The sequence below is a fragment of the Cervus elaphus genome, chromosome 15 (assembly GCF_910594005.1).
Source record: "Cervus elaphus chromosome 15, mCerEla1.1, whole genome shotgun sequence".
Taxonomy (NCBI): domain Eukaryota; kingdom Metazoa; phylum Chordata; class Mammalia; order Artiodactyla; family Cervidae; genus Cervus; species Cervus elaphus.
In genome coordinates, this window is record NC_057829.1 from 34,575,945 (window position 1) to 34,864,302 (window position 288,358).

General features: G+C 43.1%; 3 protein-coding genes, 3 long non-coding RNA genes, 1 other non-coding gene and 2 pseudogenes across 10 annotated transcripts; 5 read left to right on the plus strand and 4 right to left on the minus strand.

The window, feature by feature from the left end:
- The first annotated feature begins 23,806 nt into the window (after positions 1–23,806).
- LOC122708514 lies at positions 23,807–24,294 on the plus strand (annotated as a pseudogene).
- Positions 24,295–30,814: 6,520 nt separating this feature from the next.
- Positions 30,815–56,690, minus strand: LOC122709449. Its single transcript, XR_006345520.1, has 3 exons — positions 56,584–56,690; positions 43,043–43,051; positions 30,815–30,844 (listed from the first exon to the last, which is right to left on the minus strand). It is a non-coding gene; the product is annotated as an uncharacterized LOC122709449 (long non-coding RNA).
- Positions 56,691–68,050: 11,360 nt separating this feature from the next.
- On the plus strand, positions 68,051–110,450 carry ANXA11 (annexin A11). The gene is made up of 15 exons (XM_043927100.1): positions 68,051–68,261; positions 93,805–93,867; positions 95,494–95,606; positions 96,541–96,927; positions 98,191–98,278; positions 98,522–98,616; positions 99,222–99,335; positions 101,460–101,550; positions 101,922–102,001; positions 102,132–102,188; positions 104,196–104,289; positions 106,701–106,796; positions 107,799–107,857; positions 108,057–108,179; positions 109,677–110,450. Exons 2-15 carry the CDS (start codon positions 93,813–93,815, stop codon positions 109,734–109,736), a joined length of 1,512 nt encoding a protein of 503 aa, XP_043783035.1. The 5' UTR covers positions 68,051–68,261; positions 93,805–93,812; the 3' UTR covers positions 109,737–110,450.
- A 5,933-nt stretch (positions 110,451–116,383) lies between these two features.
- Positions 116,384–127,838, minus strand: PLAC9 (placenta associated 9). Its single transcript, XM_043927103.1, has 4 exons — positions 127,578–127,838; positions 118,130–118,227; positions 116,886–117,015; positions 116,384–116,515 (listed from the first exon to the last, which is right to left on the minus strand). The coding sequence occupies exons 1-4, from the start codon at positions 127,639–127,641 to the stop codon at positions 116,505–116,507; spliced, it is 303 nt and encodes a 100-aa protein (XP_043783038.1). The 5' UTR covers positions 127,642–127,838; the 3' UTR covers positions 116,384–116,504.
- A 5,171-nt stretch (positions 127,839–133,009) lies between these two features.
- On the plus strand, positions 133,010–160,427 carry LOC122709592. 3 transcript variants are annotated; one of them, XR_006345582.1, is made up of 4 exons: positions 133,010–133,407; positions 140,471–140,594; positions 141,462–141,552; positions 160,387–160,427. It is a non-coding gene; the product is annotated as an uncharacterized LOC122709592 (long non-coding RNA). The 3 variants fall into 3 exon arrangements; XR_006345580.1 differs by lacking the exon at positions 140,471–140,594; XR_006345581.1 differs by lacking the exons at positions 140,471–140,594; positions 160,387–160,427 and adding an exon at positions 148,770–148,783.
- Positions 160,428–161,820: 1,393 nt separating this feature from the next.
- On the minus strand, positions 161,821–170,875 carry TMEM254 (transmembrane protein 254). 2 transcript variants are annotated; one of them, XM_043927101.1, is made up of 4 exons: positions 170,718–170,875; positions 169,305–169,408; positions 169,066–169,125; positions 161,821–163,523 (listed from the first exon to the last, which is right to left on the minus strand). In XM_043927101.1, exons 1-4 carry the CDS (start codon positions 170,820–170,822, stop codon positions 163,403–163,405), a joined length of 390 nt encoding a protein of 129 aa, XP_043783036.1. In that variant the 5' UTR covers positions 170,823–170,875; the 3' UTR covers positions 161,821–163,402. The 2 variants fall into 2 exon arrangements, with proteins under 2 accessions (XP_043783036.1, XP_043783037.1); XM_043927102.1 differs by lacking the exon at positions 170,718–170,875 and adding an exon at positions 170,359–170,497.
- TRNAW-CCA lies at positions 165,910–165,981 on the plus strand. Its single transcript has one exon. It is a non-coding gene; the product is annotated as a tRNA-Trp (tRNA).
- LOC122709591 lies at positions 170,509–173,749 on the plus strand. The gene is made up of 2 exons (XR_006345579.1): positions 170,509–170,647; positions 173,214–173,749. It is a non-coding gene; the product is annotated as an uncharacterized LOC122709591 (long non-coding RNA).
- A 65,545-nt stretch (positions 173,750–239,294) lies between these two features.
- On the minus strand, positions 239,295–239,810 carry LOC122708855 (annotated as a pseudogene).
- Between the last annotated feature and the right edge of the window lie 48,548 nt (positions 239,811–288,358).

Below are 288,358 nucleotides of genomic sequence, written 5' to 3' on the forward strand. Positions count from 1 at the left end.
GCCTGAGCACCACAAAGAAGAATAGCCCAGCTTGCAGTGACTAGAGAAAGCCCATGCAAAGCAATGAAGACCCAACACAGCCAAAAATAAAATAAATAACTTTTTGAAAAATGTTAGAGGTCCTATCTCAAGCCTTCAGGTTACAGAGAAGGAAGCACCCTGACCCAGAGAAAGAAAGGGACTGGCCCAGGGTCATCCAGGAAGTCTGAGGGCTAAGCCACCTGCTCCTAATCCAATCCACATCTAACTCTCTCTTCCTTGGCCCTCATCTGGCAGTCTCCTGCATGGCCACTCTGGCCCCTAAACTGTCCTCAGGACCACAGGGAACTCTCAGATGAGGGTTGGATCCATGTCCCATTCCCTTTCTATCCAACTCCATCCACCCTGTGGTCTCCAGGATGGGACAACGGAGAGAAGACACGGTTTGGAGAAAAGAAACCTGGCTGAGTGGCTTTGGACAAGTCTCTGTTCACTCTGTAAACCTCAATTTTCTCAGTTAGTGCCCGACAGGGTCAAACAAGGAGGCAAACAGGAAGGTGCTTTGCTAGCTGGGAATAAGCAATCATGTGGGAAGGAAGTGTGGTATTAATAATTTCAATAAGAGTGATATTCAACTTTCCTGGCATGGTGTTTGGAGGAGGAGGACCCATGTAGGGAAGTGTCTGCCTCTAAAGTTGCCCAGGCAACAGATTTGATATGTCCTTGGTGGCATTTCAAACCAAGAGCTTTGGGGTCTGGGCAGGAGAAACTTTAGGCAGAAGAGCAAGCAAGGATCTAGGGTGGGGGGAGGGATGGGGTCTTGGGCAGGGGAGGGGGAAGAGGGACAGGAATCAGCCTTCAGTTTGGGCTTGAAAGGCTGACAGAGATGAGCAGAGGAAGAAGGGACTTCACAGTCCTGTGCAAATTGGTGCTGCTTATTTCACTAGAAAACATCCCATGGTGATTTGTAATGCAAAGAAACCCCTAGCCCTCTTGAACCCACCTGCACTCCATGTGTCAGGAATTAAACAGCTGATACCCACTGGGAAGGCTGACGTTTGCCTTTCCTCTGGGCCGGGGCTGTGCCCTGGGCTCCTTTGGGCTGCGTGTTGACACAGAAGGTGTCAGTTTACAGCAGTGATAGCAAAATGGCAAATACTCTCCCTGCACACTCCACTGCCCCATCCCCCAGTGAGGGCAGAAGTCACTGAGCGCAGCAGTCCTTCCCAGACGGGACTCCAGACTCCATCTCCACACAGCACTCTGGGTTTGCCACTAAGAGTGGAGCTGGTCCACAAGATGAAAACTATTTGCCATCCCTGACACAAATCCACCATCCCAAGAACCCTCCGACATATATGGGGACTTTGTGCAGAATTAGAAAGAGGCTGCGCTCAATCCCAGTGGGCTCAAATCTTGTATACAAGTCACCTTTGTACAGACACACAAAAGGTAATCCTTCTTCCCATGGATGCAGCTCCCTTGTTGCCAGGGTCCAAGACTTGGTAAATGCCAGCTAGAGTTTGGTACCCACCAATCCCAGATATGGTTGTGCAGTGCTCTGATGAGAAAACCAGAGGGGCAGCCTCATCACTCCAGGCCCCGCTCACAAACTCTTGTCCAGAAGGGAACCACACAAAGTGGGCAGAGCCGTGAGCCTTGAACTTAGTTGGCCATTGCATGCAGGTTCGGAGCTGTGAAAAGTGCCTGGGCCTTTGGAATCTACCCCCTTTCTCACTGTGTGACAGTGGTAAGCTGAATATCCTCTGCTGCGCAGTTTCTTCATGTGTAAAATCTTTCCTCTCCTTGAATTACAAGACACAGGAAGGACTTGGACACCTGATGGCCCTGGCCTTTGGAAGGCCCTCAGAGAGTGCTTGCCCAGTTTCAAGGCTAGATTCTGTGAAGTGGATGTGAGGGGCACCAGCTTGGATATCTCTGAGGGTTCTCAGCCCAGCCCTCTGGACGTGACCTGGGGCAAGATGACAAATGCCCCTTCACCTTTGATCCCAGAAGTCAGAGGGACAACCCTAGCAGACCTCATGCTCCCCAAGGAATGGCCTTCAGAAAAATGGTGGGGCAGAGATGGGGCCTTCCTCACAGGACTGTGGCAGCAGCAACTTCCCCGCCCCCACTTCCTTCTAATTTCCCATCCACTTTTCTTACAAAAAAACACAACAGCCATATAAATTTTACCAATAGTCTCAACCACCTCAACTCCGTGGAGAGACCCCAGACCTTCAGGATTGGAAAGAAGATGCTTGGTCACTGAGAACCAGTGATGGAAATATGTGGAGCACAAAGGGCTCTGGAATTTGTATGTATTTAGGCTTGTGGGGCATCTGTTTGGAAGATGGGAACTGAGACTCACCCAGAATTGAGTGTGCAGAACTGTGCACATATATTGGGGAATGTTTTGTCCATATCAAAGGAAGGAAGGGAAACTGGTTCATGGAGACTTTGGGAGTGGCTGAAATGGCCCTTCCAGTGACCCTTGGCCTTCCTTGCTTCCTTAGAATCTTTCCATGGCTGCCCAGTGGATAAAGTCCAAACACCCACTGGGCATGACATTCAAGGCCCTTTTGATCTCTGACTCTTGACCACCTTTCTACCTTAATTGCTGTTACCGAGGACTTCTCTGATGGTCCAGTGGTTAAAAATCCTCCTTGCAATGTAGGGGACACCAGGTGGATCCCTGGTCCAGAAGATCCCACATGCCTCGGAGCAACTAAGCCCACAAGCCACAACTGGAGAGCAAGTATGCTGCAACAAGAACCTGACACAGCCAAATGAACAACAACAAAAAAATTGCTGTCACAATCTACCCTTCAACCCCTACACCATATGTGCCTTGCCTTCCAATAAAGTGAAAACACTGTTCTTTCCCCACTCAGTGAGGCCTTCTTGGCCTCCACATCTTTGCACATGCTGTTCCCCTACCAGCAAGAGCCCCCTCTTTCAGTTTTCCCAGCAGGCTACTCTTACCCTTCAAGATCCAACTGAAAAAATTACTTTCCCAAAGAAGACTTTCGTAATCACAACCCCCAGCTCCACCGTCACCCAGTAAATATTTTTTCTTTTACTCTTGACACCCGTGGCTCAGTGGTAAAGAATCTGCCTGCAATGCAGGAGATTCAGGCTCGCTTCCTGGGTCAGGAAGATCCCCTGGAGGAAGGCATGGCAATCCACTCCAGTATTCTTGCCTGCAGAATCCCCTGGAGAGAGGAGCCTGGCAGGCTACAGTCTATAGGATTGCAGAATCATACATGACCGAAGTGACTGACCACGCACGCATCAGTGTTTGCATGGTATCATGATATCTGTAAAATTGTTATTCTCCCCTTCTCACTCCCTTCCACCCAGCACCACTGCTAACTGGACTATGAGCTCCTCTGCCTGACACAGTGCTGGATCAGAGCACGCCCTCTGTTTACTTAAGGAATGAACGAATAAACTCAGAAAGCCTTTGTGGTTTGTAGGCTCACAGACAGGAGACTGTCAAATCTGGTCTGGAACGACTCAGAGGCTCAAAGGATTGCAGAAATGCAGGGGGCTCTGGCAGGGAGAGTCCCCATTCTCTGAACATCCATGCCCTTCCTCCTTTTCCCAGTATCCTCTGCAATTGGGCTGGGGCCATGGGACTCGTTCTCAGCAACAGGGACGTGAGAAGAAGAAGCAGTGTGTCTCTGGTGAGGCAGCAAGCGTCGGTGGGGCTTCTCCACATTTTCTCTCTTCCATTTTGCTGGTGGAGAGTGAAAAATTGCAAGGCAGAAAAGGCCAAATCCCTAAGTCAGCATTTCAGGAGAGCTGACAAGGAGGGCCTCTTAGACTGCAGTGGGAACTGGAACCAAACCCTCTGGTGTTCAGTTTCTGAGAAGGAGGTGGAGGTGGGAGGATTATTTGTCGCAGCAACAGAGCCTGCTCTAGCCCCGCTAACTGTTGTTGTTGTTGCTGATGTTTTAGTGGCTGAGTTAGGTCTGACTCTTTTCATCCCCATGGACTGCAACCCACCAGGTTCCCCTGTCCATGGGATTTCCCAGGCAAGGACACTGGAGTGGGTAGCCACTTCCTTCTCCAGGGGATCTTCCTGACCCAGGGATCAAACTCTTGTCTCCTGCATTGGCAGGTGAGTTCTTTACCACTGAGCCACCAGGGAAGCCGACTCAGTGAATATGGGGGGCTCAGAGTTGATATGGTCCCCAAACCTCATTTTACTGATATGAAAACTGCCACTTAGGGAGTTTTCTGGTTGTCCAGTGGTTAGGGCTTGTGCTTTCACTGCCATGGACCCAGGTTCAATCCCTGGTCAAGGAACTAAGATTCCACAAGTCTCCCACAAGCTGTATGTGTGGCTAATACACACACACACACACACACACACACACACACACACACACACACAGACGAAATATGAACTTCTCTGGTGGTCCAGTGGTTAAAACACCACATTTCCAATGCAAGGGGCGTGGGTTTTATCCCTGCTCTGAGAACTAAGATCCCATATGCCACGCAGTGTGGCCAAAAAAAAGAAAACTGCCACCTAGAAGAGGAAAATCACGTGGCTTCTGGTTCTGTGATTTTTGAACTGTTGCCCTGAAAACTACCTGGTAAAAGCAGCCAAGTCTTCTGATTTGCAGTGCCAACCTTCTCCCTCTTCCTCAGCCTAGGCAACAGAAGGCCATTAACCTTAATCCTCACTCTGTAATTTTATTTTATTGTTTGTTTATTAATATAAGTCTCTATGAACAAGTCAGTCAAAGTAAAAACTCAGATCTTGACAATACCTTATATCTACCTATGAGGCTGACCCTTAGCCAATCTGCGAGGTCTCCCCAGCCTCCAGAACCATTCCCTTGCTTTCCTATTTTTGAGTTTTGTCTCATATTTGTACACATATTCTAAAAATATATATCTTTGACTTGTTTAACTTTATTTAAAGAGTATCATACTATGAAATCTTTGACTTATTTCACTTTGTATAGTCCTGCTAAACTGCAATCTTATTGAGAAAGGCCACCATCACCCATTCATTCAGATGGCTGTAATTCTATTTCACTGTGTGATTACAACACAGTCTCCTCAACCATGCTCTGTTGATGGCTCTTCAACAGTGCAGCTGGGACTTTTCCTGACCTACCTTTTCAAGAGTATTTCCGGAGTATACGCATTTGCTGCACTGTAAGATCCACCAATGTTCACCTTTGCAAGATACAGCTAACTCTTGTCCAGCAGAAGAGGTCCTATGGGTCCGTACCCTTCCCAACACTTGATTTTAGACTTTTTTAGTTTTACAAAGTGTGTGCAGTTCTCTTGACACCGTGGCAGGCTCCTTGACCTTCCTGACCTCAATTTCCAAATCTTCTGAAGGGAGGTGATATTCTCAATGCCTATACAGCTCCCAAGGGCTTCCCAGGTGGTGCTAGTGATAAAGAACCCGCCTACCAATGCAAGAGACGTAAGAGACACAGGTTCGACCCCTGAATCGGGAAGATTCTCTGAAGGAGGGCATGACAACCCACTCCAGTATTCTTGCCTGGAGAATCCCATGGACAGAGGAGCCTGGTGGGCTACAGTCCATAGGGACACAAAAAGTTGGACATGACTAAAACAACTTAGCATGCATACACACATGTGTGGCTCCCAAAGTGAGGCCAACAGGGAAAATGTGTGATGTTCACTCAGGACACAGGAAGCCAAGGAGCAGGAAGTCTGGCCTTGCTCTGCTGTGGTCTGCACAGCGAGGGACAGGCAGCTAGCTACTCCCTCCCAAGTCTCCTGGCCATTCTCTCCATTTCAAAATACAAGAGGCTGAGACTCAGCATGTGCAACCAGCATGCTGGGATGCAGAAAGCAGAAGCAGGCAGACCCTGAGAGCTCAGAGCTGGGAAAGGATTCCAAGTCCACCCAGATTAGCCAACTCATCCAGCCCACACTTAGGGGGTTTTCCTGTTGGCTTGTGAAGTGATATTAAGTCAGGGGTATTGTTCTCCCCGGTCTCTGCCATTGATAAAACCGAGAAAAACAGCTCCCACGATACTGATGCCGCCAGTCCTTCCTGCCACTTGCCTTCCTGGTTGGAGTCCTTTCTCCTGTGCTCCTTCCTCTTTATCCTCCCAGGGACTGTGATTCAAGCCAAGATGCCTTGTGGGGCTGAGGAGCAGAGGGTGGGCTCAGAGCCCACCTTCCATGCCTAGCCGGCTCCTAGCTCCTTCTAACCTTGGACCTTCAGACTGCCAGAGGCTCCTAGGCAGTGGCGTGCAGGAATTGGCTTACGTTGGCTCACCAGAGCAAATTGCTCAGTGTTTCCGGATTCTGTAAGCCTGTTGTTAAACATAGTCACTATTAAAAATTAAATTCTATAGTATTACAATTAAATAACTTATAATAAAAGCACAGGTAATGAATACTCAAAACTCATCACATCCTAATTATTTCATCACTTTCTACTATTATTAAAAACACTGCACACAATACTGTTTTGTGATACTTTTGTTCCATACATAGAAAACAGACACTTGTATACATACCTGGTATACCTGATCATGATATAACATGTAGCTTTTCCTTTTTCTTAGTTTTAATAAGAACACTTCACATAAGATCTACCCTCTAAGCAAATTTTTGAGTAAACAATACAGTATTGTTAACTATAGGCACTAAGCTGTAAGGTATGTCTCTAGGACATATCTTGTACCCCAGAAACTTTGTACCCTCTAACCAATACCCTTCCCAGCCCCTGGAACCCACCATTCTACTCTCTGCTTTAATGATTCTATGTTAGCTGCCTCATGTAAGGGGTAGCATGTAGTATCTGTTCTCCCAAGTTTGGCTCATTTCACTTAGCACAATGTCCTCAGATGTATTTCTTAAGCCACTGTTTAACATCTATCAGCTGCTATTACGCTGCTGCTGAAAATCCTCCAATAGCTTCCATCATACTCGGAAAAAGCCCAGAGGCCTGATCCTGTCCACGAGCCCTGTAGAATCTGCCCTCTTTCTCATTTCACCCACAACCGTTCTGGCCACTGGCCTTCTTGCTCTCCCATGACCCTCAGCTCGCTTGCCACTAAGGTCTTTGTGCTAGCTGTCTCCACTGCCTGCTTGGCCCCGAATGTTTACCTGGCTGCACAAACCATTCAGATTTCAACTCAAATGCTGCCTCACTACTCATCTATTTGTTCATTTATGGTGTGTCTCCTCCGCTCTGTCCCCATTCCCACACACACCAGGATATAAGCCCCAGGAAGACAAGGACTTTGCCCAGCACACGGCATGCTACCTGGCACACAGTAGGGCGTCAGTTCACGTTGGTGAATGAATGCACCGATGCCAGCACATGGGGTCATCACTCCACATCTAACAATTGGAAACTAGTTTGAAGTTCTCCCTAAGCTCATCAGCAGAGAGCGAGACCCGAAAGATAAGAGAGGCCATCAGGTCCCTGAGGGAATGATCAGGGTTATGCAGCCCTGGGGTCCTGACACCACCGTCCTCTGCTGCCCTGGCCAACCCAGTCTGCAGCCAGAGGCTCTGTCCTACAGCCTATCTCAGGTCTGGACCTGTAGTAATTCTGACTCTCCTGGACCTTTACCAGAGGGTTTGGCACCTTTATTCCTTTTAGTTTGCTTTGTTTTGCTTTCTTCTATTTTATTTTTGCTGTATTTTATTTCATTTCATCATTTTCTAATAATGATCCACAGTTCTTGTGTTCCAGTGAAGGCTAATGATTTACTAATGGATCCTGAGCTTTGGTCATTTTTCTTCTCCCTGCCTTTCCCTTCCTCCCCACTACTGGCTCTCACAGGCCGATTCCCTTCCCACTGTGCCCCACCTGTCCCCTTACTAGTAGGAAGACGCAATGCTCCTCAGGGCCTGCTGGGTGGGTTTTAAGGCCTGCCTCATTCACCTTGCATGAGCTAGTGCCCTTCCCTAAGGCCCCTTCCTTTGTGGGCTCTGACTCTAGAACCTTAATGAAATTTCCCTGAACCTCAACTTCCTTATCAGTGCTTTGGGCTTAAGAGTCTGTGCTATGCCTACGCCCCAGGGTTGAGAGGATACAATTAAAATAGGAGTTGTGAGCATCCTTTGTGGGCCCTGAGGTTCTATCTGATCTCAAGCATGTTTCTGTAGTTATGAGCAGGAAGACTTTCTTACTTAGACCATTGGCCTTTCCATCCAGAGGCTGACTTAGCCAGTTTGGGGCTCTTTCTGCACACTGTCTGCCTCCTTTAACTGACATGCTTCTCTCAGCCTGGCTCAGACCTGGTCCTGCCCTCCCAGCCTCCTGGGCCAATAACAAGGCTCTCTGATGCATACAGCTACTCAGACCTATTCCCCTTCCTCCTGAATTGCCAGACTTAGCAAAATAAATAAGCAAGGTTGCCCAGAATTTGATTTTTTTTTTTGATGTAAGTATGTCCCGTGCAATATTTAGGACATCTTTTTGTGTGTGTGTGAAGTTGCTCAGTCGTGTCTGACTCCTTGCGATCCCATGCACTGTAGCCTACCAGGCTCCTCCATCCATGGAATTTCCCAGGCGAGAGCACTGGAGTGGGTTGCCATTTTCTTCTCCAGGGGAATCTTCCTGACCCAGGGATCAAACCCAAGTCTCTCGCATTGCAGGCAGATGCTTTACCATCTGAGCCACCAGGGAAGCAACTCAAAGAACTATTCGTTGTTTATCTGAAATTCAAATTAATTCAGTATCCTCTTGTATCTTGGGCTTCCCTGGCAGCTCAGCTGGTAAAGAATCCACCTGCAATGCAGGTAACCCCACTTCGATTCCTGGGTCGGGAAGATACCCTGGAGAAGGGATAGACTACCCACTCCATTATTCTTGGGCTTTCCTGGTGGCTCAGACAGTAAAGAATCCACCCACAATGCGGGAGACCTGGATTTGATCCCTGGGGTTGGGAAGATCCCCTGGAGGAGGGCATGGCAACCCAGTCTAGTATTCTTGCCTGGAGAATCCCGTGAACAGAGGATCCTGGCGAGCTACAGTCCATGGGGTTGCAAAGACTGACACGACTAAGCACCTAAGCACAGCACAGCACAGCATCCTTTTGCGTCTTATCTGGCAACCCCACTTCAGGGGTTTCCTCAATTTGTCTTGGGTCAATAACCTAGATCACACTCTGCCTTGGTTCACTTTCTGAAAACAGGAAGCACAGTAGATAGCTCTCAAGAAAGTTATGAGACTAAAAGAAAAAAATGCTTCGGAAAGTCCCCCCAAAGTGTGACTTGTGTACAAGATTGAGAAAATCTCATTCTCAAGCTTAAAACACCCCACCAGGTCTGGAGGTGGGGCCTGTGTCCTCCACCCTCCCTAGCAAAGCTTCCCACCTGAGCTTCCCCACCTCTGTAAAGCCCCGACTTGGGATCTTCTTGGCACAGACCACGCCCCCACTCTGTCCTCAACTGCCTGAAAGTCCCATCAGTCCCCTGGTGACATGTCACCAGGGCATTGATTTTTTTCTCCATCCTGAGACCTGCCATCAACCCAAGAGGCTAAACACTGGGATGACCCTATGTGTTGGTTTGCTCATGAAAGGGCTCCTACCTGTCATTCCTATGTGGGATTGTAAATTAATAATGCTTCCTTTCACTTTCAAACGGAGAAGGCAATGGCACCCCACTCCAGTACTCTTGCCTGGAAAATCCCATGGACGGAGGAGTCTGGTAGGGCTGTGGTCCATGGGGTCGCTAAGAGTCGGACACGACTGAGAGACTTCACTTTCACTTTTCACTTTCAAAAGTGGACAATAAATGATCTGTGACCCATCACCACCCTGCCTTCTCAGCTCCCTGTCTGTCTAATCTCCAGGGACCATCACGTCCCACTGCACTGCTATACTCATGCTTTCCCATATTCAGGCCATGCCACTAAAGCCTTACTACATCTGACATAGAAAATGCAAGCATCTCTCTTTGATCATAATCCCTCTCCTTCTACATAGCTTCTCTTACTCCTTTTTTTTTAATTTTCCCCCATCTGCCTTACATGTCTTGGTGCATCTTGTCAATCACACAGGTCAGCTTCCCACTGGTTCTATTGGCCTGGTATCTCATTCACCAGAAATTTTGCAGGGTAGATTCACCCATCATCAGCCTTCTCTGGACTGGCCTGGACTGTCAGAAGATGCTGGAGAACCTCACACAATCACACAATCTGAAGCCATAAATTCTCAATCAAAGGTATTGCATCATTGAATATGTGCTTCTGACAGGACGCTTTGGCAAGCAGTTTACACTGGGGTGGGGAGGGGAGTGCCAGAAAGCAGGAGACTGTTCATTCACCAAGAGTTTACTAAGCACCTACTCTGCAAGAGGTGCTAGAGATAAACCGTAAACAAAACATACACAAATCTTTGCTCTCAGCAAACTGACAGTTTAGTGGAAGCATTTAGACAGTAGACAAGTGTATTAACCTGTGTTACACTAAGAACCAGTGGAAGATATATATATATATATATGATCTATATCTATAGCATATATATCTATATCCACATATAGAGAGAAGCTTATTGTAAGTAATTGACTCCTCTGGTTATGGAGACTGAAAAGTCCCCTAATCCATATGGCAAGCTGAAGACCCAGGAGAGTTGATGGCCAATTCTAGTCTAAATTCAAAGATCTGAGAACACACAGAACCTATGATTAAAGTTCTGGTCACAATCTGAGTCCGACCAACGTTCCAGCTCAAAGATGGTCAGATGAGAGAGAGAATTCTTTCTAACACCACCTTTTATACTACTGAAGCCTTCAACGGATTGGATAATCTTCTTAATTCAAATGGTCATTTCATCCAAAACACCCTCACAGACACACCCAGAATAGTGTTTGACCAAGTATCTGGGCAGGCTTCCCTAATAGCTTAGTTGGTAAAGAGTCCACCTCCAACACAGAAGACCCCAGTTGGATTCCTGGGTCACGAAGATCTGCTGGAGAAGGGATAGGCTACATACTCCAGTATTCTTGGGCTTCCCTTGTGACTCAGCTGGTAAAGAAACCACCTGCAATGCCAGGGACCTGGGTTTGATCCCTGGGTTGGGAAGATGATCCCCTGGAGAAAGGAAAGGCTACATACTCCAGTATTCTGGCCTGGAGAATTCCAAAGGGTCAAAAAGAGTTGGAAAAGACTAAGAGACTTTCACTTTCAAGTATTTGGGCACAAAGTCAAGTTGACCAAATAAACCATCACCATATGTAGCTAACTAAAATAGCATGTTAGAAAATGTAACTGCTAAGGAGAAAAAAACAAAGCAAGAAAGGAAGATAAGAAAAGTTAGCAGTTGTTTTTGATGGGGGCAGTCAGGGTCAGCCTCTCTGAGGAGGCGACAAATGAGGACATGAATAACATGCGGAAGTAGAACTTTGGGATATTAGAAGGAAATGCGTTCCAGGGAGAGGAATCATGAAGTTCAAAGGCTTCAAGGTGGGACTAGGGTAGTCATATTCAAGGGACAAAGAGTAGAACCTAGGAGAGCAAGAGGAAGTATAGACGGCGATAAGGCTTAGAGAGGAAGTGGGGTCCCATTGCAGAGCCTTGAAGGTCATTGCAAGGACTGTGGCTTTTACTGGGTGTGACAGGCAGAGGCACTGGAGGGTTCTAAGTGGAATGACAAGATCTGACTTTCACTAGAAGCAGGTGAGCATGGAAGCAGAGACACTGATTGGAAACCACCATAGTGGTCCAGGCAAGAGATGATGGTGGCTCTTTCCAGGGCCTCTGAGCTTAGCAGGGATATCGGACTCTCAACCCAAACACCCACAGTCAGTGTGCTAGGCCCGGTGCTGAGGTCCTGGCATAAGCACACAGTAAGAACCCTCTAGATGACTCCGGATCACAATGTGCTAGTGAGTTCTGCCAAAGTCCACAGCTGTGTGCAACCCAGAATCTGAGGCGGGTCAGCTGTAGTCCCTGTCCTCTGGCAGAGCATGCCGGGTTGGCTTGCCCTGGCACAGCCTAGGAAGATCCCCAGATACAAGCTTCCCACAGGGGTCAGCTCCAAGTCGGCCGACCTAAAACAGCTACAGCCCACAGAGATGCCCCTGCAGACCAGGAGCCGGGCAGCCACCCTCTGCGGGTCCCTGCAACTGCCTTTCTCACCCTTGACTCCCCTTAGCCAGAGCTGACAGGGCTGGACACTTGATCTTGTCCAGGCAGCACAGTTTTCTCTCTTGCAGCAAGAGAGGCCCAACCAACTCCCAGCCCCTACCATCGTCACAGCACAACACTGCCCTTGGTTTGGTGGAAAGCCAGATTTATCAGAAACTCTGGCTCGGGTGAGCAGGCTCCAAGCAGATCAGCCATTCCTGACTGTCTGTCTGTTGGGTCCAGGAGTCTCCCCTTTTTCTGGAGCCTTCACATCAGTCCTCCTTAGAACCTGTAAAAGGGAAATGGATTTGTTCTGGAATATGAGGTTAGACTCCAGGAAGGACTCACTGATCCCTGAGTCACTATCACAATCATCATTAAAGCTTTAATTAATTGCACAGCTTGGACTTGTTTTTCAGAGTTGGTCACCACCCCAGGAATTTGTAATCTGAGACAGATAGACTTGTTCAAGATACGAGTGATAGAAAAGACTTTGCCAACCTTACGCAGAATTCAGAACTCCACGATGGACAGACTCTGAGATAAAGACACTGAGTATATCTTAGATATGCCACCAAACATATAAGCAACAAAGGAAAAAAATAGTTAAATTGGACTTCATCAAAATTAAATCTTTTTGTGCTTGAAAGGGCACAAAATAAAAATTTTAAAATAGGTAATAAAATAAAGTAAAAGGGCAACCAACAGAATGGGAGAAAATACTTGCAAGCCATATATCTGATTAAAAAAAATTGCATTCAGGATATATAAAGAACTATTACAACTCATTAATAAAAAGACAACCCATTCTTTTCAAAATTCGGCAAAGGATCTGAATACATACTTCTCCAAAGAAGATATACAAATGGCCATTAAGCACATGAGAAGACACTCGCTATCATTAGTTGTTGTTGTTTAGTTGCTAAGTCATGTCTGACTCTGTGACCTCGTGGACTGTAGCCTGCTAAGCGCCTCTGTTCATGGGATTCCCCAGGCAAGAATACTGGAGTAGGTTGACACTTCCTTCTCTTGGGATCTTCCCAACCCAGGGATCGAAACTCCTGCATTAGCAGGCAGATTCTTTACTACTGAGCCAACAGGGAAGTCATTAGGGAAATGCAAATTAAAACCACAAGGAAATACCATTTTGTAGCCACTAGGATGGCTACTTTTTTTTTTTTTAAAGGAAAATAACAAATGTTGGAGAGGATGTGGAGAAATTAGTGGTGGGAATATACAATGGCGCAACTGCTAGAGAAAACAGTGTCTCAAAAAATCAAATGTATTACCACATGACCCAGAAATTCCACTCCTAGCTATATACTCCAAAGAGTATATACTCGAACAAATACTGGTACACACATGTTAACAGTAGCACTACTTACAAGGGGCAAAAGTGAGAAACAACAGGGACTTCCCTGGTGGTTGGGTGGTTAAGACTCCAGGCTCCCAATGCAGGGGGTGCAGGTTTGATCCCTTTGAGGGGAATTAACATCCCACATACCTCCCGGCTCAGGAAACAAACAAAGTTGGAAACAACCAAAATGTCCCTCCACTGACAAATGGGTAAATGAAATGTGGTATTATTCAGCCATTAAAAAGAATGAAGTTCTGATGTATGCTATCACATAAACCTTGAAAACACTCTGCTAAGTGAAAAAAGCCAGACAAAAAATAATTCATTTTGCAGGATTCCATTTTATATGAAATGTCCAGAACACGAAATTCTATATATAGGGAGAGAGCAGTTTAGGGGTTGCCAAGGGCTAGGGAGAAAGTGGGGAAAAGGAAGAATGATTGCTAACGGGCATGGGATTTCTTTTGGTGGTGGTGAAAATGATTTGGAATAGAGCATGGTGATGGTTGCACAACTCTATGAATACACTAAAAAACACTGAATTGTATACTTTAAAAGGATGATTTTGTGTATGTTAATTACACCTCAATGCTTAAAAAAGACTTGAGTGTAAATGCCCAGGCTCTGCAGGGCTGGGGGTGGGGCGTTCTCCAGCGCCCCAATGGGTGAACAGACTCTGGTTTGTTGCCTTCATCTTGGTCTGAGTTCAAGGAATGGACAGCTGGCGGCATGGAGCAGGAGCCTTCTCCAAGTAGCTGGAGCAAAAAGGGGAAGATTTGCCAGGTAGATGCAGGAATGGCTCATGATGCCTGAGGGCAGGCAGTGCAGGACTCAAGGAGTGAAGACAGGAAGGGAAAGTTGTCTGGAACCAAGGCAGACTCTCTCCCAGTCTCCTTCCTGTCTCTGCTCCTTGCTCCTCTGCCCCACAAGTGGGGAGCACTGCTCTCCCTATTTATGTGTGAACCCTCATGACTGCCCAAGAAGGCTCTACCCCTGAAGAGCTCCACACCAGCTAGTAGCTGAGGCTGACACGTCATGCTCCAATTCTAGGAGACACAATATGATTGGACCAAATCCACCTTCTGGATTGATTCCCCCAGGTCATATGCACCCACAGTCTGATCACTTGGAGCTCAGAAGAGCCACTGCGAGAGGGCAGGACAGACAGGGCTGAAGCTCACTTTTCTCTGCTTCTCTATGTGTGTCGGCTTTGTCCCCTCGCTACAACCTGGTGTTTTCCGTGTGGCTGCCAGCAGCTCCATACCTCAGAGAAGGAAAGATTCATCTGCTTCCAACCTGAAGAATCCCAGAGAAGATTTCTGCCTAGTCCAGTTTAGGTCATGGCATGGTCCTGAGGTCAGTGGAGACCCAGAGGATGTGCAAGAATTCAGCAAGGTGATCCCTCCATAGATGTGTGAATGGGGTAGGGATGGCTCCCAGGAAAAGGGTGGGATCCAGAACTACAGGATCTTCTATAGCGTTTGTGAAAGTTGGCGGTTGGGAGAGGATAGGACCTCCTGCCTATCTGATCAATGTGTGAGGGCACCTTGGAGGAAGGCAGGAGTTGAGGGGTGTTTACATGATGGAAGATTACCATCAGGTGCCTTGAAAGCTGTGAAGTCACTAGAACAAGGCCTTAGGAACCATCTCAACAGATTCAGATAATCAGGGCAACCTCTAGGGAAGCCTTCACCAATAAAGCACCTTAATACACATGCCTGGTAAGAACCTAGCACATGTTCAGTACTTCCATATCCAAGAGCACCTCCACAAATGGGTTCCTCTCCCTGTTTTTTAAATAAGGGAAACTAAGGCTCTGAAAGGCAAAGTCTTACCCATCCCAGTGGAGGAGGGTTCATTGGAGGGTTTCTGACTCCAGCTGAGACTCTGCCCATTGTCCTGTCCAGCCTCACCCTTTGCAGACCTCTGAGATGGTGGGAGAGGTCACGGCTGGGGCTGGGTGTGGGGCCTGAATGTGTGCAGCCAGATGGGAGCAGCCCAGAACTCAGGAACTCCCATTACAGAACAGGCAGCCATCGCTAGGCTGCTTGAAGCTTGTGTGGGAGCTGCTGGGGCGGGAGGCAGGCGGAGTATTTGTGTGTCTGGGAGGTCACATCCTCCAAATAAACACATCCGTGAGCGAACTGGGGCACCTCCCTGTGCCTGTGGCCATTTGTTTCTGAGCAGTAAACTGTGGCTGACCTGGAGACTGGCCGATGCTTCCAAGAAAGAATCTCGTCTGATGCTCCACCAGCTCTGAGATGCCTGCCCCCAGGGCCTCCCCTAGCTCCCGACTCCGGATGTGGGGGCCTTTCTGTGGTCACCAACTCTGAGGTGACAGGCCTAGAAGTGGTCAGTTTGTTCCAGGGAAGTCCTGAGGGAAATGCAATCACTGTTTACATGTAGGGCTCAGCTTTAGGGCAGATGTGTCCTGCAAACCCCAGAGATGACAGAGAAAGGAAGATTCCCACCCGATATGACGAGAGTCTTCTAGCGGTTGGAGATGTCTCTCGAACAAATGTGGGTCACTCTGAGATTGAGTGGGCTCCCTGTCATTGGAGGTGTGCCAGCTGAGCTTGAATGTCACCACGGAGGACAGACCAGGAGTGAATTGCAGTTGTTTTGGTGGACTAGGCTAGGTGACTTTTAAAGTCCTCTTCCAGGCCTGTCTTCATGGTTTCTGTACTCCTCCTCTTCCAAGCTTTATTTTCATTCCATTTCTTTTGTTCTAGGAAATACTTCTGTGATGAACATTGCTGTTTGCTTCTCAGCATCCTTCCCACTCTCCCCGGCATTCCAGAACAGCTGCCATGCAGTTCTGATGGGACTGACCCCACCCCCAGCACAGGAGGAGGCCTGGTTGGCCTCAGCCAATCAGCATGACCCCATCTCTTGCCACAAGGATGGGTTGCTGGGCGGGCAGGAACTGAAGACAAACAGGAAAACTGACACAAATAAGAAAACACCAGGGCAGAGTACTCCCCCAGAAATAGGTTTTGGTTCAGGTGTGGGGTGGGCGCAGACCTCAGCAGGATAAACCGGAGTGTAGTCAAGGACTATGGTGTGATGGCTGTGGGAAGGACCCCTCCCTGTTGCCCATGGGCATGACTGAAGAAGCACACACACTGGAACAGGTGCATTCAGCGCCCTCCCCATATTCTCTGTCCCATTTCCAGTTGCCAGCATTTGATTTCTTTTTTTTCAGACCGAGGCTTTTTCTGGCTGCTGGAGCCCACCCTGCCTGCTACTAGGACAGGCCAGACGTAGCTGGGCCACTTGGTGGGATAACTGTGGTGCAGGGTCTACATGGTTCCCAAAATTCCTCGGTGAGATTGCACTCTAGTTTTCCAAAGATAACTTTCTCAATAACTCTTTATGGACTGTTTGTCTTTTCTATCTCAGTTTCCCATTTTCCTACTACTGTTTTGTGGGATATCTTCCCAAATATATTGCTTATTCTCATATCCTCATCCCAGGATCTGGGGCAGGGGGTGGAGCTCTAGATTAAGGCACCTAGATTGTTGCTGACAGCCATCCCAAGGCTACATGGGAACCAGGGTTAGGCTGAGACCAAGACATGAAAGAAGGCAACACAGGAAAATGAAAAGTGGGACCTTGGGGACATTGATAAGCTGCTGGATCCACCAGTGCTTGAAGTCTGCCTTCCTTCTAGACATTGCATTTTTGTGATCAAATTCCCTTTCTAGTTTAATTGACTGGCTGCAGTTGATTTTCCACTAGTTGCAACCAAAAGCATAGAGAGTGATGTGACTCACAATGTGCAGAACCTGAAGCATAGCCTTGCAGGTTGGGGTGACGGGCAGTGAAAGTTTGATAGTGAGACAGGGAGAGGTAGCCTGCTATGGGAGACAGAGGAGATGGAAGTAGTTAAACTTGCAGATCTGCCACTTAGCATTTTACTGGATCAAACACTGACTTTCCCTCTCTAAGGCACCGTTTTCTTATCCATAAAATGAGCGATGTCCCCAGTCTATCAGGGTTATTGTGAGTTTTGGAAAAAAAAAAAAACTTGAAAAGTAACTAGCCTGTAGCAAATGGTCAATAAATGATAGTTATCATTGATAATAAAAGGAAAAGAAGAAGGATAAAGAGAGAAAGAGAATTTATTTTGTGCCTAGTTAACAGAAATTCAGAGTTAGACGGGGGAAGAGGAAATGGTCCAGGCTGATTGGAGAGGGACTATTTTGGGATGCAAGGAGTAGCTGACAGCACTTTCTCAGCATCAGGCACTGTTCTGAGTCCTTTTCACTTATAAATTCATTTAGTCTTATTAAAAACTCCATGAGGCACATACTATTATTACCATCACTCACCACTTCACAGAGAAGGGAACTGAGGCACAGAGAGGTTGAGTAACTTTCTCAAGGTCACACAGTATGTGGCAACTTGGTTGGGAAGCCAAGTTGTCTGAATACAGAGCCCGCACTCCTAACCTCAATGCTGCATTGACTCTTTTCAGCCCCAAGATAAGGGAAATGCTACAGATGCTGAGTGGCTTTGATTACAGGATAAGGCATCTGGGCTCTACTTATAGGCAGTAAAGCTCTACTAGCACAGGCCCAGGGACAGTAAGAACATTGCATAAACCCCTGGTAACTGTTTAAATAGTTATTGAGTCATCTCTGGAACTAGATTTTCATCCCATCCTTCCCATGGGAACAAAACCTCCAGTGCATTTTCCAAAAGGGAAACCAGGGACCTGGAAAGCTGTTCTTAACCCCAGTGAGAGAGAAGAGATGAAGTAAGAGAAAGAATGAAAGAGAAAGTAAGAAAAACTTCCAAGCACTTCTGAGACCCTAAACTGTGCTCTCGTAAGAGGTTGGGGAACATTCTTTTCCAAAGAAGGCAAACTTTAACCAGTCTTAGGATGGTTTTGGGGCTGAAGGAGTACCACAAGGCCCTTCCAAAATGAACCCTAGCAAGGACTTCCCTGGGGGTCCAGTTGTTAAGACTCCACTCCTCCAGTGCAGGGGGTGCAGGTTCGATCCCTGGTTGGGGAACTATTAATAAGATCCAACACACCTCGCAGCATGGCCAAAAAAAAATGAACCTCAGCAAAGGAGATAATTGTTTTTTCAAGTTTCATGTCACATAGCCCTTCACCCAAAGACCTAAAAAGTTATTGCAAAGATATTTTAAAGCTACAAAATAAATACATCACACTTCACAGAGATAAGAAGATATGTAAGTGAATCAGAAACTTGGAGGAATCTTTAGGAAACCCAACACAGATGATGGGCTCTGATGGGAGGAGGGAAAGCGTGGCACAGTGTACCCATGGCTGTGGTAGCTGTTGTACGTCCAGGGCAAGGCATCGTGACTCAGCTAGAGTTCAGGAAGGGGACTGGGGCTGGAGCTATGATTTGGGGAGGCCTTCAGATCCCTACTGAGAGTGAGAGCAATTCAGGATGGAATCACCCAGGGAGAAGTTGCTCTGGGTAGAGTAAAAGGAGATCAGGGCAAAGGAGATCAGAGTCTGGGCAGACGGAGGTGATTCTGTTCAATGACCAATTATCTAATGTCTTCATTGCATCCCTGATTTCACCTTCTTTCTTGGTTTCTCTATCGCTATCACGCCCCCGACCCCTAGAAGGTTTTCTACAAAACATTGTTTGTTAGGGAGGTGAGCGTGGATGTACCAAACAGGGACTCGAGAAATACTTGGCTCCAATCTATTCCTGGAGTCTTGCTCTCTTTGCCCCTTTTTCCTATCCCATCATTTGCATCACTTTCCCAGTGTAAGCCATAGCCACACATGACTTTGCTCTGAGGCCTCCAGCTCAGAATGTTGAGCCAGTTCCCCTCCCTTCCTGACAGGTTCCAGCCTTCAAAGCCCTAAGGTCTGGATTGTTAAGGGCAGGGGGTTGGAACTGAGATCCTGGCCCGCAAGCACTGGGAGAAAGACTGGGAGCAAAGGGTCTTTTCACACACAGCTGGAGTCACAGCAGCCCTGACTTCACATCCCCAAGGAGATCAAATCTCCATCCCTGAGAAAAGAAGCAGGGGTAGGGGTTGGGGGAGTTGGTATTTCTGGTTGAAACTGGTGGGTGGAACACTAACATTAGCATTCACTCCATCCCACCAAAATAACCATGAAAGGGTCAAGATATAAACCCACAAAACTAATGGGACTATGAGAGGGGATTATGCAACATACTTTTCCAGGCTGGAAAGCTGATGGGAGAGTATAACTGATTTAGCAGACCAGAGAAAGCTGAACCACAAGCGGGCAGATAGGAAGACATGAAGCAAGCTGATCTGCATTGCAGAACCCCTCAAAGGCTTGGAAATAAAAAACATCCCTTTTCTCTGGGAGTGGGTATGAAGGCGAAGCCAAAACAAGGAATGATTAGCCAAAAGTCTATTTAATTATCCAACTGATTTAAACACACCAACACAAAAACCCTCAGGCAAATATTTATAGCAGCTTCATTCATAAATCCCCCAAATGAAGCAACCAAGATGTCCTTCAATAGGCGAATGGATAAACAAACACAAAATTGTACATACATACAATTATACATTATTCAATGATGAAAAGAAATGAGCTATGAAGCTGAGAAAAGACATGAATGAATCTTAAACACATATTGCTAATGAAAAGAAGCCAGTTTGAAAAGGCTACATACTGTATGATTCCAAATATTAACATGTGACATTCTGGAAAAGGAAAATCTATAGAGAAAGTAATTGTCAGTGATTGCCAGGAAGTAGGGGGAGTTGAATTGGTAGATCGTTTGGGAATTTTTAAGGACTTTGAAACTGTTCTATATGTTATTGTAATGGTGCATTTGTCAAAATCCGTAGAACTTTATAGCACAATGAAATTTAACATATGCAAATTAAAAAAAATCACTTAGGTGATTTTTACCTAGGATGGGATATATCTATCCCAGGATGGGATGTATAATATGATGAAATGATCTAACTTTATTGCAAATGTATGAATGAGCCGGATTGAAGGAGATGGGGGAAAAGTTGCTGGCCTAAGTAGCTTTGGAAATGAAATAAGAGTACAGACAAAAGAAACTCTACATAATCACTGTATTCTAGTTGTACTCTAATTCTTTCCCATGACTTTACAGATTAACAGTTCTCATAATCTATACATGTGTAGTGGAAGTGAGTGATTGGGTAAATGAATAGGTAAATGGTCATGGTTTCTCACTGTTGGAGTGGGAGGTTACAAATGAGTAAGAAGAGGCTAGGATGATTCACTTCTTAATGGATTAGAGTGGAAGGGGAAGGAAATGGGATGAATTTATATTTAACTTAATATACATACCATATAGATGGTTACATATAGAACTATTTATAGATGTGTGTGTGTGTGTGTGTGTGTGTGGTTTAGTATACACACACACACAGTTTTTCTTCTGTCAGCTGAGCAGGCCTAGAAGCTACAACATCCCAATATCAGTGAGCATATCCAGCACCCAGATCTTGGTTTCCAATACTCCTCTCCAACAAAAGGAACCAGGACTCCTTGGAAAAATGGATGGTTCAAGAGTTGGGGCAGGAAATACACAAATAAGCCTGGGATCAAAAAGTAGGAAAGTGCTCACACATACATAATGCACACACAATGGTGAGGGCATGTCCAAGAGCAAGGATGACAACCGGAAAAGCTCCTAACAGCCGAAGTTGGAACAAGTTGAGCAACTATAGTAACACTGGATTATAACTCAAAGTATAAAATAGATGCTCCTGAATTCATACTGATACAAATAAGGATTAAATAAATAAGCAGAGGAGACTAGTCAAATCTCTTGTACAGAAGAATTCCAAATAATTTATGCACATAATCTGCCCTCAAGAAGTAGAGGGTAACACCCAGTCCTTAAATACGGGTTGTGCATAGTGACTTCCTTCCAAAGATTACAGGGTTGAGAATGGATGGAAAGATTCACTTTAGAAGGGAGAAATCTGACAATCGGTGTCTCAGTCAGGTAATCAAAGTTAATATCATTAATGATAAGCCATGTTGATATCATGTCCTTTGGATATAATATGATGAGAATGGTGCTGTTCCTCTGTAGTCTTTCTCTCCAAAACATGTAACCCAAGTGTTATCACTAAAGAAACATCAGAGAAATCCCAGTTGAAAGACATTTTACAAAATACCTGAAAAGTATTTCTCAAAATTGTGAAGATAATAATAAAAAACACAAAAAGCTTGAGAAGTTGTCGTAGCTAAGAGGAGCCTAAGGAGATATGACTACTAGATAGAAAGTTTATTTTTTAAATCCATGGAAACAATAAATGTTAGATAATGCTAGCTAGAACACAGAACACCTTAAAGAATCTACTCAAATAAAATATATAGAAAAGGGATAAATTGGGAATTGGGATGGACATATACACACTACTATAAAATGGATAACTAATAAGAACCTACTGTATAACAGTAGGAACTCTCCTCAGTACTCTCTAAAGACATTCATGGGAATAGAATCTAAAAAAGAGTGGATATATGTATATGTATAACTGATTCACTTTGCTGTATAGCGGGAACTAACACAACCTTGTAAATCAACTATACTCCAGTAGAAATTAGTTAAACTAAAATGTATAGAAATACTTTCTGATAGGAATTTTTCATTCAAATTCATTCATTATAAGTACAGACTGGGGGTAATAAAGCTGGATCTTTGGATGAACAAACGATAGAAAAGTATACATTTTAGTAAAATCTTATTTTAGGGTGACAAAATAATCTCATCAAATTCTTATTAAAAGAAGATGATTAGAAACTAGTGTGAATCATATCTTTTCTAGTATCACCACTTCTAATTTAAACATTTAAGCCTACAAATAATATGAAAAGACATTAGATGTTATTCTTGTTGAGTATTAAAACACTTGGGGAAAATGAAAATTTCCTCCTGGAATAAACTCATAACGTTTTATGCCCCAAAAGTTTAAAAAGCAGTTTAATCCCAGACCCATTTCCTCCCTCACCACACAGCTGGTAAACTGTCTGTTCTGCACCACAGCAGAAACCTGAAGCTTCACTATCTGAAGAAGATAAAATAAGGATTTCCAGACAGGAAGACAACAGACATAGATGACTATGGAGTATTTAAAATAAGGATGCAATGGAAATTTACTCATTAGATGTTGAACCTTCTAGGCTTCTTCTCCCACTCAAATCCCAAACTACTAGTAGCCATGTTTACGAGGTCCAGCAAGGACTGGATAAGAAGTCTCCCCTCAAAAATGTTGACCCAATTACCCTAGAGAGAAGCACGCCCTCCCCTTCCCCACATCCCAAAACACAAACACAGACAGAGTGTACAGTCAGATTCTGGTGTCTTGTCAGACAAGAAGGCAAACAAGAATGCCCTGTTGTTAGGGGAGAGCCTCTACTAAGAAATAAAAGCGCTTTGGAAAAAAACAGAAGCTTGCAGGGAGAGGAACACTTCAGGAAAAAATTGTCATGAATATCTTCAGAGAGACAAGAAGAATTATTCTATACACAAAGCAAAAAGAAGAAACTATTAAAAAGAAAATTTAGAGAACAAAAATGAACTCTTAGAACTTAAACACATAATAATAAAAGCTCAGTACATTAATAAAATAAAAAGACATGTCAAAGACTGGGAGAAAATATTTGCAAAACACAATTTGATAGAGGCTTATGTCTAAAATACACAAAGAATTCTTAAAACTGAATAAAGAAACCAACCAACTAAAAAATAGGCAAAAGATGTGAACAGATACCTCCTCAAAGAAGATATATTGATGGCAAATAAACATATGAAAAGATGCTCAAAACTATATGTCAGTGACTTACAAATTAAAATAGTGAGATACCACTATACACCTTGAAGAAGGAAATGGCAACCCACTCCAGTATTCTTGCCTGGAAAATCCCATGGAAGGAGGAAACTGGTAGGCTACAGTCCATGGGGTTGCAAAGAGCTGGACATGACTGAGCGACTTCACTTTCATTTTTCTTTCACTATACACTTATTAGAATATCTGAAAGCCTGATCATACCAAATGCTGGTGAAGATGTGGAATGACAGGAACTCTTTTATTAATTGCTGGTGGGAATGCAAAATGGTACAGCCACTTTGGAAGACAGTTTGAAATTTCTTACAAAGCTGAGCATAGATTTACCATACAATCCAGAGATGGTGCTCCTTGGTATTCACTTAAATGAGTCGAAAAACTAAATCCACACAAAAAACCTACACACAAAGTTTTATAGCAACTTTATTCATAGTTGCCAAAAGCTAGAATCAACCAAGATTCCCTTCAGTAGATGAATTAAAAAGTATCATTACAGCCCAGTCTCTCGGCTCCTTCGCAGTAGCTGTCTCTGGCCTTTTTATGTCTTCATTTCCATGACTCAAATTTACTGCCTGTCCTCTGAAGAAGGGAAGCTTTTTTTGGGAGGACTTAACTTCAACCCTGATGGGCAAGTTCTGGAGGATCATTTCAGCAGCTTCTGACCTGTTTCTGAGGAGGCCATTGTCAAAGACTGGAAGACATAGCTATCCCAGGGTTTTGGTTTCATCACCTTCAACAGTCCAGAGTGTGCCTCAGATGCCATGAGAACCTTGAATGAAAAGTCTCTGATAGTTGTCAGATCTATGTAGACCACTCGGGCAAGTTGGCCCTGGGGAACAAGAGGAGGTGACTTTGAGCCTGTGGGTGTGGTCACAGTTACTCTAGAGGAGGTGGCGACCGGGACTATGGAAGTGGCAGGTATGACAGTTGACCTGGAGGATATGGATATGGACATGGAAGGTTCAGAGACTATGGTGGCAGAAGTCAGGGTGGTTATGACCACTGTTTAGGAGGAAATTACAGGGACAATTATGACAACTGAGATGCATGCACATCCCATGTAGATACACGAGGAATAAAACTTCTAATCCAGGACCATCCTTCCAAATGGTTGTATTTATAAAAATTTTTGGAGCTGCACGGAAACATCTGTTTTTAGTACATCTACCTCTTTTTTTCAATTGAGCTCCCAAGGTAGCTTGTTAAAGACCTTTCAGAAAGCTCCATGTGTTTTTAAAAAATTTTTCTCCCATTTAAAGAAAAATTCTGAGACATTTGTAGAGTCTGGGTATTTTTTCCTTTCTTTACCACTTTTTCAGTTCAGGCTCCCAGGATTATTGGTTCCGACCAAAAAAAAAAAAAAAGTTTAACTAGACGGATTGTTTTTAATAAAGTGCACCTAGGAACATTTTTAAAAAACCTGTACACAATGTTTAATCATGGTTGGGAAATAATTTCCAGCTGTTAACTATAAGAAATCAAGGACATGATTGAAATGTGAAGTGAAGTATTAGTTGCTCAGTTGTTTCAGATGCTTTGTGACCCCATGGACTATAGCCTGGCAGGTTCCTCTGTGCTTGGAATTCTCCAGGCAAGAATACTGGAGTGTGTTGCCATTCTCTTCTCCAGCGGATCTTTCCAATCCAGGGATTGAACCTAGGTCTCCTGCATTGCAGGCAGATTCTTCACCATCTGAGCTACCAGGGAAGGCAAAGAACATGATTACTGAGAGTTTTTTTTCCTCCAGCACTCTGTCTGATTATATGGACATTTCCTAAAAATATTTGTTATGTCATTTCTTTTTGTTTGTTTGTTTGGCTGTGCTGCATGGATTGCAGGATTTTAGTTCCCTGACCAGGGATTGAACCTGGGCAATAGCAATGAGAGATGGAATTCGTAACCCCTAGGCTGCTGGGAAACTCTCTCATTTTTTTCTTGATACTAGAAGTAAAAAATGTTCTGTTCTGTCTCACGTAACATTTAGAATGTCCTTCACCAGGATGATTAAAAAGATGAAACCTGAAAGCAAAACAAAAAATACCAACACAAGCAAGTTATTTTGAAATATGCAAGTAAATACCAGAAGAATTGTTTAAAGAGTTGAAAGTGTTGCCTCTGGGGAAAAATAAATAGTGAGGATGGGGTGAAAAACTAGGTTTTGTTGTAATGAAAGAAGAATTTGCCTCTTAAACCATGTTAGTGGCTCACTGTGATAAAAATTAGAAAATAAAAATTTAAAAAAATTACTGTAAGGAAGATGCACATATAGACTGAGCACCGACTCGGAGTCAGTGCTGCTCCAGACCTGCTCTCATGCTTTGTCTCCTGTAAACCCCGTCACCACAGGCATCTATCACTTTCCTAAGATCCAGACGAGGAAACAGAGGCCCAGAGACGCCAAGAGCCTGCCTGGGGACACACGTCTGAAAGCTGCTCAATCCATTCATTCCCCTGTTTCTACCACTTTGAGCAGCTCCTACCGGCACATTATTATCGTTATCTTTTTCTCTGGGTTAGTTCCTCTAAGGAGAAAAGGTCTTCCCCCAAAGCCTTCCTCCAGCCTCTGCTGACTTGGGGACAGGACTTTGTCAGTGATTTGATACAACCCAGATGGAAGGTTCCACTTGGCTCCCAAGGCATGCCTTTTGGGAACACTGAGATTTGCAGATAAGCCTTGGGATGCGAGTGGGGAACTAGTAAATAGGAGGGGCTAGATTATGAAGGCTGGGAGTAGGGCAGTCACTTAGGGATGAGTGTGAACCTGACGGCGCAGCTCCTCCACAGCTGTCAGGCCCATGGCCAGGGTTTGGGGCTCGGCCACCAGCCCAGAATCTTAGAGGCAGAGATACATGCGCTCCACCCATCCACAAATTCCGGAAACGCTTTTGAAGACCCAGGGGCAGGCAGTGGGGTGGGAGCTAGGGTATGGTGTTGAATCAGATACAGACCTCTGCCTTGAAAGGTTCATAGACTAGCAAATGAGACAGAAACATGTACAGATGGATAGCCAAATATTTATGATCCAGTGGGATCATAAATAAACATTACAGGGACAGAGTACAGGAAGAAGACAAAAGAAGGGTCCTTGTTATGGAGGAACTGACATGGGGCTGGGTCGTGATAAATGAACAGACGCATGCCAGCAAAAGAAGCTGGGAGGGGCCCCTTAGGCAGAGAAAAGAGCAGGTGCAAAGGCATAGCAGCTTGAATGGATGGTGAATCACAGAAGCAGAGTGAAAGGCGCTCTCAAGGCTCTTTGGAGCAGCCCCGTGGAGGTCGGAAGAGCTAGTGTCCTGAGATATGGCATTCATTCCTGATCGCTCTCCTTCCTCGTGCTGTGACCTAAACAAAGTCATCTTGCCTCTCTGAGCCTCAGTTTCCTCATCTATTATAATGGTGATGGTGTATTTTGATTTTTTTGACAACATGAAAATAATATATTACATTGTAGTTTTTTTTTAATTAAAAAAATGTTATGCCCATGTATGTCACAGAAAACAAGTTTCTTGCTCCAGTCCTTTCTACCCCTGACTCATTTCCTCAAGGAAACCTCTTTTAACCATTTATCTTATTATTTAGGTGATAAGCCTCTGAAACACTAAATAAAATGCTGATGGTTCCATTTATTTTTTAAATATGTGTTTATCTTATTTATTTGGCGGTGCCGAGTCTTAGTTGCAGCAAGAACATGGGATCTTCAACCTGCAGTTGTGGCATGTGGAATCTTTAGTTGCAATATGCGAACTCTTCGTCAGCATGTCCCCTGACCAGGGAACTAGAACCCAGGCCCTCTGCATTGGGAATGCAGAGTTTTAGCCAGTGGACCGCCAGGGAAGTCCTATGGTTCCATTTGTTGATTTACGGACTTCAGGTAATCTATTGATTCCACGGTATGAAAAACAAAAATTTAGTTCACAAAAACACCCTCCTTTTTTTCTTCCTCCGTTTCGCTCGCCTGCCTGTGTATCTATCTAGTCTATGTCTTTTGTTTACCTCTGAACATTTAAAGAATGTACTTACACTTCTATCCCTTGTTTCACCAACTCTAGTCAATATCTCAACAATCTTGTATGTGAATGAAGCTATTAACACATGTACTTTTTATTTCATTTCCCCACCTCTAACACAAGTATTCCACTGACTATACATTTATTTTTATATTGTCAAAAATTTTAACATTGGCATTCTATCTTCAGTCATCACTAAGTTTCTATGCTCTGTCTGTAAATTGCTTCTAAAAATCAAAAATAGTGTTTATATTCTTATGACTACATATAGTTTCCTATGTAATCAATAGGATGCTGTAATTACACTGTGAGGCAAATGTGATAACCAAGACACTACGGAAACTATAATTACATTGTCTCTCTCTCTTTTTTTTTTTTTTGCTTTTTTCCCTTGGAGCTTATAATTGCCTTTCTTTTTTCCTTATATTGTCTTATTTTGCCCTGTCCCTAAGTTTTTCCAGTGTCTCCAGGATAATATGGAATCTACAGAATTTCTAGATTGTAAGCGCCTCGGGAACTGGCATTTTCCTTTGTTTGGGCACTGTTAATGTATCCTCAATCTGCCATCTTGAACCTGAAGTCAGAATAGTTTTCAATCTACCTCTCAAGACTATTTTAAAACTACAGTTGTACCAAAACAACTTTATAAATGTCAAGAACTATCAATGTAAAACTATTATTTCCATCATTTCTATTTAATTTTATTATTTTTGTTTGAATGCAGTAAGCTTCTCCATCACCTCCCAGATGAATGACTCTTCAAACTCTGTGTGTGGTAACGAGAGGCTCACTTTCTATATTTAGGCATCTCTGATTCCTAGGATATCTTTCCTCTATTAAGCTTAAATTTTCCTCTCTGGAAGTTCTTGCTGTTGGGTCTAGCTCTTCTTTCTAGTGTCTCAGAGTGTAGGGCAGCTCACCTCTTCATGGACCGGTCCTTCAGGACAGTCACATCACGACCTTCTTGGTGTGCATGTGTAGAGTGTACTCCCAGCTCCTCCCTTCATCACCCCACCACGCAACTTTCCACCCTTCACTCGCCTGACCCTGCTGCCCAAAGGGCAGCACCTACAACTGTCCACAGATTCTAGGCCCATCTGAGTCCTCACAGCAGACAGTAGGTATATGAATGGTATTATTTTCTTAAACTCTCAACCCTTAAAACATCATGGGAACCAAATATGGAAAACCACCACCTCTCTCTTTGATTTAAAATTTCACGTGTTGCTAATACACAAAATACGTACCAAAAGTCCAGTATTGATACTCTGCCTTAGTACTGCAATCACAACACAGCCCCCTAGCATGGAGTTGTTCTCAAACCAGGTCCTCACATCAGCTTGCTCCCCAAACTCCAGCCCAAGAACACAAGCTGGTCTGTGGTGAATTTTTCATTTGTTTGCACAAAACAGAAAAACTGAGGGCAACAGAATGAAAGTTCCATAAAGTTAAATTTATTAATGTAGAGGACTTTTCTTTATTTGGACACTCTGTTCCTCTTCTTATTTTGGTATTAAAATAAAAAGTGTCGATATTAAAATGTGTATTATAACTGTTTTATAACATGATGAGTGATTCCCACTCAAAGGTTCCAGGAACTACATTTTGGGAAAACTGAAGTGCAGATCAGATCATATTTTAATGGACTTCTTGGAAACCAAAATGTGGGGAGTCTTATGTAGTCTTCCAAATTGCAGACTGCGGGGGGTAGGTGTTGCTTACAGGCCCTGTTCAGTCATGTCCGACTCTTTCCAACCCCATGGACTGTAGCCCACCAGGCTCCTCTGTCCATGGGGATTCTCCAAGCAACAGTACTGGAGTTGGTTGCTATGCCCTCCTCCAGGGGCTCTTCCTGACCCATGTCTCCTGTTTGGCAGGCAGATTCTTTACCACTGACCCACCTGAAAGACTTTTTTAAGATGCGTTAATTCCATGTGAGAGGCTCAATCTCCAAGAATCAAATATGCTGTGTTTCCTCAAATTATGAACCCATTACAGAGAAATGACTATGGAAAATGGGAGAAAATGATAAAGGGGTTTAATGGGGTAAGAACACAGAAAGGCTCCATTAGTTTTCAGTGCTGCCTGTGTATGAGAGGAACCTGTGCTGAGTATGAAACATGCATATTCCTGGGCTCCAACTCCTGATGAGAGGTCTGGAGCAGGGCCCAGAAATGTACGTGTCTACAGACTGGTACCCGTGTGAGGGCTCTAAGGACCATGCTTTGAGAACATGGAGTGCAGATGAGACATATCCATGAACAGAAGGCCTGGAAGCTACAGATGTCATGCATAGACTCAAACTTCTGATCAGATTGAGGGCTGGGAGCTGAGAACCTAGCGGCAACTCCTTCCAGGCTCAAAGGAATGAGGGCGGGGAAAGCGGAGCTGTCTTCTTTCTATCAGAGGAGAGGACATCCCAGCAAAGCCCCTTGCCCTCCCCCTGGTGTCTGAATGAGATACTGCAAGTCAAGACTCAAACGGAGAGTGTGATGGATGAACAGCTGCCCTGGGAAAGGTAAGTGGACAAGGTTCAGCTCAAGTCTTGCCTCTTCCAGAAAACTTCTCTTAACTTCATTCTCTCATCTATGCTCCTAGAGCCCTCATTTCTGAAACACACCACCTCACTCTACCAAGCCTCCTGTTGATGTCTCTGAAATGGTTATTTTTATGCTTATGGGGATGCAAAAAACTTTATCTCAAAGACTTGGGGACACCTTCTACAGCCGGAAATATGCATATAGTACCTAGAGTTATGAAGATAGCAACCAAAGAACAAATACCAGCGATGCAGCTGGACAGGGAGAAAGGGAGAAGGAAGGTAGAGTAATCTCTCATCTAATACAACCGAACCTCAAGAGAGTAGATAAATTAAGATACAGCAGAAAGGTTGCATACTCTGACTCTCCATTTCTATCACAGTGTGTAAAAGGCAAAATCATGCAGACATAATTTGGATCAATGGTTGTTAGGGAAGATTTGGGGATGAGCTGGAGAAGGTAAATGCTTTGTAATCAGACTTGGAGGCAGGAAGAGCAGAAAATATATTGGGGAGCAGAAGTGGGCTAGAGAAAGTCTCAGAAAACATTCTACCTCTTAGGCCATGCCATAGTGGTGGGAGAAAAACCTCCTGGGCCATGCACAGCACTCTTCCAGCTCTGCCCTGGCAGCTGACTAATATCTTAGGGATGTGAGAGGCCCAGGAAGAGATGCTGCCAAGGATTTCAAGAAGGGAAGGTCACAGGATCTTGGGTAGGAGGGAGAACAACAATAAGAGCAACTGACAAACTCGCCTTCCAATGCAGGAGACATAAGAGACATGGGTTTGATCCCTGCATCAGGAAGATCCCCTGGAGGAGGGCGTGGCAACCCACTCCAGTATTCTTGCCTAGAGCATCCCATGGACAGAGAAGCCTGGCAGGCTACAGCACAAAGAGTTGGATATGACTGAGGCAACTTAGCCTGCATGCAAGACTTGATTCAAGCTTTCCATGTGCCAGGCATTGTGTGCTATAGTCATCTAATCCTCACAAATGTTTTTGGCATTATTTTTGTTGTTGTTCAGTCGCTAAGTTGTGTCCGACTCTTTGTAACCCCATGGACTGCAGCACACCAGGCTTTCCTGTCTTTCACTATCTCCCGGAGTTTGCTCCAACTGTCCATTGAGTAGGTGATGCTATCCAACCATTTCATCCTCTGTTGCCCCCTTCTCCTCCTGCCTTCAGTCTTTCCCAGCATCATTATTATCCCCATGTAACACAGGAGACTGCTGGAGCCCAGAGATGGTAGGTAGTCTGCACAAAGTAACACAGCTAAAGAGAAGAGGATTTGAACTCAGGCACCTCTGGCTCCAGTGCCCTTGCCCTTACCCACCACCATGTAGGCCATATCCCACCATGCCAGTGATGGCAGAGTCTCTTCTGCCACCTTCTTGCCATGTGCCCATCCTGACTTGGCTGGCACACTTCTGTTGGTGGGTACTCACTATTTCCCAGGGAAGGTCACACCACAACGGATTTGAAATTGACCTCAATGCATTTACTCATAACCCAGTTACCCCTTCCAGTCCTGAGTCCTTAATGCTGCCCATCAAACATTTCCATCAGCTCCTGGGCTCTGGGTGGGTTTGCACTTCCAGCCCCCTGAAACTACATGCTTCCACGTGACTTCATTCGACCAATAAAATGTGAAGTTTTAGAAGCCAGTGTGCAGTTCATCTCTTGCTACAGTGTTGAGGGTAGGGGAGGGAGAGTGGGGGCTCCAGCTGAGCTATTTCAAATCCTAAAAGATGATGTGTGAAAAGTGCTGCACTCAATATGCCAGCAAATTTGGTAAAATCAGCAGTGGCCACAGGACTGGAAAAGGTCAGTTTTCATTCCAATCCCAAAGAAAGGCAATGCCAAAGAATGTTCAAACTATCGCACAATTGCACTCATCTCACATGCTAGCAAACTGATGCTCAAAATTCTCCAAGTGAGGCTTCTAGAGTAGGTGAATGGAGAACTTCAAGCTGAATTTCGAAAAGGCACAGGAACCAGAGATCAAATTGCCAACATGTGTAGGATCATAGAAAAAGCAAGAGAGTTCCAGAAAAACATCTACTTCTGCTGTATTGACTATGGCAAAGCCTTTGACTGTGTGGATCACAGCAAACTGGAAAATTCTTCAAGAGATGGTAATACCAGACCACCTGACCTGCCTCCTGAGAAATCTGTATGAAGGTCAAGAAGCAACAGTTAGAACCAGACATGGAACAACAGACTGGTTCCAAATCAGGAAAGGAGTACATCAAGGCTGCATATTGTCACCCTGCTTATTTAACTTATATGCAGAGCACATCATGAGAAACGTTGGACTGGATGAAACACAAGCTGGAATCAAGATTGCCGGGAGAAATAGTAATAGCCTCAGATATTCAGATGACACCACCCTTATGGAAGAAAGTGAAAAAGAACAAAAGAGCCTCTTGATGAAAGTGAAAGAGGAGAGTGAAAAAGTTGGCTTAAAATTCAACATTCAGAAAACTAAGATCATGGCATCTGGTCCCATCACTTCATGGCAAATAGATGGGGAAACAATGGAAACCGTGACAGACTTTATTTTTTCGGGCTCCAATATCACTGCAGATGGTGACTGCAGCCATGAAATTAAAAGACACTTGCTCCTTGGAAGAAAAGCTGTGACAAACCTAGACAGCATATTAAACAGCAGAGACGTTACTTTGCCAACAAAGGTCTGTCTAGTCAAAGCTATGGTTTTTCCAACAGCCATGTATGGATGTGAGAGTTGGACCACAAAGAAAGCTGAGCACCAAAGAATTGATGCTTTTGAACTGTGGTGTTGGAGAAGACTCTTGAGAGTCCCTTGGACTGCAAGGAGATCAAACCAAATTCTTAAAGGAAATCAATCCTGAATATTCATTGGAATATTGCTGAAGCTGAAGCTCCAATATTCTGGCCACCTGATGCGAAGACGTGACTCATTTGAAAAGACCGTGATGCTGGGAAAGATTGAAGGCAGGAGGAGAAGGGGATAACGGAGGATGAAATGGTTGGATAGCATCACCAACTCGATGGACGAGTTTAGTTTGAGCAGGATCTGGGAGTTGGTTATGGACAGGGAAGCCTGGCGTGCTGCAGTCCATGGGGTTGAAAAGAGTCAGACACGACTGAGTGACTGAACTGAAGTGAACTGAGGAGGGGATGGAGGGTGGGGAATCACGTCTGGAGAAAAGGCCCCTTGGCTTGGATTCCTAAGTGACTAGGACGAGCGGAGTCCCTCCTGCCCCGTACCGGGACACGAGCAAGAAATGAGCCTTGGGTGTGTAAGCCACTGAGATTTGGGGATTGACAGCCAAACCTAGCCTGTCCTGACTGACTTGGTCCCACAGAGTAAGTCACTATGCTCCAAGCCAGCAACAACCCAGCCTCCTGCAAGCCTTCTCTAAGCTACCTAGCCCCAGTCTTTTCAGCTGAGCCTGTTAGGACTCAGTTTGTTGACTTGTCACCTGATCTTTTCTTCTGGACAGGCTGCAATATGAGAACTGAGTCCAGGAGCAATCGGCAAAGCCCATCGCCTCTCCCCGCCTCCTCAGCCCTCGGCCTCAGCCTTGCAGTGATTCTACTGAGCTTTTGGCAGGCGAATAAGGCTAGCCTTGTCCCTGGGTTCCATTCTGACCTGCCTGTTTCCAATCCTTTGGTGGTGGTGGTTTAGTCACTAAGTCGTCTCTGACTCTTTGCGACCCCATGGACTGTAGTCCACCAGGCTCCTCTGTCCATGGGATTTCCCAAGCAAGAATACTGGGGTGGGTTGCCATTTCCCTCTCCAGGGGATCTTCCTGACATCTCCTGCTTGGCAGGCAGATTCTTTATCACTGAGCCACCCAGGAAGACATTGGGCCCTGGCTAAAGACAGAACTTAGGATTTAGAATTAGAGTGACCTGCATTTATATCTTGGCTCTGCTACTAACTTACTGAGTTATGGTGGGCAAGTTACTTAACCTCTCTGAGCCTGTTTTCAAAAAAAAAGGATATAAATGATAAGACTAACCTGAGATAATTGTATCAGTCAAGCACCCAGCTCTTCCCTGGAATCTAGTGAGCCTGTACAGATGTCGTTTCCCCTCTTTTCCTCCTAAACCCCACGTCTTTCAGGCTCACAAAGTGGGGGGAGGAGAAGGCATTTTTGGAATGAGGCCCCAGGCGGCTCCTCTACCATTGCAGTGTTCCCTGAGTCTCAGGCCAGTCGGGGGGCCCCTTCTACCTCCCCTCCCAGCTCACAGCTGTCTGCTCCCTCTACCCCCATCTCAGGGGGCTGCCCCTTGGGGCTGGGAGAGAGGGAAGTGGACGCCAGGCTGCAGATGTTCAGAGCTCAGAGAAGGCTGCTGAGCTAATCCCAGGGCTGCTGGCGAGACTGGGCCAGCGCCTCAGAAGTGGGCTTCCAAGAGGCCCTCTCCTGCCTGCCGGCGGCCTGTGGCTCGGCTCGAATTTCCGAGGCCCCAGCTCGGGAACAGCTGCATGGCTTCCCCTCCCTGCCTCCGTGTTCTCTCCTCTCTTCTCCCGACATGAGTCAAGGAGACTATTGAGCAGGGCTAGCCAGGGGTCTGGAAAGAATCCAGAAGGCTCCCAGACACTCAGCTCAGGTCTCTGAAGCCCCAGGGAGCTCAGACACATGGGGTTTCTCGGGCCTCTCTGCTTGTTTCCTGCGGCTCTTCATTTGGCCAAAAACCTCAGGACTGACTTTGATGTTTGGACTGGTGTCCACCCCTTTGCTCCCTGCCTGGCTGGCCTTCCCAAGACACCTCCCCAGTGTGGCAGGCAGAACCAGACTTCGGGTGGGGCCTCTTGCTTCAGCGGCACCCCCACCTACAAGCCTTCACAGCCTCATCCTCCCCACCCCCAGGTCCCTAAATATCTCCCAGGGTTGAACCTCTGACCTCCCTTTGCACACCCCCATCAAAAGCCCCCCACCCTGCCCTCCACCAGCAGAGGTGTGTGTGTGTGGGTGCTCACCACCGTTTCCTGAACATTTGGTACATGAAAAGCTTGTTTTCTTTTTTCCTCAACTATCTTGCTTTTTCCTCTCTGACAAATAAGGAAATGGAAAACCAGAGAGACTAACTTCTTCATAGAAATATGAAGTGGCAAAATTAGGATTTGAACCCACTTCTGATGTGCGGATGACTTTTGAGCCCATGCCCCCTCTCCACCCAGCCACCTGGCCTGGCCAACACCAGTCCAGTCCTCTGGTCTGGAGCACCCATTGGGGCTGCATGATTCACCCTGACCTGGACCACGAGTGTTCCATGAGCTGTGGATGTGTGTGCCCTTTCAGCTGAACACATTTGGCCAAGAGTGAGAATGAGGAGAGGATGATAGAGCTGGTGATTTAGGAAGCAGGTGATGGGAGGGCCAAATCTACCACCTTCGGTTGGGTTCCCAGTCTCCAGCTCAATACATGCTCCTTTTCATGCTGGGAGTGATTCTGAGTGAACATAAGCATACCATTCGGATGTGACCTTGAAACACAAGCTAGCTACCACTCAGGGATCTGACCCACTCCTGTATCCTCCTGGGCAGGGGAGGCTTGTGTCCATAGGGCCCTGTGTAAGGAGGAAGACCAGGAGTGGGGCAGAGGAGAAAATTGTACTGGAGTGTCTGAAGTGGTTTGGGAGGGTGATAGCCCTGCCATGGCAATGCAAGGGGCTGAGCTGAGGTCTAGCCACCCACGGAAGAGCAGCAATGTAGGGGTACTGGGAACCTCACAGCTCCTCCTCAGTCAAGGGGCATCATTTTCTCATCTGCTCAGTGGGGGTTTGTATACAGTAGGCTCTAGCTAAATGGGGATGGCTGCATTAAGCTTAGTGAATCCCCGGAAGGACGGACTCGGCATGAGGGGGCTTAAGAACCCTCCGCCTGCACTCAGGGCTGGCCTGGAATTGAAGATGGGTTGAATCTCAGTGATAGAAGAGGAGGGTGTATCGGTGGGCCAGTGGTGGGATCTGGAGGCAGTAGAAGTTGGGGAAGGAGGGGTGGTGCTGAGATGAATGCGTTAACTCAATTTATGAAAATTAAAATTCATGTTACAGAATTTAGCGCTTTAAAGTCATAATTAAGTGGCATTTAGCACATTCACAATGGTGTGTAACCACCACCTTTATCTAGTTCCAAAACATTTTCATCATCCCCAAAGGAGACCCCTTACTCATTAAGCCATCGCTCCCCAGTGTCCCCTCTGCCCAGTCCCTGGCCACCACCCAGTCTGTTTTCTGTCTCTTGGATTTACCTATTCTGGTTCAGATACATGGATTCAAACAACAGGCGCCCTTTTATGACTGACTTCTTGCACTCAGCGTAATGTTTTCAAGGCTCATCCTTGTTGCTGCATGAATCAGTATTCCATTCTTTTCTCATGACAGAACAACATTCCGTTGGATGGATACACCACATCTTGTTCATTCATCATTCAACTATTCACACTGTTGGTGGATGTTTGCGTTGTTTCCTCCACTGGACCCGTTTTGAGGCGAAAGTCACTGAAAAGCTGAGGTCCCACCATCATCACTCAAACCTTGGAGTGAGCAGCGCTTCAGGCAGAGTCCCCCCATCAAGTCCTTTCCCGCCCAGGCAGCTAGCTGCTCTGGTGGCCACAGCGGCGTGCTGGAGCGGCTGCCGGGCAGCGTGCCCTGCAGAGCAGCTGAGTTGCTTGGCCTCCGTTCAGATCCCCTGACCCAGGGCAGAGGGACAAGAGGATGCGCAGAGAAGGGAAGGTGGAGGAAAGCAAGCTGAGCATGAGTTCCCACGGAGGCCTCTGGAGGCTCCTGGCTCATGAGTAGAGTCCACCGTGTAGCAAGCCTAGCTGTGTCCGAGTCTCACTGGAACCCATCCGACCACCATCAGCTGGACAGGGCTTGTCCGAGTGCGGAAACTGAGCCCCAGGCAGTGGCAGTGGCTTGAACAACCCGGAGCCAAGCCAGAGATCAAACCTGGATGCTCTGATTCCCAGCCTGGGCGAGCTCTGCCCTCCTGGCATCAGCATGGGGCCTGGTGCAGGCTTAGAGGGGCTGCCCCATCTCTCTGGTGGGCCTGTTCCTCAGCCGGAAGCAGGTAAGGGGTCTGTCTCTTTCTATCATATGTGGAGGACAGAAGAGGAAGGAGCAATCACTGGATCTAGAGCCCTGGGTTCAAGCCACCCTCCAGCAAGCCCCTCCCACCCTCACAGCTTCCCTTCCCCACCCCCGACCTGTAAAGTGGAAACTTTAGCTCCCTGGGAGGTGGTGATGGGGTCCAGATGAGTCCATACATGGGACACGGGTAGCAGGCTATAAAGTCCTATGCCAACTCTTGGTTCACTGTGGCCCCAGCAGGCAAGATCTGGCCGTCCTATCCTGGAAGAAGGGCTGTCCCAAGAGTGTGTTTATCTCACCCGGCTCTGGGCCAATAACGCACTTGATCCAACCCGGCCCCCAGCCGCAGCTCCAGCCCCAAGGAAAGAACAGCATCCCGTCTGTATTAATCACCTCCCCCAACCCCGTGCCAGACTTGAGCTAAATTAAATGCATCCCCAGCCAGCAGCTCCGTCCCCAGAAACTGAACACATCCTTCCCGGCTCCCCTCCCACCCACAGCTGTGCCCTCCCATGAGGCCGGCAGCTGGGACCCTGACAGGCCTCCATACGCAGTCCTGGAGCTGCCCTCTGGCCTCTGGCTGTCCCCAGCAGGACCGAGGACGCTCCCCCACGCCCCTCACCATGGCTTGGCCTAGGGGGGAGGTTGGCATCAAGTCCCTCCATCCTTCCTTCCTTCCTTCCACAAACATTTTGAGTGCCTTCTAAACATCCTGCTTCCTCTCCTTTAAATACATGAAAAACCAAACACATTCCTGCCCTCCTGGAGCTTACATTCTAGTAAGGGGAGACAAAGAGAAAACAAATCAAGTAAATCATACAAAGTGTTAGAAGGTGAAAAGCACTCTTTTAAAAGACAGACAAAAGAGGCCAGTGTGAGGGGTCAGGGTGCAGGTGGGTGAGCATGAAGGGCGATTTGCCATCTGAAAGAGGAAGGTGGGACAGGCCTCACTAAAAGGATGACTGCCGAGGAGGCCACTGTAGTCCCCACCTGAAAGGTTTATGTTTGTAGAGCACTGGCGGCAGGCGCTAGTTTTGACTGTTTTCAGGGGCGGGGAGGGCAGAATTGTTGACGTAGCCATTCTGTCCAGCTCGGGGATGGCTCCTCCCGTCCTAGGCAGGGAGGGGTTCTCTTGTGGGTGGAAGTCCCAAGGGAGCGGGGCAGCTGGCTTTACCCAGAGGGGACCTGCAGCTGGGGACGAGCCAGGGTAAAATCTCGGTCTGTGCCAAGGATGCCGGCCTGTTCAGAACAGAGGAAGCCCCAGCTGACACCAAAACAGGCCTCAGCTGGGCAAACTGACCAAGTTGGTGGGGATACCGGGAAAGGCACCTGGGGGCCGTGAGCCATGATACATGTGCTGCTAAGGTGTGAGCCTCCTGTCCTGGCTCCCTCTGTGCCAGACTTGCCGTCTGCACATATACACACTCATACACACACACACTTCTTCTTTCTAGCACACATATGGCGTATCACGCATCCATCAGCACACATGACAATGTACCCACAACACTCATTGAACCAGCAGACTCAGAGAGACCCACCATCACACTCATGCACACATGAGTGTGTATGCAAGAATATCACAACACTGACACACAATACACACACACAAACAATATATCACACACGCACCATTATGTCACACACATTCACACGCCCATACACCCTCAAGTGAAGACTCAACACACACACAACTCCACACACACATGCTACTCCACACGGGCACACACACACCACACATCACCAACACACATTATATACCCAGGCACCACCACATATATAACACACACGCCAGACACACCCCACACTTTGTGGTAAAGTACAGGCCTGAAGAGTCTAGACAAGCTATCTGAACCTATCTTTGTCACTCACGGAAATGGGAAACCCATGATGTGTCCCCTGACAACCAGGGCAGGGCGGAGGGAGACCTTCAGCATTTTCTAAGTGTTGTTTCATAAAATGTCCACTAAAGAAGAGTTTTCTTATCACCATGCAGAGGTCTCTGGGACAAGGAGAAGATCGGGCATAAATTCAAGAAACTGGGCTTTACTCCTAGCCTGGCTGGCTACGAGTTACATGTCATTGGGTAAGTTTCTCTACCTCTGGAAACTTCAGTTTCTTCATCTGCAAAATGAGAATGAAAACTGTTTATTCCAAACTTCTCAGAAGGAGTGAAACTCTGAGAAATTGCTTTGTAAGCTGAAGAAATACCAATACAAAATAGGATTGTCAAAAATTCATACAAATGGTCTAAGCTTTGTTGTTCCCTCATCCCCACCCCCTCACACTTCCTGTCAAGTCCAGGCATTCTACACTCCTCCTGGAGGCTTGAGCAGTGGCCCCGGCTGCTTCCAGGGGAAGCTTAATGGAGTGACACAGGAAGTGAGATGGTGCTGCTCGATGGGCCATCTCTATCTTCCCAACTCAGGACCCAGCAGGAAGTGATTCTTACCAGCATCACTGCCATCCCATGGGCTGTCAGGGGCTGAGAAGTCACAGCCACGCTGGGGAGAACACCCACTGGGGAGGAGACACAGAGCCGCAGTATCCTTCACCCAGCCCCAGCCTGCCCCACCCTACGCGGGGCTGACACTTTGCAGAGAGCACTGGAAGGGCATTCACACTGGAAGAGAGCTTCTCTGTGCAAGGTAACAGCTGCTCTGAGCCATCACCGGGATGGGGGTGATGGCTAGGCACCATCTTGCTTCTCCTAGGCAAGAAGGGAGGAACTAGGTCCCTGTGGAGTGCTGTAAGAACATGCAATAAGCCCTTGAAGCCTCCTCAAAGAGGGGGACTCTGTCCTTCTCAAAATCCACAAAGGCTGTAATAACTTGGGTGGGCACAGGTCCGCAACTGGAGCACTGCAGTTGCATCTCTCTCATGTAACAATCCTCAGGGCAGCCGCCCTGTGTCTTTGGGTGCCAGGCTCACTGCAGTTTCTCTGCCCTCATCTTCATGGTCCAAACTGGCCCACTGATGTGTCTGCATTCCAGACAGCAGGATACTGTGGGACAGCCTGCAGTCTCTATCACAAAAGGCAAGGAAAGGAGCCATTACAGTGGTCATTTTCTGTTGTCACCCTTCCACGTTTTTCTTTCCTTGTCTCTCAGCTCTGTGCTGGGGTGACCTCACCCCTGCAAAATTAGTCCTCCTGGCTTTTCAGCCTCCGGCTTCTGGTTGGGTTAATGAGGAAGGGGAAGGGGGATTCTGGAAAGTAAAAGGAGAGAGCACTGGGCTATCTCTCCCATGCTCCCCACTCTCTTTTCATCAGCATGTCTCCACCTGCAAGTGTGACCTCCATGATCAGAGTTCCCTCAGGAGACCCCTCTTCCATAGCTTTTGCTCTCAAGGGGCCCAGAATACAATTTTCTCTCCTAATCCTTTCAGCCTGGGGCTTCCCCTCGCTGCTAGTCTCTACAAGCCTCTTGCTTCCCTGTCTGTTCCCCTAACCTGCCCACACTCTATCAATAGTTTCTTTATTACAGCATCTTCACGGGTACCACCTGGATTGATTCTGTTTCCTGAAGAGACCTTAATGGACACAGCCCTCAAGGGGAAATGATGTCTAAATGCCTGGAGCAGATAGAGTATGCTTGAGTCTTGCAATCTAAGCTCTGGACCATCAGCAATGACTCTTCCTCCTCTCTCCTTGCAGATTCTGCCTTCTCCTATATTTCTTTCTAGATGTGCCCTGTGTCTCCACAGACTTAATCTGAACACATAGGTGGAATTTAGCACCTTCCCTCAAAAGAATACAATCAGAACTTCCACCTCAGTACCTGAATGAGTTGGCTGAGAATGGAGGACCCAGGATGAAGAGACTGATTTTCTCAGCCTCCATCAAAAGCTTGGGGGCCTCAGGCTCACCTATCAACATCCCACCTCTTGCAGAAATCACACGAACAGCCTCTTTGGAGGATGGCGAACCAATTTCTGCTTGTGCCCTTCTGGTGACAGGGAGCTCGGTGTCTCTTGAAGCAGTCCATTCTATTTCTACATGGCTTGGTCTCAAACTAGTGAGAATCGAAATCTATCTCCACCCAGTTTCTACGCACAGGACACAGTTGTGACTGTGTCACAACTATGGTGACTTTGAAGATGTCGGTAATTGTGTCCTCCTGAATCTTCTCTCCATGCATCGTGTATCTAACCCAGCCTCCCTGTCACTTTCAAGTGACCTTCTCTCTCCCTCCTTCCCTTCTTTCCTTGATATGAATAGTTTACAGACTATTTCCTGGGGAGATGGAAGAAGAATCACATCTCACCTCACACAGCAGAAACTTAGTAACATTTCCCCGTAAACACTTCGATTTTCCTTTCAAAATTCCTTTATCCTGCTGTATCCTGCTGATACTTACCTTTCTTCCCCTCCCCTGTCCCCTTCTCCAAAGTGGTCGTGTCTGTCACCCTGGGACTCAGAATCCCTCCCTAGCCTCCAGGCCCACAGCCTAGTCTGTGAGACTGTACTTTTCTCACTCACCACCAGAGGGCTCCCTACTTGAGTTTGGTTTGCACCCATCTCAAGCCGCAGTGAAAATAACTGAAAAGAGAAGTGAAAGGCAAAGGAGAAAAGGAAAGATAAACCTATTTGAATGCAGACTTCCAAAGAATAGCAAGGAGAGATAAGAAAGTCTTCCTCAGTGATCAATGCAAAGAAATAGAGGAAAACAATAGAATGGGAAAGACTAGCGATCTCCTCAAGAAAATTAGAGAGATACCAAGTGAATATTTCATGCAAAGATGGACATAATAAAGGAAAGAAATGGTATGGACCTAACAGAAGCAGAAGATATTAAGAAGAGGTGGCAAGAATACACAGAAGAACTGTACAAAAAAGATCTTCAGGACCCAGATAATCACAATGGTGTGATCACTCACCTAGAGCCAGACATCCTGGAATGCAAAGTCAAGTGGACCTTAGGAAGCATCACTATGAACAAAGCTAGTGGAGGTGATGGAATTCCAGTTGAGCTATTTCAAATCCTAAAAGATGATGCTGTGAAAAGTACTGCAGTCAATATGCCAGCAAACTTGGAAAACTCAGCAGTGGCCACAGGACTGGAAAAGGTCAGTTTTCATTCCAAACCCAAAGAAAGGCGATGTCAAACAATGCTCAAACTACTGCACAATTGCACTCATCTCACACGCTAGCAAAGTGATGCTCAAAATTCTCCAAGCCAGGCTTCAACAGTACATGAACCATGAACTTCCAGATGTTCAAACTGGATTTAGAAAAGGCAGAGGAACCAGAGATCAAATTGCCAACATCTGATGGATCATCAAAAAAGCAAGAGAGTTCCAGAAAAACATCTACTTCTGCTGTATTGACTATGCCAAAGCCTTTGACTGTGTGGATCACCACAACCTGTGGAAAATTCTTAAAGAGATGGGAATACCAGACCACCTGACCTGCCTCCTGAGAAATCTGCATGCAGTTCAAGAACTGGACCTGGAACAACAGATTAGTTCCAAAGCAGGAAAGGAGTACATCAAGGCTGTATATTGTCACCCTGCTTATTTAACTTATATGCAGAGTACATCATGAGAAATGTTGGACTGGATGAAACACAAGCTGGAATCAAGATTGTTGGGAGAAATATCAATAACCTCAGATATGCAGATGACACCACACTTATGGCAGAAAGTGAAGAGGAACTAAAGAGCCTCTTGATGAAAGTGAAAGAGGAGAGTGAAAATGCTGGCTTAAAACTCAACATTCAGAAAACTAAGATCATGGCATCTGGTCCCATCACTTCATGGCAAATAGATGGGGAAACAATCAAAACCATGACAGACTATTTTTTCAGGCTCCAAAATCACTGCAGATGGTGACTGCCGCCATGAAATTAAAAGAAGTTTGCTCCTTGGAAGAAAAGTTATGACCAATCTAGAGAGCATATTAAAAAACAGAGACATTACTTTGCCAACAAAGATCCATCTAGTCAAAGCTTTGGTTTTTCCAGTAGTCATGTACAGATGTGAGAGTTGGACTATAAAGAAAGCTGAGCACCAAAGAATTGATGCTTTTGAACTGTGGTGTTGGAGAAGACCCTTGAGAGTCCCTTGGACTGCAAGGAGATCCAACCAGTCCATCCTAAAGGAGATGAGTCCTGGGTGTTCATTGGAAGGACTGATTTTGAAGCTGAAACTCCAATACTTTGGCCACCTGATGCGAACAGCTGACTCACTGGAAAAGACCCTGATGCTGGGAAAGATTGAGGGCAGGAGGAGAAGGGGACGAGGATGAGATGGTTGGATGGCATCACCAACTCAATGGACATGAGTTTGAGTAAGCTCCAGGAGTTGGTGATGGACAGGGAAGCCTGGTGTACCACAGTCCATGGGGTCGCAAAGAGTCAGACATGACTGAGCAACTGAACTGAACAGAACAAGCAGCAGCGCCGTTTGAACTGTAGTTTTATCCATGCTGTTCCCTCTCAGAACTGTCCTTGTACCAGTGTCTATTTTTGGCCCTCTGGACTAAAATATCCATCTATAGAGCTCTTAATTGTCTTTCAGATATCAACTGATATGAGGTCTCTGGGAAGCGTTCCTGACACCCCTCCCTTACCATTGTGGTCCTGCACAGTGAGGTAATACAGCCTTAGCATCCTCTGGACTCTGACTACAGTACTCATTACATGGTATCCTCAGTGTAATGGCTTTTCCATCCTTGAACATCTGTATAGTGGACGGTCTCAACACCAAATACAGGCCTTGTGTAACACACTGAGCAATGTGAAATAGGACTATCACCTCCCTTGTTCTTATTTTTACATCCTTGTAACTAAAGATGGCAAAGAGGTTTTGCTTTATTTTAGTTTTGGAGCCAACCCAAATTCCTATACTTTACCCCAAGGATTCTTCCTGAATCAGATCTTCCCTAATCCTGAATTTGTGAAATTTGAGAATTTCTCCTTGTTCATTTTGGCTTTTCATCCATCTTTACAAGATCTCTGTGGATTTTGAACGTGTATATAGCACAGACCCCCAGGTTTGGTGTTCCTGAAGTGTTAGTCACTCAGTCTTGTCTGACTCTTTGTGACCCCATGGACTGTAGCCCACCAGGTTCCTCTGTCCATGTGACTTCCCAGGTGAGAATACTGGAGTGTGTTGCCATTCCCTTCTCCAGGGGATCTTCCTGACCCAGGGATCAAACCCAGGTCTCCTGCACGGCTTGCAGATTCTTTACCAACTGAGCTACCAGAGAAGCCCCTGATGCAAACTATTGGCTTTAGTAGATCTAGCCTGTCAGCATCAGTTATTGGTGTCACAATTGGTGTTCATGGAGCTCCACTGTATACTTGTGAAGGTTGAACCCTCCCCCATGACCCCTAGCTGGAGCCTGAGTTGTGTGTGTTTTTAGTCTCTCAGTCATGTCTGACTCTTTGTGACTCCATGGGGTGTAACCTGCCAGGGTCCTCTCTCCATAGAATTCTCTAGGCAAAAATACTGGAGTGGGTTGCCATGCCTTCCTCCAGGGGAACTTCCTGACCCGGGGATCAAACCCAGGTCTCCTGCATTCCAGGCAGATTCTTTACCACCTAGCCACCAGGGAAGCCCAGCTAGAGCCTACAACCAGCAAAACACAGCAGCTTCCTCTCCTTTGAAGGCCAGCTCTGAACAGTTCTGTTAGCTGTCTTTATTCTCAAAGTCAACCAAATTCTAAGATACTCTCCCATAACCTTGGACACACAGTAGGTGCTCAAGAAATGTTAGTTCCCTTTTACCCCATATGATGATCTCAATACCTTCTCGTTACACATTAATTCAATGAAGAAATTATGGTCTACAAGATACAAAGATTTTAAAAGTACATTGACTTCATCAAAAGAAAAAAATTAAAAAGACATGCCTTCTTCCCAGAAGGAGCTTAAATTAAGATATAAACAAACAAGTAAACAATGATAAGACGCTGTAAACAAGTGTTACATAGTCCCTCCTTCCAAATTTTTGAAAATTCTCTATGTAATTAGTTTCCTGTGATATTTTAGAATGTAGTAGTATCTCAGTCCTCCTGGGGATAACCATAAACAGAAGAAGCATTTGTACCAAAATAGCCAGCAGTAAAAAATCTGCTGGCAATGCGGGAGACATGGATTCGATCCCTGAATCAGGAAGATACTCTGGAGAAGGAAACGGCAACCCACTCCAGTATTCTTGCCTGGGAAATCCCATAGACAGAGGAGCCCGGCAGGCTCCAGTCCATGGGGCTGCAGAGTCAGACATGGTTGAGCAATGAACCACAACACAACTGCTGCTGCCGCTGCTGCTGCTGCTAAGTCGCAACTACCCTACAGTTCTAGGTAAGAGTGCTGGAGTGGGTTGCCGTTTCCTTCTCCAGGGGATCTTCCCTACCCAGGGATCGAACCCGGGTCTCCCTCATTGCAGGCACACGCTTTACCATCTGAGCCACCAGGGAATCCCATGACAAGCGCTACTCATCTACAAAGACACACCAATAGATGTCTCACTGTCTCATTAGAGTATTTCCAGAAATTATCACAGAGTTTTAACATAAAAGATGGAGGCCAAACAAAAACAACACACCTACAAAACAACTTAGAAAACACAAAAACCAATACGAGGAGCCAAGATGGCGGAGGACTAGGACGGGGAGACCACTTTCTCCCCTACAAATTCAAAAGAACAATTTAACGCTGAGCAAACTTCACAAAACAACTTCTGACCGCTAGCAGATGACATCAGGCGCCCAGAAAAGCAGCCCATCATCTTTGAAAGGAGGTAGGACAAAATATAAAAGATAAAAAGAGAGACAATATAGTTAGGGATGGAGATCCGTCCCAGGAAGGGAGTCGTAATAGAGGAAGTTTCCAAACACCAGGAAACCCTCTCACTGGCGGGTCTGGGGGAAGTTTTCGAATCTCAGAGGGCAACTTAACTGGGAGGAAAAATAAATAAAACCCACAGATTACATGCCTAAAAGCAACTCCCAGCAGAAAAGTACCCCAGACGCCCGCATCCGCCACCAGCAAGTGGGGGCGGAATGGAGAGGACCCGGCGGCATTGCTTAGGGTAAGGACTGGGCCTGAATGCCCTGAGGGCAATCGGAGGGAGCTGATGTGAGACAGCAACTTAAACTGTGGGATAGCAAGAGAGAGAGAGAGAAAGTTAACCGGCCAGAACATACTGCCGGCCGTTCGCAGAACAAAGGGACTGAGCAATTCCAGAGAAGAGCTAGCCAGCGGCGGACCGGGCCATCCCCCGCCGGAGGCAGGAGGCAGGGGGGAGGGGAAAAGGGCAAACTCGGCCCCAGAGACGGCGTCCCCTACCGAACTGCAAACAGGCTTCCAGTTTCTAACCAAAGACTTCCTGAGATTCTGGATGGTCAACACCCGCTGGGAAGGTCGTGGCTAGAGGCCAGCTCCCGAGAATAGACACAAGGCACACGCACCCGACTGGCGCGCATGGAAGCTGAGGCTGGGACTGCGGAGGGGAGAAGGCGCACCACACCCGGGGAGAGTGTGCCCGTCAAGCTCCTGGCTGCCTGAGCTGCTCAGGCTGGGGAAGGCACAAAACGCAGGCCCAACTGAGTCCGTGCTTTTGTGGAATACCCAAAAACTGGAACCGCATGCAACACAGGGCCTGCTCCATATAGAGCAGCCTGGAGCCTGAGCAGTGTAAACGGGGAAAGCACACACCCATGAGCGGGGCAAACCCAGTGTGGCCGGAACACTGTGAGTGCTCCCCACACGGGCCAGTGACATTTGTCTGCAGTGCCCCTTCCTCCCCACAGCACGACTGAACAAGTGAACCTAAACAAGAGACCACCTCCGCCCACCTGTGTCAGGGCGGAAATTAGACACTGAAGAGACCTGCAAACAGAAGCCAAATGAACAAAGGGAACCACTTCAGAAGGGACCGGTGCAACAGATTAAAATTCCTGTAGGTAACACTGACTACACTGGAAGGGGCCTGTAGATATCGAGAAGTGTAATCTGGAACAAGGAGCTATCTGACACTGAACTGAACCCACACTGACTGCAACAGATCCAGAGAAATTCCTAGATATATTTTTACTTTTTTTTTCTTTAATTAAAAAAATTTCTTTTCTTTTCTTTTTAAATTTTTTCTCTTTTATTTTCTTTTAAAATTCCCTATTACCCCCCATTACTCCTTAACTTTCATTTTCATGTTTTTACTGTTTTTTTTTAATTAGAAAAAAATTTTTTTTCTTGTTTTATTTTTCTTCTCTTATTTTCTTTTAAAGTCCTCCATTACTCCTCTGTTACTCCTTAATTTTCATTTTCATTTCACTATAACCTTGCAAAAAAAAAAAAAAAACCAGAGAGAGAAGCCCTATTTTTAAACCGAACTTCATATATATTTCTAAAATTTTTGTGTTTTTGTTTTTAATATTGTATTTTTAAGAGTCTAACCTCTACTCTAGATTTTAAATCTTTGTTTTTCAGTATTTGATATCAATTTTGGACATTTAAGAATCCAATATTCAGTACCCATTTTTACTCAGGAGTGTGTTGATTACTCTCTCCCACTTTTGACTCTCCATTTTCTACCTCAGATCACCTCTATTTCCTCCCTCCCCCTTCTATTCCCAATCCAATTCTGTGAATCTCTGCGGATGTCTGGGCTATGGAGAATACTTAGGGAACAGAGAACTGCGTAGATCTGTCTCTCTTCTCTTGAGTCCCCCTCTTTTTCCTCCTGCTCATCTCTATCTCCTTCCTCCCTCTCCTCTTCTTCATGTAACTCTGTGAACCTCTCTGGGTGTCCCTCACGGTGGAGAATCTTTTCACCATTAACCTATAAGTTTTATTATCAGTGCTGTATAGTTGGAGAAGTCTTGAGACTAATGGAAGAACAAAACTGAAATCCAGAGGCAGGAGACTTAAGCCCAAAACCTGAGAACACCAGAAAACTCCTGACTACATGGAACATTAAGTAATAAGAGACCATCCAAAAGCCTCCATACCTACACTGAAACCAACCACCACCCAAGAGCCAATAAGTTCCAGAGCAAGACATACCACACAAATTCTCCAGCAAAGCAGGAACATAGCCCTGAGTGTCAACATACAGGCTGCCCAAAGTCACACCTAACACATAGACCCATCTCCAAACTCATTACTGGACACTCCATTGCACTCCAGAGAGAAGAAATCTAGTTCCACGCACCAGAACACCGGCGCAAGCTTCCCTAACCAGGAAACCTTGACGAGCCAATCGTCCAACCCCACCCACTGGGTGAAACCTCCACAATAAAAAGGAACCACAGACCACCAGAATACAGAAAGCCCACTCCAGACACAGCAATCTAAACAAGATGAAAAGGCAGAGAAATACACAACAGGTAAAGGAACATAAAAAATGCCCACCAAGTCAAACAAAAGAGGAGGAGATAGGGAATCTACCTGAAAAAGAATTTAGAATAATGATAATAAAAAGGATCAAAAATCTTGAAAACAAAATGGAGTTACAGATAAATAGCCTGGAGACAAAGATTGAGAAGATGCAAGAAATGTTTAATAAGGACCTAGAAGAAATAAAAAAGAGTCAATTAAAAATGAATAATGCAATAAATGAGATCAAAAACACTCTGGAGGGAACCAACAGTAGAATAATGGAGACAGAAGATAGGATAAGTGAGGTAGAAGATAAAATGGTGGAAATAAATGAAGCAGAGAGGAAAAAAGAAAAAAGAATCAAAAGAAATGAGGACAACCTCAGGGACCTCTGGGACAATGTGAAACGCCCCAACATTAGAATCATAGGAGTCCCAGAAGAAGAAGACAAAAAGAAAGGCCATGAGAAAATACTCGAGGAGATAATAGCTGAAAACTTCCCTAAAATGGGGAAGGAAATAGTTACACAGGTCCAATAAATCCAGAGAGTCCCGTCCCAAACAGGATAAACCCAAGGCGAAACACCCCAAGACACATATTAATCAAATTAACAAAGATCAAACACAAAGAACAAATATTAAAAGCAGCAAGAGAGAAACAACAAATAACACACAAAGGGATTCCCATAAGGATAACAGCTGATCTATCAATAGAAACCCTTCAGGCCAGAAGGGAATGGCAGGACATACTTAAAGTAATGAAAGAGAATAACCTACAACCTAGATTACTGTACCCAGCAAGGATCTCATTCAGATATGAAAGAGAATTCAAAAGCTTTACAGACAAGCAAAAGCTGAGAGAATTTAGCACCACCAAACCAGCTCTTCAACAAATGCTAAAGGATCTTCTCTAGACAGGAAATGCAGAAAGGTTGTATAAACGTGAACCCAAAACAACAAAGTCAATGACAACGGGACCATACCTATCAATAATTACCTTAAATGTAAATGGGTTGAATGCCCCAACCAAAAGACAAAGACTGGCTAAATGGATACAAAAACAAGACCCCTATACATGCTGTCTACAAGAGACCCACCTCAAAACAAGGGACACATACGGACTAAAAGTCAAAGGCTGGAAAAAAATATTTCATGCAAACAGAGACCAAAAGAAAGCAGGAGTTGCAATACTCATATCAGATAAAATAGACTTTAAAATAAAGGCTGTGAAAAGAGATAAAGAAGAACACTACATAATGATCAAAGGATCAATCCAAGAAGAAGATATAACAATTATAAATATATATACATTCAACATAGGAGCACCGCAATACGTAAGGCAAATGTTAACGAGTATGAAAGAGGAAATTAATAATAACACAATAATAGTGGGAGACTTTAATACCCCACTCACAACTATGGATAGATCAACTAAACAGAAAATTAACAAGGAAACACAAACTTTAAATGACACAATGGACCACCTAGACCTAATTGATACCTATAGGACATTTCACCCCAAAACCATCAACTTCACCTTTTTCTCAAGTGCACACGGAACGTTCTCCAGAATAGATCACATCCTGGGCCATAAATCTAGCCTTGGTAAATTCAAAAAAATTGAAATCATTCCAGTCATCTTTTCTGACCACAGTGCAGTAAGATTAGATCTTAATTATAGGAAAAAAAATTATTAAAAATTCAAACATATGGAGGCTAAATAACACACTTCTGAATAACCAACAAATCATAGAAGAAATAAAAAAAGAAATAAAAATATGCATAGAAACGAATGAAAATGAAAAGACAACCAGCCCAAACCTATGGGACACTGTAAAAGCAGTGCTAAGGGGAAGGTTCATAGCATTACAGGCTTATCTCAAGAAACAAGAAAAAAGTCAAATAAATAACTAACTCTACACCTAAAGCAACTAGAGAAGGAAGAAATTAAGAACCCCAGGGTTAGTAGAAGGAAAGACATCTTAAAAATTAGGGCAGAAATAAATGCAAAAGAAACTAAAGAGACCATAACAAAAATCAACAAAGCTAAAAGCTGGTTTTTTGAAAAAATAAACAAAATTGACAAACTGTTAGCAAGACTAATTAAGAAACAAAGGGAGAAGAACCAAATTAACAAAATTAGAAATGAAAATGGAGAGATCACAACAGACAACACTGAAATACAAAGGATCATAAGAGACTACTACCAGCAGCTCTATACCAATAAAATGGACAACTTGGAAGAAATGGACAAATTCTTAGAAAAGTATAACTTTCCAAAGCTGAACCAGAAAGAAATAGAAGATCTTAACAGACCCATCACAAGCAAGGAAATTGAAACTGTAATCAGAAATCTTCCAGGAAACAAAAGCCCAAGACCAGATGGCTTCACAGCTGAATTCTACCAAAAATTTAGAGAAGAGCTAACACCTATTTTACTCAAACTCTTCCAGAAAATTGCAGAAGAAGGCAAACTTCCAAACTCATTCTATGAGGCCACCATCACCCTAATACAAAAACCAGACAAGGATGCCACAAAAAAAGAAAATTACAGGCCAATATCACTGATGAACATAGATGCAAAAATCCTTAACAAAATTCTAGGAAACATAATCCAACAACATATTAAAAAAATCATACATCATGACCAAGTGGGCTTTATCCCAGGAATGCAACGATTCTTTAATATCCACAAATCAATCAATGTAATACACCACATTAACAAATTGAAAGATAAAAATCATATGATTATCTCAATAGATGCAGAAAAAGCCTTTGACAAAAGTCAACATCCATTTATGATTAAAACTCTCCAGAAAGCAGGAATAGAAGGAACATACCTCAACATAATAAAAGCTATATATGACAAACCCACAGCAAGCATTACCCTCAATGGTGAAAAATTGAAAGCATTTCCCCTAAAATCAGGAACAAGACAAGGGTATCCACTCTCACCACTACTATTCAACATAGTTTTGGAAGTGTTGGCCACAGCAATCAGAGCAGAAAAAGAAGTAAAAGGAATCCAGATAGGAAGAGAAGTGAAACTCTTGCTGTTTGCAGATGACATGATCCTCTACATAGAAAACCCTAAAGACTCTACCAGAAAATTACTAGAGCTAATCAGTGAATATAGTAAAGTTGCAGGATATAAAATTAACACACAGAAATCCCTTGCATTCCTATACACTAACAATGAGAAAACAGAAAGAGAAATTAAGGAAACAATACCATTCACCATTGCAACAAAAAGAATAAAATACTTAGGAGTATATCTACCTAAAGAAACAAAAGACCTATACATAGAAAACTATAAAACACTGATGAAAGAAATCAAAGAGGACACAAACAGATGGAGAAATATACCGTGTTCATGGATTGGAAGAATCAATATTGTCAAAATGACTATACTACCCAAAGCAATCTATAGATTCAATGCAATCCCTATCAAGCTACCAACAGTATTTTTCACAGAACTAGAACAAATAATTTCAAAATTTGTATGGAAATACAAAAAACCTCAGATAGCCAAAGTAATCTTGAGAAAGAAGAATGGAACTGGAGGAATCAACCTGCCTGACTTCAGACTCTACTACAAAGCCACAGTCATCAAGACAGTATGGTATTGGCACAAAGAAAGAAATATAGATCAATGGAACAGAATAGAAAGCCCAGAGATAAATCCATGAACCTATGGACACCTTATCTTCAACAAAGGAGGCAAGGATATACAATGGAAAAAAGACAACTTCTTTAACAAGTGGTGCTGGGAAAACTGGTCAACCACTTGTAGAAGAATGAAACTAGAACACCTTCTAATACCATACACAAAAATAAACTCAAAATGGATTAAAGATCTAAATAAATGTAAGACCAGAAACTATAAAACTCCTAGAGGAGAACATAGGCAAAACACTCTCCGACATAAATCACAGGAGGATCCTCTATGACCCACCTCTCAGAATACTGGAAATAAAAGCAAAAATAAACAAATGGGACCTAATTAAACTTAAAAGCTTTTGCACAACAAAGGAAACTATAAGCAAGGTGAAAAGACAGCCCTCAGATTGGGAGAAAATAATAGCAAATGAAGAAACAGACAAAGGATTAATCTCAAACATATACAAGCAACTCCTGCAGCTCAATTCCAGAAAAATAAATGACCCAATCAAAAAATGGGTCAAAGAACTAAACAGACATTTCTCCAAAGAAGACATACAGATGGCTAACAAACACATGAAAAGATGCTCAACATCACTCATGATCAGAGAAATGCAAATCAAAACCACAATGAGGTACCATTACACGCCAGTCAGGATGGCTGCTATCCAAAAGTCTACAAGCAATAAATGCTGGAGAGGGTGTGGAGAAAAGGGAACCCTCTTACACTGTTGGTGGGAATGCAAACTAGTACAGCCGCTATGGAGAACAGTGTGGAGATTTCTTAAAAAACTGGAATTAGAACTGCCATATGACCCAGCAATCCCACTTCTGGGCATACACACTGAGGAAACCAGATCTGAAAGAGACACATGCACCCCAATGTTCATTGCAGCACTGCTTATAATAGCCAGGACATGGAAGCAACCTAGATGCCCACCAGCAGACAAATGGATAAGGAAGCTGTGGTACATATACACAATGGAATATTACTCAGCCATTAAAAAGAATTCATTTGAATCAGTTCTAATGAGATGGATGAAACTGGAGCCCATTATACAGAGTGAAGTAAGCCGGAAAGATAAAGACCAATACAGTATACTAATGCATATATATGGAATTTAGAAAGATGGTAATGATAACCCTATACGCAAAACAGAAAAAGAGACACAGATGTACAGAACAGACTTTTGGACTCTGTGGGAGAAGGCGAGGGTGGGATGTTTCGAGAGAACAGCATCAAAACATGTATATTATCTAGGGTGAAGCAGATCACCAGCCCAGGCTGGATGCATGAGACAAGTACTCAGGGCTGGTGCACTGGGAAGGCCCAGGGGGATCGGGTAGAGAGGGAGGTGGGAGGGGGGATCAGGATGGGTAATACATGTAAATCCACGGCTGATTCATGTCAATGTATGACAAAAACCACTACAATATTGTAAAGTAATTAGCCTCCAACTAATAAAAATAAATGGAAAAAAATAAACATTAAAAAAAAGAGGAAAAAAACACACAAAAACCATTCAGGTAGAAAAAAAACTAAAACTATGCCAGCTACATACTCAGAAACAAGAGCAGGTAGTTAAAAAAAAAAAGGAATGGTCACAGGACAAAAATATCCAATGAATTTTATTTAAGAAAAAGCAGTATGATGATTCCATAGAAAAGAATATAAAAGTAAAGGAGTTCTCCAAAATCTAGTATGAGAAGAAAAAGAAATGGAAAACCGGAGGAAAAAAAAAGATGAGAAAATTAGAAAATTCATCCAGAGAGGCAGCATTTGATAAGCAGAACTTCCAGAAAGAAATAAGGGAAAAACAGATTAGGGAAAGACTTTTTAGGTAAATAATTAAAAAAAAAAACTAACAAAACACCTTTATGGAATAGATAGGCATGAGTTTTCAGATTGAAAGGACACCCAAAGCACCCTGTGAAATGGATGAATTCATATATAATACACCACCAGGATATTACAGAACCCTAGGAATAAAAAGCAAGTTCCAAGAAAAAAATTTGAGTGAAAAATACAAAAATATCAAGAGTTAGACATTAGACTTCTTTTTTTTTTTTTTTTAGAGTTTAGTGCATTTATTTATTTTTAAAAAAAAAATTTATTTATTTATTTATTTATTTTTTATTAGTTGGAGGCTAATTACTTCACAGACATTAGACTTCTTAATAAAACCATACCCCATAGGCAAAGCAGGTATGCCTTCAAAACTCAGAGCAAAAATGTTTTCCAACATGGAACTAGCTATCAAAACAAAATATCACTCAAGTTTGTGGGTAGAGATATTTATACACATGCAAGACTTCCAAAAAATTACCTTCTGAGAATTATTTCTCAGGAAACTAGTAGAGGATGTACTGGAAAAAAAAATAAGAGAGTAAATTGGGAAGGAGGAAGATGATAAGGAATCCAGGAAAACAGAAGAAAATGGCAATGAGAATGCCCAGGATGACTGTTAAAAAAAAAAATTCCATCTAGCAACCGTGCAGTGAGCCTGCAGAACTAACACAGAAGTGGGCAGGTCAGAAAGCTTCAGGCCAGGAAAAAGATCTCCAAGGCACTTCTATTTACAGAATACTTCACATGTGATGTAAGAGTTGGGAATGAAACGTTCTGAGTACATAAAAATATGGTAAATCAATAAAGAAAAAATTATTTACTCCAAGAAAATTTTTAAATGCACAAATTAGGAAAAGTAATTATGGTATACCTCAAGATGACTAACAATTACAGAGTCACCTTTGGATGGAAATTGAAATGACATCATCTCACCCCACCAAATTAGCAAAACTTAAAAAAATCTGACAATATCAAGTTCTTGCAGTGAATTTGGTGTAACAGGAATATCCTCCCTCCTACACACACACATACACACACACACACATGAACACACACACTTTTAACATGAGTTTTGATTGGTGGAACCTCTTTGGATAATAAATTGTAATTATCTATAAAGTTGAAAATGCACATGGTCTACCACCCAACAATTCCACTCCCTGATTGTATACTTGACAGATACGTATGTGTATGAATGTCCAAAGCAGCAAAAAACTGGAAGCAATGGGAAACATTTCAAATGTCCATATGCTGTTCAGTTCAGTTCAGTCGCTCCGTCGTGTCCGAGTCTTTGTGACCCCATGAACCGCAGCATGCCAGGCCTCCCTGTCCATCACCAACTCCCAGAGTTCACCCAAACCCATGTCCATCGAGTTGGTGATGCCATTCAACCATCTCATCCTCTGTCGTCCCCTTCTCCTCCTGCCCTCAATCTTTCCCAGCATCAGGGTCTTTTCCAGTGAGTCAGCTGTTCGCACCAGGTGGCCAAAGTATTGGAGTTTCAGCTTCAAAATCAGTCCTTCCAATGAACACCCAGGACTCATCTCCTTTAGGATGGACTGGTTGGATCTCCTTGCAGTCCAAGGGACTCTCAAGGGTCTTCTCCAACACCACAGTTCAAAAGCATCAATTCTTTGGCGCTCAGCTCACATCCATACATGACCACTGGAAAAACCATAGCCTTGACTAGACAGATCTTTGTTGGCAAAGTAATGTCTCTGCTTTTTAATATGCTAAGTTGGTCATAACTTTCCTTCCAAGGAGTAAGTGTCTTTTAATTTCATGGCTGCAATTACCATCTGCAGTGATTTTGGAGCCCAGAAAAATAAAGTCAGCCACTGTTTCCACTGTTTCCCCATCTATTTGCCATGAATGTGTAAATAAATGGCAATATTTTCATATAATCGGATACTTCAAAGACAATGATATGGCTCCTATTTCTTAAAGTTGGTGGAATCTACACAGGTGTTTGTTTCATTCTTTTTTTTTTGTTTGTTTCATTCTTCCTTGAAGAAATCTTTCCAATTCCTCTGTCCCTGCCCCTGACCAGACATCAGGAGGTGAGACACCTAGAGATCTGGAGCTTAAGTGGCTTCACAAACAGGGGGACAAGACAAGGACACGTGTCAGGCTTTCCAACGGTGTCTTCTGAAACCCTCACCTTGGTCCTGCCTAGGATGCCCTTCTTTCCTTCTCAGCACCCTTTAACAACCTCTTTATCTTTTAAGGCCGTCCTTCCAAATCCTTTGTTCACCCACCTGATGAGAAAACTGAAGTTGAGAGCAGCTGAAGCATGTGCTTGGGAAACTCAGCCCTGGCTCTCTGGAACCCATGCCCTGTTTACAGGCAGCGTGCATGCTGTCTCTTCAGTCGTGTCTGACTCTTTGTGACTCTATAGACTGTAGGTCGCCAGCTCCTCTGTCCATGGAATTTTCCTGGCAAGAATACTGGAGTGGGTTGCCATGTCTTCCTCTAGGGGATCTTTCCGACTCAGGGACTGAACTCACGTCTCTGCATCTCCTGCACTGCAGGAAGATTCTTTACCACTGAGCCACCAGGGAAGCCCTTACAGGCAACGTCCAAGGATAACTTATATCTGCATTCAGACCACCCTTGAAGAGGGTGGATCCCTTGTAAACAGTGCTTGCATGTGTGCTCAGTTGTGTCTGATTCTGTGACCCCATGGACTGTATGGATCGAACCCACATCTCCTGGAAGTCTCCTGCATTGACAGGAGGATTCTTTACCACTGTGCCACCTGGGAAACAGACTGTAAACAGTAGGTACTCAGTAAATGCCACTTCCTCTCTCCGATCCTTAGGTGAGTTTAAATTTGTTGCTGTTCAGTCGCTCAGTCGTGCCCGACCCCATGGACTGCAGCTCGCCAGGCATCCCTGTCCTTCACCATCTCCCCGAGCTTGCTCAAACTCAGGTCCATTGAGTCGGTGATGCCACTCAAGCATCTCCTCCTCTAGCTATAAAACTATAAAACTGTGAATATTTTGATGCTGCTATACAAAAAGTGACCAGCAGATGGCAGAATTGAGCTTTCCCGACTCAACGTCCCTATCGCAAGGATAAGCGGAGAAAAGTTGGCTGTCCTTCTGCAATCTCCAAACTCCTGAATGCCTCCGAAATGTTCATTGCTTCCATTTGAAGCACCGTCCTCCTACTCCTTTGGTGAAAAGACGTAGTGAGCATCTGCAGAAGCTGCAGTTTGGGACACGCTGGTGGAAGAGCACAGGGACTTGCAACAAGGACTTTAATCCTTTTACTCTCTGCGTGTGTTCAGTCGTGTCCAACTCTTCGCGACCTGATGGACTGTAGCCCGCCAGGCTCCTCTGTCCATGGGATTTTCCAGGCAAGAATACTGGAGTGGGTTGCCATTTCCTTCTTCAGGGTATCTTCCCGGCTCAGGGATCGGAACCCTCGTTGGAAGCTTGAAATGCTGGTGTAAAACAGTTGCAGGGAAAGTGGCTGACTTAAGGTTCCTGTTTTCGCTTGGGGAACCCGAGGCTCCAAGAGGCAAGGTGATGTGCTCTGGAACACACAGCTAGGTCAGATTTTCTGACTCCTAATTGAGGGCACCAGGTTAGTTTCTCAAAGGCAAAATCTACTCTGAAGGCACTTTCAGTTCACATACGCAGTCAGGAAATCTGAAAGTTAAAAAATAATGCAGAATGCCCCACCTCCCCGCAAAAGTTCAATGCTTTGTGGAGGCTTTCCTGTAGTTGCCCTGGAACCATAGACGAGCCTGCGTTTGGATAACTTCCCCTCCAAGTGCTCTTCACCTGAGGTCTGTGAACACCCTAGGAGTAGTATCCCCTCCCAACCCCAACAAGCAAGGGAAATTATATGTACATGAGCACATGCATGAGCATATGGATCCACACTTACATGTTCCCAGCTTTCTTCAAATCCCCCAAGGTGTCTGTGCTAGTTATTCATGTATTATTCCTCAACTCCAAGTTCACTCACCAATACCTGCTCTGTGATAATGGGCAGAATTCCCACAGGTGACTCTCCTCTACAGTGAGCATAATGCTATAATGTAAGCTTTCTTAGGAGAGGGTGCTGGGAGAACACTGCAGGAGGAAGGGGCAGTTCTCGCCGGTTTGGGCAGGCGTCGTAGGACATCCTGTGGTGCTCTGCCCCAGCCACGTGCCCAGAAGGGCCTCCAGTGACCTTTGCAGTCCTGCCTGGCCTGGTGATCACTTTCCCATGACCCTCCCAACACAGACACTGTACGTTCTGTGTCGCCTGCCCACACTGCCACTCGACTCCCTCTACCTGCCCACATACCCACCGGCCAGGTAATTGCTTCCTGCTTGTCCAGCAGCTGCTGACTAGCTTTGGCCCAGGCACCAGCTAATCTCTCTGCCTCCAGTGGGGCCATGACATCTCCTCCAACAAGGTCTGATCCCCAGCCTGGGGAGGGGGCCTCCTTCATGGGTCCTCTTCCTCAGCTGAAGGAAGAGTAGCCCTATAGGGGTCCACTTATGTTATATATATATATGATGGGTGGCCTCAGTATTGTCTCTTTGTGACCCATGGACTGTAGCCCACTAGGCTCCTCTGTCCATGGGATTTTCCAGCAAGAATACTGGAGTGGGTTGCCATTTCCTCCTCCAGGGGATTTTCCCGACCCAGGGATTGAACCCTGCATTGGCAGGTGGATTCTTTACCGCTAGCGCCACTGGGAAGCCTTTACATCCTATAGTTTTACTCTTTTATCATAGTGTATCAATACTCTTTATATCAAACTTCCATTTCTTAAACCCTACGTGGTTTCTGCCTCCTGATTGGACCCGGACTGATACTTGTCTACTTGTGGCCCTTAAAATATTAAGATCCACCTGACCTAGTCCCAGTATAACAAAAATATAAAACTCACAGCTCACTGCTGAGCTCACAGAGAACAGTGTTACTACCCTATCTTAGGGATGGAGATCAGTTTCTCTGTTGCCACAGAGGGCTGGCAGCTCTGGACAATCTCCCTTAAGTGGTCTCTCTTGCCTGCTTAGCTTAGCTGCATGCTCTCTGGTGGAGCAGTAAAATAACAAGCAATTAAGAGCATCATTTACAGAGCACACATTTCAAATGGCATGCAAAGGTTTTATGTGTACTATTACTCCATTTTACAGATGGAAAAAAAAAAAAAAGCAAAGATCTAAAGAAGTTAGAAACTTGCCCAAAGTTTCACAGTTGGCCCAGGGAGTGCTAGAATTTGAACCCCCAGTATATCCAATTCCAAAGCCCCAAACTCTTAATAACCATGATGTATTTCTTCATAGCAACTATCTATCGCAATGTCGAGCTCTGGGCTAGATGAATCCACAGTGGTTATATAATGTATTTCCTGTAGTAACTGTATTTGGTAAGCAGTTCTATACATTTAGAGATGAAGAGAGCTTCTTATCCAAGGTCACTTAGCTAGTGAGTGTAGAAGTAGGGTTTGATGTTAACTCTCTGACTCCAGAGCCCATGCTTTTTTTTTTTTCCCCCTTAATGTTGGACTGTTAGTAAGGACTGTCTTTATTAAACAAACAAGAGCACAGGGATAAAGAAAATTGTTAAAAGACTTGATTATACACATAGGCTGAATTTCATACCCATATACATAAGTTGTTGTTCAGTTGCTAAAGTGTGTCTGACTCTGTCACCCCATGGCTGCACGCCAGGGTCCTCTGTCCTCCAGTATCTCCTGGAGTTTGCTCAAATTCATGTCCATTGAGTCAGTGATGTCATCCAACCATCTCATCCTCTGCACCCCCACAGAAGACTTTACCCTAAACAAATAACATAATAATAATCTCTAATGGCAAAAGATAGCAAACATAAAATTTAAAAACCAACAATGGCTTGGGAAAAAAATTTAAATATGTGCAGCGTGAAATTCAGAGCCCACATTTTTTTAACTTCTACAGTGTACTATTTCCCAGCTCACATACTGGACGTGAACTTGGGGTAAGAATGCACCTTGACCTGGGGACCACGATGGCTGAAACAAACAGAAAGCACACGGTGCTTGACTTCATATTCAGGGCCCACCAGTTTCCAATCATGTCCTGTGTGTTACAAGATAGAAATCTGATGAGGGAGAAGGATATAGGACCAGCTATGTCTTTCTCCCCTTGCCATTGCCCTCCTATACCTGACCCTAAGCCTCACTCTAAGGAAGAGGGATGATCTGAAGGCACCTCTATAGGACTGGTTTGGAGGTACCTATGTTTGTCTCCAACTCTCCTCCAGGGGATTCTTGGACACTTAACATGGCAGGTACGGTCCCCTAGAGCATCTTGCCAGTCCTGTATGCTCTGATTCCATGCGCATCATTGGTGTCAACCTGAGTGATGAGTCTCCTTTGTATGATCTCATAGTTGTTCACTGGGCTTCCCAGGGGGTGCTAGTGGTAAAGAACCCACCTGCCAATGCAGGAGATGTAGGAGAACTGGGTTCAATCCCTGGGTCGGGAAGATCCCCTGGAGGAGGGCATGACAACCTGCTCCAGTATTCTTGCCTGGAGAATCCCACGAACAGAGGAGCTTGGGGGGCTATGGTCCATAGGGTCACAAAGAGTTGGACACAACTGAAGCGACTTAGCACACATGTACACATAGTTGTTCACTAATTTAGTTAGTGACATAGCAGCTGATAGAGGGAAAGATGAAACATTATAAGATTCAGAATATTTGCAGGTTGCTAAGAAAAAGAAACTGTTCCAGATAGTAAGACCAAAGAGCACATTCACTTCTACGAGAGGTCCACATGTATAATCACTGTGAATGATTACACTAAGCGATGCCCTCAACAACATCCCAACAACAGATAGGGGATCAATGTTCAAAACTGTATTATGTATCATGTTCCTCAGTGTAGGTCAAAGGCCTCCAACCAAAGCATGACTTCTCCAAGAAGTCATGCATTCTAGTCAAAGACCAGAACTCTACTGCTGTGGCTGAATTGGTGATATATTTTAGAACACATATCTAGAGATTGAACAGAATACATACTTTATAGGCACTTGTCCACAAACAGCATTTCAGTTAGCCAAGCTTTTGAAAAGTCCTTTGTGGCTGTGGGTTTTGGATTCTACTTGGAACGGTGGTGCTTTCCATTGCCAGTTAAGAAATGAGCTGCATGCCTTAATAATAAACTGGGCTGAGACTTTGATTCAGTCCTCTTATGAAAACTCAGGCGCCGACAAGTACATGATCCTAAAAGAAGGCCAACCCACATCCCCTCCAAAGTGCGTCAAGGGAGTCCTTGCCGGCAGAGCCAAGATTTGCTTTGGGAGGAATTTTGAGAGTTCTCTAGCCGTGCAACAAGTAATGGAGGTAATTGAAGCCCCACAATTCAACATCCTAAAGTGAGACAGCAATAAAAATTAGCCTGGAAAAATGGTAAAGCGGGTTGCTAACCATCTACTCTGTTTGGCGACACGTGCAAAAATCTGCAGCACATTTCATTTTGAGCAACAGATCCTGCTAGTTAAACTGGTTGTGGAATGTCCTCCCAAAGAAACTAAATAAACTTACTATTTATAATTATTTTCTATAAATCTCCCTAAAGTTGGAGGCTATCTATTAATATCATAATTATTATTTCAGATCCAGAACTGGTAGCCCTTGTTTCCGGAGATAATTAGATAGTAGTATCAATTGTCTATTAAGACCATTCCTGGTCCATGACCTGAAAATCAGGTAATTTACATCCCAGAGACTGCTTGGCTTTCTGTTTTCCAGAGCAGGGCAGGATGGCATGGTAAGACCACATTTAACTACCTGTCTGACACAGACACTGACCCTGCAGAACTGACACTGGCTGGTGGGCTGCAACTGAGTCCAGCAGGAAGCAAACATCCAAAAGTGGTTTCAGTTGATTAAAGATCGAATTAAGTGTGATCTAGTCAATTTACTATTTACTGCCCAATCATAATTGCTGAATAAAGCTAATTGTGATTGTGTGCCCAGTCGCTCAGTTGTGTCCATCTCTTTGCGACCCTATGGACTGTAGCCCACCAGGCTCCTCTTTTCTTGGGATTTTCTAGGCAAGAACACTGGAGTGGGTTTCCATTCCCTTCTCCAGGGGATCTTCCTGATCCAGGGACCAAACCCCCCTCTCCTGCATTTCCGGCATTGGCAGGCGGATTCTTTACCACTGAGACATCTGGGAAGCGCTAAAGCTACTTAGATCTTTAAAAGAGAAGAAGAAGAAGAAGATCAAGTTAATAATAAAAGAAGCCAGGTCACATCTTTAGTTGACTGGGCTGGAAGTTACAAATAATGTAGACCATATTTTTCGCTACATATGGTGTCAGAGGCTGGGAAAGGATCAGCAAAAGTCATAAACCATTTAATCCGATTTTTGGCAGACTTTGCCTCAAGACCCTATAAATTATAGCAGATGACTATGCACAGCTTGCAAGCTGTGCATAGAGAAAGTCAGGCTTGCAAATTATTAAACCAAAGCCAAACTGATAGATCTTGCTCATACTTGTTGGAGCAACTCACCCTAGTTTGCCAGAGACTTTTCCATTCTGACTCTGAATGTCCAGTGTCCTGAGAAACCCTCAGTCCCTGGCAAACCAGGACAGTGGGTCACCCTATCTGGAGGCCTTCCTCACAAGCTGGTGATCCTAGGCTGGACATCTACATTTGGGGATGAAGCACTAAACACTGCCTGGAATCTCTGCCTGGGAGTAGGGTTTGTTGACTGATGGAGTTCGCCGCAGGGTGTTTAACCATCCTTCACTGCTGGCACTGAGGGAAACAGTAAATATCAGTCACTGGAGGACGTTTGTCTGAAATGCTCATTTTCTGCACAAATGAATTCTCCAATTCCCTGCTTGTGGATGGTAAATCAGATTGCTGACTTCCCAGGGTCTGAGGTCCCATTATTCAATATGCAAATTTTTGCTTATTCCTTGCTTAGCCCAGTATCTTACTTACCTCCTTCTTTCAAATTCATTGCCTTACATTCCTCCAAAGAAGACATACAGATGGCTAACAAACACATGAAAAGATGCTCAACGTCACTATTATCAGAGAAATGAAAATCAAAACCACAACGAGGTACCATCTCACGCCGGTCAGAATTGCTACTATCAAAAAGTCTACAAACAATAAATGCTGGAGAGGGTGAGGAGAAAAAGGAACCCTCTTTCAGTGTTGGTGATAATGCAACCTAGTACAGCCACTATGGAGAACAGTGTGGAGAGTCCTTAAAAAACTGGAAATAGAACTGCCATACAGCCCAGCAATCTCACTGCTGGGCATACACACTGAGGAAACCAGAATTGAAAGAGACATGTGTACCCCAATGTTCATCTCAGCACTGTTTACAATAGTCAGGACATGGAAGCAACCTAGATGTCCATTGGCAGATGAATGGATAAGAAAGTGTGGTACATATACACAATGGAATATTACTCAGCTATTAAAAAGAATGCATTTGAATCAGTTCTAAAGAGGTGGATTAAACTGGAGCCTATTATACAGAGTGAAGTAAGTCAGAAAGAAAAACACCAATACAGTATACTAATGCATATATATGGAATTTAGAAAGATGGTAACGATGACCCTATATGTGAGATAGCGAAAGAGACACAGATGTAAAGAACAGACTTTTGGACTCTGTAGGAGAAGGCGAGGGTGGGATGATTTGAGAGAATAGCATTGAAACATGTATATTATCATATGTGAAATAGATTGCCAGTCCAGGTTCGATGCATGAGACAGGGTGCTCCGGGCTGGTGTACTGGGATGACCCTGAGGGATGGGATGAGGAGGGAGGTTCAAGATGGCGAATACATGTACACCCATGGCTGATTCATGTGAACGTATGGCAAAAACCACCACAATATTGTAAAGTAATTAGCCTCCAATTAAAAAACAAAAACAAGAACAAAAACAAGTTCATTGCCTTACATCTACCATTCTGCAGTCCCCACAGTTCAACATATGCGACAAATAATTCTCCCTTTTCCCATATCTCCCTGAAGGAAACAGAGAAAGTGACCTAGGGTTTCCACCCAGGCCCTGCGGCCCTGTGTGCAGTCTTACAGGTACCTCACATCTTCAAGGGCTGAGTTTTTCTGAGACTCTGGGGGTGGGGTGGAGAGAAATAGCTGGCTTCTCCGGGTTTTCTCCCCCCGGAGGCAATTGACATTTTGAGAAAAATTACAGCCGTACAAGCTGCTGCAGAGGGAGAGGCAGAGCCTGCCGGCTGAACTGTTTGTTCCTACAATAGCTTGCTTACTTTTGCAAATCCTACAAGAACAGATAACTACGTAAAACACTACGAAGTAAAAACCATGAAGCCTCTCCCACGAGGAATCCACGGAAACCAGGGGCTTGCAACTTCACGGTGGTGATTCCGGCAGAGGGAAAGCAAATAGTTACCAGAGCTCTAGGCTGGATGCCTTGGCAGAAGGTGGTATCTCACTTGGGATATAGAACCCAGAGGGAAAGCAGATTGAGAGCGAAAGATGGTTAGTTCATTTTTTTGACATTATAAGTGTGAGTTTTTGGAGGAATATTTTGGTAAAGGTATACAGAAGTTATTGATTCATTTGTAATTCTAGTATCACTCCCCTATTTAAATGAAAAAATTGAAACAATCCAAAGGAAGGTAGAAAAAGAAAAAAGAAACAAAGAGGAAGTATATACCATGTGATATTCAACATATCATGTGCCACCTGTATGGCTTAATGCCTCTTTTTCTTTTTTTAATGCCTCTTTTGTTGCTGGATCCAGGGGAAGGTCAAGGGTGGGGTACTATAAGGTCTCAACAACAACTATTTACTGAACAGGATGGAAATTTTTCAATTTGTTATATCAGTCCTGAAGGCACACACACACACACACACACACAAATACAACAACATAAAAGGGGTGGATATAAATCTCAATATTTCTGTAGTCGTTATCCATATAAGCTGGTTAAACTCACCAATTAAAAGCAGATACTCAGATCTATTTCTTAAATCTTGTAAAAAGTAGTTGTATGGCATTTCCAAGAGAAAACAACAACAAAAGATTCTAAAAATAAATAACATTCAACTCTAGAAACCAGAAAAAGAACACTAGAGCAAGCACAAAGAAAGTAGAAGGAACAAAAGTACAAAGATAAAAGCAGAAATAAAAGGAATAGATCCTTAAAAAAAAAAGAGAGAGAGAGAATTAATATGATTTTAAAAACTAGAAGATTACCTAATCTCCACCTGCATTGCCAGAGACCTGGGTTCAATCCCTGGGTTGGGAAGATTCCCTGGAGAAAGGAAAGGCTACTCACTCCAGTATTCTGGCCTGGAGAATTCCATGGACTGTATAACCCATGGGGTCACAGAGAATCTGGCACCTACTAAGTGACTTTCACTTTCACTGCAAAATCTGGCAAGACAGATCAGAAGACTTTCTGGACCCCAGCCTCTCACCTGCCTCTGATTCACCCCGGGGTCCTTTTTGCAAGTCTCTGTTGTGTGGGATATAAGTCCTGGGTGTTCATTGGAAGGACTGATGCTGAAACTCCAATACTTTGGCCACCTCATGCGAAGAGTTGACTCGTTGGAAAAGACCCTGATGCTGGGAGGGATTGGGGGCAGGAGGAGAAGGGGACGACAGAGGATGAGATGGTTGGATGGCATCACTGACTCGATGGGCATGAGTTTGAGTAAACTCCGGGAGTTGGTGATGGACAGGGAGGCCTGGCGTGCTGTGATTCATGGGGTTGCAAAGAGTCGGACACTACTGAGCGACTGAACTGAACTGATTGTGTGGGATATTTACAACTTAATATTTTTTTCCCATTAAAGAAGAACTGTATTTAGAGTAATGTGATTTTCTTTTGTACCTCTTCCTGAGGCACCTAGTACAGGGCTGGTCATGTTGGCTGGGTCACCTTGGCTGTATTCAACCATGGTCAGATGAGTGAATCAATGTAAAAAAGATTTAATACGGTACTACTCAGAGGTCTACAGCACCTGACATTTTTACAAGGCACTTACTTTCCCTTGCTTCATTTGATGTTTGCATCAGCCCTGAGCAACAATGAAGTAGAGGTTACTTTACAGATTTTTATAGATTAATTTGAAAATTTTACAGGTGAGAAAACCAATGCTTGGAGAACGCATCCCTTCCGAGTGTCAGAATGGGAACTAGAAACCAGGTATTTGAACACCAAATCTAGTCTTTTCCCCTACAGGGTGTTCCTACCAAGTCACAAAACCCAGCGGTAACTATTTTGGCTTCGAGGGGCTCAGTTCTAAGGCAGAAAAGTTTGTGCTACACAAAGAAAGAATTTCAGTGTAAATGACTGACTTATCTATCAACGTCGTATTTAAAAGCATTCGCTCAGTCAGGAGAAAAATGAGCCAATCAAAGAAACTCGCTTTTGCAACTACCTAGGAGCTGGGAACACCGCGGTGCTGGGTATTCAGGCTTTCGGGCTGGGCGGATGCCACGTGAACTTACCAGACAAAACCCCCAGCCCAGAGAGAGCGCCAGGTAACAAGATAACCCGCCCCCGCCCCCGCCCCCGGAAAGCTGCGGGTTCGGCTGGGCGCTTCAAGCGGGCGCCCGCACTAACTACGCCGCAGGCGCCCGCATCAGAGTAATAACAACCCTGCAAGAGTCGCCTGTGCCTCTGACTCTTTCCGCTCTTTTTCTGCTCCGGGGCGCGTTTCCTTCGAGCAGCTCTCGAGCCTTTGGCCTGCGTTTCACCCTCACCCGCCTAATCATCTCCAAAAAATGCAGTACGGTCCCAAAAAAGAGCCGCGCCTTGGGGGAAGTGGGGGTGTTGGAGAGGCTGCGGAAGATGACTGGATACCCAGGGTTCTTAGCTGGGCTCCTTCGGCCAAGCCTGCACCAGGGACCCTGCGCGCAGCACACTGACCTGGCATCCTCCTCGGCCTCTCCAGCTCCTTCGCTATTAAAATGCAAATCGAACCAGCAGCTTTGTTTTTAACGGCCCCAAATGGGCAACAATCTAAAAGTCCTTTGTAAGGAGCTAAGTAACAAAGAATGATGACCCGCAAAACCGCTTCTATTGTGCAGTGGTTGGGAAGAACCAAGTTGATCCCGGTGCACTTGCTAGCTAAGACCCTCCAATATATAGTGACTAAAAAACCACGTTGCAGAAAAACACCGCAACACCACTTTGTAAACAGTACATCTACCTAATGTATGAAAGATACGTCTAAAAGTGGGCTGAGAGAATGAAGAGTGAATTTGTTTTTTTAAACTGTATTATGGATGCTTAGTCGCTTCAGCCCTGTCCGACTCTTTGCGACCCCAGGAACTGTAGCCTGTCAGGCTCCTCTGTCCAAGAGATTTCCCAGGCAAGAATACTGGAGTGGGTTGCTTGTAAATAATACTTAATATGTATTATATTTTAAAATAAGTACAATAAATATACTAATATATTACATAGATGACCTTTTTTTTAACAAATAAACTTTATTTTCTAGAATAGTTTGTTACAAAAAATTTCAGATAGAGTTCTCATAAACTCCAGTTTCTTCTATCATTAACATCTTTTATTAGCATGGAGTTTTGCCACAATGAATGAGCCAGTATTGATGCATTATTATCAATTAACCTCCATACTTTATTCAGGTGTCCTTAGTCTTTATCTAATGTGCTTTTTCCAGGATCCTATCCAGGATACATTACATTTAGTTTTCACATTTTCTCAGGCTTCTCTTAACTGTACCAACGTGTCTCAGACTTTTTTGATGACCTTGACAATTTTGAGGAATACTGGTCAAGTGTTTTGTAAAATATCCCTGAACCAGTATTAATTGTGTTTTTCTCACGACTAGATTAGGATTATGCATTTTTGAAAAGAAGACCACAATCGGTACATACTATCACTGTTGATCTATCATTCTTGACGTTGACCTTGACCATCCGGCTGAGATATTAATAGTTGACTGCAGTTTCTGCACCATGAAGCTACTCTCCGCCACCTCCACTTCCATCCTGTTGTGTCACTTTTTAATGTACAGAGTTAATAAAGAAGGGACACTGAGCTGGAGGGGGCTTGGGGAAATCCCCTCCCCCGGAGTGCAGCGCAGGGCAGGACAGGTCAAGGAAGGCGGTGCAGTGAACCTGTTCTTCGCCGACCTCCGGGAGCCTGCCGTAACCTCCCGTGGCGGAAGGCCTGTGGCTTCCTTCCCAGACTGGTAGAGACATTCCGTAGTGTGCTGGCCCAGAACGACTCTCACCTGGGGGCGGGGCCGCGTGCTTACCACGCCCAGGCCCCGCCCACCCTCTGCCCCCGCCCCTCCGTGGCGCACGCGGCCCCGCCCCGGGGCACGCTGGGCCTCTGGCCGGGGGTTTTCCGCCCAGTGGGCTCCTCCTCCGGCTCCTCCCTGACGGCTGAGGAGCCTGCGGGTCGCCAGTTCCCCGAGTGCTCCGAGTGTGGGAGTGGGACAAAACTCGAGTCCATTGGGAGGTGCCGCGCCTGGGACGCCCGGAGAGAGAGCTGCTGCTGCCCGCGTCCCACTTCTCCCCTCGCGGCTCCCCACTGCCCCTTGGCCAGGTGAGTGAGGGTTCTCCGGCTTAAGGGGGGCACGGGACGGGGTGGAGGCAGGGCGCCGCGGCCCGCGCCGGGAGGCCCCGGACTGCCCCGCGCCACCTTCAGCCCGGCCCTGAGGCTTCCTGGTTACACAGCATGGGGGTAAAGGCGCGGGTGTCGGGCTGGTCCCGGACGGGCTTCGTCGGCCTGCCTGCCCAGTTCTGTCAGCGGCTGGGGGCGCTCCTTGTGAGGTGGGCGGTGCACGGGCGGGGCCCCCAGTGGCCAGGGCCGCGTGATTGTGCTGCTCCGCTGGGGTCCGGGGCTCAGGGCCTGGGAGCCCGTTAACCTGCGACAAGAAGGCGGCTGGCTGGTGTGGGGATGGCGGTGGCCGCGACCCCTCTGACCCCGCTGACTTCTGGAGAGTGTGTGTACCCTTCCGGAAAAGGCTTCTGTAAGGAGACTTAGGAGGGGTGGCTGCCTTCAGGAACTTTCCTCCGGAACTGGAAAGACGGAAATTCCTGGGAGCCTCTGCTGTTGCAGTTGATTTATAAGGCACTTTATTTGAGAGAATGCGGGATCTCCCCCAGGTGCTGTGTTCACCTGTGTGTTTACCTTCTCTGCCTGTTCCTTCATCTCAGCCTTGAGCTACAGTTTCAGGGAGGGATTCTTGACTTCTCCCCCTGAAAAACCTTTAAGAAATGCGTCTGTTGATTTAACGGAGAGTTGTGCAGTTCATCAACTTGAGACATTGGGGAGCTGAAGCCTAGCTAGACAGTTCCAGCCCAAGCTGGGAGCAGTTTGCCTGGCACATTTCTGTCCTTCCCCTCTAAATCAGCGACCTTTCTTTGGCGATTGGGTGTTTTAGGACAGACCCAGGGTATCTTTGGTAGCCAACCCCTCTGCCTTCCCTCCCTGCCTTCACTTTGCTCCCCGGCTGCCTTGACCTGGACTTGGAGTGACCCATCACGGGGTGAGCCTCTGCCCAACCCCCACAGCAGGAACAAAAGCTTAGAGGGCAGTGCCAGGCTGAGTCCACGCAGGGCGTGTTATCTTGCTCATCCCCCAACTGGCTCTGCTTATGTTCCTTCCTTGTTTCAGTCAGTTGTTCGGGATGCCAGGAGAATTAGCAGGGCCCCTTCGCACAAGGCGCTCTCCTTGCCACAAGGTTTTCCCTGACAGGAGAAACTAGGTGAGGTTCCAGGGCTGTTTGTTGCCCCGGCATGGGATGCACAGTACCTTGGGCATCCCTTCCAAATCTCGCCTCTTACTAGTCTCTCTGCCTTTGTTTCCTTCGCTTTAACATGGGGGTAATAATAATACCTGGAACTTCCCTGGTGGCTCAGCTGTAAAGAATCTGCCTGCCAGTGCAGAAGACGCAGGTTCTATCCCTGGGTCGGGAAGATCCCCTGGAGAAGGAAATGGCTACCTACTCCAGTATTATTGCCTTGGAAATCCCATGGACAGAGGAGCCTGGTGGGCTACAGTCCATGAGGTCGCAGAGCCGAACACGACTTAGTGACCGAAGACAACAGCAACAATCATAATACTTACCTCACAGGGTTATTGTGAGGAGTAAATAAATTAATATACTGTTAAACAACCATACAACTCAGTCACTGATCTGAATAGGTGGTGACCATGCTTCTGTGTCCCAGATAGACGTAAAGCTTACAGCAGGGCCTGACACATTAGTATTCATCGGTAAGAGTCAATAATATTTATTACTCCCTTCATGCAGCTGAAGGTCAGCCTAGTTGAATTGCTCTCCTTCTGACCTGTTGCTCTGTCTTCGCTGATGTTCTTTTGCCCTCCTTCCCCCAGTTCTGCCTGTTATTCATTGCCCTTCTAGGAGCCATCCAGGTACCTGGAGCAGGAAGGGGCAAGACACGTGGTCAGCCCACACAGCCCTCCTCTACTCCTTTAACATCACTTCTCAGTATTCGCCCTGCAGAAGTAATTGTACAGCACATCTTTTTGCCCCGTCCTCTGTCTGGAGGGTGGGTAGTATTTCTCACTCATCTCTTGGTCTCACGGCATCCAGAAAGGACCTTGCCTGATGTTGGTACTCAGCAGATGTTAGCTAAGTGAAGAGGCAGGCCAGGGATATTTGACCTCAGAAGCTTAACTTGGATAGGTTAAAAAAAAGAAAAAGTGGGGAGAGTGAGATGGACGTGAGTTCAGACTGAGAGATGGGCATAGGACCTGGCAGAGAGGTCAAGAGGAAGTTCCCTTGGACTCCTTTATGTTATCAGGTCAAGGATTGTTGTCAGGGCTTGTCCTGGATTGCGGCACCTAGAAGGCCAAGATTGATTAGTGATGCCTTGGCCACATGATTTGGGGAGGATGGGTAGCTTGGGATGGTAGGAGTGAGAATTGAGCCCGAATAGGTGAGTGTGGGATTTTCCTGGGTATTCACTGCAAAAAAAAAAAAAAAAGCTGGTGTGGGCAGGAGGTGACTGTAGAAACCAAATCTATGCTGAGTGCTGAATCTTCAGAGAACCTAGGGCCTTTCTGGATCTCACTCTTTCCTGTTCTTTCCTCTCTCTTTTCAGCTGCTGTCTTTTCCCCCTTAAGTAGTTCCTAGCACTTGTCCCATGGCGGGCACTGGAGGAAGATTCTGTGTGTAGGTGTATTTCACAATCGCAGCCAAGTGAACGGATTCAGGTTTCTCTGGATTTTTCTCAACAGCACCTTGTGAGCCCATTGCCTGTAAAACATAAGGAATCTGAGGGATACCTAGATAGGAACACTCTTAGGAGAAATGGAGAAACTGAAATGTTTTTGTTGGGAATTTGCATTTTTAAAAGCAGTTGTTGAAATTTCAACGGAGCTTTCTAATAACATTGAAACCATACCACAGGAGGCCTGCTGACCCTGATCCCGGACCCGGTGAAATAAAGGTCAGATGTCATGTGGTGGTCTGGGAGGATCCTGACAGTGTGGCGTGAATAGTGACTCAAACCGCAGCTGACTTTGCTCCTGATGTGAGAAAGTAACAGGTGGGGTCAATGGAGGGGTGAGGAGGCAGAGTTCCCATCTGTGCTGGGTATCCTGGGACAAGCCACATAGCCACAACAGGGTCCCAGTGTTCTGGGTAGTAAAATGGTTGTTTGCAGAATCTGGTGAGAAGATGTTTGCAAAAGGGGCTTGATATCAGTTAGGGGGTGGTGATGGCAGTGTTGATATCTTGGGTTGCTGCAAGGAATCTTGAAGCTGGGGTTGGAGTGTGTGGGTGGTAGGTAGCTGATTCCTGGTTCTGTGATCTCTTGAGTTCTAGTCTTCCAAGGGCTTATGGTCCTGAAGGTACCACTGCCTTAGTAGGAAAAAGGGGGAGGAATGACTCCTGAAATTGAGAAGGGAAGTCAGGTGCCCGGAGCCTCTTACACCTGTAACATGGGCAGAGACTGGCTTGGAGGACAGTGAGTGAGGGACGAGGAGAAACTCAGAGCTGATGACAGGGAGGTGGAGGGTAAGCCTGGGGATGGCATCCTTGGGGAAAAGGGTGTGTCTGTGAGGGGGCTGGTGATAGCGGACTGAGCTTGCTGTGTTCACCTAAAAGGTCATGGCTATTTTAGGAAGCTAGTGACAAGCATATTGCTGTTGAACTCATAGTTAGTGAGTACCCACTGTTTGCCTAGCCTTGTACTGTGAGCACAAAAGCAGAGGCCACCCCCACCCACCCTAGGTTGTCCCTGGCTGTTTTGTAGTACAGATGTAAAATAATTTATTCAACCTTTCCCTTATTGCTGGGTATGGAGGCTACTGACTATTTTTATAGTTTGAAACAGTGTTGGAGTAAATAGTCTGTGCATGCTCAGTCACTTCGGTTGTGTCCCACTCTTTGCAACCCTATGGACTGTAGCCCGCTAGGCTCCTCTGTCTATGGAATTCTTCAGACAAGAATACTGGAGTGGATTGCCATGTCCCCCTCCAGGGATCTTCCTGACCCAGAGATCGAACCTGGGTCTCCTGCATTGCAGGCGAATTCTTTACCACTGAGCCACCAGTAGGAATCTTTATAAGGAAGAGTTAACACTTCTATAATATTAAGTCTTCCAGATCAAGGACAGATTACAGGCCTTGTGATAATGTCTTCGTTAGATACTAAGAATGGGATTCTAATTAGATATGCTGGAGGTGTATATTTCATAAAATATGTTATATAATTTGGAAATTACTTGTAAATATTTTTTTGAAAATTCTTTCTACTTTTTTGGTCATTGATTTCAACCTTTATTGTTACTCATTTCTTCTTACTTTTTGCTTCATTGCTCTAGTTTTCACGTCTAAATTGGTTCATTTATTTTTAGTTTTTTAATTTAAAAATTATGTAGACGTCAGAATTTTCTTCTGAGTACCAGTCTAGCCAGTGGGCCTTTATATGAAATGCTTATCTTTCCATTGCTTCCTAGTACTCTGTAGATTATTTCTGATCCAAGGACTTTTTAGAAGGCAGCATCTTTAATTTCTGAGGAAGTTTTGGGGCAGTCTGATCATATTTTAATGTTGGCTGCTAGTTCTCTTGGCTTCCTTGGTGGCTCAGCTGCCAATGCAGGAGATGGGAGAGATGCGTGTTTATTCCCTGGATCGGGAAGATTCCCTGTATGAAATGGCAGCCTGCTCTAGTATTCTTCCCTGGAAAATTCCATGGACAGAGTAGCCTGGTGGGTCGGAGTCCCTGGGTCGCAAAGTTGGACGCCACTGAGCATACATGCACAGTTCTATTGAGTGAAGGTGCTTGGCAGAATCTCTTGTGGGACTGTTTTAAGATTTTCTTTGTGGCCAGCTACATGATCAGCCTGAAAAGCTTTCGTGACATGTATTCTTTGTGGAACACAGACGTCAGATATTTCTTTGATCTTGAGGGTGCCCTCTGCATCCTTGCTTATTGAATCTTTTTTTTTTGAGTCAAACTTGACTTACATTTGCTTTGGATTTGTGAATTTGGCATGCATGTTTGGTGTATACAGCTTTATCAAGCTTATCTTTGTGGATTGTACCTTGTGTCATTTGTTACTTATTCTGTACCTTTGGCCTTAAATTCCATATTATCTATTTTAGGAGCATATATTGTCAATAATCTGGGAGAATTCCTTCTTTGTAGTCCTGGAATTAGTAATTAAATGCATTTTATAGGACAGTAAGTAAAAGGCTCAGAAATTTGGAAGCAAGCATCAGTCAGGCAGGGGGTAAGCCACATCCTTTAGTTTCCACTCAGGCTTATGCAGAGTAGGTAGTAATCAGGCTGGCTCTGCCTGCTTCTTAGGCTTATGATGACTGTGAGCTCCCTCTTCTTGTCTGTCTCAGTGGCCCCCATGATAGCCAGGTTTTAGGAGAGATGGATAAAAGGAGGTCAGTTCGCAAAACCCAGGGATGGACTTCTGACTTTGTGGTTGGTTCCTCCCCCATCCCATAGGTCCAAGTAGATGGCTCTCACGCACAGTTATATTTCCTTCCTCATCTACAGCGGCAAAACAGACTCTCTGTTCCCCAAGGGATATGACAAAATAGTACACAAAAATGTCCTAAGACCAAATGTCAGCTATAAAGGCTTGGGCCCCAAGTTTTACAGTCTTTTCTGTGCTTGTGTTTTAAGTCATGTAAACTATTTCATGGGACTAGAAGGGCCTAAGCCGTGTTGTACCATGAAATCCTAGTGAGTAGTTTTCCAAGTCCTGTGTTTCCAGATAAAGGCAAATGGCTGAGAAGTGGCTGGAAAAAACCCTCAGTCTGCAGAGGCAGGGTTATTGGAAAGTTCTCAACATGGTTTTAATATTAATATTTCCACTTCTGGTTTTTCTCCGTGCTGACCTAATATGTCTTTGCCTTAATTTTCAACTTTTCTTTTCCTTTTTTTAAGAAAAGTGTTTCTCTTGTAATCAGCACGTGACTGGAATTGAGGGGAGATGGCAGGAGGCAGTGATAATAACAACAAACCGAATTTGGTCATTTCTGTCTTTGGTAGAGAATTCAGACTGTTTGCGTGCCAGATAGTCTTGATTGTATTTCTTGCGTCTTGTTGTCTGTTTATTATTTATTACACTTGGATGCTGTTTCTTTCCTACTTTCTGCTGTCTTGGTTGAGTTTCTCATCGTTCCTTTTCCTCACCCACCTCATTAGGATTCAGGTTTGGCCATGATTTAAGAGGAGTCTCTCTCTCCCTCTGTCTCCAGAAATTGGAGTCCAGAGTTAGTAAGTGCCTGTTCCATGAGGTTGTCCAGGCACCAGACTCCTTAGGCACAGTTGCTCCTGGCGTTCTCCAGGGCTCTGGTCTCAAACTTGAGCACATTTATGACTAATTTGGAAGGTTTGTTAAAACACAGATTCCTGGGCCCCATCCCTACAGGCTCTGATTTAAGGGGTCTGTGATGAGGACCGAGAAATTCCCTTGCTAATGGTCACTTAGGTTGTGCCGATGCGGCCGTCCGGGCACCACAGCGCTGCTCTGCTTCCCTTACCTGTGTGGCCCATCACAGCTGACTTCCTGCCAGTGTCCTGCCGTGCTGCCAGGGAAGCTCGGGAGCATAGTCCTAATTTGCGGCTGCCCGGTGCCAGGCTGCTGGTAGTGTTCTGTTATGGAAGCGAGATGGGCAGATGGTTGAGGGGGGACAACCAGAAGTTTCTGGAACACCACCCACTGCTGTCCTCAGTCTGAAACTGAGGGATAATAAGAATGGGATCTCATGACAGTGGCATGCCAGCAGGCAGTGCAGAGGGGGGCAGCATCTGATCCAGTGGGCTGGTGACTAAGCAGGCAGGTTGCTGCTGCTGCTTTGCTGATGCTCTGAGGGTCATCACTGCTTCCAGGCCATTCCCAGTGGTCGGGTTTGGCAGCCATGCATTCTGCATGTGGAGCCACCTTAGAGGCCTTGGGGGCGGGTGTCCCTCCAAGACCCAGCTTTGGGATAGAGAGTATCTTACTGTGCTTTCTTTTCCTGACTGACCTGCCTCAACTCCAGGTGTGACACATCAGTAACTTATTTCTGGGAAAGCGTGGAGACAGAGCCCATTTGAACCCTGAGCTGAGTTGGGCTGATGGTCAGTGCAGCTCCTGATACCCCAGAGAGATCAAAACAAGTGGCTGCCAATCCCTGCTCTCTGCTCTTGTTAACTCGTAGGCAAGAACCTGGGGAGAAGCCATGTCACAGAGGCTTCCCTGGGCAGAGGACACTTTCTCTGTGACTTGATGACATGGGACTTTATTTGGAGGCAGCAGGGTCACCTTCTCATTCTGTCTCTCCCAGGATAGGCTTCACATTTCCAAGTCCATTCTCTAACCCAGGAAGGTGGAGTAGACGCAGCAGCGTGAGTGGAGGGGAGCCAGTCTGGGCCTGGATGCATTGGCCTGGAGGTCAAGAAACATGTGTTGAGTCTTTGCTCCACCCCAGCCAATGGTGAGAGCCCAGGCAGGCTTTGCTCTCCAGGCCTTGGCTCCCACCTAAGTAAAATAAGCCAGTGGAGCCAAAGGGTCTCCTGAAGGCCCCTTCCAGCTCTGTTGTTGCAGGATTCCTGTGTAATCCCAAAGCTAGCACGCTGGGAACTGACTTTATTCCCCAGCAGTGTCTTTCTGAGCCTGCTTGCTCATGTTCAGCTCCTTGGTCAGGCCTGGACACTGGCCCGTGGCCACTCCCTCAGCTTGCTGTATCCGGAGCTCCTCCAGGCGGGGCCACCCCAGGTGCCAGCCTTCAGAGGGGGGCAGAGTCGGAGGCACTACTTGCCTAATGATTGACGTGTGCTCCAGCTATTCTTGATTCATGGGTGTGTGTGTTGGCGGGGTGGGTGTTGAATGTGTAACAGCACCTTCTGTGGGCTTTCTATTCAGTGCTTGGGAAAGGATGGTCTAGGTTGGTGGGGTGCTGCCCTGGGGCTCCCTCGATCGCTTCTGGGGCTTGATGACCTCATGACCCACACCTTGGAGGTGAGGCAGTGCCCCGGTAGAGTCAGGAATGTTCGGACGCCTCTTACATCACTCAAGGTCTGGCCTTATCATAGGAGGGAGAGAAAGAATGTTTTAGATGAGTTCTCTCTGCCCCCAGAATTCCTGGAGCCTCCATACCAAAGATGTCATTGGGACAGGTGCCACCAGGGTGTGAAAGAGATATACTCAGGATCCACTGATGTCCTGTCAGGAACCTCGAAGTGCCCTGCCTGTGCTAACTGGTGAAGGAGGAGAGGAGAGAGGCCTGTCCTACAGCCGCAGCACTGACTCTCTCGCTGGGAGGCCTAGAAAAAATATTTCTGGCTCTGGCACACGTCAGGTGTGTGATCCTTGCTTGTCAAGAATCATCTCTGAGCTGTAGTCCCCTTGAGGTTATAATACCTATCTTGCAGGATTGTTGTGAAGGTTAATGAGGTGATACATGATGAAGTAATACGTGTTCCTGGAGTAGGAAATGGCAACCCACTCCAGTATTCTTGCCTGGAGAATCCCATGGACAGAGGAGCCTGGTGGGCTACAATCCATAGGGTCGCATGGAATCAGATATGACTGAAGCGACTTAGGTACTGGAAAGAGGGGAGTATTATTAGAACACTAGAGGACATAGAAAACATTTTAGGCCAAGTGCTGGTAAGTTCCAGAAAGAGGGGTCATTGTTGTGGGTGGAGAGATCAGGGTGGGTTTCCTGGAAGAAGTGGACCTCCATCTGGCTTAAAGGAAAAGCCAGAATTGACTAAGGCTTTAAGAGGGCAGACAAAGGAGCAAAGGAGACAGGAGGACAGACTAGGTAGAGAGATGACTGAGCAGAAGTTCTGAAGATGGATTCAGAATGCTGAGGTATTGGTTTGACTGAGCTATAGACATGCATTTCCTGCTTTCTTTCCATCACATGGAGACTTCCAGGGACTTTCCATTTTCTTGCCATGGCACAGCCCAGGGCTGCTTGGCAGGCCTTAGGGTTCCACCTGCTCAGCAGTCAGGTCCCCCTGAGATCTAAAAGAGCATCTCCTCCTCCAGTGTAATCTGTAGGCCCTGGTGGGGATTTCTTTTCATCTGCCAGCTGAACAAGGCTGGCTGGGGACTTGGTCTCAAGAGCCGCTCTTGAGAAGTGCTATTTGAAGGAGAGGTTTCTGGGGCTCCTAGGCAGGGTGGGGTGCTCCACTTTTTGGAGCTGAAATAGATACTCTGTCAGGTCTTTGAGGTTTGAAGGGACCAGGCCTTTCCAAAGGCATTTGAACAGGCCCCAGGTCTGTGGAAGCCCCGGGGACTCCCTGCTGCCTTTGATGTTTCATCTTGTCCTCCACCCCTCTTCGCCAGTTTGTTGGACAGGATCTGTGATTGACTAGAATATGAAGGTGAGGTGGTTGATCGCATCTTACCTAGCAGAGCCCTGGGTGAACATCTGTGCCTTTCATTACAAATACAGGTGCCTGCGGGGACAGCCCTGGTGGGGACAGTGGGCAGCCCAGGCAGGCATCCCTGGATGAAGGGGCAGCTGCCACAGCCCTAGCTGTGTGCCACCACGTGGCTCCTGGTGTTCAGGTCTCCTCTTTTTCCATTTAAAACAAAATTTAAGTTGGAGAGACTCTTTTGCAGCCCTGCCCCTCCCCTCCCCACAACAAAATTAATGTTTGTGAACTACAGAACCTCCCAGGAGCCCCAGGCCCTGGGCAGGACAAGTTGACAACTGTGGATTCCTCACAGGCTCACTCATTTCACAGAGGAGGGAGAGATGCCCAGGGGAGCGTGGGGTTGGCCAGGGCCATCAGAGAGAAGTGGGTTTCCTAGACACGTATCCTCTCTACTCCCAAAAAGCCCTTTCCTGACTCTCAACCTTAATCTCCATTCTGCCTGGGAGTGGCACTTAAACACTTGGTGCGTGTTTTCCTGTGACTGCTCTTTTGTATTTATCTCTCCAGATAGAGGGAAAGCCTAGTGCAGGCCAGGACTCTGTTTTTTAACTCCTGTTCTCAGGGGAGTCTAGCCCCAGCATTGGGTGACTCTTTGAGCCAGAGGTAAAATCAGTGTGAAACTAGTGAAACTTAGGGCTTCCCTGGTGGCTCAGACGGTAAAGAATCTGCCTGCAGTGCAGGAGACCTGGATTCCATTCCTGGGTTGGGAAGATCCCCTGGAGAAGGGAGTGGCTACCCACTCCAGTATCCTTGCCTGGAGAATTCCATGGACAGAGGAGCCTGGTGGGCTACAGTCCTTAGTTGAAACCCCCCAACCCCCACATCCTAGTCACTTGCGTGTGGTCTCTCCAAGGCTGTGGGAGAGGCCCTGGCAGTGAATTAACAAAGTCATATAGTTTTGTAGAATTTGCAAAAAAAAAAAAAAAAAAAAAGCGTTCTGTTTCCGGCATCTTAAAAAGGACCCCTAAAATTATATAGGTTTCAGACTCCATAAAACCTGAGGCTCCCCCGCCAGAGATGCTGTGAAAAACCAGCAACTGGCTGCGGTCCTGCCTTTTGGACAGTGGGCCCCGGGCTTGGAGGCAGGAGTGGAAGGGCCCTGAACCAGCCCTGGGAGGATCTTGCTGTGTCACCTGGCCTTGTCACTTCCCCTCTCTGGTTGTCAGTTTCTCCATTTGTGAAATAAGAGCCAAGGTGGGGTGGGCAGGAATGAGTTGAGTCATCTCTAGGCTGAAATGACCTCTGGTATTCCAGTTGCTTGGTCCTGGCTGGTTGGGTGTGTTCACCCACCCCACCCACCCAAGCATCACACTGCCCACATTTTCCCTCCCAGGAGCATTTGCATTGCTGGCTGGGTGTGTCTGGCTGGGCATACAGAACCCACTCACTAGCCCCAGGTCTCGCCATGGTGACTCTGTTGACTGATACTATAAGCAAGAAAAGCTTTATTGACTGAGCTCTTATTCCCAGACATGTAGGAGACATGCACCTGGGCCTTCCCTTCTTGGTGGAATGGTTTTTCCTGTGGTCTTGGGGATTTATTGCTGCTTCTACTGAGTGAGTTCAGACTGCACTGATCTCTTAATCAGAGGGAGCCTTTTCAAAGAGGACACCATGGAAGGATCTGGAGGGAAGGAGAGAAGCAGTGGTCTCTGTATGAACTTGCTTTCTATTGCTGCTGTAGCAAAATATCCATATTTAGGGGCTTAATACCACAGTGCCTTTTTTTTTTTTTTTTTCTAAAACCATTTTTAGGTGTCTGTCTGGTGGTATTAAGTTGTTGTTGTTCAGTCACTAAGTCATGTCTGACTGTTTGTGACTCTTTCATAGACCCCCATAGACTGCAGCACACCAGGCTTCTCTGTGCTCCACTATCTCCCAGAGTTTGCTCAAATTCATGTCCATTGAGTTGGTGATGCCATCCAACTATCTCATCCTCTGTCATGACCTTTTCCATCTTCCTTCAGTCTTTCCCAGCATAAGAGTCTTTTCCAGTGAGTTGGCTCTTTGCATTAGGTGGCCAGAGTATTGGAACTTCAACCACAGTCCTTCCAATGAATATTCAGAGTTGATTTCCTTTAGGGTTGACTGGTTTAATCTCCTTGCAGTGCAAGGAACTCTCAAGAGTCTTCTCCAGCACCACAATTGGAAAGCATTATTGTACAGCCATCACCACCATCCATCTCCAAAACTTTTCATCTTCCCAAACAAACTCTCTCCCCATTAAACATTAACCCCCAATCCACTCTCCCCTCAGCTCCTGGCATCACTATTTTACTTTGTCTCTGAATCAGACTACTCTACTTACCTCACTTAAGTGGAGCATGCGTACTCAATCCCTTCAGTTGTGTACAACTCTGTGATGCTGTGTTCTGTAGCCCTCCAGTCTCCTCTGCCCATGGGATTTCCCAGGCAAGAATACTGGAGTGGGTTGTCATTTCCTTCTCCAGGGGATCTTCCCAACCCAGGAATTGAACCTGTGTCTCTTGCGTCTCCTGCATCTGCAGGTGGAGTCTTTACCGCTGGTGCCACCTGGGAAGCCCCCTCACATAGGTAGAATCATAGAATATCTTTTTGTGACTGGTTTAGTTCATTCAGCATAATAACCTCAAGATTCATCCATATTCTAGCATGTATCAGAATTTCCTTCCTTTTTAAGGTGAAATACTGTTTTGTTATGTATATACCACATTTTGTTTATCCATTCATCTGTTGATGGACATTTGGGTTATTTCCACATTTTGACTGTTGTGAACAACAGTCAAAATGCTGTGAACATTGGAACATTGGTGGACAAATATGTTCAAGTCCCGCTTTCAGTTCTTTTGGGTACATTTACAGAAATGGAATTGCTAGGTCATATGTTTAATTTTGAGGAGCTGCCCTACTGTTTGCCACTGTGACTGCACCATTTTAGCACACGACCTTTCTGTTGTACAGTTTTCTCTCACGGGTCTCCTGGTGTTTGTTGGCAGGATTACATTTTTTCTGGAAGCTCTGGAGGAGAATCTGCTTCCTTGTCTTTTCCAGCTTCTGGAGGCCATCTGCATCCTTTGACTTCTGGCACCCTTCCTGTGTGGATGGAATCCCTCTCAAGCTTCTTAGCTCTTTCTTTTCATCTTTATTTCTCCTTATCCTTTTTTTTTCATCCTTACCATAGCCAGGAAAGGACTCATAGGCCCGCCTGGATAATCTAGGGTATCTTCCCCATCTCAAGGTTTGTAGCCTTGATCACATCTGCAAAGCCCCTTTGTCGTTTAGGGCAACATAGTCACAGATTCTGGGGGGGTCAGGATACTGACTGTCTGTTGGGGATATTTTTGACAGACCTAATCCAGAAACTTCATGGTGCCTTGATCATGGGCTTTGAAAGCCCTCCTTTCTCTCCCTTCCCAGCCTTGTCTTGAACTACCTGTGACCATGACGATTGGTTAGGTACTCCCCTCACTGTGTGGGCTGGACACCTAGTAGACACTAAATAAGTTTGGAAGTCTGTTCAGGATCTTTGATGACCCTTTCCCCCCCTCTCCAAACTTCAGAGCCTGTCCTCTTTGGCCACTTGGAAGGGTACAACCCAGGTTGAATTGGTGACAAAGCACAGAAAATGGTCCCTATTTTACAAAAGTCTTCCCTGTTCTTACTTCATTGAGTCCTCACAGTAATACCAAAATAGGTTGGCAGGTCATATTTTTGCAGACAGCTTAGAAGTTCAGAGAAGTTAAGTTGTTCTGAAAATGTCACACAGGTGAAATTAGGAAGGACCTAGACCCTAGCTACCAAGCTAATGCTTCTTAGGGAGTAAGTTAAGATTAACTGAGCACCTACTGTATGCTAATAAGCTACATGGTGGATAGCTTTATACGCATGTATCTCTGCATCAGACCCTCATGGCCACGTAGTAAGATGAATATACCTTCCCAGTTTTAAGGAGAAGGGCACAGAAAGGTCAAGCCACACGCCCAAGCTCACACAGCCAGCAAGTGTTAGGACTATTGTCATTGGACCGTGTTTTTCACCCTGGTTGCCCAGCAGCAGCGTTAGAAGATGATATCAGGGCTGTGTGGGCCATGGGTAAAGTTCATATGATGGAGCTGAGAAGTCTCTTAGGACTGTCTTGTGATGTTTGTGGCTCGATAGGGGAGTGTGTGTTGTGCACAGATGGAAGAGAGAGTAATTGGAGGTAGTAGAAGAATCTGCAGAGGACCTGGGGGAATGTTATGAGACCCAGTGTTGGTGATGCTTAGGCTGTGTGAGCTGCCCAGCCTCCCTTTCCCCACCCAGACCAAGGAGGGATTCAGAGAAGGGACTCCCCAAGTTCCCTTTCAGCTGAGCTGCTGATGGTTTTGTTGTGCAGACAGTACCCTCCACAGAGCTTGGACCCCTGTTGGGCCCAGGTGGTTCCAGAGGAACAACTCTTGGGTTGGACTTTGCAGGAAATGGAGGGGCTTGAGAGCTAAGTCGGGGACAGCAAGGAGGCTTTCTGTACTCTCTGGAGTTGGGCTTGAGTTAATCGGCTGATCCTGAGGAGCCCATTCTGATCAGGTGGTTTAATTGCAAGCGGCTTCTGCTTGCGGAAGTGGTGAAACTGACTGATACAGGCCTGCCTCCCCAGCCCCAGAGGCATTTAGAAACAAACCTCCGTTTCCCTTTGGGGGAGGGGGTATTTCCTAATAAGGTCCTGGCCACACCTAGGACTTAAGTTGGTGGGGGTGGGAGGGGTTTTCTGTCACTGCCTTTGTGACAGAAATTGTGTCTGTCAGAGGAACCTTGGTGACTCCAGGGACCTCAGCCTCATCTCCTGTCACAGCCTGGTTGTCTGCCAGATATTGACACCATATTTAGGTTCACCTGCTTCCTCTGTGGCCACTTTTCACTCCTCAGAAATCCTGAATCAGGGTTGGCATTTGACTAAGTGTTGGTGCTTCCAGAAGCCTGTTTAGTGTGGGCATCTGTCAGAGGGGACTCTTCCCATGAACTGAATAGACCAAGGTTTACCAGGGCTGTGCCGTGGAGAGGTTGTAGAGTGACCTCCTGTGAATCTGTGTCTGCCTGCAGGTGCCTTTCCGTGAAGTGTCCGCTTCTGCTTCACTCCCTCTTTCTCAGTTACCAGGACATGGCCTGGAAAGGTCTTCTCAGCTAAAAGCAGAAAAAATGGTTTCTGTCAGGGCCGAGCCCAGAGTGGACATACAGGCAGCAGGCTCCTAGGTAGTGGTGGGGCTGAAATTGTGTGCAGACTGAGACTCTGCTTCTGCCAGTCACTCCTCCCGGGGCAGGTTTCTTCTTAAGGTCTTTTCAGAGGTGCTTCCTCCTGCATCACCCCCACCCCTGGCCCCTGTGTGCCTGCAGGCGTGTATGCTAAATTGCTTCAGTCTCGTCTGACTCTTTGCAGCCCTATGGACTGTGGCCTGCTAGGTTCCTTTGTCCATGGGATTCTCCTGGCAGGAATACTGGAGTAGGTTGCCATGCCCTCCTCCTGGGGATCTTGCTGACCTAGGGATCAAATCTGCATCTCTTGTCTCCTGCATTGGTAGACGGGTTCTTTACCACTAGCATCACCTGGGAAGCTCCACGCCCCTCACTCCCAGCTTTTTTTGTGGAGTTTGGACCAAGCCCCCAGGCACCCAGGGATAGAAAGGAAAGATTGCCAGTTTCCTGTTGGTGGTTTCTTAGGGAGATTGGAAAATCCAATACAGCCATTCCCACCCAGAATCTGCTGCTAGGGGCTGGGCTTGGAGTGGAGAAGGAACCAGCAGACTTTACTCTCCGTGCCGTGCCCCCACCCTCTGCCCTTCACACTGTCCTGACTCTCCAAGCTCTTGTGTTCCACCGCGTGCCCTCCCTGCCCCCACATCTCTCATCCTGAGTGTTATCAAGTGGTCTAGGGTCCTCTGGGACCCTCTAATTTAACCTGCTATTTTAGGGAAACTGATATAGTGAGAGGTTAGATGACATGTGGGGCTTTCCTGATGGCTCAGCTGGTAAAGAATCCGCCTGCAATGCAGGAGACCTGGGTTAGATCCCTGGGCTGGAAAGATCTGGAGGAGGGAACGGCTACCCACACCAGTATCCTGGCCTGGAGAATTCCATGGACTATAGGGGTTTGCAAAGAGTTGTACATGACTGAGTGACTAGAACTTTTGGGGGGCTTCCCTGGTAGCTCAGCTGGTAAAGAATCTGCCTGTAATGCCGGAAACCCTGGTTCGATTCCTGGGTTAGAAAGATCTGCTGGAGAAGGGATAGACTACCCACTCCAGTATTCCTGGGCTTCCCTGGTGGCTCAGCTGGTGAAGAATCCACCTGCAATGCAGGAGACCTGGGTTCGATCCCTGGTTTGGGAAGACCCCCTGGAGAATGGCTGCCCACTCCAGTATTCTGGCCTGGAGAGTTCCATGGGGTCTGTATAGTCCATGGGGTCGCAAAGAGTCAGACACGGCTGAGCAACTTTCACTTTCACAATGATATAATTGTTGCAGGAAGGGGGACCCCCTTCCAGGGCCCGAAACTGGGCTCTTGTCTAACACTCGGAAATGAATTGTCCGAGGAGACACATGTTGACAAAGCAAGAGATTTTATTGGGAAAGGGCGCCCGGGGGGAGAGCAGTAGGTAAGGGAACCCAGGAGAACTGCTCTGCCGCGTGGCTTGCAGTCTTGGGTTTTATGGTGATGGGATTCGTTTCCGGGTAGTCTTTGGCCAATCATTCTAATTCAGAGTCTTTCCTGGTGGCGCACGCATTGCTCAGCCAAGATGGATGCTAGCAAGAGGGATTCTGGGAAGTGGACAGACACGCGGTGTTTCCTTTTGACCTTTCCCGAACTCTTCCGGTTGGTGGTGGCTTATTAGTTCCATATTCCTTATCAGGATCTCCTGTCATAAAACAACTCATGCAAATGGTTACTATGGTGCCTGGCCAGGGTGGGCAGTTTCAGTCAGTGTGCTTCCCCTAACATAATGAGAACATATTTGATATTAAACTGTTACTATCTTCATTTTACAGATGTGGAAAAGTGAGGCCCAGAGTATTAAATAACCTGCCCAAGACCACACATCCCAGTGGAGCAGAACTGGGATTTGAACCTGGGCCTCCTGGCATCAGAGTTCATGTTCCTCCCACTACCCTAGATTGCCTTTAGTGAAATACCTGAGACCACAGTAAAACCTAGTGTCCTGCTTCCTAATTCTGTTCTGTTTCATCAACCAGTGTTTTTAAAGTTTCAGTCTTTGAAATAGTAGTTTCTGGGGCTGGTGGGCCCTGGAGGAAGTGCACTGTAGGGATGAAGTCCTGAACTTTGGGGCTCGGCTGCCTGGGTTTGAATCCTGGCTTTTCATTTATTTACTAGCCGTGACCTTGGGGTAAGCTGTGTAATCTCTCCATACCTCTGTTTCCTTATCTCTACTACAGAGATCATGATCTCAGTGTTATGTGTCTTAGGAAGTTGTAAAGTTCAGTTTCACATATGGCACTTGACAGAGGGCCTAGTACATGATGAGTATTTGATAAATGTTAACTATCACTGTTGTCTCGTAAGTTTGGGAAATTGAGGGGTAAAGTTAAGCAGACACCTGTTATAGGACTTCTCAGAGTCTTTATTACACTATCAAAAATGAGCACTTTCCTGGAAGAGGATGTAGTAGGCAGCAGTTTTCAAAGTTTTTGGACAACTAGCCTCTTTTTTGAAGTGGGTACCTGGTAAATTCTTCACTTGTGAGACCTGAGTTGGTGTCGGGGAACGCAGTTCAGGGAGCACAGAGCTCTGTACCGTGCTGCCTGTTTCTGCTTGACTGGGCTGAGCTGGAGATGGACCAGGCTAGATCTGAGTGAAGCTTGGAGGGCCTGTGTGTGGCAGAGCTTGGCTGTACCAGGCTTCTCTCCCCTCCTCCCTCTAGGTATGGGTAGAGGCCTGTGGAATCAGCTGAGGTGCCTGAGAGTTTCTGGAACCTCCTGGCCATGAGGAGTGACCTTGGCTGACCCCAGTTCAAAGCAGTTACTGCACTGTCTTCCTTTTGCCCTTAGAGGAGAGAGAGGTCTTAAAGTAGGTCATCAATGGCAAGACCGATTAGGACCACCAAACAAACCAGCCCAGCCCAGGTTGCGGTGGTCACAGGTTTTGTAACACAGCCCTGTTTCGGGAAGGCAGGGAGGCTCTGCTCTCTCTCAGGAAAGCCGAGTCCCACCTTGGACCCTCTGCTCTCTCAGGAAGGCAGAGTTCCACCTTGGACCCTCTCCCCATGTGCTTGTGACTTGAGTGAGCTGGGTCCCTGGCATATTTTAGCTGCAAAACCAAGATGGTTGGAACTGCAAGTTCCTTTCCAATATAGATATTTTGGGAGCCTCTAAGTCTAGGGTTGGGGTGAAAACCTGAAGAGGTGTCACCTTCAGAAGTTGTGAAGTCCAACTAGGAAGAGCCCTGAGAGGTGAAGCCACCTGTCACACCCAAGGTCTGCGGAGGTGAGGGCCTAGCTCCAGGTCCCTGGTTGGGACCCTTTTCCATGAGATTCTTTGAACTGAGATTCTTTGAGATTCTTTGAACCTTAAATAGTCTTGCTTTGGGCCCCGTTTGCACCCTGCTCTGGATCATTGCTTCCCAGCTGTGTGTGGTCATCAGGAGCTGCTCAGACCAGCTCAGGGCTGGTTAACTGTTCATCTTCCCAACAGCCAGGTGCAGGAAGTGGGCCAGGGAGGCATGTGGCTGACTAATTACACCAGAGCCTGCCCAAACCTAGATCTGAACTGGAGCAAGAGTCTGTTGATAGACAGATTTCTTTCTTGTTTTTTTAAAAATTCGATCTCTCTCTCTATATATGAACATATATGAACTATAGATAAACATATATGTATTTGCATTTTGTGTGTGTGTGTGAAAGTGTGTCTTGTCTTGAATTTTACTTTGGAAACTGCTCAGTGGTGACCTTTGGCTAGGGGATTAGAGGAGAGAGTGAATTTTGCTTTTCACTTTGTGCCTTTCTGTTCTGTTTGAATTTCCACACAATGTGTTTATATTCGTTTTATTTATTTTTTTTCATGATTATTTACTTATTTATGGCTGTGCTGGGCCTTTGTTGCCACACGGACTCTTTTCTAGCTTTGGCAAATGGAGGCCACTCTCTAGTTGCGGTGCGTGGGCTTCTCATTGCGTGGTTTCTTTTGGTTGTGGAGCGTGGGCTCTAGAGCTTGCAGGCTTCGGCACTTGTGGCCTGTGGGCCTCAGAGGTTGCAGTTTCCGGGCTCTAGAGCACCGGCTCAGTAGTTGTAGCACTCAGGCTTAGTTATTCCATGGCATGTGGGATCTTCCCGGATCAGGGACCCAGCCTGTGTCTTCTGCATTTGCAGGCGGAACAACAGGATTCTTTACCACTGAACCTTGAGGGAAGCCCTATTTTTAATTTTTAAATGTAATTTAATTTATAGAGCAGCTTTAGGCTTGCACAGCATCACCTCCCCCACTATCAGTATCTCATATCAGAGTTAGAGTTGATGACCCTATATTGACATACCATTATCGCCCAAAGTCCATGGTTTATTGTTAGCATTCATGCTTACTGTTGTACATTCTGTGGGCTTTGACTAATATATCCACTGTTTTTGTGTCATACAGAATAGCTTCACTGTCTTAAAAATCTTCGGTGCTCTGCCTGTTCATGCCTTCCTTTCCCTAACTCCTGGTAATCACTGATTTTTTTTAACTTCTCCATAGTTTTACCTCTCTCAGAATAACGTATGGTTGGAACTGTGCAGAACATAACCGTTTCAGGCTGGCTTTTTTCTCTTAGTAACATGCATTTAAGGTTGCTCCTTGTCTCTTCATGGCTTGACAGCTCATTTCTTTTATGCTGAATAATATTCCATGGTCTGGATGTACCACAGTTTATCCATTCACCATCTGAAGGCATTTTGCTTGCTTCCACGTTTTGGCAGTTATGAAGAAAGCAGCTGTAAATATCCATGTACAGTTTTTTGTGTGCACATATATTTTCAGCCCCTTTGGGTAAATACCATGGAGTGCTATTGCTAGATCGTAAGCTGAGAGTATGTTTAGCTTGTAAGAAACTGCCAAACTGCCTTCCAAAGTGGCTGTACCATTTTGCATTTCCAGCAGCAGTGAATGAGTTTCTGTTGCTTCACACCCTCATTGGCATTTGGTGTCATCGGTGTTTTGCATTCCTGCCATTCTGATAGGTGTGTGGTGGTATATCACTGTTATTTTAATTTGCAGTTCCATAAGGATGTGTGGTGTTGAGCATCTTTTTGTACGTTTTTTGGCCATGTGTATATATTTTGGGGGAAAGTATCTGTTCAGATCTTTTGCCCATTTTTAATTGAGTTTTCTTACCTTTTTAAAAAAATTGAAGTATAGTTGATTTACAGTGTTGTGTTAGTTTCAGATATACATACTGTTGAGTTTTTAAGAGTTCCTTTTATATTTTGGGCAACAATCCTTTATCACATGTGTCTTTTTAAACGTCTTCCCCCCATTCTGTAGTTTGTCTTCTCTTCCTTTGATTTTTAAAAAGAAACCAGCAGGGATCATCTGAACTGTATGGTGTAAGCTTTACATGTTAGTTTTCACATAAAAACAGATTGAAGATTTAATATTAATGAACTAACACACAAGTAAATACTCCAGCCCCCAGACTGGGAAGGGGTCATCCCATGAAAGCATGCACTCTAGTCCAGGCCCTTTTGGTTTGCTGCTGGGCATTGGGCGGGAGGTCTCACGGCATGTGACTTCTGGCCCAGGAAGAGCTCCAGGTTTCTGCCTCCTCTCAGTGTTAGCCTGCTGCAACCCTGGCCCGCTGGGGAGGACACTGCATGATCCTTGTGCCAGGCATGCATGGCCCTGCCACCATCCTTTTTCTTCCACATCACTGGAAGTCAGGCAGGACACGAGAATATGTGCAGAGAGCATAGCCAGCCTAACATATATCTCCATCTCCCACTCTTGAGGTGGGGGAACGACAAGACTTCATTATGGGGGGTGGTGGCTAGGTCAGGGCAGTGAGGTACCTCTTGTTCTGGGTGATTTTGCCTCTTCTCCCAATACAGCGTTTCTAGATTGCTGTGTTTGAGGACTCTGGGTGCCTACTCTTGTGGAATCCTTGAAATGTAATGGTATTCTTGTATACATGTACACGGTTTTAGGGAATAAGCCCCTTTACAGGCCCCGAGAAGCCCCCTCTGTACCTGCTTTCTGCTTTCAACATTCACCAAGTAACCTGAGGCTTGGTCTCAAGGGACCCTGGGATGCTCAGATCTTGGTGTTTATCCTCAGAGTTTACTTACTGCTGAGAATAAAGATTAGATAGAATATGCTAGAAAGTGTCCAAGTACCTTAAAGGAAAAAGTGTTTCCTAGATTGTGGAGTGCAGAATCAATTACATCAGAATTCCTGGAGATGGGGATAGGGTGCTTGTTTATATTTCACATTCCCAGGACCATCCCAGATTGAAGTGCCCAGACTGATTGGGGCCAAGGCCTGGGCATTTTTAGCAAGCTGTCCAGGTGATTCTCATGCATGAGTAAGCAGTGCTGCAGAAACTGGTCCAGAGTCAAGCAGCAGCAGCATTTTGGGGCCAGTTCCCAAACCCACCCTGCAGAGACTGTGGGGCCAGGACCTGACAATCTGGGTTAAAACAAGTCCAGCAGGTGATTGTCTTGCAGCCTGAAGCATGAGAAGCCCTAGTTTAGCCAGAGAGGGCCACAGCTGGATGAAATTTGGTGCACAGCTGCAGGTAGATGGTCCCAGTGAGGAAGGAAGGGAAGGCTGGTATTTGTGCTGCATCTTGAGAGGCAGTACTTGAGGCTGACAGTTCCCCAGAGACTGGTTTCTAGGAACTGGATTAGTCCCGGAAGAGGCCAGCTGCCTGCGGCACCTGGAGGCCCTCTCCAGTGAGTCCCACGACAGAGTGCCCTGATGAGAACCGGCACAGAACAGGGAAGTGCCTGGCCTGTCAGAATCCCGCCTGTCCACTATGTGAAGCACCCCACGCAGGCACCTTTTTTCTTTGTTAAAGGGCAGAAATAGGAGGAAGGCATTGGTCAGCATAGAAGGTGTGATATTTGTAGATGCCAAAGAGAAAGCAGATCTGCAGGTCATTCACTGTGTTACCTTTTGTTGTGCAGAGTGAGGGTTGGACAGAGCGGAGGGGAAGGTGAGGGCTCCACCCCTGCCCCCACCATGCCCTGCCCGAACTCCCCTCTGAGCCGGATTTGGTACCCCGGGTGCAGACTAACTTTGCCAAGGGCAGCAGACCCTGCTGGTGGCCTCTTGAGAAAAAGTGGAGGCCAGAGTATGTAAAGACTGGGCCATAAGCAAATTTCTTAATTTTCACAGAAAAAGGGGGGCTTCCCTGGTGGCTCAGTAGTAAAGAATCCACCTGCCAGTCAAGAGACATGGGTTGAATCCCTAATCCGGGAGGATCCCACATGCCATGGAGCAGCAAAGCCTGTGCGCCACAGCTACTGAGCCTGTGCTCTAGACCCTGGAAGCTGCCAGCTGCTAAGCCCACGTGTGCAGCTATTGAAGCCCGTGTGCCCTGGGGCCCATGCTCCACAGCAAGAGAAGCCAGTGCAACTAGAAGCCCACACACTGCAGCTTCCACTTGCCACGACTGGAGAAAAGCCTGCGTAGCAACAAAGACCCAGCACAACCAAAAATAAATGAGTAAAATTATTTTAAAAAGGTGAGGCGAAGACTGTAGATGTTGGGAGTCTAAGAGTTGCCTGCTGATCCTGGACTCTTCTAGGACATGTGGTCGTTGGGAGGGGGCGAGCCAGGGCACTGGGACTGAGGATAGGGCCCCCGAAGGTCGACCCAGGTTCCCTGGCTGCCTTTGCTTTTCTCCTGGAGATTCCTAGACAGATAAGCTAGAGCGCTCTAGGCGGGCGGGGGGCTGGGGTAGATGTGTTAGAATCCTCATTTGATGGAGGCCCTCTTCCTGCTGTTGTGAACTAGATGAGGAAATGGATGTCGATCGGGCTGTGGTAGAGTTAGGTGGTCCAATAACTGATTGAGTGGTCCTGGGTGGGGAGAGGTTGGTAGAGACAGTGCAGGAGCGCCCTTTCAGTGTCACTCACTGGGAAGAACGCAAATGCCACGTTTTCCCAACCAGTGAATATAAAAGAAAGCTGAGAGAGAGCTCTAAGATGCTTGATACTGGTCCAGATTGCAGGAGATCTTGTAGTCTGGAGCAACAGGTAGAATGGAGGGGGGAAATTTAACAGGCATCAGCATCCTGTCTCCATTGTCCAGAACATGCAGGTATTACCAGTCCAGGGACGCTGGGGGAGCTACTGCTGTGGGCTCTCCACACCCTACCTGGAGCCTTTGCTTCCCAAGGGAGCTCTGCGAGCGAGAAGGGAGTGGGTCACAAACATGAAACTACTTCAGGCAGGAAATGGTGGGAAGAAAATGAGACTGTTCTTTCAGAAGAGGGGAAGACTGGAGGTGGGCTTTTGGGGAGAGGAGAAGCCGGGGTGGGGGGGCGGGAGGAAGGACTGTTCTTTGGGTGTAGGATTAGACCCGGCCTGTGGACACTGCAGGGCAGAGCTCATCATCAGGGAGCTCTGGGAATGAGCACCATCACCCTGTGAGTGGCTGAGGCTGGCCTGTGGCTCTGCCCCAGGCGGGAACCCTAGCAGTCCCTCCAGGTCCAAGTACGATGGTGTATTTATGTAATAATTCTAACCCCAGGCTCAGAGCTGGGCTGCCTTGCGCTGAATGGACCCTGTGTGAGTTATTCGAATCTTGGAAGAACAGCCACGACCTCAAGTGAGCTCAGAAATCCCCAACTGAATTGGGTCTTTTTTAAAGTTGTTTTTTTAATAGGCCCAAATGCATGTGGCAAGAAATGCAAATATAAACAGTGAATTTCATTTCTATTCCAGTTTTCCCCTCCAGAGGCAATCAGTGTTACCCAGTTTCTTATTTAACATTCCAGGGATTGTAGGGTGTGTGTGTTTGTGTGTTCAGCGCTAAATTTGTACATTTTCTTTTTTTAAAGTTAGCATACACACAGCACTACACCTTGATTAATAATGGTGATCATTTCAAATCGCCACTCATAGAGCTGGCTAATTCTGTAGTATATAATATAATATATAGATATATGAATATAATATACAGAATATCCCTTGTATGGATCTGTTGTGATTTATTTAACCAGGCTCTTGCAGGTGGGTATTTAGGGATTCCTTGTTGTTGTTGTTGTAGTAAATGTCACAGTTAAGTGCATCTGGGAAATAGATTTCCAGAAGTAGAGCTTCTGAGTCAAAGACTGTGTCATTTTTAATTTCAACATCTCTCTGTTTTTACTTGGCGAGCCTCACCATGTTAGTGAGGGGGAACATCTAATGTTCCTTTTCTGTTATAGTTTGCATCATTTGAGTTTCTCTAAAGGTTATTGGTCTTTTTCTTACCATAAAACGTTTTTCCTAAATTTGTCCTTTCTCTTGTCTTTATGTTATTTTCCTTATTTCTGTCTTACACAGAAACTTAATTTTATCTTTGGGGGTAAGGACTGCTTCTGAAGTCTGAAGCTTAGTGTCTGGCTGACATTTTACGTTGATGTAGGGAACAGGGCAGTATCCTGCTCCTCCGTTTTGTTTTCCCATCCCACTGTGGATGAGGCCTCCAGGCTCATTCCTCTGGGGGGTGGTCTCCAGGGAGAACGGTGTCAGGAACAGGACTGCAGCTCCTCTGTTTTTCCGATGGGCAGTTCCTCTTTATTCCATGAGGAGGTTCCTGGCCCATCCATCATTCAGATCCCCAGGGTGTTGCCTCACCAGCGAGGCCTCAGGGTTCTGGCAGAGGGGTCAGACTGAAAGCACCACTGGGGACCTTAGTTGCCACTTCGCAGCGTGCTTGGGAATAGGTCTTTGGCCCACACCACAGGTCGCCAATTCTAGCTCTCTGCAAGGTCACTAGGCCGCCATCTGGCCTCCCATTGCAGTCACCCGTGGACCCACTGACCCAAATATATTACCATGCCCAGAGGGCTGAGAACCAGACTTGTGGGGACCAGTGGCACCTTAAGGAAGCCCTTCATCTTCCTTAAAAACATCGTGCACAGTTCTCCAGTGCAGCTGTGAAGGGCGGCCCAGAATCTTGTAGGTGGATAATGGTGTCTAGAGAGGTGTTTCTCAGAGTTCCTGGACGAGTAACATCACCTGCGAACTAGTTAGAAATATGAATTCTGGCTCTGCTGACTCAAACCCTGCGGGTGGAGCCCAGCAGTGTGTTTAACAAGCCCTCCAGGTGGGTTCTGATGCACACTGCAGTTTTGAGAACTCGCTTGGGGCCTGGCGTGCAAGGAGGAGCAGCTCACCTGGGCTCAGCAGGTGTGATTGTTAGGGGAGCCTACAGGTCTCCTCACTCTCACTGGTCCTTGGGTGCCTCTCAAATTGCAACAGCCACTGATTGGCAGGAGTAAGCAGGTTGCTGATGGTCTGAGAGTGTGATATCACAATAGATCGTGTCCCTCTGGGCAGCTCCACTAGCATGAGACACGGCAGAGGGATCTGTACAGAGAGGGGTTTGTGAGGACAGGTTTCCCACCATCACCAAGAATTCTAGGTTCCGGGCCTGTCTCTTTCCCTTACTACTGACCTGCAAGTCTCTTGCCCTGTCTGAGCTCCATCTGTAGGGACAGGATGGTATTGCCTCACTTGATCAGATGAGCCCTCCTGAGGGCTCTCCTTATTTCTGGGAATGGTCATCCCATACCCAAGGATTCCCTTGCCGGGTGAACCAGAGGCTGGAGAACAAAAATTGTAGTTTGGGGCAGATCAAACTTGGAGGCCGCTGTGGATCGCTCGGGGTCTGTAGGTCGGGTACAGGGAGGCGGGAGCGTGGGCTTTTCCCCAATGCTGGCTGGCTGGTAATAAAGAAGATTCGGGCAAATAGACCTGGACCCCTGAGAGAGAGACGGGAGAGCAGCTTCACACGTGCGGCATCCCTTGTCCGCACAGGCGGGAGTGGAGCTTGGGTGGAAGGGGTTTTGAAGGAAACTCACCAGCTCGTGGGTGTTGAATCCTGTAATTCCCCGATTGCGGTTTCTGGCAGGGGCCTGGTGGGTAAAGGGTGAGCTGGGTTGCCCCACCTCGGGTCAGGCCTCATGCAGCTCCTCCTGCCGGGGCTGGCTTGTGGGTGTCGCTGTTCTCCAGTAAAGCTAATGGGAGCCCCTGGCCGAACCTGAGCACGCTTTCCTCTTTCCTTTCAGATCTAGCCATGAGCTACCCAGGCTACCCCCCGCCCGCAGGTGGCTACCCACCAGCTGCACCAGGTAAGAAGGTCTGGGGCCTGTGGGGGAGGGATTGCCCTCTCTTCACAGCATCCAGGCATGCAGAGGGAAGGAGTGATGGTGCTTTCTAGTCATTTCCTTGCTCCCTTCATACCACACAGTGCAGCCAGGTGGGAAGGGGCTGGAGAAGAGCTTGGATCCTGGGGCCAGGCGAGGCCAGGGTTTGAAGCCACTTCTGAAAAGCCAGGATGAGGCCAGGCCCCCGTCTCTTGCCTTATTAGCTGATGAGTGTGAGGTGTGAAGTCACTCAGTCGTGTCTGACTCTCTGTGACCCCAGGGACTGTAGCCCACCAGGCTCCTCTGTCCATAGGAATTTTTAGGCAAGAGTACTAGAGTGGGTTGCCATTTCCTTCTCCAGTATTGGGAACAGACAAACATGTTCCATTCTCTGGGATGCGGTTTTCTCCTCTGCAAATGAATTCAAGCGTCTCCTTCACTGGGCTGGCCCAGACAGGACCGATAGCCGGGTAAAGGCTCTGGCAGTGTCCTCTGAGGCCCTGTCACTCTTGCCCCGTGTGCACGGTGCGTGGCTTCCCAGCAGCAGGGCCCCTGCATGGGCAGGAAGTAGAGGCGGTCCCTGGGGGTCAGATGTTACTGCTGCAGCTGCTGCTGTGGGCCAGTAGCAGGGAGGCTGTGCCAGCCTGTTGGGCATCTGTGTCCCACCACTTCCACCTCTGTCAGCACCTGAGCAGCAGGAGAGGGAACTGGCGAGTGATTCCGGGGAGGCCCTGTCCTGAGTGTCCCGGAGCTGGAGAGCCACACTGGAGGCCCCCAGGGCCTTTTCGCGGCCGTGGACAGGGCTGCTTCTGACAGGCCAGCCGTGATGCTAGCTGCTGTGCCGCTTGTGAGGGCTACGGTGAGGGCTGTCACACATGAACGCTCACCGGGCTCCCGGCTAAGCCCTGCCTGGCAGTAGCTCTCTCAATCCTCCTCGTAGCAGTTTGAGCCATCACTGATTATGCCCACTTCGCACGAGGAAACTGAGCCAGGCTGGTTGAGTGCTCACCCAGGGCATAAACCCCAGTCCTGCTGGTTTCAGAGCTGGGACTTTGTACTGCTGTTCCCCGATTGTCCTCCTGACTAGGACAGGTGTCTGTTTTCCACAGCCAAGCCCTGTCTCCCTCTGTCCTGTCATCCTGCTTCTCCCTGCCTCTTACACACATGTGGGGACGGCATACCACCAAATGAGCAGGACACCCCGCCCCACCCGCCGTGCTTTCCCATCACTCTGGACTCTGAGTGCTCCCTGAGCCCCCACTCTGCTGGGCTCAGCACGCCTCCCCGAGTGACCTGTCTGTACTCCTGGTCCGTGGTGGTGAGCCCAGCAGAGCAGGTCTGCCCGTGGCCCTCCTACCATAATACCCTGCAGAGAGTCTTGGGAGTGTTTGCTGAGCGGTGCCTTCCTTCCTGAAAGGTGGGGAAGGTTCCTTCTTCTCTTCTCTGGCAGTGGGATCAGGCTAGACTTTGTTGCCTGAGCGTTTTCATTGTGGCCTATAGGACTGCCCAAGGCTCCATTTGGCCTCCTCTCTGACCACCTGGGAGCTTGATGTCTCTGCCTTGTCCTCTTGGTGGCTGATCGGGGGACTGATGGATCGGTGTTGCTTTCAGGTGGTGGTGCCTGGGGAGGTGCTGGCTACCCGCCACCCACCATGCCTCCCATCGGGCTGGATAATGTGGCCAACTACGCAGGGCAGTTCAACCAGGATTACCTCTCAGGAGTGGTGAGTCCAGCCCTCCCACTGGGCTGCCCCGGGGGTCACTCTCCTGGGGCCAGAGGGAGAAAAGCTGCTGGCTTCCATGGTGTCAGGGGTGTGTGTTTACCTGTGGGCACTCAGGGTGTCGAACTGTATCTTAGGACAGAAGGGTTTCCATCAAGGCTCTTGGCACCTCACAGTCCCTCTGTGCATCTCGTTTTTCTCAACTGTAAAGTGAGGGTGGGGCAATTTGTTGGGCTGCGTGGTCTTCCAGGTTTCTTTCAGCGCTGGGGGATTGGGTAGGGGTGAGGAATATGCATTGAGCACCTTCTGTATGCGCTCAGCATAGGGACGGGAGGAAGGTGAGGGGGGTTGTGTGTGTGTGTATGTGTGTGTGTGTGATGCACATGTGACCACATGCAGGTGTGTGTTGTCTGTGTTGGTACATGTGGATGACTGTCCTGGTTGGGCCTGGGGGCAGGTGCCTGGTAACACAGGCAGGCGTGCTACTTTTGATTTGCTTATAAAATGGTGTATTTTATACTCTAAAGATAAACGTATGCTCAGTGTGAACAGTGTAACCACTACATAGTCTAATTTGCACCAGGCCCATTGTAGGTGCTGGGGATAGAAAACCCCAGCCTAGGAGTACCTACCATCCACTGGGAGGAGACAGACAGTAGCATGAGGAAACAGTGGTGTGGTGTTAAAGTGAGGGTGGGTGCTTTGGTACACAGGCAGGTTAAGGGGTCAGTGGTGCAGGCGGAGGGCATGTGCGACAAGGTGGGTGGGCACGGTTGGCCTGCTGAGAAGCCAGTGGTGCTCGGAGTCAGCTTGGGCTGAGTGTGGCTCCCGGGCACCCACTGCAAGGCTCAGGGTGGGGAAGGGCAGATAGATGGATGGAGTGTGGCCTTACCTCTCCAGGCCTGTTAGTCTAAGGCTCTGCTTTGTGGACTTTCAGGCAGCCAACATGTCCGGGACATTTGGAGGAGCCAACGTGCCAAACCTGTACCCAGGGGCCCCTGGGGCTGGTTACCCTCCAGTTCCCCCAGGGAGTTTTGGGCAGCCCCCTCCTGCCCAGCAGCCTGTTCCTTCATATGGAATGTACCCGCCCCCTGGAGGAAACCCACCCTCTGGGATGCCTTCATATCCGCCATACCCAGGGGCCCCTGTGCCAGGCCAGCCCATGTTGCCCCCTGGGCAGCAGCCCCCGGGGGCCTACCCTGGACAGCCGCCCATGACCTACCCTGGACAGTCACCAATGCCACCTCCTGGGCAGCAGCCGGTGCCAAGCTATCCAGGGTACTCAGGTTCTGGGACTGTCACCCCTGCCGTGTCCCCAGCCCAGGTAAGTGCCAACCCTGTGCTACTGTCTGTCCGGGCCTGGCCCTAAGAGCCTGAGACCCCTAGGGGCCTAGTGTCCCCTAGCAGGGACGGGGGAGGGCTCAGTCCTGTAGCTCTGACTTGTAGTGTTCAGAGTGTCACTTTCTCACAGACTTCCCACCCCTGTTTGCACTCCTGAGGGCCCAGGGAGCCGCCCTGTTTGTCCCAGCTTGGTTAGATGGTCCCCGTGTGAGGCGGGTCTGAACGCCTCCAGGTACTCTTCATCCTCTTATGTTATTTACTGCCTGGGCTTTGTGAGAACTGTCTCAAAAGGCCTTTGCCCAGTGGCCCTTAGTCTTTAATCCCTGGATGTGCCCTCCCAGACTCAAAACCAGCCCCTTTGAGTGTGTAAAATTGTTGCCGGTTCTTTCAGGACTGCTCTTGGCTCATTTTGGAGAGCAGTTCGTGTTTGCAGAGCCTAGAATTCATTGTCATGGTTACACAGCCAAACCAGCCAAGCACAGGGCTAGTGGAATGTGGTTGACTACTATTTTTAGTCAGAGGGTCCATTCCCCTCCTTCCCCAATACCCACACGTCCCGCCACCCCTGCCCTGCCCTGCATCGTCCCTATCTGCCTTCCCCTCATCTTTCTCTCAGCTTATCTCCTCTGTTAAAGCTAGTTCGTCCTAGATCATCCATCAAGGGAGAGTTTAGGCAGGAAAAATACAGTGTGCTTAGAGTGTAGCTGTCATTTGAGGAAGAAGCCCAGCAGGCAAGCAGGTCGTAGAGTCCAGAACACGGTGCCAGGAAACCAGAGCGAATCCAGATCGTAGCCGGTCTGCATGTACCGTCGTGAAGGCTGGACACATGAAGGCATCCCGGAGGAGCACCTGTTTGTGATATGCACAGAGTGACTGAGCAGGCCTGTTAGGGGAGCCCCGATGTGCAGTGCTGAGGCCTTGAGGAGAGGCTGGGACCCTGTTCCTGAGGCCTCTCCTTCATCAAGAGCCCAGCCTGGAGGACCTGGGCATAGGGTAGATTTCCAGCACCAGGACTCAGCTCTAGGTAGGCTCCAAGCCACGGGAGCCAGGCAGATGCTTCAGTGCCAGGACACGAGGACAGGTAATGTACATTAGGCCGGCTCAGTGTTGAGTCCCCTGTGCTGTCAACTGCAGGCTCCTTCAGGTCCCCCAGCTTTTAGAAGAAAGGTCATTTCCAGAGTCTGGGCCAGGCAGTCTCATATCTAGGAAATGTAGCATCTTACTGTCTGTCTGTCTGTCTGAGTAGTTTGGAAACCGAGGCACCATCACAGATGCATCTGGCTTTGACCCCCTGCGAGATGCTGAGGTCCTGCGGAAGGCCATGAAGGGCTTTGGTGAGAGACCCAGTGTGGCATGAGTCCCAACTGCCTCCTCCTGACTCCCTCGGCAGTTACACAGTGGCTCTGTGGGCTGGGGTTGCTGGGTGGAGGCAGACTGGCCCGCGTGTTAGAGAAGGTGGATATGGGGATGTATTGCGGATGCTCAGGAGAATTGGAGGATCCAGGCCAAGAAAGTCTCTAGCCACAGAGCATCCCTGTGACCCCAGCCACGCCCACTCCCACCTCTCCTTCCACCAGGGACTGACGAGCAGGCCATCATTGACTGCTTGGGTAGTCGCTCCAACAAGCAACGGCAGCAGATCCTCCTGTCCTTCAAGACAGCATATGGGAAGGTGAGTGTTGGTGGGGGTTCCTTCCTGAATCAGGGCATATCCTCCTGATAGGAGCAGCCTACTCCTGCTTTTCCTCAGGACCTGGATCTCCTAGATGAACTGTAAGGCATGTTAGGGCATTTCTTGGTGGCTGTCAACTGATGGCATCTTCTAGAGGCAAAGGATGCTCTGAAGCAGAAATCCCAGAGTCCACAGGGTACTGGTTTGCTGAGAGGTGCCCAGGGATCTGGGTTCCATCCTGGCTCTGCTGTGACTCACTGAGACTATGGGCAAGTTATTTCTCTTTGAAGGAAGAGGCTTTAAGTACTGAACACATGAAAGTTTGAATTTGGGGGCTTTTGGATCTTAATTAATAGATAACCACTGAGTACATATAGACTAGTATGTGCAGGTTAATGCTCTGGCCTAGTGTCTCTCCTACTTTAATGGGCTATGAGTTCCCTGGGAATCTGGTTCAAATGCAGGTTACAATTCTGCAGGTCAGGCTGGGGCCTGAGGATTGTCTTTTATGTAGATGCTGCTGGATCTGGGATATTGTTCCCTATTGGTCACCTCCTATGGATTCTCAAAATAGGTCTTGTTTGTTTGTCTGAATGTCCAATTAGGATTTGATCAAAGATCTGAAATCTGAACTGTCAGGAAACTTTGAGAAGACAATCTTGGCCCTGATGAAGACGCCTGTCCTCTTTGATGCTTATGAGATAAAGGAAGCTATCAAGGTGTGTATGTTCTGTGTGTGTGTGTGGACATGATGAACATAAAGACCTAGACCACGTTGTATGTCTTAGCTCGATTATTAGCTACTGTTGTCAGCATAGCTCCTGGGGTCCAAGTACTATAGAAAAGGGAACTTCTGGTGGCTCCTCCAAGAGGCAAATGAGGCATCACTCATCATCAGGGAGCATCTAAGTCTCTCTGCCTTAAATGGTAGGAGCTGGGGCTCAGAGAAAATCAGTGATGCAGTGCTAGTAGGGGTGGGAGGAGTGGATGATATCATCTTCATTCATCAGGACTCTGTTGTTAGCAGGTAACAGAACACTCTTGAGGAGCTTAAGCAGAGCCAGGGTGGAGAATCAGGATAGAAACAGCAGCCTGACTTGGAGAGGGACGGGACTGGGCAGAATTTCTCATGTCTGCTGCTTGAGTGTCTGCTTCATTCTTCCATCTGCTTCTGTGCCTCTCCTTCTTTGGCACAGCATCCCTGTGGACCCCTTCCTGAGTACCTGTCAGAGATCCAGCCACAGAGGAGGCCAGCTGTCCCTTGGTCCAAATTCCGAATAGGAGGCAGGTTTTGATGGACTTTGGGTTCAGCCTCCCCCTAGTCCTGTAACTGTCAAGCAGGTGTCCCTCAGCAGATGTCCTATGGATGGGGTGGGGCCACTCCCACAGATGGGGGAGTCCTTGTGAACTGAGCAGGTGCCCTAGAAGAAATCTAACATTCCTCAGGGCCTAGTGGGCACAGTGACTCTTCCTGCCCCGAAGGGACATCCCCTGAAACTAGGTCCATCTCTCCGTGGGTGTCAAAAGACACAACTAAGCCAAGGAGTAGGAGAAAGTGACTCTGTGGACTGTAGCCTGCCAGGCTTGTCTGTCCATGAGATTCTCCAGGCAAGAATACTGGAGTGGATTGCCATTCCCTTCTCCAGGGGGTCTTCCCAACCCAGGGATCAAACCCGAGTCTCTTGCATTGCAGGCAGAGTCTTTACTGTCTGAGCCACCAGGGAAGCCCAAGAAGCAGGAGAGGGATTTATTACTTGCAGCAAGTGAGAACATCAGGGATCTTTCCCAAAGCAGTGTCTCCTGGAACTGCAAAACTGGGAAAATTTTAAGCTAATAGGTGCATATTCATGAAGGGGCTTGGATGGTCCACAGAGTCCATACCTGAAAAGGTCAACATCATCATCCCTTAGGTTCCATTTCTTTTGGTGGTTGAGTGCCCAAGGGGGTTTAAATTCTGCAGAACAGCTCAAGAAAGTGCTTCAGGCTTGTCTTTACCATTGACACAGAACCCAGGGTCTTTACATATGTTTTATCTTTCCTATTGCCCTGTTGTTCTATTAAGGACAAGTACCGTGGCCAGGCTTAGATCACAAAATGGTTTAGACCAGAAATGGTTTCTCTTATGTCAAGAAAGTCCTTCTCGATTCTCTTGCTCCCAGGACACCCTACCATATCTGCCCCTAGTATCACTCCCATTTTATGGTCAAGGAACCAGAGGCACAGAGAGGTGAAGTAACATGCCGAAGGTCACATAGCTAGTGATCGTCAGAACCAAGGTGCAACCCAATACAGAAACCAGGCTGCTGACCCTGTCCCCTGCCTCTCACTGTCCCGTCCTCAGCTGTCCCTTCCATCCTCAATGTTCTTTTCTTCAGTGTCTCAGGATGCTCGACTCTCCACCCTGGGAGTCAGGTTTTCCCACGTGTCCATGCTCTCGCTTTCAACCCGTTTTCTCAGTTGTTTGTCACCTTATCTGTGGACTGAACTTGGGGTAAAACAGATCTAGGGCTGCCTCTCAGCCCCACCGTTTACTGTGTGCCTCGGACAAGTCACCACACTTCTCTGATTTCTTGGTGTCCTGGAAGATGGAATGGGGATAATCCTTCAAATGGATCTCTACTTGTCACCATGTTGCTATCTTCCCTGGTACTTTCCTGAGACTGTGTGGGGGAGTTTGGCTGCTTCAGGCCAGGGTAGCAGCAGCTGCATGATGGGTGGGTCTGTGTCTGTGGCCTCTTCCCCTGGGGTTTGTGTCCTGGGGGATCATGGCATCTGCCCTTCCCTGCCTGCCAGCGAGGAGGCTGTCACAAGCTCCTGCTTTGTCCTGTGCTCTGGCTCCGCAGGGGGCGGGCACTGATGAAGCCTGCCTGATTGAGATCCTCGCCTCCCGCAGCAATGAGCACATCCGGGAACTGAACAGACTCTACAAGACAGGTTAGACTGGCCCCAGGGCCTCACCCGCCGTGGCCACACCCTCTCCCGGGGCCTGAACTCTTCCTTCCAGACCTTATCTCCCCATCTCCTCCCATCCCCAACACACTGGGCTTCTATCCCAGGCCCAGCCCCGCTTGCTGTTTACACAGAAGCAGGTGACTGAGGTTAAGGGAGGGCTGGGGGAAACCTCCTGGGCACGACTAGGGCCAGGTCAGCCTGGGAGTCATAGCCCTTCCTGGTCTCCAGTTGTATGTTCCTGGGGGCCATGTGGGCCACCTGTCTCCTCATGCCAGGCTCACTGTTGACTGTGTGCAGTGGGCAGCTTGGTCCACGGGGCTACAGTGTGCCCCTTCCCTGCATCTTGCTTTCAGAATTCAAAAAGACTCTGGAGGAGGCCATTCGGAGCGACACGTCAGGGCACTTCCAGCGGCTCCTCATCTCTCTCTCTCAGGTACTTTCCCAGGGCAGAGCTTGGGCTCACAGCAGGGAGAGGTGGACGTCTGAGCCACAGGGAGGAGGAGCAGGGAGGGAGGGATGTGACTCCAAGGAGTGGCCTTGCCTCACAGCCTGCTTCCTTTCAGGGGAACCGGGATGAAAGCACGAACGTGGACATGACCCTCGTCCAGAGAGATGTGCAGGTGAGTGATGGCCGCTCACCTGGCTTCTTGAGCAGGGGGCGTCTCCCACTTCCTTGTGTCATGAGGGGTGGAAACAGCAAAGATTAGGAGTGGATTCCAGATGCTGTAAGTTTCACAGGCTCTGCTGCTTATCAACTGTGGCCTTGAGCAGGTCACCCCACCTCCATGGGCCTCAGTCTCCCGCCCTGTAGGAGGGACCATGTGGGATAATACTAATTTTAGCAGTTGGTAGATCAGTGATGGATGTGGGATTTCATGTGATTTTGTACATGTGTTTGATTGCCTAGACCATTATTCTGTTAAGCTTTTGATTTGAACCTAGAAACCAGCTGCCATGTTAGTTGTGTAGCCTTGGAATTCTGCCCTTGTCCCCAGCCTGGTGTGAATTGCAGACCAAAGGGGGAGCTGTCTCTGGCCATTTCCTCTCCTTGTCCAGGCATCCAAGTGCCTCTCCAGAGGAGTTTGGGTTTCCTACCGATGATGTCAGACCACCATAGCAGTTCTGGTTGGAGAGGGCCCTGGCTTCCTGGGGGCTGGAGGGCACTGAGGTGTCCAGGTGAGGACACTGAGGCTCAGGAAGGTAGAGCTGTGTCCTGAGAAACCTGGAGGCAGAGCCTGGACAGAGGCCCACATACCTCGCTCACTCCCTGTGCCCAGACAGCGCCTGCCTCTGCCCTGGTCCCAGATCCCTTCTTAACATCTCTCTGGCTGGGGCCCCCATTTCCATAACTGAACTCAGGGCTGGACGTCCTCAAAGCCCCAGGCTCTGGCCTTGCCCCCGTGGGGATTTTCCCATTGCTGTTTCCTGTCCAGGCCATTTCTTAGCTCAGGCAGAAGTTGCCTTGGTTGAAGGGTTTCATGGCGACTACTCTGCCTTCTTAGTTCTGGACCTCTTGGCCTCACCTTGACGTGTGGGGTCTCTGAGCCCCTGATGTGCACCGTCTGCCCTCAAATATCAGCGCCTTTCAGTCCACGAGCTACTGCTACCTGAGGCCCGGAAAGCACTTTGGAGCCATCTGGTTCAGAGGTTACCTACCAATTGGCATATATACTGAGCTTAGACCTTCAACGGCTTAAGAGGAAGCTGCAAATTCTTTCCATTTACAAACATAAAATGGTGTATGCAATAAAATGACAGGCAGGCACCTATCACATAAAGCCCCACATCCATAACTGTGATTTATTAATTGTAATAGTTGTTGTTTTATGTGTTTCTGCTTATAGATAGGGAAACTGCCTTTAAAGATGAGAAATTTCATATGGACATCGGGATTTCTGGCTCCCTTGGTAGCTCAGTTGGTAGAGTATCTGCCTGCAGTGCAGGTTTTGATCCCTGGGTCAGGAACATCCCCTGGAGAAGGAAATGGCAATCCACTCTAGTATTCTTGCCTGGAAAATTCTAGGGATAGAGGAACCTGGCAGGCTACAGTCCATGGGGTTGTAAGAATTGGACACAACTTAGCAACTAAACCACTACATGGAAAGTGGATCTGGGGGCTGTGAGCCTTGTTCCTCTGTCCTGTTCTCAGCTGAGAAACACCTCTGTGTAGTCCCCATGGTCCCCACCACTCTCTGGCCTTACAACTGCCCTGATTCCTGCATTTAAGTTACCCAGTGGCCCCTTTGGGCTTTCAGGTTGGTGACCCTGAATCTAATTCACTCTTCCCACTTTAGAGCTGAGAACGCTGAGAGGGCCAGTGACCTGCCTCGAGTCCCTTGGCAAGTGGGTGGCAGAGCTAGTACTCAACCTATGTTTTCCTTTGTGCTGCTGCCCCCCCCGCCCCGGTTCCTTGCCTGTCCTGGACCCCAGCAGCCTAGGCTCTCCTGGCTCAGGATGTGTGGATGGCATCTGTCTCAGCACAGTGAATGGAACTCAGCTGGGGCCCTGCCCCCCTTTCCCTCCCTTCTGGGCTTCAGGGCCCAGAGAGACTGCCTAGCTGTCCTAGGTGACCTGGGCCTGGAGTTGGGGGTGAGGCCTGCATGCCTATCGGTCCATCTTCTGTCCAGGAGCTCTATGCAGCTGGGGAGAACCGCCTGGGAACGGATGAGTCCAAGTTCAATGCAATTCTGTGCTCCCGGAGCCGGGCCCACCTGGTGGCAGGTAAGGCCGTCCTGGCTTCCCTGTAGCCAGGAAATGGATTGCAGAAACACTTGGCAGTTCCTCACTGCATGGACCTTTCACTTCCTTGAAAGAGCCCCCTAGTGGCGATTTACAAGATAGTCTCAGCGTGTCTCCTGCATGTGCTGGCATCTGGTTCTGAGGAAAGCAGGGGAGGAGGTGAGAGAAGGGGGGCCTCCTGGTGGCTGGTGTCTTCACCTGCTAGAATATGGAATTTCAGAGTTTTTGTTTGGGAGCAGTTTTTAATTTGTTTTTTAATTGAAAGATAGTTGATTTACAATGTTGTGCCAATCTCTGTTGTACAGCAAAGTGAATCAGTTTTACACATTTATACATTCTTTTTAAAATTTTCTTTTCCATGGTTTATTCCAGGAGATTGGATATAGTCCCCTGTACTATACAGTAGGAAGTCCTGCTGACAGTTGCATGGACTTAGGTGTTTATCTTGAATAAAACAGGGAGCCAGTGGAGGGAGTGGTGTGAGGGAGGGGTGTGATTTGACTTAGGTTTTGCAAGTGTACTGAGAGTTGTGCTGAGAAGAGTGACGGGGTCTATGGTGGGAAACCAGTTAGGAGATGGCTGCAGTCAGTCCAGGGGAGAAGTGATGGTGGTGTGGACAGTTGGTAGGAGCAGATGGTGAGAAGGGGTCAGATTCTGGCTCTGTTTGTGGATGAATTGGATGTGGGGTGTGAGAGAGAGAAAGGACCCTGGGATTTGTCCCTGCTGAGCCAGTGGAAGAGGAAGAGGGTGGGGCCCTTGACTGAGAGTGGGAGGCTTTAAGGAGACAAGGGAATCGAGCTACAGGTGCCGTGGAAGCCACTAGGTTTGTGAGCCTGGAGGTCAGAAAAGGTCTGGCTAGAGGTGGAAGTTTGGAAGCTGAGTGGGTCGAAGGAGTTTGAGGCTCTGGGACTGCAAGTGGTCCCCTCGGGAGGGAGCACAGCGGTCTGAGGACAGGGCTCTGGCCATGGCAGGAGACTTAGGAGGGGCACCCAGAGAAAGGGGTGTCCTAGAGGCCAGCAGTGTCAGCGTATAAGAGGGCAGGTGAGGATGGAGAACGATGACCACACCTAGCAGTGGGGTGGGATCTCCAGCACCCACTATGGGCATGCACTGAGCCTTTAATAAATTCCAATAGGCGCCATTCTCCCACTTTACAGATGAGGAGTGGGGCGAAGGGCAGCTGGGGAAGTCAGGTACCCAACTGGTAATGTGGCAGAGTTGGCATTTGCCCTCAGGCTGACCACCTCCACAGCACACATGTGAACCTCTGCACTGTACTATAATGGAGCAAGAGTGCACATACGTTCATCTTGGTCATTATTTATTTTAGTGAGTATGAGATATGTTTATAGCACATCAGAACCCCAACTGCATGAATGATACTAGTCAGGAGAAAAGAGGAGCTGATCTGAGTTGGATACAGAGGTAGTAGAAATCATGATTCTGATATGCAAATGACAGCAGTTTGGAGAATACAGAAACAGACCTTGGCCAGAGAAGAGGAAGTTACATCCTGGGGGCCGAGCTCAAGTTAGGACTCAGGTCTCCATGGCTCCACCTGCCTCTCTTAGAACCCACAGCCCACTTCCCACGGGTGCTCAGCCCAACCCAGGGTAAGCTGGGGTGCTGGAGGGGTGTTAGCTTACAGTCAGATTGAGAAAGACCGACACACAGAATGATGGAGAAGGGCTGGGGCTGGAAGTGGTGGATCTGAGAAGAGCATATCGGTGTCAGGGCTTCTGGACAGGGGATTAAGGTACAATAGAAGCAGAGGTGCTGGTAAGGGGACTGAGTGAGCAGGCCTGGGGGGCGGGGGAGTGCCCTTGCCTTGGGGTGAAGAACTGGCAGACTTGAGAGCTGGGCTAGTGTGGTCATTGGGACCGCCTAGGGTGCCAAGAGCAGAGTGGGGAGAGGGGGGTCTCTGGGAAGAGGTAGAGGTCTCACCATGTGTCCTGTCTGAGTCAGCTCGAGCTGTCATAATAAAATACCATGGGCCAGGTGGCTTAAACAGCAGAAATCTATTTTTTTCCCAGTTTTGGAGGCCAGAAGTCCAAGATCAAGGTGCCGGCAGTGATGGTTTCTCCTGAGGCCTCCCTGCTTGGCCTGCACATGGCCCCTCCTTGCTGTGTCTGCGCATGCTCTTAGCTCTGTGTTTGCAGCCCTGGTGTTTGCTTGTATGTGCAAATCTCCTTTTCTTAAAAAGACACCAGCCAGATTGGATTCGAGCCCATGCTGAGGGCCTCATTTTAACTTAATTACCTCTTTAAAGACTGTATCTCCAAGTACAGTTAAATTCTGAAGTTCTGGGAGTTAGGACAGTTCAACATAGGGATTTGGGGCAAGCGTCAGGGGCAGAATTCAGTTCATAACGTGTCCCTCTGTCTTCCCACTAGTTTTTAATGAGTATCAGAGAATGACAGGACGTGACATTGAGAAGAGCATCTGCCGGGAGATGTCCGGGGACCTGGAGCAGGGCATGCTGGCTGTGGGTAGGTGTCTCAGCCCTCCTGCTGGGGTCTGGGGTGTGTTGTGAGTTTTCTGGGTGCTCACCCACCCTCCGGTTGAGGGCGAGCATAGTGATAGGGTCCAAGATTGTTAAATCCAGGTGCCTACGCAGTGGGAAATCAGGCTGCTTCCTGGATCACTGTGTGTGGTTGTGCCCCCAGCGGTCTTGTTTATATTTCAAGCCCAGCCCCGGGGAGGGAGCTGCAGTGTGAGCACCAGTGGGAGCACGACCAGCCGCTCTCCGGGAGGAAGATGACTCACATCCTGCCAAGTCTTCTCTAAAAATATATCCCTGCAGGCAGTTGTCAGATGTTTGTGATGGGAACACGTGGAAAGATTTTTTTTACTTGCAACAGCAAAACAGGCCCTGGCTGAGGAAAGCTGGCATAGCTCCCGGGACGCTGTGCGCTTCCCACAGTGCCCGGGTCCTGTCCTCCAGAGCAGGGCCTGGCATGCTCCAGGCCAGTCCTCCCCCTGCCCTCCACCTGCGGGTTTGGCCCCTCTTTATACCCACTTGGGACTCTCATGGGTTGTCCATCTTCTGCTTTGCTTTTCTTGGAGCTTTCTGAATGGGACAGGTTCCCCCAGGTCCCCCAGGGTAGGTATCATGGCCTGAGAACCCTAGTTAGATATTCATTCTGCTCAGACAGCCTTTCCCCCGAGGGTCACACCATCCCCAGTGGGTTCCCTCCTGCCTGAGCAGCCATATGGTTCCTTACCACCATCCACATTCCTTCCCTACCAGCTTCCTCCATCACATTGGTTACCAGGAAAGGGGTTGCGTTGGTGTCCAGGCTGCATGTTTCTATTCCAGAGGGCTGGAGCCAGGATCGTGGGATAATTGAGCCTGAAGGAGATGAGGGAGGAGGAAGATGGATGCCGTGGTGTGTTTGATGGACAGCCGGCCTTCTAGGAGGTGGCTGTGTGCCCCGTGTCCCCCTGACTGAGTTTTCTGCAGATCAGTTTATGCTGTTTCTCTCTTCCAGTGAAATGTCTTAAGAATACCCCAGCCTTCTTTGCTGAGAGGCTCAACAAGGCCATGAGGGTAAGTAATCCCCAGGTACAGGGTCTGGGTGAGGGGGGTGTCTCAGCCCATCCTGTGATTGGGACCTTGCTCAGGGGAGGAAGCTTGAGGAGAGCCACCCTTCCTCCAGAGGGGGCGGGGAGGGGCCCAGGGCCCAGGAAAGCTGGGGACTGGACGGTGAGGAGGTACATAGCTCATGCCCTTGGGCCACTCTCTTTAGGGAGCAGGAACCAAAGACCGGACCCTGATCCGCATCATGGTGTCTCGCAGCGAGATCGACCTCCTGGACATCAGAGCGGAGTATAAGCGGCTGTATGGCAAGTCGCTGTACCACGATATCACGGTACGGGCCTCTGGGGGCCGTCTGGGCTGTCTCCCTGGCTGCTCCCACTATCCCCGTTGCTCTTCCTCAGAGCTCCTATAGGCTTGGCCTCAGCCAAGCACAGGCATCTTGTTTGTGGTCCTCTGCTTGCCTTCTTCAGCTTTCACAGCAGCCGCTTGTCAGCTCCTGACGGCAGGGAGGGTCTTGACCCTCCCTCTATCCCAGCATCTAGCACAACTGCTGTTCAGGAAATGATTGGCAGAGGAGGGTCCACAATCAGCATGAGAGACACACAGTACCACCCCCCACACACATGTACACCTGGTGCCTGACCTCCAGAGTCCAGCCACCCTGTGGATCTGGCATCCATCAGTGAGAACTCAGGTCCCAGGCCCCCCAGAGGGTGCATGGCTCTGGCTTCCTGACGAGTCACCTCTTTCGGCTTTATGGAGGAGGCAGCACAGGAAGGCAGTTCAGAGCGAGGGCTCGGGGGTCACACCACTTGGGATCCAATTCTGGCTTTTCTATTAGTATTTTCTCACTGTATGATCTCACACAGCTTGCTTAAACCTCCCTGAACCCTAGTTCCATCATCCTTGAGATGATCCCACCCCCAGAAGTGTTGGATCTTGAAGGAAGCGGTCCATGTAAAGCATACTGTATGACATGTACGTGTCTAATAGATAGTAGTGCCTCTCTTATCACTGTGTGTTAGAGACAGTCTGACAGAATTGATTCCTATTGCAGGGGGAGTGGGAAGGAGGGGAATTCTGATAGTTAAAGTCTGAGCTCACATGAATCTTGAAATTGCCACACCCAGGTCCTGATTTCAGACTCACTGATGTTTGATGTTGGGCATCTTCTTGAGAGAAGCTTCTCTCTCTTTTCTTGGCTATAGAAACAATGCTGCTGATAGCAATCTTGTGTTTGCCAGTAGGCTGTGGGCATCTGGAATAAGCCATAGGCCTTGCCCTCAAGGAAGAAAATGATTAGAAATTAGCTCACTGTGGCCTTACGTCTAAGTGCAGTGGGACAGTTGGAGGAGAGCTTAATGTGAACTGGGAGCTGAAATAGTAACTCTCTCCTCCACTGGATGATTGTATCACAGTAGATGACAGTTCCGGTACAGGGTACAGTGCCTTATGGTATAATCCCTGTTGAGTACAGCAGAAATGCACTGGGCAAAGGCCGCCATTAGTTAGACCTGGGTAGGGGTGTTTCTGGCTGTTCAAAAATTTTTTGTGTTTGTTTTTCAAATTCTGACTTTGATCATTGGGGTGAGTACAGCTTTCAGTTTTTTTCAGGGAGGAGACTAGGGAGGCTGAGCTACACTGTCCATGGTCCATGTACTTGTGATGCCAGCATGTGACCTGCTCATCTGCTCAGCAGAATGGGAAATTTCGTAAGATAGGGCCACCTCTCTGTAAGGGCACTTTGGGCAGAAGAAAATCAAGAGCCAGGAAGCCAGAACTGGTCGAGCCTTTCTTAACTTGATGTCTTACTCCTTTCTGTGACCAGGGAGACACTTCAGGGGATTACCGGAAGATTCTGCTGAAGATCTGTGGTGGCAACGACTGAGCAGTGGCTGGTGGGTCACCTGGTCCACCTGCTGGCAACAGCAATGCCAGGAAAAGGCCAAAAGGATGTTTGTCTGTTTCTAACAAATCTACAAAACCGCCCCCAGGTGTCACCGTTCAGACCAGCCGTAGAGCCGTGGCCCCAGCTCCTCCCCCACCCTCTTGATCCGTGCACTGTGCTTGTGCCAAACCTCGTCAGTCTCTCAGGATGCCTCCTGCCCATCCCCACCCCTCACAGCCTCTTGCAGCTAAAGTAGATGTTTTGTTTCCTGACTCATGCAGTCATTCCCCTTTGCTTATGGCTGAAACTCTTGGCTTCCTTTTAGCCATGTAATTTCGTATGTTTAGAAGGTTTTTTTTTTTTTTAAATATATAGTTGCAGACAGTTGCATACACGTCTTTGCTGCATAAAAAGTTTGGGTGAAAGAGGTGGGGATTGGAGTGCTGTGTCTTCACTGAGGAGTAAAAGGGAAAACCCTTAAGGGTACACACTCTGCATCTGGTGAAAATGTGTCATGAGCTTTGTTATTGCCAAACTCACTCCTTTTTAGAAAAGAAAAGGCCAGAAAGTCATCTGTTCTTTCTTCCACGCAAACCACAAGAACAAAGCCAGCTCCCTGCCAGTGACAGGGCTTCTTGTAATTGAGAATGTGCCTTAAACCTGAATGTTGATGGCCAAATGCTGTTTCCAAATTAAAGTCATCCAGCTCTGGAATGTTCTGGAAGTGTTTTCCTGGTGCCAGTTTGCTTTCTCATGCTTCATGATCCTGCCCTGTAGCTTAGGGGGTTCCAGCCTTATTAGCTCGTGAAAAGTTATACGGCTTTAAATAGAAACTTGTGCTTAGGAAACCCTGAATATAAGTAATTTACAGGGATTGGGTCTTAAGGACATGAGAAATGGAGGTTCCTGAAATCTTTGCTCAGGGCCCGCATGCTGAAAAGGCACACAGGGTTTTTGGTAAGATGTGGGTGCAGTGAAGTCCACTAGGGCAAGTAGGAGGAGTGTGGTCCTTTCCCCAGGACCACCTGGAAGGAAGGGCACAGACAGAAGGGAGTGCGCATGACTCCTGGGGGTAGCCTTACAGCAGAAAGTCAGAGAGGCATGAGATCAGCTCCTCCCCGCAGGGACGCTTCAGTCTGAAAGGCAGCTCCAGGCTGTGGTCTCTTGGGGGGCCCTTTGCCCCTTTGTTGGTGGTATCAGGAGAAGGCGAGTCCAGAAGGGGCAGAGTTTCTAGAAATTGTTGCATCTCATCCAGAAGCCCAGAGCATGTCTTCTGGTTAGTGATCTCCACTCCCTTTGTGGTTTCTTACGTTGAAAGTTTAGAAAGGAGAGAAGCCAGAGGCCAGGGTGGGAGCCCAAACGTGCTGAGCCCTAGCAAAGGCCCCAGGGAGTGCCTTGTCCACAAAGTAGACATCTGCTTGGGGACACCAGTTTGTCTCCTCCCTGCCTTCTAGACACAGAAGAGGAGATGGCCTAAGGGGCATGAGCTGGACAGAGCCTGGTCACACTGCCAGAGAAGATTGCTGTGGGCTCTGGAATGGAAGGCAGGCAGGCCCTGCTTGTCAGTTCAGCTCTGCCTCAGTTCCCGTGCCTAGAGCCACTTGACCAAGACCCAGCATGCTTGGCCATCCTTGTGCTTTGGCAGGGCATTATAGTCCTAGCCTAGAAATCAAGCTAAATCATTTCCCCAGGTAGATACTAGCTTAAAATGTTTGCTTCATCAAACCTGAAAGCTCTCTGCTTGTGTTCTTCTAAAAACAAGAACATCGTTACTCAGTTCTCCACCTGGCCCTATACAGGGTTCACTCTCAGCAAAGGATTCAATCAGTCAAGCCCCCATCTCTACAAGGGGCTCTTATCCCCTCCCACTCCTTGGAAAACTCACTTTGGCCTAATACTGGTGTCCACTCTGAACCCAGTGCAGCCCTGAAGCAGAAAGAGCACTGGTCCAGGAGTCAGGCATCCCTCTTCTGGCCTCAGCTCAGCTACTGATTTGCTGTGTGACCCTGGGTAAGTTACTTCTCTTTGGGCCTAAAGTGAAGGGGAGACTAGATCAGAGCTTCTTAAACTTCATTCTTGTCAGCAAAAATGGTAGAGTAGGGAACTTGAAAAGCCTAGTCCTCCAAAAAAGTGATAAGATGTCAGAATCAACTTTATGAGAAATCTGAAAGTGAACTGAAAGTTTGCAGCAATAAAAAAAAAAGCTTTAAAAAAAACAAAAACTGAGTCTTGGTAAGAGGGTCTTGTGGCATTCTCACTTACCCCAGCCTTATCCTCCTCACCCCAGCTTGGTAGACTCAAGAACAATATCCACAGTCCTTTATAGGTTCTTAGCAATGGATGGAGCAGAATGGACCTTGTTTTCAAGAGGTATGGTTGGTGGTTTTGACGTGTCTGGTTGCTGCCAGGAAGACTGACTGAAATGACTTTCTTTTATTTTACCTAATTTGGAACTCTTGCAAGCTGGAGGTGGCAACCTTTGGGGACATTTGAAGGCAGTTTCATTAGCACAAATGCCTGGAGAGAGGGATAACAGTTGGGACAAACAGGTAACAAATTGAAAAGTTTGGGGAGCAGAGGCTGACAGTGTGATGCTTTGCGGAGTAATGGTTTTGGAGTGCTTCCACTAATTGCTGGGAATCTGGAAGGCCACACGCATGTTCAGGGCTGGGCATATGCCTAGAAGACTTGAGAGGGCCCTAAACTCTCACCTCTGGCAGACCTTCAGGCTCTGCATTTGCAGGAAGTGAATGCTACTGCAGAGTCACAGTCTGGCTGGCTGCGTATCAAAAGATTTGCCTCCAATACACACAGAACACATTTGTAACTGGGAGATTGGGGTTTTGTTGTTCCAGGAGTTAAAGTTGAATCACTAGAGGCCATTAAGTTAGCTCAACAGATACTTCAGTGGCCACACTTGACACAGAATACAAACTTGTAAAAAATAAGTTCAGAAAGGCACTAAACAAACTACATGAAATTCAGCAAGCAGCAACAACAAACTCAGGAAGGGAAAGAAAGAATCTGATTTCCAGAGTTTTCACATAATGTTCAACAAATGCCCAGTTTTCAACAAAAATTACAAGGCATGCAAGGAAACAAAATATGACCCATATACAGAAAAACAAGATCACTTAGAGAGGTTCAAGAAGATATTTGAGAAAGCAGAAGAAAGAGTTGGCAAACTTTAAGATATGTCAATTGAGATCTCCCAATCTGAGGAGAGAAGAAAATGGAGCCTAAGACCTGTGGGACATCATCAGGTATACCAACATACACATAATGGGAGTCATAGGAGAGAGCGAGCAGAAATATTTGAAGAAACAGTGGCTGGAATCTTACAAATTTGATGAAAGATATTAATCCACACATCCCAGGAACTCAAATCATAAGGGGTATTTTTATGAAGATGCGCTTTGAGACACATAACCAAACTGTTGACAGACAAGGAATTGTGAAGTCAGCAATAAAGAACTGACTTGTCACATACAAGGGATCTTCAAAAATACTAACATCTGATTTCTTGTCAGAAACCATGGAGGCTAGAGGGTTATGGGATGACATAGTCAGTGCAGTGGGAAAAAATGTCTACAGGAATCCTATACCTAGCAAGATAGTCTTCAAAAATGAAGGAAAAGTTAACACATTCCTGGGTGAACAAAAATTGAGACAGTTTCTTGCTAGTAGATTTTCTGTATGAGAAATGCCAAGGAAAGTCCTTCAAACTGAAATGAAAGGATACTGTAAGTAAAATCCACATGAAGAAATAAAACGTTAAAGGTAAACACAGGTAAATATAAATATATTAATATGTATTTTTTAAATTTATAGTATTTTTTCCTATATGATTTAAAAGAAAACTGACACCAAACAATGATTATAATACTATAGTTGGCACAAAATGTATAAGGATGTATTCTGTGACAATAACATTAAAGGTGGGTGATGGAGTTATACAGGACATATATAGAGAAACAAAGTTTTGGTCTACTATTGAAACTTGGTACTAATTCAAGCTGGACTGTTATAAATTAAGATGTTAATGTAATCCCAGAAAATAACTAAAAAAACAGTAAAGGAGAAGAATCAAGTGGTACACTTGAGATCATCTAACAAAATATGGCAATAATGGAGGAATTAAGGAGTCAAAAATTATAAGATACAAAACAAATAGCTAAGTGGTATAAGTTATTAATGTGGCTAAGTCATTTCAGTTGTGTCCAACTCTTGCCATCCTATGAACTGTAGCCTGCCAGGCTCCTCTGTCCATGGGATTTTCCAGGCACTAATACTGGAGTGGGTTGCCATTTCCTCCTCCAGAGGATCTTCCTGACCCTGGGACTGAACCTGCATCTCTTAGACCTGCACTGGCAGGCAGGTTCTTTACCAATGTACTATCCGGGAGGCCCATAAGTACTTTAAATATAAAGGGAGGAATGCTCCCAATTAAGAGGCAGATGTTGGCAGACTAAGGACATACCCTAATAAAATGTTTAATCCATCAAGATATAACAACTGTAAACACATAGGTATCTAACAGTAGAGCCCCAGAAAAGTCAGAAACAAATGACAATGGAAGGGAGAAATAGTTAAGCAATAGTGGTTGGAGACTTTAACACCTCACTTACCCTATTGAATAGAACAGACAAAAGGAGTAAAATACTTATGAATGAATTTAACCAAGGTGGTGTAAGACACACTAAAAAAAAAAAAAAAAAAAAAAAAATCCTGTGCTCATGGATTAGAAGACTTAGTACTGTGGAGATAGCAATACTCTAAAAATTGATCTATAAGTTCAATCCAATACATATCAAACTTCAACTGCCTTTTGTCCTTGTGGACTGGCTGATCCTAAAATCCATAAGGAAGTGCATGGAATTCCTCAAAAAGCCAAAAGAGTCTTAGAAAGGAACAAAGTCAGAGAACTCATAGTTCTTAATTTCAAAACTTGCCACAAAGCTGTAGTAATTCAGTGTGATACTGGCATAAAGGTATATAGAACCATGGGATAGAATTGAGATGTAAACCTTATGCTAAAATGATTTTTGACAAGGGTGCCAGGACCATTCAATGGGGAAAGAATGTTCTCTTCAACAGCTACCCACAAACCAATGAATGAAGTTGAATCTTCACCTCACAGCACATACAAACATTGACCTAAAATAGCTTTAAACAAAACAATGTAAGAACTAAAGCTATAAAAATCTTAGAAGACAGGAATAAATAATTCATAACTTTGGATATGTCAGTGGATTCTTAGATTGATACCAAAAGAACAAGCAACAATAACAAAAAATAGATAAACTGAATTTCTTTTTTTTTTTTTTCTTTTTTTTTTATTTTTGGTGTTTCCGCCCGGTTAAACTGAATTTCATCAAAACAAACTTGGATATCAAAGGACACTGTCAAGACAACCCACAGAATGGGAGAAAACACCTGCAAATCATATTTCTGATAAAAATTTAGTATCCACAGTACATAAAGAACTCTTACAACTCAACAGGAAAAAGACAGCCTAGTTTTTTAAATGGGCAGAGGATTTGAACAGACTTTCCCCCCAAAAGATAACAAAAATGACGGACAAACATGAAAAGATGTTCAGCATCACTAATCATCAGGTAAAGGCAACTTAAAACCACGAGATACCACTTCACATCTAGTGTGATGGCTGTAATCAGTGAGATGTGTTGGGGAGGATAAGGAAAAATTGAAAATCTTACATATATATTGCTGGTAGGAATGTAAAGTGATACAGTTGCTATGCAAAAATGGTGAATCTTCAAAAACTTAAAAGAGTTACTCTTTGACTCAACAATTACATCCAAGAGAAATGAGAACACATACCCACCCAAACTTATGCATGAATGAATGTTCATAGTGTTAATCATAATAACTCCAAAGTACAAACAACCCATATGTCCACAGATTTGATGAATGGATGAATAAAATGTGATATAGATACATAATGGAATATTGTTCAGCTATAAACAAAAATGAAGTATTGATATATGCTACAACATGGATGAACCTTGAAAACATGGTAAGTGAAAAAACGTCAGACACAAAATATTAGTCATTTCCAAGGGAGGATGGGAGGGGAAATGGAAAATGCAGCTTAATAGTACAGGGTTTCTTTAGGGGGTGATGAAAATTTCTAGAATTAGGTGGTGGTGATTGCACAACACTGTGAACCCACTGAATCTGTACCATTTTAAATGGTTAAAATTTAGAATTTTACGTGAATTTTACTTTAGTCGAAAAAATTTTTCTTTAGTCGAGAAAAATTTAACGTGCATACAAATCCCCTGGGCAGTCTCATTAAAATGTAGGTTATGGGCGGGGCCCCAAATTCAGCACTTTTGATAAGCTCCCAGATTACTCCTTTACTGTTCACCCATGGCCACATGCTGATTAACAAGGCTACTCAGAGGGCCCTTCCACTGTGCTGCCTTAAAATTCTGGGCTTCAGGGGCCTCACCTCTTGAACCCACCCCTGCCCTGTCCATCCCTGTAAATAAGAAGGGTGGAAGCGTGCAGATGGACTGGTGCTCCTACGTCTGAGTCTGCAGGGGTGTGAGCCTGAGGGCGTGGGAGCAGACGGAGAAGGGGCTGTGGCTCCTGAGGTCACTGTCAGCAGACACAGAGAGGACCAAAGGAGTAGGTTTTATTTTGCACAAAGCTGAGGAAGCCAGGCCAGAATGCCTGTTCTGTTCTCAGAGGAGAGCTGTTGTGTCACTGCCAGCTGCTGGGCGGCTCCAGCTCTGGTGCTCAAAAGTGATCTGAAAGAGAGGGGGCAACCTGGGGGGTGAGCGAACGGGTACTGACTGCTGCCTGCCCTCCCCTCCCAGTCTCCCAGGGACTTCTGTGGCGGGAACACAGGGCTCGAGGAGGAGGCAGCTGCTCCGCGTCAGGGTGGTGCTGAGAGTGGAACTCTTCCAGGTGCCCCTTCCTGATGCTGGGCTGCAGCAACCCCAGGGGTGTGGGCAGACAACTCTTGAGGGGGAGTTGGGGGGGATTCCTCCCAATTCTGTCCCAAGGAGAAGCTGGAGACTCCCTGGCTTGTCCAGGTTACACAGTGGAGTGGAGCAGTCGTCCCCACCCTGCTGCCCAGTTCCAGAGGCTGTCATCTCTGCTAGCCAAGCTGCTCACCATCTCCGTCTCCGAGGAGGTCGGGGATCGGGCTGAAGGGCCCCGGGGGCAAGTTCCAGGCCAGCTCCTCCAGCTGACCCAGCAGGCTTTTGACTTCTGCCTCCAGGTGCTCCACCGTCTTCTCCACCGTCTAGAGCAAGGAGAGAAGGCAGAGGACAGTAGGGGAGTGGAAGACAAGAGTGAGGTCAGTCTTGCTTCATCAGCCACATCCTCCAGAGCCCGTGGCAGTCCAGTAGGGTGCAGTGGGAAGAGAACTAGGTGCCAGGGGACCTGGGTCCTCCTGGTTCAGGCTCTTCCCGCATCTGCCTCTCGGCTCCCAGATGACAAGATTTGAGGGGCTCACTCAAGGCCACTCCTGGTTCTGGCGCTCAGGGGTTTCGCTTAATCACTGGTTTGGAGGCAAGGATGGACTCTGGGATCCCTTTTCGTTTCAAGATGACACCACTGGGAGTTCACATTCCTTTTGTTGCCCCGCCCCCTGGTGGCGACTCTGCCAAATGACCGTTTTGGCATTTTGAAATTTTCTTTATTCGGGGTTCTTAACTTTTTTTGTAAATGAATCCCTTTAGTAGTCTGGTAAAAACTATAGATCCCCATTAGAAGACTGCTTTCATTGAGAAAACATATAGGATTTCCAAGGACATAAACTGCATTAAAATATTAAAGTATTTAATTTTGATATAGAACTTCCTAGCTCAAGTAACAGCAGGCCTAGCAACCACTGAATTTTTGCCACACTGATTAGAATAAATGATATGTTGAGATATTCACAGTGACTATAATGGGATGAAATTATCTGTGATTTCTATTGATGACAAAGTCAAGGTACAGTTGTTTTTTGTCTATAGTGGTTTATTGTCTATAGTGAATGAGAGTGCTAAACTTCAGCTAAAGGTTTGTGAAATAAAGTGCAGTTTTTCCCCCCATACAAGTTTATGGACCTTGGGTTACAAGCAGTGGCTGTATAACAAAACACAGCGACTGAATTTCCACCTTCTCATCTGGTGAATATGCAGAGATCTCTGGCTGGAGGCAAGCAAGTTCCCTGGGGAGGCAGGGTCTGTTGGGGGCTGGTCAGCCTAACAGTACAGGTAGGGCACGGAGATGTTTAACATGGTGGCCAGGGAGCAGGACTGGCCTAGATCGCCCCAATTTTCCAAAGCCAGATTGGCTTGAGCAGTCCAAAGCCACCAGCCTGGCAGATGGTCCCGAAGCTGCATGTCCCCCCAGGTCACCCTCATTACCTCCTCTATGACGTCCAGCCGACTGTGGACAGCCATGTATCTGTCACACCCTGTGCTCTGAGCTGAGTCTCCTCGGGAGGGGATGAAGGGTTCATCAGCTGTGGGAAAACAAGTCTTGTCAATGTGGGGCCCTCGGTTTCCCTGTAACATTAGAGTCTCCTACAAAGTACCTGGCTCAAAGGAGGTGAGTCCTGAAAGCAGCCCAAAGAGAAGCAGAGAGGGCCAGGGTGTGAGTGTACGGCTGCCCTACTCACTCATCTCTAGAGCCATGGTCACCTACAGACCCAAGTGGGCATCCTCAAGGAGATGTGGCCTGAACTGGGTAAGATAAGGAAGGAAAGGAATGTTTTAGCCAGAAAGAATGCATGTGCAAAGATAGACATGAGGTAGCATGGCTCAGTGCAGAAACCCTTGGGAGTCTGGAGTGGCTGGAAAGTACCGGGTGGGTGGGGATGAGACTGGAGAGGTGGATGGTGGAAGCAAAGCCGGGGCCTAATAAATCAATCATGATGTTTCGGGGGTTCTTTTAACAGGAGAGTCACGTAGTCATATATGAATTTTTAAAATATAGAGAATGAATTGGAGAGATTCATCTTTAAAGGCAGGAAGTATCGCAGTAATCGGCATAAGAACTGATGAAAGGAGGCAGCTGTAGGAAAAGAGGAAGAATATGTGTGGAGATATTTTAGAAATAGCATTATGTGCCACATGGTGTGCTCAACAAATACGTAAACTCAGCCAACCTCTACAACCAATTACTATCCACAGTTTACACATAAGGAAATTGAGAGGGGTGAAATGATAAGTCCAACATCACACAGCTAATAAGTAGAAGCTCTGAGGTTCAACTTGTTCAACATCATTTTCCTCCCCACCGTTGACTCCTCCTTGATTCTTCCTGGCACCAGCAACCTTCACACCAGAAGTCTTACAGCCCGGTTTTGAGCGCAAGTTGCAGGGTTGGTGGCTCTGAGATGTTTTTAGGGCATCCAAGTTGGTTGGATCCTTGGAAAACCCAGACACTCAGGAAGGGGGACACTGCCCCAGAAACAAAGAGAAGCCACGCACTTTAAAGAGGATGAAACAGCATGGCCTAATGAGGCACTGCGGTCTAGCAAGATAAAGACCGAGACACAGACCAACAGAGAAGTTGATGCCGAATGCCATCCCAGCGCGTTTAGTGAAGAGGAGCCAGCGGACCAGAGTCTAGTCACAGTGGGATGAGAAGGGACGCAAAGGCCAGGAGAAGGAAACAGAGATCCTGGAAAACATTACCACCAAGCTTGGCTGCGAAGGGAGATCAGATCACAATGTCTAAAGAAGTGTTTATTGTTATTTCCAGGTTTTTAAGCATTGAAGAAACTAAACCACGCTTTTAGCCTGAGGACAGGAAGAACCCAGGAGAACTGAAAGAATGCATTTCCTGAAGAGATGTGAGGCCACAGAATCCAGAAATGGTGATGGGGGTTGGGGGGGGGGTCACATGTGGAAGGAACAGAGAGGACATGCTGCAGAAATGGGTAAAATGTTCTACTTAAAAGAGTCAAGAAGTTGAGCGAGTCCCACCTAATAACTGCTATTCACTCGGTGAAGAGGGGAATCATCTGCTGAAAACTCATGCAGGGTTAGCAGAGGAGAGTTCATTGTGAAGTTATTGGGAATTCTATGAGCAGGCTGATAGACACAGTCACTAAAATGGGAGACACGGCAAGAGTACTTTCACCATGGAAACTGACAAACGCTTTGTTTCCCAAGAGCCAGTGTATCAGCACCCCTGGGTAAGAAGCTTGAATAAAGAGAGGGGGTGAGGAGAATGACAGAAGCAGTTAGGAGGATGATACAGAGTGAGAGCGCCAAGGAAGCCCCACCCCGGCAGCTCAGCAGGTAGGTGTCAGCAGCAAAGACAGACGGGTGGACAAGCTGAAACCTGGGAGTCCGAGGGATGAATGTGGTGAAGGGCAGAAGAGAAAGGAGCTGACGATTCAACCAGCCAGGGCTTAGGTGGCTGAGTTCTGGAGTCTAGCTTGAATAAGGAAGGGGGAAAGGCCAGTAAGAAGACTAATAATTGGGAGAAAGGGAGGGTCTGAAGGCACTAGAGGTTCCGATGCAATGATGGGAGTAACAGAATTTACTGCAATTTTTAGCTTTGAGAGGTGGAGCAGCTTCACAGTGACAATACCAAGGCTGTGGGCATCTGAATCTGAGTGGGGATAAGAGTTATTGGACTTGATCTTTGTAAATGTAAAACTCTTGTAACTCTAAGACCTCAGTGTTGGCTGGGTTGCCCAAGGGGACAATATAAAGTTGCCTAGCAGGTTGGCAGGCCTTGAGATAAGGATGGAGATGATAAGCCATTTTGCTGGTGATGAATGTGTAACTCTGAAGGCTGGGTGACTTGTCTAAGATCACACAGTTGGCAAATGACTGAACTCCAAGGACCCTGGCCTCCTCCTGGCCCCACGTCAGCCAGCTGGTTTTCTGGAGCTCTCCAGAGTCCCCATGCCCTAAGAGTCTCTAGTCCCAACTCTATCTGGACCCCAGCTCTTCCACACAGGGGTGAGAGCCAAGCACAGGGATAAAACTTCCTTCTACTCTGAGCATCAGAGTAGAGAATTTGTAGAGAATTTCGGTTTTTACTTTAGGCTTTTTATTACATCTATCCACTGAACTTAGAAATGCCTCTTCAAAAAACACTGGTCGTTTTGTTGACTTTGAGGAGGGAGGAGATATTACAGTGTCACTTTGGTTATCTTTTTAAAAGGAGCCTTTTAGAGAGCTATCCTGAAATATTTATAGATACAATGCTATTATATCTTGGCCTTACTTCAAAATAATCCAGGCCTGGGAGTGGGAGGAGGCATGGGTGGGAGTATTGAATATTGGTCAAGACTGACCAAGACTGGTAATTGTTGAAATTGAGTAATGGGGACATGGGGTGGGGGTTGGAGGGTTCACTCTGCTAGTCTACTTTTGTATGCCTGGTTTGAAATTTTCCACAATGTAAGGCAGTTGTCCAATGAGGTTGTCAGCAAAAAGCATAAGTCATCGTGCGCTTTGTGCATTGATGCAAAATGTTCTGGATGGGTGTTGGGGGGTGTTCTGAGAGACCCCACCTGGAGGGCTGTGCTCCATTCTGGGTCATTCACTGAGAGAAGGCTTTAGACAGGCAGAGGCAGGTCTAATGGGGTCACTGTGAAGGGACTCCAGATGTTGACTCATATGTCTCAGTTGAGAAAACTGGGGTGCTCAGCTAGAGAGAAAGGACTTGGAGGGGGCAGGCAGAGCTGTTCTCAGCCACACAGAGGGCTGTCCTGGTCTAGGTCTGTGCCCACACACACCTTCTGCAGGCCTCGACCAAAGGGGCCTTTGGCCAAGCCCTTCCCCTGCGCCCCACCTGCCCTCTCCCAGACCCTAAACGACTCCTCTCCCCCTCCCCCACGCACGTAAGCCAAGAGGAAGCAGGGTGACCCTGCCGGCCAAGCGGGGCTCTACCAGCCCTCTAAGTCAGGAACAACAAGAATCTGCTCCCCTCGCTCAGCCTAAAACATCCTGTTCTCTGCGTGTCTGCGATGAGGTCTGACTTGGCTCCCAGACCCCTCCAGGGAAGAGGCTGGGCTGAGGCTGCTCTCTACATCACACGGCAGTAATCCGTCGCATCTGGACACAACTGCGCCCAGGGCTGTGGCACAACTGTCTGTGAGCTCATCCAGGCCTCCCGGGGAGCTGTGCTGAGGGGGCGGGTTGGGGGGGTGGCGGGAAGAGCCCGGCCACCCTGCCCGCCACGCCCTTCCCCACGGGGCTTCTCAAGGCATTGACCTCGAAGCCTGAAGGCAGAAACACACTGGAGCCTCAGCCGCGCACTGGTGCGGCCGTGGGAACTTTCTGCTCCCTGAGCCTCTGCTGCCTCCTCAGAACAAGGGTTGTGGGGCGGTGGGGAGGGCGAGGCACTCCCGAACAGATGCAGTGCACCCAAGGTTCATCTCTGTCTCTCACACCTCAAATGAGCTACCAGGACAGAACCGGGATGAGTCTAAGGACAAGTTGCTTCTCCGCCCAGAAGCTCCAGCAAAGCAAGAGTTAGGCAAGGATTCCCTTCTTCGCCCAGTCTTAAGGAGCTCTTGATAATGCCTGCCGGCTTCAGGGGCTCCAGGGAAGCTCAAACCAGAGGAAGAAGAGTGGGGGAGGTGGCAGGATTATCCCGCCTGACCATGGACAGCCAAGGCTGCGGTTCCCAGTGTTCCCTGCCTTCCTCTGCTCCCTCCCTCCCCTGCCTGGCCAGTTGGGAAATGGACCTTCTTGGATGCAAGGTTGTTTTCCCTGGCCTGGCGCCCACTCAGGGCCGATGTGCACCCTGGACTGCGGCCTTGGGTGGAACATCGTAAGAGCAGGCTGCCGGTGGGGGCTGGGGGTGGAGTGGGGACCAGAGGCCCAGCACAGGCAAGGGGTAGACGCCACTGGGCCCCCGGCCTCTGAGGCGGGAGTACGGCCCACTCCCACTGACAGACATATGAGAACTTTTTTTTCTTCTGGACCTGAACACTCACTAAGAAAGTGCACAACTCAAACGATTTCTGATCCTGAAAAGTGCAGCTCTGACCAGCTACACTTGTAGATTGGGGCTTAATTCTATGTGACCACATTCAATATAATAGTCTAATAAATTTGACCACATTCAATATTTGTATTAACATTTCTGCTTCATTCCAAACCAGTGTTTTTTGTTTTTTAAGCAGAAGAATGATATTTTCAAACAATTATATGAAGAACTCTAATCTGTGGACCTGCTCTGGCTGAAACAGGAGAAGGCCACTTAAGCCCCCTCAGAGGGAACTCAGATGCTGGGAAACTTTTATTTTGGGAGCGATGTGTCGTCTCCCTTGTTCTCTGGTCATTTTCCAGAGGTGGATTTGAGCCTGCTGGTGACCTCAAGAGCTTACCAATGCAGTCAGTGGGTGGTTAAGTGAGGATACAAGCTGAGCTGCTGTAACAAAGAGCCCTCCCCCCCCGCCCCCCCCCCCCCCCAGTCACACACGTGTTTCTTTCTTTCTCACTTATCAGTTCAGAGGTGGACTGGCTGATGCTCAGGGCTGGCAAGCAGCTCTGCTCCCCGCAAGGCCATACAGGAAACCAGATTCCTTCTACCTCAGAATCCTATGTTTTTTTAATCCACTGGATTATAAAGTACTAGAACATTCCTAAACCCACACCATGCCAAGGACTAGGAAGCCATCCAGGATTAACTTCTCTCCACATGCTGTGAAAAGAGCACAAGGCTGGGAGTCAGAGGTGTGGCCCACCTTCACTGCTGACTGACTGTGCTCTCTGCCTCTCACTCAGCTTCTTCTGCAAGGAATCCTCCCTGCTCTGTCTACTTGGCCTTCTTGGCGGGACTGCTGTGCTGATCCAAGGGGATTCTGCATTGGAAGGTACCTGAGAACTGCCAGATGATGTGCAAATGTCAGGTAAGGCATTCATCAGGTGGGCTGGAGCCTGAGCAGGGCAGTGTAAGCCCTCATGGTCTTTCCCTTCCACATGGAGCCAGTGTTCTTCACTAGGTAACTCTGGCTAGGTCTCCTCAAGGTGGGAAGGCATCTGCTCTGGGACTACAGTGTACAGGGGTCCAAGGGGTGCTTGGGAGGGGCTCTGCCAACAAGCACACTGAGGGTTCAGGGCTGACCGGACTCTCTGGGCTCCATTATAAGCCAGTCCCACTGGCTGGATCCTTGGTTTCTCCACCTTTAGAATGGGCACAGCCATACTCTATATTTGAATCCATTTATATATCAATTGATGATCACTTACTATGTGCCTAGCTTTTTGTTCAGTACTCATCTGCATTATCTCATTTCATTCTATCTGTAAGCTCAGTACTCTGCATCACGTTTTTATAGATGAGAAAACGAAAGATCAAAGAGGTTGAGACACGACCAAGACTACACGGACACGGCTTGTAGATGGTGGGGACAGGATTTGAATCCTACCTGCCTGACACCATGCTGTGTTTTGGGAGTTCCGTGGAGTTAAGAGCCTCCCATCGTGGGATCTCGGCTGCCTCCTCTGTAAAATGAGAGGCTGGACCAGCATGGGGCAAAAAGTACCTGTACAGATGATACCTGTGCACTTGTCCTGAGGGCCAACGAGAGCCCAACTGTGTACACTGGATCAAACTGTCTTGGAGAGGTTTGCTCCCCCCTCATCCATTTTTGTAAGAAGAAATGCAGTGATCCTTGCCATGTGTGCTGCGTGCTAAATTGCTTCAGTTGTGTCCGACTTTTTGCAATCCCATTGCCTGCCAGGCTTCTCTGTCCATGGGATTCTCCAGGCAAGCATACTGGAGTGGGTTGCCATGCCCTCCTCCAGGGGATCTTTCTGATCCAGGGACTGAACCCCAGTCTCTTGAGTCTCCTGCATTGGCAGGCAGGTTCTTTACCACTAGTGCCACCTGGGAAGATTGGACCATAGCCTAAGCTTATTCTCCTTTCACCCAAAGTAAACAAGCAGAATTCCAATGGAAGACAGTCCACAGGGACCTGGAGTGGTGGAGGATCCCTGTAGGCCCTGAGGCATGGATGAGAATGGCTAATGGGACTAGGCTCTAGGACTTGAGATCCCTCTGATAGCAAAATAGAAAAGGAACTCAGCTGAAGCCTTAACTTAAAAAAAAATTCTCTACAAATAACACAGAACAGTCTGTTTCACTCAACACATAAAGGACTTTTATAGAGCAATGTGAAAAATCCCAATCCCACAATTGAAAAGGCCAAAACAAGTCACAAGAATTAGAAATGACCAATATTAATTTGAAGAAAAATCCAACCTTGGCAGTAATCAAAGAAATGAAAATTAAAGCAATAAACCATTTTAAAGTATTCTTGCCAAAAAAAAGTCTAATTGGAATTAATTAGACAAAGCTTCTATATCTAATTCCCAGTTTATAGACAATACAGGGAAAAGAACATTTAAATGACATATAGAGGATGCAATCAGCTAAAATTTAAATGTGAAAAACTATAGGACTAGCAATGCAGTTTCTTCACCAAATAAATTTTAAGAAAAAAGAAAAGAACCTTATAAAGAAACCTAAAACTTACTAAAAGAAACTTAATGGACATATCAACCAAAAACCAAATGTATCCACCTCATTTGAATCAAACAAACCAAATATAAAAACATGACACAATTAGGGACATGAACACTGACTAGACATTTGATGATATTAAGGAATTATCTATTTTTAGGTAGTGATAATGGTATTTCAGTTATTAAAAGATTGTTGATGCTTTAGTAATACATAAGGTGATACTTATAGATGAAAATATATAGTGCCTGGAGTTTCGTTTAATCTGAGGGAGGGGAGAGAAGGTGGATTAGATGAATTAAGATCTGTCAAGAATCCATGGAAGTTCCTTACACTATTCCGTGTATATATCCAAAAGATTTGATAACCAACAGTTTAAAAAAAAACAATGGTATAATTGTCTGAAGTCTGAAAGGCTATATACAAAAGTGTTTGAACACAATGTGAAATTACATTAATACATTTATATTTTCTTCTTTTTTTCTTAATCTGAAGCAATGAGCATGATCAGGAAGAAAATAATGTTTAAAATGGCTTTGAGGCTGATTCATGTCAATGTATGACAAAACCCACTACAATATTGTAAAGTAATTAGCCTCCAATTAATAAAAATAAATGAAAAAAATAAAAAAAAAATAAAATAAAATGGCTTTGAGACAAAATGTATATACCAGTCATAGCTAAAGGGCCACAGAAGGTCAGCCGCTGTGGGCAGTGGCCAGCTCCTCCCTCTGGGGGAGCACAGACTCGGCTTTGTCCCCTCAGCTCCTGGAGGTGGGGACTCTGGGAAGAGGGGACTGGGTGGGCCGGGAAAGTAGGGGGTGGGGATGATCGCACTGTGGGCCAGGCTCAATGCTGGGTGGTCTCAGCCACTCCTCACTCAGCCTGTGAGGAAGGGCTTGTTGGTCCTCCTTTGCCAACCTCAGTGGAGAAACTGGCTCAGAGAGGTCAGTGGAGCTGTCTGAGGGGGCGAGGGAAGGAGCCAATGTGTGTTGACAGGTGTTCTGCGCCGGGCACTTCCCTTTCCTCCAGCTCTCTGGGTGGCTACCATTCTCCCCAACTTACAGAAGAGGAAACAGCTTCAGAGACGTGACACAACTCACCCAAGGTCACTCAGCGGGGGGCTGGCCAGGAGCAGGACTGGCCTCAGCCCTTTCACTGGGGCTCCTAGTTCCCTGTCAGGGGAGCTTCCATTCTGACGCGGGGAGCTTCCATCCTGACGCGGGGCACTTCCGCCCGCTCCAGGGGGATAGGGGAGCAGCTTGACATGGGGTAAGGGTGTGGCCGAGGGGGGCAGGAGACCTGCATGCCTGGACAGACTGAGCCTTCCCCTCACGTGCACAACTGTGAGCATCAGCCGTCTCTGGGCGAAGCTGGCAAGAGAGCTTGGGTAAATGTCAACTATAAAGAGCTATATAAAGTGCAGAGTCTTGCGGAGGTGGAAGGAACATCTATGCGTACAGTACAGTGTTGGTATAGAATAGGGTCTCCGCCTTCTGCAGCCTTCCTGTCCGAGCCTCACCTGGGAGGGGACAGCTCTAAGGCTGCTGTCAGGGGAGGTGGAGGGGATAAGGCACTGCAAGGAACCCAGCCTGGAGCACCCAGAGGGCTTCTCCTTCCTGCAGCCTCCTCCCCACCACCCAAGGCTGCTCAGGCCCTCTGCGAAGCTCTCCAAAAGGCTGACAACTGGCCTCCTCTCCTCTACTGCAGGACCTCCTCAGACTATCAGGCAGGTAAAGCCGAGACCTCCAGGGGCCGCCTGCCTGGCCCCTACCAGCTGGGCCGGACCAGACGTGGGTCGTCTGCCTGTTGGGGCTCAGCATCCCAGGAAATTCCCCAGGAAAGGAGGCCTGGGTGCTTCGCAGGCCCCGCCACCCTGCAGACCTGACCACCTCCTGATCCTGGCCCCCTCCTCTTTTTCCTCCCCACCTGGGGCACTGGGTTTCTCCATCCCCTCTCCGTTTTTTGTCTCTCAAATCCTCCTCTTTTCCTCAATATCCTCTCTCCCTCTCTCCCCTTTCTCTTGCCATTTTAGTTCCTCTGTTTCTTTCCCACTAAATTCCTTTTTCTCTGTCCTCATTCATAGTTCACACCCATCTGTTTACCTCCGAAATCTGTCCCAGCCTCTCCCTTTCTCTCTTTATTCTTTCCTTTTTCTATGTCCCTGTGCCTTTATCTCTCTGCCTTTTTCTGTTTCGTCTTTCCTTTTTCTCTCCCTATCTGTCTCTCCCCCCGCCCTGCATCTCCCTCTTTCTCCATCTCTCTCTCTCTCTCCATCTGGCTCCGTTCCCACCTCCCTCCCTCTCTTCTAATCGTTCCTCGCGGTCCGCGGTCTCCCTAGCCCTCGCCCCGCTCCCCGGCCCCACTCACCGGCGAAGACGCCCGGGGCGCGGAGCAGGGCGAGCCCGGCCAGCGCGCAGAGCAGGGGCCGCATGCTGCCGGCCGGCGGAGCGCAGCGCCACTTCTGCCCGCGGCCGCCCTCCCCGCCCTCCCCGGGATCGCGCCGGCCCGCCTGGGAGGAAATGCTCGCAGTTCCAGCCAAGATTCCTGGGCGGCTCCGGGCTTTCTGGCTCCAGCGAGCCCGCCCCCTCCAGAGACCCCGCGAGGGAGCGGAGGGGCGATGTGCCAGGCTGGGCGCCTCCCCAGGAAGAGGCCGCGCTTTGAGCCCCCCGCGCCTCCCCCTGGGCCCGAGCACAGAACAGAGGATGATGGAACCGGGGGCCCAGTGACCCGTTATGAGCCCATTTCACAGACCGGCAGGCTGCAGTTTCCAGAAGTGCCACCCACGCCCCTGGCACAGGATCTGAATCCCTAACTTCACGGAGTAATCAGCTCTGATGACATCAGACAGTGTCGCTCTGAGAGGGAGGCTCAGAAATGGTCTGCGTTCCACTGAAATTTTGTCCTTCTAAAGGAGTAACAGTATTGTTAAAAGATAACTTTCCAAAGGACTATAGTGGATTTGTTATTGACCCGGGTTCTTAAATAGAAATTGATGGGGACTTCCCGGGTGGTCTGGTGGTTAAGAATTCACTTTGCGATGAAGGGAACCTGAGTTTGATCCCCGTTCAGGGAACTAAGATCCCACACGCTGGGGAGCAACTAAGCCTAGATGCCACAGCTGCTGAGCCGGAGCGCCACAATTAGAGAGTCCCTTTGCCGCAATGGAAGATCCCACATGATGGCAACCAAATAAGTTTAAAAAAAGAAATTGATACAAAGCCAGATCAGGCAAGGATTTATTGGATCTCTTACCTAAGCACGCCAGATTACAGGTATGGGTGCCCTTGCTTGCTCCCTGGGGGAGGGGGTGAGCTGGTTCCTGAATGGCTCCAGGGTTGGGGTGGATCCTGCCTGGGCTGGAGGGGTATGTTTAGGTGGTCTGCCCACCCTCTTGGTGGTGCTGGGCGCACTGATGATGCATAGGACCCTGCTTTTGTTTCTGACTCCTCAGAAGTGGCAGTTGGGTTTTTGGTCTTTTTGTATCTTGTTGTTCCCAGTTTGTACAACCGCACAGTTATTTTTAGTCCCCTGTAGTTTCTTTGTATTTTCTTGCTGGAGAAAACAGTTTGTCCAGGAGCAAGGACTGCAGCAAAGGGAACCAAGTCCCAACCTGTCTCAGATTTAGGTGTACTAACACAGAATGATCTCTAAAATTTGATGATATGAACATGAAAATAAAAGCATGAAAGTAAAAATCCCCAAATATAGGCTTCCCTGATGGCTCAGCTGGTAAAGAATCCGTGTGCAATGTGGGAGACCTGGATTCGATCCCTGGGTTGGGAAGATCTCCTGGAGAAGGGAACATCTACCCACTGCAGTATTCTGGTCTGGAGAATCCCATGGACTGTATAGTCCGTGGGATTGCAAAGAGTTGTACAGGACTGAGAGACTTTCACTTTCCATATATTATTCAGTTCCATGTATACACATTTGTGTCTGAATTTATATTAGGAACCACATATACAAGGAACTGGAAGAGTCTACCAAGCTGAGGAAACTGGACTGGAATCTAGCCAAGCTGGCCTCTTCCTGGATATGCCAGAGATTTTTACTAAGCCCAAAGGAGGGGCGAGCCACTGAGAGCAGGGCTCCAAGGCACACACAGTTACAGTGCAGTCTATGTTGGAATTGTGCTGCAGGTGGCGCCATTTACATAAAATACTTCTGCACTGGGGAGACCTGAAGTTGTAGTACTGGCAGCCCTGTACATTCTTGCACACTGGATATTTATCTTTTAATATTTTGACAGTTTGATGATGAAAAAAATTACCTTGTTATTTTTTATGAGTGAAGTTGACTTTTATTTGCCTATTCAAATTTTTTTTCTATTTTCCCTCTTTCTTTTATGTATTCTGATTATTAATCTGATATATTAATATCAGCAAGGAGATCAAGCCAGTCAATCCTAAAGGAAATCAACTCTGAATATTCAATGGAAGGACTGGTGCTGAAGCTGAAGCTCCAGTACTCTGGCCACCTAATGTGAAGAGCCAACTCATTGGGAAAAACCCTGATGCTGGGAAAGATTTAGGACAAGAGGAGAAGGGGGAGGCAGAAGATGGGATGGTTGGATTGCATCATTGACTTAGTGAAAACCATATATTTTCAGAGAAGATATATTTGATTAGATCAGAAAACTGCAGATCCCAGGTTGGAAGGCAGGTGGACCTGATTCTAAAATTCACACTCTGAAGCATTATCAGGTCCCAGGTGAGTAACTAGGTAGTGAGGAAATCTGGAGGGAAGTGGAAGTAGAAGAGGGAAAATGGGTCTTTGGAGGCTCAGAGTGGCAAGTTCTTAAGTTAGGGAAAGATGACCTGTAACTGCCTGCATAGTTAAAGTGCTGTAATGTGCGAAGTCATCTTTTCCTCTCATGCTTCCACCCTGGCATTTACCACCAAGATCCACAGTTGAACCCTCACTTGGAGTGTGACGCTTGGAGAAGTCAGGGGGTGGCCTAAGGTCACACAGAAATGTGGAGACTTGCTCCCAGGATACCCATGCACCCATTGGCAATACTGCAGGATGTGTGTGGCCTCCCAGGCTGGCCTGTTGTGGTGATAAAAGGAGGTAGGGGGCATCTGGCAGGGCTTTCTCCCCCAGCCCACACCCAAAGGCAAGGGGCCAAGGCAAACGGTAAGTGGGAGCTGGCCATCTCTCTGGAGGTGGAGCGGAGGAGAGGGACTGCCAAGCTGGAAGGGGCTCAGTGGCTGGGAGGGTCAGAGTCCACAAAAGCCTCCTTGTCTTCTTGTCTCTGGGCAGACAAGACTGGTTCCAGAAAGGTCTCAGCCCCGCGGGGGCCAGGCCACCCCTCCTCCACACAGATGAAGCAGGGCTGCTAGCCCATGGCCACACAAGTTACATGTGGAGAGAATGAACCAGTGGAGTGTGGGTATAGATGCCTCTGTAGGGGATAGAAGGTGCAGGGGACCTAACAAGGTGAGATTTAAGAAGTCTTGTGTGTTTTATTTTTGTTTAAAACTCTATCCCCCACCCCCCCCCCCAAAAAAAAAAGAACTATCCCCTTTCTGACAAACAGTCCCAAATCCTCCCAGGTAGGGGAAGATGTAGGAAGGTAAGGAAATCTGCTGTGTACAGGCCTAACGTTAACCAGTATACCATCAGTAATTGTAGTCCTAGATGCCGACATTCACTGATGCTGACATTCATTGATTCTGACTTTATGTCAAGTACCGTTCCAAGCACTGTGTTCTTGTTTCTCCGTTCATCCCGGCCGGTACTGTAAGAGTGGCGTTCTGTGGTTATCCCAGAGGTTGGTAAGGGCAGCTTCCCACCCGGTGTTTTTTGAAGTGTAATGAATCCACATTTAAAAGTGGAGGAAAGTGTTCTAGTTTCATTCTTTTACAAGTGGTGGACCAGTTTTCCCAGCACCACTTGTTAGAGAGGTTGTCTTTTTTCCATTGTATATCCTTGCCTCCTTTGTCGAAAATAAGGTGTCCATAGGTTCGTGGATTTATCTCTGGGCTTTCTATTCTGTTCCATTGATCTATATTTCTGTCTTTGTGCCAGTATCAGAACACTTTCTAACACTATACACAAAAATAAACTCAAAATGGATTAAAGATCTAAATGTAAGACCAGAAACTATAAAACTCCTAGAGGAGAACATAGGCAAAACACTCTCCGACATAAATCACAGCAGGATCCTCTATGACCCACCTCCCAGAATATTGGAAATAAAAGCAAAAATAAACAAATGGGACCTAATGAAACTTAAAAGCTTTTGCACAACAAAGGAAACTATAAGCAAGGTGAAATACAGCCCTCAGATTGGGAGAAAATAATAGCAAATGAAGCAACAGACAAAGGATTAATCTCAAACATATATAAGCAACTCCTGCAGCTCAATTCCAGAAAAATAAATGATCCAATCAAAAAATGGGCCAAAGAACTAAACAGACATTTCTCCAAAGAAGACATACAGATGGCTAACAAAACACATGAAAAGATGCTCAACATCACTCATTATCACAGAAATGCAAATCAAAACCACAATGAGGTACCATTACACGCCAGTCAGGATGGCTGCTATCCAAAAGTCTACAAGCAATAAATGCTGGAGAGGCTGTGGAGAAAAGGGAACCCTCTTACACTGTTGGTGGGAATGCAAACTAGTACAGCCGCTATGGAGAACAGTGTGGAGATTTCTTAAAAAACTGGAAATAGAACTGCCATATGACCCAGCAATCCCACTTCTGGGCATACACACCGAGGACACCAGATCTGAAAGAGACACCCCAATGTTCATCACAGCACTGTTCATAATAGCCAGGACATGGAAGCAACCTAGATGCCCATCAGCAGACGAATGGATAAGGAAGCTGTGGTACATATACATCATGGAATATTACTCAGCCATTAAAAAGAATTCATTTGACTCAGTTCTAATGAGATGGATGAAACTGGAGCCCATTATACAGAGTGAAGTAAGCCAGAAAGATAAAGAACATTACAGCATACTAACACATATATATGGAATTTAGAAAGATGGTAATGATAACCCTATCTGCAAAACTTAAAAAGAGACACAGATGTACAGAACAGAATTTTGGACTCCGTGGGAGAAGGCGAGGGTGGGATGTTTCAAGAGAACAGCATCAAAACATGTATATTATCTATGGTGAAACAGATCACCAGCCCAGGCTGGATGCATGAGACAAGTGCTTGGGCCTGGTGCACTGGGAAGACCCAGAGGGATCGGATAGAGAGGGAGATGGGAGGGGGGATCGGGATGGGGAATACATGTAACTCCATGGCTGATTCATGTCAATGTATGACAAAACCCACTACAATATTGTAAAGTAATTAGCCTCCAACTAATAAAAATAAATGAAAAAAAAAAGAAAAAAAAAGTGGAGGAAACCAGCTTAAAGGTATCCCACCTGCTTAGTTCAGAGATATCTTTTATGCAGATTCACATTGCTCAGCGTCAATTCAGTCCATTGTCAAAGCGATAGACATTTCCCAACAATGTGTTCATTTATGACTTCAGGGTCCTGTGGGCTTGGCGGGTAGGGAGCCGTCTGGCATTTCCCCCAGCTCTATGAGAACCTTGTTATCAGTGTTCTCTGGGGGCAATGATCTCATTTCGCTCTTCAAGACTGGAGCTGGGATAAAATATAAACTAAGGACATCTGTGTACTGATGTGGGTTCTTGGACACTTTAATCAGCAGAAAGTGATAAAGAGGCCAGATGAGAAATGCAGGCAAAGCTTTACTCGGACTCAGACTTGTGCTGCAGCAGAAGAGAGTGAAAAGAAGTAACAGGTGTCCTTGCTTGCTCCCTGAGGGAGGGGGAGCTGGTCCTTTAAATGGGGTGAGGGGAGGGGCGGATCGTAAGTTGAATTAGAAGAGTGGCTTAGGTGGTGTGCCCACCTCCTCGGTGCTGCTGCAGGCAGGGCTCACGCACAGTATCCTGCTTTTGTTTCTGACACCTCCTGAAAGGCCATTGGGTTTATAGTCTTTTTGTGTCTTGTTTTTGATTTGCCCCAGCTGCAAGATGCAGTTATTTTCATAGTGTTATTTGTATTCCAGGAGACATTTGTCCAGGTGCAAACACTGCAGTAAATGTCCAAGGTCAATCAGTTGGCTGACTATTCAAAGCATTTTGGAGTTAGAATCCATCAGAAGAGGAGTTCAACCACTGACTCTGCTCTTCCTGGTTGCGTAGCCTTAGGTAAGTCACAGAGGCCTCATCAGCAAAGAGGAGCTAACAGTAAGAAATGAGAATTCCCTCGCCTGCTTCTGAGAAGCTTTTCTGGGCTGGTCACTGTTGTTTCCTCACCTTATTTATCTGCAGGTTGGGAGTCTGCTGAGGGTGGAAAAGATGCAAACAATGCACAGGCTGGCAGAGGCCCTCAGACGAAGTTCAGGGTTTTCAGGTGTTACCAAGCCTGAGCTCGAACTGCTCGTAGCAGGGCAGGCCAGGCCAGTAAATCAAGAGTTGAGTTGTTGGGGCAAAGAATATTGACTGTATTCAGAAAGCTGCAGGCTGAGAAGATGGTGGACTAGTTTCCCAAAGAACCATTTTGCCCAGGTTTGGATTCTAGTTTCTTTTATGGAACAAAGAAGGGGAGGCCAGGGTGTCAAGTGAAAAAGGAACTAAGTTGTTGCAAATATTTCCTGACTCTGGGCAGACTCTGGAAGCGTTGTGTTAATTTCTTCTTTCCTGAAGCCATTCACAGATGGGCCTGGTCAGGATGTTTCCTGTGAGTTTAAACAAAAATATTTTAGCTTAGTGCTCAGGCATGTGAGGCAGGATTCTCAGAGATGGGCTATTATGTATACTTTAAGATGGTGGTCCCGAACCTTTTTGGCATTAGGGACCAGTTTCGTGGAAGACTGTTTTTCCATGGACACTAGTGGTGGGGGGTGGGGAGAGATGCTTGGGGCAGGCTGTATGGTGAGTGTTGGTTCAGACCGAAATGTGAGCAATGAAGGGGGTGATTCAGGCAGTAACTTGAGCCAGAAATGGGGATCAGTGGGAGCAGCAGGCGCTTGGCTAATTCACCTGTCCCCCACCTCCTGCTATGCAGCCCGGTTCTTAACAGGGGTTGGGGACCCCTACTTCAAGGTATAGACAACATCCCTTTAGTGATTAACTTATAGAAAAAGCAATGAAATACAGAGGTAAAAGTAAAAGAAACAGATTCAATATGGAGTCCGATTTGCTCTTCCCTATTACACAGGGAGTCAGGAAGGTCAACTGTAGACCAAGCAAGGGCCAGCAGCTGACTCTGCTTCCTGAAGTAGGTGCAGAGTTAAGGCCTCATCAAGGAGGTCTTTGAACATGAGTAGGGTTCTTCTTTTCTTTCTCTTTTTTTTTTTTTGACAATTGCTATACAGCGTTGTGTTTCTGCTGTACCACAAAGTGAATCAGCTATATGTATACATATATCCCCTCTCTTCTGAACCTCCCTCCCCAACTCTACCCGCCAAGTAGGGTTTTTCTAAGCAGTATGTACTGTGTGCCATGGAAATTGGTGGGGTGTAGATAGGTGACAGGAGAAGGGGAGCCATAAATCTGGGGAATGTTTAGCCAGGTTATTGAGGGCCTTGAATGACACTCTAGGAGAGTCGCCCTTTATGGTGTAGGCAGAGGTGCTGGCAGGGATTTTGGCTGAAGGATGACTCAATCATGCTAACCCCCTTCTTTTTTAAAAAGTCTTTTTCTTTTGAAATAAGTGTAAACTTACAAAAATTATACAGTGAGTTCTCGAATATTCATCACCAGCTTCCCCAAATATTAACATCTTACAAACTACAGTAGAATTATCAAAGTCAGGAAGTTAACATTAACACAATACTATTAAATAAGCTGTTGGGGCAGTCAGAGCACAGGTTGGGAAAGAATTTCCAGACAGAGCGTTTCAGAAGGGAATGAGTTTATTAAGAACAAAGAGCTGAGATAATATGGGTACTGTGAGCACAGCAGGCTGACCTTCTGACACACCAAGGAGAACTGACAGTTTTCATGGGTTAATAGCTAATGTTTATAGCCTCAAAGAAAATTCCAGCTGGAAAGCTGGCATTAGGTGATTGGTTGGGGTGCTATAGAGTGTTTACTAGAGTGGGCATCTTTGCCTGATTGGGAGTCAAGAAGCTTGTTGGTGATGATCAGGGACTTTTGGCAATGGTTAGAAAGGGATTCAGCTTCGGAGGTGACCTTGGTTCTGGACTCCATTTCTGTGGCTTTGGTGCAAGGCCTTGTATCTGTGGCCTTGCGGGGTGGGATGCAACATAAGCTACAGACTTTATTCAGATGTTGCTGGTTGTCTCACTAATGTTCTTTTTCTGGCACAGGATGCAGTCCAGGATCCCACATTGACTCAGTTGTCATATCTCTTTAGGCTCCTTTAATCTAGAACAGCTCCTCTTTTTTTTTTTTTTTTTTTAATCTCTCATAACTTTGACAGTTTTTAAGAGTTTTGGCTAGTTATTTTTGTCTTTCATAACCTTGACACTTCTGAAGAATACTGGCTAATTATTCTGTAGAATGTCCCTCAACTTGTGTTTTTCATGAAGACTTTGAGGTCACGAGAGAATTTTTGGTGAGAATCTCATATGAGTGATGCTGTCTGTGTTGGGCTTCCTTGTGCCTCAGCTGATAAAGGATCTGCCTGCAATGCAGGAGACCCTGGTTCAATTCCTGGGTCAGGAATATCTGCTGGAGAAGGGATAGGCTATTCACTCCAGCATCCTTGGGCTTCCCTTGTGGCTCAACTGGTAAAGAATCTGTCTGCAATGCAGGAGACCTGGGTTGATCCCTGGGTTGGGAAGATCCCCTGGAGAAGGGAAGGCTACCACTCCAGTATTCTGGCCTGGGGAATCCTATGGAATATGTAGTCCATGGGGTCACAAAGAGTGGGACACAACTGAGTGACTTTCACTTTCTTTGTAGTAAGGCACATTGGAAGTCATGCAGGATATTGCTCTGTCTCATTGCTGGTGATGTTAACCTTGAAAGACGATGTGGAAAAGGTGAGGTCTGTCAGCCTTCTCCATTGCAGAATTGCTGCCTTCCCTTTTCTAGTACATGAATATCTTGTGGGGAGGTCACTATTATACCTGCTCTCAACCTGGTGGAGGGAGCCTTTCTCCCAGTGCCCCTGGGCTGAGGATTATCTTTTCAGGCTCAGATGGGCCTAAAACTGACCTGTCTCCTCAAATTTGGTTCTTCTGATGGCTCTCCCTTTCCATGATATAAGCCTCATAGACGGTTGGTGGGAATGTAAATTTGTACAGCTTTCGTGGAGGTGCATTTGCCAGTTTCCACAACAATTCTAAATGTGTATACTCTTTAACTTTACAATTTCACTTAGATAATGAAACACAAGTACACAGAAGGCATATGGTGTACTAAGGAGAAGTTAAAGTGAACAAATTTCCCTTTTCTGCATTTTAGATGATAGCCTTTCTGACACGTGGGCTTCCCTGATAGCTCACTTGGAAAGAATCTGCCTGCAATGCAGGAGACCCCAGTTTGATTTCTGGGTCAGGAAGAGCCCCTGGAGAAGGGATAGGCTACCCACTCGAGTATTCTTGGGCTTTCCTGTGACCCACCTGGTAAGGAATCTGCCTGCAATTTGGGAGACTTGGGTTCAATCCCTGGGTTGGGAAGATCTAGAGAAGGGAAAGGCTACCCATTCCAGTATTCTGGCCTGGAGAATTCCATGGACTATACAGTCCATGGGGGTGGCAAAGAGTTGGACACAACTAAGTGACTTTCACTCATTCTGACACGTGCAAGATGGTATCTCAGTATGGTTTGATTTGCATTTCTCTTGGACTTCCCTGGTGATCCAGTGGTTAAGACTCCACACTTCCATTGTAGGGTGCACAGTTTTGATCCTTGGTCACAGAAGTTAGGCATGGTACATGCATGCGCACTAAGGTGCTTCAGTCGTGTCCAACTGAAGTGTGTTCACTATTTGCAATCTTATGGACTGTAGCACACCAGGCTCCTCTGTCCATGGGATTCTCCAGGTAAGAATACTGAGTGGGTTGCTGTGCCCTCCTTCAGGGGATCTTCCTGATGCAGGGATCTAATCTATATCTCCTGTGGTTCCTGCATTGCAGGTGGATTCTTTACCACATGGTGTGGCATCCCCCCACCCCAAATCTGATTTGCATTTCCCTGATGATTAGTAATGTTAAACATCTTTTCATGTGTCTATTGACTGTCTGTATGTCTTCTTTGGAAAAATGTCTGTCTAGATATGCCCATTTTAAAATCAGTTTGTTTGTTTTGTTTGTTTTTTGTTTGTTTTTACTGTTGAGTTGTATGAGTTCTTTATATATTTTGGATATTAGCATCTTATCAGGGACTTTCTTGGTGGCGCAGTGGATAGGAATCTGCCTGCCAGTGCAGGAGACACATGTTCAATCCCTGGTCTGGGAAGATTCCACAAGTGGTGGAGCAACTAAGCCCATGAACCACAGTTGCCTAGCCTGTGCTCTAGAACCTGTGAGCCACAACTACTGAAGCCTGCATGCCTTAGAATCTGAGAGCCACAACTACTGTGGCCACATGCTGCAACTACTGAAGTCCATGTGTCTATAGCCTGTGCTCTGCAACAAGAGAAACCACCACAATGAGAAACCTGAGTACCACAACAAAGAATAGCCCCCACTTGCCAAACTAGAGAAAGTCTGCCTAAAGCAGTGAAGACCCAGTGCAGCCAAAAATAAATAAATAATAATTTTAAAAAAGGCGTATACACACACACAAGTAAAAAAATACATATATATCTGATATATCATTTGCAAATATCTACTCCCAGTTGGTATGGGCTTTGCTGGTGGCTCAGACAGTAAAGAATCAACTTTCAATTCAGGAGGCCTGGGTTCAATCCCTGGGTTGGGAAGATTCCCTGGAGGAGGTCATGGCAACCCACTCCAGTATTCTTGCCTGGAGAATCCCCATGGCCAGAGGAGCCTGGCGGGCTACGGTCCATGGGGTCACAAAGAGTTGGACACAACTGAGCGACTAAGCACTGCACAGTTGGTAGGTGGCCTTTTCGTTTTGTTGATAGTCTCCTTCACTGTGCAAAAGCTTTTTAGTTTGATACAGTCCCATTTTTTCATTTTTATTTATTTTGCCTGAGACATATCGAAAAAGGATATTACCAATACGGATGTCGAAGAGCTTATTGCCTGTTTTCTTCTAGAAGTTTTATAGTTTCAGGTCTTACATTTAATTCTTTAATCCATTTTGAATTCATTTTTGTGCATGGTTTGAGAGAGTAGTCCAGTTTGATTCTTCTGCATGTAGCTGTTAGGTTTTCCTAACATCATGTTAATAAGGCTTTCTTCCCCCACTGTATATTCTTGCCTCCTTCAGCATAGATTGGATTCATTTCTAGGCTCTATTTAGTTCCCTTGATCTGTGTGTGTGTTTTTGTTCCAGTACCACACTGTTTTGATTACTATAGCTTTGTAGTATAATTTGAAATCATGGAGCATATTACCTTCAGCTTTGTTCTTCTTTCTCAAGGTTATTTTGGCTATTCAGGGCCTTTTGTGTTTCCATACAAATTTTAGATTTGTTCTAGTTCTGTGAAAAATGTTCTTGGCATTTTGATAAGGATTGCATTGAATTTGTAGCCACTATGGAAAACAGTATAGAGATTCCTCAAAATATTAAAAATATGATTACCATATGATCCAGTAATTCCACTCCTGGGTAGTTATCCAAAGAAAACAAAAACATATGTATCCCTGCATTCATTACAGCATTACTTACAATGGCCAGGATATGAAAGCAACCTAATTCTAAGTGAAAGTTGCTCAGTTATGTCCGACTCTTTGTGACCCCATGGACTATACAGTCCATGGAATTCTCCAGGCCAGAATACTGGAGTGGGTAGCTGTTCCCTTCTCCAGGGGATCATCCCAACCCAGTGATCAAACCAAGGTCTCCCGCATTGCAGGCGGATTCTTTACCAGCTGAGCCATGAGGGGAGCCCAGAAAGCAAGCTAAGTGTCCACTAATAGATGATGATGTGTGTATGTGTGTATATATATATGCACACAAAATGGAATATTAGTCATAAAAAGAATGAAATCTTGTCATTTGTGACAACATGGTCTACCTGGATGGTATTATGCTTAGTGAAAGAAGTTAGAGAAAGACAAATACTGTATAATTTCATGTATATGTGGAATCTAAAAACAAATGAACAAACATAGCAAAATAGAAGCAGAATTATAGATACCGAGAGCAAAAAGATGGTTACCAGAGGGGATGGAGGTTGGAAGAGGAAAAAAATAGGTGAGAGAGATTAAGTACAAACTTCTAGTTGGAAAATAAATGAGTGACAGATATGAAATGTAGAGAGTAGGGAATTAGAGTCAATTATGTCATATCTTTGCATGGTGACAGATGACAACTAGTCTTATCATGCTGATCATTTTGAAATGTATAGACACATCAAATCACTCAGTTGAGTAACAGGAGCTAAGACAGTGTTGTAGATCAATGATACTTTGAAAAATCCAATCACACAAACTCATAAAAAAAGAGATCAGATGTGTGGGTGGTCAGAGGGGGAACTGGATGAAGGCCGTCAAAATGCACAAACTCTCAATTATAAGATAAATAAGTACTAAGGTTGTAATGTACATAATGATAAATATAGTTAACACATTAACACTGCTGTATGTTATATATTGTATGAAAGTTGTTCAAAGAGTAAATTCTATGAGTTCTCATTAAGGAAGAATTTTTCTCTATTAATTTTGCATCTGTGAGATGATGGATGTTCACTAAAATTGCAATAATCATTTCATGATGTATATATGTCAAATCATTATGCTGTGCACCTTAGATTTACACAGTGCTGTATGTCAATAAAACTGTAAGTAAATGAATTAAATGAGTGGATCCTATCTATGTATGCCAGCATGGAATTACCTGCAAGATTTACTGTTGAATAAAGAAAACAATTTGCAGAAAAATGTGCACAATACAATCTCATCACGAACCAAAGTACATCTGTGAATCTGTATGCATGTATATTATACACTATTTTATACATGTCTCTCTCTATATAACTGATATCTGCACAGTTGGCTGCTAAAGGTGCAATCACTGTTATACACAGAAATTAGGAAGAGAATGAGGGTACTAATTAACTGGGAACTTTGTGTTAGACATTTCTCATTGTTGAATGATTTGATGTGTCACAGCAAGCATACAAAGGATATCTTTGTAACGGCAGTAACAACTCCTGTTGCAGCCCCACTCCTCCTTGTCCAGGAAAGGAAACTGAGGCCCAGAGAAAGGGCCTTGCCCAAGTCCAGCTGGGAGGTTAGCATCCAGATGAGAAGTAGATGAGAAAGCAAGGCTGGGAGGGACCAGAGGTGAGTATACGACACCCAGTTGGGGAGACCATGTAGAAAATGTACTGTTAAGGGAGAAAAGGGGCTTGGGCCCTGCCTCCCCAAACTCCGAGAGCTCCGTGGTCTTTGAGAAAGGAGAGGGCAGAGTTCTGGGCCCTAGCATAGGACACAGATCCTGAGTGTGAAGGACCTGGCAGAGATGGCCATGATGCTGTCTGAGGAAATGATGCTGAGGACAATCTTAACTGCAGCTGAGGCTGAAGAGGCACAGGGAGTGTGTGCCAGAGAGCAGGCTGGAACAGCCCAGGACCCACTAATTCCACCGTCATTGCCCTCATTTTATGAATGGGACTGAGAACAGATAAGAAACCTACCCAAGGTCACAGTGGACTCCAAAGCCTGTTCCTCACTGTGGATTATGCCTCTGGATATGAAAAGTGCATTTTACTAAGAGTTGATCCCCAAACTAGCGTGTGACACTTACCTACACTTACCTAGGCCTTGAACATCCTTTGAAAGAAATCACGCTTAAATTAATTTTTGCAACTAAAATTTGAACATCACTGAACTTGACCAAGAAGGAACAAAAACAGAACAGAAACGAAACAAGAGGAAGGAAGAGAAAAAAGAAGGTATATGCAAGTGTTGACATTTTATCTCTGGAATAATTCTGCTTTAACTCTGTTCCCTAGGACCAACGAATAGATGAGTGGATAATTCTAAACTGTTCCACCCAGTCTGCAAATTTTATTCCTTTGTAAATCTGAAATATATTGAAATTTTTGTGTGTTGTGCTGAAGCTTAAATGGGGGACTGAAGTTTCATGTTTCTGACTGAGGTATAAATTTAGTTTGAAAACAGATGTTCCAATGATTGCTTTCTGCTCAGGGTGACTACTTGAGCCTGCATTTTCAGTTTGCCCTGATAAAGAAGAGAGGATCCTGGAGAGAATTCTGCTGGGCTGATGGCCTGGACAAAGGTTAGTAGATGGGAATATGTACTTTTGGGTCAATGTTAGTGAAGAAATTTGCCTGATGGGGCAGAAATACAGATTCAGGATCAATAAGAGGTAAATTCCGTTGTGTGGGGCAAGGTTAGATTCGAATTTTTAAAAGAGGCAGAGAATTTAAATAATTGCTACTCTTGTGGATCTCTAATTTGTTGTGGTTCATCAGAAAAAATGTGTATATGTTGGATCTGAAAACCGAGGGACATATGTGAGCTACCATGGTCATAGGAATTAACTCGCCAATTAAGGAATATTGCTTGTCACCCGTTTCTACAAGACTCAAGTCACTAAATGCCACTTCAGTTATTGACATATAGCACGTATATACATACACTGACATATAATTCTTTCTCTGGAAAGAATTCAGGGTGAAGCTCAAGAATGAGGCACTCTGTGCTCTGGGAAAACTGGCAGAACAGGCCTTCAGATAGTTAGATATTTTCAGGAGAAATTTTTATGAACCCAAATTCTTGTATCAGCCCATGCTTAGAAAAGCACTAAAATCATTAGCTGAGATATCTGATCCTTGTGACTGATAGCAACCTTCTGCAGAGATGTGTGCCTGATTGCACATACTCCTCCAAAATCACATACCTCTTCAGAGCAGTTCTTCAAAGCAGTCTGAGGGGCTGTCTCCTGGGCTATAGTTCTAACTAAGACACTGAATAATCTCAACTCACAGCTCTTATGTTGTATATGTATTAGTTAAGCTGAAAAACAAAACAAAACAAAACAACGTTGAGAACTGGCCTGGAAGTTAGGACTCAAGGCAGCTACTTCCCAGCTCTGCTGCTCTTTGCTGGTGTGTGCTTGGGTAGTTAGCTCACCCTCTCTAGGTGTTAGGGTCCTCTTCTGCAAAATGAAGTGGTGGGTAAAAGGAACTCCAGTGATGGCAGCTCCTTCCTGCTCACATCGCAAGACTTAGGAAAGCAACCTTGTTGGCAAGCTGGCTGTCTGCATTCCATGCTCAGTTGTTCACTTTGAAGGAAGATGTAGTTGGAGGTAGTCACATCACCTTGTACCCAGAGCCCAGGCCAGAGGAAGGCATGCTCATCCTGGCTGCATCAGGGGCTGAACGCAGAACTGGGTGATGGTTAAGAGCTGGGGGAGTCAGAGAAACATGGTTTGTAGTCTCAATTTTGCCTCTTTCTAGATGAGAGATCTCTGGTAACTTGCTGTCTCTGACCTGAGTGTCAAATGAGGATGTTAATAGCAACTGTGTCCTCTTGGGAGTTGTTGAGAGAATCAGATGAGATGTATATAAATGCCTAGAAATAGTGCTGGGCACATATTATATATTCAATCATTAACTATTATTTGATTTTTAAAATAATTTTTTGAAACTTATTTATGTATATTTGGCCATGTCAGGTCTTAGCTGTGGCACACAGACTCTCTAGTTGTGATATGCAGTTTCAGCAGTGGCAGCCCTCGGGCTCTCTGGTTGTGTTGCTTGCACTCCAGAATACATGGGCTCAGTAGTTGTCGCATGTGGGCTTAGTTGCTCTGCCGCATGTGGGATCATAGTTCCCTAACCAGGGATCTAACCTATGTCCCCTGCATTGCAAGGCAGATTCTTAACCATTGGACCATCAAGGAAGTCCCCATTTCTGTTGTTTTTACTACTCAAAATCAAATCTTAACTTCTTAACTAATATAGAAATTCTTGGCATGGCATACTGGACAAGTGGCTATCGTCATTCTTCTTGAATACTTCCAGTGACAGGAAACTCACTATTCCCAGTTAATTGTTTCACTAACCAATAGTGCTTCTGGAATTTCATGGAATTTTAAAGCTGAAAGCTTAATGTAAATCTCAAGTTCAACTGCCTCATGAAGAAACCCAAGTTCAAGAGGTAAAAGGTTTGCTCAAGGCTGCGTGGCTAGGTAGGTGGCAGCGGCTCCTTTCTTCCAGTCTTATTTACTACATCCATTTTCCTTAGTGCCTTTGAACTCTTTGGTACTGTATCCACCCGTGCCCCCCAACTCTCCCTAGAGAACAGTTCCTGGAGGCCCCAGGCTGTCTGTTGAGTCTTTTTGGATCCCAGATAATGATTAACTAACTCATCCCTGGACCCAGGGAAGAAAATTTCTATTTTAGAATTTCTAAATGAAGAAGGCTGAGTTCTCCTTGCTACATTTTAGGAGGCAATCACCTCCCTCCACCCAAGAGTCACAGGGATGATTCAGCTTCTCCCCATTCCTAGACACAGCCCTTTGCACTGCCCAGCCCTCACTAGTTCCCCTGGCCTCTTAACCGCCATCCTGATGCTGTTTTAAAAATGCCTGGTTTCACAGGCCCTGAAGGCCAATGTCCATTTCCCTACCTGCTCCACTTAGTCTGCCAGCGTCTTCACACCAGAAGTGGTACTCCTGGGGATAGTTACAGTTGACAAGGACTTGGATCTATTTTCGCCACAGTGATTATAGAAAAATAGCACGTGTACCCGCTCAGGCGAGGGGTCGGGCCACCCCCAGAAGCCCTCAGTGCCACTGACTTGACCTTGGATGTTGCTCCCTAGCCACATCAACCCTCCCACTCAGCTCACTGGCTCTGTGCTCCTGAGCTGGCCTTCCCCCTCCACCTCTTAATTAGCTCCTTACGACAAGAAATCAGAAAGCATCATTGCAGTGTTTACAAGGCCCAAGCTTCAGTGGTTTCAGAGGAGGCCTCTCTAACCAGTTCCTGGTTAGACTCATGTTCAGATGGAAAACATATTTTCCTTTTAGATGCCAATTCAAAGGGACATTTTGAAGCAGCAGAGAGTGATATGGCAATTCTAACACATCTGGTGGTTAGCCAGCAAGACCAGATTTCATGTAAAACTTGCCTCTGAGGCAGGGGTGACGTCCCCCTTTTCTCCCTGGAGCACTTGTACGTCTGAAGACAGCAGAGATTGATCCCCTGAAAAGTTCTTTGAGGCTCTAATCCTTTTTATTTATTTTTGGCTGTGCTGGGTCTTCATTGCTGCATGTGGACTTTTTCTCTAGTTGTGGAGAGCGAGGGCTCTTCTCTAGTTGTGGTGCATAGCCTTCTCACTGCAGTTGCAGGGGCTTCTCTTGTTGTGGAGAACGGGCTCTCGGGCACATGGGCTCAGTAGTTGCGGCTCTTGGGCTCCAGAGTGCAGGCTCAGTAGTTGTGGCACACGGCCTTAGTTGCCCCATGGCATGTAGGATCTTGCTGGATCAGGGATCGAACCTGTGTCTCCTGTATTGCAAGGCAGATTCTTAAACACTGGACTACGAGGGAAGCCAGAGACTCTAATCCTGTTAATAGTTTTGTATATGAAACAAAACTATTAAAAGGATTTAATGGTAGACTAGCTTCCGTGGTAGCTCAGAGGGTAAGGAATCTGCCTCAATGCAGGAGACCTGGGTTCGATCCCTGGGTCGGGAAGATCCCCTGGAGAAGGCAAGGGCAACCCACTCCAGTATTTTTGCCTGGAAAATCCAATGGACAGAGGAGCCTGGTGAGCTACAGTCCACAGGGTCGCAAAGAGTTGGACACAGCTGAGCAACTAGCATACATACATGTGGTAGATTGTTTCCCTCAATGTTTTTCATTTGGGCTGTGATCTAACCTGTAATATAGCTTTATCTGTAGTAGCTCTGCCAGGGAGAAGGCAATGGCAGCCCACTCCAGTACTCTTGCCTGGAAAATCCCATGGATGGAGGAGCCTGGTGGGCTGCAGTCCATGGGGTCGCTAAGAGTCGGACACGACTGAGCGTTTTCACTTTCACTTTTCACTTTCTTGCATTGGAGAAGGAAATGGCAACCCACTCCAGTGTTCTTGCCTGGAGAATCCCAGGGACGGGGGAGCCCGGTGGGCTGCCATCTATGGGGTCGCACAGAGTCGGATATGACTGAAGTGACTTAGCAGCAGTAGCAGCAGCTCTGCCAGAAGTGGGTTGCAAAGAGATTTTGTATTTGCTTGTGCCAGAGATCCCAGGGATATATCACTCAATCAGGGTCTTTTGCAGTTTTCTGAATTGTGACTTCCTGAACCGTGGTTAGGATTTTAGCAGGAGAGATCTCTTCCCCTGTTTGAGCCTAGGCTAACTGAGACATGTTTTGTTATTGAGTGAGTATTTTACAAATTTCCATTTGCATTATTCTTTCATGATAATTCAAACTCATACTTTCAGATTATTTAGTTCAATCCTACCACCCCACCTTGGGGCCCAGCAGAGGATCAGCTCAGATGTTTAGTTTTGTTCTCTCACTTAAGCTTACTTTGTTTTTTGCCTCTGGAAGTCAGTTACTTCCTTGAAAGCTCATCCATGCATTTAAAAGATTGTTGTTACAGTTTGTCTGGATATTTAGTGGAAGGATTGTAGAATTATCTATTCTGTTAAATGCCAAGAACCAATATCCTTATATTATGCCAAGAACCCCTAATATCCTTATAAATACTCTTTTCTGTTTTAAAAGACAATATGGATTGCTTGCTTGAGGTAGAAATCAAGTAATTTCTACACAAGGATTTAGATGATGGAGTCCATTTTAAATATGTATTTCACAGAGCAATGTATTTGACCATGAATACACTATCGTTGCATCTGTAATTTACCAATTACAAACTAATTGATTTGTAACCAATAGGCTACAAACACACATGTAACAAACATAGGTTTTGGAGTCACAGGGATCTTGATTTGATTCCTGGTTCTACCACTCATTAGCTCTGATTGTTAATAAGCTACTTAATTTCATTAGGCCTGTTTTATAACTGGAAATATGGGATGGCAGGACAAACCTCTTAGGGGTTAAAGTGAGGATTAAGTCAAAGAATGCAAACAAGGCTCTAAGCATAATGCCTGGCCACCCAGTGACTGTTCAATGAATGTTTTTCTTTTTGTTATTAACATAGAAGTCATTCTGTGGGATTCCTGCAAATTCAAAGGATATAATGGGATTACACAAGGAATGCCTGTCTCTGGACTACAGTGTCTGTGTGTATGTGTGTGTATGTGTTTAATACATACACTATTGTAAGTTTTACTGATATTAATCATGTATATTTACAGAATACATTTACAGATAGTATAAAATACACAGTTGTCTTTCCTATAAATCTGATATAGTTGATTTTCCTCCCATGATGCTCTTGAATCCATAGTCAAATCATGGGTGCATTTCAACCATGATTTGGCATATGAAATTGCATCTCAGTCTGCTTTTTTCCCAATAAATGGATTGTCTTACATATAAGATCTACTGATAAATTCACTCTTGTACAAACTATGTTCATTGAACTACATCCTCTTTCACCTTGAGCTCTAGTCATTCAGACTTTGAAGTTTAATCTGCATTATTAATATTTTCTCCTTGGCTTTCTTAACTCTAGATAAGCAACAAAACAATAAATCAACCAATATAGCATTCACCTATTTCCTTGGTGTACATCTTCCCGTTGTGGATGATTTTAAGCTACCAACATGACATTACCAACCACCAAGCAGAGAAGAGACAGCACACTATTACATGGTATTTCCTCTGTATAGATATGATGAAATGAAATCCATATTTTATGGCAAGACAAGAAACACAAACATGAAAATTTTCGTTACCTGTTGGGGTCTCCCCCCTCCTCCTTAGTTTGTGTTGTATGATGCATTAACCAGAACTCCTGAGGAGACAGCATTCTTCCTGTTTTAAAAACTTTTTTCCTTCTTTATTTTTTAAATTATGAAAGTATGATAACACATTTACAGGAGACTTTGAAAATAAAAACAAGTTACGTATAGTTCTACTACTTATTACAGTTATTTTTTAGTAGATAAATTAAGATTCTTAGTTGGAGTTTCAATATCAAACTTCCATAAATTAACAGAATGAATAGACAGAAAAGTAGAAGGATGTAGTAGACCTGAAAAGCATTTTGAACCAATTCAACATAATTAAGATTTATATAATTTTCACACAATAGGAGGATACAAATTCTATTCAAGTTCCCATAGGCTATAAACCAGGAGACACTGCAACATATCCAGGAACATAAAACAAGGTGCAAAAATTTCATAGTCTAAAGGTATTGAAATCATACAGAGGCTGTTCTCTTGTCACTGTGGAATTATGTTAAAAATCAATATCAAAAGATATTTGAAAATAGCCCACATATTTTCAAGTGTAGTGTCATAGTTACCAAGAGAGATCTTTGACTTAGCCACTAAAAGCCTCAATAAAGTTAAAAGACTGCAGAGACACAAAGGGTGATTACAGAGAAGAAAGCATTTAAATGAGAAATTAATATTAAAGATACTTTAAAAGCCCCATGTATTGGAAATTAAGTGTCCACTTTAAATTATGGTGCATCTAAGAAGTCATGACAAGGAAAATTAGAAAATATTTGTAACAGATTAAAAATGAAAAGACAATTTACCAGAACTTGTTGCATGCAGCTGAAGCTGCTCAATGCAACTAAATACAATGTGGAATCTCGAATAAAGTATGAAAACCAACAATGGACACTAGCATAAAATTTCATGAAATTTGAACAAAATCTGTGCTTTAGTTAATATCTACAGTGTGTTTTGCAACAGGCATTACAGGATGCCAGGACAATACTAAATGTATTTCAAAATGGAAATTTCGTAATATATTTATTTTCAGTTTCCTAGGAAATGTTCTGTAATATTTAGAACATAAGCCCAGCCAATTCTTAAACTGTACAGATGTTAAAGCTTCATAAATGCTATAAATACCCCTTTTCAGTGTACATGTGCAACGTATTATTGCTGTACCTTTAACCAATGGCAAGAACATCCCCTAGGTCTGCAGATGTTTACAGTATTTGTACATTGCTATGGATACAATATCAAAGGCAGGCGCCAGTAACATGAACAGGATGTAGGGGTTTAGGGCCTGTAACAACAGTGATGGAAAATATTCTCACTCTTAATGCATCTTTCTTGGATAATATTTGTAAAATATTTGGGAGGTGAGCCATGCTGTTGAGAGCATTACTTTGGCGGCTCATCCAACACTGCTGACAGGAAGCTTGGTGAAATATCAAGGATCAGAGACCTAGGTCTGCCACCAGATTGATCGTGTGACATTGGTGGTTACCTTCCTTTGTAGGCACTTGATTTCTCCCAATGTAAAATGAGGGCGTGTGTGTTGGGGTGGGGGTTGTCTTTCTGAAGATTTCTACAATCCCCTACAACATTCTGATTGTGTTGTTCAGTCACTAAGTTGTGTCTGACTCTTTGCAACCCCATGGACTGCAGTATGCTAGGCTCCTCTGTACCTAACATTCCAGGTTCCTATGCAGTATTGTTCTTTATAGCATTTGACTTTACTTTAACCAGCACCAGACACATTCACAACTGAGCATCATTTCCGCTTTGGCCCAGCTGCTTCATTGTTTCCGGAGCTATTTGTAATTGCTCTCTGCTCTTCCCCAGTAGTATATTGGATACCTTCCGACCTGGCAGGGGTGGGGTGGAGGAGTATCTTATCTTCCAGTGTCATATCTTTTTGCTTTTTCATACAGTTCATGGGGTTCTTCTGGCAAGAATTGTGGAATGGGTTGCTATTTCCTCCTCCAGTGGACCACATTTTGTCAGAACTCTTTACTCTGACTTGTCCGTCTTGGGTGGCCCTGCTCAGCATGGCTCATGGCTTCACTGAGTTACACAAGCCCCTTCACCACAACAAGCCTGTGATTCATGAAGAAATTCTGATTAGGAGTGGGTCACAAACATTATTTGATCTCATTCCCTGTGTAGTTAAACGCTTCTAGTGAAGCTAAACAAAGTTAAGACTCCTTCCAAGATGAGCTATCCTAGCTGGCCAGCCTGGACTTCCTTTTTCTATCATTTCCTGTCTTGCTCACAAATCTTGCAGGTTCTGGTTAGCTTCCATACTGTCTCAGGGATGATTTTTTTCCTCTTTCAAGAGAGCAACAGGAATGTGGGCAACTAAGCAATCTTGTGGCAAATAGTCAAGAATTAAATGAAAATTAGATTAAGTTACCAAACTTGTAGTTCTGGGAGTTCTTCTCAAGATGCCAGAGTTTAGTAGCAGTTGACATATAGCAGCATTCAGTTCAGTTCAGTCCTTCAGTCGTGTCCGACTCCTTGCAACCCCATGAATCGCAGCACTCCAGGCCTCCCTGTCCATCACCAACTCCCGGAGTCTACCCAAACCCATGTCCATCGAGTCGGTGATGCCATCCAGCCATCTCATCCGCTGTCATCCCCTTCTCCTCCTGCCCCCAATCCCTCCCAGCATCATGGTCTTTTCCAACGAGTCAACTCTTTGCATGAGGTGACCAAAGTACTGGAGTTTCAGCTTCAGCATCAGTCCTTCCAATGAACACCCAGGACTGATCTCCTTTAGGATGGACTGGTTGGATCTCCTTGCAGTCCAAGGGACTCTCAAGAGTCTTCTCCAACACAATTACTGGGTATTTAAGTCCTGTGTGTGTGTGTGTATACATATGTATAACTTTTCAGTAAATCAGAAATACTTGCTCACAAAACAACAATGTACATTTTTTAAGAACAGGCACAGCAAACAAGTTGGAAATGTTGCCTGCATGTGGGGGCAGTAGGGGTGTTGGGGATAAAAGGAAATAAAACAAGAAAGGAGTAGACACTGGGATTCAAAGACATGAAATTTATCCAAGGTATCACTAATATAGCTAGTAAGTACTAGGTGACAGTTTGAAGAGAGCTGTCACTCAAAGGCCAAGGGAGTGACATTACACCCTGCTGACTTTTGCTCTTAAGTGGAAATATGCATAACAATTACAGATAGATTGAAATGTGACTTGCTATCTATCAACGACCTAAATCAAATCCCTTATGATTATACAGTGGAAGTGACAAATAGATTCAAGGGATTAGATCGAATAGACAGAGTGCCTGAAGAACCATGGACAGAGGTTCATAACATTATACAAGAGGCAGTGATCAAAGCCATCCCCAAGAAACAGAAATATAAAAAGGCAAAATCGTTGTCTGAGGAAGTCTTACATATCACTGAGAAAAGAGGAGAAGCAAAAGGCAAAGGAGAAAAGGAAAGATATACCCATCTGAATGCAGAGTTCCAAAGAATAGCAAGGAGAGATAAGAAGGCCTTCTTAAGTGAACAGTGCAAAGAAGTGGAGGAAGACAATAGAATGGGCAAGACTAGAGATCTCTTCAAGAAAAGGAGACACCAAGGGAACATTTCATGCAAAGATGGGCACAATAAAGGAATGGTATGGACCTAACAGAAGCAGAAGATATTGAGCAGAGGTGACAAGAATACACAGAAGAACTATACAAAAAAGATCTTAATGACTCGGATAACCATGATGGTGTGACCAGTCACCTAGAGCCAGACATTCTGGAGCGTGAAGTCAAGTGCTCCCTAGGAAGCATCACTACAGATAAAGCTAGTAGAAGTGATGGAAATCCGGCTGAGTAATTTCAATTCCTAAAAGATGATGCTGTTAAAGTGCTGCACTCAATATGCCATCAAATTTGGAAAACTCAGCAGTGGCCACAGGACTGGAAAAGGTCAACTTTCATTCCAATCTCAAAGAAGGGCAATGCCAAAGAATGTTCAAACTACTACACAATTGCACTCATTTCACATGCTAGCAAGGTCATGCTCAAGATCCTCTAAGCTAGGCTTCAACAGTATGTGAACCAAGAACTTTCAGATATGCAAGCTGGATCTAGAAAAGGCAGAGGAACCAGAGGTCAAATTGCCAACATCCATTGGATCATAGAAAAAGCAGGAGAATTTCAGAAAAACATCTACCTTTGCTTCACTGACTATGCCAAAGCCTTTGACTGTGTGGATCACAACAAACTATGGAAAATTCTTAAAGAGATGGGAATACCAGACCACCTTACCTGCCTCCTGAGAAGCCTGTATGCAGGAAAAGAAGCAACAGTTAGAACCAGACATGGAACAGCAGACTGGCTCCAAATTGGGAAAGTACATCAAGGCTGTATATTGTCACCCTGCTTATTTAACTCCTATGTAGAGTACATCATGTGAAATGCCAGGCTGGATAAAGCACAACCTGGAATCAAGATTGCCAGGAGAAATACCAGTAGACTCATATGCAGATGACACCACCCTTATGGCAGAAGGCGAAGAGGAACTAAAAAGCCTCTTTATGAAAGTGAAAGAGGAAAGTGAAACAGCTGGCTTAAAACTCAACATTCAGAAAACAAATATTTTCTGGTCCCATCACTTCATGGCAAATAAATGGGGAAATAATGGAAACAGTGAAAGATTTTATTTTCTTAGGTTCCAAAATCACTGCAGATGGCGATTGTAGCCATGACATTAAAAGATGCTTGCTCCTTAGAAGAAAAGCTATGATAAATCTAGACAGCGTATCAAAAAGCAGAGACCTTACGTTACTGACAAGGTCTGTATAGTCAAAGCTGTGGGTTTTCGTATGGATAAACCATAGTAGTCTATGGCTATCCATAGTAGTCATTTATGGATGTGAGTGTTCAACCATAAAGAAGGCTGATCACCAAAGAATTGATGTTTCTGAATTGTGGTGTTTGAGAAGACTCTTGAGAGTCCCTTGGACTGCAAGGAGATCAAAGCAGTCAATCCTAAAGGAAATCAACCCTGAATATTCATTGGAATGACTGATGCTGAAGCTCCAATACTTTAGCCACCTGATGCAAAGAGCCAACTCACTGGAAAAGACCCTGATGCTGGGAAAGATTGAAGGCAGGAGGAGAAGGGGATGACAGAGGACAGGATGTTTGGATGGCATCACTGACTCGATGGACAGGAGTTTGAGCAAACCCTGGGATATGGTGAAGGACAGAGAAGCCTGGAGTGCTGCAGTTCATGGGGTCCCAAAGAGTTGGACATGAGTGAGCGACTGAACAACAACAATAATTTATCAGTTCTCTCAGAGGGTTGCTATGTTGTTACCTTTCCCTTGGAAAGTAGAATACCTGCAGGATTCCCTCTTAGGAAGCTTTCTCTTTGTCTCTTTTCTCTTTATCAGATTTATCTTTTTGGGTGATTTCATTTCCTAGTAGTAGGAAAGTTAGAAAGTGAAAGTGAAGTCGCTCAGTCATGTCCGACTCTGTGATACCGTGGACTGTAGCCCACCAGGCTCCTCCATCCATGGGATTCTCCAGGCAAGAATATTGGAGTGGATTGCCATTTCCATCTCCAGGGGATCTTCCTGACCCAGTGATCGAACCCAGGTCTCCTGCATTGCAGGCAGATGCTTTAACCTCTGAGCCACCAGGGAAGCGGAAAGTTAAGGTTAATGCAACTTGGGTTTTCTGAGGTTGTATCAGTATGAGTAATTCTAGTTCACTGAGATTTAGGTGACTCTAGAGGGTTACAAAGTGGAAAGTTTTTCAAAATTTAAGATTTAAGGGACTAAATCTGATAGACAGAAAGCCCGATGAACTATGGACGGAGGTTCATGACATTGTACAGGAGACAGGGATCAAGACCATCCCCATGGAAAAGAAATGCAAAAAGGCAAAATGGTTGTCTGAGGAGGCTTTACAAATAGCTGTGAAAAGAAGAGAAGCAAAAAGCAAAGGAGAAAAGGAAAGCTATTCCCATTTGAATGGAGAGTTCCAAAGAATAGCCAGGAGAGATAAGAAAGCCTTCCTCAGTGATCAATGCAAAGAAATAGAGGAAAACAATAGAATGGGAAAGACTAGAGATCTCTTCAAGAAAATGAGAGATACCAAGGGAACATTTCACGCAAAGATGGGTTCAACAAAGGACAGAAATGGTATGGACCTAACAGAGCAGAAGATATTAAGAAGAGGTGGCAAGAATACACAGAAGAACTGTACTAAAAAGATCTTCATGACCCAGATAATCACAATGGTGTGATCACTCACCTAGAGCCAGACATCCTGGAATGTGAAGTCAAGTGGGCCTTAGGAAGCATCACTACGAACAAAGCTAGTGGAGGTGATGGAATTCCAGTTGAGCTATTTCAAATCCTGAAAGATGATGCTGTGAAAGTGCTGCACTCAATATGCCAGCAAATTTGGAAAACCTCAGCAGTTGGCCAAAGGACTGGAAAAGGTCAGTTTTCATTCCAATCCCTAAGAAAGGCAATCCCAAAGAATGCTCAAACTACCGCACAATTGCACTCATCTCACATGCTAGTAAAATAATGCTCAAAATTCTCCAAGCCAGGCTTCAGCAATATGTGAACTGTGAACTTCCATATGTTCAAGCCAGTTTTAGAAAAGGCAAAGGAACCAGAGATCAAATTGCCAACATCCGCTGGATCATCGAAAAAGCAAGAGAGTTCCAGAAAAACATCTATTTCTGCTTTATTGACTACTCCAAAGCCTTCGACTGTCTGGATCACAATAAACTGTGGGAAATTCTGAAAGAGATGGGAATACTAGACCACCTGACCTGCCTCTTGAGAAACCTGTATGCAAGTCAGGAAGCAACAGTTAGAACTGGACATGGAACAACAGACTGGTTCCAATTAGGAAAAGGAGTACGTCAAGGCTGTATATAGTCACCCTGCTTATTTAACTTATATGCAGAGTACATCATGAGAAACACTGGGCTGGATGAAGCACAAGCTGGAATTAAGATTGCCAGGAGAAATATCAATAACCTCAGATATACAGATGATACCACCCTTATGGCAGAAAGTGAAGAGGAACTAAAAAGCCTCTTGATAAAAGTGAAAGAGGAGAGTGAAAAAGTTGGCTTAAAGTTCAACATTCAGAAAACTAAGATCATGGCATCTGGTCCCATCACCTCATGGGAAATAGATGGGGAGACAGTGGAAACAGTGTCAGACTTTATTTTTTGGGGCTCCAAAATCACTGCAGATGGTGACTGCAGCCATGAAATTAAAAGACGCTTACTCCTTGGAAGGAAAGTTACTCCTAGGAATGACCAACCTAGATAGCATATTAAAAAGCAGAGACATTACTTTGCCAACAAAGGTCCGTCTAGTCAAGGCTATGGTTTTTCCAGTGGTCATGTATGGATGTGAGAATTGGACTGTGAAGAAAGCTGAGTGCCGAAAAATTGATGCTTTTGAACTGTGTTGTTGGAGCAGACTCTTGAGAGTCCCTTGGACTGCAAGGAGATCCAACCAGTCCATCCTAAAGGAGATCAGTCCTGGGTGTTCATTGGAAGGACTGATGCTGAAGCTGAAACTCCAGTACTTTGACCACCTCATGCAGAGTTGACTCATTGGAAAAGACCCTGATGCTGGGAGGGATTGGGGGCAGGAGGAGAAGGGGATGACAGCGGATGAGATGGCTGGATGGCATCACCGACTCGATGGACATGGGTTTGGGTAGACTCCGGGAGTTGGTGATGGACAGGGAGGCCTGGCGTCCTGCGATTCATGGGGTTGCAAAGAATCGGACAAGACTGAGCAACTGAACTGAACTGAAAGGAGGCAAAGCTATGATGCTAGGTAGGTTAGTTTTATTAAATGAATTTTTAATTTACTATTCAGTGTATAAATGGGTTTGGGCTTCCCAGGTGGCATTAGTGGTAAAGAATCCGCCTGCCAGTGCTGGAGACATAAAGAGACACAGGTCTGATCCCTGGGTCAGGAAGATCCTCTGAAGGAGGGCATGGCAACCCACTCTGGTATTCTTGTTTGGAGAATCTCATGGACAGAGGAGCCTGGTCCATAAGGGTCAGAAAGAATTGGACAGGATTGAAGCAACTTAGCACACATATACAGTGGGTTTATTTGGACATAACTAAAAAGCTCTGTATTTCAACTTATTTTATGCCTGGTTAACTTATCCTAGTGCTGCTCCCCTCAGCCCCTGCCCCCGCCTCCATACACACATACACCTACCCATTGTGGAAACTGACTATAGTGTATATAATTTAAATTTGGGCTTATCTCCTTTTATTTATTTATTTATTTTGATGTTTCTCCCTCTCCTTCCCCTATATCTCTTGCAGCATTGTCTCACTTATTTCCTTTTTATTAAGGTCTTTTCCCCCAGGTGTTTTCAATGTGGGTCTTTGTAGGGCAAACATTCTGAGCTCTTGAAAGTGGAGAACTTCTTTTTCCCCCATCACTGTCTCTCATTTGAATGATAATTTGACCAAAGAAAAATTCTACATTCAAAGTAGCTTTGCCCAGTACTTTTAAACTATTATTCACTGTCTTCTAGCACCCAGTGTGGCTGTTTGATATCTGTTCATTGTCGTTCCTCTGGAGGTGATTTGTTCTTTCCCTCTGGAAACTTAGGAATTTTCTCTTTGTCTTGATTATTGTCAATTTTTATTGTTATGCCTAGAGATTAGTATGCTTTATTTCTTTTGGCCCTTTATAAGTCCTTTCTTTTTAAAATTTTTAAAAAAATTTTTCATTTATTTATTTTTGGCTGTGCTGGATCTTTGTTGCTGCACAGGCTTTTCTCTGTGGCAATCAGGGGCAACTCTAGATGTGGTGCCCGACTTCTCACTGAAGTGGCTTCTCTTGCTATGGTCCCCAGGCTCTAGAGCACAGGCTAAATAGGTATGGCACATGGGCTTTGTCACTCCACAGCATGTGATCTTCTTGGATCAGGGATCAAACCTGTGTCTCATGCACTGGCAGATGGGATTCTGAGCCACCAGGGAAGCCCTTATAAGACCTTCCAAATACAGTTGTTTGTTGGAAATTTTTCTCCACTTTTTTTTTCAAATATTTTTTCTACTCGATTTTTATGTTTCTATCTGGAACTTATGCCCCTAGGTGTTAGCATTTCTTTATCATCCACATTTCCAAGCTTCTTTTGTATTTTATGTTTTATATTTTCCCACTGTGAGACACTCATAGACCTCTGTCTACAAATTTGTTCTTCAACTATATCCATTTTATTTCATGGGTTCTATTTTCATTTAATAGATTCTTTATTTCAACTATTTTATTTTTCATGCCTAATATTTTTACTTAGTTATTTTTTATGATTTCTTGTTCATATACCATATTGCTAACATCTTCTCTTTTTAACTCCTCATCTACTCAAGGAGAATTTTTACATTTCAGGTCCTTCTGTTTCAACACTTCTGTTTCAGATGACAGATGTGGCTTAGAATATATTTGTGATTCTCAACTTTCCAGTGCTTTAATTTGTAATCTTGTATCCCTTGGGACATCAACCAGCAGGTCTGATAATGCATTGGGGGAGGGCTAAAGCCAAGCCCTAGTCTACACTGAAATCAGTGATTTAAGGATGAAAATCCAGGAACCATAGAACCCTTAAAGAATCCCTGTTTGATACCATTCCATTGGTCACTCTTTTGCCTGAGGTTTTTCACTTTTGAGCCTTTGGGAAGAATTACCAGTGTAGTCCACAATCCTGGTGCTTTGGTTGGCAGTTAGGGGTGATTGCCCGAGGGCTGTCAGTCTGTTGTCCTGAACTCTCTCTCATCATCCAGTGGGCTTTTGTGTTGCTAATATCAACAGAAGTTGTCATGGGCCCTGTTGTTGCCCACTTCTGTGCAGAAGGGTCAGGCCCATAGCTATGTTCAACTTGATGGAGAGATGAGAGCAGATTAAAAGTTGTCCGCCAACCTACTCCCTACTGCTCAATTCATCCACCCCCAATACCAATTCTAGTTTTCTGTCTGAGGAATGGGGCAGGAGTGGGGAGGACTTTCCCTACATTTTCTCTTTGGTTTTAGGAATTCATGCTTCTCTCATACATTTACTGTTTCTTCATGGTTGATCTTGGGAGAAGGATTCAGTGGCCTGAGCTAGTTGGCTGTCTGGGCAGGGATCTCCCCTCCCTGTCCTAAGTTGTTACCTCAGATAGTTGTGGATGTTGGGTATTTTGTATCAGTGTCGAGAACAAAATTAATATTTGAAAAGTATTGAGTGGTTTTTTTTTTTTTTTTTAACTCTTGTCAGTTTGGTTTACTTCTCTTCCTCAGTTCTTGTGGTAAAAAAGATTTGGAATGATGGGCTAATTACAGCTCAAGCAGGCAGGATTTCTCGAAACAACAGACTGGTTACAGCTCGGTTAAATAGACAGTGGATAGTTCACCCCCAAGATGTAGGAGTGGGCTGGCTGCAAAGGAGTGGCCATGATCCCTCTTGGCTTTTACTGTTATACTCTCTCTCTCTTCTTCTTGGTTCTGCCCTGTCCAAAAATAGGGCTTGTATCTGCCACCAGTCAGGAAAGGGAATGCAAATACATGTATGCTCAAGGCCAACGACAGTTGCAAGTTACATAACAACAGGCTCTATTGCTCATGTCGTTTCCATAGTTTAGTCTGTTACAGTCAGACGTGTGTATGTACAGAATATTTATGAACCCTTAATGGGCTCCTAGCTGACTATGGTTACTTGAGGACACGGCTGTGCATCAAGGGCACATGTGCTGGAGTTGGAGAAGCCCCTGTGGTTAGTTTGTATCTACTGTGTGCCTAGGGCACATGTGCAGGAGTTGATAAAATTCTCTGTTGTTGTTTTTGTAGCATATCTCTGAGCTCTCCTGGGCATGTCTGGGATGGGGTTTCGAGATAAGCTTGCATCCTTTTAGGCTAGGCCAGCCCTCATTGCTCATGTCTAACTTCCTACCTAATACTTTCAAAAGACCTCAATCCCAAACTTTTATTCTCAAAGAGGGGGGAGTATGCAGATATGCCAATTAACTAATTTCATCAGCTTTTTAAAAATTGTAGTTGATTTATGATGTAAATTAGTTTCAAGTGTACAAAATTTTATACTCCATTTAATGTTAGTATAAAATACTCTGTATTTCTTGTGCTGTACAGTATGTCCTTGTAGCTTATCTTCACCTTCTTAATCCCCCATCCCATCTTGCCCCTCCCCTTTTCCCTCTCCCCACTGGTGACCACTAGTGGTTTGTTCTGTCTTTCAGTCTGTTTGTGTTTTGTTACATTCATAGCATTTTTAGCTCTGCAGCAGTGTTCTTTGATCATTGTCAGGATTCCAAGTGTTGTTTATACTGAGTGCTGGGCTCCCAGTGAAGGTGTTTAGCTATGTTAATTATTGACACAAACATGTTATCATGTATAGAAATCAACCCTAAATATCAAGAAATCAGGGTCAAACCATGTGGGTTCTTATTCTAAAATTTCTCTAAAACTCTTACTACTCAAAGTGGTCTACAGATCACCAGGGAGCTTGCTAGACATGTGGAATCTTGGGCCCGCTCCATACTCACTAGATCAGAGCCTGCATTTTCACAAGATCTCATGGAATCCATCTGCACAGTCAAATTTGAGAAATGTAGCATAATTCATCAGCCATGACCAATTTTCCAGCAAAAACTATACTCTTGTTTAATGTTACAGTTTACAACGTTGCTTTACATAGATAATTTCATTTAAATTTATTATTTTATTTTCATCCCAGCCACAATATAAAATTATTCATATTCAATGTTGAAACAAGTCCAGGAAGGTGACAAACTTGCCTAAAATCATATATCTAGAGCCAGGTGAACCCCAACTTCAGTCTCAGTGGATGGTAGAATACTTTTTGATTATTAATAGTGTGCTGAATGTAGCATTAGTATGTATGGTGATTTTAGGTATAAAAATATAATGAACACACTAACCAGGAGTGGCATTTCAGTTATTCTTGTTTGAGAAGTTTTTTTAAGTGAATTCAGATGTAGCGTAGACATGACTAAAGTTTCGAGCATGGTCCCTCCATGCTCCAGGTTCAGGGAGCACTTTCCTACTTTATATTATAGATGTCATTCCTCTTTCATTTATAGCAATGTCAAAACTTTGATTTTAGTGACAATTTATATTGAGTAATTTTTATTTACTACAAACATTTAGTGCACTGTGTTGGTACAAGGAAAAAGTAAAAATTCTTTGTGAATATTTCTCTGAATAGTATTAGCATGCAAAAGTATTTTCCCTAATCCAGCCTTATGTCTTACTATAAACAGAAATGAGGTGACCAGTATAACTCAAATATAACTCAAACCTATTCAGAAAGCTTAAGAGCCATCTTAAAATGTTTGTTGATAGAATTACAAATGCAGTATTTTGGATAAGATTTTTAAGTGTCCACTGTGTAAATCTTCATAAATAAAAAGAAATGTGAAATAATAAGTACACACTCTTATTGTCTAACCCTGACAGAAAAAGGAACTATAATTTCCAATTCAATGTGGATAAGGAGCCTTGCAGAGAGAAGGGTCTCATAGGTTCATATATTACTTGACTGCACTAGATTTTTTTGTTTGTTTGTAAAGAAGGAAAGGAAAAATATTTATATATTTTTTATAAGCCAAATTGCTCAACTAAGAGCTTTAATTAACAAGGTTCCAGCAAGGGCCCTGGCTAATTCTAATGATGTGATTGCATTCTGTACTCTAACCTCAAAGGCAAGTTCTCCAGTGTCTCTTTGGTGCTTTCATGTCCTCCGTGTAAATACATACAGGCCCCCAGATGGTAAGTTGTTTTGCTAAAGAACCTCTTTACACATCTGGAATATAACCTCAAGATTTGTTTTAAAACCATGGCTTATAAAATATGTTTGGACTTGGACTGCATGGAGTCATAAACACGTTGAATGTAGGGAACGGTGTTAGTTTATAAATGTGGCCTGTTTTTAAGTTGTGAGGTTGTTGCAACAAAAACAGAAATGAGTGAAGAGCCTTTGGCACATACCAGCCAAACAAGCCTACAAGAGTTAAACAATCTTCATTATTCTTTAGCTGTTACTACTAACAAACACTTGTAACTGGACTTGTCCTTCAGAGCTCATTACTCCCTCTGACTCCATACAGGTTACACTCTGCACCTAGCATACTTTTCCCCCTACACTCGTGTGTGTGTGTGTGTGCGTGTGCGCGTGCACGCGCGTGCGTTAGTCGCTCAGTCGTGTCCAACTCTTTGCGACCCCACGGACTGTAGCCCCTCCAGGCTTCTCTGTCCGTGGAATTCTCTAGGCAAGAATACTTGAGTGGATTGCCATTCCCTTCTCCAAATGTAAACCAGCTGCTGCTAAGTTGCTTCAGTCGTGTCCAACTCTGTGCAACCCCATAGAGGGCAGCCCACCAGGCTCCTCTGTGCCTGGGATCCTCCAGGCAAGAGTACTGGAGTGGGTTGCCATTTCCTTCTCCAACACTCTCTTGTAGCATTCTGCATTTAAGAAAAAAGGTCATGAGCCAATAACTTCAGGGAGACAAGTCCTGGTTGCTGAATTATCTGATGCCAGCTGTGGCCATTCTGAAACTTTGCAAGAGAAAAAAAAAGCAAGACCTTCTAAAGGATATAAAACTTCTCCCTCTTCCTGAGGATAGGGCACAGTTCTTGAGGTGCTAGCCTGCTGTGCTTCCCTTTGGCCTGGCAAAAATAATAAAGCTGCTCTTTTCTATTTCCTCAAAACTCTTTCTCTTATTTCTTTTTGACATTAGTGGACAGGGAGCCACGATTTTGGTAACAAGGTCATTAGTTTTGTTTTTGTTCCTCCCATTGGTCCTTTCTTCTTTGTTCTTCCAAACTCTACTTGCTGTTGGTATTTCTGGGGTTTTAGTCTATTTGCCCTCCATGGTTGCCTCCAACATGCTTGGCCTTTTCTCATCCAAACTGCACATAGATGTTTCTCCCATATAACCACTGTGACTGCAACATAAGTCCAAGATGTCTCTATGTTTATTGTTTGCTTCACAGGCTTACTCCTAAACTCCTGGGCTGTGGGAGAGGGAGGAGAGTAACAGGAGATCCAGTTGTCTGGCCTCTGTGTGTCACTTCACCCCATGGGATGCAGCTTATGGCTCCAAAAAATCAACGACCCACACCGTTTGCTATGATCCGTGTTTTGCTCTAAGCCACGATAATACCCCAAATAAGATTACAGCATTTTATACTGCCTTTTAAATTAAACACAGTACTCCATTTACTTGCTGCATAGACTGTATCAAACAGAATGAAATGTAATAGAAACAAAAGGAGGCCAATCCTACAGTGAAAGGAGATGCTCATATCCACCCACAACTTGGTATATGTGGAGGAGTTATGTGGACTATAGGCAGCTCTTGAAACACAAGCAAGGATCTTAGTTGTGGCATGTAGGATCTAGTTCCCTGACCAGGGATCGAACCTGGGCCCCCTGCATAGAGGGGGCCCATTGGAAGTGTAGAGTCTTAGCCACTGGATGGCCCGGGAAATCCCCTGCATTTTGTCTGCAGTAGGAAAAAAACAAACAAAACCCTGTTACAAATAGTTCCAGAATAGAGTCAGTTGGAGAAAGAATAGTATCAAATGTGTGGCAATGTATGAAAAACTGACATACCAGAAAAGCATTTAATTGGAGATACAACTCACATTTTATTCAGTAATCTGCCATATTATCCTTGAAACCATTAATAATCCCTCAATCACAAAAGAAGCAGTGGGAAAGACCCGGATTTTTGTGCAGAAGTCACTCTCCACCAAAAGCAATTCATAGTCTACCATCTTTCATGGCTGTGGTTTTACTTGGAGCCTCTTTTTTGGGGGGAGCGGGCAGAGGGATCTGTTTCTCACAAATATTAGTTTAAAACAAATAACATGACGTACTGTGTCATGGAAAAAAAGCAAGGTCTAGTTCCTAGTGAACCTGCAAGCAGGGGGGCCTTCAGGAAAGGAACCCTACGATCTCCTAGAGGTGACAGTCAATAACCCTTCTGCCCCAACCAGTTAGTAGTCATAAGAGATAGCCAGGTGAATGAGCGAGGTAGTCATTAGCTGGAGAACCATGAGCTAGACTCTCTAGAACAGGAATGGCTGAGTGAGTCAGAATGGGAAGGACACATCTACAGAGTCTGGAGAAAAGTTAATTAAGGATAGGAAAGTGTGGAAAAGATACAGGTTTCCCACACTGAAGGAGACCCACAGAAAGATGGGAGTCAAGGGCAGTCCTCTGCTTTTCTCTTGAGACAGGTGTACACTGAACAGGTCCTGCAGTTTTCAGATAAAAGTTGGAATGCTGCTGAACCTAGTGCAAAGTGAAATCAGAGTAAACACTGTGTGAGGCAGTGGGACAGGTGTTAGGGTTAAAAAAGCAGCTGTCTCAGCTGCGGTCCTGACCTGAAAGTGGCTGTCAGACCCTGCTCACTACAGAGCACTGTGTCTGAGGGCCCGAGTGAAAGGAGACACCGCTTTGGGCTGGGAGGGCAAAAAAGGCATTCTCCAGTCCTTTCTTCTGGATTCCTAGCAGGTCTCCTGTGTCACTGCTCAGCCCACCCCATTCCAGGCACTTGTTTGTCTTATCTTTCTCTGTAATGTGAAATGGAAGCCCGAGAGGAGAAGATCCTGCCTCACAGGTGTCTAATAACTGTGGGTGGAATTGATGTGCTGTGGAGGCCTCACTCTATTTTGGACCAAGTGGGTAGAAGAAAATTGGAGGAAAGGAGAGCTGATAAGATGGTGGTGCTAAGGGTCTTAAGGTGTTTTAATCAGAAGGTGTGAGCAAAGGTATCCCAAACTTAGTATGTGGCTTAAAGCAGGTGACAGGGAGAATGTCAGTGCAGCCAAGGACCGCAGGAAGGTCCTTGGGAGCGCTCTGCCAAATACGTTAGTCTGCGTAATTGGAAAGCTAAAATCTTTTCCTTCGATCCACTTAACTTTAACTAGATCTGACGAAGGGATCATGAATAACTCGAGGGCCTTAACTTTCTAGAAAGTAGGAAGATCAAGTAAACATAGCACCCCTCAAAAAAGATGAGGCTGAATATCAAAGTATAGAGAAAGCTTTTGAATATCTTCTTTTCTCCCTCTAGGAACTTTATATGCTACATTTTCTCTCTCTCTCTCTCTTTTTTTAAATTGAAGTATAGTTGGTTAAAAATATTATATTAGTTTCAAGTGTACAATAAAGTGATTCAGTTTTTTTTTACATCTTTTTTAAGTTTGTTTTTGGCGTTTTGGTCTAAAAGCAATCAAGTAATAGAGAGACGCCATCCCGAAAAGGAACGTCTGTAGGAACCACAGCAGCTGGGTCCCGGCGTCTGTGATGCCTTTCGACCTAAAAAGAGAAAAGAGAAAAGTCTATCCACCAGCATCTTTAAGTGTTATGGTTTCACATGAGTCAGTTTTTAAAAATGTGTTACTGCTACCTACTTTCATTGGGTTTATTTTGCACTTTCCTCCCACTTATTAACTTGAATGGTTAGTTCATTTAGTTTTTCTTATGCATGTAGGAGGGTATACCCCTCCCTGAGAAAGTCTGGCTACTGCCTAGGGGATGATATTATGAAACTATTTCTCACATGATTTGATGAGCATATAGGGTTAAAAAATCACTGGGACGGCTTCATAACAAGTGTTTTGAAGACAGATTAGATATAAACCCTAGCTTGGGCTTCCCTGGTGGCTCAGTGAGGCCAGTGCAGGAGACCCGGGTTCCATCCCTGGGTCGGGAAGATTCCCTGGAGAAGGAAATGGCAACCCACTCCAGGATTCTTGTCTGGAAAATCCCCTGGACAGAGGAGCCTGGCGGGCTACCATCTGTGGAGTAGCAAAAAGAGTCAGACACAATTTAGGAACTCAACAACAAAAAACAAATCCTAGCTTGGCTAACTACCAGCACGACCTTGGGCAAGTCACTCACTCACTCTCAGTTTCCTCATCTAAAAAAACAGGAAGAATAGTATTTATCTCACCTTGAGATAAGTTACACAAAGTGGTTAGTGAAGGGCTTGGCACATGGAAATAATAAATACTGTTTATACACCCATTCAAACTAAACTGCTTAACACCAAGGTCAAAAGAAAATGGCCCAGTTCAAGTGACAGACTTGCTACAGTTTCATCTGTATATAAATAAGTCTCATATATTTTAAAAAATAGATGCAAAAACAATATAATTTTCTATACTAACAGATTAAAGGAAAAAATTGTAGATCATAAAAAATGCAGAAAAAGCATTTGATAAATTTCAACATCCACTCTTAATACAAGTTCTTAGAAAACTTAGACAACAGAACTTTAATCTGATAGAAGATCTATACAATATACAACTCTAGAAAAAACATGAGGCAGAGTGTTGAAAGTTTACAAGGCCAGGATGCCTACTGTTACCACTTTGAGTTGACAGTGAACTGGGTTACTGAGAGGGTAACAGGCAGGAAGGCCAGGGGTCTCCAAACAGAGGAAATAGGCTACAAGTGTCAGACATTTTTTATCTCTCTCTTAAGTGGCCAGGAAACAAACTACTAGTGTTATATTTTTTTCCCCTTCTCTATACAAATTTAAAAACGTTTCTCTTAAAATTCTGTGTTGCCATGATGACACCTGGTTCCACCTGAACTTAACTGTTCTCAAACCTTGAGGTAACCAATGCATTTTTCTGATGGAAATGTTTGTCTTAAGCTATGTTAATGAACAATGTATTTACCCTAGACTCTGTCTTTCTTCAAGTCAGTTCTGCTTAAGACTCAGAACTGATAGTTCAGTTGCTCAGTCATGTCCGACTCTTTGCAACCCCATGGACTGCTGCATGCCAGGCCTCCCTGGCATGAATAAAACATGAGTTTTATTCAAACTCATGTCCGTTGAGTCGGTGATGCCATCCAACTATCTCATCCTCAGTCGTTCCCTTCTCCTCCTGCCTTCAATCTTTCCCAGCATCAGGGTCATTTCAAATGAGTCAGTTCTTCACATCAGGTGGCCAAAGTATTAAGAGTTTCAGCTTCAACATCAGTCCTTCCAGTGTATTCAGGACTGATTTCCTTTAGATGGACTGGTTAGATCTCCTTGCAGTTCAAGGGACTCTCAAAGAGTCTTCTCCAACACCACAATTCAAAAGCATCAATTCTTCAGTGCTCAGCTTTCTTTATAGTCCAACTCTCACATCTATATATGACTACTGGAAAACCATAGTCTTGACTAGACAGACCTTTGTTGGCAAAGTAATGTCTCTGCTTTTTAATATGCTATCTAGGTTGGTCATACCTTTTCTTCCAAGGAGCAAGCGTTTTTTAATTTCATGGCTGCAATCACCATCTGCAGTGATTTTGGAGCCCCCCAAAATAAAGTCTGTCACTGTTTCCACTGGTTCCCCATCTATTTGCCATGAAGTGATGGGACCAGATGAAAAAGTTGGCTTAAAACTCAACATTCAGAAACATTCAGAAAACTAAGATCATGGCATCTGGTTCCATAGATAAGGGCTCAACAAACCTGTATGTTTTACTCATACACTGTTCTCCTAATCTATGTTAATGAAACTATGTATTTACTTGGAAACCTGTCTTTTCAAGATTCATGTCAATTGGTTTATGGCCTGGGAAGACTCACCTGGTGCCAATGTTATCTCAAAATGCATGTTGTGGGTGAGGGGCTTTGGTGCCACTCTGAGTTTTGAGACATCTCCTTTCTCTAATTAACAGCTTGTTAATAGGTAGATGGGCTTCCCTGGTGGCTCAGAGGTTAAAGCGTCTGCCTCCAATGCGGGAGACCCGGGTTCGATCCCTGGGTTGGGAAGATCCCCTGGAGAAGGAAATGGTAACCCACTCCAGTATTCTTGCCTGGAGAATCCCATGGATGGAGGAGCCTGGTAGGCTACAGTCCACGGGGTCGCAAAGAGTTGGACACGACTGAGCGACTTCACTTTCACTTTCAATAGGTATATAACTTACTGCTAAAGGCTAGCAGTAGCCTTTCTGCCTCCTTCTGATGTCTATATCAGAAGCTTTCTCTATCTCTTTTATACTTTAACAAAACTTTATTACACAAAAATAAAGCCTCTGAGCAATCAAGCCTTATCACTGGCCCCAGATTGAATTCCTCTCCTCCAGAAACTGAGAATCCCAGCATCTCTTCACTACTCAGCAACCTTTCATTACTAGCTAGTGCAATGAAGGAAACTTAAATAAAAGGTATATGGAGTTGAAAGGAAGAAATAAAACTGGGTACCTAGAAAATGTAAAGGAATCTTTTAAATCATTAATGTTGAACAATTAGAACTATTAGAACTCAAAAATGAATTTACCAAGGTCACTGGGTGTGAGGTCAGTAGATAAGCATCAACTATATTCATAGATTTTACCACCAAACAAGAAAAAGGTGAAATATATATCACAGTGGGTCAGGACATACAAGAAATTCATTCACACAGAATTATTTATAATAGTTTAGAAAAGCTAGAGGTTTAAAAGTCCATCAGAAGGAAGATTTGTTAAATACATTAGGACACATCTATATATTATGTACTAATGAAATGAATGAGTTCAATTTATAGGTATAGACATGGGAAAATAGGCATATATGACAATAGAAAAAATTATAGAAGAGTTTGTGTCTATTATGTATATATATATGGCAGCTATAAAGTCAAACATCTAGTCCAATCTTATGTCTAGTTAAATAGAATTCATCAATTCCTTTCTATTGCTGGACAGTGGAATTTGGGGTCGAGGGCTACAAATGTTCTGCATGTCTTCATGTTTTTTTTTTTTTAATTGGAGAAAAACTGCTTTATTCTGCCTTACAACAACACATTTAGTGATTTTTTCATTTAAATGTATTCATTCATTCATAAAAGGAATATTCATTCTGATTTACAGTGACCAATGATATACTGCAACATGTTAGTCCATAAATAAATGATTTCAGGAACATGAGAACAGTGCCCTAACCTCTCTGTGCCTGTTCTGCTGCTTCCTCTAAGAGAATTGGAGAGCTGGATGTTCAATTCGAGTCTTTTTGTTTTCATTAGAGGCTTCATATGCCAATTGCAAAATAGGTGTCATGTACTCCAAAACTGTAATTTGGAGGGCTGGACTGCACACCTCCAAGCTGAGCTCTCACTGAGAAGTGAAGAGGCTTTCAGAAAGAGGTACTGGTGCTGTGGCACCTCCTATCACAAGTCACCCTGAAAAGCAGCTTCAAAAGAACCGTTCAGAGAGCCTGACAAGAGTCCCCTGTGATCTGGGGGAGGGTTAACATCTGACTCACAAGTTTAAATACCAGTAGAGCTGCCTGATAGGATACATGGCTGCACAGGAAACGGCACACACCTGCAGATTTGTCCCAGTGGAGGGATAAGGAAGCTGTCCTTGTGAGCCTTACAGGTCTTGTGGAAGGGCACTGGTATGCATGGGCTTAAAAGCGACTCCGCCCCAGGGGCCTAACTAAAGGGCAGAAGAAACCTAGATAAGAGGAAAATATCATCAACCCTAAGGGGAAACTGTTAAGTGTTAAGTGACATGCTGACTAAGGTTGAAGGAACCATCAAGGGAACTGGGGAAGGGAGATCCCTGGTGATGGGTGGTTTCTCAAAAATCCACCAGGGACCCTTTGGAGAGAAAGAATCAACAATGGGTATGCAACTTCCACATCACCCAGTTGCCTGATCACAAGGCAGATCATACCCTGCTTCCTTTACACATACTTCCGGCACCCCAAGGGGCCATAAACAACTACTGCTAGTGAGCAGGGAACAAAGTTAGAATGAGAGTGAAGATGTCAATTACACCGTCTTCCCCAAGGTGGCCTGCTGAGCCTTGGCTGAAGAACAGATGTACTGAATTTGATAAAAGTTCATAGTTTTAATAACTTTAAAACTTGACTTGAAAATATCAGATAGTGACTGAACAATCTATGGATCTGCTTTAGATTTTATCCAGGGCTAGGGTGGGAGGCAGACAATAATCCATGGGGGATTGGAGAGAGGTTAAAAAAATAAAGCTGCTTTATGCTCCTCCCCCAGCAAGTCCAGCTTGTTTAGTAAAACAGAAGGTGGAGTAACATGTATTTAAGTCAGTTAGCAGTTGTCTGGCATCGTGTGCACCCAAAAATTTTAATTATTTTATTATTAAAACATAATAAAGTATCTTATTTTCCACTTTTAGAAGTAATGCCACAAAAACAGAGGTGGTAATTAATCTTGAGCCAAAGAAAAAAACTCAATTGTAAAGTAATCTGGCATTACTATAACCATTTACTTTCTGTGTATGCTTACATAAAGTCTAAATGTTGAGAAAAGCTTTTTCTAGTTTTCTCACATTTATTATTTACACTGGCATTTGCTGGGTAGGGCCTAGTCACAGGACTTTTAGCTTTCATTGCACCCCAGAATCATCTACAGAACTTGAAAAAAAATAACACATTCCTGTGCCTGAAGCAAGGCCTACCAGATTAGGATCTCTGGGTCTGGAAACCAAAGAGGTGAATTTTAAGATAGTTCCTCAGGTGATTCAGTTGCAAGACTAGGGGCTGAGAGTCACTGGGCTAGGTCGATACATCTCTTTTTCAAAATAGAAGGCAGCCTCCTACTCTTTCCTTCTAGTTGGGGCTACAGGGAGATTTTAGAAAAAAAGAAAAAAATTATCTAAATTAAATGACTAAATAATTGACTCATTAATACAAATGAAATGGATTCATTCATTAACTATTTACTGAGTACTGCCTCTGAGTACTGAGTGAAGCTCAGTATTACGTGTGGGACTTCAACTCTATCCTTAGAGTGTTCTCAGCCTACAAGTGCATGAATTATTCAAATGTGGCTACTTTTAACTTATATTAGATACCAAGAGAAAAGCAACAAAGAGCTATTAAAACACTTACTTGCACAATACAATGGCAAACAAGGACTCTCCTACGTGAATCATCCAGGAAAGCCAATACCTGAAACAAAAGTCAGCCTAGTTTAAGGTGATGGTCCTCTGCTCATGAGATCTAACAGAAAAACCTCCAAAACAAAGGTGCTTTAATATGAACGAGCACCACTTTTAGAAGGCAACCATGGGCCTTCCAGGGAGACGGGAGCTGTGGGGACCACATCCCATTTCTGGAGCTCTACTTACCCACCATGCACGAGGGTGTGATGATGCTTCAGTAAGTACTGAGTGAAGGAGCCCAGGGGTCCCAGGCTCTGATAAGGAATACTCTCAGGCCAGAAGACCATCCACTGAAAGAGAACCAGAGTGCTTTTAGATCACTTAAATGTATTTTTAACCAAGGCTATGAAATAATCCTGATTCTTCAAGAACAAATAACAGACCAAAGCAACTCTGAACCAAGCCATATGGGCTTCAATTCTTGAATTCTATTTTTTAAAAGCCATTCCAGTGGAAGGTTTCTGCCAAGGAAACTATGTGGTTATCAGACTTAGTGCCCAGATTAGCTGACTTCTGTTCTTACTGAATTCCACAATGTAGTAGTCCGCAACCCACTGTTTTGGGTATCTTCTTGCGGCTCAGCTGGTAAAGAATCCGCCTGCAATGCAGGAGACCTGGGTTCAATTCCTGGTTTGGGAAGATCCCCTGGAGAAGGGAAAGGCTACCCTCTCCAGTATTCTGGCCTGGAGAATTCCATAGACTGTGTATAGTCCATAGGGTCGCAAAGACTCGGATACGACTGAGCGACTTTCACTTTCACTGTATTCTTTAAATGAATTCTGTCTCTCAAAAAAAAGTTCCTGCTCCTCTCAGTAGAGATTGTCTTCTTGATTTCACATCTATGTCATAATATGCACATCCTCTCTATCCCTTCTTACCACTTAAATTCTACCCAACCTTTAGGTTTATCCCCATTTTCCAAGCAATTCCAACTGCCTCAAACATTCTGCTTTGGAAGCCCTATCTTGACTTGGCAGGCCTAGAACTGTCAACTTGGCCTCTTTCTCCTCTAGTTGTACTCAGACTTGAATAAGTCCTACTAACCTTGGAGACGCAAAGGCAGGAACATTTCCAAGCGAAAACCTGACGAGCCCACCGAACTTCCGCTTACGCCAATTACCTAGGCAACCGCCAGACGCGCAAGCGCAAGACCTCCCTCCTTCCCCACCTCCCCAGTGCCCCTCGCTCTACGGGAGCCTGGCGGGCCAAAACAAAAGCGCCGCGTCGTACTACACCTTACCCCGAAATATCCCAGCACCAGGACCGTGACCAGCGACGGCAGGGGTCTGGCTACACGGAAGTAGGAGGCAGCAGCCCCGCCAGCCTCCGACTTCGCCACCATTTTGAAAGATCTAGTCACCTAGTCATGGGGTGGGGAGGGAAAGCGTGGGCAGCCGGTTTCTCAAGATCTCAACACAGGCGAAATGCGCAGACAGACGAGTGCGCCTGCGTTTTCTTCCCGGGTCTAGTACCCTGGCTCAGAGCTCGCGAGAGCCGCGAATGCGCCTGCCGCCTCTCCACGGCTCCAGGTGGGATCTTGCAGCTCCAGGCAGCACTCCAGCCCCTCACCTAGCCTTCCTCGGGGCCCACTGTCCTTACTGTGTAATAGCCAAAAGAGAGGATGATGACAGTAACCCAGAACAGACTGGTCCTCTGGAAGTAGGTCTCATCTTCTTTTGCGTTCCCCATCGCTGCAGCGCACATCCTAAGATGCCCGGCAGGCCACCCGCAGTGCGCGGGGATATAAAGACAAGGCTGGGGCGGGGCCACGGCAAAAGCTCCTCCCTTCTCTCCCCTAAAGGAGAAGAGTCTGTGGGCTTGAAACTTGGAAAGAGTCCGCACCCACTCTGGCCTGGTGGGCTGGTCATCATCTTGCAGGAGAGACCCCCCCCCCCCCCCCCCCCGCCCTGAGTTTGTGGAGCTTAAGATAATGGTGTTGGAATAGATGGTGCGTTATGCTTCGGATAATTATGGGTCTAGTTTTTTTTTTTTTTTTCAACTTTTTATTTTGTATTGGGGTATATATAGCTGAGTAACAATGTTGTGATACTTTCGGGTGTTCTCTAAGTCTGTGAATCTCATTCTGTTTTGTAAGTAAGTTCGTGTGTATCATTTCTTTTTAGATTCCACATGTAAGTGATGTACAGTGATATTTTTCCCTCTCTGACGTACTTCACTTAGTATGACAATCTGTAAGTCCGTCCATGTTGCTGCAAATGGCATTATTTCATTCTTTTTAATGACTGAGTGACATTCCACTGTATATATGTACATCTTCATCCTTCCTCTCTGGATGGACATTTAGATTGCTTCCATTTCTTGGCTATTGTAAATGGTGCTGCAGGGAATATTGGGGTGTGTGTATCCTTTTGGATCATGTTTTTCTCCAGATGCATGCCGGAGTGGGATTGAATCATATGGTAGCGCTGCTGCTGCTGCTGCTGCTAAGTTGCTTCAGTCGTGTCTGACTCTCTGCGACCCCATAGATGGCAGCCCACCAGGCTCCCTCATCCCTGGGATTCTCCAGGCAAGAACACTGGAGTGGGTTGCCATTTCCTTCTCCATGGTAGCACTAGTTGTAGATTTTTTTAAGGAACCTCCATACTGTTCTTCATAGTGGCTGTACCAATTTACATCCCCTCCAACAGTGTGGGAGGATTCCCTTCTCTCCACACCCTTACCAGCATTTATTGTTTGTGGATTTTTGATGATTGCCATTCTGGCTGGTGTGAGGTGATATCTCATTGTAGTTTTGATTGCATTTCTCTAATGATTAGGCATGTTGAACATTTTTTCATGTGCCTCTTGGCCAACTGTATCTCCTCTTTGGAGAAATGTCTGTTTAGGTCTTCTATAAATGTCTTTAGGTCTTCCACTAGTTAATTGGGTTTGTTTTGATGCTGTAAAGCATCATGAGCTGTTTGTAAAGTTTGGAGACTAATCCCCTGTTGGTCACATCATTTGCAAATATTTTCTCCCAATCTGTAGGTTGTCTTTTCATTTTGTTTATTGTTTCCTTTGTTATGCAGAAGTTTTTCAGTACGTCGCATTTGTTTATTTTTGTTTTTATTTCCATTATTCCAAGAGATGGATTGAGAAAGATATTGCTGCAATTTGTGTCAGAGTCTTCTGCCTGTTTTCCTCTAGAAGTTTTATAGTGTCTGGTCTCACATTTAGGTCTTTAATCTATTTTGAGCTTATTTTTGTGTATGGTGTTCGAGAATGATGTAATTTTTTTTTTTTTAAAACATGTAACTGTCCAGTTTTCTCAGCACCATTTGTTGAAAAGACTGTCTTTCCAACGTTGTGTGGTCTTGCCTCTTTTGTTACCGTAAGTGCATGGGTTTATTTCTGGGCTATGTATCCTGTTCACTGTGGAGCTAATTTTTGAACTTAAGCTCTACTGTGCTCTGTGGAAATGCAAGAAGTTAATAATAAATAAAAACCACAATTAAATAGACTTGTGATACTGATAGGGGGCACTCTCACACCTTGTGAGGCTAGCAGAGGCTGATAGGAAGACCAATCTTCTTTTCTGGCAAGGACTCAGCCAAAGAAAACCCATGGATTCTGTTTTCTACAGCCTTCCCAATGTCCTTTTCTTCTTAAAAGTGTTCTTCCTTTTGGTGGGGTGGCGGGAGCTTGTGTTGTTGTTCACATGATTGCAGACCCCAAATTGTAATTCTCTGCTGATCCTGTAATAAATCTATCTTTCCTGGAGAAATATATGGCAGTCTAAGTTGTTTTAGGACAACAGAAATAATGCCCTTCCTCTTCATTACTAAAGATGTATGGATCCATATGGCACAGCACTTATGAGCAATGTTGGTGGACAGATAGAAAGTGAAAGTGAATAAGTAGCTTAGTTGAATTCAACTCTTTGCAACACCATGGCCTATACAGTTCATGGAATTCTCCAGGCCAGAATCCTGGAGTGGGTTGCTGTTTCCTTCTCCAGGGCATCTTCCCAAGCCAGGGATCTAACCCAGGTCTCCTGCGTTGCAGGCGGATACTCTACCAGCTAAGTCACCAGGGAAACTGAGTTTAAGTCCTGGTTCTGCCATTAACATTTTGTGCACGCTTATTGTTTTTCAGTCACTAAGTCGTGTACAACTCTTTGTGACTCCATGGACTGTGAGGAAGGAGGAAACAGACAGAACAGGCTCCATCTTGAAAGCAGGACTCCATCTTGGACTGGACTGTGAACTTTGAGCTATATGCCCAGATCTATGGAAATGGCATACCAACTGGACAACCAGACCCCCACCCCCTCAGCCAATGGAACAGCCCCAGGGCTCATGCCTAGACTCACTGTCGCCTAAAAGAATACCCTAATTATCTGTGTAACCAAATAGAATCATAAATTCTATTATGCTTATTGGGCTATGACCACAGGTCTATTGATAGTTGTCCACTGTTAACTACCTAGGCTTAAGGCTTATGAATCACAGGTTAACTTTGATTGTATCTTTCTTTTTCTTTGTTGAGGCTAGTTTTGGGGAATGTGGGGAGGTGGGTTTGGGCACGTACACTTAGGGTATATAAGGTTTTCACAATAACTGGTCAAGGTCCTTGGCTAAGAGGAGACTCTGCCTTGGGCCTGCTGGTGTAATAAACCACTCCACTACCTGCATTGTCCTTCTGAGTGTATTTGTTTCCTGAAATGCGTGGCTACAGCAGCAGCACGCCAGGCTTCCCTGTCCTTCACTATCTCCTGCAATTTGCTCAAACTCATGTCCATTGAGGTGGTGATGCCATCCAACCATTTCATTCTCTGTTGCCCCCTTCTCATCCTGCCCTCAGTCATTCTCAGCATCAGGGTCTTTTCCAAGCTGAGACTATTATCTAACCCATTTGTGCCTTAGTTTCTTTATCTGTAAAGTAGGGACATATTGGTTCCTACCTCAGAGATGTGGATGAATTAAATGTCAGAACTTGTAATAAAAGCACTGTAAAACAAAGAATGTTGCCCATCATCCAGCTGTACAAGGATCAAGTCATTAGTCACTGCAGTTGCTGACCTAAAAGGAATTGAGGATGAAGAACAGGATGGTCCACTTAGTGCTTTGAGGAAACAAGCAAAACAAGCCGTTAGATAATTAGATATATTTCAGGGAAAAAGCCTTTGACTGTGTGGATCACAATAAACTGTGGAAAACCCTGAAAGAGATGGGAATACCATACCACCTGACCTGCCTCTTGAGAAACCTGTATGCAGGTCAGGAAGCAACAGTTAGAACTGGACATGGAACAACAGACTGGCTCCAAATAGGAAAAGGAGTACGTCAAGGCTGTATATTGTCACCCTACTTATTTAACTTATATGCAGAGTACATCATGAGAAATGCTGGGCTGGAGGAAGTACAAGCTGGAATCAAGATTGCTGGGAGAAATATCAATAACTTCAGATATGCAGATATGACACCACAGTCATGGCAGAAAGTGGGAAGAGGAACTAAAGATCCTCTTGATGAAAGTGAAAGAGGAGAGTGAAAAAGTTGGCTTAAAACTGAACATTCAGAAAACTAATATTGCATCTAGTCCCATCACTTCATGGCAAATAGATGGGGAAACAGTGGAAACAGAGGCTGACTTTATTTTTCTGGGCTCCAAAATCACTGCAGATGGTGATTGGAGCCATGAAATTAAAAGACGCCTACCCCATGGAAGGAAAGTTATGACCAACCTAGATAGCGTATTAAAAAGCAGAGACATTACTTTGCCAACAAAGGTCTGTCTAGTCTGGGCTATGGTTTTTCCAGTGGTCATGTATGGATGTGAGAATTGGACTATAAATATAAATTGGACTATATATATATATAATATATATTCTTTCTTATATTCCTTTCATTACAGGTTATTACAAGATACTGAATTTATGATTAATTTCTCTATCCAAAACTCTATTCCCTTTCTTGTCTCTTCTGACCTCAATGCTGAGGTAATTGAGCACTAACCAAACAGAGTCAGATGACTAAAATCGCTGTTGTAGATTTCACCATTAACATACAAACTCAGGTTTTTTCTTCAGGATAAGATGAGATAACAGACTCTGCAGTCATGGACCACTTGGCCAGAGAAACATAAGCCAGAGATATCCTGACTCCCAAAACTATGATTAAGAAATGTCACAGAACTATCAAAAAGTGATGATTAATCCCACCATCTTTGTTCTTCCTCTTAAAAAATCCCTCACTCAAAGACCAATTGGAGTGGGTCTGAGTCTTGTCCCCCGTTCTGTTGCTTGACACCCTGCAATAAATCCTGACTTCGATGCAAACACCTGCTGCCAGAATTTGGTTTTCTCTGCTACAGGCACGTGAGGCCTTGCTAGTTACAACACCATGGTTTTATTTTTACCGCCTCCCCGGGTCATCCCAAGTGAGGTGTGTTCTAGCACTTCAATAATCTCTTTCTCAAATTTGACCTATAAACGACAGAATAATCTTCCACAAGTACAGTTCTAATCCTTTACCTTACCAAAACTTTTCAATGATTCCCTAATTTTAAACTGTTGTTGTTTTTCCGTACTTCTCCTCAGGTGTTAAATCTGCAGCGAGGAAGTTATCAGAAAAACAACTCATGTTAGAATGGATGTTATTGAAGAGGAAAAATGGCTTGGGTCAAAGGACTATTGGAAGCCAGGTTTCATATCTTCCACCATTTTTCTCTGAGCCCAGCAAGTTACTTAGTATTCCTGTGACTCCTCTTATTATGGAAGGTAAGAGTAGGACAGACGGGACCAAAGGATCTTACCATTAACCCGTTATGCACACATAGGGAATCCAGAAGAAACTACCCGGAAGATCTTACTCAGACATGAGTAGTTTATGTCAATCCATAAGAAACCCACAGTCAACTGAAGATGTCAACTGGAGATTCAGAAGGATGTCAACTGGAGATTCTCCTCTATATAACTCACCCACTCCCCATGTGATAGAAGTAGCTAATTTATCCTCCAGGTATCCTATATCATCATCCGCTCTGGGCTGACAGAGAAATCTCTCAACCCTTTACATTTTATCTTTTTCTCTCCCCTTTGGGTGAATTAATGACCTAAACCTTGAAAACAGTAAAGACAATGTGGGAGAAGAATTTTACAATCTTAGAGAATGGGGAAAAGGACTTCCTAGTATGATATTAAAGTTATACACAATAGAAAGATAAATTTAACTGCATCTCAATTTAAAGTTTCGTTCTTAAAAAAAAACACAAACTTTGTTCTTTTTTTTTTTTTCATTTATTTTTATTAGTTGGAGGCTAATTACTTTACAATATTGTAGTGGTTTTTGTCACACATTGACTTGAATCAGCCATGGATTTGCATGTATTCCCCATCCTGGCCCCCCTCCCACAAACTTCGTTCTTAAGAAAGGGCACAATAAATAAAGTTGAAAGACCTGGAAGAAGGAATTCTTCAATATGTATAATAGACAAATGAATAAAAGATAAGAAATGGAAATTCTTCAAAAGGAAATTTGAATGTCCAGGGAATATTAAAAAAATTTCAATCTTAATGACAATTTGGGAGGTGCAATATAAACCAAAAATAAGGTACTTCCTTCCACTCCCCTATTATATTGGCCTACTACTACTAGGTGTTACATGCTAGCAAAGTAATGCTCAAAACCCTTCAAGCAGTCTTCAGCAGCATGTGAACCAAGAACTTCCAGATGTACAAGCTAGATTTAGAAAAGGCAGAAGAACTAGAGGTCAAATTGTCAACATCTGTTGGATCGTAGAAAAAGCAAGGGAATTCCATAAAAACATCTGCTTCATTGACTATGTTAAAGCCTTTGACTATATGGATTACAACACACTGTGGAAAATTCTTCAAGAGATGGGAATACCAGACTACCTTCTCTCCCTTTTGAGAAACCTGTATGTAGGTCAAGAAGCAATAGTTAGAACTGGACATGGAACAAAGGACTGGCTCAAGACTGGGAGAGGAGTACGTCAGGGCTGTGTGTTGTTACCCTGCTTGTTTAACTTACATGCAGAGCACATCATGTGAAGTGCTGGGCTGGATGAATTGCAAGCTGGAATCAAGATTGCCTGGAGGGTATCAACAACCTCAGATATGCAGATGATACCACTCTAATGGCAGAAAGTGAGGAGGGACTAAAGAGCCTCTTGATGAGGGTGAAAGAAGACAGTGGAAAAGCTGGATTAAAACTCAACATTCAAAAAACTAACATCATGGCATCTGGTCCCATCACTTCATGGCAAATAGATGGGGGAAAAGTGGAAACAGTGACAGATTTTATTTTCTTGGGCTCCAAAATCACTGCTGATGTTACTGAAAGAATTGTGTGGTCCAGCTGCTTGCCACTCAAAAGCCAATAGACAGACCAGGTTGGTGGAAGGGAAAGCTTATTTCAGATGCTGGTGACTAGGGTAGGGAGGGAGGTGGATGTCATTTTCCCCTTTTAATTGTAACTCCTTTCATAGGAAGTATTGATAACCAGTATATTTTTCAGCATTGCCAGAGTGGCTCTTTTGTCTGCTTTGAGTCCATTGATGTCTCTTGGTGCTAGGTTTCCTTTTTATTTATCAGATATCATGAACAGGCTCAGAGGTATGTTAATAGAGAAATGTTTTATAGGCCATACATTTTATCATTTATATCTAATTGTCACATAAACACTGTACATGTGCTTTAAGCAGTAAACTTAAAGCCAGTAGTGCTACACATCATGAATGGTTATACTGTGTGAGAACTTTACTGGACAGTTTTTCCATCCTGAACATTAGGGTCAAAAATATGATTAGAAACAAAGCAATTACTTTCCATTAGAAGTCTCTGTTACCAAAATCAGATCAATATTCCAGGAGACCTTTGTTTTCTTTTCTTTTTTTTTTTTTGTGTAATAAAGTTTTATTAAAGTATAAAGGAGGTAGAGAAAGCTTCTGACATAGGCATCAGAAGGGGGCAAAAGAGTACCCCCTTTGCTAGTGTTAGCAATGGAGTTATATACTCTCCAATGAATCCAAAGAATATCTGGAGGTTGTAAAGACCTCACCAGACCCACTCCCATAATTTACATTTTAAAATAACAGAGTTGGCCAGAAGGTTTAATCCAAAGATTGTCCTCAGGCAGGATACATCCTTGTAAAGACCAGACCTACTCCCATAATTTATGTTTTAAGATAACAGAATTAGCCAGAGGGTTTAGACTGTCCTCAGGCAGGATACATTATTGTTATATAATCCTAAGGAATGTAGAGGAAAAAAAGTAAAAAAGTTTGTCCTTTTTTCCTCCTTGAATATCCCAGACCTCTCTCTCCTTGGGGACCCCTAGACTTCTTATCAACTTGCCTAGGAAATGACTCTCTCATTCCCCCCCTTTTCTTTTAGGAGAATTATGTTGCCTAGGGAAAAGGGGCGTCATTCTCATTCCATAACTTCTTCCGAGCTGACAAGGGGCATTGTCCCTAAATTGGTGAGGCAACATATTCTCCTAATCCTCATAGTGAGGATGTCTGATCCAGGGGCTCCAAGTAATAGTTGGAGGAGGCTGTGGCACTCATAGGAGCTCGGACAACTATTTGTAAATTAAAAGCTTTTAGATGGTTAGAAAACCCCATTATACAGTTACAGATGTAAGGCAAAATAGTCATTAAACCAAGTTAAAATCAAAATGAAAAGTCACATTATGTCCATAGTTACATCAGTCCATCTTAAGGTTGTTAGATGTCATCAGTTTAAGAAGAGGCATCACATGTGATTGTTGTCGAAGGTATTCGCAGACTTGGAGAAAGTCTTTTCCTTGAAGTGGAGATGTCCACCACGGGAAGCCTTCCACCGATGAAGTGGGGAGTGCTCCGCAGACCCAGCAGTTAGACCGATTGTGGAATGCAGCATAGGAGTGAGCCCAGGACAGGAAGGCATTGTCTTGAGGATCAAACGGCAGACTCAGGATTTTTGGAGTCAGCAGAAGTAGGCTCACATAGATTATCAGACCCATCTTGTCCTGAAGGATCCCGGACGAGCCCCCCCTTTGTTTTCTTAACAGAGGGAAAAATTTAGTCTTGTATCAGTTTGTTCTTAATAACAAAATATATATACCTAATTAAATTTAGTCTAATTTTAATCCTGACAACATACAAAATTCTTAAATTTTCTTTTTTTATAAACTTTTTTATCATTTTCTGGATCCAAACAAATTTATCCTTATTTCCCTATCCAGAAACAAACAACTGTAGGGCAAAATTATTATTATTTTTCTTTAACAAATCTCCATTTTTTCCTATCTTCTCTTTGTCAACAACACATATCTTACTTATTTTACACACAGACATGTTTTCCTTATCATTTTTAAATATTACAAGTTTTAACTTTTGAAACCTTAACAAAATTAAGACACAAGTGATTGAAATGTTATGCCAGTATTTTTTGATTGGCAAATTAGAGAACATATTTAATAACTTCTAAAAACATCATTTTTAATAGCTTTTTTTTTTTTTTTTTTTTTTAGTGGTACAACATGTGTGTTTAATAAACCCAAACAACTTTAGTTTCTCTTTTGGTCTTACAAGAAGACAAAAGTAGGTAAATTTAGATTTATTTGATTTGTAAACACTCATTTATTTTTTCTTTAGCTTGAAGTTTTACAATTAACCCAAGGTTAGAGTTCCAGGCAAAGTGGAATGTGTTTGTATTTTGAGTACTTGATAAGAGTTAACTTTAAGCTTTTTCCTAGGCATATTTTTGTTTTTTCAGGGTCTGAGAAAGTGTTTCATCAAGCTAGCTTTCTCTAACTGCATATGCAAAAGGAGCTGTTTTTTTAAATTTCATCTTAACCAATTTTCAAACTTAATTCCAAACTTTACCAATTAAGTTTCATCTTAACCAATTTTCTTCAGAGTCTAAAGAATATTGTTGCTATACATTGTCCAAAAAAAGTGTCTTTTTTGTTAGTCATGATTCCATAGCTAAATTTTTTTTAATGACTTGAACCTGAATTTCCCATTTTACATAAGGCAACAAGAATACCAATCATACAAATGGAATACCCATTCACACACCAAACAGATCTGTCACAAACCCTCTCCTAGGGTGACTGGTAGAGTCCCAAACAAATACTCACCCCAAAACAAACAGTCCTCAGTGGTAGTCAGACATCAGAACCAATTGACAAATGTTCAAATGACACTCAGTTCTCACAAATGGTCCTCAAGGGTAGGCAAATGTCATAACCAATTGGCAAGTATGCCCCAAAAGCACTTCATACTCATAAATGGTCTTCAATGGCAGACAGACATCAGAACCAATTGGCAAAAACGTCCAAATAGCAGTCAGTACTCACAAATGGGAAGCTTGCCTGTGTGCACACCGGTGGACTTACCCGGTCTTGGAGCTCGTCAGCATGTCCCAAATGGAAGTTTCTGTGCCACCAAGGAAAAGCGTAAGTTGGCAGCCAGTGCCGAGCAGGGGAGAAACAGGGAAGATCCTCAAAACAAATGGTTTTTGCAGCTGCTAGGAATGTCTCCCAAACCCCTACTCAGGGCTAGCTAGCCATGAGCAGCAAGCTAATACATGTCATGGCCACAGCTCTCCCCTGGAAGAGGCAGGAGAGCCAGGTGCCATGAAAGCACTGGAGCCAGCAGTGGCCAGCCCCATGCTGGGCACCAAAATCTGTCACCAAAAGGTGAATGGTGGAATCCGGCTGCTCGCTGCTCAAAAGCCAATAAACAAGCCACGTTGGTGGAAAGGAAAGTTGGTTTTACTTCAGATGCTGGCAATATGATGGGGAGGGTGGTGAACATCTGTCCAAAGGCCAGACCCCCACTCCACCCCAACAAGCAGGGAGTGAGAGCTTTTATGGACACTTTCGGAGAGCGGGGGTCAACGAGCAGAAACAGCACAGTCATCTCTAACCGTCATCTTCAAATTGATCATCAGTGGTCTTAACAGCATCATCTTGGTTGTTTTAGGTACAGTTAATCTTCAGTTCTAGGGTCCATTTGTTCCCATTTCTTTGTGGTCAGTTTTCAGAATTGTGGTAGCTCATGTCCTGGGTACAGTCTGGGTCATCATGTAGTTAATTTTCCCCTCTGGGGTTCAGTATCTGTAAGATAACTCACAGGATATGGCTCAGAATATTGTCTATAGTCCTTGAGAAGGAACTAAAGGTCGTTGACTATGCTTAATAATTACATTATTTTTGTTTGGTCTCCTTTGACTGTTTTCCTTTGTTTTCACATATTCTCATTTCTCTGATTAAACTTATTCTTTGATTAAAATTTTCCACAGAAAAAAGGCAGGCAGAGGACATGGTGGGGACAGGAGGAAAGATCAGAGGGTCCTGCTCCATTTCACAGACAGTGACTGAAGCCATGAAATTAAAAGACACTTGCTTCTTGGAAGAAAAGCTATGACAAACCTAGACAGCATATTAAAAAGCAGAGACGCCACTCTGCCAACAAAGGTCAATGTAGTCAAAGTTTTGTTTTTTCTAGTAGCCATGTGTGGATGTGAGAATTGGATCATAAAGAAGGTTGAGTGTTGAAGAACTGATGCTTTCTAATTGTGCTGAAGAAGACTCTTGTCCAAGAGTCCCTTTGACAGCAAAGAGATCAAACCAGTGAGTCCTAAAGGAAATCAGTCAATCAATATTCATTGACAGGACTGATGCTGAAGCTGAAGTTCCAATACTTTGGCCACCTGATTTGAAGAGCCAACTCATTGGAAAAGATTTGGTGCTGGGAAAGATTGAGAGCAGGAGGAGAAGGGGACAACAGAGAATGAGATGGTTGTATGGCATCAATGACTCGAAGAGGACATGAGTTTGAGCAATCTCTGAGAGATAGTAAAGGACAGGGAAGCCTGGTGCTGTCCGTGGGGTTGCAAAGAGTTGGAAATGACTTAGTGAGTGAATAAAACAACAACAATAATTAAAAACAATTGGGGACTTCCCTGGTGGTACAGTGGATAAGAATCTGCCTACCAATGCAGGGGACTCTGGTTTGACCCCTGGTCTGGGAAGATTCCACATGCCTCAGAGCAACTAGAAGATAACATCCAGGGTAACCATGGAAGTGATATAAGTCTTGTGTAGAAGATGCTGGAACCTTTGTCCCTCTGGGTCCCTACCTGACTACATGGAATGGAATTCTCTCTTGGCAGCAACTGTATTTCATGACAAAATTGCTGTCTGCAAACCAGGAAGAGGGCTTTCCCTAGAACCGAGAAATTTTGGCATCTCAATCTCTGACTTCCAGCCTCCAAAACTCAGCCCTAGAAAACCACTACAGGAGGTATGGGGAGGAACACACAGGAGGATGGACACACTGATTTCATTCAACGTCAAAGAGGAGAGGCTGCTCACTTTGGAGACAGATCTTGGGATAGTTTCAAGTTTGGTTTCCATCTGACAGAGCCAACTGCTGGTGAGTGGTAGAAAAGTAACACTATCCAGGTAACTTTTAAATTGTGGTCCTGGAGAAGACTTTTTTTTTTTTTTTTTAGTATGCAATCTCTGATATTTACTTTGATTTAACTTTTGATTAACAACCTTTCTACATATTTGTTACATCATTTCCATAGGTTTCTTACATAAACTCTTGTGTTTTCAGATGCATGTTCAGGGCAAACCTCTTCCATCACTTGTTCTATTATTAGGGTTTCTTTCCGGTGTGTGTTCTCAGATGTTTAGTGAGATTACTACTATGACTAAAGGCTTTGCCACATTCTGTACATTTATAAGGTTTCTCCTGGAGAAGACTTTTGAGAGTTCTTTGAACCACAAGGAAATCAAACCAGCCAATCCTAAAGGAAATCAGTCCTGAATATTCATTGGAAGGACTGATGCTAAAGCTGCAACTCCAATACTTTGGCCACCTGATGTGAAGAACTGACTCATTGGAAAAGACCCTGATGCTGGAAAAGATTGAAGGCAGGAGGAGAAGGGGACGACAGAGGATGAGATGGTTGGGTGGCATCACCAACTCGATGGACATGAGTTTGCACAAACTCTGAGAGACAGTGAAGGACAGGAAAGCCTGGTGTGCTGCAGTCCATGGGGTTGCAAACAGTCAGACACAACTTATGATTGAACAACAGCAGAGCAACTAAGCCCATGCAGCACAACTACTGAGCCTGTGTGATGCAACTACTGAAGGCCATGGACTTGAGAGCCTCTGCTCCTCAACAAGAGAAGTTACTGCAATGAAGCACATGTGCCACAGTGAAGAGTAGCTCCCTCACCACCGCTGCAACTAGAGAAAGCCTGAGCTCAGCAATACCCAATGCAGCCTAAATAAATAAATCCCAAACATTTGGTATTTGACATGTGAATCAAATACATTGATGGAAAAGAATACTGGAGAGATCTAACATGTACCCAAACATTTATTTTATGATAAAGATCATGTGCAGGCAGAAAAATATTCTCTTCTTCCCTTTTAGGTTCTTTGGCTGATCTAATAATTAAATTATATAAAATAGAGTGTCACCCACATCAGGCCCTGAAACCTAAAGGATCCTTGCCTTAATTTATCTCTCTGTGTGTTTTAAAAGCATCTGATATTTGACAGAGATATTTTGCAGCTGTGCTTTAAGAGAGAGGTAGTGGTCAGGCACCCCAAACTGGCTCTGACTTGACTGCAGGAATGCACCTGCACAGACAAGACCTGGAGGTGTCCAGACAATTACCTTTGGTTCATTACCATGCTAAGACTCTGCCCCAAGGGGGAGGTTTGTACTCTGCTAGGCACAAGTCATGCAGTGTGCAGAGAAGCATGGAAGACTGCATACTCCAGCTGCCCCTCAGCTGCCCCTGGAAATCTTCCCCTCTTCTGCAGCCCTGATGACATGACTACCTGCTACCCCTTTGAATTCTCTCACTGCCCTCCCTTAAGAGAGAGGTATTTTCAGAGCATGAGCTCTCCCTTCTCCATTCCTTGATTAACTAGTAAAGTTTCTCCTCTGCTATATAGAAACTGGTTTTGTTTGATAGGCATTTGTGATTGGCAAAGAAAGAGGGATCACTGACCTGTTGGGGTTTGGTAACAAGATCAACAGGATAAATAAACAAAATCACACAAATCCCCATAAAGATATAAAAAACTGAAAGGGCAGTCAGGTAATTGAAGCTCACGTAATATCTTGAGCAGAGCAAAGGAGCAGGTGTTTGGGGATACAAAGGTGAGGAAGGCCATTCACAGGAAACCAAAGTTGCCCCGTTATACAAATAAGTCTCTTGGTGAAAAGGCATTTGTGGTAATAGCTCTCATCCTGCTACAGATAACCCTGCCAATGTAAATTTAGGCAGTTGAGGGAGAGGAAAAGAACTCTTCTTGAAGCTTCAAAGATCTGATTGCCTGTAGCAGAAAATAATCCTCCTGTCAAGGTGGGGTTTTTTTGAGGTGAGAAATTTTGCTCCCCTTCAGCACCATTTCAGATTAAAGAGGAACAAGTGAACTATTGATTGGTTATCTCTTTGGGAAAAACTATTTTGAACTCACTCCCCACCCCCAATACAAATTTACAAATAATGCAGTATCACAAGAGCCCTTAGGTAAGTTCTGATGACAAGGTAGGATAGAATGAGCATATGCTGATATGGCAAACTCCTCACACTTTCCAGGGTTGTGGGGAACAGAGGAGAGCAGTATAAGCAAATATATGGAAATATGAATAGAGCAGTGTGTGTCCAGAGAATTAGGAGCAATTTATTGTTGCAAGAAGGAACAGTGTGAAACTGAATGAAGGAAGGTGAGGCTGGAAGGGCAGGTAGGGTCTGATCATGAATGCATCAAGTGTCAAACTGAGGAGTTTTTACTTGATCCCTTAGCCATGGTGAGTCAGAGATGGACTTTTTTTTTTTTTAATTATTGGAGTGAAAATATCTAGTGTGCATTGGAGGTAAAGTTGGAAGCAGGGAAAGCAGGGAAAATGAAAGATTGATGGAGCTATATAAAGTAAATGGAGAAAAGGTTGCATAAGTCACTCAGATATTCAATAGATATTTGCTAGGCCCTGGAGATACACATGTGAATAAGACAAATGCAGCCTAGGCTTCAGGTTGGGCACAGTGGAGTTTTTTTTTTTTTTTAATAATTCTAATACATTTCTTATTTATTTTTGAAGTCTTTATTGAATTTATTACAATATTGCTTCTGTTTTATGTTTTGACTTTTTTGGCCTTGGAGCATGTGGGATCTTAGCTCCCCCACCAGGGATCAAACCTGCATGCCCTTGTTTGGAAAGTGAAGTCTTAATCACTGGACTGACAGGGAAGTCCCCACAGTGTAGTTCTCAATTCAATTCAGTCACTCAATCATGTCCGACTCTTTGCGACCCCATGGACTGCAGCATGCCAGGCTTCCCTGTCCATCACAAACACCGGAAGCTTACTCAAACTCATGTCTAAGGGACTCTCAAGAGTCTTCAACACCACGGTTCAAAAGCATCAATTCTTCGTCACTCAGCTTTCTTTATAGTCCAACTCTCACATCCATACATGACTACTGGAAAAACCATAGCTTTGACTAGAACACCTTTGTTGGCAAAATAATGTCTCTACTTTTTAATATGCTGTCTGGGTTGGTCATAGCATTTCTTCCAAGGGGCAAGCGTCTTTTAATTTCATGGCTGCAGTTACCATCTGCAGTGATTTGGAAGGCCAGGAAAATAAAGTCTGTCACTGTTTCCATTGTTTCTCCATCTATTTGCCATGGAGTGATGGGACCAGATGCCATGATCTTAGTTTTTTGAATGTTGAGTTTTAAGCCAACTTTTTCACTCTCTTTTTCACTTTCATCAAGAGGCTCTTCTGATGACAGGCAAATCAATAGGGATATACCATAAGCAGTATACTTTGATGTTCTAATACACCATTTTGAACTTAAAGTATGATATCCTGCATTCAAGGGTTGCAAACAGAAATGTCCTCATGACATTAAATTAAATGGATGAAGGAGACAGAAGTATCTAATAGGGCATGGTGAAACTCTGGGGGAACCAGAATGTGTTTGTCCTCCCCTAAAAATATCTTCAAATTCAAATAATGGTGAAGATTGATGATGGTGGGGATTATGACAATTAGATTTTTGTGGGATTTTGGGTCTATAGGACACTGATTTTTTTATGTGTTTGGAAAGTGGTTAATTTAGAGTTGTATACGTGTTAAGTTGCTTTAGTTGTATCCAACTCCTTGGCCCTGTGGACTGTAGCCTGCCAGGCTCCTCTGTCCATGGGATTCTCCACGTAACAGTACTGGCGTGGGTTGCCATGCCCTCCTCCAGGGGATCTTCCTGACCCACGGATTGAACACATGTCTCTTGCACATGCCTGCATTGGCCTGCGGGTTCTTTACCACTAGTGCCACCTGGGAAGCCCAGTTTAGAGGCAGCATAAGGCAAAAATTCAATAAATGTTAGCTATTGTTTTTCTTTTGTTCAGCAAACCAAGTGCTCCTATATGAAAGGAAGAAGCAAGGAAAATGGCTAGAATTCAGTTTGAGAAAATACAGTACATTCAATGGGCAGTTTACTTGAAATCATCTCAACAAAATCCAGTGTGCTCAAAGCCAACCTGCTGAATTATCAGTTTGCTAAATTCACCAAATTTATGATGCTTTAATGCTTCAATAGGGATATTAGATAGCTCTGTCAGAGTTTGTTTACTTTTGGTCAAAGAGTAACTTTTCTGTTTACACTATTTTGTGAATCTTTTAATATGACATTTCCTATTTGTTGACTTTTAGGATTTTTAAGGATTTTAAAGCCAGTTTCTTATATAGTACGTTGTATCTGTTAGGATTAGATAGTGAAGTGAATTCGCTCAGTCGTGGTCGACTCTTTGTGACCCCCGTGGACTGTAGCCTACCAGGCTTCTTTGTCCATGGGATTCTCCAGGCAAGGATACTGGAGTGGGTTGCCATGTCCTCCTCCATAGGATTAGATGCAGCCCTCACAAATTCAGATGTAGACTTTCAGGGCTGGTTTGGGGGCTCCTGTGAGGCCTTTAGCCTGTTCTCAGTTGACTCTACTAGGCTTCTGACCTTGTGGTTAACCCTCCCAGGCAGCCTCATGTCTGTGTGAAAAATTTTACTCCTTTTTATGGAATATTGCTGCACATGATATACAGTTTGATAGAGGTCAACTTTCATCATGAATAACCAATATTTCAAATAGGATAAGGGATGAGAGAAATTGAAATTGCCTAAAAATTTCCCTTTGAATACATACACTGAGAAAGAGAACAAAAAAGTATCATCTAGAGGCAAATGCAACATCTCTGTAAAAATAAAAACAAAGAAAAAAAGAGACCCAAATTTGGATATAACAAACACAATAGTAGGATCTCAGTAGTATTTATTGAATAAATCAATGAATGCAGTGTTCTGTTTTAAAGCTCCATGTAGAAGGAAAAATGTTAAGTTTTTGAGGTAGGCAGACTGGGGACTAACCATATTTTGGGCATTTAATTTTAACCTTTCACATCTCAAAAACAATGGAGAAAGTGAGTAAAACAATTCTTTAGCTCCCCAAAGTAGAGGAAATCCCCAAATTTGGAGGGTGGTAGGGGGTGAGGTGGGCACCCCAGAGAAAAACACTTGAGGGAAACAAAACTACAGAGCACCACATTCTTAAATTCATCTGTTGTTAATGCTGCCTTTCTCCTTTTCTTCTTCACCAGATCATCATTTTAGTCAAATTGGCATGTTGATCAATTTGCTTTTGGTTATTTTCTTCTGAAGTCACCTGGAACTCTTTTTCATAGCACCTGAGGCACATGTATAGGCAAGGAGGGCAGTGGGTATCTCAGTGCCTGGAAATGGTCCAGCCTGGTTGGAGCTGAGAGTTTGCAGGATGCCACGGAGTCATAGCCAGGTCATGAAACCTCTTGTTAGACATTCTAGAAAGTTCTGACTTTTCCTTGAACGTGATCATTGGGAGGTAAGCACTCTTAAAAGTTCAACCTAAATGTTGGTTTTCTGAGAGCAGAGACTGTATTCATGCTGGGCACAGTTTTTACACACAAGCTGCTGTATGTTGAGCTCTTACTGTTATGAGGCGTTTTTTTAGAAATATAAAAGTCTCAGTAGGTATCCCTTGAAGACAAAGTTGAATTAGAGAATTTGAAGTAAGAGAGTTTAAGTATAATGAAAAAAATTGGCCAACAGTGTTTGATGACTTAGATGGTGGTGGTGGTTCAGTCTCTGAGTTGTGAACAACTCTTGGGACCCCATGGACTGTAGCCTGCCAGGATCCTCTGTCCACTTAGGGGAGGAGATTAACCATCAGCTTGGGTATTTGAGGGGCTAATGTGTTGGTTTTTGCCAGCAACTTCTGAAAAATGGAGTGAGCAGAGAGGCAGGACTGACTGGAGATGAGGGGAAAAATAATGTAAGGAAGTGAAGGTGTCTGGTAAAATGGGTTTTTGGAAGCAGGTTTATGGAGGAGGCACAGGAAATGTCACCAATGAGTGTGAATTCCAGGTACTGAGAGAAAAACAAAACAAAACAAAACAAAAATCTGAACTTTAAATTATTGGGGGGAAAAAGCCAGAGAAATCAGGTTAGGTCCAACCTTATTTTGGTTTGCTCTGCTCTTTGGGTCTCCAAACTGCTCCAATACTTTCAGTTCCCCAAATCTTCTTGTCAACTACCTCAAAGGCCCTAGTACCACCCAGACTGGTTGGGTGGGCTATCAACGCCTCTGACCTCAAGCAGACAGCATAGGACCCTACTATGGTCATAACTCACTAATCTGACCTCCCAGGATTTCATCTGCCCATCAGGTCGGTTCCTTGAGCTTCTTTTTCATTTTGGTCGGTGAGACGTGAATTATTTTGGAGTCAAATCAGAAACATAGGCTCTCCCTCCACCTGCATCTTAGCTATTAACTTGCTTAATTAAAAACAAAACAAAACCTTACTTTTATCAGCCTTGTGTTCCTCTAGGAATTTTCCTCTTCTCAGAAATGGGTAGAAATGCTATATATCTGCATAGGACCACTACAAGATTTAAGTATGGTAATGTGTGAAAGATCTATTCTTTAGGTTTGCCACATAAATTTGTAGCCATTTATTTAAATAGAAAGGGGGACATGTGAATCCTTCTGAATTCAGATGAATTAATCGAAATAGCTATGAGCATGTTTGTTGTACATGCCTAGGGTATAAAATAACCTTCTCCCACACATTTGGAAAGAAAACCCCAAGGGTCTGCAGTTTCCTTATCTGTAAAATGAAGGGTTTGGTTATCTCAAAGCATTGTTTTAAGAATAAGATGAATTAGTAAGTAGCGTAGTGTCTATAGTGAAATGAAAGTGAAGGTTGCTCAGTGGTGTCCAACTGTTTGTGACCCCATGGATTATATGGAATTCTCCAGGCCAGAATACTGGAGTGGGTAGCCATTCCCTTCTCCAGGGGATCTTCCCAACCCAGGGATCCAACCCAGGTCTCCTGCATTGCGGGCAGATTCTTTACCAGCTGAGCCACAAGGGAAGTGTCTATAAACCTTATTCAATATTGGTTTCTGGCCTCTTGGGCTTCCAATCTGAGTATTGTTTAGTCAGTGATATATCAAGCAATATGGATCATCTGTGAGCCTGACAAAACTTCTGTTGTCACGTGGCCTGTAGTCTATAACATAATAGGGTGCTAGTGACAAGTGTGAGGTCAGAGGTCACACTAACTTGGTCAGAGGCTCACTTTGGCTTAAATGCCTCTGCCTCCAGTGTTCTCAAATCTAAATGAGGATAAAATAGTGCCTACTTTTAAAAGGTATTATGGGGATTAAATAAGAAAATTAGATTCAGTTGGTTCTTAATGAATAGAAACAGAGTTTTCCCTAAAGAGATTGAGAAGCGTATCTAGGGTGGAGCCACGTCTGGGGCTCTGTCTCAGGTTCACCACTGTTGCGCACCTCAGGAGTCCCTTGGTGCTGCTCACACTTTTTCACCCCAAAAGATCCTGGATTGGAGATTCAATATGAGTTCCAGTGGTAAGTCTCTTTGATGGGAGTCAGCCTACCTCGTGTACTAGTGTTTTGCAGCAGTTTGAGTTTTCGTCTCTTAAAAATGTAGATTTTTTTTTTTAAAGATGGAGACAGCTCGTGTCACTTGTGTAACTGTGGCTTTATTCAGTGGAGTTTGGCAGGTGGACTTTCTGAGAGTCTCGGGGATTTAAAGATGAACTTTTGGTTAGAGTACAAAGGGATTTCTTGTCAACTATAGCTCAGTAAAACTGGAAAAAAGAAAAGGTAGAATAAACCTAAATATTTAACAATATGGAACTGGTTAAAAAATATTTATATATTTTAGAGATGTATGGAAGTATTTTTGAGTGAAATATGTCTGAGATTCACTTTAGACTAATGTGGGGCAGTTGTTGAGATGAATGGAATGGAATGGGTGGATGATAAGAAATTGCCAAGTGTTGCTGTATATCAGGTTTGAGTGATAGGGTCATCAGGTTAATTATTTTCATCTTATCTCTTTCATGTAGTTTAAAAATTAACAGACTAAAAAGGTGGTTTTTTTTTTTTTGTTGTTGTTGTTTAAAACTTCCCAGAACCGAAAGAGCTATCATGGAAGAATTGAAGTGACTTTGGGATTTTTTTTCCCCCTCAGTTCACAAGTGATTTGATATTCTGTGAAGTTTATAAATAATTTGGAGCTTTTCAAACCTGGGAGATGGCAGAGACTTGATCCTGCTGGATCTCTCCATATCAACTTAGTGAAGTAGAAAAAGACCCAGGCCTCCCTGACTTGCTCTGAAACAATCCCACAGTAATTGACAAAGACTGAAGATTGCTTAACACACTCCACTGTTCTTGCTTGGAGAATCCCAGGGACAGAGAAGCCTGGTGGGCTGCCATCTATGGGGTCACACAGAGTCGGACACGACTGAGGTGACTTAACAACTTAGCAAAGATTGCTTAATGGGAAAAATCAGCCTGGAATTCCCAAATTCAGACTTCTTCATGAAGAGAAAACAGAGATTTGGAGTCTCTTTCAGATTTGGAGTCTGTCAGTCTGCAGTGAGGGGATTGCAGTGAGAATAGCTTCAGTATAGTTGCTCAGTCATGGCCAACTTTGCAACCCCATGGACTGTATCATGCCAGGTTTCCCTGTGCATCACTAACTCCTAGAGCTTGCTCAAACTCATGTCCATCAAGTTGGTGATGCCATCCAACCAGTTCATCCTCTGTCAACCTCTTCTCCTGCCGTCAATCTTTCCCAGGGTCTTTTGCAATGAGTCAGTTCTTCCCATCAGGTGGCCAAAGTATTGGAGTTTCAGCTTCAGCATTAGTCCTTCCAATGAATGTTCGGGACTGCGAATAGCTTATAGCCTCTAATTATACACAGACACTTCAACTTGCTGCAGTATGAAGATTAGTTACTATATGAAAAAAAAAATCCAGACAGTGGTCAAAGAATTTCTTGAACACAAATAATGGTAATTTCCTTCCCATTCCCCATAAATGTTTCCTCAATGAAGACTTAGGAAATGAGGATAGTGTGGAGTGATCTCTTTTGAGCAAAGATGTTGCAGGGAATGTTTTTAATCTCATCTGGGTTGAGCCAATCCCTCAATCAACAGAAAGGGTGAGAAGATACTTAGGGAAAGAAGCCCCTGTTTTCTAAAATCTGTCTCCCTGGGACAAAACTTTTCTGTCTTCTTGTGACCATGAGCATGTCCTTTCACCCCTGGGAGACAGAGTGCCGTAAATTATTTGCTCCTAATGTCGTCAAGTCCTATGTAGGGTGGTAGTTATAATTTACCTCTTTAATCCTGGGACGTGTATCAGAAGTTGTAAGACAGTAAGTGCCCTGCCCAAGAACATGAGCAGAAAGAGACAGAGCCTGGAGTTCAAATCTAAGCTTCAGGCCAGATGGGCAGTGCTCTGCGCTGTACCTCCCAGAGCCTGAGCTGAGGAAGGAGGCCAGTTCCCCCTTGGTTCAATATAATGTCTTTAGTTCATATATTCTTAAGTTCCTTGAGAATCCTGCACTAACATTGCCTTCATTTGTATGTTTTTGACAAATCGAATATTCTATATAATTCCTTTGTTCTTTTAAATATTTCTATTTCCCTAGAGGTACTGAAGAATTTTTATCTTTACAGTCTAATAGTTTTAGTAGGATATGTCTTGGTGTTAATCATCCTGAATTAATTTTTTTCAGTACCCTGGATTCATTTAGTGTCTTGATTCAGGCCTTCTATTTCTGGAATGTTTTCTTGGATTCCTTTTTCATGGTAAAATACATAACAGAATTTACCATCATAACCATTAAATATGCAGTTCAGTGGCATTAAGTATGTTCACACTGATGTGTTACCATCATCACCATCCACCTACAGAACTCTTCTCTTGAAAAACTGAACTTTATATTATTCAGTAAACAATAATTCCACATTCTCCTCTCCCCTCAGTTCCTGTCAATCGGCATTCTACTTTGTCTCTAAAAATTTGACCACTCTAGGTACCCCGTTTAATTTGAATCAAAAGATATTTTCTTTTTGTGACTGGCTTATTTCACTTAGCATAATGTCCTCAAGGTTCATCCATGTTGTAGCATATGTTAGAATATTTTCTTTTTAAGGCTGGATAATATTTCATTTTATGTGTATACCACATTGTCCATTAATCTGTTAATGGATGCTTGGTTTGCTTCCATCTATAGGCTATTGTGAATAATGCACTTATGCACATAGGTGTACAAATTTCTGTTCATATGCCCAAAGTGGGATTGCAAAGTCATACGGTAATTCTGTTTTTAATTTTTGAGAAACTGCCATATTGTTTTTCACAGTGGCTGCACCTTGCTTAGAGTTCCAATGATAGTTCACACAGTTTCTGGTTTATCCACCTCCTTGCCAACACTACAGTTATTTTCTTTCTTTTTTGATAGTAGCCATCCTAAAAGTGCAAGGTGATATCTTGAGATGATTTTGATTTGCATTTCCCTAATGCTTGGTAATATTAAATACTGTTTCATGTGCTTAACAAACAGTTGTCTGTCTTCTTTGGAGAAATATTTATTCAAGTCCTTTGCCCATTTAAAAAATTAGGTTGTTTTAATGTTGAGTTGTAGGATCTTATGTATTCTGAATATTAATTGCTTATCAAATATGCAGATATTTTCTCCCATTCTGTAGATTGTCTTTTCAATCTGATTGTTTTTTCATGCACAGTTTTAAATTTTGATATAGTCCAACTTATTTTTTCTCTTGTTGCCAGTGTTTTTAGTGTCATATCTAAGAAATCACTGTCAAATCTGATGTCATGAGGATTTTGTCATTTTTCTCCTAGAAATTTTATAGTTCTTACATTTACTTCTTGGATCTGTTTTCTGAGTTGGTTTTTGTATATGGTGTAAATGTCTAGCTTCTGTCATTTGTATGGGTATATCCAGCTTTCCCAGCACCATTTACTGAGAAGACTAATCTTTCCCCATTGAATGGTCTTGGTTCCCTTGCCAAAAATTATGTGAACATATATGAAGGGTTTATTTCTGTGCTTCTCTATTCTGTTCCAGTGTCTGCCTGTTTTTATGCTAACAGCATAATGTTTGATACTGTGGCTTTGTAATTTTGAAATCAGAAAGTGTAAAATACGTCCAAGTTCTTTTTCAAGGCTGTTTTGGCTACTTAGGGTCCCTTGAGATTCCAAGTGAATTTTTCTTTATCTGTAAAAAAAATGCCATTGGGATTTTAGTAGGGATTGTATTGACTCTGTAGATCACTTTGGGTAGTATGGACATCCTACCAGTATTTAGTCTTCCAACCCACAAATACATGTATATTTCTATTTGTGCCTTCTTTGATTTCCTTCAGCAATGTTTTGTAATTTTCAATGTATACCTCCTTAGTTAGGTTTATTCATAATTTATTCTTTTGATGCTATTGGAAATGAGATTTTAAAAGATTTCCTTTTTGGGTTGTTCATTTTGTTAGTGTATAAAAATACAACTGATTTTTGTGCATTGATATTTTGTGTGTGTTCATTTTTATAAATTTGAATTAGTTAATTAGTTCTAACACTGTGTGTGGGTGTGTATGTGTATGTTGAGGACTTAATGTTTTCTACATGAAAGATCATGCCATCTGTAAACAGAGATAATTTTACTTCTTCCTTTCTGCTCTGGCTGGAAGTATACTGAATAGAAATGGAGAAAGCAGTCAGTCATCCTTGCCTTGTTGCTAATCTTAGAAGAAAAGCTTTCAGTCTTTATTGAGTATTATGTTTGTTGTGGGTTTTTCATATATTGCTTTTATTATGTGGAGGTAGTTTCCTTCTATTCATAGTTTGAATGGTTTTATGATGAATGGATGTTGAAATTTGTCAAATGCTTTTTCTTAATCAGTTTAGATGATAATATGGTTTTTGTTTTTTCTGTTAATGTGGTATATTACATTGATGGGGGGGGGGGTGGTGGTGTATACAACTGTCTTGTCTTCCAACTTGGTCATGATGTAAAACTGTTTACTATACCATTGAATTTGGTTTATTAGTATTTTGCTAAGGATGTTACATCAATATTCATAAGGGATGTTCTGTAGTTTTCTTAATGGTATTTTTTTAGGGTGGGGGCTGGGTCTGGTTTTGATTTCAGGATAATGCTAGCCTCTAAAGTAAGTTTAGAAATGTTCTTTCTTCTTTAGTTTTTTTTTTTTTTTTTTGAGGAAGAGTTTGAAAAAAATTGGCATTAATTTTCAAAATGTTTGGTAGAATTCTCCAGTGAAGCCCTCTGATACTGGACTTTTCTTTTATTGGGAGATTTTTGATTACTGGTTCAATTTCCTCACTTGTTATTGGTCTGTTCAGATTTTCTTCATAATTCAGCCTTAGTTGGTTATATGTTTCCAGAAATGTGTCCATTCTTCTAGGTTATCCAATTTGTTGGATACAAATTGGATACAATTCAATGTACAGTTGTTCATTGAATTTACTTGTAATCATTTTTATTTCTATGGCCTTAGTTGTAAGGTCTTCATTTCTGATTTTTATTTGAATCTTTTTTAATCTTGTCAAGGATTTGTCGATTTTTATTCCTTAAAAAAAAACAACAGCAGTTAACCCTTGAACAATATAAATTTGAACTGTGTGGGTCCACTTATATGCAGCTTTTTTTCAGTAAATATACAGTTGGCCCTGCATATTCATGGGTTTTGTATCATGTGAAACCCATGGATATGTAGGGTCAACTGTATTATGCCATTTTATACAAAATCCTTGAGCTTCCTTGGATTTTGATACACGTGTGGGTCCTGGAACTAATCCCCTGTGGATATTGAGTTATACTGTATTTGTTGATCTTTTCAATTTTTAAAAATTATCTATTTTGTTTATGTCTCTGCTTTAATCTTTGTTATATCCTTTCATCTTCTAAGTTTGGGTTTAGTTCTTCTAGTCTTTTGAGGTATAAAGTTAGACTGTTGGTTTAAGATTTTTAAATATGCGCTCATTTATACCTATAGACCTTTCTTTAGCACCATTTTCACTGCATCTCATAATTTTCATGTTAACATTTTTCATTTTAATTTATCTCAAGGTATTTTCTAATTTCCCTTGTAACTTCTTTGACCCATTGGTTTAAGAGTGTGTTGATTGATTTCCACAGACTGTGGACTTTCCAGTCTTCTTTCTGTTATTGATTTCTTGTTTTATTCCATTATGATCAGAAAATACAGTTTGTATAATTTCAGGATTCTTGCATTTAAGACTTGTGGCCTAACATATGATCTATTCATGTGCACTTGAGTGTATGTTCTACTATTAGGTGGAATATTTTGTATATGTCTCTTCAGTTAGTCTATAGTGTTATTCGAGTCCTGTATTTCCTAGTTGATCTTGAGTGTGTGTGTGTGTGTGTTTTTAAATCCATTATTGAAAGTGGGGCACTGAAATCTACTACTATTATGTTGTTACCTCTTTTCCTTTCAATTCTGTCTATATTTGCTTCATATATTTGGGAACTCTGATGGTTGGTGTGTAAATATTTAAAAGTATTATCTCCTTGATTAGTTGACCCTTTTATCATTGTATAATATCCTTCTTTGTCTCTTACAACAGTTTTTGACTTAAAGTGTGTTTTATTTGATTAGTATAGCCACATTTGCTCTCTTTGGGTTACCATTTACCATGAAATATCTTTTTCTGTCATTTCACTTTCGGCCTATGTGTGTCCTTAAATCTAAAATATGTCTCTTGAAGACAGCATATAGATGAATCCTGTTCTATTTTATTTCATTTATCATTCATATAAACTCATTATAAAACTTTTCTACTGCTTTCATATCCCTTTAATTGCTGTAAAGGGTATGCTACATTTTGAATTTGATTCTGTATAATAAAATTACTCAAATATTCAATGTGCTCAGTCATGTCCCCTTTGCAACCTCGTAAACTGCAGTCCACCAGGCTCCTCTGTCCATGGGATTCTCCAGGCAAGAAAACTGGAGTGGGTTGCCATTTCCATCTCCAGGGGATTTTCCTGACCTAGGAATTGAACATAGATCTCTTGCATCTCCTGCATTGGTAGGCAGACTGTTTACCACTGCATCACCTGAGAAGTCCCCAAACTTTGTTCCTTGAACCTACATGATGGCATCATTGTGACAGCCCACTTGTGATTCATCATCATTGTGTTCAGTCACTCAGTCGTATCTGACTTTTTGCGGTCCCATGACTGTAGCCCGCCAGGCTTCTCTGTCCATGGCATTTCCCAGGCAAGAATACTGGAGTTGACTGCCATTTCCTTTTCCCGGGGATCTTCCTGACCCAGGGACTGAACCCAAGTCTCTTGTGTCTCTGGCATTGGCAGCCGGATTCTTTACCTTTAGCACCACCTGGGAAGCTCAGAAAAGTTACTTCCAAAGTGTTTCTAACAATTAACATCAACCTGGATGATAGTTTCCTATTTCTTTTCATCTTTATAATTCCTCTATTTTACACCCATATATTTAAATTGTTGATTATCAGATGGATATTGAACTGGTTTACTTCAATTATATTTGAGGCTAAGCATCTTTTCATCAGTCTTTGTCTTATATAGTGGTGCCTTTTTTAGACTAATGAAATCATTTCCTGCCCTGAAGGTCATAAATCTCATTTTTTCATCACAATTTTAAAGATAGGCTTTTAACTCATTGTTAGTCTTATTGTAGATAGGTATGAGACAGGGCTCCACTTTAAAAAATCTTTTATGAATGGTTAGCCATCTTTTTATTTTCATAAGAGGAATGATAAAGATGAAAGAGATAATGATAAAGATGGGAAAAGAGACTTCCTAGCAAGATATTAAAATTATATGCCATAGAGAGAAAGATAAAAAATTTAATAACTGCATTTCAATTTAAAACTTCATTCTTAGGAAAAAAAACTTTGTTCTTATGAAAGGCACAATAAATAAAGTTGAAAGACCTGGAAGAAGGAATTCTTCAATATATATAATAGACAACTGAGTAAAAGATAAGAAATGGAAATTCTTCAAAAGAAAACTTGAATGGCCAAGGAATATTAAAAGATTTTCAATCTTAATGGCAATTTGGGAGGTGGAAAGTAAAGCAAAAGTAACATATTTCTCTCCACCCCCAGCCTCCCATTATATTGGCCTGCTACTACTAGGTGTCACATGCTAGCAAAGTAATGCTCAAAATTCTCCAAGCCAGGCTTCAACAGTACGTGAACTGTGCACTTGCAGATGTACAAGCTGGATTTAGAAAAGGCAGAGGAACCAGAGATCAAATTTCCAACATTTGTTGGATCATTGAAAAAGCAAGAGAGTTCCAGAAGAACATCTACTTCTGCTTTATTGGCTATGCCAAAGCCTTTGGCTGTGTGGATCACAACAAACTGTGGAAAATTCTTCAAGAGATGGGAATACTAGACCACCTGACCTGCCTCCTGAGAAATCTGTATACAGGTCAAGAAACAACAGTTAGAACTGTATATGGAACAACAGACTGGTTCCAAGTAGGAAAAGGAGAACATCAAGGCTATATACTGTCACCCTGCTTGTTTAACTTATATGCAGAGTACATCATGCAAAATGCTGGGCTGGATAAAGCACAAGCTGGAATCAAGATTGCTGGGAGAAATATCAGTAAACTCAGATATGCAGATGATACCACCCTTATGGCAGAAAGTGAAGAAGAACTAAAGAGCCTCTTGATGAAAGTGAAAAAGAGTGAAAAAGTTGGCTTAAAACTCAACATTCAGAAAACTAAGATCATGGCATCTGGTCTCATCACTTCATGGCAAATAGGTGGGGAAACAATGGAAACAATGACAGGCTTTATTTTTTTGGGCTCCCAAATCACTGCAGATGGTGACTGCAGCCATGAAATTAAAAGACGCTTGCTCCTTGGAAGCAATACTATGACCAACCTAGACAGCATATTAAAAAGCAGAGACATTACTTTGCCAACAAAGGTCCAGCTAGTTAAAGCTATGGTTTTTCCAGTAGTCATGTACGGATGTGAGAGTTGGACTCAAAAGCAAGCTGAGTGCTGGAGAATTGATGCTTTTGAACTGTGGTGTTGGAGAAGACTCTTGAAAGTCACTTGGACTGCAAGGAGATCCAACTGGTCCATCCCAAAGGACATGAATCCTGAATATTCATTGGAAGGACTGATGTTGAAGCTGAAACTCCAATCCTTTGGCTACCTGATGGGAAGAGCTGACTCATCTGAGAAGACCCTGATGCTGGGAAAGATTGAAGGTGGGAGGAGAAGGGGACGACAGAGGATGAGATGGTTGGATGGCATCACTGACTCAATGGACATGAGTTTGAGTAAGCTCTGGGAGTTGGTAATGGACAGGGAAGCCTGATGTGCTGCAGTCCATGGGGTTGGGAAGCGTCAGACACAACTGAGCAACTGAACCAAACCAAACCATCTTTTTCTAGATATTACCAATATTTCCTAATGCTTTTTTCTTTCCGTTAATATATTTTTCATGATCTCCAATTAAAGAAGGTGGTTATAATGAAATGAAACAAAATGAAGAAGAAAAGGAAAAAACATAAATTCACTAAGGATTAATTATACATCCCCATCAGATATTTGAAGACAATTCCTACCCTGGCTTTACATCTCAAAAATAACTGGCAGAACAACTACGTTGCAAAGTATATGTAATTGATGTAAGTGAAAGAGTGAAAGTTATGCATTCATGTCTTTTTTGTTGTTGTGCAATCATTTTTAAAATTATATTATGTAACTTTTAAAGGTTACTCTCATTTACAGTTATTGCAAAATATCAGCTATATTCCTTATGTTGTACAATACATCCTTGGTCCTGTTTTATACCCAGTGGTTTATACCTTCCACTCCTCTATTCCTATATTGCTCCTTCTCCCCCAATCAATAACAAGTTTGTTCTCTTTATCTGTGAGTCTCATTCTTTGTTTTACTAACTAGTTTGCTATATATTTTAGATTCCACATATAAGTGATTTCATACAGTATTTGTCTTTCTCTGACTTCCTTCACTTAGCATAATGTCCTCCAATTCCATTCATGTTGCTACAGATCTCAAAATTTTGTTATTTTTTATGGCTAAGTAAATATTCCTTTCCCTCCCTCCTTCCCTCCCACCCCCCCCGCCCCCGTATACACACATCACATCTTCTTTATCCATCTTATCCATCTGTCAATGAACACTTAGGTTGCTTCCGTATCTTGGCAATTGTACATAATGCTGCTAGGAACATTGGGGTGTGTGTATCTTTTCAAATGAGTGCTTTGGGTTTTTTAGATATATACCCAGGAGTAGAATTGTTGGATCACATGGTAGTTCTAGTTTTAGTTTTGAGAAACCTCTATTGTTTTCCACAGTGGCTGCACCAATTTACATTCCCATCAACAGTATTTGAGGGCTCTCTTTTCTCCACATCTTTACCGTGTATTTGTTGTGTTCTTTTTGATGATAGCCATTCTGACAGGTATGAGGTGATATTTCATTATGGTTTTGATTAGCATTTCCCTGATAATCAGTGATGTTGAGCATTTTTCATATGTCTGTTGGCCATCTGCATTTCTTCTTTGGAAAAATGTCTATGCAGTTCGTCTGGCCATTTTTTTAAACTGACTTTTTTAATGTTAATTTGCATGAGTTATTTGCAAATGTGGAATATTAATCCCTTATCTGTCAGATCATTTGCAAATATAGTCTCCCATTCAGTAGGTTGTACTTTCAATCTGTTTTGTTGATTGTTTCCTTTACTGTGCAAAAGTTTTTAAATTTAATTAGGTCTCATTTATTTTTGCTTTTATCTCCTTTAAAAGGCAGAGCCAAAAGATATTGCTGCAGTTTATGTCAGAGTGTTCTACCCACATTTTTCTCTAAGAGTATCTGGTCCTACATTTAGGTCTTTCATCTATTTTGAGTTTATTTTTTTAAATGATGTTAGAGAATGTTCTAATTGCATCTTTTACAGCTGTCAGTTTTCCCAGCACCACTTATTGCCTTTTCTCCATTGTATATTTTTGCCTCCTTTGTCATAGATTAATTGACCATAAGTGCATGGGTTTATTTCTGGGCTCCCTATCCAGTTCCATTGATCTATGTGTCTGTTTTTGTACCAGTATCATACTGTTCTGATTACTGTAGCTTTGTAGTGTAGTCTGAAGTAAGGGATTCCGATTCCTCTAGCTCTGTTTTTCTTTTTCAAGGTTGTTTGACTTTCAGGGTCATTTGTTTCCATACAGATTAAAAACTGGGCTTCCCAGGTGGCACTAGTGGTAAAGAACCCACCTGCCACCACCTGCCAATGCAGGAGATGTAAGAGATGCAGGTTCAATCCTTGGGTTGGGAAGATCCCCTGCAGAAGGGCATGGCAACCCACTCCAGTATTTTTGCCTGGGAAATCTCATGGACAGAGGAGCCTGGGGTTGCACAGAGTTGGACATGACTGAAGCGACTTAGCATGCACAAATTAAAAGCTAATCTAGTCCTTTGAAAAAAGTCTTAGTAAATTTTGATAACGATTGTATTGAATCTGTAGATTGCATTGGTAGTATGGTACATTTTAGCAATATTGATTCTTCTAATCCTAGACCACGATATGTTTTTCCATCTGTTTGTGTGGTCTTCCTTTCATCAGCATCTTATAGTTTTAGGAGTACAGGTTTTGCCTCCTTAGGTAGGTTTACTCCTAGGTATTATTTTTTTGATGCAATGGTAAATGGGATTGTTTCCATAATTTCTTTCTGATATTTCATTATCAGTGTATAGAAATGCAACAGATTCCTGCATATTAATTTTGCATCCTGCAACTTTACCAAATCCCTTGAGCTCTAGTAGTTTGCTGGGAGCAGCTTTAGGATTTTCTATCCATAGTATCGTGTCACCTGCAAACAGAGATGGTTCTAGTTTTCCGTTTCCCAATTGGAATTCTTTTCTTTCCTTTACTTCCCTGATCACTGTGGCCAAGAGGGACTTCCAGAACTATGTTGAATAAAGTGGTAAGAGTGGTATTAGCCCACCTCTATGGTAAATTTAAAGTTTACTATTAAAACAATTTTTAGTTAAAGAAAGAAGCCCTTTGCTTTTAAAGAGGAGTGTGATATCGTTGTTAATCTTTGGATTTTAGCCCACAGTTTACATTCAATGTTCTCAAACTTCAGTGAACCTAGAAATTACTGTGGGCGATTACTGAAAATGCAGACTCCTTTGTGATTCCAAAGAGCTTGATTTGATGGTCAGAGGTCAGATTTCTCAGGTTATTTCTGATGCAAGTCTAGTCATTTCTCATTGAGAAACACCCAAGATAGAGCCCTTACAAAGGTATTAGACATTGATTTAGTCTATTTTCATGATGCATTTTTTATTAAGATCCTCTAACAACAAAGGAGAAAAAAATATATTATCCTATTGACTTATTTCCTCAATTGTGAATAAACTATTCATTTTTTATTATTCAAGTCTCACATTAGCTGACATTTCTTGCAAGCAGATAACTCCTTCAAAATTCTCTGTTTGTGAAAATGAGACTGTTAAACTTGCTGTATGTAAGACTGTGTTAATTGCCTCTGACAGCTTTGAATTAATATGCCCCTAACTTCATCCATTGTTTCCTACTGACAGTAATCTTCAAACTTTCCATCCATTAGACCATTTTATTATTGTTATTTTGAAAAAAAAAAAAAACAAAAAAACACTTTCCTGCTTCTGGCAATGCCTTTGTAACTGTATGTCTTTCTATTTCACTTGTTTCAATTCTGCAAGCTCTGTTACTTTCCCTCAACTCTGAGATGTTTCCTGAACACAATAAAAACATTATTCAGTTTTACAGATTATAAAAATAAATGGACCTTACTAACTGTCAAAGAAAGTGGCAAGAATGGGCTCCTTGTCTTGTTCCTATCTTAGAGGAAATACTTTCAGCTTTTCACCATTGAATATGATGTCATCTGTTTGTTCATCATATATGATCTTTATTATGTTGAGGTATGTTACCTCTATCCCTCTATGCCTGGTTTCTGAAGAGTTTATCATAAATGGATGCTCAATTTTATCATAATCTTTTTCTGAATCTATTGAGATGATCATATGGTTTTTATTCTTCAATGTGAAACAGCATATTAGCAACTGATTTGCATATATTGAAAAATCCTTGCATCCCTAGGATAAATCCCACTTGATCATGGTGTTTGGACCTTTTAAAGTATTGCTGGATTTGGTTTGCTAGTATTTTGTTGAGGCTTTTGCATCTATGTTCATCAGTGATACTGGCCTGTAATTTTCTATTTTGTGATATCTTTGTCCAGTTTTGATATCAGGGCAATGATAAGTTGCCCTCATAGAATAAGTTCAGAAGTGTTCTTTCCTCTGTAATTTTTTGGAATAGTTTCAGAATGATATATATTAACTCTTCTGTAAATGTTTGGTAGGTAGGATTCACATGTGAAGTCATCTGGTCCTGGGCTTTTAAAACCTCGAATAGCCAAAGCAATCTTGAGAAAGAAGAATGGAACTGGAGGAATCAACCAGCGTGACTTCAGGCTCTACTACAAAGCTACAGTCATCAAGACAGTATGGTACTGGCACAAAGAAAGAAATATAGATCAATGGAACAGAATAGAAAGCCCAGAGATAAATCCACGTACCTATGGACACCTTATCTTCGACAAAGGAGGCAAAAATATACAGTCGAAAAAAGACAACCTCTTTAACAAGTGGTGCTGGGAAAACTGGTCAACCACTTGTAAAAAAATGAAACTAGAACACTTTCTAACACCGTATACAAAAATAAACTCAAAATGGATTAAAGATCTAAATGTAAGACCAGAAACTATAAAACCCCTAGAGGAGAACATAAGTGAAACACTCTCCGACATAAATTGCAGCAAGATCCTCTATGACCCACCTCCTAGAATATTGGAAATAAAAGCAAAAATAAACAAATGGGACCTAATTAAACTTAAAAGCTTTTGCACAAAAAGGAAACTATAAGCAAGGTGAAAAGACAGCTTTCAGATTGGGAGAAAATAATAGCAAATGAAGAAACAGACAAAGGATTAATCTCAAAAATTAAAAAATGTATTTTTTAATTGAAGGATAATTGCTTACAAATTTTGTTGCTTTCTGCCAAACATCAACATGAATCAGCCATAGGTATACATATGTCCCCTTCCTCTTAATCTCCCTCTCCATCCCACCCCTTGGTCCTGGTCTTTTGTTTGTTGGGAGTTGTAAAGCTACTGGTTCAATTTCATACTAGTAATTGGTCTGTTCATATTTTCTATTTCTTACTGATTCATTCTTGAGAGATTGTACCTTTCTAAAAATTTGTCTTATGAATTTTTACTTTTCTAAGATTGTGTTTATTTCTTCTAGATTGTTCATCTTGTTGATATATTTATTTGTAGTAGTCTCTTTGGCTTCCCTGGTGGATCAGTAGTAAAGAATCTGCCTGCATTGTAGGAGACATGGGTTCCATCCCTAGGTTGGGAAAATCACCCAGAGAAGGAAATGACAACATGCTCCAGTATTCTTGTCTGGGAAATCCCATGGACAGAGGAGCATGGTGGGCTACAGTCCCTGGGAGTCACAAAAGAGTGAGACATGACTTAGTGACTAAACAACAACAGCAAGTACTGTTTTATGATCTTTTGTACTTCTCTGGTGTTGATTGTTAAGTTCTCCTTTATTTTAATTATATTAATTTGGGTCCTCTTTCTTGATACATCTGGATGTATTTTTTTTATAGACAGTATGAGTATGGAAAATGTAAAGAATTATGGAAGCTTAATATTTTGTCATGTAGAATAAAGTGTTGACATCTGATTACTTTCCTTGTTCATCTCAATGTTGGTAGAAATAAGTATGGGTTTTGTGAGAATAGAATATTATGAGGCAAGTCTGGAAGCAGATATCAGTTAAGAATCTATTATAATTATCTGGGATAGGAACACTCATGGTTTAGACTGGGGTGCTGGGTGTGGAAGTATAGAGAATTGAAAGTCTGTCATTTTAAAGGTGGACTGATAGTTTGCCGAGAGACCTGTGCATCCTCTCACAAAAAGTGCATTGAGGTTTTGGCTTAAGCAAGTGGAAGATTAGAGTTGCTGTTAAGATAGGGAGACCTGGGAAAGGAGTCATTTTATACCAGACATTAGGAGTTTCACTTTGACAGTATTAAGTTTAGTATGCCAATTAGACCTCCCAGAGGAGATTGAAAGTGAATAGCTGGATGCAGAAGTCTGAAGTGCAAGAGAAAGGACTAGGTTTGATAGTGTCTCACCATTTGGCACAATGCCTCACAGCTTTAGTAGGTGCTTCATAACCATTTATTTGGAGAACTCCGATATGATTGGTTTTTGAAATGATTGGCAATAGCTACATGTAATTTCACTAGAGTTGAACTTTTTGTATACAGTGAAGAATTTCTATATTTCTTTGTTTGTAGATCATTTGACTGATTTCTTGACAACAGGGAGAAGTTATTAATGGAAATAAGAAATGCAGTGGTTTTCAGATCTACTCTCCTTCCACTTTTCTGTCTATTCATTCTACTCATTTTTGAGAATTTGATGTTGAAACTGAAACTAAAAATCTTAATTTATCTACTTAAAAAATAATTGTAATATATAGTAGAACTATATGTAACTTTGTTCTGTATTTTCCAACTCTCCTGTAAATGTGTTATCATACTTTCATATTTTAAAAAATAAAAAAATTAAAAAGAATGAAAGAGTATCTTTGGAGGACAAAAGTATAACCACACTATGTATGTAATGATATAAACATATTATAAAAGTTTCATGAACTGGAAACATTTCAAGGAAAATAAGATTTTTCATTTTCATTTGTCTCAGTGTATTTTGCATAATTTATACAAATAAATAGGAAATCTGAGTAAGATGATGATCAGGAAATAACTGAGAATGGTCCAATACTTAATTATTCTTGAAAATGAAGTGAAAGTGTTCGTCGCTCAATTGCGTCTGACCCTTTGTGAGCCTGTAATCTGTCCATGGAATTCTCCAGGCAAGAATACTGGAGTGGTATTCCCTTCTCCAGGGGATCTTCATGACCCAGGGATTGAACCTGGGTCTCCTGCATTGCAGGCAGATTCTTTACCATCTGACCTACCAGGGAAGCTGTATGACCATTTGGGTTTCTCAAGGTCAAACTGCTTTGTTAATCATTTTTTAAATCATCCACACTTATTAGAGGCATAGGCTTATAACAGGACGTTCACAGATGTGGCTGCTGAATTGAGCTGCACGTGTTTAGAGAAAGTGAGCAGGATGTGAGCAGAAAACAAGCACAATTGTGGGGAGGGTCACAGAAGACAAAAGAAGGTAAGCACTTGGTTTTTAGTTGGGTCCTCATGAGATTGACATTCTGATTGGCTCTGTAACATTTGATAAATTGACTCCTATGATATGTTTTTTTTTGTAAAATTACCAATGTTGTAGAGTTGTAAGGAGAAAATGAGTGTGTTTGGGAGTGTCAGGTTCATTGTGTACAGAGTTTTGAACATTCATCATGAGTGTATGAGAAATCCTTTCAGTTTTAGTGCTACTAGTAGCCTAAAGCAGTTCTGAACCTGAAGACAGTGGGAACGGGGTGCAGTTCCAGGAGTTAGCAAATGACAAAAGGCCCCCCGACACTATGGTCTGTACTGCATGACTCTTACTGCCTTATGACAACCATGGCTGGTTGGGATGGATTGTCCAAAAGAGAATTTTATCTTTCCAACTCCCACAAAGTCCTAGTGATTATGGTTGGCCTGTATGATTATCCTCATTTTAGAGAGCAGAGAGCATAAAAAATGGAGACCTGGGGTGTTAAATGAAATAGGGTCACAGCTAAAATAAACAGTCAAATTATGACTCAATTTTTTGCTTGTTTGTATGTAGCCTTTGAAAGCAATGGATTTAAGAACATAACTTAGAATACAATGAGTCGTGAATTCATTCCGGTGCAGCAACCTGAGTAAAATAAAGAAGTTGTGGGGAAATTTTACTGAGTTTGGAGAACAGCTGGGAGTCACTTTTATCTAAATGCAGAGGATTGCAGATAGGTTGAAGGGAGATTTTGAAAGGCCTATATTTGCATGTATAAAAGGGCTGCTTTATACATGACTGTGGGGGGTGGGTGGGTGGGATTTTGGAACTGTGTAAGGCATGACTTCCATGATCACATGTGCAGCCTCAGGAAAGATGACTTTTATTTTTTGTCTTACTCAAGGTCAGGAGGAAAGTCAGTGATAATGCTTAGGCTTAGCTGCAAAATCATCTCCTACATTAAGGAAATACATTGTTGAGTTTAGCCAGATAAGTAAATTTGGTAAAATACTATTCTCTTCAAAACTGGTTCCAGAACAAAAATGCCCAGCTACCACTTAGAGGGTCACAGAATGTTTGCTGCAAGTAAACTGTGTGAGTTCCTTGTCCAAGGTCATTCACATTTAAGCCTCCAGGATCCCCAGGTAGAATCTCCCAACTACATCATTTAACAGACCTTCTGTTCCACCCAGGAGGCTCTGCTGGGTAGAGCTGGCTGTCCTCTGGAGACACAGGGAGTTCCCAGTCAACAGGATGGCTTAGGTGACCCTGGTCCCAGGCATTGAAAAGGAGCCACACTGTGCTTTGGAGTATCAAGGTGACATGGGAAGTAAACTTGGTTCTGCCTAGCCAGTTGCCAGCTACAAATCAGTATCTTTCTTTTTTAAAAATTTTTATTAGAGAATCATTGCTTTACACTGCTGTGTCAATTTCTGCTATGCAGCAAAGTGAATCAGCCACATATACGTCCCCTTGTTTTTGGGTTTCCTTCCAATTTAGGTCACCACAGAGCATTGAGTAGAGTTCCCTGTGCTGTACAGTAGCTTGTCATTAGTTATCTCCACCTGCCTAAGTATTCCGAGCATGTTTTGAGAGGGACCGGCCAGAGAGAGGGGAAAGCCAGCATACAAGGCCCTTCATTCTGCACCATGTTTGTAGCGTTCAGAGAGAGGCAGCAGCCAGAGGAACAGAAGGTCTGTTGTCATTACTCAGTACCTCAAGGACAGCAGCAGAATGGTTGCTTACGTTCTCTATAGCAGCCTCAGTTACCAAGAGAAACTGTAGTTCCAGCATCAGCTTCTAATGCATCTGAATCATGGGGATTTAGGCCGGCAGATGCCAACCCTTCAGTCACACTGGCAGGGTAGGTGTTCTCAAACTAATGGAGAGCCTCTCTGTTCTCAACTTGAGCATGTACCTCAGCAAATAGTGGTCAGGTCACTGCCAGTGCCTCTTAGGCAAGATATACAGCAAGGAGCTGCAGAACAACCAAATTACCAAATGCAGTAGGCTTGGGATGAAGGGTCTACAAAGGTCCATTGCTGGGACCAAGAATGTGGTTCCAGTGGACATAGTGTCATACTGAGTGAAGTAAGTCAGAGGGGGAGCAATATCATATGACATCCCTTGTATGTGGAATCTAAAAAGAAATGATACAAATGAACTTATTACAAAACAGAAACAAACTCACAGACTAAGAACAAATTAATGTTTGCCAGTGGGGAAGGATGAGGGAAAAGGATAGTTAGGGAGTTTGGAATTGACCTGCACACACAGTTATATTTAAAATGGATAACCAACAAGGACTTACTTGTATAGCACAGGGAACTCTATTCAATGTTATGTGGCAGCTTGGATGGGAGGGGAGTTTGGGGGAGAATGGATACGTGTAAATATATGGCTAAGTCCTTTTGCTGTCCACCTGAAACTATCACAACATTGTTAATTGGCATGGCAAATAGGTGGGGAAACAATGGAAGCAGTGACAGATTTTATTTTCTTGGGCTCCAAAATCACTGCAGATGGTGACTGCAGCCATGAAATTAAAAGATGCTTGCTCCTTGGAAGGAAAGTTATGACCAACCTAGACAGCATATCAAAAAGCAGAGACATTACTTTGTCAACAAAGCTCTATCTAGTCAAGGCTATGGTTTTTCCAGTGGTCATGTATGGATGTGAGAGTTGGACTGTAAAGAAAGCTGAGCACCGAAGAATTGATGCTTTTGAACTGTGGTTTTCGAGAACACTCTTGAGAGTCCCTTGAACTGCAAGGAGATCAAACCAGTCACTCCTAAAGGAAATCAGTCCTGAACATTCATTGGAAGGACTAGATGTTGAAGTTGCAACTCTAGTACTTTGGCCACCTGATGTGAAGAGCTGACTCATTTGAAAAGACCCTGATGCTGGGAAAGATTGAAGGCAGGAGGAGAAGGGGACGACAGAGGATGAGATGGTTGGATGGCATCATTGACTCAATGGACTTGAGTCTGGATAAGCTCCAGGAATTGGTGATGGACAGGGAGGCCTGGCATGCTGTGGTCCATGGGGTCGCAAAGAGTCAGACACGACTGAGTGACTGAACTGAATTAAACTGAACTGAGGCTGGGAAAGATTGAAGGCAGGAGGAGAAGGGGACGACAGAGGATGAGATGGTTGAATGGCATCACGGACTCAATAGGTATGAGCCTGAGCAAGCTCGGGAGATGGTGAAGGACAGGGAAACCTGGCATACTGCAGTCCATGGGGTCACAAAGAGTCAGACATGACTGAGCGACTGAACAACTCCAATATGAAATAAAAATTAAAAAAAAAAAAAGAAATCACATAGGAAAAACCACAAATTCATTTTTAGTGAATTCATTTCTTCTCTTCTGTTTATGATAGTGAAAATTTGGAACAACTGAACTCTCTGATGACAGGAGATGAGTCCCACTTCTGAGCTGTTACTAAAATCCATGATCTCCATCCTTATCTAACAGACTTCAACCTTGTCTTCAACCCATCTCAACCCCACCTCCTATACCCTCACTTTCAGCAGATGACCTTGCCTCCCTCTGTATAGAGCAACTAGAAAACACCAGATATGAAGCTTCACATTCCTCCTTGGCCGTCTGCAGTCCCCCCTTAATCCTTCTGTCTCCACTGTGGAGCGATCCTGCCTTTATCCAAAACTAATCCTTCTGTGCTCTAGAGTTCTTCTCCTTGTCCCCCTCTCTCTCTCTCCTCCCTCTACGACCCCTGTCACTCTTCCTCTATTCTGTGCAATCAATCTCTGCTTTACTTAATTAGCATGTAATAAACAAAACAAAGGAAAAAAGAATATGGCAACAGGAAATGATCCTAAGCTTCCAAAATAAAAGCTGTAGATCATCCCATAGTTATGTACACAGCAGCTGAAGGCACAGACCTCTTCAGAGCCTACAAATACTGTCTTCAAGAAAGCTCCAAGAGCTGTTGATCCCTTCTGGTAGGGCAGCAGTGTCCACCAGAGTTATAGCCCCTAACCAGGCAGCTTATGGGCTTCCCAGGTGGCTCAGTGCTAAAGAATTCACCTGTAGTGCAGGAGATACGCATTCAATCTCTAGGTCAGGAAGATCCCCTGGAGTAGGAAATGGCAACCTGCTCCAGTATTTTTGCCTGGAAAGTTCCATGGACAGAGGAGCCTGGCAGGCTACAGTACATGGGGGTTACAAGAGTCAGACACTACTTAGCAGCTAAACAAGAACAGGCAGCTTATAGCAAAGTGTAGAAAGCTGGGCTGGAGTATGGAACAAAAAATCAACAAACACAGTAGCAGCAGGACAACCATCATATAGTAGCTGCTGAAGCCAAAACACACAAAAGCAATGTGAAGGTCACAACTGCAGTAGCCTTTGGATGAGAGGCCTATGAGGCTGCTGTTGTAAAACTGGATCCGCGGAGCCAGGGCAGCAGCCGTATATTTCCCTGCAGCCAGTTTCACTGCAGCCCTGACTGAAAAACCAGCAACATCAGTTAGTCTGCATACATCTAGAAGGTAGCACCCCTCACTGAGATTTCCCCAATTAAGGCAGAAACTTCCAGTGCAGCTGTAGGCCCAGCTATTATACTCTATAAAAGAGCCCCAGGAGGATGCTGGATCAGCTTTGCAACCCACAGCATCCCCTCTTCACTGAGAGCTGCTGTCTGGGACTCCAGAATGTTGTGACCAAGTCACCTGTGGATGTGGAGCAAGGAGGTGTCACCAGATCTGAGACTACCCAGTTGAGCATCTACATGTCACCTTGTTAACCTGAGATTTTGAGGAAAGGCCTGGTGTCTGTGAACCTCCAACTTTAAAACGGTTTTCATAATTTTGAGCTTCAGGATACAGAATCATGTTCAGTGAAACATCAAGTTGCCTAATTAGTTTTATAGTATGATAATTATGAAATTAAGGGATAAAGTAGTAATTATTCTTGGGTACAAATATATGTATACACAACAAACATTTTTTAAATGTAGATTGGGTTTATAGTCACTGGACAGTTGTATTTGGGCAAGAGGAAAAGCAAAGGTATAAAAAATACCTTCTTTATTATGAAACAGCCTATATAAATGTGAATAAACTAGCATCTGATTGGATTGCATATGTACAAAATTACCTCATCTGTCCATGATGACATTTTTCTTTTTTTGATTTTGGTCTAATTGGTATATTTTCTTTTAAAAAAATTTCATTGAACTATAGTTGTTTTACAATGTTGTGTTAATTTCTTCTGTACAGCAAAGTGACTGTTACATATATGTGTGTATATATATTCTTTTATAATATACATATTCTTTTTCATGTGCTTTTCCTTTGTGGTTTGTCACAGGATATTGAATATAGTTCCCTGTGCTGTACAATAGGACCTTGCTGTTTATCCATCCTATATATACTAGTTTGCGTCTGCCTATCTCAAATTCCCAGCCCTTCCCTCTCCTTTGGCAACCACAAGTCTGTCCTCTATGTATGTGAGTTTGTTTCTATTTCATAGATATGTTCATTCGTGCTGTGTTTTAGATTCCATGTACAACAGATACCATGTGGTTTTTGTCTTTCTCTTTTTCATTTACTTCACTTAGTGTGGTAATCTCTAGGTCAGTCTATGTTTCTGCAAATGGCATTATTTCATTCTTTTTTTTATGACTGAGTAGTATTCTATTGTATATATGTACCACATCATCTTTATCCATTGTCGCGACTGGCTTGACAAGCCGGGTTTCTGAAAGCACGATAAGGCTAGAGAATGAGAAACGAGACACAAGAATTCAGAGAAAAGAGAGGATCAGGGGACCAACCGACTCCAAGGGGAAGGTGCCGAAAACGGAATCCAAGCCAGCTTTATTGTACTTTCAGCCGTGAATGGAAGAATGTGAGGGGAGTTAAACTATAATTCATGTGGCCTTCAGGGCCAAAGAACAAAATGATCATTAACCATTGAGTAATTAAGAAACAGTAATCAATAACCAATCAGTAACTAATATTCTTATCTACAGATTTTCCACCACATACATAAAACATGTGACTCTGTGGTGCCAGTTGACAAACAGTCTGGGGTCGGTTCTCCGACCCCAGGATCATATCTTGTTTTCAAGATTATGAACTGTTCCCTCTGGACTTGTTCCAAGAGTCTCATGCCTTATGGCATCCAGTTTATCAATAATTATAAATTTCTTTTGCGGCCCTGGCTGGAGCCTGCTTTTCTTTTATTCTTCCTGTCTCCTACAACCCATTCATCTTACAATGGGCATTTACGTTGTTTCCATGTCTTGGCTGCTGTAAACAGTGCTGCTATGAACGTAGGGATTCATGTATCTTTTAAAAATTATGGTTATATCTGTATATATGCCCAGGAGTGGGATTTCTGGATCATATGACAATTCTGTTTTTTGAGGTACTTCCATAGTCTTTTCCATAGAGGTTGCACCAATTAACATTCTCATGAACAGTGTAAGAGGGTTCCCTTTTCTTTACACCCTCTTCAACGTTTATTATTTGAAAACTTTTTATTGATGGCCATCATGACTGGTGTGAGGTGGTGTGATGGCATTTTTATTTCTATACAATCCTTATTCTTTTTTCTGACTTTTTTGTGTTGACTGAGAATAGCAGTAATACAGCATCAGAATAGTGGGAACTGGCATCACTGTCTACATTTCCTGTTTCACATTCCCTATAGTATGTTATATTCAGTTCAGTTCAGTTGCTCAGTTGTGCCCGACTCTATCTGACCCCATGAATTGCAGCACACCAGGCCTCCCTGTCCATCACCAACTCCCGGAGTTTACTCAAGCTCATGTCCATCGAGTCAGTGATGCCATTCAGTCATCTCATCCTCTGTTGTCCCCTTCTCCTCCTGCCCCCAGTCCCTCCCAGCATCAGGGTCTTTTCCAATGAGTCAACTCTTCACATGAGGTGGCCAAAGTATTGGAGTTTCAGCGTCAGCATCAGTCCTTCCAATGAACACCCAGGACTGATCTCCCCTAGGATGGACTGGTTGGATCTCCTTGCAGTGCAAGGGCCTCTCAAGAGTCTTCTCCAACACCACAGTTCAAAAGCATCCATTTTTCAGTGCTCAGTTTTCTTCACAGTCCAACTCTCACTACATATTATCAATTTCTGCCAAGGATTTCATGTATTTCTAATTTTTCAGTTTATTTTCTCAAGTATAGATTTGACTTTTTTTTAAATTGAAATATAGTTGACATGATATATTTGTTTCATGTGTACAACATAGTAACTAGGTATTTTTATAGAATGTACTTCAACAGAGTTATAAAATTGACTGTATTCCTTGTGCTGTACATTACATCCCTGTAATTTATTTTATATCCAGTAGTTTGTAACTCTTAGGTTATAAGCTACTGTTTTGCCCCTGTACCCATCCCCTCCCCTCTGGTAACCACTAGTTTGTTCTCTGAATCTGTGAGTTTTTTTGTTTTATTATATTTGTTCACTTGTTTTATTTGTTATATTCATATATAAGTGAAAAATACTGTATTTGTCTTTGACTAAATAATTTCACTAAGCCTTATATCCTCTGGGTCCATCCATGTTGTTGCAAATGAGAAAATTTCATTCATTTTTATGGCTAACTGGTATTCCATTGTAAATATATACTACATCTTTATTCATCTGTTGATGGACACTTAGATGACTTCCATATCTTGGCTATTGTAAATAATACTACTGTGAACATTACAGCTCAGGTATCTTTTCAAATTAGTGTTTTTATTTTCTTCAGTTAAGTGCCCTGGAGTGAAACTGCTGGATCTTATGATGGTTTTATTCTTAATTTTTTGAGGAACCTCTATAGTGTTCTCCACAGAGGTTGCACCAGCTTACGTTCTCCACATCCTTATCAATTCTTGCTATTTCTTGTCTTTTTTGTCAATGACCATTCTGACAGGTGTAAGATATTGTGGTTTTGACTTGCATTTCCCTGTTTAGGGATTGCCTAGTGGCTCAGATGGTAAGCGTCTGCCCACAATGTGGGAGCCCCGAGTTCAATCCCCGGGTCGGGAAGATCCCCTGGCGAAGGAAATGGCAACCCACTCCAGTACTCTTGCCTAGAAAGTTCCACGGATTGGAGGAGCCTGGTGGGCTACAGTCCATGGGGTCGCAAAGAGTCGGACACGACTGAGTGACTTCACTTTATGATTAGTGATGTTGAACATCTTTTTTTTTTAATTTATTTTTAATTGAAGGATAATTGCTTTACAGTATTTTGTTGGTTTCTGCCAAAAATCAACATGAATCAGCCATAGGTATAAATATGTCCTCTCTCACTTGAAACCCCCTCCCACCCATCTGGGTTGTTACAGAGCCCAGTTTGAACATCTTTTCATGTGCCATCTGTATGTTTTCTTCAGAAAAATGACTATTCAGGCCTTCTGCCCATTTTAAAATCAAGTTGGTTCTGTTTTTGCTGATACTAAGTTGTGTGAATTCTTTATACATTTTGGATATTAACCCCTTACTGGGCATATTGTTTGCAAGTACCTTCTTCCATTCAGTAGGCTGCCTTTTTGTTTTGTTGGTTTACAAGTCTTGGGTTGTTTGTTTTTTTTGATATTCAGCTGCATGAGCTGCCTGTATATTCTGGAGATTAATCCTTTGTCAGTTGCATCAAGCTTTTTTTTTTTTTAAACTTTTTATTTTGTATTGGGGTATAGCTGATTAACAGTGTTGTGAGCTTCAAGCTTTTAAATATGCTTTCCTCTAGGAGTTTTATGGTTTCATGCCTTAGATTTAGGTCTTTCATTTTGAGTTTATTTTTGTATATAATGTGAGAATATCTTCATACATTTACATGTAGCTGTCCAGTTTCCCCAGCATCACTTACTGAAGAGACTGTCCTTTTCCCAATGTATAATATATTCTTGCCTCCTTTGTGGTAGATTAATTGACAGTAGGTGCCTGGGTTTATTTCTGAGCTCTGAATTTTTTTTTTTTGGACATATAGTTGATTTACAATATTGTGCTAGTTTCAGGTGTACAGCAAAGTGATTCAGTTATATATATATCCCAGATCCTTTTCCATTGTAGGTTATTATAAGATATTGAATATCTTGTAATTCAGTATCTCCCTGTGCTCTCTGGGGCCTTTCTGATCTCCTTTTCCTTGACGTGAAATTCCTTTAAGGGGATCCCTTGTGGTGCCATGATGCTCTTGGGAAGTGAATGAGGCAAAGTAATATGATTCTTATGCTTTTCTATGTGACCTTCATCAATTTTTGAGCTGATATTGATTTTGATGCTGTTGCCTTGTAGTTTAGCACTTTCTCTGAACTATTTTCTTTGATCTGTAGTTACTGATTTTTTTTTTTTTTTTTTTTTGGGTGGGAGAGAGGAACACAGGACCTCTCTACCGACATCCTCTTCTGTTTTTTGTCTGTTGTTTCTTGTGTGAGTTTTGGCAGATTGTGTCTTTAAAGAAATTTGTCCATTTCATCTAGGTTATCAAGTAGGCATAGTTTTTTTTTTTTTTTTAAACATTCCCTTATTAGCTACTGAGATATTGCCAAGTTCAGATATTCTTTCCTCAACTATGTTCAGTCTACTAATAAGCTCTTCAAAGGCATTCTTCATTTTTGTTTAGTATTTTTCATCTCTAGCATTACTTTTTGGTACTTTCTTAGTTTTTCCATATCTCTGTTTACTCTATCCATCTGTTATTGCACACTATCTACTTTATCCATTGTTGTTGTTGTTGTTGTTTAGTCACTAAGTTGTGTCTGACTCTTTGCAGCCCCATGGACTGTAGCCTGCCAGGCTCCTCTGTCCATGGGACTTCCCAAGCAAGAATACTGTAGTGGGTTGCCATTTCCTTCTCTAGGACATCTTCCCAACCCAGGGATTGGACCCGTGTCTCCTGCATTGGCAAGTGGATTCTTTACCACTGAGTCACCAGAGAAGCCCTACATTAGACCCCTTATAATATTAGTCATGTGCATGTGTTAAGTCACTTAAGTCATGTCTGACTCTTTGTGATCCCATGAACCATAGCCTGCCAGGCTCCCTCTGTCCATGTGATTATGTAGGCAAGAATACTGGAGTGGGTTGTCATGCCCTCCTCCAGGGTATCTTTCTGTCCCAGGGATCGAACCCGTGTCTCTTACATTTCCTGTATTGGCAGGCAGGTTCTTTCCTGCTGGCACCACCTGGGAAGCCCTAATATTAATCATAGCTGTTTTAAAATTCCTGTTCGAATATTCTAATATCCTTGTCAAGTTTGGTTCTGATGCTTACTCTGTCTCTCCAAATTGTGTGTGTGTGTGGGGGGTTGTTTGGCATCCCTTGTAATTTTTTCCAGCTTTGAGATAAATTTACAGGGTTTTATGTTAATTATATGGTGTACAATGATGGCTTGATACATGTATATATTGGGAAATGATTACCAAAATATGGTGAGCTAATACATCCATCACCTCTTATAATGTTACCATTTTATTGTTGTGCTAACATTTGAGGTTTACTCTCTTAGCAAATTTTAAGCATATAATACAGTATGGATAACTGTAGTCACCATGCTGTGCATTAGATCCTCAGAAGTTGCTCATTTTATAACTAGAAGCTTGCTCCCTTTGACCAATGTTTCCTCATTGCCCCCACCCTCCAGTGCCTGGCAACCAGTAATCTATACTGTGTTTCTATTTGTTCAGCATTTTTCTGATTCCACATGTAAGTGAAGTAATGGTTGGAAATGATGTACTAGGTAACCTTTTACCTATAAATAAACCTTTCCGTTCAGTTGCTCAGTTGTGTCTGACTCTTTGCGACCCCATGGAATGCAGCATGCCTGCTTTCCCTGTCCATCACCAATTCCTGGAGCTTACTCAAACTAATGTCCATTGAGTCAGTGATGCCATCCAACCATCTCATCCTCTGTCATCCCCTTCTCCTCCTGCCGTCAGTTTTTCCCAGCATCAGGATCTTTTCCAATGAGTCAGTTCTTCACATCAGGTGGCCAAAGTATTGGAGTTTCAGCTTCAGCATAAGACTTTCCAATGAATATTCAGGACTGATCTCCTTTAGGATTGACTGGTTTGATCTCCTTGCAGTCCAAGGGACTCTCAAGACTGTTAGCTCTAACACCATAGTTCAAAAGCATCAGTTCTTCGGGGCTCTGCTTTCTTTATGGTCCAACTCTCACATCCATACATGACTACTGGAAAAACCATAGCTTTGACTAGATAAACCTTTGGTAATGTGGGAATAAGGTATGGGGGAGCTTCCCAGGTGGCTTAGTGATAAAGAATCTGCCTGCCAGTGCAGAAGATATGGTTTCACCTGTGGGTTGGGGAGATCACTGGAAAAGGAAATGGCAACCCACACCAGTACTCTTGCCTGGGAAATCCTGTGGACAAAGGAGCCTGGCAGGCTACAGTCCATGGGGCCACAAGGAGTCGGTCATGACTGAGCGACTAAACAATGACAATAAGGTATAGAGGTAGAGGATGCATTTTGTTATCCTGTGATTAGGTCTCAATCTTCTAGTTATTAGCCTATGCCTCAGGATTGTGAGTTTCACAATCAGTTTCTTTTGTTTATCTTCTGGTAGAAGAGGATGGGTAGAGTGGGCTAGAGTTGGTATTTTCCTTCTCCCACGTGAAAGGCTAGAGCTGGCTTTTGTTTGGGATTTGTCTTTCCCAAGTCACTTAGGTTCTGATAGTAATCCAGCCAGCTAGGATCTGAATCTGATTAACTGTTTTCTCCTGACTGTAGGCCTTGATAAGAATAAGAGAATGCTCTGGTGTATTTCGAAATGGTGTCTTTTGCCATCCTCCTGGCAGAGGCACATGGAGATTTTTCTATGATATTTATTGTGGGAACTTGACTGCACTCCTCCGGGGTAAGTCTCACAATATTGTGTTGCTCATCAACAAAATACCAGCAAGCCAAATTCAACAGCTTATGAAAAGGATCATACAACATGATCAATTGGAATTTGTCCTTGGGATGTAATGATGAGTCAACTTGCACATATCAATAAAGGTGATATACTTCCTTAATAGAATAAATAAAAAATGTCAAATCATCTCAAAACATTTGACAAAAATTTGACAGATGTTGCATTTGATGAAATACATTATTTCATTATAAAGATGCAACAAATTAGGTGTAGAAGGAATGTACTTCAACATAATAAATGCTATATATGACAAGCCCATAGCTTATATTATACCTAAGAATGAAAGGCTGAAAACTTTTCCTCTAAGGTCAGAAACAAGACAAGAATGACCACTTTCTCACCAATCCTATTCAACACAGTACTGGAAATTTTAGCTAAAGTAATTAGGTAAGTAAAAGAAATAAAAGGCATCTAACATGGGAAGGAGTAAGTAAAATTTTCTGTTTGCAGATGTTATGATCTTCTATATAGGAAACACTAAAGACTCAAAAAAATTATCAATACATTCAGGAGTAGATCTCAAAAGTTATCTTCACAAGAGAAAAAAATATAACTATGTGTGGCAGTGGATGTTAATTAGATTAATTGTGGTGATAATTTTGCAGTATATACACATAACAAATCATTGTGTTATACATCTACATGTTGTATGCATGTCAATTATATCTCAACTGAAAAAGGTTCTGCAGATGCTCCAGTGTTCAGAAACATTTTTCATCACTTACAAGAGAGAAAAGCCCATGTTTTATATACACGAGCAATGTTATATCAACTTTTACAGAGAAAATGACTTATTTTCTAGGAGGAGGAAAAAACCCTTCAAATCTCAGTGAAATTGCAGGATGCAAAATCATCACATTGAATGCATTTCTAGAACAGGGAATTATCTGGAAAAGAAATAAATAAAACAGTCTCATTATAATGGCATCAGAAAAAAGAATAAAATACTTAGGAATAAATTTAACCAAAGAGGTAAAAGACCTATACACTGAAAACTTAAAAATAGTGAAAAATTGAAGTTACAAATAAATGCAGAGATATTCCATGTTCATGAATTAAAAGAATTAATATTGCTAAAATGTTCACACTACCCAAAGCCATCTACAGAGTCAATGAAATTCCTATCAAAATTCCAATGATGTAATTCTTAAAAATAGGGGAAAAAATCCTAAAATAAATGTAAAACCATAAAATACTCCGAATAGTCAAAGCAATCTTGCAGAAGAAAAATAAATCTGGAGGCACCACAGTGCCTAATCTCAACATATACTACAGGACTGTAGTCATCAAAACAGTATGGTGGTGGTACTCAAAACTATATTCACTCAAAACTTTGATGTAGTTCCATGTATTTTGGCATCTGGTATTACTGCTATAAGTCTAGAAAATTTATTATCTACGTGATTTTTTTTAAATAAAAAATTTGAGGTTTGAAACTTCTGATCCAATTTTGAGAATATAAATAAATACTATGTTGTAAAAAAAAAAAGGAAATTAACATGTGGTACAGTATTATTAAATTACAGATTTTGCTCAAATTTTATGAAACAAATTATTTGTTTTCATACGTTATTCAACTCCCATTGTATTTAGTTGCATTGAGCAGCTTTAGCTGCATGCAACAAATTCTGTTAAAAACCTAATAGTTTTAATAATTAAGGAAAAGAGTAACTTAAATAAAAAAAGAGCCAATGACTGAAATAGACATTTCTCCAAAGAAGACAAGAAGTAACCAAGAGTACCTGAAAAGATGTGCAACATTGCTAATCATCAAGGAAATTCAAATCAAAACCACAAGGAGATATTACCTCACACGTGTTAGGATGGCTATTATAAAAAACATACAGGAGATAAAAAATCTTGATAAGGATGTGGATAAAAGGGGACCTTTGTATGCAGAAGATGGGAATGTAGGTTGGTATGGTCATAATAGAAAACAGTATGGAGGCTCTACAGAAAATTAAAAATTTGATCTAGCATTCCCATTTCTGTGTATCTATCCTAAGGGAAGTGAAATCACTATCTCAAAGAGCTATCTGCTCCAAGATTTTCATTACAACATTGTTAATAATAGCAAAAACATGAAAACAACCTGTGTCCATCAGTAAAGAAGAGGTGATATTCCCTTGTGTGTGTGTGTGTGTGTATAATTTATCTTTAAAGTTTAAGGAAATCCCTCTTTTGCAACAACATGGATGAAGCTGCATGGCTGTATGCTTAAATCAGATAGAGGAAAACAAATACTGTGTGATACATGTATACATGGAACCTAAAAAGAAAAAAATGTTAATTTATGGAAACAGAAGAATGATGGTTGCCAGGGGCTCAGAGGATGGGGGAAATGAGATGCTGGTCAAAGGGTACACATTTTCAGTTATACATAAATAATTTCTGTTCTAATATACAACAGAAAAACTATAGCTAATAATACTGCATTGTATTTTGAAATTTGCTAAGAGAAATCAAAAGCGTCCTTACAGTACACACTCACAAAAGTAACTGCAGCGATGGATGTATTAATTATTTTGTGATAATTACTTCATAATATATATCTATGTGAAATTATCACTTACAAATGTATACAGTTTTGTCAATTATATCTTAATAAATATAAATAAAATAGAAAAATTTTCCTTTTAAAGATTTTATTGAAGTATAGTTGATTTACAATGTTGTGTTTAATTTCTACCATATAGCAGTGACTCAGTTGTACATATACATTCTTTTTCATTATGGTTTATCACAGGATATTGAATGTAATTCTATGTGCTATATAGTAGGACCTAGAAAAAAATTTTCTTCATTTTTAAAGTTGAATAATATTCCATTGTATGTTTATGCAACATTTCATTTATCCATTCATCCTTCAGTGGAAACAAGGGTTGCTCTGATCTGTTGGTTATTATGAATATTGCTGCTATAGTCATAGGTGTACAAATATTATTTCAAGTCCCTATTTTTAATCCCTTTGATATACTCAGAAATGGACTTGTTGGATTGTATTTGAATTCTATATTTAATTTTTGACGAACTGCCACAGCATTTTCCCCAGTGGTTCCAATATGTTCTCTTCCCACCAACCATGCTTGTTTCCAATGTCTTCGTATCCTCATCAACACTTGTCTTCTTTTTTTCCCACATTCATTATCTGGATGCATGACAAGTGATATCTCATTGTGGTTTTGATTTGCATTTCTGTAATGATGAGTAAGTGATGTTGATCACTTTTTCATATTCTTTTTGCCATTTGTACATATTTAGAGAAAGTTCTACTAAAGTTCTTTGCCCATTTAAAAATAAGGTTGGTTTTTTGGGTTGAGTTGTATCTGTTTTTATTTTCCTTATCACACCTCAGCATGCTACCCTTGGAGAGAGCAGCCCAGTTTCTTCCTTCTATCCAGAGGGATTAGAGTAGATCTCATTTTCAGTGATAAACATCCAAGGGGCTGGTCTAAGTTTCACCTGATTAATTCTCAGAGCCTATCTGAGTTGTAGTTGTTCTTTATATATTCTGGATATTAATACTTTGTCATTTATTTGATTTTGTAATACTTTCTCCTATTCCATGTATTGCCTTTGTACTCTGTTGGTAGTGTCCTTAATGCAAAAAAGTTTTTGATTTTAATGAAATCCAATGTATTGATTTTTTTTCTTTTGTTGCCTGTGCTTTTGGCTTCATATCCATAAATCATTGCCATTTCAGTGTCCTGAATCTTTCACCCTATATTTTCATCTAGTAATTAATGCCTTTAACTCTTAAATTTAAATCTGTGATCCATTTTGAGTGAATGTTTATACATGGTATATGTTAGGGACCCAACTTCATTCTTTTGCCCTTAGATACACTGCTTTTCCAAAACCATTTCATAAGAAGTCTTTTGTTCTGTGCCAGTTGCAGCCTACCAGTAACCAGTGCTGTGTTTAGACCTGTCCTTGTGATTGTTATTACAATTGCAAGATACTTTTTTAGCAATATCCATTAGGTAACTTAGGGAAAAAAGAAAAGCTTGTTATCAGCAGACCTGGAGATTAACCTAACGCCCAAAGAGCAAGGTGTAGGTGGGAGCAGTGGGGTGCACAGAGAGACAGAGAGCACACATGCACAAGCCTAGGCCTTGGGTTCTGCTTTTATTGGGGTCCAGGGGGAGGGCCTAGGGTTTTGTAGGCTCATGATTTCTTGTTGAATTCAAAGGATGGAAAGAGATATTAAAAACAAACAAACCCAGGGACTCCAGTGGTCACTTGTGGAAGTCAACCAAGGTCTCCAGAAGAAGCCTGAAGGAAGAGGGGTCTTGTTCTTTATCTAGTCACAAGGCCAGCAATGTGTTTGTTAGAGAGAACTCTCTCTGAAGTGTAAAGTGGATGCCTCAGCAATCTAAGTGTAGACCCCAAAATTCTATGAAATTTCCTAACATTTTGAATGTGTTTTTTTTTTTTTTTTGATTGCATATTTGTTTGTCTGCTGGAGATCTTTGTTTCTGAGAGCTTTCATAAAGTTTTTGAAGCAAGACTCTAGTTGGTTTTCTTTTTAATGTTGCTATGAGAGAACAAAAACCAGAGATTCCTAGTCTATCATCTTGCTGAATTTATCTCTAAATAATAGTAACAAGATTATCAGTTCAGTTTAGTCGCCCGGTCATTTCCGACTCTTTGCGACCCCATGGACTGCAGCATGCCAAGCTTCCCTGTCCATTACCAACTCCTGAAGCTTACTCAAACTCATGTCCATTGAGTCGGTGATGCCATTCAACCATCTCATCCTCTGTCATCCCCTTCTCCTTCTGCCTTCAATCTTTCCTAGCATCAGAGTCTCTTCTAATGAGTCATTTCTTTGCATCAGGTGGCCAAAGTATTGGAGTTTCAGCTTCAGCATAGTCCTTCCAATGAATATTCAGGACTGATTTTCTTTAGGGTGGACAGGTTAGATCTCCTTGCTGTCCAAGGGACTCTCAACAGTGTTCTCCAACAACACAATTCAAAAGCATCAATTCTTTGGTGCTCAGCTTTCTTTATAGTCCAACTCTCACGTCTATACATGACTAACTGGAAAAACCATAGCTTTGACTAGCTGGACCTTTGTTGGTAAAGTAATAGCTCTGCTTTTTAGTATGCTATCTAGGTTGGTCATAGCTATTCTTCCAAGGTGGAAGCGTCTTTTAATTTCATGGCTGCAGTCACCATCTGCAGTGATTTTGGAGCCCCCCAAAATAAGTCTGTCACTGTTTCCATTATTGCCCCATCTATTTGCCAAGAAGTGATGGGACTAGATGCCATGATCTTAGTATTCTGAATGTTCAGTTTTTTTTTTTTTCATTTATTTATATTAGTTGGAGGCTAATTACTTTACAATATTGTAGTGGGTTTTGCTATACATTGACATGAATCAGCCATGGATTTACATGTATTCCCCATCCTGATCCCCCCTCCCACCTCCCTCTCCACCCGATCCCTCTGGGTCTTCCCAGTGCACCAGGCCCGAGCACTTGTCTCATGCATCCAACCTGGGCTGGTGATCTGTTTCAACCTAGATAATATACATGTTTCAATGTTGTTCTCTCTAAACATCCCACCCTTGCCTTCTTCCACAGAATCCAAAAGTCTGTTCTGTACATCTGTGTCTCTTTTTCTGTTTTGCATATAGGGTTATCATTACCATCTTTCTAAATTCCATATATATGTGTTAGTATGCTGTAATGTTCTTTATCTTTCTGGCTTACTTCACTCTGTATAATGGGCTCCAATTTCATCCATCTCATTAGAACTGATTCAAATGAATTCTTTTTAATGGCTGAGTAATATTCCATGGTGTATATGTACCACAGCTTCCTTATCCATTCGTCTGATAATGGGCATCTAGGTTGCTTCCGTGTCCTGGCTATTATAAACAGTGCTGCGATGATGAATGTTCAGTTTTAAGTCAACTTTTTCACTCTCCTCTTTCACTTGCATCAAGAGGCTCTTTAGTTCTTTGCTTTCTGCCACAAGGGTGGTGTTATCTGCATATCTGAGGTTATTGATATTTCTCTCGGCAATCTTGATTCCAGCTTATGCTTCATCCAGCCTGGTATTTCACATGATGTACTCTGCATATCAGTTAAATAAGCTGAGTGACAGTATATAGCCTTGAGGTACTCCTTTCCCAATTTGGAACCAATTTATTGTTCCATGTCCAGTTCTAACTGTTGCTTTTTGACCTGCATACGGATTTCTCAGGAGGCATGTCAGGTGGTCTGGTATTCCCATCTCTTTCAGAATTTTCCACAGTTTATTGTGATCCACACAGTCAAAGGTTTTGGCATAGTCAATAAAGAAGAAGTAGATGTTTTTCTGGAACTCTCTTGCTTTTTTATTTACAGTTAAAATTCACCACACAGTGTTCTTTCTCACCATTACTATTTATATTTGTGATTTCCTTGCCTTGCCTTTCTTCTACAAATATAAATTTATTCATTTACTTTTTCCTGTAATATATAGTTATTTCAGAATTATAATCTTTTAGAATTGTATTTTTTCTTAGAATAGCAGTTTGTCAATTTTGTTGGTCTTTAAACAAAACAACTTTAATTTTGATTTTCTTTTTTATATGTTTATGCTCTGTTTCACTTATTTCTGATGTAATCTTCATTATTTTCTTCTGCAACTTTTGGCTTTGTGTTTTTCTTTTTCCTAATTCCTTGAGATGTAATCTTAGGTTGTTTATTTGACTTATTTTTTTTCCTTTTTATTTTTCTTAATTTATTTTCATTTATCTTTATTAGTTGGAGGCTAATTGCTTTACAATATTGTAGTGGGTTTTGTCATACATTGACATGAATCAGCCATGGAGTTACATGTATCCCCAATCCCGATCCACACTCCCACCTCCCTCTCCACCCGATTCCTCTGGGTCTTCCCAGTGCACCAGGCCCAGGCACTTGTCTCATGCATCCAACCTGGGGCAGTGATCCGTTTCACCCTAGATAATATACATGTTTCAATGCTGTTCTCTCTAAACATCCCACCCTCGCCTTCTTCCACAGAGTCCAAAAGTCTGTTCTGTACATCTGTGCCTCTTTTTCTGTTTTGCATATAGGGTTATCATTACCATCTTTCTAAATTCCATATATATGTGTTAGTATGCTGTAATGTTCTTTATCTTTCTGGCTTACTTCACTCTGTATAATGGGCTCCAATTTCATCCATCTCATTAGAACTGATTCAAATGAATTCTTTTTAATGGCTGAGTAATATTCCATGGTGTATATGTACAACAGCTTCCTTATCCATTCGTCTGCTAATGGGCATCTAGGTTGCTTCCATGTCCTGGCTATTATAAACAGTGCTGCAATGAACATTGGGGTGCACGTGTCTCTTTCAGATCTAGTTTCCTCAGTGTGTATGCCCAGGAGTGGGATTGCTGAGTCATATGGCAGTTCTGTTTCCAGTTTCTTAAGAAATCTCCACACTGTTCTCCATAGCGGCTGTACTAGTTTGCATTCCCACCAACAGTGTGAGAGGGTTCCCTTTTCTCCACACCCTCTCCAGCATTTATTGCTTGTAGACTTTTGGATAGCAGCCATCCTGACTGGCGTGTAACGGTACCTCATTGTGGTTTTGATTTGCATTTCTCTGATCATGAGTGATGTTGAGCATCTTTTCATGTGTTTGTTAGCCATCTGTATGTCTTCTTTGGAGAAATGTCTGTTTAGTTCTTTGGCCCATTTTTTGATTGGGTCATTTATTTTTCTGGAATTGAGCTGCAGGAGTTGCTTGTATATGTTTGAGATTAATCCTTTGTCTGTTTCTTCATTTGCTATTATTTTCTCCCATGCTGAGGCTGTCTTTTCACCTTGCTTATAGTTTCCTTTCTTGTGCAAAAGCTTTTAAGTTTCATTAGGTCCCATTTGTTTATTTTTGATTTTATTTCCAATATTCTGGGAGGTGGGTCATACAGGATCCTTCTGTGATTTATGTCGGAGAGTGTTTTGCCTATGTTCTCCTCTAGGAGTTTTATAGTTTCTGGTCTTACATTTATATCTTTAATCCATTTTGAGTTTATTTTTGTGCATGGTGTTAGAAAGTGGTCTAGTTTCATTCTTTTACAAGTGGTTGACCAGTTTTCCCAGCACCACTTGTTAAAGAGGTTGTCTTTTTTCCATTGTATATCTTTGCCTCCTTTGTTGAAGATAAGGTGTCCATAGTTTTGTGGATTTATCTCTGGGCTTTCTATTATGTTCCATTGATCTATCTTTCTGTCTTTGTGCCAGTACCATACTGTCTTGATGACTGTGGCTTTGTAGTACAGCCTGAAGTCAGGCAGGTTGATTCCTCCAGTTCCATTCTTCTTTCTCAAGATTACTTTGGCTATTCGAGGTTTTTTGTATTTCCATAAAAATTGTGAAATTATTTGTTCTAGTTCTGTGAAAAATACAGTTGGTAGCTTGATGGGGATTGCATTGAATTTATAGATTGCTTTGGGTAGTTTAGTCATTTTGACAATATTGATTCTTCCAATCCATGAACATGGTATGTTTCTGCATCTATTTGCATCCTCTTTGATTTCTTTCATCAGTGTTTTATAGTTTTCTATGTATAGGTCTTTTGTTTCTTTAGGTAGATATACTCCTAAGTATTTTATTCTTTTTGTTGCAATGGTGAATGGTATTGTTTCCTTAATTTCTCTTTCTGTTTTGTCATTGTTAGTGTATAGGAATGCAAGGGATTTCTGTGTGTTAATTTTATATCCTGCAACTTTACTATATTCATTATTAGCTCTAGTAATTTTCTGGTAGAGTCTTTAGGGTTTTCTATGTAGAGGATCATGTCATCTGCAAACAGCGAGAGTTTCACCTCTTCTTTTCCTATCTATATTCCTTTTACTTCTTTTTCTGCTCTGATTGTTGTGGCCAAAACTTCCAAAACTATGTTGAATAGTAGTGGTGAGAGTGGGCACCCTTGTCTTGTTCCTGATTTCAGGGGAAATGCTTTCAGTTTTTCACCATTGAGGGTAATGCTTGCTGTGGGTTTGTCATATATAGCTTTTATTACATTGAGGTATGTTCCTTCTATTCCTGCTTTCTGGAGAGTTTTTATCATAAATGGATGTTGAATTTTGTCAAAGGCTTTCTCTGCATCTCTTGAGATAATCATATGGTTTTTATCTTTCAATTTGTTAATGTGGTGTATTACATTGATTGATTTGCAGATATGAAAGAATCCTTGCATTCCTGGGATAAAGCCCTTGGTCATGGTGTATGATCTTTTTTAATATGTTGTTGGATTCTGTTTGCTAGAATTTTGTTAAGGATTTTTGCATCTATGTTCATCAGTGATATTGGCCTGTAGTTTTCTTTTTTTGTGGCATCTTTGTCTGGTTTTGGAATTAGGGTGATGGTGGCCTCATAGAATGAGTTTGGAAGTTTACCTTCTTCTGCAATTTTCTGGAAGAGTTTGAGTAAGATAGGTGTTAGCTCTTCTCTAAATTTTTGGTAGAATTCATCTGTGAAGCCATCTGGTCCTGGGCTTTTGTTTGCTGGAAGATTTCTGATTACAGTTTCGATTTCCTTGCTTGTGATGGCTCTGTTAAGATCTTCTATTTCTTCCTGGTTCAGTTTTGGAAAGTTATACTTTTCTAAGAATTTGTCCATTTCTTCCAAGTTGTCGATTTTATTGGCATAGAGCTGCTGTTAGTAGTCTCTTATGATCCTTTGTATTTCAGAGTTGTCTGTTGTGATCTCTCCATTTTCATTTCTAATTTTGTTAATTTGGTTCTTCTCTCTTTGTTTCTTAATGAGTCTTGCTAATGGTTTGTCAATTTTGTTTATTTTTTCAAAAAGGCAGCTTTTAGCTTTGTTGATTTTTTCTATGGTCTCTTTAGTTTCTTTTGCATTTATTTCTGCCCTAATTTTTAAGATTTCTTTCCTTCTGCTAACCCTGGGGTTCTTCATTTCTTCCTTCTCTAATTGCTTTAGGTGTAGAGTTAGGTTATTTATTTGGCTTTTTTCTTGTTTCTTGATGTAAGCCTGTAATGCTATGAACCTTCCCCTTAGCACTGCTTTTACAGTGTCCCATAGGTTTTGGGTTGTAGTGTTTTCCTTTCATTCATTTCTATGCATATTTTGATTTCTTTTTTGATTTCTCCGATGATTTGTTGGTTATTCAAAAGCGTGTTATTTAGCCTCCATAGGTTTGAATTTTTAATAGTTTTTTCTCCTGTAATTGAGATCTAATCTTACTGCACTGGGGTCAGAAAAGATGACTGGAATGATTTCAATTTTTCTGAATTTACCAAGGCTAGATTTATGGCCCATGATGTGATCTATTCTGGAGAAGGTTCCATGTGCACTTGGAGAAAAAGGTGAATTTGATTGTTTTGGGGTGAAATGTGCTATAGATATCAATTAGGTCTAGCTGGCCCATTGTGTCATTTAAAGTTTGTGTTTCCTTGTTAATTTTCTGTTTAGTTGATCTATCCATATGTGTGAGTGGGGTATTAAAGTCTCCCACTATTATTGTGTTACTATTAATTTCCTCTTTCATACTCATTAGCGTTTGCCTTACATGTTGTGGTGCTCCTATGTTGGGTGCATACATATTTATAATTGTTATATCTTTGTCTTGGATTGATCCTTTGATCATTATGTAGTGTCCTTCTTTGTCTCTTTTCACATCCTTTATTTGAAAGTCTATTTTTTCTGATATGAGTATTGCGACTCCTGCTTTCTTTTGTTCTCCATTTGTGTGAAATATTTTTTTCCAGCCCTTCACTTTTAGTCTGTATGTGTCTCTTGTTTTGAGGTGGGTCTCTTGTAGACAGCATATATAGGGGTCTTGCTTTTGTATCCATTCAGCCAGTCTTTGTCTTTTGGTTGGGGCATTCAACCCATTTACATTTAAGGTAATTATTGATAGGTGTGGTCCCGTTGCCATTTACTTTGTTGTTTTGGGTTCACGTTTGTACAACCTTTCTGTATTTCCTGTCTAGAGAAGATCCTTTAGCATTTATTGAACAGCTGGTTTGGTGGTGCTGAATTCTCTCAATTTTGCTTGTCTGTGAAGCTTTTGAATTCTCATTCATATGTGAATGAGATCCTTGCTGGGTACAGTAATCTAGGTTGTAGGTTATTCTCTTTCATTACTTTAAGTATGTCCTGCCATTCCCTTCTGGCCTGGAGTATTTCTATTGATAGATCAGCTGTTATCCTTATGGGAAGCTCCTTGTGTGTTATTTGTTGTTTCTCTCTTGCTGCTTTTAATATTTGTTCTTTGTGTTTGATCTTTGTTAGTTTGATTAATATGTGTCTTGGACTGTTTCACCTTGGGTTTATCCTGTTTGGAACTCTCTGGGTTTCTTGGACTTGGGTGGCTATTTCCTTCCCCATTTTGGGGAAGTTTTCAGCTATTATCTCCTCGAGTATGTTCTCATGGCCTTTCTTTTTGTCTTCTTCTTCTGGGACTCCTATGATTCTAATGTTGGGGCGTTTCACATTGTCCCAGAGGCCCCTGAGGTTGTCCTCATTTCTTTTGATTCTTTTTTCTTTTTTCCTCTCTGCTTCATTTATTTCCACCATTTTATCTTTTACCTCACTTATCCTATCTTCTGTCTCCGTTATTCTACTCTTGGTTCCCTCCAGCGTGTTTTTGATCAGATTTATTGCATTATTCATTTTTAATTGACTCTTTTTTATTTCTTCTAGGTCTTTGTTAAACATTTCTTGCATCTTCTCAATCTTTGTCTCCAGGCTATTTATCTGTAACTCCATTTTGTTTTCAAGATTTTGGATCTTTTTTTATTATCATTACTCTAAATTCTTTTTCAGGTAGATTCCCTATCTCCTCCTCTTTTGTTTGACTTGGTGGACATTTGTCATGTTCCTTTACCTATTGGGTATTCTCTGCCTTTTCATCTTGTTTAGATTGCTGTGTCTGGAGTGGGCTTTCTGCATCCTGGAAGTCTGTGATTCCTTTTTATTGTGGAGGTTTTACCCAGTGGGTGGGGTTTGATGATTGGCTTGTCAACGTTTCCTGGTTAGGGAAGCTTGCGTCGGTGTTCTGGTGCATGGAACTAGATTTCTTCTCTCTGGAGTGCAATGGAATGCACAGTAATGAGTTTTGAGATGGGTCTGTGGGTTTGGTGTGACTTTGGGCAGCCTGTATGTTGACACTCAGGGCTATGTTCCTGTGTTGCTGGGGAATTTGCGTGGTATGTCTTACTGTGAAACTTACTGGCTCTTGGGTGGTGGTTGGTTTCAGTGTAGGTATGGAGGCTTTTGGATGGTCTCTTATTACTTAATGTTCTATATAATCAAGAGTTTTCTGGTGTTCTCAGGTTTTGGGCTTAAGTCTCTTGCCTCTGGATTTCAGTTTTATTCTTCCAGTAGTCTCACTGATAATAAAACTTCTAGGTTAATGGTGAAAAGATTCTCCACTGTGAGGGACACCCAGAGAGGTTCACAGAGTTACATGAAAGAGAGGAGAGGGAGGAGGGAGATAGAGATGAGCAGGAGGAGAAAAAGGGGGACTCAAGAGGAGAGAGACAGATCTACGCAGTTGTCTGTTTCCAGAGTGTTCTCCGTAGCCTAGACACCCACAAAGATTCACAGAATTGGATTGGGAAGAGAAGGGGAAAGGAGGAAATAGAGGTGTTCTGAGGTAGAAATCGGAGAGTCAAAATTGGGAGAGAGTATTCAACACACTCCTGAATAAAAATGGGAACTGAATATTGGATTCTTAAATGTCCAAAATTTATATCACATACTGAAAAACAAAGATTAAAAATCTAGAGTAGAGGTTAGACTCTTAAAAATACAATATTAAGAACAAAAACAAAAACACAAAAAATTTTAGAAACATATATGAAGTTTGGTTTAAAAATAGGGCTTCTCTCTCTTTTTTTTCTTGCAAGGTTATAGTGAAATGAAAATGAAAATTAAGGTGTAGTAGAGGAGTAATACAGGACTTTAAAAGGAAATAAGAGAGAAAGAAAAAAAAAGAAAAGAAAAAAGAAAAAAAAAAACAAGAAAAAAATTTTTTTTCCTAATTAGAAAAATCGTAAAAATCTATGAAAATGAAAGTTAAGGAGTAATGGGGGAGTAATAGGGAATTTTAAAAGAAAATAAAAGAGAAAAAATAAAAAAGAAAAGAGAAGAAAAAAAAATTTTTTCTTTTTTTAATTAAAAAAAAAAAATATATATATATATCTAGGAATTTCTCTGGAGCTGTTGTGGTCAGTGTGGGTTTGGTTCAGTTTCAGATAGCTCCTCATTCCAGCTTACAGTTTTCCCTATCTGTAGGCCCCTTCCGGTGCAGTCAGTGTTCTCTACAGGGGTTTTAATCTGTTGCACCGGTCCCTTCTGAAGCGGTTCCCTTTGTTTATTTGGCTTCTGTTTGTCGGTCTCTTCAGTGCCTAATTTCTGCCATGACACAGGCGGGCGGAGGTGGTCTCTTGTTCAGGTTGCTAGTTCCGTCGCGCTACGGGGAGGGACGGGCGCTGCTTTCCCCATCTTCGCTGCTCAGGCTCCCGGCTGCTCTATATGGAGCATGCCCTGCGCTGCGCGCAGTTCCAGCCCTCGGGTGTTCCACCAAAGCGTGGACTTGGCTGTGCCTGCGTTTTGTGCCTTCCCCGGCCCAAGCAGCTCAGGCAGCGAGGAGCTTGACAGGCGCACTCTCCCAGGGTGTGGCGCGCCTTCTCCCTTCTGCAGTCCCAGCCTCAGTTTCCACCCGTGCCAGTTGGGTGCATGTGCCTTCTCCCCTCTGCATCACTAGCCCCAGTCCCCACCCGCGCCAGTCGGATGCGTGCGCCCTGTGTCTAGCCACGACCCTCCTGGCGGATGTTGACCATCCAGAATCTCAGGAAGTCTTTGGTTAGGAACTGTAGGCCTGTTTGCAGTGTGGTAGGGGATGCAGTCCTTGGGGCCGAGCCTGCCCCTTTCCCCTCCCCGCTGCCTCCTGCCTCTGGCGGGGCTGGGCCGGTCCGCAGCTGGCTAGCTCCTCTGGACTTGCTCGGTCCCTTTGTACTGTGAACGGCCGGCAGTGTGTTCCGGCCGGTTAATTTTCTCTCTCTCTCTTTTGCTGTCCCACAGTTTCAGTTGGTAACTCACAAAAGCTCCCTCTGATTGCCCTCAGGGCACTCAGGCCCGGTCCTTACCCTAAGCAAGGCTGCCCGCTCCTCTCTGTTCTGCCCCCACTTGCTGGTGGCGGATGCGGGCATCTGGGGTACTTTTCTGCTGGGAGTTGCTTTTAGGCACGTAATCTGTGGGTTTTATTTATTTTTCCCCTCCCAGTTAGGTTGCCCTCCAAGATTCAAAAACTTCCCCCAGACCCGCCAGTGTGAGGGTTTCTTGGTGTTTGGAAACTTCCTCTATTAAGACTCCCTTCCTGGGATGGATCTCCGTCCCTAGCTCTTTTGTCTCTCTTTTTATCTTTTATATTTTGTCCTACCTCCTTTCGAAGACAATGGGCTGCTCTTCTGGGCGCCTGATGACCTCAGCTAGCAATCAGAAGTTGTTTTGTGAAGTTTGCTCTGCGTTCAATTGTTCTTCCGATGAATTTGTAGGGGAGAAAGTGGTCTCCCCGTCCTATTCCTCTGCCATCTTGGCTCCTCCCTCTTTTTCCTTTTTAATATAGGTGTTTATTATAAACTTCTTTCTTAACTATGCTGTAGCCAATCAATTCTGGTATGTGGTGTTTTCACTTTTTTTGTATAAAGTATTTTCCATTTCTTGATTTCTTCTTTGATGGATTGGTTGTTCAAAATGTCTTGCTTGATTGGTAAACATCAGGGAAATGTAAATCTAAACCACAATGAGGTGTTAGCACCTGTCAGAATGTGCATGCTAAGTTGCTTCAGTTGTGTCCGACTCTGTGCGGCCCTATGGACTGTAGCCCTCCAGGCTCCTCTGTCCATGGGATTCTCCAGGCAAGAATACTGGAGTGGATTGCCATGTCATTCTCCAGGGGATCTTCCCAACCCAAGGATCAAACCCGCATCTCCCATTTGCAGGTGGGTCCTTTACCACTAGCACCACCTGGAAGCCCACCTGTCAGACTGGCTATTATGAAAAAGAACACAAATGACAAATACTGGTGATGATGTGGAGAAAAGGGAACCCATGTACAAGGTTGGTGGGAATGTCAGTTGGTGCAGCCACTGTGAAAAACATTATGGAGGTTTCTAAAAAAAAAACAAAACTAAAAATTGATTAAACATATGATCCATCAATTCCACTTCTGGATATCCAGAAGAAACATAAACACTAATTTGAAAAGATAAATGCACCCCAATGTTTATAGCAGCATTACTTAAAATAGCCAAGATATGGAAGCAACCTAAGTGTTTACGAACAGATGAATGAATATAGGAGATGTGGCATATATATGAATGGAATACTGTTCAGTCATAAAAAGAGAATGAAATTTAGTTATTTGCAGCAACATGAATGGACTTGGATGCTATTATACTAAGTGAAGTAAATCAGGGAGAGAAAGGTAAACTCTGCATGATATCACATATATGGAATCTAGAAAATGCAACAAACTAGTGAATATAATGTAAAACAGACTCATGGATATATAGAACAAATTAGTTGTTACGAATGGGGAGAGGGAAAGAAGGAGAGATACAAACTATTAGGAATAAAATAAACTACAAAGATACATTGTACAACATGGGATATAGCCAATATTTTATAATAACTATAAATTGGATATAGCTAATATTTTATAATAACTATAAATGGAGCATAACCTTAAAAAATATAGTGAATCACTCACTATATTGTATACCTGCAACTTATGGAACATTGTATATCAACTATGTCATTTAACCTCCCTTTTGTGGATTTTCTGCTTTCCTTTTCACTTTTGAATTCTAGTTTCATTCCATTTTTGTCTGAAAAGATATTAATACTTGGTAATGGTTTCAGTCTTCTTAAATTTGTATTTGTTTTGTAACCTAACATGTAATCTATCCTGGAGAATGTTCCCTGTATATTTCAGATGAGGGCAATTTTTCTGCTGTTGGGTGATGTTATATTTATTTGGTATATAGTGTTGTTCAAATTCTGTTTCCTTAATGATCTTGTTTGATTTCTCTATCCACTGTTGAAAACACTATACTGAATTCTCTAAACATTATGTTTTGCTATAAATTTCTCCTTTTGTTGTTGTTCAGTTACTCAGTCATGTCTGACTCTTTTCAGTCCCATGGACTGCAGCATACCAAGCTTCCCTGTCCTTCACTAACTTCATTAACTTTGCTGCTGGAGTTTGCTCAAACTCATGTCCATTGAGTCGATGATGCCATCCCATCATATCCTCCTCTGTCGCCCCCTTCTCCTCCTGCCCTCAGTCTTTCCCAGCATCAGAGTCTTTTCCAATGAGTTGGCTCTTCACATTGGGTGTTTACTTCATGTATCTGTGTGCTCTGATTTTCAGGGCATATATACTTGTAACTGATATATTTTCCTAGTGAGTAAATCCTTTGTCTTTATATAATGTCATTATATGTTTCTTGTGACAGTTTTTGAGTTTATGTGTATTTTGTCTAACATACATATGGCTACTATCTTAGGTTACCATCTTAGGTTGGTCTTTTGAATACACTATATTATTGGAGCTTTTTTTTTTTTTTTAATTTAATCTGTTTGGTTACTGTATGTCTTTTGATGAGAAGCTTAATGTACTTACACTTAAAGTAACTATTGATACAGAAGAATTCACTCTTTTCTTGTAGCTTCCCCCCCCGACCTTTTGCTGTTTTTCTTTTGTGTTTTTAAATTTTTTTTTGGTACTGATATGCTTTGACTCAGTTCTCATTTTCTTTTGAGTATCTTTCATAGTCATTTTCTTCATGGTTACTGTGGAGTTTATGTGCAACATAATCTATTTCAAGCTGATAAAAACTTCAGTCTCATACAAAAACTCCTATTTTACCTCTTCCTCCAACACCTTATGTTACTGAACTCACAAGTTGCATCCTTTTTCATTTTATATTCCTCAACGTATTTTACATTTTTTTATGCTTTAGTCTCTTAAATTCTGTACAAGAACTAAAAGTAATTTATATAGTACCATTGAAGTATTTTAGACTTGCCTGTATATTTCCTCTTATCACTGAGCTTTATTGTTTCATGAATTTCATGTTCAGTTCAGTTCAGTCGCTCAGTCGTGTCCGACTCTTTGCGACCCCATGAATCACAGCACGCCAGGCCTCCCTGTCTATCACCAACTCCCAGAGTTTACTCAAACCCATGTCCATCGAGTTGGTGATGCCATCCAAACATCTCATCCTCTGTCGTCCCCTTCTCCTCCTGCCCCCAATCCCTCCCAGCATCAGAGCTTTTTCCAATGAGTCAACTCTTTGCATGAGGTGGCCAAAGTACTGGAGTTTCAGCTTCAGCATCAGCCCTTCCAATGAACACCCAGAACTGATCTCCTTTAGGATGGACTGGTTGGACCTCCTTGCAGTGCAAGGGACTCTCAAGAGTCTTCTCCAACACCACAGTTCAAAAGCATCAATTTTTCTGCACTCAGCTTTCTTTATAGTCCAACTGTCACATCCATACATGACCACTGGAAAACCATAGCCTTGACCAGATGGACCTTTGTTGGCAAAGTAATGTCTCTGCTTTTTAATATGCTATCTAGGTTGGTCATCACTTTCCTTCCAAGGAGTAGGCGTCTTTTAATTTCAAGGCTGCAGTCACCATCTGCAGTGATTTTGGAGCCCCCCAAAATAAAGTCTGACACTGTTTCCACTGTCTCCCCATCTATTTTATCTAGTAATTCTTTCACTTCATTGAAAGAACTCCTTTTAGCATTTCTTATAAAAAGGCCTAGCAGTGTGAACTCCCTCAGATTTTATTTGTGAGAGTATTTGTCTTTTATTTTTGAAGGACACTGTGGCTGGGTATGGTATTCTTGTTTTTTTGTTTGTTTGTTTGTTTTGTTTTGTTTTTCAGTCACTAAGCTGTGTCTGACTCTTTGACCCTGTGGACTGCAGCACACCAGGGTCCTTTGTCTTCCATTATCTCCCAGAGTTTGCTCAAATTCATGTTCATTGAGTTGGTGATGCTATTTAACCATTTCATCCTCTGCCAATTCCTTTTCCTTTTGCCTTTACTCTTTTCCCACATTGGGGTCTTTTCCAATGAGTTGTCTCTTTGCATCAGGTGGCCAAAGTATTGGAGCTTCAGCAATAGTCCTTCAATGAATATTCATGGTTGATTTCCTTTAGGATTGATTGGCTTGATCTCTGTGCTGTGCCAGGGATTCTCAAGAGTCTTCTCCAGCACATAATTAAAAAGCATCAGTTCTTTGGTGCTCAGCCATCTTTATGGTCCAACTCTCACATTCTTGGTTTGTCATAGCTTTTCTTCTAGGGAGCAAGTGTCTTGTAATTTCATGGGTGCAGCCACCGTCTGCAATGATTTTAGAGCCCAAGAAAATAAAACCTGTCACTGCTTCCACTTTGCCCCTTTTTATTTGCCATGAAGTGATGGGACCAGTTCATGATATGATGAACTATGGTTGGAGGTTTGTGACATTGTACAGGAGACAGGAATCAAGACCATCCCCAAGAAAAAGAAATGCAAAAAAGCAAAATGACTGTTTGAGGAGGCCTTACAAATAGCTGTGAAAAGAAGGGAAGTGAAAAGCAAAGGAGAAAAGGAAAGATATCCCCATTTGAATGCAGAGTTCCAAAGAATAGCAAGGAGAAATAAGAAAGACTTCCTCAACAATCAGTGCAAAGAAATAGAGGAAAACAATAGAATGGGTAAGACTAGAGATCTCTTCAAGAAAATGAGAGATACCAAGGGAACATTTCATGCAAAGATGGGCTCAATAAGGACAGAAATGGTAGGGACCTAGCAGAAGATATTAAAAAGAGGTGGCAAGAATACACAGAAAAACTATACAAAAAAGATCTTCACGACCCAGATAATCATGATGGTGTGATCACTCACCTAGAGCCAGACATCCCGGAATGTGAAGTCAAGTGGGCACTAGGAAGCATCACTACAAACAAAGCTAGTGGAGGTGATGGAATTGCAGCTGAGCTATTTCAAATCCTGAAAGATGATGCTGTGAAAGTGCTGCACTCAATATGCCAGCAAATTTGGAAAACTCAGCAGTGGCCACAGGACTGGAAAAGGTCAGTTTTCATTTCAATCCCAAAGAAAGGAAATGCCGAAGAATGCTCAAACTACTGCACAATTGCACTCATCTCACACGTTAGTAAAGTGATGCTTAAAATTCTCCAAGCCAGGCTTCAGCAATACGTGAACTGTGAACTTCCAGGTGTTCAAGCTGGTTTTAGAAAAGGCAGAGGAACCAGAGATCAAATTGCCAACATCCGCTGGATCATCGAAAAAGCAAGAGAGTTCCAGAAAAACATCTATTTCTGCTTTATTGACCAAAGCCTTCGACTGTGTGGATCACAATAAACTGTGGAAAATTCTTCAAGAGATGGGAATACCAGACCACCTGATCTGCCTCTTGAGAAACCTATATGCAAGTGAGGAAGCAACAGCTAGAACTGGACATGGAACAACAGACTGGGTTCCAAATTGGGAAAAGAGTACATCAAGGCTGTATATTGTCACCATGCTTATTTAACTTATATGCAGAGTACATCATGTGAAATGCTGGGCTGGACGAAACACAAGCTGGAATCAAGATTGCTGGCAGAAATACCAATAACTTCATATGTGCAGATGACACCACCCTTATGGCAGAAAGTGAAAAAGAACTAAAGAGCCTCTTGATGAAAATGAAAGAGGAGAGTGAAAAAGTTGACTTAAAGTTCAACATTCAGGAAACTAAGATCATGGCATCTGGTCCCATCACTTCATGGCAAATAGATGGGGAAACAGTGGAAAGAGTGGCTGACTTTATTTTTCTGGGCTCCAAAATCACTGCAGACGGTGATTGCAGCCATGAAATTAAAAGACGACTACTCCTTGGAACGAAAGTTATGACCAAACTAGACAGCATATTAAAAAGCAGAGACATTACTTTGTCAACAAAGGTCTGTCTAGTCTGGGCTATGGTTTTTCCAGTGGTCATGTATGGATGTGAGAATTGGAGTATAAATAAAACTGAGCACCAAAGAATTGATGCTTTTGAACTGTGGTGTTGGAGAAGACTCTTGAGAGTCCCTTGGACTGCAAGGAGATCCAACCAGTTCATCCTAAAGGAGATCAGATCTGAATGTTCATTGGAAGCACTGATGTTGAAGCTGAAACTCCAATACTTTGGCCACCTGATGCGAAGAGCTGACTTATTTGAAAAGACCCTGATGCTGGGAAAGATTGAGGGCAGGAGGAGAAGGGGACGACAGAGGATGAGATGGTTGGATGGCATCTCCAACTCAATGGACATGAGTTTGGGTGACTCCGGGAGTTGGTGATGGACAGGGAGGCTGGGTGTGCTGCGGTTCATGGGGTCGCAAAGAGTCAGAGACGACTGAGCGACTGAACTGAACTGATGGGACCAGATGCTATAATCTTTGATTTTTAATGTTGAGTTTCAAGCCAGCTTTTTCACTCTCCTCTTTCATCCTTATCAACAGTCTCTTTAGTTCTTTTTCTGCTTTCTTCCATTTTAGTGGTTATCGTCCGCATATCTGATGTTGGTACTTCTCTTAGCAGTCTTGACTTCAGCTTTGTGATTCATCCAGCCCAGCATTTTGCATGATAGACTCTGCATAAAAGTTAGATAAGCAGTGTGGCAATATACAGCCTTGTGTACTCCTTTCCCAATTTGGAAGCAGTCAATTGTTCCACATCTGGTTCACTGAGTTAGACAAGCCCCTTTGCCACGACAAGGCTGTGATCCATGAAGGGAATAGGCCAGACTCTTTCTAAATCAAGCTGATTTTGAAACTTAAATTTTCACAGTGTTCTTGAGGTAGCAAGTTTGTGATCTAGAAATTTTATGTTAATTTCTTTTGGCACAATCCTACCAATATTTCAAGTCCCACAAATTTCACAAGCATTCTAGTTGTTGCTTCTTGTCCTGCATACAAGTTTGTCAGGAGGCAGATCAGGGGGTCTGGTATTCCCGTCTCTTTAAGAATTTTCCTGTTTGTTATGATCCACATAGTCAAAGGTTTTAGCATAATCAATGAAGCAGAAGTAGATTTTTTTTTTTCTGGAATTCTCTTGCTTTCTCTGTTATCCATTGAATGCTGGCAATTTGATCTCTGGTTCCTCTACCTCTTCAAAACCCAGCTTGTATACCTAAAAATTCTCGGTTCATGTACTGCTGAAACCTAGCTTAAAGATTTTGAGCATTACTTTGCTAGCATGTGAAATGAGCACTGTTGTCCATGGGGTTCTGCAAGCAAGACTACTGGAATGAGTTGCCATTTCCTACTCTAGCACACCACATTTTGCCAGAACTATGACCCATCTGTCTTTTATTTTTTGTAATTTATATAATTTAATATGCTACAAGTGAGGAAAATAAACAGGGCACAGGGATGCAAAAAGGAAAAGTCCTGTAAAGATTCTCATCATTTTGATTGTATTGCTTTCTTGCCTTCAGGGGGGAAGATTTTGACTTCAAAAGAAACAAAATATTTGAGAAGGGAATGTACATCTTGTGTTCTAGATGGTATTCTTCAGCTATCTTCTCAGCAGTCCACGTGTCTGGATAAAGTTTATAATTATTGAGCAGCGTCAATGCATCTAACAATGGAAATTTTCCCTTTGGGAATGTTCTTAATGTTCATCATGTCAAACTGATGTTCTTTCAGCACCCTGAACTCCTTAGGCTTCTGACGTGTGCCAGCATCCTATACCTGCAAAGAAGACACGGGATCTTAGGAATCAACATACACATCTTTTAGTAATGACAGCAGTTTGTCATCTTTTCTGTCAATTTCTCCCTTAATTTCTAGATGGCTGCTCATTTGCTTTAGCAGGAGGTTTACGGTGGAGGGGTGCCTGGGAGCTGGGGAAGGCTTCATTCTGCTGATTTCCCATTCTGCTCAGTTCACCAGGTTGAAATTCCTGATGGCATGAGCCATTCAGTCCCCATTTCTTCACAACAAGATGCCCTAAGTTACACCACACGTGGTTGAACACTGGTGCAGGCGACCTCTGGGATATACCCGAGCATGCGCACATCTGGGGTCGACCCGAGCTGGAGCATGAAAGACAGCATGAAGACCTATGTGTCTTGAGCGGCCCTGCACTGCTTGCCTTATGGTTTCATTGAGTTACACAAGTTCCTTTGCCATGACAAGGCTGTGATCCATGAAGGGAATAGGCTAGACTCTTTCTAATCAAGTTGATTTTGAAACTTTAGTTATTCACAGTTTTCTTCATGTTACAAGGTTGAGATCTAGAAAGGTCACCTTCATTCCTTTTGGCACAATTCTACCAATATTTCAAGTTCCACAAATTTCATAAGCATTCCTTATTTATGAAAAGTCACAGAATCTGTTATCACATTATGGCATTACAGTTATTTCCTCATACTGTTTCATTTTCTTACATAAGATTAAGTTTCTCTAAAACACTGTAGGTTCCTTGAGAAAAGGGATTTTGTTTTCTACTTCTGTGCCTAGTGTTGACCAAGTCGCCAAGGATTATAAACTTCTGTCCAATTGAACTGAATCCTTTTTGCCTTAAATCTGTTACTTATCATTCCACGGACAAACAGCTTGTTACTAGATGAGACACTCTGCCCTTATTACAAATGGTTGGTAGTTCTTTTTTTTCTTTCTGAATTTTGAATATATCAACCGACTTCTTTCTGACTGCAAGGTTTCTGCTTAGAAATCCACTAATAACCTTGTGGAGCCTCTCTTGGAGGTGATGAATCATTTTCTCTTGCTTCTTTCAAAATTGTTGATGCAATTCAACCATCTCATCCTCTGTTGTCCCCTGCTCCTCCTGCCTTCAGTCTTTCCCAGCATCAGGGTCTTTTCCAGTGAGTCAGTTCTTTGCATCAGGTGGCCAAAGTATTGGACCTTCAGCTTCAGCATTAGTACTTCCAATGAATAATTCAGGATTGATTTCCTTTAGGATTGACTGGTTTGATCTCCAGTCAAGGAGATCTCTTGGGACTCTCAAGAGTGTTCTCCAGCACCACAGTTCAAAAGCATCAATTCTTCCATGCTCAGCTTTTATTATAGTCCAACTCTCACATTCATACATGACTACTGGAAAAACCATAGTTTTGACTAGATGGACTTTTGTTGGCAAAGTGATGTCTTTGGTTTTTTGTCATAGTTTTTGTTCCAAGGAGCAAGTCTCTCTCTCTCTATTCTTTTTTTTTTTTTTAAATTTTCATTCAGCTTTATATTTTTATTTATTTTTTCATTTATTTTTATTAGTTGGAGGCTAATTACTTTACAATATTGTAGTGGTTTTTGCCATACATTGACATGAATCAGCCATGGATTTACATGTGTTCCCCATCCCGATCCCCCCACCCACCTCCCTCCCCATCCCATCCCTCTGGGTCTTCCCAGTGCACCAGCCCTGAGCACTTGTCTCATGCATCCAACCTGGGCTGGTGATTTGTTTCACCCTTGATAGTATATTTGTTTCAATGCTGTTCTCTCTGAACATCCCACCCTCGCCTTCTCCTACAGAGTCCAAAAGTCTGTTCTGTACATCTGTGTCTCATTTTCTGTTTTGCATATAGGGTTATCGTTACCATCTTTTTAAATTCCATATATATGCATTAGTATACTGTATTGATCTTTATCTTTCTGGCATACTTCACTCTGTATAATGGGCCCCAGTTTCATCCATCTCATTAGAACTGATTCAAATGAATTCTTTTTAATGGCTGAGTAATATTCCATAGTGTGTATGTACCACAGCTTCCTTATCCATTCGTCTGCTGATGGGCATCTAGGTTGCTTCCATGTCCTGGCTATTATAAACAGTGCTGCAATGAACATTGGGGTGCACGTGTCTCTTTCAGATCTGGTTTCCTCAGTGTGTATGCCCAGAAGTGGGATTGCTGGGTCATATGGCAGTTCTATTTCCAGTTTTTTAAGAAATCTCCACACTGTTCTCCATAGTGGCTGTACTAGTTTGCATTCCCACCAACAGTGTGAGAGGGTTCCCTTTTCTCCACACCCTCTCCAGCATTTATTGCTTGTAGACTTTTGGATAGCAGCCATCCTGACTGGCGTGTAACGGTACCTCATTGTGGTTTTGATTTGCATTTCTCTGATCATGAGTGATGTTGAGCATCTTTTCATGTGTTTGTTAGCCATGTGTATGTCTTCTTTGGAGAAATGTCTGTTTAGTTCTTTGACCCATTTTTTTAATTGGGTCATTTATTTTTCTGGAATTGAGCTGCAGGACTTGCTTGTATATGTTTGAGATTAATCCTTTGTCTGTTTCTTCATTTGCTATTATTTTCTCCCATGCTGAGGCTGTCTTTTCACCTTGCTTATAGTTTCCTTTCTTGTGCAAAAGCCTTTAAGTTTCATTAGGTCCCATTTGTTTATTTTTGATTTTATTTCCAATATTCTGGGAGGTGGGTCATACAGGATCCTTCTGTGATTTATGTCGGAGAGTGTTTTGCCTATGTTCTCCTCTAGGAGTTTTATAGTTTCTGGTCTTACATTTAGATCTTTAATCCATTTTGAGTTTATTTTTGTGTATGGTATTAGAAGGTGTTCTAGTTTCATTCTTTTACAAGTGGTTGACCAGTTTTCCCAGCACCACTTGTTAAAGAGGTTGTCTTTTTTCCATTGTGTATCCTTGCCTCCTTTGTCGAAGATAAGGTGTCCATAGGTTCGTGGATTTATCTCTGGGCTTTCTATTCTGTTCCATTGATCTATATTTCTGTCTTTGTGCCAATACCATACTGTCTTGATGACTGTGGCTTTGTAGTAGAGCCTGAAGTCAGGCAGGTTGATTCCTCCAGTTCCATTCTTCTTTCTCAAGATTGCTTTGACTATTCGAGGTTTTTTTGTATTTCCATACAAATTGTGAAATTATTTGTTCTAGTTCTGTGAAAAATACAGTTGGTAGCTTGATAGGGACTGCATTGAATCTGTAGATTGCTTTGGATAGTATACTCATTTTGACAATATTGATTCTTCCAATCCACGAACATGGTATGTTTCTCCATCTATTTGCGTCCTCTTTGATTTCTTTCATCAGTGTTTTATAGTTTTCTATGTATAGGTCTTTTGTTTCTTTAGGTAGATATACTCCTAAGTATTTTATTCTTTTTGTTGCAATGGTGAATGGTATTGTTTCCTTAATTTCTCTTTCTGTTTTCTCATTGTTACTGTATAGGAATGCAAGGAATTTCTCTGTGTTAATTTTATATCCTGCAACATTACTGTATTCATTGATGAGCTGTAGTAATTTTCTGGTAGAGTCTTTAGGGTTTTCTATGTAGAGGATCATGTCATCTGCAAACAGCGAGAGTTTCACTTCTTCTTTTCCTATCTGGATTCTTTTTATTTCTTTTTCTGCTCTGATTGTTGTGGCCAAAACTCCCAAAACTATGTTGAATAGTAGTGGTGAGAGTGGACACCCTTGTTTTGTTCCTGACTTTAAGGGAAATGCTTTCAATTTTTCACCATTGAGGATAATGTTTGCTGTGGGTTTGTCATATATAGCTTTTATTACATTGAGGTATGTTCCTTCAATTCCTGCTTTCTGGAGAGTTTTTATCATAAATGGATGTTGAATTTTGTCAAAGGCATTTTCTGCATCTATTGAGAAAATTATATGGTTTTTATCTTTCAATTTGTTAATGTGGTGTATTACATTGTTTGATTTGCAGATATTAAAGAATCCTTGCATTCCTGGGATAAAGCCCACTTGGTCATGGTGTATGATTTTTTTTTTAAATATGGTGTTGGATTCTGTTTGCTAGAGTTTTGTTAAGGATTTTTGCATCTATGTTCATCAGTGATATTGGCCTGTAGTTTTCTTTTTTTGTGGCATCTTTGTCTGGTTTTGGAATTAGGGTGATGGTGGCCTCATAGAATGAGTTTGGAAGTTTACCTTCTTCTGCAATTTTCTGGAAGAGTTTGAGTAAGATAGGTGTTAGCTCTTCTCTAAATTTTTGGTAGAATTCATCTGTGAAGCCATCTGGTCCTGGGCTTTTGTTTGCTGGAAGATTTCTGATTACAGTTTTGATTTCCTTGCTTGTGGTGTGTCTGTTAAGATCTTCTATTTCTTCCTGGTTCAGTTTTGGAAAGTTATACTTTTCTAAGAATTTGTCCATTTCTTCCAAGTTGTCCATTTTATTGGCATAGAGCTGCTGTTAGTAGTCTCTTAGGATCCTTTGTATTTCAGAGTTGTCTGTTGTGATCTCTCCATTTTCGTTTCTAATTTTGTTAATTTGGTTCTTCTCCCTTTGTTTCTTGATGAGTCTGGCTAACGATTTGTCAATTTTATTTACCTTTTCAAAAAACCAGCTTTTAACTTTGTTGATTTTTTCTATGGTCTCTTTAGTTTCTTTTGCATTTATTTCTGCCCTAATTTTTAAGATTTCTTTCCTTCTACTAACCCTGGGGTTCTTCCTTCTCTAATTGCTTTAGGTGTAGAGCTAGGTTATTTATTTGACTTTTTTCTTGTTTCTTGATGTAAGCCTGTATTGCTATGAACCTTCCCCTTAGCACTGCTTTTACAGTGTCCCATAGGTTTTGGCTTGTTGTGTTTTCCTTTTCATTCATTTCTATGCATATTTTGATTTCTTCTATGATTTGTTGGTTATTCAGACGTGTTATTTAGCCTCCATAGGTTTGAATTTTTAATAGTTTTTTTTCCTGTAATTGAGATCTAATCTTACTGCACTGTGGTCAGAAAAGATGACTGGAATGATTTCAATTTTTTTGAATTTACCAAGGCTAGATTTATGGCCCAGGATGTGATCTATTCTGGAGAACGATCCTTGTGCACTTGAGGAAAAGGTGAAATTGATTGTTTGGGGGTGAAATGTCCTATAGATTTCAATTAGGTCTAGCTGGACCATTGTGTCCTTTAAAGTTTGTGTTTCTTTGTTAATTTTCTGTTTAGTTGATTTGTCCATAGGTGTGAGTGGGGTAGTAAAGTCTCCCACTATTATTGCGTTATTGTTAACTTCCCCCTTTATTCTTGTTAGCATTTGCCTTACATATTGTGGTGCTCCTATGTTGGGTACATATATATTTATAATTGTTATATCTTCTTCTTGGATTGATCTTTGATCTTTATGTAGTATCCTTCTTTGTCTCTTTTCACAGCCTTTATTTTGAAGTCTATTTTATCTGATATAGGTATTGCGACTCCTGCTTTCTTTTGGTCTGTTTGCATGAAATATTTTTTTCCAGTCCTTCACTTTCAGTCGGTATGTGTCCCTTGCTTTGAGGTGGGTCTCTTGTAGACAGCATATATAGGGGAGGGGTCTTTCTTTTGTATCCATTCAGCCAGTCTTTGTCTTTTGGTTGGTGATTCAACCCATTTACATTTAAGGTAATTATCGATAAGAATGGTCCCGTTGCCATTTGGTTTGTTGTTTTGGGTTCATGTTCATACAGCCTTTCTGTATTTCCTATTTAGAGAAGATCCTTTAGCATTCGTTGAAGAGCTGGTTTGGTGGTGCTGAATTCTCTCTATTTTGCTTGTCTGTGAAGCTTTTGAATTCTCCTTCATATCTGAATGAGATCCTTGCTGGGTACGGTAATCTGGGTTGTAGATTATTCTCTTTCATTGCTTTAAGTATGTCCTGCCATTCCCTTCTGACCTGAAGAGTTTCTATTGAAAGATCAGCTGTTATCCTTATGGGAATCCCTTTGTGTGTTATTTGTTGTTTCTCTCTTGCTGCTTTTAATATTTGTTCTTTGTGTTTGATCTTTGTTAATTTGACTAATATGTGTCTTGGGGTGTTTCACTTTGGATTTATCCTGTTTTGGACTCTCTGGGTTTCTTGGACTTGTGTGACTATTTCCTTCACGATTTTGGGGAAGTTTTCAACTATTATCTCCTCAAGTATTTTCTCATGGTCTTTCTTTTTGTCTTCTTCTTCTGGGACTCCTATGATTCGAATGTTGGGGCGTTTCACATTGTCCCAGAGGTCTCTGATGTTGTCCTCATTTCTTTTGATTCTTTTTTCTTTTTTCCTCTCTGCTTCATTTATTTCCACCATTTTATATTCTACCTCACTTATCCTATCTTCTGTCTCCGTTATTCTACTCTTGGTTCCCTCCAGCGTGTTTTTGATCGGATTTATTGCATTATTCATTTTTAATTGACTCTTTTTTATTTCTTCTAGGTCCTTGTTAAACATTTCTTGCCTCTTTCAATCCTTGTCTCCAGGTTATTTATCTGTAACTCCATTTTGTTTTCAAGATTTTGGATCATTTCAATTATCATTATTCTAAATTCTTTTTCAGGTAGATTCCCTGTCTCCTCCTCGTTTGTTTGACTTGATGGGCATTTTTCATGTTCCTTTACCTGCTGGGTATTTCTCTACCTTTTCTTATTTAGATTTCTGGGTTTGGGGTGGCCTTTCTGTATTCTGGTAATCTGTGGTTCCTTTTTATTGTGGAGGTTTCTCCCAGTGGGTGGGGCTGGATGTTTGGCTTGTCAAGGTTTGCTGGTTAGAGAAGCTTGTGTTGGTGTTCTGGTGGGTGGAGCTGGATTTCTTCTCTCTGGAGTGCAATGGAGTGTCCAGTGGTGAGTTTTGAGATGGGTTTATGGGTTTGGTGTGACTTTGGGCAGCCTGTATGTTGATGCTCAGGGCTATGTTCCTGCGTTGCTGGAGAATTTGCGTGCTCTGGAACTTATTGGCTTTTGGGTGGTGGTTGGTTTCAGTGTAGGTATGGAGGCTTTTGGATGATCTCTTATTAATTAATTGTCCCTGTATTCAGGAGTTTTCTGGTGTTCTCAGATTTTGGGCTTAAGCCTCTTACCTCTGGATTTCAGTCTTATTCTTCCGGTAGCCTCAAGACTTCTCCCTCCATACAGCAGTGATAATAAAATTCTAGGTTAATGGTGAAAGGATTCTCCACAGTGAGGGACACCAAGAGAGGTTCACAGAGTTACATGAAGAAGAGGAGAGGGAGGAAGGAGATAGAGGTGGGCAGGAGGAGAAAAAGGGGGATTCAAGAGAGGAGAGACACATCTACACAGTACTCTGTTCCCTAAGTGTTCTCCGCAGCCCAGAACACCCACAGAGATTCACAGAATTGGATTGAGAAGAGAAGGGGGAGGGAAGAAATAGAGGCGATCTGAGAGAGAAACAGAGAGTCACAAGGGGGAGAGAGTGATCAAACCAGTAACCACACTCCTGAGTAAAAATGCGTACTGAAGGTTGGTTTCTTAAATGTCCAAAATTGATATCAAACACTGAAAAACAAAGATTAAAACTAGAGTAGAGGTTAGACTCTTAAGAATACAATATTAAAAAATCACAAAACACAAAAATTTAAGAAATATATATGAAGTTTGCTTTAAAAATAGCGTCCTTTTTTTTTTTTTTTTTTTTGGCCAGGTAATAGTGGGTTATAAAAATGAGAATTAAGGAGTAATAGAGGAGTTTAAAAAAAAAAAAGAAAAAACATTTTTTTTTTATTAAAAGAAAACAATAATAATAGTAAAAATGTATCTAGGAATTTCTCTGGAGCTGTTGCGGGCAGTGTGGGTTCAGTTCAATTTCAGATAGCTCCTTGTTCGAGCTTACACTTCTGGATATCAGTAGGCCCCTTACAGTGTAGTCGGTGTTGATTACAGGGATTTTAATCTGTTGTACCTGTCACTTCTGAAGCGGTTCCCTTTGTTTATTTGGCTTCTGTTTGCAGGTCTCTTCAGTGTCTAATTTCCGCCCTGACACAAGGTGGCGGAGGTGGTCTCTTGTTTAGGTTCGCTTGTTCAGTCGTGCTGTGGGGAGGAAGGGGCACTGCAAACTGTTCTGCCCATAGTCAGAGTCCCTGGTCGGGAAAGAAGACTCCTCGAAACAATGCAACTCACAATAGGGGAATTTATTACTGACTCGAGCCAGGGCCTCCCGCCCTCACCAGGTGTGTGAGGACGAAAGGCCCCGAGCCCCAGTTCTCTCGGGTATTTATTAGGTCAAAATAAGCAGCAGGTAGTTGGCGCAATCGGATTGGTTACACAGTGGGTAGTTGGCGCAAGCTGATAGGTTACACAGTTGCAAGGTAATTTTTGTTGGCCCAACGTGGGGCTTTCAGCTTTCCCCTGATAGGTTCCCTTTTCTCTGGCTAGGCATATGTTGATTGGCTGGCTCTAGGAGGCCTGATTATTATGTTACCCTGGGAAACCAGGCCTACTCCTAATCTAGGCTGCCTGCCATGGCGTTAGCCGTGACAGCCTCACATTTCCCCCCTGTCTGTTGTTCAAGTAGAGGAATCTTTCTCTTTACTCTGTGAAATTGACTGATATTGTTGTCTCAATACCATAATTTGGATGGTATTTAGGCGCTTCCTAATAAATGAGACCATACGGTTTAAAATGCATGGACCAAAGGTCAGTAACAATATTAATACTATGAGTGGACCCAGGAGGGTGGAAATCAAAGTGGTCAACCAGGGGGAGTGCTGAAACCAAGATTTAAACCAGCCTTGTTGGGCTTCTCGTTCTCTCTTCCACTGGGCTAGTCCCTCTCTTACTTTTTAGAGAGATTTTTTGTACCACCCCTGAATGGTCGATATAGAAACAGCATTCTTTTCTCAGTGCTGCACATAATCTTCCTTGTTGCAGAAACAGCAAATCTAAACCTCTCCTATTCTGTAACATTACTTCAGCCAAGGAGCTCAAGGATTCTTGGAGGTGCGAAATGGACTGTTCCCTTGGTTTCGCAACCCCAAGCGGCGCAATAAAAAGAGTCAATTTCCCCACATTTTTCATTTTGGTTCTGATCCCTTCTTCCCCCGCAGGCAGACATAGACAGGCACCTGTTCGTAGTACTGTGGGCCTTTTCACTCACAGTTATGGGTGAACAGACCGAAAGAGCCATGGACAAAGAACTTGGTCAGTTGGTGGGGACCAAACCCATTACCGTCAGCTGCCAGCACGCACAAATCAAAGGTCAGTACTGGCCACCATGTCCCTTTGGGGCCACGTTGGAGCTCGAATTAAGCACTTCTCCAGTCTCAGGATTGTAGATCACCCAAGTCAGGTTAGCTGGCTGATGGGGGTTGTGGCTAGTTCCTCCTGGGCCGATGAAAACTGTTATCAGCAGGAGAGTTAAGAGGGCTCCCGTCGTACGAGTTTCAGTTTTAAAAGATTTGACGGGTGAGGTCTTGCCTCCCATTCTGCTTGCATCTTCTCCTGTTCTGGGGTGGCTTGCCGCACGTGACTGCAGTGAACCTAGGGCCCGATCCCGTCGACCTTAACAGCAGTAGGAGTGGTAAGGAGAACAACATAAGGGCCTTTCCATCTAGGTTCTAATGCTTTAGATTGGTGTCGTTTTACCCAAAACCAATCACCCAGGCCAATATTATGTGAGGGGATGGTCCCCTTGCTTGTTCCCTCGTGTATCTCTCGAATTAATTTCCAAACATGGCTATGCACCTTGCTTAATGCCATCAGTGATTGCTGGAATTGTCCCAAGGTAGGGGGTGGTAGGCATTTTCCCTTGAATATAGGACACACAGGAGGGGGTCTTCCATACAGAATCTCAAAAGGGGTAAGATTCAGCTTATAAGGGGTGTTACACGCTCGAAAGAGCGCGAAGGGAAGGAGGGTCACCCAGTCCCCGCCAGTCTCTATTGCCAACTTTGTCAGAGTTTCTTTTAGGGTCCAATTCATTCTCTCAACCTGTCCTGAGCTCTGGGGATTATATTCACAATGTAACTTCCATTTTGTCCCCAGAGCTTGGGCCAGCCCTTGTACAATCTGGCTCACAAAGGCAGGTCTGTTATCTGAGCCCATAGTCACTGGCAGCCCATACCTAGGCACTATCTCCTCTAAGATCTTTTTAGCAACCACTGTTGTTGTCTCTCCCTTAGTGGGGAAGGCTTTTACCCACCCTGAGAAGGTATCTACCAGAACCAACAGATAGCGATACCCGTACTTGCCTGGTCTTACCTCAGTGAAATCTATCTCCCAGTGTTGCCCTGGCTCTTCCCCTTGGTACCTCGTTCCAGTGTGCTGCCTTTTCCCTGTTCTCATCAGCTGGCACTCTTTGCAAGCCTGGATTATTTCTCATACAGTTGCATTTTGTCGAGGGAACCTCAGGCAGGCTGTCTGGAGAAGAGTCAAGGTCTTTTTCTCTCTCTCAAGTGTGTAGTTGTGTGCAGGTATTCACATAGGTGACGACCCAGGATGGCAGGCAATATCAGGTTGTTGTTTTGATCTCAGTACCATCCATCTTTGTTATTCTTCTGGAGGGTGGTATCTTCGTTGATCCAAATGAGGTCAGGGAGGGAATAGTCGGGGACTGGAGGCAGAGTCCCCATACCAGGAGGTGGAAGTCTCATGGCTAATATGGGGGCGGCGTAGTCTCAGCTGGCCGCTTTTAGTAGGGCCCGTCTGAGTGTCTGGAAAGCCTGTTTCATTGGCTCAGTCCAAGTCCAGTTTGGGGTCTCTTTACTTTCCTCATATAAGGGCCGGGCCTTCTCAGCAAACCCCATGATCCATAGTCTACAATATCCAACAGTCTCTAAAAACTCTCTCACCTGGCGGGGGGTCTTGGGCTCTGGTACCTGCAATATTGTTTCCTTTATGGCCTGAGTTAGCCACCTTTGCCCCTGCCTGATCTTATACCCCAAATAGGTGACCTCTTGCTGGGACATTTGCACCTTCTTTGTGCTAGCATGATATCCCAAGGTGCCTAGAGTCTGTAAGAGGTCACCGGTGGCACAGCTGCATGCCTCCTCTGTGGTTCCAGTCAACATAAGGTCATCCACATATTGCAGCAGGATGACCTTTGGGTGGTGAGTCCGATATTCATAGAGGTCTTTACTCAAAGCCTCGTTAAACAAGGTAGGGGAGTTTTTGAACCCTTGTGGGAGGCGGGTCCAAGTTAGTTGTACTACCGGTTGGCCTTCCCCCTCAGTCCACTCAAAGGCAAATATCTCCTGGCTCTGGGCCGCCAGGGGTAAGCTGAAAAAAGCATCTTTCAGGTCCAGCACAGTGTACCAAGTGTACTCAGGCAGCAGACTGCTCAGGAGGGTATACGGGTTGGGGACAGTAGGGTGTATGTCACTCACCCGCTTGTTGACTTCTCGTAGGTCCTGGACAGGTCTGTAATCCGTACTCCCCGGCTTCTTCACCGGTAGTAAGGGGGTGTTCCAAGGGGATTGGCACCGCTTGAGAATTCCGGCATCCATGAGCCGTCAAATGTGGGGAGTGATCCCCCGCCGAGCCTCCTGGCTCATAGGATATTGCTTCACCCTCACAGGAGTCACCTAGGCTTTTAATTCGATGACGACCGGATGTCTCTGTTTAGCCAGTCCCATTCCTGCTGTTTTTGCCCATGCCAACGGATATTTGTGGACCCACGGTTGTATATCTGGTGCTATAACCTCTGAGGGCTTAGGCACAAAAAGTCTGTATTCATCTCTTAAAGCTAGAGACAAGACATGTATCAGCTGTCCAAGTCCATCCGTGACTGACATTCCCCCAGGGTCAAAATGGATCTGAGCATTAACTTTAGTCAACAAGTCCCGTCCAAGTAGAGGGGCTGGGCATTCTGGTATCACCAAAAACGAATGGGACACCTGATGGGTCCCCAAATTTACTTTCTGTTCTGTGGTCCAACAATATTTTTTGTCCCCGTGGCTCCCTGCACCAAGCTGGTTTTCTTAGACATTGGTCCCAGTTTTTTATTTAAAACAGAGTGTTGGGCGCCAGTGTTCACCATGAAGCCAGCGGGTTTCCCCTCCACAGGTATGGTTACCCAGGACTCAGGGAGGGGTGTTGAGTTTTGACTCCCCTAGTCACTGTCTTCCCCCGCATATAGAGCTCGAGTTCCAGGGGAAATTCTCTCTCTGGGTTGTTCTTTTCTTCGGGTAGGGCCTGCCTTTTTGGTCTCTCTGTTTTTCCCGTCTAGGGGTCTCGAGGCTCCCTCAATTCTGTTCCGGCCTTCATCCCCGCAAAAAGAATCTTGGTTAGCTTTCTCTGGTTCTTCCGGTTTTCTTTTGCCCTGTGTTCCCTATCTTCTTTCCTGATCTTCTCAGCTAGTTCCCTTTCCTCCCGACGAAGTCGTTCCTCCCTTTCTTCTGGGGTCTCCCTATTATTAAATACCTTTTCAGCTGCTTTCAGTAAGTCTTGTATTGTCTGTTCTCCTAACCCCTCTATCTTTTATAATTTTCTCTTAATATCTGGGGCTGCCTGATTCACAAACACTAGTAGAATTGCAGTGCGTGATTCCTCAGCCTGGGGGTCCATGGGTGTATATTGCCTAAAGGCTTCCATTAGCCTCTCTAGGAAGGCTGACGGGCTCTCAGTGGGCTCTTGCCTTACTAAATTTACCTTTGCCAAATTTGTCGGCTTCCTAGCTGCGGCCCGCAGGCCAACCATTAGAGTCTGGCGGTACACTCGGAGACGCTCCCTACCTTCCACTCGCTCAAAATTCCAGTTAGGCCGCAACAGAGGAAACCCCTCGTCCATGAGATGAGGCTGGGCGGTTGGTCTCCCGTCGACCCCCGGGACCCGTTTCCATGCCTCTGCCAGGATTTGCTCCCGTTCTTCTGTGTTGAAGAGCACTTGCAACAGCTGCTGGCAATCATCCCAGGTGGGGTTATGAGTGAACAAAATGGGAAAAGGGCCAATATTGCTAGGTTCGCTCTCCATCCGGGTTAGCTGGTCCCACCCGGACGGGGAGTGCCTGTACAGTAGATGAAGGTTCCCCATGATCCTGCTCACCCCTATTTCCTCTATTCTTTCTCCGGCGTCGGGATTCCCTTGTCCCTTCTGATTCATTGGGGGGCTCTTCCCCCAGGGGGAACCTGCAACGGAGGAGGGGCGTATGGCGGGGGCCTAATTTCTGTCTCCAAGTCAATCAGGTTCCGGTCCGAGGATTCCTGCAAGGCCGGTTTTGGGCCCTTATTCTTCTTGGCTTCCTCTGGGGCAGTGGGAGTTTTCATAACCAGGGCCTGTACATTAGGAGAATCAGGGAGTTTGTGAACAAAAGGTTGTAACCATTTGGGCAGATCTTTTACTAGATCTTGCCAGACCATAACATATGGGACTTGGCTCGGGTGGCCCCAGGGATCAGGAGCCATAACTTTTTCTTTTTCACTGCCCGAATAATAGAAGGTTGAAAAGTTTCTTCTGAAGGCCATCCAACCTGGAAGGCGGGCCACTCTGCAGAGCAAAAGGTTATTAATTTACTCTTTGTAACCAGTAGTGACAGATCATACACTCTAGCCCTGACATCCAAGAAATGATCAGTCATGAGAGAGAGTGAGGTAGATTTTCTTGCCCCATAGCGAGAGTCAGAAGAAAGTCACCGAGAATTAACACCAATAAATCTTATCGGGAGTGGTGGCGGCCAGGAGGTTGGGCTTGTGGTATGCTTTGTGGAACTATTTGAGTGCCTTAGTCGTTGCACGGAAGTTTTCTTGCTGGGGGCGGGCATGCTAAGGGTTTCTAGCCCGTTCCATGACCCCCTTATCCTTTCACGGGAGTCTTCCAGTGGCAGGCGCCCTATCGGCTCTTAAGTGCCTGTCCCGTGCCCACACAGACGGGTTTTTATTTGGCCAGATTCTCGGTTTAGAATACGAGAAAAAAAGAAAGGAGTTTCACCCTCTCGGGCTCCCGTTACTGGGGCTGACTTGTTGGGAGGCCTTCAGAATCCGCCAGGGAGTAGCCCTGGCTGGGACTCGTCAGTTGCCCCGACAACTGTCTGCCTGTTCACTGAAACTCCCAGAAACAGAAATGAGGCTCCAAGGCTTTATAGGAACTAGACAATGACACACCAGAGAACAACGAGACAGGAGACAATGCCGGCAGTTACACAGAAAAACACATAGACAGACAGACATCGGCCGACGACACAGATCCTCTGGAACAAGGGTCACCTTACCGTATGGCGTCCACTGTTCCCCAGATTCGGGCTTAGGAGAGGAGGTCTCCTTCCTGCAGAGCTGGCTGCCTCCCAGCGTGCTCGCTGGCCGCGGCCTCACGCCAGCCGGAACGGCCAGTCCATTCCCTCATGGAAAGCTTTCCCTAACGCCAGACACCTTCCCGCTTCACAGCAGGGCCCTGGATTTACTCTGGTCTTTTTCTGTGCCAGACACCTTCCCGCTTCACAGCAGGGCCTCGGCTTTACTCTGGTCTTTTTCTGCGCCAGACACCTTTCCGCTTCACAGCAGGGCCCCGGATTTACTCTGGTCTTTTTCTGTGCCAGACACCTTCCCGCTTCACAGCAGGGCCTCGGCTTTACTCTGGTCTTTTTCTGCGCCAGACACCTTCCCACTTCACAGCGGGGCCTCAGCTTTACTCTGGTCTTTTTCTAAACCTGCCTGAGCACCGGTGCTATTCCCTATCTTTTTTTTCCCCTTTGTTCCAAAGAGCGTTCTTCCCCGGTCAAGGGATCCCGGACGAGCCCCCAAATGTTCTGCCCGTAGTCCGAGTCCCCGGTCGGGAAAGAAGACTCCTTGAAACAATGCAACTCACAATAGGGGAATTTATTACTGACTCGAGCCAGGGCCTCCCGCCCTCACCAGGTGTGTGAGGACGAAAGGCCCCGAGCCCCAGTTCTCTCGGGTATTTATTAGGTCAAAATAAGCAGCAGGTAGTTGGCGCAATCGGATTGGTTACACAGTGGGTAGTTGGCGCAAGCTGATAGGTTACACAGTTGCAAGGTAATTTTTGTTGGCCCAATATGGGGCTTTCAGCTTTCCCCTGATAGGTTCCCTTTTCTCTGGCTAGGCATATGTTGATTGGCTGGCTCTAGGAGGCCTGATTATTATGTTACCCTGGGAAACCAGGCCTACTCCTAATCTAGGCTGCCTGCCATGGCGTTAGCCGTGACAGCCTCACACAAACAATTATCACTGGCTCGTGTGGGGAGCACTCGCAGTGTTCCAGCCACACTGGGTTTGCCCCCACTCACGGTGCGTGTGCTTTCCCCGTCTACACTGCTCAGGCTCCAGGCTGCTCTCCAGGGAGCAGGCCCTGAGTTGCGTGCACTTCCCAGGCCTAAGCTGCTCAGATTCAGGTTTTTGGATACTCCACAAAGACGCAGACTTGGTTGGGCCTGCATTTTGTGCCTTCCCCGGTCAGAGCAGCTCAGGCAACCAGGAGCTTGATGAGTGCACTCTCCGTAGCACAGTGCGCCTTATCCCTTCTGCGGTCCCAGCCTCAGTTTCCAGGCGCGCCGGTCTGGTGCGCCTTGTGTCCCTTCTGGGAAGCTGATTTCTGGCTGCGACCCTCCCGGCGGATGTCAACCATCCAGAATCTCAGGGAGTCTTTGGCTAGAAGCTGGAAGCCTGTTTGCCGTTTGGTAGGGGATGCCTTCTCTGGGGCCTAGTTTGCCCCTTTCCCCTCCCCCCTGCCTCCTGCCTCCAGCGGGGGATGGGCCGGTCTGCCACCAGCTAGCTCCTCTCTGGAATTGCTCAGTCCTTTCTTTGTTCTGCGAACGGGCTGGCAGTGTCTTCCGTTAGGGCTTTTCGGAGGTTAATTTTCTCTCTCTGTCTTGCTACCCACAGTTTAAGTTGCTATCTCATGTTAGCTCCCTCCGATTGCCCTCAAGGCATTCGGGCCTGGTCCTTACCCTAAACAATGCCGCTGCCTGCTCCTCTCCATTCAGCCCCCACTTGCTGGTGGCAGCGCCAGCGTCTGGGGTACTTTTCTGCTGGGAGTTGCTTTTAGGCATGTATTCTTTGGGTTTTATTTATTTTCCCTCCCAGTTAGGTTGCCCTCCGAGATTTAAAAACTTCCCCCAGACCCGCCAGTGAGAGGGTTTCCTGGTGTTTGGAAACTTCCTCTATTAAGACTCCCTTCCCGGGACGGATCTCCATCCCTAACTATATTGTCTCTCTTTTTATCTTTTATATTTTGTCCTATCTCCTTTTGAATACAATGGGCTGCTTTTCTGGGTGTCTGATGTCCTCTGCTAGCGATCAGTTGTTTTGTGGAGTTTGCTCAGCGCTCAAATGATCTTTTGATGAATTTGTGGGGGAGAAAGTGGTCTCCCCATCCTATTCCTCCGTCATCTTAGTTCTCTTTGAGGAGCAAGTCTTTTAATTTCATGGCTGCAGTCACCGTCCACAGTGATTTTGGAGCCCAAGAAAATAAAGTCTGTCACTGCTTCTACTTTCCTCCCTTCTGTTTGCCATGAAGTGATGGGGCCAGATGCCATGATGTTAGTTTTTTGAACGTTGAGTTTTAAGCCAGCTATACTTCTATCTAAAAATTCAACTTCATCTTGCTTCATCTGATTGTCTGAAAGTCTTAAATATTTAATAAAGGTCTAAAATAGGAAAGTATTTAAGAATTAAGTGGGCAAGTACTTTGCTTGTTTTGATTGTTGCTAAGTCCTTTGCTTCCAGGAATTGCCCATGTGGTCACCAAGATCACTGGAAACCAGGTGGCTTTCTCCATTATGTACTTAACCAGCACTTCAAGCAGTGAGTTTCCATCAGCCTTTTTGCTGTTTTTTTTTTTTTTTTTTTTTTTTTTAATAATCCAAATAAACATATTTTTATTTTCCAGGCTTTGTGAGAGCTTAAGTTATAGCCATGGTTGCAGGATAAAGGGCTGTGGGGCTGTTTTCAAGTGATAATTTGGTCAGCTGTAAAAGTGGCTGGATCTTTGGAATGAAAAATGGAGTGCATGCGTCCTATCAATGGCTTCTCTCCTGAGAGGCTTAAAGTTGGCACTTTAGGGTACAGAGAAGAGTAGTTGGGGTATCAAACTGGGTATCAAACTGGAGTATCATACTTAATTTTGTGAAGATATATGTTTAATTTCAATAGACCAAATTTTACACTTAAGAAACTTTTTTCTTTCATTAATGTTTTTTTTCCTATTGTTATTTTATTGCATGTAATTTTATGGACTATCTATTAGCTGTTGGTATGGCTAACTAGATTGTTAACTTTTATCCTTTCTAATACATGTATGTAGAACTACCTATGTCCAAATAAGCTTGGTACTCAGTATCTATGAAGTAAAAATAGAGTTTATTGGGCTTTGAGGCTTTTAACTGGGCAGTAATAAAAAGATTTTTTTGTCCACATCTTTTTTGTCCTTTCTACATCTTTCATCTTTTTCTCTAGATTGGGTTCACATCCAGAAGAATCATAATGAAGAAAGGTTGCTTTGAAGCTGAGTTAATAAGATGCCTCATTTGAACAGAATCCCTAACCTGGCATAAATATCAGAGAACAAGTGGTCAGAATTCCATATTGAGATATTTTGAGTGGAATGATTACTACAGAAGTGAAAAGAACTGTATTTCTCCAGGTATTAAAGAGATAGCTGGAAAGAGCAGTAATAGCAGGAGAAGTTGTATTCAGATTGCTAGTGAATATCTGAAAGCAAGTTTCTAGAGGAAAATCCTGAGATCAGGGTTTTGTATCAGATGGTGTCATATTCAATAAGCATATGGCTCCTTGTTGTTCAGTCACTAAGTCGTGTCTGATTTTGTGACCCCATGGACTGCAGCATGCTAGGGTCTTCATGTCCTTCACTATCTCGTGGGATTTGCTCAGATTTATTGAGTCAGTAATTCTATCTAGTTATCTCATACTTTGCTGTCCCTTTTCTCCTGATGCCTTCAATCTTTCCCAGCATCCGGGTTTTTTCCAGTGAGTTGGCTCTTCACATCAGGTGACCAAAGTATTGGAGCTTTGGCATCAGTCCTTCCAATGAATATTCAGAGTTGATTTTCTTTAAGATTGACTGGTTTGATCTCCTTGTAGTCCAAGGGACTCTCAGGAGTATTCTCCAGCACCCCAATTTGAAAGCATCAATTCTTTGATACTCAGCCTTCTTTATGTTCCAACTCTCATATCTGCATATGACTACTGGAAAAAACTATAGCTTTCATTATATGGACCTTTGTCAACAAAATGATGTCTCTGCTTTTTAATACAATATTTAGGTTTGTCATCACTTTCCTTCTAAGAAGCAAGTGTCTTTTAATTACACGGCTGCAGTCACCATCTGCAATGATTTTGAGTCCAAGAAAATAAAATCTGTAACTGTTTCTACTTTTCCCTTTTCTGTTTGCCATGGGGTGATGGGACTCGATGTCATGACCTTAGTTTTTTGAAGGTTGAGTTTTAAGCTAGCTTTATCACTGTCCTCTTTCACCCTCATCAAGCAGCTCTTTAGTTCCTCTTCACTTTCTGCCATTACCTGCATATCTGAGGCTGTTGATATTTCTCCTGGCAATCTTGATTCCAGCTTGTGATTCAACTAGCCCAGCATTTTACAAGGTGTACTTTGCATATAAGTTAAATAAACAGGGTGACAATATACAGCCTTGTCGTACTCCTTTCCTAATTTGGAACCTGTCAGTTGTTCCATGTCCGGTTCTAACTGTTGCTTCTTGACCCTCCTGAAGTTTCTCAGGGGACAGTTAAGGTGGTCTGATACTCCCATCTTTTTAAGAATTTTCCACAGTTTGCTGTGGTCCCCACAATCAAGTTTTAGCATAGTCAATGAAGCAGATGTTTTTCTGGAATTTCTTTGCTTTCTCTATGATCCAGTGAATGTTGGCAATTTGATCTCTGGTTCCTCTACCTTTTCTAAACACAGAGACCTCATTTTGAAGGCATGCTGGGGAGATGACATATTTCTTTCTTGTCATGCTCTAATTTCAGGTGATGGAAGCACCATTTACTCAAATCCTAGTGGTGAAAGTGTGTCCTGTGGGAAAATTTAGTCATTGACTGTCTGAGTGGCACTGGGGTAATTTGCATTGATGGTGAGGTAGGAATGTCCAGGAAACTGTGAAGGATGAGGCTTTCTCCACCATAGTGTTGGCTAATTTCATCATTATTTCCAAGTTTCTGTGTTTAAACATTTTTTTCTGATAATATTTGAAGTAACTATTTGAGAGAATGGATGTAGCATTTGCACATCTTGACTGAGACATAAGAGCAGATCAACAGATATTGGTATATTTTTCATAGAAGCTTTATCATGAGTTATCAAATTTTCACACAGAACACTCAGAAATGATTAAAAAACACACCCCCCATTGACTTTAGTAATGAAGAAGCAATCATAGTGTTTAGTTGTTTATGAAGAATTATGGACAGTCATTTCAAAGTCGGGTATTAGTAACAACTAGTGAGTATAACATAAAAGAAGGATATTTCACAGATAAAGAGAATAAACTAGTGGTTATCAATGGGGAGGGGGGAGAGGGCAATATTGAGGTGTGGGAATGGGAGGTAGAAATTATGGGGTGTAAGACAGGCTCGAGGATGTGTTGTACAACATGGGGAATATAGCCAGTATTTTGTAGTATCTGTAAGTGAAAAGTAAGCATTAAATTTGTATAAAAGTGAAAAATTAAACCAAACAAAAGTGAAAGATATTGGTTTGGCCAAAAGTTTTGCTCAGTTTTTTTGTGTAAGATGGTTCTAGTAGCACTTAGTTGTCTTTAACTTCATTCAAAACAATTTTGATAGATTGTACTGTGACAGTTGTCATATTAGCACACATTTAAATCGAGTTAGTCAACTGATGAATTTTTTATGCAGTCATTTTAATATTGAAGATGGAAGAAAAAACTTTTTCAGCATATTATGCTTTATTATTTCAAAAAAGGTGAAAGATGTAAAAATGCAGCTGAAACACGAAAGATTTTTGCAGTGTATGGAGAAGATGCTGTGACTGATTGAATGTGCCAAAAGTGTTTTGCGAAATTTTGTGCTGGAGATTTCTCACTGGACATTGCTCTATGGTCAGGTAGACCAGTTGAAATTGATCAAATTGAGACACTGAAAACAATCAACATTATACCATGCAGGAAATAGCCAACATATTTAAAATATCCAAATCAAGTGTTGAAAATCGTTTGCTCAAGCTTTGTTATGTTAATCACTTTGATGTTTGGGGTCCACATAAGTTAATTAAAAAAAAAAAAAAACCCTTCTTGATCATATTTCCACATATGAAATGTTAGGGAAACATTCTGTTTTTAAAACAAATTGTACCAGGAGATGAAAAGTGAATACTGAACAGTAATGTGGAACAGAAGAGATTGTGGGGCAAGTGAAATGAACCACCACCAACTACAACAAACTCTGGTCTTCATCCAGAGAAGGTGATGAAAAGGTTTCAGTTTCCTGCAAGACTGTAAAAGGCACCTGGAACTGTTCTTTACTCAAAAAGATAAAAAGTTTTGGGAAGATGGAATTATGAAGTTGCCTGAAAAATGTTAGAAGGTAGTGGAATAAAATGGTGAATATATTGTTCAATAAAGTTCTTGGTGAAAATGAAAAGATGTGTCTTATATGTACCTAAGAACCAAAGGAACTTTTTGGTCAACCCAATATTTGGTTCCCAAGAGTCTCTGTTTAGAGTTGACTCTAAATGCAGCAAGAGGGAAGTAAAATGAGTATTTTCCTAGTACAATGTACTGGTAATTGTGACCTCCTGTTTCAATGAAATCTTATCAGAGACCTCTTTGAAACTTAGTGTTTTGTATGCTCTTGCCTATGAGGAGATGACAGGCCAAGTGAAGACAGACACATGTTGGTGCAACTGTAGATTACAAGCTGCACAAGGCAGAGGCTAAAGTCTCCAGGACACAAAGTAATAGATTAAAAAGTTGGGACGATGTGGTAGGTTGGATCAGAATGTTGATCAAAGACATTCTCTAGCCTTTTCATCTCTGAAAGGCAAAACTTAGATACACATTATGTGAATAGGGATAAATGTTAAAAGTAGACATGATTCTATTTGAGGATCACAATATTTTCTAATGGGAGCTTGCGGTTTTGATGCATTTGGTGAATAATTCTGTCGACAGTCTGTCATGTTACTCTCATTTTGGTGGCAAGTGTACTGGGCTTAATAGCTTTGGTGAGGTCACACAGCTTGCAGTGACTAGTGAATGGAAGTAGCCTACACATAATACATCATTTTTCTCAAGTTAGTAAACCTCAGTTCATATTTTTGGAGTTATTCATGCATGATGAATAGCATAAACCTATCTTGAAAAGAAACTTTGCTCTTGTAGATTAAGACCTTGAAGAATGCTTTTCGGTCAGCTGAAGATTATTTTAAAATATGCTCATTCAATAATCATGTCATCCTTGACTTTTTCTTTTTTTATTTTTATTTTTGGCTTTTTCTTTTTTTACATAAAAGAGTTTCATGAAACATTGTAACATCTCTGCTACAAATACTCTCTCATGAACTCAGAAAGGAGAAAAAAACTGGAAAATTCATGATACTATTTTTTTTAAGCAGTGGTGTTCTGGAGAATTTGCAAACAATCACTTTTAAGAACACATTCAAAAATTTTAAAAGCTGGTGGTTGAACCATTTGTGGAATTAAATACATGAAAATTAGCAAACACTATGAAGCAGTAGTTTTTACTTCGATGAGCTGGTTTGCCAGCAATCACTAGATAGAGGAATACGGTGGGTAAATACCCTAGTCCATAAATGAACAAGTCCTGGCATTTGAATTGTGACTTACATGCTGCACTAGCAAAAACGAGGTTTAGAAATGTGTGGCCTTCTGTCATCCAAAACTTCACCAAAAGCAATTGAAGGAGGCATATTCAAAAGGTTTTTCATATGCCTTGTGCAGATTTTCATATAATAATTCTCTTCAGAATAGAATATCAGTAAAATGTTGGGCTTTTAAGTGAATTAATATGCTTCCTTCTATTAGAGATGATGAATTATTTACCCATGGTTTCTGCTTTACTTTTGAGAGGAAATGTAATGCCAGTCAACTTAGTAGTTTCATGGTTGAAGATACTTTTATCACTTACTTTTTAAAGATACCGTTTTATTTCCCATTTGACTTCATTTATTTCTCATTTGGGCTTCCCTTGTGGCTCAGTTGGTGAAGAATCCGCCTGCAATGCGAGATACCTGGGTTTAATCCCTGGGTTGGGAAGATCCCCTGGAGAAGGGAAAGGTTACCCACTCTAGTATTCTGGCCTGGAGAATTCCATGGACTGTATAGTCCATGGGGTCGCAAAGAGTCAGAAACGACTGAGTGAGTTTCGCTTCACTTCACTTTCATTGAATTCCTGCTATGTAATTTAATTTAATTACACTTCTACTCATGTAATTTAGAAAGTAGGCACTGTTCAAATCACAGAGGAAAATAATATTTTCCTTGGTAGAAACATTTGGCAAGACTACCATTTCCTCCTTTCTATTATTATTTTTTCTTTGAGAGAATATCACTGATGTGTAGTTGATTTACAATGTTGTGTTAATTTCTGTTGTTTAGCAGAGTGATTCAGTTATATATATATATTCATATTTTTCATTATCACAAGATATTGAATATAGTTCCCTGTGCTGTACAGTAGGATCTTGTTTATTCTTTATATATATAATAGTTTGCACCCCAGACTACTCCTCCATCCCTTCCCATGACTCCTAAAGAAAGTTTCAAAGGAACAAATTCAAGGATCACCTCCAGTCATAAATATTATACATTTTCCTTGGTCTCTAATAACTTGGATATGTATTCTCTTAAATAATGGTAAATAACATTTAAGTAAGACTTTATAAACTGTTTTATGATTTGCTTTTAACACTGTCATTTATTTTCATATTTATATTCTTAAATATTTATTTAAAATATTACACTGTATTCCATCAGGTTGATATGACAAAACTTACTAGTTGACCTATTGTTTCACCAGGAGAACTTTAAATTCTCAGTACTTGATTTCCATTCTTATTTCTTATCCCTGATTTTCTGTTAATGTCATGTTTATTTCTGGAAAAGTTTTGTCCCTAGAGGATTATTTTGCTTGGCAGCTAATTGTCACAATAAATCATTAGGAGAACAATTTGCTGCAGCAAACATGTGCGTATGCACTCAGTTGCTTCAGTCACATCCGACTCTTCGCCACCCCATGAACTGCAGCCCCACCAGGCTCCTCTGTCCATGGGATTCTCCAAGATTACAGGAGTGAGTTGCTGTGCCCTACTCCAGAGGATCTTCCCAACCCAGGGATCAAACTTGCATCTCTTATGTATCCTGCATTGGCAGGTGGGTTCTTTACCACTAGAACCACCTGGGAATCAAATATAATTTGTCTATTTTTTTTTTAAACACCACCTCAGAGTTTCACCCTAGTGCCTGTCACCGCCAATGCAGGTAACATAATAACTGCATCTCAGATGGGAAATGAGAACACCATTTGTTCATTATAAGCATGAGGCTGATGTGCCCCGCAGTAGCCACCCCCACCATTCACATCCCACCTACACAGGTGAATCACTTCTGCTTCAGCTCCTGCAGGGAATGACAGAGACAGACTCTTCTGAAATTTTTCTCTTTTCTCCTCTGATGTTTTTCTCATTTTCCCTTTTTTCTATGTATGTCATCATCTTTTTTTGTCAGTTATAATTGATCTGTTTTCTGTTTTTTCTCCTCTTTTTCTCATCATTGTTTTCTTTTTTAAATTTTACCATATTGTATATCCTTTCCTAGTCTCTTTAATGCTCCCCTTTCTTGCCCATATCTCTCCATTTTTTAAAAACTTTTCTGATTGTATTCCATTCTCTTTTCATAAGGTGTCATAGCACAATGTTAGAAGAGCTTATCTAGAGTCAGGTTTTCTGGGTCAAATCTCAGCTCTCTCACTAGATGTATGACCTTGGGCAAGATATTTGTACTCTTTGTGCTTCAGTGTTCTCACCTGTAAAACAGGAATAAAAATTAACTCTCCCATAAAGTTGTTGTGAAGATTAAATAAACTATTACAGGTAAATTGTTTAGAAGTGTACCTGGTCCATAAGGGTCTATTATTATCATTCTCATTGTTTTATACCCTTTATTTGTAACTCATTTTAATTCTCTTTGGCATGTCTTTTTTTTTTTTTTTTTGCTATCTAGGAAAGATTTTCTTTCTTTTTAAAAAAATTTATTTATTTTAATTGGAGGGTAATTACTTTACAATACTGTAATGGTTTTTACCATACATCGGCATGAATTTGCCATAGGTATACATGTGTCCCCCAAATCTTGAACCCCTTTTCCCACCTCCCTCCCCACCCCATCCCTCTAGGTTGTCCCAGAGCACTAGCTTTGGGTGCTGTCCTGCTTCATGCATTGAACTCACACTGGTTATCTGTTTTACATATGTTAATGTACATGTTTCAATGCTATTCTCTCAAATCATCAAACCTTTGCCTTCTCCCACTGAGTCCAAAAGTCTGTTCTTTACATCTGTGGCTCCTTTGCTGCCCTGCTTGTAGGATCGTTGGTACTGTCTTTCTAAATTCCCTATATATGCATTAATATATACTATTTGTCTTTCTCTTTGACTTACTTCACTCTGTATAATAGGCTCCAGGTTCATCCATCTCATTAGAACTCACTCAAATGCATTCCTTTTTATAGTTAAGTAATATTCCATTGTGTATATGCACCGCAACTTCCTTATCTGTTCATCTGCTGGTGAACATCTAGGTTGCTTCCATGTCCTAGCTATTGTAAATAGTGCTGCAATGAACATTAGGGTACATGTGTCTCTTTCAATTCTGGTTTCCTTGGGGTGTATGCCCATCAGTGGGATTGCTGGGTCATCTAGCAGTTCTATTTCCAGTTTTTAAAGGAATTTCCACACTGTTCTCCATAGTGGCTGTACCAGTTTGTATTTCAACCAACAGTGTAAGAGGGTTCCCTTTTCTCCACACCCTCACCAGCATTTATTGCTTGTAGACTTTTTGATGATGGCCTGTCTGATTGATGTGAGATGATACCTCATAGTGGTTTTGATTTGCATTTCTCCAATAGAGTGATGTTGAGCATCTTTTCATGTGTTTATTAGCCATATGTGTGTCTTCTTTGGAGAAATGTCTGTTTAGGTCTTTTACTCACTTTTTGATTGGGTTGTTCATTTTTCCAGTACTGAGCTGCATGAGCTGCTTGTATATTTTTGAGATTAATTCTTTGTCAGTTGTTCATTTGCTATTATTTTCTCCCATTCTGAGGGCTGTCTTTTAACCTTGCTTATAGTTTCCTTCATTGTGCAAAAGCTTTGAAGAAAATTACTCGAGCTAATCAATTAATATGGTAAAGTTTCAGGATATAAAAGTAACACACAGAAATCCCTTGCATTCCTATACACTAACAATGAAAAATCAGAAAGAGAAATTAAGGAAACGATCCCATTCACTATTGTAATGAAAAGAATAAAATACTTAGGAATAAATTTACCTAAAGAAACAAAAGACCTATATACAGAAAACTATAAAACACTGATGAAAGAAATCAAAGATGGCACAAATAGATGGAGAAATATACCATGTTCTCAGATTGAAAGAGTCAATATATTGAAAATGAGTATATTACCCAAGGCATTCTATAGATCCAATGCAATCCCTATCAAACTACCAATGGTATTTTTCACAGAACTAGAAAAAATAATTTCACAATATGTATAGAAACACAAAAGACCCCAAATAGCCAAAGCAAACTTGAGAAGGAAGAATGGAACTGGAGGAATCAACCTTCCTGACTTCAGACTATACTACAAAGCTATAGTCATCAAGAGAGTATGGTACTGGCACAAAGACAGAAACATAGATCAATGGAGCAAAATAGAAAGCCCAGAGATAAATCCATACACCTATGGACAACTTATCTTTGACAAAGGAGGCAAGAATATACAATGGAGAAAAGACAGTCTCTTCAACAAGTGATGCTGGGAAAACTGGTCAAGTACATGTAAAAGAATGAAACTAGAACACTTTTTAACACTATACACAAAAGTAAACTCAGAATGGATTAAAGAACTAAATGTAAGACCAGAAACTATAAACTATTAGAAGAAAATATAGGCAGAACACTCTCCGACATAATTCACAGCAAGATCCTCTATGATCCACCTCCCAGAATAATGGAAATAAAAACAAAAATACACAAATGGGGCCTAATTAAACTTAAGTCTGTCATTTTCCTGAGTTATACCTTCCCTCCATTGATAGCCTAACATGGGTTTATTTTTTTCAATTGCTTTGTTTTTACTTGTGTTCTTACACTATTTTTGTTCTTTTAATTCATTTCTATCTTTTCCTGTGTACAGAATACCTTACAGTTAAAATTCCTTTCTGTCCTCTTATTCTTATCCTCTCTTTACTGTACTTAAGTCCATTTTATTCATCATAGCAATGCAGTCTTCTCTATGTTTTGAATTTATTCTGTTTCCTTTACTATTCCTCTTTTATTGTTCATCTGTTTCATCATTTAATAATCTGGCTTACTTATCTTTAGAGATGACATTTTTTCACATATTCTTTTGTGCTTTACTTTTAATTTCTGCTTTCCTGTCTCCCATTCCTGTTATAGTTCTATAATGTTATATATCTTTTATTATTTTGTATTTTTATTGATGGTCATATACAGATTTTATGCTTTTCACATTTATTTTCTTCTTCCTATTTTTCTTCTACCATTTATCTTGAGATATTTCTATATGGGTATTTCTTCCTTTTTATTTCATTGAATATAAGTTGTCTTCTCACTTGCTATGTTTTTGCCCTACTCTTTTTTTGATTTATATATATTTTTATTTATTTTTAATTGGAGGATAATTGCTTTACAATGCTGTGTTGGTTTTAAACTACTCTCTATTAATCACTTTATCCTATCTTATTTTCAATTCAATAAATTTATTTCTTAGTAGAGTATTTTTTCTTATCTCTCAAACCTCTTTCACCTTACATTTTTTACCCACATTTTCCCTATATTTTCCACATTCTTTACTCTTTTTTATCCATTATAATTTGAATTCTCACTTGTTCTCAATATTTGCTCTTAAATGTATTAAATTATCACCTATATTTTTCTTATGATGACAATTAGTTTTAAAAGTATCTTCTATTAGATAAGTGTATCTCTGTTAGCTCAGAAACATATCTTTCCTAAGCATATCTTTCCTCAGTCAGTTCAGTTCAGTTCAGTCGCTCAGTCGTGTCCGACTCTTTGCGACCCCAAGAATCGCAGCGCTCCAGGCCTCCCTGTCCACCACCAACTCTCGGAGTTTACTCAAACACATGTCCATCGAGTCAGTGATACCATCCAGCCATCTCATCCTCTGTCGTCCCCTTCTCCTCCTGCCCCTAATCCCTCCCATCATCAGGGTCTTTTCCAATGAGTCAACTCTTCACATAAGGTGGCCAAAGTATTGGAGTTTCAGCTTCAGCACCAGTCCTTCCAATGAACACCCAGGACTGATCTGCTTTAGGATGGACTGATTGGATCTCCTTGCAGTCCAAGGGACTCTCAAGAGTCTTCTCCAACACCACAGTTCAAAAGCATCAATTCTTCCTACTGGACATTAATTTCCAGTAGAAGCAGAAAAAACCCCAGTAGTGTGATAAATGCTTTGGAAAAGAGGGATGAAAAGTCCTCAAGAAGATAAGAAAAGTCTTATATGAGACATTTTCTATCTTTAATGTTATATTATTTCATCTAATTTATTTTCCTTTTTTATACTTAGTTTTTCCATTAAATATTCCATTACAGTAACAGAAAATGTTTCTATTCCATAAAAGTGTATCTATAATGCTATGTAAATTTATACTAATAACATTCTAAATTCTAAATAGAGGTATTTTCAGACTGCATAGAAGATCTTGTGAATTACTGTTACAACTGAAATTATCACACTTTTTAAGGAGATAAAATTCATAACACAGTATCATTTTTAAAGCTTTTGAAAGCAAAATGAATATGTGAGAATTACTATTTAAAAAAATTAAGAAGAAATATATGAAAAAGATCTTCATGACCCAGATAACCATGATGGTGTGATCACTCACCTAGAGCCAGACATCCTGGAATGCAAAGTCAAGTGGCCCTTAGGAAGCATCACTACGAACAAAGCTAGTGGAGGTGATGGGATTCCAGCTGCTATTTCAAATCCTAAAAGATGATGGTGTGAAAGTGCTGCACTCAATATGCCAGCAAATTTGGAAAACTCAGCAGTGGCCACAGGAAAGGAAAAGGTCCATTTTCATTCCAATCCCAAAGAAAGGCAATGTGAAAGGATGTTCAAATTACCACACAATTGCACTCATCTCACACACTAGCAAAGTAATGCTCAAAATTCTCCAAGCCAGGTTTCAACAGTACATGAACTGTGAACTTCCAGATGTTCAAGCTGGTTTTAGAAAAGGCAGAGGAACCAGAGATCATATTGCCAACATCCACTGGATCATTGAAAAAGCAAGAGAGTTCCAGAAAAACATCAACTTTTGCTTTATTGACTATGCCAAAGCCTTTGACTGTGTGGATCACAACAAACTGGAAAATTCTTCAAGAGATAAGAATACCAGACCACCTCACCTGCCTCCTAAGAAATCTGTATGCAGGTCAAGAAGCAACAGTTAGAACTGGACATGGAACAACAGACTGGTTCCAAATTGGGAAAGGAGTACGTCAAGGCTGTATATTGTCACCCTGCTTATTTAACTTATATGCAGAGTACATCATGTGAAATGCTGGGGTGGATGAAGCACAAGGTGGAATTAAGATTGCCGGGAGAAATATCAATAACCTCAGATATGCAGATGACACCACCCTTATGGCAGAGAGTGAAGAAGAACTCAAGAGCCTCTTGATGAAAGTTTCAGAGGAGAGTGAAAGGTTGGCTTAAAACTCAACATTCAAAAACTAAGATAATGGCATCTGGTCCCATCACTTCATGGCAAGTAGGTGGGGAAACAATGGAAACAGTGACAGACTTTATTTGGGGGTCTTCAAAATCACTGCAGATGGTGACTGCAGCCACAAAATTAAAAGATGCTTGCTCCTTGGAAGAAAAGCTATGACCAATCCAGACAGCATATTAAAAAGCAGAGACATTACTTTACCAACAAAGGGCCATCTAGTCAAAGCTATGGTTTTTCCAGTAGTCATGTATGGATCTGAGAGTTGGACCATAAAGAAAGTTGAGCACCAAAGAATTGATGCTTTTGAACTGTGGTGTTGGAGAAGACTCTTGAGAGTCCCTTGGACTGCAAGGAGATCCAACCAGTCCATCCTAAAGGAAATGAATCCTGAATATTCATTGGAAGGACTGATGTTGAAGCTGAAACTCCAATACTTTGACCATCTGATGCAAAGAATGGACTCATTGGAAAAGACCTTGATGCTGTGAAAAATTGAAGGTGGGAGAATAAGGGGATGACAGAGGATGAGATGGTTGTATGGCATCACCGATACGATGGACATGAGTTTGAGTAAGCTCCAGGAGTTGGTGATGGACAGGGAAATCTGGCCTGCTGCAGTACACGGGGTTGCTCGGACACAACCGAGCAATTGAACTGACTGACCTTGCTGGATATTTGACTACATTTAAGAAACAATAAACAAACATGTGTAATGATGATAAGGTAACAATTCAGTTATTCAGTGGAAAATAGTAGATCATTAAAAATCAGATCAGAAGAAATACATGAAACCTGTATATAATAACTGAGCATTAAAAATTAGGAAAGAGTGGAAACAATACCTGTTATATGTGTGCTGTCCAGTATGGTATGCACTAGCCAGTGTGCACCCGAAGTGTGGCTAATTCAAACCAATATGTGCTTTAAATATAAAATATTTGCTGAATTTTGAAGACTTAAAATTGAAAAAGAATCTAAAATCTCAATATTTTTATATTATATGCTGAAATATTTGGATATATTGAGTCAAAATACATAGTTAAGTTACTTCATTATCTTTCCATTTACTTTTTCCTATTTTTTTAAATTGAAGGATAGTTGATTCACAATGTTGTTACTTTCAGTTGTACAACAGAGTGATTCAGTTACACATACGTATTTAAATCTAATCTTTTTCACATTCTTTTCCATTTTAGGTTATTTGTTGTTTTTCAGTAACTCAGTTGTGTCTGACTCTTTGCGATCCCATGGACTGCAGCACACCAGGCTTCCCTGTCCTTCACATTCTCTTGGAGCTTGCTCAAATTCATGTCCATTGAGTCGGTGATGCCATTCAACCATCTTGTCCTCTGTCTTGCCCTTCTTCTGTCTTCAGTCTTTCCCAGTATCAGGGTCTTTTCTAATGAGTCTGTTTGTCACATCAGATGGCCAAAGTATTGGAGTTTCGGCATCAGTCCTTCCAATGAATATTCAGGATTCATTTCCTTTAGGATGGACTGGTTGGATCTCCTTGCAGTCCAAGGGACTCTCAAGAGTCTTCTCCAACACCACAGTTCAAAAGCATCAATTCTTTGGTGCTCAGCTTTCTTTATGGTCCAACTCTCAGATCCATACATGACTACTGGAAAAACCATAGCTTTGACTAGATGGCCCTTTGTTGGTAAAGTAATGTCTCTGCTTTTTAATATGCTATCTATATTGGTCATAGCTTTTCTTCCAAGGAGCAAGCATCTTTTAATTTCATGGCTGCAGTCACCATCTGCAGTGATTTGGGAGCCCAAGATGATAAAGTCTGTCATTGTTTCCACTATTTCCCCATCTATTTGTCATGAAGTAATGGGACTGGATGCCATAATCTTCATTTTTTGTATGTTGAGCTTTAAGCCAGCTTTTTCACTCTCCTCTTTTACTTTCCTCAAGAGGCTCTTTAGTTTGCAAACTAGTATGGCTGCTATGGAGAACAGTGTGGAGATTTCTTAAGAAACTGGAATTAGAACTGCCATATGACCCAGCAATCCCACTTCTGGGCATACACACCGAGGAAACCAGATCTGAAAGAGACACATGCACCCCAATGTTCATCGCAGCACTGTTTATAATAGCCAGGACATGGAAGCAACCTAGATGCCCATCAGCAGACAAATGGATAAGGAAGCTGTGGTACATATACACCATGGAATATTACTCAGCCATTAAAAAGAATTCATTTGAATCAGTTCTAATGAGATGGATGAAACTGGAGCCCATTATACAGAGTGAAGTAAGCCAGAAAAATAAAGACCAATATAGTATACTAATGCATATATATGGAATTTAAGAAAGATGGTAACAATAACCCTATATGCAAAACAGAAAAAGAGACACAGATGTACAGAACAGAATTTTGGACTCTGTGGGAGAAGGCAAGGGTGGAATGTTTCGAGAGAACAGCATCGAAACATATATATTATCTAGGGTGAAACAGATCACCAGCCTAGGCTGGATGCATGAGACAAGTGCTTGGGCCTCGTGCACTGGGAAGACCCAGAGGAATCGGGCGGAGAGGGAGGTGGGAGGGGGGATCGGGATGGGGAATACATGTAAATCCATGGCTGATTCATGTCAATGTATGACAAAAACCACTACAATATTGTAAAGTAATTAGCCTCCAACTAATAAAAGTAAATAGGGGGGCGGGGAAAGAGGCTCTTTAGTTCATCCTTGCTTTCTGCCATAAGGGTGGTGTAATCTGCATATCTGAAGTTATTGATATATTTCCTGGCAATCTTGATACCAGCTTGTGCTCCCTTCAGCCTGGCTTTTGCATGATGAAGTCTGCATGTAAGTTAAATAAGCATGGTGACAATACACAGCCTTGACATTATTCCTTTCCCAATTTGGAACCAGTCTGTTGTTCCGTGTCCAGCTCTAAGTGTTGCTTCTTGATCTGCATACGTGTTTCTCAGGAGGCAGGTCAGGTGGTCTGGTATTCCCATGTCTTTAAAAATTTTCTACAATTACTTTACTTTGCTAGCTTGTGAAATGAGTGTAATTGTGCGGTAGTTTGAACATTCTTAGCACCTCCTTTCTTTGGGATTGAAATGAAAACTGACCTTTTTCCATCCTGTGGCCACTGCTGAGTTTTCCAAATTTGCTAGCATATTGACTGCAGCACGTTCACAGAATCATCTTTTAGGATTTGAAATAGCTCAACTGAAATCCCATCACCTCCACTAGCTTTGTTCATTGTGATGCTTCCTAAGGCCTATTGACTTCACGCTCAAATATGTCTGGCTCTAGGTGTGTGATCACACCATTGTGGTTATCTGGGCTGTTAAGATTGTTTTTTGTATAGTTCTTCTCTGTATTGTTGCCAATTCTTCTTAATATCTTTTGCTTTTGTTCAGTCCATACCATTTCTGTCCTTTATTGTGCCCATCTTTGCATGAAATGTTCCCTTGGTATATCTGATTTTCTTGAAGAGATCTCTAGTCTTTCCCATTCTATTATTTTCCTCTATTTCTTTGTATTGTTCACTTAGGAAGGCTTTCTTATCTCTTCTTGCTGTTCTTTGGAACTCTGCATTCAGATGGGTATATCTTTCCTTTTCTCCTTTGCCTTTTGCTTCTCTTCTTTTCTCAGCTATTTTTAAGGCCTCCTTGGACAACCATTTTGCCTTTTTGCATTTCTTTTTCTTGGGTATGGTTTTGATAAGTGCCTCCTGTTACGCAGCTCCATCCATAGTTCTTCAGGCACTCTGTCTATCAGATCTAATCCCTTGACTCTATTTGTCACTTTCACTGTGTAATCATAAGGGAGTTGGTTTAGGTCATACCTAAATGGCCTAGTGGTTTTCCTGACTTTCTTCAGTTGAAGTCTGAATTTGGCAATAAGGAGTTCATTGTCTTTTAGATTATTACAAGATGTTGAATTATATTTCCCTGTGCTATATGTTAGGCCCTTGTTATCTATTTTATATGGTAGCGTGTTTGTGTTAATCCCAAACTTCTAATTTATCCCTCCATACCCTGTTGTAAAGAATGTGCCTGCCAATGCTAGAGTTGTGTGTTCTATCCCTGGTTCAGGAAGGTCCCCTGGTGTAGAAAGTGACAACCCAGTCCAGTGTTCCCATGGACAGAGGAGCCTGGTGGGCTACAGTCCATGGGGTCACAAAGAGTAAGACATGACCTATCATGAGTAACTTATTTATATATTATTGAATAATGCCGTGCTGGACAGTTGTAGATAAAGTGATATATCTCTGTCTCCTTTGTATTGGGTTTACCATCATATGCTCCACTTTTAAGGACACTGGTTTCATCAGTCCAGAAGTGTGTGCAGACATCTACATATTAATACATAATCAGTTCCTTAAACTCATTCCTAAAAATTTTCTCCTATATAGTCATTAAGATTTCTATTTAATATGCACAAATTTTGTGTGATATCCCTTGGTCTGATTTTGTCTTTTTATTCAGTGCTATCTTTTCAGATCTTTATATGTTTAATGATTTAAATCTAAATCATTCTTAGTACCTTATGCATATTATTTTTTCATTTGCAATCATCAGGTTTATATCCATCTGTATCTGAATTGGTGAGTAGTTGTATCATCCTATAAAGCTATTTATACTGAATATATACTCAAGCATGAAACTGATGTATCAGATGGTACATCATATTAAATTCACTAATATATTAAAAGCATATTAAATTCACTAAACACTTCCAAATTGTACTCTAGAATTAGCATACTTGTTTACAGTATGACATGTATGTTTACAGTATGACATTACAGTTTGACATGCTAATGACATGTGACAGTTTCTATTTTCCCACATCCTCACTAGCTTTTGAGATTATGAGACTGATGTTTTTGTCAGCACGATGAAGTACAATAGTGTCTTTTTCTTCTAATATGCATTTTTGTAATTGCTTCTGAAGTACATTTTCAAAGTCTGATCACTGGCTATCCCCTTCTGTGAATTATTTTTCCATAAATTGTCTAATTGTCTTTTGGGTACCCTGTCTTTTTCTTATAGGTTTTAAGGAGGAATTAGCATATGGAGGAGATAAGAATAAGACATTTTCGGTTAGATGCATTGCAAAGTTGTCTTACTATGTCTCCTGCTTTTTGATTTTCCATTGTACAACTATTGGTCTTGGTAGGGGATGTTATATGAACATACACACACATATGTACATATATATGTAAATATTTGTATCATTTATGTGTATATGTATACTTATATTTATATACTAACATACACACTAATAATTCCAGCTTAAAATCAAGTTAGTTGTTATTAAATATTTGATAGATATCTTAGAAATAAATCTCAGAAGTTAGCTGGTAACTTTATTTTAAAATCAACAAATGCTAAAGGACAACTAATTTTGTGTATGATAAATTAGATTCAATAAATTAGAAAAAATATATGAACAAAATTTAATGGAAAAGTAAATATGCAAAATATAATATTAGTTATACAAATATGCAAATCCTTTAAGATACTTTGAATTGACTTTTAACAAGATGCAAGGCAAATCATCAAGTTTGTTTTTAAAAGCTCAAGCTAATACAAAATCAAATTACAACAACAAAGCCATATTTTTCTCCAACAATGGCAAAGATTATCAAAAATAATTCTATGTCAGTTTGGTTATTAGATACTTTGTTGAAGATGCATTTATTTGGGTATAACTTTCTGGAAGTAATTTGACAATTACTGCCAGTTATACATAAAGCTTGGTAGCTGAAGAGTACAGCAGTATTTCTAGTTGAGGAAATTTAGAAATAAATTTGAAGATGTTTTTAGAAACTGTGAAATATATTTTAAAAATATATTTAAAATTATGTTTACAAAACATTCTATTTACATGGAAAATGCTTGTTATCAATTGTAAACATGATGTAACATTCTATGTGTGTTATCAGTTCTTTAACATTCTTTAAATGTTAAATGTGTTTATGTCTATATGAGTAGGATTGTGTATATTTTAAAGTATCACATAATTCTTTTTTCTCAAATTTATGTAATTTTAATAACTCTTAAGGAGAAGATACTTAATATTATTTTTACTCATGCATTGATCACAAATGTTTCCTTTTCTCTTTTCTGCTTTCTTGAGGGAGCAAATAAAATTGTACAATATTTATAGATCTAGTTATTTCTTATTATCTCATTATCTGTTCCTCCAGCAATCTCACAAATGCCATAAAAGAATGTTATCTTATGTACCACACAGTGTTTCAAGATCTAGGGTAGTTTTTTCTTTACCTTTGATACAGTTTTCCACTCTTGGAAAATTTCCATATTTTCTGTATGTCAACTGATTTTATCAGCTTATAACTTATATATAATTCTACTTCCAGGTATTTGAGAATTGTTCCTAATCCTAAGAAAGACACAAAAAAATGTTTTCATACAATGTGATTCTTGGAAATTTGTTCCTCTTTCAAACCTTCATTGGAGTTTTAGGGAACTTGTTGCTCATGGTATATGCTTACATTCACTTTGAAATAAGTCAGAAGAAGGTCATGGATAACATTCTCATCCATTTGACTTTTTGTATTATGTTTATCATAATTTGTAGAGTCATTCCAGAAGTGATGTTTTATTTTGGAATTAAACATATTCTAGATGACGCTCAATGTAAAGTGGTGATAGTCATTTACAGAGTTGCACGTGGATATTCTCTCTGCTCTGTGCGTCTCCTGAGTATCTTCCAGGCTACCCAGCCTCTGCATCCTGCCATGGCTCAAACCCAAAGCATCCAGTTTAATTTTATCTTTTTTCCTCTTCTTTTGGACCTTTTAACATATTGCTCAACATCCAGATCATAAGAGGTAGTACACCATCAAAAAATGTTACTTTTATTGGGCATGGATTTCCTCTGAAATACTGTACAACATTTGGGTCTCGTGTTGCATTTAGAAGTGTTATTCTTATTAATGACCTTCTCTTTTTGTTCCTTATGGTTTGGACCAATATTTACATGGTGACTTTTCTATGCCAACACCAGAAGAAAGTTCAGGTTTGACACAAGAGCAAGAAAATGCAGAAAATCTGCCCAGAGAAGAAAGTCACCATTACAGTCCTTTATTTGGTAATATGTTTTGTCTTATTTAATTCATTCATTCCTCATCATGTATATTTCCTTTTCACATCACAAATATTTTAATTAACAGGACATCAGTGTCTTTTTCTCATCCTGTAACTCAATGCTCTGCCCTTTGGTGCTTGCTGATCAATAGTGACAGTAAGATTTTCAAAGTGTTCTGCGCTCTTCCAATGAGAAGAAAGTGGCTTCAAAAGTAGATCATTGATGAATGATATTCAGAATCTTTATGTTGCGTTTAAGGAGTCCATGAGGAACAAAATTCTTCTTAATCATGGCAAGGAAAAATTCAGCACACAGAATTTTAATAGACACACCATTCTCTAATGTCTTTATGTAATTACTGTAGAGATGTTTTCAGGAGATTTTTTCACTCCGCAACAGAACTGAAGGTAAAGTTTTGGAATGGTATAAGCAATATTATTTGGGTAGAATCTTGGAAGCCGATAAATGAGACATTTAAAGTTGGCATTATTTTATGTCAATGAATAGCTACCTTAAACTGCTGAATCAATTGTTGGTTTTTGTGTTCAATTTAAAATGTAATGTTTTCTAACCTTACCACATAGCATATTATAAGTAATCTAATAGCTAATAATAATTTAACAGAAAACAATGAAATATAGAAAGAGGTACAGACCATATCAATACAAATAGGCTGTTTGATAGCTTTCATAAACTTTCAACTATTTTCAATACTGAAAATTTCAATACCGAGTTATATCTATGGCTTATTTAAATCTTCCTTAATCAAAGTGATGTGAGCTAGTGTTCACTATAGAGGACATCAGTTCTGGACTTATATCTAAATATTTTAGTTTTGTCATTATACTTAACATCTTTTTTCAAAATAACTTTTTTTTCCCCATTTGTTTTTATTAGTTGGAGGCTAATTACTTTACAATATTGTAGTGGTTTTTGCCATACATTGACATGAATCAGCCATGGATTTACATGTGTTCCCCATCCTGATCCCCCCTCCCACCTCCCTCTCCATCCCAGAGAACAGCATTCAAGATAACTTTAAATTTGCCCACTTTACCTAGTCCCCTGTTAACTTAAAAAAAAATTTTTTTTTTAAACTGAAGTATAGTTTACAATATTGTGTTAGTTTCAGGTGTACAGCAAAATGATAGTTGTGATATGATTTTGTCATAACAGCATCATATTATCAAAATGATACATACGTGTGTTCTTTTTAAAATTCTTTTCCATTATAGGTTATTGGTGCTGCTGCTGCTGCTAAGTTGCTTCAGCCGTGTCCTACTCTGTGTGACCCCATAGACAGCAGCCCACCAGGCTCCCCCATCCCTGGGATTCTCCAGGCAAGAACACTGGAGTGGGTTGACATTTCCTTCTCCAGTGCATGAAAGGGAAAAGTGAAAGTGAAGTTGCTCAGTTGTGTCCGACTCTTCGCGACCCCATGGACTGCAGCTTACCAGGCTCCTCCATCCATGTGATTTCCCAGGCAAGAGTACTGGAGTGGGTTGCCATTGCCTTCTGTATTATAGGTTATTACAAGATACTAAATATGGTTCCTGTACTATACAGTAGGTCCTTATTTATCTATTTTATAAATTAGTTCAGTTCAGTCACTCAGTCATAGTGTACATGTGTTAATCCAAAACTCCTAATTTATTCTCTCCTCCCTCTCTATCCCCGCTCCTCCACTCTCCCCCTTCCCCCCACTATCCCCCTGGCAACCATAAATTTGTTTTCTAAATCGGTAGGTCTATTTTTGTTTGTAAATAGCTTCATTTGTGTCATTTAAAAAAGAGATTCTATGTAAGTGACATCATATGATGTTTGTCTTTGTCTGGCTTAGTATGATAATCTCTAGGTCCATTCAAGTTGCTGCAAATGGCATTATTTCATTTTTTTATGGGAGTAGTATTCCATTGCATAATTACATCACCTCCTGTTTATCCATTCATCTGTTGATGTATATTTAGGTTACTTCCATGTCTTGGCTGTTGTAAATAGTGCTGCAATGAGCATTGGGGTGCATGTATCTTTTTGAATTATAGTTTTCTCCAGATAATATGCTCAGGAGTAGGATTGTAGGATCATATGGTAGCTCTACTTTTAGTTTTTTAAGGAACCTCCGTACTGTTCTCCATAGTGGCTGTACCAATTTACATTCCCACCATCAGTATAGGAGGGTTCCTTTTTCTTCACACCCTTTCCAGCATTTATAATTTGTGGATTTTTGATCATGGCCCTTTTGACTGGTGTGAGGTGATATCTCATTGTCGTTTTGACTTGCATTTCTCTAATAATAAGTGATGTTGAGCATTTAAAAAAAATTTTTTTTTTTTTTAGTTGGAGGCTAATTACTTCACAACATTTCAGTGGGTTTTGTCATACATTGACATGAATCAGCCATAGAGTTACATGTATTCCCCATCCCGATCCCCCCTCCCACCTCCCTCTCTACCCGATTCCTCTGGGTCTTCCCAGTGCACCAGGCCCGAGCACTTGTCTCATGCATCCAACCTGGGCTGGTGATCTGTTTCACCATAGATAATATACATGCTGTTCTCTCGAAACATCCCACCCTCGCCTTCTCCCACAGAGTCCAAAATTCTGTTCTGTACATCTGTGTCTCTTTTTCTGTTTTGCATATAGGGGTTATCATTACCATCTTTCTAAATTCCATATATATGTGTTAGTATGCTGTAATGTTCTTTATCTTTCTGGCTTACTTCACTCTGTATAATGGGCTCCAGTTTCATCCATCTCATTAGAACTGATTCAAATGAATTCTTTTTAACGGCTGAGTAATATTCCATTGTGTATATGTATCACAGCTTCCTTATCCATTCGTCTGCTGATGGGCATCTAGGTTGCTTCCATGTCCTGGCTATTATAAACAGTGCTGCGATGAACACTGGGGTGCACGTGCCTCTTTCAGATCTGGTTTCCTCAGTGTGTATGCCCAGAAGTGGTATTGCTGGGTCATATGGCAGGAAGATTTCTGATTACAGTTTCAATTTCCATGCTTGTGTATGGGTCTGTTAAGATTTTCTATTTCTTCCTGGTTCTGTTTTGGAAAGTTGTACTTTTCTAAGAATATGTCCATTTCTTCCAAGTTGTCCATTTTATTGATATATGGTTGCTGATAATAGTCTCTTATGATCATTTGGATTTCTGTGTTGTCTATTGCGATCTCTCCATTTTCATTTCTAATTTTGTTGATTTGATTCTTCTCCCTTTGTTTCTTGATGACTCTGGCTAATGGTTTGTCAATTTTTTATCTTCTCAAAGAACCAGATTTTGTCTTTGTTGATTTTTTGCTATGGTCTTTTTAGTTTCTTTTGCATTTATTTCTTCCCTAATTTTTAAGATTTCTTTCCTTCTACTAACCTTGGGGTTCTTAATTTCTTCCTTTTCTAGTTGCTTTAGGTATAGAGTTAGGTATTTATTTGACTTTTTTTTCTTGTTTCTTGAGGTAAGCCTGTATTGCTATGAACCTTCCCCTTAGCACTGCTTTTACAGTGTCCCATAGGTTTTGGGCTGTTGTGTTTTCATTTTCATTCATTTCTATGCATATTTTGATTTCTTCTATGATTTGTTGGTTATTCAGCAGCATGTTGTTCAGTCTGCATATGTTGGAACTTTTAATCGTTTTTCTCCTATAATTGACATCTAATCTTACTGCATTGTGGTCAGAAAAGATGCTTGGAATGATTTCAGTTTTTTAAATTTACCAAGGCTTGATTTATGGCCCAGGATGTGATCTATCCTGGAGAAGGTTCCATGTGCACTTGAGAAAAAGGTGAAATTCATTGTTTTGGGGTGAAATGTCCTACAGATATCAATTAGGTTAGCTGGTCCATTGTGTCATTTAAAGTTTGTGTTTCCTTGTTAATTTTCTGTTTAGTTGATCTATCCATAGTTGTGAGTGGGGTATTAAAGTCTCCCACAATTATTGTGTTATTAATTTCCCCTTTCATACTTGTTAGCATTTGCCTTATATATTGAGGTGCTCCTATGTTGGGTGCATATATATTTATAATTGTTATATCTTCTTCTTGGATTGATCCTTTGATCATTATGTAGTGTCCTTCTTTGTGTCTTTTCACAGCCTTTATTTGAAAGTCTATTTTATCTGATATGAGTATTGCTACTCCTGCCTTCTTTTGGTCTCTGTTTGCATGGAATATCTTTCTCCAGCTCTTCACTTTCAGTCTGTATGTGTCCCGCCTTTGAGGTGGGTCTCTTGTAGACAACATATATAGGGGTCTTGTTTTTGTATCCATTCAGTCAGTCTTTGTCTTTTGGTTGGAGCATTCAACCCATTTACATTTAAGGTAATTATTGATAAGTATGATCCCTTTGCCATTTACTTTGTTGTTTTGGTTTCGAGTTTATACACCCTTGTCAGGAGCCATTATGGGAGATCCTTATCCATGACAAGGTTATGAGGAGAAGACCTGAAACGCAAGGCTGTTCAGGCTACAAGAGACCCTCCAGGTTGACCTTAGCCTCTACCCAACCCTGTATCCTCCCCCTCTTGCTGTTGTTCTTGTTCGTCCTGTTGCAGATCTTTGCATTGCCTGCTGAGAGCACTCCTGCTCCTCTTTCACTAAATAAAGACCAACATAGAACCCTAATTAATAAATCTCCTGGACACTGGTTCCCTATGAAGTGGCCAGGGATGAGGTGCAGGGAGCCGGCCTGAACATACAGGCCCCTTACGGCCCTAAGAGAGAACAAAAGGTCTCTCTTTGTCCTGCCACCCCTTCTTGTTAAAGTATAGACTGGCATTTGTCTCCTTCAGGGAAAAAACACACCGGTGACCTTTCACCTGTTTTCCTGGTGCTGATAAACTCGTCATGCTTGAAGCCTGTTTTCTATCTAGTTAATGTTCTATTGATCTTAATCATGTTGGGCGCTAGGGTAATGCTTTACTGATCTTAAGTGTAGGAATTTAAAACATCTGTATCTCTGCATGTATGCAAACCCTCGATCTATTCTTAGTAACTCCTGTTAGCATATATATAGGCGTGGTATTCTTCAATAAAGTTGTCGGAGTCAGACGCAAGCTGACTCCGTCCCTCTCAACCCCATCTTTCTGAGTCTTATTTCCTAGGTACTCTGGTAATTGTGTTCTCGACCAGTTCGTTTGCCGGCAGGCTCCGGCAATGAGGGAAATGTTTCAAGTAAAAACCCTTTTGCTGGCACTCTGGCTTGTTTGGCAAATGCATACTAATGCATATGACTGCTCACAACACCTTAATCATAAACAGCATAAAGAACCTGATCACAAAACGCCCTGATAGGCACAGAGCCCTTTGGGGGGGGTGGTGAGAAAGCCCTATTGGAGAACACAAAAAATATTATTCTAAAAGTGGTTATTGGATCACCGTTTGATTGCTGTTATTGTGCTGAGGTTGTGCAGTGAAAACTATTGTTAATATAGTTAAGGATTTAGAAAAATAAGAGTTTAGCCCTAGTTTGGAAACAATAAGATAATTGTTAATTTTAATCAAGAGTGCTAAAACAGAGGCTGCCTCACCAGAGCCACAGAGTCTTTGTGTGGTAAACTTTTTAGATAAATTTAGCTGAGAACTTTTGCAAAAAGGCTGACATTTGCCTTAACAGGATTGTATTTCTACTATGTTGCAACCTGCTGCACCATGAAACTGCAACTTTTCTGTTTTCTGCTAAACTCAAGGCAAAATAGAACAATAAAAAATAGACTACGGAAAACAGTTTTGCCTTCACCTAGATCATAAAATGTTAATAGGTCCCAAGGCCAGAAGATAATGTACAAAGATCCACTATGAAAGAAGACTCTCATGAACAAAGAAGTATGCAGAAAACACCCTGGTTTCGTGAAGGACAAAACTGACGTAATGTTAAACTAAACTTTGTATGCTTATCTTTCACCTCCCCTTAGAAATGTACTAACTTAGGGTATAAAAGCTATGGTGAAAAATAAAACACTGCCAGACTCTGCTGCACACCCTGGTCTGGTCTCTCTCTCTCGCTCACTCACCGACGCCGTTCATCCTGAGGGTACCCCTGGATCCTGCTGGGGCTGGACCCTGGCACACCCTTTCTGTATTTTCTGTCTAGAGAAGATCCTTAGAATTTGTTGGAGAGCTGGTTTGGTGGTGCTGAATTCTCTCAGCTTTTGCTTGTCTGTAAAGCTTCTGATCTCTCCCTCATATTTGAATGAGATCCTTGCTGGGTACAGTAATCTGGGCTGTAGGTTTTTTCTTTTGTCACTTTTTAAGTATGTCCTGCCATTCCCTTCTGGTCTGAAGAGTTTCTATCGAAAGATCAGCTGTTATCCTTATGGGAATTCCCTTGTGTGTTACTTGTTGTTTTTCCCTTGCTGCTTTTAATATTTGTTCTTTGTGTTTGATCTTTGTTAATTTGATTAATATGTGTCTTGGGGTGTTTCACTTTGGGTTTATCCTGTTTCGGACTCTCTGGGTTTCTTGGACTTGTGTGACTATTTCCTTCCCCATATTGGGGAAGTTTTCAACTATTATCTCCTCAAGTATTTTCTCATGGTCTTTCTTTTTGTCTTCTTCTGGGACTCCTATGATTCGAATGTTGGGGCATTTAACATTGTCCCAGAGGTCTCTGAGGTTGTCCTCATTTCTTTTAATTCTTTTTTCTTTTTTCCTCTCTGTTTCATTTATTTCTACCATTCTATCTTCTACCTCACTTATCCCATCTTCTGCCTCTGTTATTCTACTATTGGTTCCCTCCAGAGTGTTTTTGATCTCATTTATTGCATTATTCATTATATAATGATTTTTTATTTCTTCTAGGTCCTTGTTAAACATTTCTTGCATCTTCTCAATCTTTGTCTCCAGGCTATTTATCTGTAACTCCAATTTGTTTTCAAGATTTTGGATCATTTTCACTATCATTATTTGGCATTCTTTATCAGGTAGATTCCCTATCTCTTCCTCTTTGGTTTGGTTTGGTGGGCATTTATCCTGTTCCTTTACCTGCTGGGTATTTCTCTGCCTTTTCATCTTGTTTATATTGCTGTGTTTGGGGTGTCCTTTCTGTATTCTGGCAGTTTGTGGTTCCTCTTTATTGTGGAGGTTCTTTGCTGTGGGTGGGGTTGGATGGGTGGCTTGTCAAGGTTTCCTGGTTAGGGAAGCTTGTGTCAGTGTTCTGGTGGGTGGAGCTGGATTTCTTCTCTCTGGAGTGCAATGAAGTATCCAGTAGTGAGTTTTGAGATGTCAGTGGGTTTGATGTGACTTTGGGCAGCCTGTATATTGACGCTCAGGGCTATGTTCCTGTGTTACTGGAGAATTTGCATGGTATGTCTTGCTCTGGAGCTTGTTGGCCCTTGGGTAGTGGTTGGTTTCAGTGTAGGTATGGAGGCTTTTGATGAGCTCCTATCGATTAATGTTCCCTGGAATCAGGAGTTCTCTGGTGTTCTCAAGATTTGGACTTAAGCCTCCTGCCTCTGGTTTTCAGTCTTATTCTTACAGTAGCCTCATGACTTCTCCATCTATACAGCACTGATGATAAAACATCTAGGTTAAAGATGAAAAGTTTCTCCACAGTGCGGGACACCCAGAGAGGTACACAGAGTTACATGGAGAAGAGAAGAGAGAGGAGGGAGATAGAGGTGACCAGGAGGAGAACAGGGGGAATCAAAAAGGGAGAGAGCAAGCTAGCCAGTAATCATTTCCCTATGTGTTCTCCACAGCCTCAATCCCTCAGAGATGTTCATGGAGTTACACAGAGAAGAGGGAGGAAGGAGACAGAGGTGGCCAGGAGGATAAAAGGGGGAATCAGGAGGAGAGAGGCAGATCCAGCCAGTAATCAGTTCCCTAAGTGTTCTCCACAGCCCAGAACACACAAAGAGATTCACAGAGCTTGGTAGAGAAGAGAAGGGGGAGGGGGGAGATAGAGGCAACCTGGTAGAGGAAAAAGGAGAGTCAAAAGGGGGAGAGAGCAATCAAGCCAGTAATCTCACTCCCAAGTAAAAATGGGTACTGAAGATAGGGTTCTTAAAGGTACAAAATTGATAACAAATACCAAAAAGCAAAGTTTAAAATTCTAGATTACAGGTTAGATTCTCAAAAATACAATATTAGAAAAACAAAAGAAAGTCACAAAAATTATAATATATATATATATGACGTTTGCTTTAAAAATATGGTCTTTTTTTGCAAGGTAATAGTAGGTTATAAAAATGAAAATTAAAGGAGTATTAGACGACTTAAAAATAATAGTAAAAATATATCTAGGACTTTCTCTGGAACTGTTGCGGACAGTGTGGGGTCAGTTCATTTTCAGATAGTTCCTTGATTCGGCTTATACTTCTCAAGGTCTATAGGCCCCTTCCTATGTAGTCGGTGCTAACTACAGGGTTTTAATCTATTGCACCTGTCACTTCCAAAGAGGTTCCCTCTTTATTTTAGTTGCTTCTATTTGCTGGTTTCTTCAGTGTCTAGTTTCTTCCCTGACACAGGGGGGCGGTGGTGGTCACTTTTTTAAAGCTCACTTGTTCAGTTGTGACCAACCTGGATAGCATATTTAAAAGCAGAGACATTACTTTGCCAACAAGGTCTGTCTAGTCAAGGCTATGGTTTTTCCAGTAGTCATGTGTGGATGTGAGAGTTGGACTGTGAAGAAAGCTGAGTGCTGAAGAATTGATGCTTTTGAACTGTGGTGTTGGAGAAGCCTCTTGAGAGTCCCTTGGACTGCAAGGAGAGCAAACCAGTCCATCCTAAAGGAGATCAGTCCTGGGTGTTCATTGGAAGGACTGATGTTGAAGCTGAAACTCCAATACTTTGCTCACCTCATGCAAAGAGTTGACTCATTGGAAAAGACCCTGATGCTGGGAGGGATTGGGGGCAGGAGGAGAAGGGGACGACAGAGGATGAGATGGCTGGATGGCATTACCAACTCGATGGACATGAGCTTGAGTAAACTCTGGGAGTTGGTGATGGACAGGGAGGCCTGGCATGCTGCGATTCATGGGGTTGCAAAGAGTCGGACACAACTGAGCGACTGAACTGAACTGAACTGTTCAGTGGTGCTTTGGGGAGGGAGGAACACTGCGAACAAATATCCCTATCCTTGGCGTGTGTTCACAGTGATTCAGCCACACTGGGTTTGCTCCCGCTCATGGCGTGTGTGCTTTCCCAGTCTACACTGCTCAGGCTCTAGGTTGCTCTGCCAGGAACTGTCTGATGCAGGCCCTGGTTTGCATGCCCTTCCCAGGTCTAAGCAGCTCAGGTTCAGGTTCTCGGGCACTCCACAAAGGTGCAGACTTGATTGGGCCTGCGTTTTGCTCCCGTCCCAGGTCCGAGCAGCTCAGGTGACTGGGTGCTTGGCAAGCACAGTCGCCCCAGGGTGGAGGCTGCGACTTATCCCCTCCCCTGTCCCAGCCGCTTGGTTTTCTGGGTGTCCAACGGGCGCGCCTTCTCAGGTGGGCCGTTTGTCTCTTCTGGGGAGCTGATCTCTGCCTGCGACCTTCCTGGTGGATGTTGACCTTCCAGAATCCCAAGAAGTCTTGGTTAGCAACGAAGCCTGCTTGCAGTTTGGTAGAGAATGCCTCTCTGGGGCCGCGATTGCCCCCTTCCGGCTCTGGCTGCCCCCATCTGCCTGTCTCCAGCAGGGGATGGGCCCATCTGCAGCCAGCTAGCTCTGCTCAATCCTTTGTTCTGTGAGTGGACCTGGCAGTGTCTTAGGTTAGGGCTTTTGGGGGATAGCTATCCCACAGTCTGGGTTGCTATCTCAAGTTAGTTCCCTCAGATTGCCCTTGGGGCATTCAGGCCCAGTCTTTACCCTAAGCAGTGCAGCCGGCGCCTCCCTGTCCAGTCCCCTCTTGCCTAGGGGCGGATGCGAATGTCTGCGATGCTTCTCTGCTGGGAGTTGCCCTTAGGCATGTAATCTGTGGATTTTATTTATTTATTTATTTATTTTTCCTCCTGGTTATGTTGCCCTCTGAGATTCCAAGGCTCACCACAGACCCACCGGAGGGAGTGTTTCCTGGTGTTTGGAAACTTCTAAGACTTCCTTCCCTGGACGGATCTCCATCCCTACCTCTTTTGTCTCCCTTTTTATCTTTTATCTTTTGTCCTACCTCCTTTTGAAGACAATGGGCTGCCTTTCTGGGTGCCTGATGTCTTCTACCAGCAATCAGAAGTTGTTTTGTGGAATTTGCTCAGCGTTTAAATGTTCTTTCAATAAGTTTGTTGGGAGAAAGTGGTCTCCCTGTCCTATTCCTCTGCCATCTTAGGACCGCCCTTCATACAAATTTTAAATTTTTGTTTCAGTTCTATGAAAAATTCTGCTGGTGATATGATAGGGATTGCATTGAATCTGTAGACTGCTTAGGTATGTATGGTTATCTCAAATAAACCTTAGGTAGGTTTATTCCTAGGTATTTTATTCTTTTTGATGTGGTGGTAATTATAATTATTTCCTTAAATTCTCTTTCTGATCTTTCATTGTTTGTGTATAGAAATGCAACAGATTTCTGTGTATTAACTTTGTATCCAGCAACTTACCAATTCATTGATGAGGTCTAGTAGTTTTCTAGTAGTGTCTGTAGGATTTTCTAGTATAGGATTATATCTGCAAAGAGTGAGTTTTACTCCCCAGTTTTAACATTTTAAAATATTCCATCACTTTTCTCTCTTAAATTGTGTGTGTATGTTAGCATTTTTACTGATTCTTGATAGCAAGTTGCAGACATAATACCACATAACCCAAAAATCTAGAGTGTATTTCTCCAAAAAGGAAATATTCATACATAACCATAATTCAACCAAAGTAAAAAAATCAACATTTATCTATCATTCAATCTATATGCTCTATTCAAAATTTGCCCGATGTTTCACAGTGTATTTGCTTCATTGTCTAAGTTCCACGACAAGATCATGTATTGCATTTGGTTGTCATGTCTCCTGAGTAACTTTCTAGCTGGAAAACTTCCTTTATCATTGATTGCCATTACAGCTTTAAAGTTTACAGGCATTCATCCAGTAGGAGGTTCATTCCACGTGTTCATAATGAGGCAGAAATTATGTTTTATTCTTCTTGCTACATCACATCAGTTTTACATGGTGTTGACCAATCCTAACACTGGAGATGTTAATCCAGTCTTGAAAATTGTCCTTCCTCTCAAGTAAGATTTTTCAGGTTGACCTTGTATTTTCCTTGTGCAACCCCTTGGAACTATCTACGTATTCAGGGAGCTAAGTTTCCATTTAGGAGAGGATGTATTTAGAAAGCAATATCTACTGCTAGATATACACTTATTAGTGCAGTGCTATTTATTCTAGGCCCTCTCATTGGACAAAGCTAGGAAATACATGTACGTATAGACATATAAGTGCACACACATGTATTAATATCAATTAATATCTATCATAATTACTGATAGATTTTTCCAAGCATTTTAATGCTACTTTAAATAAGATTATTGCTTGGTTTTATTTTCAGAGTATTTATTGCTAGCTTACAGAAATACAACTGATGTTTATATAGTGATCATGTATCCTGAGACCTCACTGAACTAATCTATTATATTTTTTTATTCCTTAGGATTTTCTGTACATTAGAGAATATCATTTGTAGAGATGAAAGTTTTAATTCTTTCCAGTCTGAATGCTTTTATTTCTATTTCATGCCTAAATGATCTTGTTAGAACACCCAGGATAGTGTTGAATAGAGGAATTAAAATCAGTCTCATCATATTTCTGATATAGGGAAAGCTTTTCCATCTTTCATGATTAAGTATGATAGTTGATGTGATTTCTTTTATAAATATTCTTTATCAGATTGAGGAAGTTACTTTCAATTTCAAAATTGTTGAATTTTTTTTAATCATGGAAGGGTATTGGTTTTTATCAAGCCTTTTCTGTACCTGTTGAGATGATCAGCACTCTTACATATTTTGGTGGTAAGATAGTTCAATCATTTTGGAAAATGGTCTGGCAGGTTCTTATAAAAGTTATAATACATGTATATACTATATGATCTATATAGTTTTCACTGTTAGGTATGCACCGAGAAAAATGAAAACCTATGTTCAGAAAAATACTTGTGCAAGAATGTCCACAGTAGCTTTATTCATGGTAAGCAAAAACTGGATTTTGAATATAAACCAGGTATCCATCAATAGAATGGTTGATAAACCAGTTGTGTTCTATCAGAGTAGAATCAATAAAATGACAAAGTGAGAAGGACCAAGTGGAAATTCTGAAGTAATGGTTATGTTGTATATCTTAATATGTGGTTTTACACAGGTGTAGACATTTGTTAAGGAGACAGCAATGGCAACCCACTCCAGTACTCTTGCCTGGCAAATCCCATAGACAGAGGAGCCTGGTAAGCTATGGTCCATGGGGTCACTAAGAGTCGGACACGACTGAGCCACTTCACTTTCACTTTTCACTTTCATGCATTGGAGAAGGAAATGGCAACCCACTCCAGTGTTCTTGCCTGGAGAATCCCAGGGGGAGCCTGGTGGGCTGCCGTTTATGGGGTCGCACAGAGTCGGACACAACTGAAGCAACTTAGCAGCAGCAGCAGCAGCAGACATTTGTTAAAAACTCAAGAAGTTTTATAAGATATGCATTTTTATTTATACAAATTTCATAAAAAACTAATTGTAACTTGAGTCTAGCTAATGACATGCACCCTGATGTATTTAGGAAAACTACACTAAGATTTTTAAATGCAGCAAGAAAATAAAAGCAGTTCTATAATAAAGCATATGTAGTAAATGCCATGTTAGAATTTA

Coding starts and splice junctions, on each gene's coding strand:
- ANXA11 (XM_043927100.1), top strand. CDS start 93,813: ATGAGCTACCCAGGCTACCCCCCGCCCGCAGGTGGCTACCCACCAGCT. Junction 101,551..101,921: donor GAACAGACTCTACAAGACAG/GTTAGACTGGCC, acceptor TCTTGCTTTCAG/AATTCAAAAAGACTCTGGAG. Junction 106,797..107,798: donor GCAGGGCATGCTGGCTGTGG/GTAGGTGTCTCA, acceptor TCTCTCTTCCAG/TGAAATGTCTTAAGAATACC.
- PLAC9 (XM_043927103.1), bottom strand. CDS start 127,641: ATGCGGCCCCTGCTCTGCGCGCTGGCCGGGCTCGCCCTGCTCCGCGCC. Junction 118,228..127,577: donor CGCCCCGGGCGTCTTCGCCG/GTGAGTGGGGCC, acceptor GTTTTCCCACAG/CTGATGAACCCTTCATCCCC. Junction 117,016..118,129: donor GGCTGGACGTCATAGAGGAG/GTAATGAGGGTG, acceptor TCCTTGCTCTAG/ACGGTGGAGAAGACGGTGGA.
- TMEM254 (XM_043927101.1), bottom strand. CDS start 170,822: ATGTGCGCTGCAGCGATGGGGAACGCAAAAGAAGATGAGACCTACTTC. Junction 169,409..170,717: donor TCTCTTTTGGCTATTACACA/GTAAGGACAGTG, acceptor GTTCTCTTTCAG/TGGATGGTCTTCTGGCCTGA. Junction 163,524..169,065: donor TTTGCCATTGTATTGTGCAA/GTAAGTGTTTTA, acceptor TTCTCTTTTTAG/GTCGAAAGGCATCACAGACG.